The sequence below is a fragment of the Microcebus murinus genome, chromosome 18 (genome assembly GCF_040939455.1).
Source record: "Microcebus murinus isolate Inina chromosome 18, M.murinus_Inina_mat1.0, whole genome shotgun sequence".
Lineage (NCBI taxonomy): Eukaryota > Metazoa > Chordata > Mammalia > Primates > Cheirogaleidae > Microcebus > Microcebus murinus.
The window spans coordinates 30,116,808-30,346,558 of record NC_134121.1 but is presented as its reverse complement, the minus strand read 5'-3'; the positions used below and the strand labels follow the sequence as shown (position 1 = coordinate 30,346,558).

General features: G+C 35.4%; 2 protein-coding genes and 1 pseudogene across 3 annotated transcripts; 2 read left to right on the top strand and 1 right to left on the bottom strand.

Annotated features, from left to right (window-relative positions):
- Nucleotides 1-8,540: 8,540 nt before the first annotated feature.
- On the top strand, nt 8,541-63,286 carry INTS2 (integrator complex subunit 2). The gene is made up of 25 exons (XM_012772757.2): nt 8,541-8,622; nt 10,150-10,456; nt 11,088-11,226; nt 13,743-13,845; nt 14,612-14,725; nt 18,402-18,532; nt 18,779-18,952; nt 22,693-22,919; nt 25,176-25,301; nt 29,922-29,993; nt 30,082-30,196; nt 32,305-32,373; nt 33,999-34,133; nt 35,293-35,469; nt 37,049-37,157; nt 42,828-42,932; nt 45,576-45,740; nt 47,347-47,548; nt 50,763-50,888; nt 55,290-55,488; nt 60,395-60,646; nt 60,992-61,099; nt 61,231-61,336; nt 62,707-62,883; nt 62,989-63,286. Exons 1-25 carry the CDS (start codon nt 8,595-8,597, stop codon nt 63,156-63,158), a joined length of 3,636 nt encoding a protein of 1,211 aa, XP_012628211.2. The 5' UTR covers nt 8,541-8,594; the 3' UTR covers nt 63,159-63,286.
- Nucleotides 63,287-66,905: 3,619 nt separating this feature from the next.
- Nucleotides 66,906-228,074, top strand: BRIP1 (BRCA1 interacting DNA helicase 1). 2 transcript variants are annotated; one of them, XM_012773002.3, is made up of 21 exons: nt 66,906-66,966; nt 67,059-67,117; nt 68,939-69,061; nt 70,675-70,786; nt 73,379-73,552; nt 79,105-79,232; nt 84,045-84,164; nt 114,948-115,238; nt 121,116-121,337; nt 123,819-124,018; nt 127,036-127,168; nt 132,843-132,997; nt 135,836-136,001; nt 136,113-136,253; nt 139,180-139,341; nt 169,863-170,022; nt 171,705-171,826; nt 200,521-200,633; nt 212,909-212,991; nt 222,717-223,046; nt 224,919-228,074. In XM_012773002.3, the coding sequence occupies exons 3-21, from the start codon at nt 68,969-68,971 to the stop codon at nt 225,677-225,679; spliced, it is 3,666 nt and encodes a 1,221-aa protein (XP_012628456.1). In that variant the 5' UTR covers nt 66,906-66,966; nt 67,059-67,117; nt 68,939-68,968; the 3' UTR covers nt 225,680-228,074. The 2 variants fall into 2 exon arrangements, with proteins under 2 accessions (XP_012628456.1, XP_075850525.1); XM_075994410.1 differs by lacking the exon at nt 66,906-66,966 and having other exon boundaries at nt 66,973-67,117.
- Nucleotides 186,360-186,920, bottom strand: LOC105875980 (high mobility group protein B3 pseudogene; annotated as a pseudogene).
- Nucleotides 228,075-229,751: the final 1,677 nt, after the last annotated feature.

The window sequence follows — 229,751 nt, the reverse complement described above, 5'->3', positions numbered from 1 at the left end:
ACTGTAAGAATTATTCAAAAATATGTGGGGCAGATGGTAGTCATTATAGGTATTGGAGAAATCTAGAGGCAGAGAATCCACTTCAGGATAAAATTAGAAATGTAGTTTGAATCATATTCAAACCATTTAGGGGATAAATAACCTTTGAAATATAACTTCTAGGGAAGCATGGACATTTAGTGGGAACCATTATCTCTTAAGTGTGTAACATGAAAATGTCCAGGTTTTGCTTAACAGAGTATTAAGTGAGTTTTACTCTGTTAACTAGTTGAGATAGGTCAAGTTCCTTTTGGATCCCTCTGAGAGTACAGAAATCCAAAGGGCACTGATTTATTTGAGAAGTTCACAGAAACAAAAAGGAAGAGGGAAGAGAATTATGTTTTTGGCTTATGGCAAAAGATAAATTTAACTGTCTTGAATGTATTCCTGATTTGTCTATTCTGTAAATGTCTAGTTTTCAATATTTTCCTGTGTGTACTGGAGGAGAGTTATCAATGCTGGAATGAGGATTAAAGAACCCTTACTCTCAGAGTTCTATTATCTATAACCAAATTTTCTGTTTGAGATCGATAGAAGTTTTTTGAGCTGGTTTTTGTTTTGTTTTTCCTTCCATAATGACTCAACATAACTGGGTCAAGAATGACTTTTGTGGAGTTAAAATGTTTTTTTGTTTTTTGGGGGTTTTTTTGAGACAGAGTCTCACTTTGTTGCCCGGGCTAAAGCGCCATGGTGTCAGCCTAGCTCACAGCAACCTCAAACTCCTGGGCTCAAGTGATTCTCCTGCCTCAGCCTCCCGAGTAGCTGGGACTACAGGCGTGTGCCACCATGCCCAGCTAATTTTTCCTATATGTTTTTAGTTGGCCAATTAATTTCTATTTTTAGTAGAGATGGGGTCTTGCTCTTGCTCAGGCTGGTCTCGAACTCCTTACCTTAAGCAATCTGCCCACCTTGGCCTCCCAGAGTGCCAGGATTACAGGCATGAGCCACCATGGCCAGCCAAAATATTGTTTGTTTTTTTTTTTTTTTTATTTTGGCATATTATGGGGGTACAGATTTTAAGGTTTCAATAAATGCCCTCCCCCCCCCCAAGTCTGAGTTTCCAGCATGACCATCCCCCAGATGGTGCACATCTCATTATGTATGTATATACCCTCCCCCCTGCCCAATACCCTATTACTCTAGTACACCAGCAGTGTAGGAGTGTTCCTCTCTCTCCACATCCACGCCAGCATTTGTTATTTGGAGACTTTTTGATAAAGGCCATTCTCACTGGAGTTAAGTGATATCTCATTGTGGTTTTGATTTGCATTTCCCTGATGATTAGAGATGTTGAGCATTTTTTCATATGTTTGTTGGCCATTCTTCTGTCTTCTTGAGAAAAGTTTCTGTTCAAGTCCTTTGCCCACTTTTTGATAGGGTTATTTGATTTTTTCTTGCTGATTTTCGTGAGTTCTAAGTATTATTCTAGTTATCAGCCCCTTATGGGATGTGTAGGATGCAAAAATTTTCTCCCATTCTATAGGTTGTCTGTTTACTTTCATGACTGTTTCTTTGGCTATGCAGAAGCTTTTTAGTTTGATCATGTCCCATTTATTTATTTTTGTTACTGCTATGATTGCCTTTGGGGGCTTCTTCATAAACTCTTTGCCTAGGCCAATGTCTAGGAGAGTGTTTCCAACATTCTCCTCTAGAATTCTAATAGTTTCATACCTTAGGTTTACAAAATGTTGGTTTTAAAGACTTATTTTGCCACTACTTACTAAAGAGAAAAAAAATACATTACTAAGTGATAAACCTAAACTATGCCACATCCCCAAGCCATGTAGTGTCAAAGATTTACATTTAGATTAAGTCTTCTTTCTGTCATTCTCTTGTTCTGAGCGAATCTTCACTTATTACTAAAACCAACAATTTTCCTCCACAAGAAACACCTGATCCTTAACAGTGTTCCTTGTCACTTTGCCAGGCACTACCATATCCTGTTAAACCATAAACTCCTTGTAACCAGGCATCATAACTATTGGTCTTGTGTATTGACTATCAACTATTTTCATTTCTATCTTTACTGACCTGATTTTAGTCTAAATTAGCATTATCCAGTGCCATATAAGATAGTAGATAAAATTACCATATCTGAGTGGACCATTGCCATATACAAGTACTCTTAACTTGGTATCTCTATTCTCAGTGTGTTCCTTGCTTGGTAGCTGAAAATCCTTTTGCTCTAATGGGCCTCTTTTCTGTATGTTCTCCTCTTAGCTTCTTAGGCATTTGAGTTCCTTGCAAGCCCCATGGTTATTTTGCCTTAAAGCCTCCCCATGATTTCTACATACATCCTTGCCTCAGATCAGGTTCCTTTGTTATACACTTACTGCAGTGCCCTAGGTGGAGCCTTCATAGTGTTTTTCACAGTTTATAATTGTATGATTATTTGTCTTTACCAAACAACTCCATGAGAGCAGAAATTGGGTCTGTTTGGCTCACTATTGAGTCTCCAGAATCCAACACAACACCTAGCACTACTAGAGTAAGGTATATATATACTTTTGAATAAATATTTTTGAATGGACGTTTTGCAATAAATACCTCTAACTACAGAACTTAGCTGAAGTGTGAGTTTTGCAAATAATTTAAATGAAGTTATAAAATTCTAAGCACTTGGGACTCTTATTGTAATATTAGAAGTATTTGATCATCGGATTAGGATTCCTATGATCCTAAATTTGCAACATTCTGCGTTGTGAATTCAGGCAAAACACAATCTCTTGAAATCTCAATTTACTCAGATGGAAGTGAACACAATAATAACCATAGCTTTCTAACCAGCTTTGTGAACCTCAGAGGAAATTGTGTAAAAAAAAAAAAATTATAAAGATGTGAGGGATGACTTTTTAATACCTACATTCTCTATAAGAGTCAAATCCAAAATGAACTAAGGCTTATAAGAGAAAAGACGAAAAGCACTTAAAAGACAACAAAAAGTAAGGAAGGATAGGATACAAAAAATATTTAGTACCTATTCATTTTTACTTCCCTTCTGTCCCAACCCACCCCACTTAAAAAATCAGCAAGAGGGTCTTCGAGCTCTAAATAACATGCTTATGATGGAATTCAAACCTGGTTAAATGATTTCAAGGAGCTACTCAAATCTCCAGGCCCACATGAATTACATCCTGAGTGTTCCTAAAGGAACTTGCAGGTATAAGTACAAAAATGCTGTGGAACACTGAAGAGTCCTGCAAGAGTGAAAATGGGCAACTTTCCCAGTTTTAAAGTTTTAAAAAGGTAGGTCCCAAAAACTACTAACAAAATTACTTGATTTTACCAACAATACCATTAGAAGCATAGTTTCACTAAAACACTGTACAACTTAAATATCTACCATAGTTCTTAAATACAAATGTCTGACTCTTAAGTCTTCAGTCTACCTAGTAATATACTTGATGAACATAATTAGTTGTATAAAGCTGTAAAGCTGTAGTCCCCAACTCCCAGCTGTGGACTGGTACTGGTCCATGGCCTCTTAGGAACTGGGCTGCACAGCAGGAAGTGAGTGGCAGGCCAGTGAGTGAAGCTTCATCTGTATTTACAGCCACTCTCTGTAGCTAGCATCACTGCATAAGCTCCACCTCCTGTCAGATCAGCAAGGGCATATTAGATTCTCATAGGAGCGAGCACTCTAAACAGCATGCGAGGGATCTAGGTTGCATGCTCCTTAAGAGAATCTAATGCCTGATGATGTTAGGTAGAGCTGAGGCAGTGATGCTAGTGCTGGGGAGTGGCTGCATATATAGATTATCATTAGTAGAGAAGTTTGACTGCACAATAATTGTGATGTGCGTGAATCATCCCAAAGCCTCACCCTGCCACCATCTGTAGAAAAATTGTCTTCCACGAAACTGGTCCCTGGTACCAAAAAGGGTGAGAACTGCTGCTCTAAAGTGAGATGAATAACAATGCAGTGCATACATAAGTATCGAGTCAATCTCATTACCTTTTATTTTTACAGCATTGACAAACTGATAGATTATGGGGCTGAACATTCAGCAGATTATTTAATAAAGTTTCATGGCATCTCTAATTGAGGAAGGCAATATTAAGTGCCATGCTGTGCCAGCAGCAAAGAAATAAAATATCATCCCTGCCTTTAAAGTACTCATTTCTGGTGGGAAAAACAAATGAATTCTAACAATTACAATGCAATGTGCTAAGTACTATGATTGGGGAAGCAAAGGGTTTCTTGGGAGCATAGAAGAGGGATACCTAATCTGGTGAAGGGGTAGGTGGTTTTTGAGGGAATGGTCTCTTAGCAAGGGTAAATTGGAGGTGAGAATTACAGGATATGTAGGAATTTACAAATAGAATGAAGGGCATTCTAGACAGGAGGAATTGTGAGAAGAATTTGGGAAACAGGCAGTTCAAACTGACTAAAATGAAGACATCATGTTGGGATATGGCAGGAGTCCAAGCTAGAAAGAAGACATCACAAAAATCTGTCTTTTCAGTTCCACTCTAAGGAAATCAAACTTTATCCCAAAGCAGGGAAGTGTTGAACAATCAAACCAAAGAGGCTTGATTGATGGAACAAGGTTAACTTCAGAGGCATGTCTCTACTGTTAAACTATAGACCTGGGCTGGACCCAATTCTTTTTTTTTTTTTTACTTTTTAAAAATTATATTTTCTCTGCTTTTTTTATATTTCTTTTTCTCTTAGGCGCCAGTTTTACAATGGATAGATGGACTCAATTCTATTCAACATTTTATTCATAACATTAATGAAGATATCTGCTTAGCTAAAGCAGATAGCCAGTTTAAGAGTCAAAGAAATCTTGACAGGCTGAAACATGATAAGACATCTTAAAAGATAAAATAACTCTATTGAGGTTAATTATAAAAAGAGTTTTATGTTGAGAAAAATGGAGCCTAGATGTCTTCTAAGATCCTTGTGCTTCTGGAATTACATGACTATTTCCAAAGAACATTGGTACGCCTTTAAATACCTACATCTTCTAATTTCTTGAAGCTCATTTACTCTGCAATAATCTCTATAAAAGTATCTAGTATACCTGAAACTTAGTAGATATTCTAATATATTTTTCTCTTTTTCTCTTCTTTTTGTTTCTCTGTGTCTTCCTCCAGTGTGATTGAAAAATATAGTCGAAAAGAGTAAAATCAAGCAAGTCAAAAGGAGAATGTTTACTTTATTCAGGAAGGATCTTCTCTTTTGACATAAACAAAATATAAGAACTACACAACATGTTTCATCAAATCTAAGACACCAATAATTGTAAGACATTGTTATGTGTCATTAAGAAAAAAATGCTGTCTAATAAAATTTAATACAATATTCGTTGTAAGATTTTCAAATTCCAGATATGTTAAAATGTGGGGGAAAAGTCGTCATAGAACTGATAAGTTACATCTTTTTGTGACTAGAAATGGTAAAGGGCCTCAACACCATGTTGGCCTTAAAAAGAGATTATTTCCTCAAACATTTTATAAGCACAAAAGGGTACATCATAATTTTATTAGGTAACCCTTTGATAGCGAAATGTTTTGTGGTTTATGGACAACTAAATGTTAGGGCTAATTTGTAGGATTATTTACCATTTGAGAAGAGAATCTGCCTAATTAAACATCTGAGCTGCAAGGTCTTTTTAAAAACTGATCAACACTATGGTGCTCACACAGTGGTAGTAATACTCCAGGGATTGGGGGATTGGGGGTGGGTAAACTCACAAGTAATGGACGTGGTGAGCATTGTAGGGGGGAAAAGCCAAACCTCAAATTGTGGTTTGGGTGTGACAAAGTCATAACATGTAACCAAAATGTTTATACTCCCATAATATACTGAAATAAATAAATAAATAAAACAAAGCAAAATTTTTTTAAAAAGCTAAAAAAATTGATTTTGGTATAGTTAGGGAGTTGGCCTTAGAGGAACCAGAACTAAAACTCAAAAGCTCATGAGTAAACCGTTTTTCATTAGGGTGTCTGGGTTCCATACAATGATTATCAACATGATTTTATTGGTAAACATTGCAATGTTTCAATGATTTGAAAGATTTTTTTTTTTTTTTTTTTTTTTTTGAGACAGAGTCTGGCTTTGTTGTCCAGGCTAGAGTGAGTGCCATGGCGTCAGCCTAGCTCACAGCAACCTCAAACTCCTGGGCTCAAGCGATCCTTCTGCCTCAGCCTCCCGAGTAGCTGGGACTACAGGCATGCGCCACCATGCCCGGCTAATTGTTTATATATATATCAGTTGGCCAATTAATTTCTTTCTATTTATAGTAGAGGCGGGGTCTCGCTCTTTCTCAGGCTGGTTTTGAACTCCTGACCTTGAGCAATCCGCCAGCCTCGGCCTCCCAGAGAGCTAGGATTACAGGCGTGAGCCACCACGCCCGGCCGATTTGAAAGATTTTTGCAGACTAAGTTGATATGAGGGAGAGAGATGGGAGTCTAGGATGACTTTCAGGTTTCTGGCTCATGCACCTCAAGGTGGTGATGATATTCACTGAGTTAAGAATTGCAAGAGGAGGAGAGCGTGACTTGGAGGAAGATAACTGTCAGCACTTACCACCATGACTCTCACTCTCCAGCTATCTCAGGCTGGATGAGATTTGCTGTTCTCTGTACATCAAGATGGATATATATATTTCTTTTTTTTGGCAAGCGTGAAACAAAGTTTATTGAGGAAGGACAAGATAAATTTACAGAGCAAGAGCAAGATGTAGGTTTACAGAGTAAGACCAAGATACATTCGCCACACAGTGATGAACGGGCCTCTTGTTGTAACAAAAAAGCCAAGATGTAGATATTGAATCTGCATGTTGTTTCTCCATTTGTGAACAAAGGATCATAAACAATTAGAATTAGAATGGATGTTTAAAATCATTTAAGTTCATACATACCTCTTCCCCTCATTAATTCCCCAAACCAAAGTTTGAATTCCCTTCATACTCTTCCTGTGAAATGATCAGTCATGCAGATTAAATTGCGTAATCTCTCTGTCTCAATTTCCATAATTGTAAAATATAACCACCTCAGAAGATTAAATCAGATAATAGGTGTAAAACACTTATCACAGTACCAAGCAAGTGTTTAATAAACCCTTAATTTTAGCTTAAAATAACAATGTCATACAGTTTGTACCCATTGTGAAATCAATTTTAGTGTATAGTAACCAGAAATTTAAAAAAGTGAAATACATAACATGTAGTATGTGTATTTCATAAAATGTTTCCACATAAATGTGAGTATATATTATATAATTATATAGTATATAAATTTATACATTTACTGTATATTTATCGTATATAAAATTTATGTATGTGGATATATGCATATGTGTGTCCTGGGCCACAATGTGAAATGTTTTACTGGGAGTTAGGTGTAAATATTTTGAGAAACGGTGTAAGGTTAACATACATTACAGTGATTTCTGATGTTTGATGTTGAAAGCCAGACTTTTTTTTTTTTTTTTTTTTTGAGACAGAGTCTCACTTTGTTGCCCAGGCTAGTGTGAGTGCCATAGTGTCAGCCTAGCTCACAGCAACCTCAAACTCCTGGGCTCAAGCAATCCTCCTGCCTCAGCCTCCCAAGTAGCTGGGACTACAGGCATGTGCCACCATGCCCGGCTAATTTTTTCTATATACGTATTAGTTGGCCAATTAATTTCTTTCTCTTTATAGTAGAGACGGGGGTCTCGCTCTTGCTGAGGCTGGTTTCGAACTCCTGACCTCGAGCAATCCGTCCGCCTCGGCCTCCCAGAGAGCTAGGATTACAGGCGTGAGCCACCGTGCCCAGCCGAAAGCCAGACTTTATTTTTAAAGAGATTATCCCTCTGTTACAGCCTTGGAAACTTGAAGTACTGTATCTCTAAAATATTTTTGTTGTCAGTTCCTAACACAGTATCTGGTAAACAGAAGGAGCCAAATACATGTTGATTGAACCAGGAACAAGAAATAGTATGAAGATACACAGACTAGTGGTGCTTTTCTGGGTGATCAGACTCCTTTTGAAAAGTCGTTGAACGTTTCAGATCCTCTTTCCAGAAGTGCCAAGCACTCAATTTTGAACAGATTTCAGAGAATTCCTAATCCCCATCAATTGGCCCTCTAAGGATTCATGGACCCCTAAATTAAGGACCCTGAAAAAAAGGGTGTTTAACTTCTGACAGTGGGTGTGTGAGGTCGGGAGCAGAAGAACGTTTGGGATTAGATTACTTTTTAAATTCTCCTACAAATCCTGGAATTCTAAAACTTCTGCTTCAATTAGTGTCAAAGAGTAGTGGGGACAACTTTTACAAACGTTATGTCATTTGAATGCCATGATAATCCTGTGATGATGAAATTGACTCTCTGAGGGGTTTAGTGACTTTTCTAAGAGGACACAGCTGGTAGGCTCTGGAAAAGGGACTAGAATCAAATTTCTAAATTTCCGGAGATGAAATTGGACAGGGAAAATAGGGTGGAGGAAGGGGCGGGGCCGCGCACGCGCGCAGTTGTATTGGTGCGGACGACTCTAGGTTTCCTCCGACTCTACCCTTCCTCAGTCCAGTACGGTGGCCGGCGGGAGTCAGACGCTTGGGATGAATGAAGGCGCTGGGTGCAGGTTGCAAAGGTCTCTTCCGCTTTTCCCTCCCTCCAGTCCCGGTTCTTCCTTTGTGCGAGGTCCCCATTCTGCCCACTTCGTGTCGACGACCCGGTTGGTCTCGGCGTCTGACTTCTTGGTGCCCGAATCAACTCAGGGCACAGCTAGGGTTTGGGGATTCGGATTATCGCCTAGGCCCAACTTCGGGCCGCGCTCTCCATTTCTGCCGCGTCCCGCCTCTAGGACGCGGAATCAGGTTGGGGTTCCGTGAGGCTGGAGAGGTAGATCTTAAGGTATTGAAGCGTTTGCTTCTCAGACCTTAGCGCGTCCACGTCGGCAACCGGCCAGACTTTTCACAGCCGGAGGGACTTGTTGGTTCTTGTTACGCCTGGGGCGAGACGTGTGAGCTCACCGGTCTTGGCGCCTCTGCTCTCTCAGCCCGCCCCTCTGTTAAAAGACCAGCTCCTCCTGCTTGAGAGCAAAGCAGAATTTCTGCCCACAACCCGCGCTTCTGCTAGCCAGTCGGTCTTAAGAGGGGATGGCTTTGGCTACCTGCTCACTGCCTATTTATTTGTTTGCTTTTTGTACCTTTGATTACTCCTGAAGACAGAAGTGCCCAAGCGGGACTCTCCTTTCTCTCTCCCACAGCATCTACACATCTGTTTTTTACCCAGTAACATCGGGGACATAGGGTAGTGTTGTAGCCTCTAGAGCTTTATAGCTGGCATTGCTTATGCCCCGTAAGGTGATTTACCAGTGTTTCCATCGACTCATGGAGGGCGGGGAAAAAGAAGCCCAACGCTTTTTTAGATATGTTGGGTAGGCATGTGAAACTAAAGGGGTATGGAAGAGGATCATTCCTAACAAAATTGACTGCCACACTAGGAAAAAAATTTTTTTCCTTGAGGCCAAGGTATTTTATTACGAAAATAGAATAAAAACTTCAAAAACAAAAGGATCCTTTTTAATTTAATGAAAAATTGTTATTTTTTATTGTTTTCTGTGCGTGAGTTATATGCAACTTGAAAAATTGTTCATACGACTTCCAAGGTGAAGAGATGTGTGTTGCTTCAGGAGGCCCTGGGCTCAAAACTAGCTTGAGTTAAACACAAGGCACATGGCATTTAATGTGTTAACTATGACCATTCATTTATTTTATTTACATTTTGTGGAGCTCAAATGACTGGTATAGTGGAGAAAGACTTGGATTGGGATTTAATAGATGAGGATTCAGCCTTGGATTGTGCCACTAATTAGTAATATTACTTTGGGCCCGCTCCTTCATCTCTGGGCTTCATATTCTTTCTTTCTTTGGTAAGAGTGTTAGAGCAGAAGATTCCTAAGGCTGGGAGAGACATTAATATACTTTCTTCCTCAGTTTCCAGATGGCAGTAAAAACATAGGGAGATAGAAGCCTTGTCTTTAATAGTGCCAGGAACATTGCTAACATAGGAGCCTATTAAAAATACACTATATTTTTGAGGGTTTTTTAAAAAAGAGGGATGGTCATATATGTGGAAGTTATACCCCTACTTTCATTTGTGTTTTTACCATCAGGATCAACAGTGATAATGACTGAGTGTACAAGCCTTCAGTTTGTCAGCCCTTTTGCTTTTGAGGCAATGCAGAAAGTGGATGTTGTTCGCCTGGCATCTTTAAGCGATCCAGAATTGAGACTTCTCCTGCCTTGTTTGGTGCGGATGGCACTTTGTGCTCCTGCTGACCAGAGTCAAAGCTGGGCTCAGGATAAAAAACTTATCCTTCGTCTTCTCTCTGGTGTGGAAGCTGTCAACTCCATTGTTGCATTGTTGTCTGTGGACTTTCATGCTTTAGAACAGGATGCCAGCAAAGAACAGCAGCTTAGGTAATGTTATGTTATATACTATATGGATTGGGATTTACCTAGATTTGTCAAAGAAGAGGGAATCTGATGTTTTTCTGAGCTTTCAGAGCTCCTCCAGAAAAGACAGAATGAGAGTATGAACTCTAGAGAGCATTTTACTTTAATCATCTCTATTTATGGTTGAAGTTCTAGGATCTTTTGAATTCTGTTTTATAACATGTGTAGAGAAGTTTGGCCATGTACTATTGTATTCTGGCTAAACTAATTAGGCCAGTTACTCTCAGTGGAAAGTGGATAGGGTAACTTCTCTTAGATTAGAGAGATTTATTGGAATCACTTAGGAGACTTTTTTTTAACTTTTACATTGATTCCCAAAAAGTCTGGGCAGATGTTATATGCTTCCCTGCCCATTGTGAATCCAATAGTAAGCCACTATTGTTAATAGAAGTGGGTGTTAGCTCTCAGTTGTGATGGTATCTTTACAAAGGGTATGAATCCCTGAAAGAGGCAAACTAGTATTTCAGAAGTAATAGAGAACATTTGGAATTTATACATTCTTTTGTAGATTATTCAATAGAAGATAATTTTTATGTAATTATTTCCGTACCAGTCTTCTCATAATTGTTGTTTTTATGTGTTTGTACTTCATTAGGCATAAACTTGGAGGAGGCAGTGGAGAGAGCATCCTGGTATCACAGCTTCAGCATGGACTGACATTAGAGTTTGAACACAGTGATTCACCTCGTCGATTGCGTCTAGTGCTTAGTGAACTGTTGGCAATTATGAACAAGGTACATTTCTTTTCTTTCTTTTTTTTTTTTTTTGAAACAGAGTCTCACTTTGTCGCCCAGGCTAGAGTGAGTGCCATGGTGTCAGCCTAGCTCACAGCAACCTCAAACTCCTGGGCTCAAGCGATCCTACTGCCTCAGCCTCCCAAGTAGCTGGGACTACAGGCATGCGCCACCATGCCCAGCTAATTTTTTCTATATATATCAGTTGGCCAGTTAACTTCTTTCTATTTATGGTAGAGACGGGGTCTCGCTCTTGCTTAGGCTAGTCTTGAACTCCTGAGCTCAAATGATCCACCCGCCTTGGCCTCCCAGAGAGCTAGGATTACAGGCGTGAGCCACCACGCCCGGCCCATTTCTTTTAATCATAACTTAAAGTATGCATGATTTGATGTCTACATATAGAAAAGTAGACAAGAATTTTAAAGGCAGGCAAGTTGAATCCTCTTCTACTTGTATTATTAATTTGATATGTGTTTTCCTTTCAAAGGCTGAAAGGATATTAAAAGCCTGGCTTAAAGGTTTTCTTTCTCTATTACTTCCTCTAATTACTCTCATTTATGCCTATTCTGCCTTCTCTATGATAGGGATTTTTTTCTGTTTGGGGTCCATACAATGGCTTCTTAACATTTAGAAGGGAATTTATCTCAAGACTTGTACAATTTACTAAATTTGATAAGATCTTTATAGGATATAATTTCTCCCATAAAATAATGAAGTATAACTAAAAAATACATGTGATTCATTTAGACACTGGATTAGTATTAACTATCTTTTTTTTTTTTTTTTTTTTTGAGACAAGAGTCTGTTGCCCACGCTAGAGTGCTGTGGTGTCAGCCTCGCTCACAGCAACCTCAAACTCCTGGGCTCAAGCAATCCTACTGCCTCAGCCTCCCAAGTAGCTGGGACTACAGGCATGCACCACCATGCCCGGCTAATTTTTTCTATATATTTTTAGTTGTCCAGCTAATTTCATTCTGTTTTTAGTAGAGATGGGGTCTTGCTCTTACTCAGGCTGGTCTCGAACTCCTGAGCTCAAATGATCCGCCTGCCTTGGCCCCCTATAGTGCTAGGATTTACAGGCTTGAGCCACCTCACCCGGCTGGCATTAACTATCTTATATGTGACAGTGAATAGGGAGTATCAATATCAAATTGGATACAGGATGATTGGCTAGACTCGCTTACTAAGTGACTGAATTGCTTCTGTATACTGATGAAGACTATTCAAGTTCTCAGTAAAATTATAGATTACTTTAGCATGGATCTTTGGGTAATTATGGTTAATTAAAACTCTGAATTTTAAATTTGTGAATGTCAAGGGTCTTATCATACAAAGAACTAAGTTGAGTCTTCCTATTAAAATGACTTATATGAGATTAGGCCCAGAATTTCAGAGGCAATAGTTACTTACTGTTGGAATTTTGGGGTCAATTAATTTATAGTAAATACAGTTTAGGTTGTTTATTTTGAGACAGGGTCTTGCTCTGTTGCCCTAGGCAGGAGTGCAGTGGTATCATCATTGCTCACTGCAGCCTTGAACTCCTCAGCTCAAGGGATCCTCCCATCTCAGCCTCCTGAGTAGCTAGGAGTATAGATACATACCACCATGCCTGGCTAATTGTTTTTTGTAGAGATGAGATATTGCTATATTGCCCAGGCTAGTCTCAAACTCCTGGCCTTACGGAATCCTCTTGCCTCAGCCTCCCAAAGAGTTGAGATTATAGGCATGAGCTGCTGTGCCCAGCCTACTTGTATAAATTGTGGACATAAAAGACTAAATTCTGTTTCCAAAGAAAATACTGGTAGCAGGATTTTAGCCAGTTTTAGGTAAAGTTTTTATCTTATATTACAAATCTTTGTAAAATTTTTTTCTATCACAAATAATAATTTCCTTTTTTCTATTATACTGATACTTTTAATTTTCAACCAAAATTTTTCCTACATCTTTTTCTTAGTACCTCTAATAAAATAAGTGACCTTTCTCTTCTGGGAGGTTTCTAATTTTTCAGTGTTGCATTCTTTATTATGTGGGAAATATGGTGATGAAACTGCTGTAGGAAATTTTCAAAAAAGTTAGTAAGTAGTTTTGTTGATCTAAGTTTTAATTTGTTGTTTTTCTAACAGTTCATTTAGAATTGAACATGAATTTATATTTGTTATACTGGCTTTAAGTTTATAGTTTTTTTGGCTTTTCTTAAGTGACATCTTATGTAGGTAGCATTCCTAGTTCATTTGTTTGGCTTGCCTTATCTTTTTTAATTCTAGATCTCTCCAAATATTTAGATAGAAATCAATTCTTGAAACTAATACTGCCATATCTGAATAATAATTAATGTGACTGCTACTTGTGGTCAAATGGTTGAAATGGATCAAATACTGCATATTCTGCTGTAGTGTATTAGTGACATTAAGAGACACAGTCTGTGAGCTCAACAAATAATGACAAAAATAGTTAAGAAGTTAATTTATTACCTGAAATTAATAGACTTCATGTATTTTTTCTTTCTTTTTTTTAAGGTATCTGAGTCCAATGGAGAATTTTTTTTCAAGTCTTCTGAGCTGTTTGAAAGTCCAGTCTATTTGGAGGAAGCCGCAGATGTACTTTGTATTTTACAAGCAGGTACTGTACTAAGTGCTAAGATACATTTCATATACACTTTCTTATTAAATGATACTATGTACTACTTAGCCTGGAATATTGTGTTATTTTAAGGATCATCTAATAAGCATGTACTTTAAAAGATTAAGTAAAAAATGACCAATAGTAGGGCAATGATTAAGTAAATTATGTAATTTCCATAGTGTGGAATATTATACAGACATTAAAATGATATATTTGATTTAATGATTCTAAAGCTTGTTAATGATTTTGGAAAATGTTTAAAGTATGCTAAATGAAAAGCAAACAGCAAAATGGTAAGTAGAATATAATCCCAGTTTTGTTAAAAGCAAAAAATAATACCTTTGGGGAATTAAAATATTTTACATTATTGACTTTGAGTGATGGAATCAGAGCTGATTTTATTTTACTTCTTTCTACATTTTTGTATTTTCCAAATTCTTTATAATAGGTATGTATGATAGGAATAAAAGAGGACATAAAAGTACAGAAATTTTCATGAAGCTCTTTAGATCAGCACTGTCTGATAAAACTTTCTACAGTGTTCTATGTTATGCTGTCCAGTATAGTAGCCACTACCCACACATAGCTATAGATTACTTGAAATGTGGCTAGTGTGACTGAGGAACTGAGCTATTTTAATATTATTTAATTAAAATACTCTAATTGCTTTAAGATGACATATGTAGAATGCCAAAAGATGTTTAATATATAATACAATGAAATACCACTTTTTAATAGTAACACTGACTTTGTTTTCTCATAGAGCTCCCTTCCTTGCTCCCTATAGTTGACGTAGCTGAAGCCTTGCTACATGTTAGAAATGGTGCCTGGTTCTTGTGTCTGTTGGTGGCCAATGTTCCTGATAGTTTTAATGAAGGTAAATATAATTTTAGAAATGGGATATTGAAGAGGTTTGCTTGGGCATGTACAGAATCTATTTTTTTGAGCTAAGAGGAAACATTTATGGGATTTTATTTGAGATTTTATCTTTTAAAAGTTTATTAGTGAAGACTTATAGAAATATTGAGTTTAGAGTTTTAAAAATTGGTATTGACATTGCAAATTTAATTACAGTATGTAGCAAAGAAAAATTTTTTGCCATTAGTCAACAGTGCTATAATATGACAGTATAAAATGCCAAGAAACTAGAATGTAATCTCTGTGCTCAGGGAGCAAAGGGAAGGAGACATACATCTGTGAAAGAGCCAGAGGGCAATATTAGATATGTGTAATCAGAAATACCAGCAATCAGACCATTGGTAAGCCTTACTGTTAGTTTACGTAAAAGTATAGGGTAGGAATTGAGAAAAATCGACTAAAATTTTTGATGTCTATTGCAAACTTGTAGTGATTGAAGATTGTTGTTTGGGTATGGGTGATATAAAAATAAAAACAGCATTTGTTGAGCAAGGTGATTTGTGAATTTGGAGCTGGGGTCAGGGGTGTGGGGGGAAGCCCTGGATCTGGGGTTATAATTCTTGACTTTGTCACTTACTCACTGTGTGATCTCCATCAAGATACTTAACTTCGGCCGGGCGCTGTGGCTCACGCCTGTAATCCTAGCTCTTGGGAGGCCGAGTCGGGCGGATTGCTCAAGGTCAGGAGTTCAAAACCAGCCTGAGCAAGAGCGAGACCCCGTCTCTACTATAAACAGAAAGAAATTAATTGGCCAACTGATATATATATATAAAAAATTAGCCGGGCATAGTGGCACATGCCTGTAGTCCCAGCTACTCGGGAGGCTGAGGCAGAAGGATCACTGGAGCCCAGGAGTTTGAGGTTGCTGTGAGCTAGGCTGACGCCATGGCACTCACTCTAGCCTGGACAACAAAGTGAGACTCTGTCTCAAAAAAAAAAAAAAAAAAAAAAAAAAAGATACTTAACTTCTCAACTGTTAAATGGAGATATTGATAATAATATTGCTGTTACTTTGCTAAGAGATTTACTGAAGATCACATGATATGTAAAAGCTCTTTGTAAACTGTGTCCCAGCTGATTTTCTGTCAGCCTGTTCTGTCAGAGAGGAGTGTTGATGACTCTAAATGAGATTGCGGATTTGTCTGTTTTTCCTTTTAGTTCTGGGAGTTTTTACTTCATGTAATTTGTTTTTTCGTTTTGTTTTGTGTTTTTTTGAGACAGAGTCTCACCTTGTTGCCCAGGCTAGAGTGAGTGCTGTGGCGTCAGCCTAGCTAACAGCAACCTCAAACTCCTGGGCTCAAGTGATCCTCCTGCCTCAGCCTCCCGAGTAGCTGGGACTACAGGCATGTGCCACCATGCCCAGCTAGTTTTTTCTATATATGTTAGTTGGCCAATTAATTTCTTTCTATTTATAGTAGAGATGGGGTCTCATTCTTGCTCAGGCTGGTTTTGAACTCCTGACCTTGAGCAATCTGCCCACCTCGGCCTCCCAGAGAGGTAGGATTACAGGCGTGAGCCACCGCGCCCCAGCCTACTTCATGTAATTTGAAGTCTTGTTACTGGGGTTGTGTGTATTTTTTTTTTTTTTTTGGAGATAGAGTCTTGCTTTGTTGCCTAGGCTAGAGTGAGTGCTATGGCGTCAGCCTAGCTCACAGCAACCTCAAACTCCTGGGCTCAAGCAATCCTGCTGCCTCAGCCTCCTGAGTAGCTGGGACTACAGGCATGTGCCACCATGCCTGGCTAATTTTTTCTATATGTATTAGTTGGCCAATTAATTTTTTTCTATTTATAGTAGAGCTCAGGCTGGTTTTGAACTCCTGACCTTGAGCGATCCGCCCACCTGGGCCTCCCAGAGTGCTAGGATTACAGGCGTGAGCCACTGCATCCGGCCGGGGTTGTGTGTATTTAGGATTGTTAAATCTTTTTGATGAATAGAGCCTTTTTTCCCCACTATGAAATACACTTCTTTATTCCTACTAATATTCCTTCTTTTGAAGTCTGTCTACTTTATCTGACAAATATAGCCATGTCATCTTTCTTACAATTAGTGTTTACATGGTATATATTTTTCCTCATCTTTTAATTTTTAATCTATCTGTATCTTTATATTTAAGGTGGATTTCTTGTGGACAGGTATAGGTGGGTCTTGTTTGTTTTAATCTAGTGATAGTCTCTGTCATTTAATGGAATTTTAGCCCATATACATAGACGATTTAATATAATTATTGTGATAGTTTTAAGTCTATAACCTTGTTATTTGTTCCCTTTTTCCTCTTATTCTTTGTGCCATTGTCATAAATTTTACTTCTACATGTATTATAAACCTTAGAGTTACTTTGCTAAGAGATTATTATTTGTTTAATAAAGTAACCTTAGAGTTACTTTGTTAAGAGATTATTACATTGTTATTACTTTTGCTTTAAATAGTTAAGTATAAGGCCGGGCGCGGTGGCTCACGCCTGTAATCCTAGCTCTCTGGGAGGCCGAGGCTGGCGGATTGCTCAAGGTCAGGAGTTCAAAACCAGCCTGAGCAAGAGCGAGACCCCGTCTCTACTATAAATAGAAAGAAACTAATTGGCCAACTGATATATATATAAAAAATTAGCCGGACATGGTGGTGCATGCCTGTAGTCCCAGCTACTCGGGAGGCTGAGGCAGAAGGATCGCTCGAGCCCAGGAGTTTGAGGTTGCTGTGAGCTAGGCTGACGCCACGGCACTCACACTAGCCTGGGCAACAAAGCGAGACTCTGTCTCAAAAAAAAAAAAAAAAAAAAATAGTTAAGTATATTAATATTTTAAAGATATTTATATTTTATTTATAATTTATATTAATAATTTATTTCTATCTGATATAATTTCCCCTTAGTTTAACGAACTTCGTTCTTTTTCTTTTTTTGAAATGGGGTTTCACTGTGTTGCCCAGGCTGGTCTCGAACTCCCTGGCTTGATTGAACAGGACTCCTGCCTTAACCTGTTGAATAGCTGAGATTGCAGGTGCATGCTGCTGTGCCCAGCTCACCTTCATTTTTTGTTGGCAACAAATTTTCTCAGCTTTTTTGGTCTGGAAAAACCCTCATTTTTGAAAGATATATTCATTGGACATAAAATTTTAGAATGACATTTTCTTTTATCTGTTTAAAGATATCATTCTGTTGTCTGTTCTGTTGTGACTTTTATCTCTGTTCATCTATAATGTTTCTTTTTTCCTCTGTCTACTTTTGTTTATTTTTTTATTTCCTCTGGCTACTGTTAAGATTTTCTCTTTATCACTACTTTTCAGAAATTTGATTATGATGTATCTTAGTATGATTTTCTTTGTGTTTGTCCTGCTTGGGGTTAATTGAGCATCTGGGTTTATAGTTTTCATTAAATTTGGGAAAATTTCTTCACATTTAATTTTGTCTTTTGCTCCTTTATCTTTCTGGGACTGTAATTGCAAGTGTGTTTGTGGGCTTTTGTCCCACAAGTTACTATTCGTTTTTTAAGTCTCGTCATTCTTTGCTTCATTTTGACCAGTTTGTGTTGTGATGTTTTCAGGTTCCTTGATCTTTTTCTTCTGTAGTGTCTATTCTGCATAAATGCATAAATTCTGCATAAATTCTCAAGGCTGAACAAAATGGTTTCTATTATCTTAGTTTGTAGGGGCCTGATTAAAAATGGAGAAAGACAAGATGAAGAAAGCCTTGGAGGAAGGCGCAGGACAGATGCCTTACGCTTCTTGTGTAAAATGAATCCCTCTCAGGCCCTCAAGGTCCGAGGCATGGTGGTAAGAGATCCTATTGTTTTTTGAGGCAAAGGCCTTTATATTAGGACTTAGAACTATTCTTAAAATGGTTTTGGAATCTTGTTGAGGTTTGGAATTTTAATTGTATACTGGATGTATTACCTTCCTTTGGGTTTTTATGTTTTTTGTGAGATCTCTTCTTCTAAACTTTAGCTACTTTAGATTTTGAAGCATCCTGGCCCATTTCCTTATGATACTGAATTTAGTTTGTTTTCTTTGCTGTGTTAGGTGGAAGAGTGTCACTTGCCAGGCCTTGGTGTGGCTTTGACATTGGATCATACTAAAAATGAAGCTTGTGAAGATGGAGTGAGCGACTTGGTTTGTTTTGTTAGTGGTTTGCTTCTTGGAACAAATGCAAAAGTCCGGACTTGGTTTGGAACTTTTATCCGAAATGGACAGCAGGTGAGGGTTATGTATCTGTATAGGCTAAGGATCAGGATATTTTGGTAATTACTAAAAGAGGAAGAAACACTTTTAAAATGATGTCATTAGATAAGCAATTCTCAAACTTTGTAGTTTCAGGGACCTCTTTACATTTTTAAAAATCACTGAAGATACCATAGAGTTTTCATTTATGTAACTTGTTTCTATTGATATTTACCATGTTAAAAACTAAAACTGAACATTTTGAAATATTTAGTTAATTTAGAAATAACAACAACTGGGCATGGTGGTATGCACCTGTAGTCATGGCTACTTGGGAGGCTGAGGCAGGAGGATCACTTGAGACTAGGAGTGCGAGGCTATAATGTGCCTATAAATAGCCGTTGTACTTCAGCCTGACCAACATAGTGAGACCCTGTTTCTAAAAAATAAAAATAAAAACAACCCTATTAAATGTGCATATAACATGTTTTTAATGAACAGTAACTGTATTTTGCCGAGCAAAAAACATTTAGTGAGAAGAATGACATTGTTTTATAACATTTTTTTTCAAATCTCTTCAATGTCTGGTTTGATAGAAGCCTTTAGAAAACTGCACTATATACTGTGAGTGAATGAGAGAGAAAAAGGCAGATAATGTCTTAGTATCATTAAAGCAATATTAAAGAAATATTTTTGCCTTCTGGAACCCCTGAAAGAGTCCTGGAAATCTCTAGCATTCTGTGTTCATAAGAACTGCTGTTAGGTCATCAAAATAAGTTGTTATTGGCCAGTGCGGTGGCTCACGCCTGTAATCCTAGCACTCTGGGAGGCTGAGGCAAGAGGATTGCTAGAGGTCAGGAGTTCAAAACCAGCCTGAGCAAGAGTGAGACCCCATCTCTACTATAAATAGAAAGAAATTAATTGGCCAACTAATATATATAGAAAAAAAAATTAGCCAGGCATGGTCATACATGCTTGTAGTCCCAGCTACTCAGGAGGCTGAGGCAGTAGGATCGCTTGAGCCCAGGAGTTTGAGGTTGCTGTGAGCCAGGCTGACACCATAGCACTCACTCTAGCCTGGGCAACAAAGCGAGACTCTGTCTCCAAAAAAAAAAAAAAAAGTTGTTGTTATATTCTGTGATTTTAATATATATGTATATATATTTTTATTGTGGTAAAATACACATAACATAAAATTTGCCATTTAATCATTTTTTTGGGAGTTGGATAGGGTCTCACTCTGTTACCTGAGCTAGAGTATGGTGGTATCATCATAGCTCACTGCAGCCTCAGACTCCTGGGCTCAAGTGATTCTCTTGGCTCAGGCCCCCAGTAGCTTGCAGTACTAACACATACCACTACATGTGGCTGGTTTTCCTATTTTTTGTAGAGGCAGGGTCTTGCTGTGTTGCTCAGGCTGGTCTCAAACTCCTGGCCTCAAATGATGCTCTTGCCTCAGCCTTCCAAAGTGTTAGGATTACATGCATGAGCCACCACACCCAGCCCATTTAATCGTTTTAAGTGTACAATTCAATGTCATTAAGTACATTCACAATGTGCAACCAGCATCACTATTGATTTCCAGAACTTTTTCATCATCCAAAGAGAAACTCTGTACCCATTAAACAGTAATTCCCCATTCCTCCTCTCCCTCCACCTCTGATAACCTCTGTTCTACTTTCTGTCTCTGAATTTATTCATTCTAGGTACTTAATATAAGTGGAATTATACAACATTTCTGCTTTTATGTCTGGCTTATTTCAGTTAACATGTTTTCATGGTTCATCCATGATGTGGCATGTTATCAGAATTTCCTTACTTTTTAAAGGCTAAATAATATTCCATTGTGTGTGTATACCACATTTTGTTTATCCATTCATCTGCTGATGGATATATGTTATATTTTGCAATAAGTTTTTTTTTTTTTTTTTTGAGAGTCTCAGTCTATCACCAAGGATAGAGTGTAGTGGCATCATCGTAGCTCACTGCAACCTCAAACTCCTAGGCTTAAGTGATCGTCCTGCCTCAGCCTCCTGAGTAGGTAGGACTACAGATGCGCACCATGATGCCCGGCTAATTTTTCTATCTTTAGTAGAGATGGGGTCTTGCTCTTGCTGAGGATGATCTGAGCTGAAGCAGTCCTCCTGCCTTGGCATCCCAGAGTGTTAAGATTACATGTGTGAACCACCCCGCCCAGCCATTTTGCAATAGTTTTTAACTTGTGAAATATTTTAGTTTTCAAAAAAAAATTTTGTAGTAACTGTGTGAATAGAGTTCTTATGAAGGAACTAATGCAGATTGTGTTTTAACTTGTTCAGGTAACTCACTAGATAGCATGTGTACTGTGTAGGTCCTCCAGTCTGTTTTTTATACTACTGAATTGCCATATTTTTAATATCCAAATTCTACTTTATTTATAGCCCATTTGAAAACCGATTTTAAGCTTTTCTTTTCCTTTTTTTTTTTTTTTTGAGATAGGGTCTTGCTCTGTTGCCCTGCCTAGGATGCAGTGGTATGATTATAGCCAACTGCAGCCTCCAACTCCTGGGCTCAAGTGATCCTTCTGCCTCAGCCTCCCGAGTAGCTGGGACTACTGGAGTGCACTACCATGTCCAGCTAATTTTTTTTTTAGTTTTTGTAGAGACAGAGTCTCTCTGTGTTTCTCAGGCTGGTCTCGAAGTCCTGGCCTTAAGCGATCTTCCTGCCTTGGCCTCCCAAAGAGTTTGGATTACAGGTGTAAGCCATCATGCCTGGTCATGCTTTGCTTTTTAAAAGGAAGTTAACAGTTTTTGTATGCTTTATATATTTTAGGCACTGTGCTAAACACTTGCATTCTCATCTTGTTTCTAATTGTCCTTTGTAGGCAACAAACTTTTTCTTTGAACTTACTGTATTATTAAAACAGGTTTATCATATTTTACTTGGTAACACTCTAAAGATAAGAATTAACTAACATTTGCTTAGCTCTTTATAGTTTAGCACCGCTAAACTATAGATATGTATTATTTATAATACATATAGATACATATAATACACACAATACATATCTATAATACATATAATACATAACAAACATATGTATTATGTTTGTTCATTCATTTGTCTACTTAGACATTTAATGCTTGCTTTTATGTCAGGCACAATGTTAGGCTCTGTTGACTAAGACATTATCCCTGCCTGAAGAACTTTGGGGGTTATAGACTTGTAAACTCTTAATTACAAGAGTTCTGTAAGGCAAATATTATTATCATCCTTTTTGTTGTTTTTGAGACAGGGTCTTGCTGTGTTGCCCAGGCTGATCTTTAACTTCTGGCCTCCAGTGGTCCTCCCATCTTAAATATTAATAAATATTTATTTCCTTGTCATGAAGGAAATTGGGGTTCAGAGAAGTTAACTAATGTACCTAAATGTACATAATCATATAATAGATCTGGAGTATAAATCCAGGATCTTCTGTCTCTAAAATTTGAGCGGTTTCTTCTATACCACATATCATTCTGTTGGATTTTATGTATTTAGAAGTACCATTTAAACAATCTACAGTTCAAGTTTTCATAATTTAGTCTTTTCTCTGCAATCAATACATATTAGGGTCAGTATTCTTCGAACAAACCAATGGATTTTGAGTTTGCTTGATTGGTTAAAATGACATTCTATAGTCATGAAAACCTCTTCAAATAGGTAAATTTCAAATGTTTAAATGGGAGCTGTGTTTGAGCTCCCTTTTAATTTAGTAAATGCTCCATGCTTTCTTTTGTGATCCATATTTCTTACAGAGAAAAAGAGAGACCAGCAGTTCTGTCCTTTGGCAGATGAGAAGGCAGCTTCTTCTGGAATTGATGGGCATTCTTCCCACAGTAAGAAGTACCCGAATTGTGGAAGAAGCTGATGTGGACGTGGAACCCAATGTGTCTGTGTATTCGGGGCTGAAAGAAGAGCATGTTGTGAAAGCCAGTGCACTCTTACGTCTGTACTGTGCTTTGATGGGGATCGCTGGACTCAAGTATTCAATAGTTTGATATTTTACCTTTTGTCATTTTACTTTCTTGTTTCTAATCCCAAGAAAGTGAGCCAAAGGCCTTTTATTCAGAGGATTTAGGCGTTCTATTAGGCTCAGGTAGTGGGCTGGCATATAGCAAGAATGAAGTCCTAAGGCCAAGCATTCGTAGCAGGGATGTATTCATCTAAATTTTTTGATTATAAATAGAATTGTGTAAATATGGGAGACGCCAGAGCAGTTTTTCAATTTCTAATCACAGTGTGAAGAAACCAATGATTTCCTTACAGCTTGACAAAACTATAGTGAATGATCTGTGAGTGATCCTTTACTTGGCCCATTCAACTATTTGATATAAATCTTTCCTATGTTTCCTTTTATAAGCTGAGATCATAAATTGTCTAAAATTGATAATGATGTGATTATTAAGCACAGTGTTTCTTGTGTAGTCACTAAACACCATCCTTTTGAGTAATGTTCTACAGTCCTCACTTTGCAAGTCTCTGATATGCATGAATTTCAGTTACCACAATTTAAATAATACTGATCCCTCAATATGGTCCAAATTTCAGTTGCATGATACATTAACCAAATAACTGTATAAAGTACAAACTTTGCTATGAGGTCTTGAAGCCACATATCACTATGTAAATAACAGATGCACGTTAACGATCAATGACCATGGACATCACTTCTTTTAGAGTCTGCTGATGACTGGTCACTGTACATCTGTTATTCAATTCATGCACATACAGCAAAGTAGGTAGTTGTACCGTTTGAGTATCCCTTATCCAAAATGTTTGGGTCCAGGAGTGTTTTGGATTTTGGAATATTTGCATTATATTTACAGGTTGAGAATCCCTAATCTGGAAATCTGGACTCTATAATATTCCATTGAGCATTTCCTTTGAGTGTTGTGTTGGCTGAGGTGCAGATTTTAGAGCATTTCAGGGTTGGATTTTCACATTGGGAATACTCAACCTGTGTTGCCTCCTTTTCTCTCAGTGACAAACCTATGTAACATTTTATAAAAATGGGTAATTGAAAGAGGAAATTGGCCAATAAAGCTGAAAATGTAGCAAAGAAACAAAAAGTGGTAATGCTGAAAATGACATTTGAACCAAAAATAAATTGAAGAAATAGCTGACTATGAGAATGTTGAAACTGCTGCCATTTGAGAGACCTTAGATATATAGCCAGAGGAACTGTTGAAGGTGAACTTGTTGACATAAAGAAAAAAGTGATTGTGACAAAAGGATGAAGAATGTCTCAGAGGATATGATGCTGTCAAAAATCCTCACACTAATGGAACTTTCCTGACTGAAAGTGCAAACGATAAAATGTTGGAAGCTAATCCAAACTTAGGCAGTTTGATACTTCACCAAGGTATAGAAAAGATGCTCCATATTATACGTCATACAATGAAAGACGACAGCAAAAGGTGTTCAAGCTACTCTGATAAAGTTTTTATAAAGAAGTAAAACACTTTTGGCCAGGCGCGGTGGCTCAAGCCTGTAATCCTAGCACTCTGGGAGGCCGAGGCGGGCGGATTGCTTGAGGTCAGGAGTTCGAAACCAGCCTGAGCAAGAGCGAGACCCCGTCTCTACTATAAATAGAAAGGAATTAATTGGCCAACTAATATATATAGAAAAAATTAGCCGGGCATGGTGGCACATGCCTGTAGTCCCAGCTACTTGGGAGGCTGAGGCAGAAGGATTGCTTGAGCCCAGGAGATTGAGGTTGCTGTGAGCTAGGCTGACGCCACGGCACTCACTCTAGCCTGGGCAACAGAGTGAGACTCTGTCTCAAAAAAAAAAAAAACTTAATGTTTCTGATATTTTTAATTAGAGTACTATAAAATACTAGTTTTATAGTAGTTTTTAAAAAAATTTCCATAACTGACAGAATTTTTAAAGTGTTGACAAAAAATTTTAAAGGTCACAATATAATTATAATTTTCACCATTGATTAACATCATGTTGCTTGGTTTCAGCTTGCAGGGTCATTTCTGTTGTCTCACGTTACGGGACAAAGTGAGAATACAAATACAGGATAAAATACTGCCTGTGTTTGTGTCTGAGGAAAAACACTGTAGTTGTAATCTCTCACTGGTTTTACTTTTAACAAGATGTTAAAGATTTTATAAATAATGAGATATCATTATAAAGTTTAAAATTTGTATCTAAAAGGTTAAAAATTTGCTTTTTCTTACTCCTTTCCCCAACTAAAAAAAGTAAAGCCTAATACTGTATTCTTTTTTAGACCAACTGAAGAAGAAGCTGAACAGTTACTACAGTTGATGACAAGCCGTCCTCCTGCTACACCAGCTGGGGTTCGCTTTGTTTCACTTTCCTTTTGTATGCTACTGGCCTTTTCTACACTTGTCAGGTACCTAGCTATATAAGTTGCTCTATTTTCTTAAGGTCTGCTTTATTTACTTATTTGTTTTTTCATATTTTTTATTTATTATTAATTATTTTGAAAAATATATATATTTTAATTTTATTTATTTATTTTTATTTTTTTTTTCTAACTGCACATTTCTAAGCTGAAGAAAAACATATTTTTCTTTACTTTTTTTTTTTTATTCTACAAATGTCTTTAAATATTTACTTATTAAAATGCATGTGTAGGCTGGGCGTGGTGGCTCACGCCTGTAATCCTAGCACTCTGGGAGGCCGAGGCGGGATTGCTCGAGGTCAGGAGTTCGAAACCAGCTGAGCAAGAACAAAGCGAGACTATGTCTCAAAATAAAATAAAATAAAATAAAATAAAATAAAATAAAATAAAATAAAATGCATGTATAACATTGGATTCAGAGCTTACTGCAAAAATTGGCATACATATGGATAGTCATAGTATATTTTAATAAAAAGATGTCAGTAGCATCTACTGTATGCCATTTATCTTATTTTATCAAATGTTTATCAAAGTTTCATATGTACATTGTTTAAAAGAGTCAAAATAGTTCTTCAACATTTGTTAAGCCTGATAGCAGTCCTTACTTCCCTGCTCCTTATTTCTGCTTCCCTAGTGGCAGTGTCTTTAGTTGTTTTAGCTGATTCTTTTGGCTGTTGCTATTGCATCTTTATTTATTTATTTTTTCGAGACAGAGTCTCGCTTTGTTGCCCAGGCTAGAGTGAGTGCCGTGGTGTTAGCCTAGCTCACAGTAACCTCAAACTCCTGGGCTCAAGCGATCCTGCTGCCTCAGCCTCTCGAGTAACTAAGACTACAGGCATGCGCCACCATGCCCAGCTAATTTTTTTCTATATATATTAGTTGGCCAATTAATTTCTTTCTATTTATAGTAGAGACGGGTCTCGCTCTTGCTCAGGCTGGTTTCGAACTCCTGACCTCTAGCAATCCTCCCGCCTCGGCCTCCCACAGTGCTAGGATTATAGGTGTGAGCCACTGCGCCCGGCCGCTATTGCATCTTTAATAGCATGCTTGTATTTGATACATCTTGAGCTTTTGTTTGTAGGTGTTATTTATTGAGTTCCTACTATGAGAGATTAGAAATTAGTTCTTTCTTCTTTAAGAGACAGGGTCTGGCTGTTCTGCCCAGGCTGCAGTGCAGGGGAGTGATCATAGCTCTCTGTTTTTTCTTTTTTCTTTTTTTTTTTTTTTTTTGCTCAAGAAACTTTTTTTTTTTTTTTTTTTTTGAGACAGAGTCTCGCTTTGTTGCCCAGGCTAGAGTGAGTGCCGTGGCGTCAGCCTAGCTCACAGCAACCTCAAACTCCTGGGCTCGAGTGATCCTTCTGCCTCAGCCTCCCGGGTAGCTGGGACTACAGGCATGTGCCACCATGCCCGGCTAATTTTTTATATATATATCAGTTGGCCAATTAATTTCTTTCTATTTTTATAGTAGAGACGGGGTCTCGCTCTTGCTCAGGCTGGTTTTGAACTCCTGACCTTGAGCAATCCGCCCGCCTCGGCCTCCCAAGAGCTAGGATTACAGGCGTGAGCCACAGCGCCCGGCCAAGAAACTGAAATCTACATAGCTCTCTGCAGCCTTGAACTCCTGGGCTCAGGCAGTCCTCCTGCCTCACCTTCTCAAAGTGCTGGGATTATAAGCGTGAGCCACCAAACCCAGCCTGTTTTTTGTTTTTAATCTGCTTGGTGTTCCATGTATCATTAATGCAGCCTCAAACTCTCTGACAGTCTAAATCTTCTCTCAAGATGGTCTTACTCATTAGGTGACATTTCATCTTTCCAAGGAAATCTCACCTGTAGCATTTTTAACTGCTCCAGTCTGCAGTGGTTACTGGTTATACCTGATGGTACACAACTCTCATCCTGGCTCTTCACCATCATTTTGGGGACATACTTCACCTCTCCTTTGTTGGCCTGTTTCCTGTATCTTGTGTCTCCATCTTTTTTCATTTGCTCTCATTTTGCTTCTTTAGAATGGGTATGTGTGAGGTAAATTCTTTTGAGCATTGAGTATTCCTGAAAATGTCTTTTTTCTACTCTGGCAATTGACTGATGGTTTGATAAAGTGTAGAATTCTAAGTTGTTTGTAATTTCCTTTGAGAACTTTGAAAGTGTTGCTGTATTGTCTTCTAACTTCCAGTGTTGTAGAGAAGTCTGACATTCTGATTCCTTGTTCTTTTTGTGGCCTATTCTTTTTTTTTTTTTTTTTTTTTGAGACAGAGTCTCACTTTGTTGCCCAGGCTAGAGTGAGTGCCGTGGCATTAGCCTGGCTCACAGCAACATCAATCTCTGGGGCTCAAGCAATCCTTCTGCTTCAGCCTCCCGAGTAGCTGGGACTACAGGCATGCGCAACCATGCCCGGCTAATTTTTTGTATATATATTTTTAGTTGGTCAATTAATTTATTTCTATTTTTGGTAGAGACGGGGTCTCACTCAGGCTGGTTTCGAACTCCTGACCTTGAGCAATCCGCCCGCCTCGGCCTCCCAAAGTGCTAGGATTACAGGTGTGAGCCACCATGCCCGGCCTTATTCTTTTTTTTAATATGGAAACTGGTAGGATTAACTTTTTTTTTTTTTTTTTTTTTTTGAGACAGAGTCTCGCTTTGTTGCCCAGGCTAGAGTGAGTGCCATGGCGTCAGCCTAGCTCACAGCAGCCTCAAACTCCTGGGCTCAAGCAATCCTCCTGCCTCAGCCTCCCGAGTAGCTGGGACTACAGGCATGTGCCACCATGCCTGGCTAATTTTTTCTACATATATATTAGTTGGCCAATTAATTTTTCTATTTATAGTAGAGACGGGGTCTCGCTCTTGCTCAGGTTGGTTTCGAACTCCTGAACTCAAACGATCCGCCCGGCTCGGCCTCCCAGAGAGCTGGGATTACAGGCGTGAGCCACCGCGCCCGGCCTAGGATTAACTCTTTGTCTTTAGGGTTTTGAGATTTCTGGATGATATGCCTTCCTCTGAGTGTGTTGTTGTCTATTGTTCCAGGTATTTGGTAAGCCCCTTTAACCTAGGAACTCATATGTCCTTCAATTCTAAGGAATTTTCTTGAATTAATTTGTTGGTAATGTCTTCCCCTTGGTTGCTTTGTGTTTAAAATTTCCTTTTATTTGGAATTGGACTTTTTGAAATGATCATCTTTTCTTACACTTTCTTCTTTTCTTTACCTTTGTTTTGTTCTATTTTTTTTATTTTATTTTTTTTTTCCTTAGGGAACTACAAAACAGTGGAATGTTCTATTTTTTAATAAAAAGCTTTATTGAGTATAATTTATGTACCATAAAATTTACCCAAAGTGTACAATATAATGGTTTTTAGTATATTTACAGAGTTATATAGCTATCAGCATAATCTAATTTTAGAACATTTTCATCACTCCAAAAAGAAATTGCTGATTCCACCTTTTAGGATTTGTCCTTTATCTTCAAATCCTATTCAATGTTTAATTTCTAAGAGATTTTTTTTTTGTTCTCCAAATGTTTTTTTTTTTTTTTTTTTTTTTTTTTTTTTTTGAGACAGAGTCTCACTTTGTTGCCCAGGCTAGAGTGAGTGCCATGGCGTCAGCCTAGCTCACAGCAACCTCAAACTCCTGGGCTCAAGCGATCCTCCTGCCTCAGCCTCCCGAGTAGCTGGGACTACAGGCATGTGCCACCATGCCCGGCTAATTTTTTTTTATATATATATCAGTTGGCCAATTAATTTCTTTCTATTTATAGTAGAGACGGGGTCTCGCTCTTGCTCAGGCTGGTTTTGAACTCCTTACCTTGAGCAATCCGCCCGCCTCGGCCTCCCAAGAGCTAGGATTACAGGCGTGAGCCACAGCGCCCGGCCTCCCAAATGTTTCTTTATAATGTCTGTTGCTTCGTAGAGACATGATTTCTTTGATGTTAATCATAATGATTGAAGGGATTTTATTTGTATTACCTTTCTTTGGCCTTTTTTTTTTTTTGGTCTCTATTTTTAAAGAGGTTTGTCTCTTTAGTATTTCTTGATTGTTCACACTTGAGAATAGGAAACCAAAAAGCATATTAGAACCTCTAAATGCATAGATGGGTTTTTGGGAAATTCTTGGGTTTATCAGAGTTCTAGAGAAAAATATTGTCTTACCTGGAAAGTGAAGATCTGTCTAGAAACCCTTAAACAAAGGTAAAAAGTGTGGGTTAAGGCTGGTAGATCTCAACCTGTAGTACAATCATTGACTTAATTCTCTTACTTTCAGAATGGTGCTCCAAAAAGGTTGGGGGCCACCGATACAGTTCTTTTAACATTTTAATCCCAAAAGGCTTTTGCTTTTCTGAGAAATGTGACGAAGTGTACTCTTCTCCAACCTGTAAATGCAGTAACTAAGACCTTCAGACAGTTTGACTATCAAATTCGTGAAGGAAAGCAAAGTTCTTGATTCTAGAGCCGTACAACTACTTCATGTGTCAATGGCAATTAATGACCCAATTCAGCAAGTCTTTAATTCGAGTTGCAAGATATTTCAAAATAGGGAAGGAAAAATAATTTGAGAATGTTTTCTTATTCATATGCTAGTATATTTAAATCAGTGACATTCTGGTATGTTTTATATAGTACACCTGAACAGGAGCAGCTAATGGTGGTGTGGCTAAGTTGGATGATAAAAGAAGAAGCCTATTTTGAGAGGTAAGATGACTTAATTTGTTTCAGTTAGTTGAGAAAGCTTTTGTTATTCTTTCTTTGGAATTTCATATTTTCTTTTTTGTTTCAACAGTACTTCAGGTGTCTCTGCTTCTTTTGGGGAGATGCTATTATTGGTGGCTATGTACTTTCACAGCAACCAACTTAGTGCTATCATTGACTTGGTCTGTTCCACTTTGGGGATGAAGGTAATTTTCTTTTAACTTCTTTCGGAAAGAAAGTGTTTCTAAGCTGGGCATTTTGTTGTGGTATAAATCAAATAGATTGTTTTTTATTTAAGTAATTTCAGTTTAATAGTTTGAAGTTTTTTCAGTAGCACTTAAATGCATTTTAGAAACATTTGTTTATAAGGGTAATAGCTATTCAGTGCAGAGAGCTTGGAAAGCACAGAAGAGGGAAAAATATCTTATAATTCCATCATTCAGAGATGATCTACTATACTACTGTTAACATTCTGATGTCTGTTCCTTTAGAATGGCATGCATATTTTGTAATTTTAAAAAAAACTTGCTAATATATAGGTAACAGTTTTTCATATCAATAAATGTTCTAATACAATATAATTTTTAATAGCTTCATAGTAGTTCACCATTGGGACTGGTCATGATCTTTTTAACAGGTCCTTTATTATTTCCCATGTAGATTTTCCAATTTCTGTGTAATGCTTAGCTAAATATCCTCATTTATATATATACACACATAGGCACTCATCTGTCTATATCTTCATACACTTGTTGTATTATTTCCTTAGGATATAGTTGTAGAAGGTAATTACTAATTAAAAGAATATGACTATCTTATGTTTTATTAGTATTACCAGATGATCTTTCAGAAAGATTATAGTGGTTTAGCTATTCTCATTAGTGAATGAGAACTATTTTCCTAAACTGTAGAGATCATTGAGTATTACCATTCTTTTTAATCTTTGCAAATTTGATTGATGAATACTGGTCTCATTTATTTTGCATTTTTTTGATTATTAGTAAAGTTATAGTTGTTTTTACTTTTCTTTCTTTCTGAGACAGGGTCTTGCTCTGTTGCCCGGGCTAGAGTGCAGTGGCATCATCATAGCTCACTGCAACCTCAAACTCCTAGGCTCAAGCAATGCTGCCTTCAGCCTTCCGGGTAGCTGGGACTACAGGCGTGCATGCTACCATGCCTGGCTAATTTTTCTGTTTTTCTTGTAGAGATAGGGTCTTGCTGTGTTGCTCAGGCTGGTCTTAAACTCCTGGCATCAGGCAATTCTCCTGTCTTGGCCTCCCAAAGTTCTGGGATTACAGGCATACGTGAATGCACCCAGCCAAAATTTTTGTTTTTAAGATGTGTTGGCCAGGTATGGTGGCTTACTCCTGTAATCCTAGCACTCTGGGAGCCGAGGCGGGAGGATTGCTTGAGGTCAAGAGTTTGAGACCAGCCTCAGTAAGAATGAGAACCAGTCTCTACTGAAAATAAAAAGAAATTAGCTGGGCAACTAAAAATAGAAAAAGTTAGCCGGGCGTGGTGTCATGAGTCTGTAGTCCCAGCTACTTGGGAGGCTGAAGCAGAAGGATCATTTGAGCCTGGGAGTTTGAGGTTGCTGTGAGCTAGGGTGGCGCCACAGCACTCTAGCCAGGGCAACAAAGCAAGACTCTGTCTCAAAAAAAGAAAAAGAAATCCATGTGTTTTGGCTGATTGATTTTTTTCGTGAAAAGTTTATTAGAATTCCAATTTTTCTGTAGGGATTTTTATTTATTTTTCCTATCACTGATTTAAAAGGCATAAAAGATATGCCATTATGCCAGGCACAGTGGCTCACTCCTGTAATCCTAGCACTCTGGGAGGCTGAGGTGGGAGGATCCCTTGAGGTCAGGAGTTTGAGACCAGCCTGAGCAGGAGTGAGAATCCATGTCTACAAAAAATAGAAAAATCACCCATGCATGGTGGCGTCCACCTGTAGTGCCATGTATTCCAGAGGCTGAAGCAGGATAATTGCTTGAGCCCAGGAGTTTGAAGTTGCAGTGAGCTATAATGACGTCATTACACTATACCCTTGATAACAGAGTGAGACCCCATCTCAAAAATAAATAAATAGATAAAAATAGTATTTACTAAGTACTTTTTATATTGGTTCTGTTTCTGAGGAAAAACACACTTTAATGTTGGATTTTGGAAGCCACTTCTGAAACAGTGTATAGGACTTGAACATTTGAACATTAGTATTATGTATCATAGCCATTTTATTAATAGATAAATCACCAGAGTTGTGTTTTATATGTTATATTTTTATATGCTGTTGGAATTCTTTTGGTTATTTTAGATTGTAATTAAGCCAAGCTCCTTGAGCAGGATGAAGACCATCTTCACACAGGAAATTTTTACTGAGCAGGTACTTTTTTTAATTCTTAGGTATCTATTTAACTTTCTTTAAGAACTTATCTTTGGGAGAAAACTTGTGTATCTCACCTTAAGAGAATAATATGGTCTTTCTCTATTCCTTTTCAGTTTCTAATGATGATTTATTTCATCTTTAAAACTTCTATAAAGAATAATCCATTTAAAATGCATTTTTAAAGCTACTAATTATGTAAGAAAGCATGTTTTAAATTTATATATTTGTGGACAGTTTGAGTAGATACTTATGAACATAGTCTCAGATATTGATGGTAGGCTACTCATAAGGGGTAATCATTTGGATTTGTCAGGAGAAAAATAAAGACCTGTTTAAACCTTTAGTTTGTAAGGTTCATTTCTAACTAGATTACAGGCTAGATTCTAAATTCCTTATTGTTATATTTATATATTCTTATTTGGCCTCAGCACCTTTGTCCATGGGTAAGCCTAAGGATATTTTATTTCTCAGTGAAGGAGTGTATTCTAAAATTTAAAATTAATTTCCAGGCTGGGTGTGGTGGCTCACGCCTGTAATCCTAGTACTCTGGGAGGCCGAGGCGGGATGATCACTCAAGGTCAGGAGTCAAAACCAGCCTGACCAAGAGTGAGACCCCGTCTCTACTAAAAATAGAAAGAAATTAATTGGCCAACTAAAAATATATAGAAAAAAAATTAGCCGAGCATGGTGGCACATGCCTGTAGTCCCAACTACTTGGGAGGCTGAGGCAGAAGGATCGCTTGAGCCCAGGAGTTTGAGGTTGCTGTGAGCTAGGCTGATGCTACGGCACTCTAACCAGGGTAACAGAGTGAGACTCTGTCTCAAAAAAATAAAATTAATTTCCAGATTCACTTGTCAATTTAAATCTTAAAACACAAAATATATATATGTCTTTAAAAATGTAGTATTTGAGAAAATACTCATGGGTTCATTATTGTTGCTTCTTTTATGGTAATTAATATCCTTATCCTTATACCATATACTCCCTTCACCCCCCAACACACATACACACGTATATCTCTACATAACAGTCGCATATAGGACATAGGAACATCATAAGCTTTTTTAATTTTTAATTTGAACCAACTAGAACACAATTTTAAGGAGGGAGAGGGACTTTGAAGGACAATTAGAGATCTATGTATGACACAAAGCAAATAAAAATTTCTGTTTATATTTGTGTGGTACTTTATAATTCACATAATATTTTTCCAGAAAAATTTTTTCTTCTTCTTTTACAACAACCCTTTGAAGCAGATAAGGCAGCATTCTCCCATTTTGTAGATGTGAAAATAGATTCAGAAGATAAAGTGACTTCTCCAAAGCCATTGAGCCCAGACTGTGTGATTCCAAATTTTATATTTTTTTACCTTATCATACCACCTTGTACATATATGTTTAAAAACTAACAAAAGTTTAGAGAATTTTATAAATCCCTAATTGTATGTATTCTCATCATTTGAAAATAATTAAAACATGTAATAATTGATATTTATCATTCATTTCTAGGGATGACACTTATATTAAGTAGTTATATAGTCTATCAACTAATCTTCTTTCTTTCAAAATAATTTTGTATTTGATTCTATCATATATATATTAATACTATTTTTTCCTCTTAGGTTGTCACAGCTCATGCAGTTCGAGTCCCTGTCACCAGCAACCTGAGTGCCAACATTACTGGGTTTCTGCCTATTCATTGTATTTACCAGCTTCTCAGGAGCCGTTCCTTTACCAAGCACAAAGTGTCAATTAAAGTATGACCTTACATTTATATTTCAAAGAGCAATAATACTTTTTTTCCTCTCCTGTTTTGGTGTGTAGGTCTTTACTGTGAGTTTTATGTATAAAATATGTGGTGTTAAGCTAAGTTACTAGGTATTTATATAATGATAGTTATTAAAACCTAATTTCAGACTTTTAAAACAATGTAACTGTTACGTTCTCAAAAATAGCATATGCTGTTTCATTAAAACTTAGAAATCGTCATTTTCTAAATTTTGGTTTTGTTCACCAAATTGGGAAATTTGCTGGTCTGCCATGACTAGCATTTGTAGATTTGTTGTAAGGACACCTAATACCTAACTTACACATATTTTGGTATGTTTTTGATTTGTTATAGTTGGCTATATGGAACAGTTAAAAGGTCCTCTAAAGAAAAGGCTGAAACCCAGGAGGTAAAGAAATCTGTTTGAACCTTTTCTATAGAGGCTCCTTTATTTACAAAGAATAATGAGTAATATATGCATGATATATCACTTTTAATTGTCCCTTTTTTTGTTTCCTTTTTCTCTTTGCGGAGGAGAACTGGAAGAATGTCCCTTGTTTTTTATGATTTAGTGAAATTATTTTCCAGCTAGGTTGCATTTCCTTCTTCTTTATATTTTTAGCAAGTAAAATAGCTAAGAATTGTGTCTAAATGCATACCCAACATTTTTACATGTCCTCTATCTAAAGATAGTTAATGATAATCTTCTGTAAGTGCTCATCAAAGACACTTTCTTCATCTTTCTGAGCGTTTGCTGCAAAGGACTATCCCTCTCCCCAAATTCCTCTCTGCTGTGAGGTCTTCCATGACAACACAAATGGTGCTCTAAATACAGATATGGTAGGGACCTAAAATGTTTTTCTCACTACTTAAAAACTAATAGATTAAACCCAATGCCAAACTTCTTATCATTTTAGGTTCATCTTATACTTTATAATATTCTCAACATTCTTGATTAAGATATAAAGGTAGTTCATATTTTTAAACCAAAGACAGTTATGATACAAGATAATATATTTGGAACTGGTGAAAGTTAATAGTGAGTTTCATTGATTCATAAATCATTTAAAACTCTAGTGCTTTTATAATTTTGCTTGACTTTTCTTTTTTGCCATAATTGATTGAGTGCCTATAACCCTCTTTTTTAGGACTGGATTTATAGACAGCTCTGTGAAACCTCCACTCCACTCCATCCTCAACTACTTCCTTTGATTGACGTGTACATAAATTCTATACTCACTCCTGCATCTAAATCTAATCCAGAGGCCACAAATCAGCCAGTCACAGAACAGGAGATACTCAATATTTTCCAAGGAGTCATTGGGGTAAAATAGTGGTTCTTTTGTATTTTAGTTTATCTTCTGATTTATTTACTATTTTTTTCCTATCAGAGGACTTCTAGATGGTTCTGATTTTAAAATGAGATTAAATTTCCTTAGATTACCTGTAAAAATTAAAAGAATAGTCATTAGATTCTGAGTAGTTTGTCAAATAGTTATTTGTAGAGGAATTTTTTTTTTTTTTTTTTGAGACATTCTCACTCTGTGGCCCAGGCTAGAGTACAGTGATGTCATAGCTCACTGCAACCTCAAATTCCTGGGCTCAAGTGAACCGCCTGCCTCAGCCTCCTCAGTAGCTGGGACTGTAGCACATGCTGCCACACCTAGCCAGTTGTTTTATTTTTTTGTAGAGGCGGGGTCTTTCTCTTACTCTGGCTGATCTCGAACTCTTGGCCTGAAGCAATCCTTCTGCCTCAGCCTCCCAAAGTGCTAAGATTATAGGTGTGAACCACCATGCCTGGACAAGAGGAATTTTTTTACAAACTTCATTTTAAAGTCTAAAGGGTGCCCTGGAGATTGTGTTTTTGACCAAGTACTGTGTGAGATTTCAACATATTCAAACAAAGCTAAGCTTTGTTTAGCTTCCCAGGAATCTAAGACAGCGGTCCCTAACCTTCTTGGCACCAGGGACTGGTTTCATGGAAGACAATTTTCCACAGACTGACAGTGGTGGGGTGGGGTGTTGTGGGTTTTGGGGTGGTGGTGTGGAGTTCACGTGGTGATGCGTGACCCATTTCCTAATAGGTCACGGACTGGTACTGGGCTGTGGAACCGCAGCCTAGGTTCATTTATGGAGAATTTGATGAAAATCTTTTCCCCCATTTTTTTTTTTTTTTTTTGAGACAGAGTCTCACTTTGTTGCCCAGGCTAGAGTGAGAGCCGTGGTGTCAGCCTAGCTCACAGCAGCCTCAAACTCCTGGGCTCACGCAATCCTATTGCCTTAGCCTCCCAAGTAGCTGGGACTACAGGCATGCACCACCATGCCCGGCTAATTTTTTCTATATATATTTTTGGCCAATTAATTTCTTTCTATTTATAGTAGAGATGTGGTCTCGCTCTTGTTTAGGCTGTCTTCAAACTCCTGACCTTGAGCAATCTGCCCACGTTGGCCTCCCAGAGTGCTAGGATTACAGGCATGAGCCACCGTACCTGGCCTTTTCCCCCATTTTGTTAGGAGGGAAAAACAGTTACATTTTTCACAAATACAGATAAATATACACTATCATTTTTAGGAGTTACTTTCTTCATGATAATTTCAGATAATACTTGAGACTCTTATAAATCTTTTAGTAGCAGCCTGGTTGGGTTTGCTGCTAAGTAGTAGATGAAGTCTTTTTTTGTCCTATCTCGAATAATACTTAAGCATGTCATGTCCCATACCATCTCAGGTTTTATTTAAACTTCAACTTATCTTGAGTTTAATGTAAACACAGCAACATTTCTCCCTGTTTTATCTGAGCTTGGGACTAGCAATACTGAATGGTCTGTTTTGATCCTTTTACTATAAAAATATTCACTCATGAAATTTAACATTATTCTAAAATGTTTGTAATATTACCTACAGGGTGACAATATCCGCCTTAATCAGCATTTCAGTATCACAGCACAGCTTTTGGTGCTCTACTATATACTGTCCTATGAGGAAGCTCTCCTAGCAAACACGAAGACTTTAGGTAGGTTGTGTATAGGGGAATGGTTCTAGGGATAGTTCTTTTTTATTTGCTTGTATTTTGTTACTTTCCAAGCTGTTATATTGTAAAATAAGGCCAATATTCTAACAAACTTGAGTATTATTTTATAATCTTTGCAATATAGGCATTGTGTATGTCATACATAAATCATGCATGTGTGGACACATAACCCCTTATGTCTCAATCCTCCTTTTTTTTTTGTTTTGAGACAGTGTCTCACTTTTGTTGCCCAGGCTAGAGTGAGTGCTGTGGCATCAGCCTAGCTCACAGCAACCTCAAACTCCTGGGCTCAAGCAATCCTCCTGCCTCAGCCTCCTGAGTGGCTGGGACTACAGGCATGCGCCACCCTGCCCGGCTAATGTTGTCTATATATATTAGTTGGCCAATTAATTTCTATTTATAGTAGAGATGGGGTCTCGCTCTTGCTCAGGCTGGTTTTGAACTCCTGACCTCGAGCAATCCGCCCGCCTTGGCCTCCTACAGTGTTAGGATTACAGGCGTGAGCCATGGCACCCAGCCTCAGTCCTCCTTTTAACAGGCTAAATCAATAGATAACTGAATTACCTGTATTATAATAATTTTATTGACCTTACTCACTAAATATAAATTATGAGATAAACCTGAAGGAGCTGTAGCTGAAATTTTTTTGCTTGATTTCAGGCTGGAGTGCAGTGGTGCAATCATAGCTCACTGTAACTTCAAACTCCTGGCATGATCCTCCCGCCTCAGTCTCCTGAGTAGCTGGAACCACAGGTGCATGCCACTTTGCCCAGCTAAAATGCAGAAACTTTTAAGCAAATGTTGGCAGATCTTATTACTTGATGGTTTGAAGTCTCAGAACTGTAAAACCTAGAGTTAAATCAAGTTTTGACATAAAAGGGGTCCAATAGTTACATGACCATATTGGAGAGTAATAGTTTAATAATTTTAAACTTATTTCATTACCTATGGGATTATTCACGTATCTTTATGTTAGACAGCTGTTTTTTAAAATAAAAACATTTATTAATAGTGTTTACTGGAGAAAATTTAGGAAATAAGAACAATATAAAGAACAAAGCATAAACTACCCATAGTTCTACTGCCCAGAGATAGTCACCACTAGGAGTTTGCTAGAAAACCCTTCAGTCTGTGCATATATGATAGCTTTCACAAAATTGAAATCATGATATATATTTTTAGTCTGCTTTTTCTATTTAATATATTTTAAACATTTTCCTGTTATAGTAATTTTTTTCTAAAACATCTTTAGTAGCTGCATAATGTTTCATCAGAAATCTATACCATTGTTTAAAAAATTCCTTATTATTGGACATTTATATTATTCCCAAACTTTGCCATTATAAATACTGGAGGAATGAATATTCATAGAGCTAACTCTGTACACAATCATAATTATTTCTTTCCTTAAGACAGATTCCTAGATGTAGAACTACTAAGTTAATGATTGTGAAAAATTATAAGATTTAAAAAATAAATTGCCATATTGCTTTCCTGGCCTCAAGTGATTGTCCCACCTCAGCCTCCCAAAGTAATTTATTCTAAAAATTTAAGTATGCCTGTAATTAATTTTGGTATAAAGTATGGGGTACAGATCCAATTTTATTTTTTTAATGATTAGTTATCTGTAAATATTACATACTTGTCATTTTCCTATTGCTTTGGAGGATTGCTTTTGTATATATCAATATTTTATTATAAACCAGGCTGAACACACTGGCTCATGTCTATAATCTCACACTTTGGCAGGCCAGGGTAGGAGGATTGTTTGAGGCCAGGAGTTTGAGGCTAGCCTGGGCAACATAGCAAGACCCTATCTCTACAAAAAGTAAAAAAGGAAATTAGCTGAGTATGGTGGCCTGTGCTTGTAGTCCTAGCTACTCTGGTGGCTGAGGTAGGAGGATTGCTTGAGCCCAGGACTTTGAGTTTACAATGAGCTATGATCGTGACACTACACTCCAGCTTGGGTGACAGAGGGAGACTCTGTCTCTTAAAAAAAACAAAACATTTTATTATAAATCTGTGTCTGTTTCTGGATTTTCTTTTTTATGTTTGACATTTCCTGCACCTTTTACCAATACTGTTCTTATTCAGAATTTCTGGTACTCTTACATATTTAATCTTCCACATGATCTTTATAATAATTTTATCTAGTTCCACAAAAGAAAATTATATTGGAATGTTGACAAAAATTATGTTAAGCTTATAGATTAATTTTTTTTTGAGACAGGGTCTCACTTGTTGCCTGGGGCTAGTGTACAGTGGCATGGTCATAGCTCACTGTAACCTCAAACTCCTTCCTGGGCTCAAGTGGTCCTCCTGTCTCACCCTCCCAAGTTGCTAGGACTACAGGCAAGCACCATTGTGCCTGGCTAATTTTTAAATTTTTTCGTAGTGATGAGGTCTTGCTATTGCTCAGGCTGGTCTTGAACTCCTGGCCTCAAGTGACCTTCCTGCTTTGGCCTCCCAAAGTGCTGGGATTATAGGCTGGGCCGCTGTGATTGGCCTTGTAGATGAATTTGGAGAGAATTTACATCTTTGCAGTATTAAGTCTTCCTATCTAGGAATATGATATAATTTTTGCTTTTCAGTTAAATTGTGAATGTTTTTATTAAAAAGTAGACAACAGATGTTAGTGAGGACACAGAGAAAAGGGAACTCTTATACACTGTTGGTGGGAATTCAAATTGCTACAACCTCTATGGAAAAAAAGTATGGGGATTTCTCTAAGAGATAAAAATAGACCTTCTGGGGGGGAAATGGGCATTTATTGAAACCTTAAAATCTGTACCCCCATAATATGCCAAAATAAAAAAAATATATATATATAAAAAAAAATAGACCTTCCATTGGATCCAGCAATCTTAGTACTTCATATCTACACAAAGAAAAAAAATTATTACATAAAAAAGACACATGGCAGTACTGTTCACAATAGTAAGGTCATGGAATCAACCTAAATGTCCATTAGTGAAGGATTGGATAAAGAAAATGTGTATGTGTATGTATACCATGGAACACTACTGAGCCATAAAAAGAATTAAATATGTCTTTTGTAGCAACATGGATGGAACCAGAGGCCATATCCTGAGTGAAATAACTCAGAAACAGAAAGTCAAATACCACATGTTCTCACTTATAAGTGGGAGCTAAAGAATGGGTTCATGTGGACATACAAAGTGGAATAATAGACATTGGAAACTCCAAGAGGTGGAGGGGTGAGGGGTGAGAAAGTACCTCTTGGGTACAGTGCACGCTATTTGGGTGATGGGTACACTAAAAGCCAAGACTTCACCACTACAATATTTCCATGTAATAGACAATTACTTGTTCCCCCTAAATTTATTAAAAAAATAATTTTAAGCATTTTACATTTTAACTAAAATATAAGCTTCCTAAAGGCTAATTTTTGTCCTTTTTCACTACTATATCTCTGGCATCTAGACTATTAACTTGGTACATTATAAACACTTTTTGAATATTTATTGACTCATGACTGAATTTATTTCAGTTTTTTTATGTCTGTGAATAAAATTTTGTAGTTTATATAAGTTCTGTATAATTTTCTCCTAACAAGTTATTACTGGTTACAGAAAAGGCATTGGTATTTAGTTTGCATTAGCCAAGCTCTGAATTTCCTTTATTGTTAGGGTATCATTGTTTAAACATTTTTTTTTACTCCTCTAGTAAACAATTTTGGCAGTTACTGAGATAATTTATTTGGTCTATTTACATAATTCATTATATAATTAATGTTTTTATATTCCAGGAACAGACTGTACTTTCTCTTGGTATATTATTCTTTTAGTATGGCAGTAGATTTGATTTGCTTGTTTTTTTATTAAGACTTTTTTCATCTGTGTTAAAGCAAGTGAAATTGACCCTTTTTTCCTTTTCTTTTTTTTTTTCCTTTAAGGCTGTAGTATCAGGTTTATACTAATATCATAAATGAATGGGAAATTTTCCATGTTTTTAAGGATTAAAAGATCAACCCCCCCAAAAAACGGGGTGATATAAATAGTATTCAAAACACTTCTACAGTTTTGCTGAGGATGAAGTTAAATGTTAGCTTTCAATCTTTGAAAGCCGTACATTGGAAGAAATTTAGAAAGTGATGGCTTATATTTATAAGACCAATGATCTTCCTATAGGCCTTTTGTAATTATTATTTAGTCTTTTACTGAAGGATTAAGAATATCCTTGATGTTTTATTTCACAGAGATGTTAAAGAGAAACACTTGCATTAGGTGGGGTTTCATGGGCTGCTAATTCTTTGATAGTATCATTAAAATGTATTCAGGATTTGTCTTCAATGTCGTAAGTCCAGAAACTTAAATATTCAGACTTTACCCTTAGGTGATCTTGGGGAATCTAGATCTTAAAAATACTAGTTAACATTTGAGTGCTTGTTATGTGTTAGACACTACTAAAGTACTTTACAGATGTTAACTCATGAAAACCCTCACAAGATTTCTGTGAGATAGATTACTGTTATCTTTAGTTTGCTGGGGAGGACCCCCAGGCACAGGATAGTAGTGAGTGTTAGACCCAGGGACTGTCATTGGAACCTATACCTATTGTTTTAACTGCTTTCTGATGTGTATTTACTCAGTTCATAAAAGATTGATATGGAAAACTAGGATGCTAATTTATTAATTTAAAAGGGGGGTTATATCTAATCAAAAGGTATGTGGCCTACATAGATAGTGATTCTCAGCCTTTATTCTAACACTTGCACTTATATAATTCTTCTTGTCCTTAATCAAAATATTAATATATTTTTGAGCTTTAGTGTTTGTGGTTTGAAAAGAAAAAGTATATTGAATCTGCTTTTTTAACCTATAAACACTCTGAGATTCTCATATACCTCTGTGATATACAAGCAGAATACCTCAGAATGAGATTAGGGTATCAGGCATATATTATAGAATATGGTAGAGACGAGACAGAGAAAGATAGTGCTGATTGACAAGGACCTTTATTCTGTGTGATCTAGGAATAAGAGGACTATGACTTCAGGGTGAAGGATTAATTAAAGAGGTGAGAAATTAGAGACAGGAAAGTGGGCCCTAGAAGATATTTAAACAGAGAATGAGTAGGTACTGATTTAGGACAGCAACAAAAGAACAGAAATTAAGATAGACTTGTTAGGAAAAAAAGATGGACGTGGCTGGCTGAAGGCAGGAGTTATGAGAGAAGGAAGACAAATTCTTACTGCCTAACTTCCTTTAAAAAGAGTCACCACTATTATATATAATATGATTAAATTAATAAGTTACATGGTAGTCATGAAGCTCTAAGCCATGTGTTCATGACTGCATTTGATCTTCCTAACTAGATTTGGGAAAGTTTTAACTCATTTATTGATTGTTTTGGTGTAGGACACTTCTGCACATAGCTTCTCTCATGTATTTTGTGATTTTTCTCCTTATTAGTTTTAATTTCAGGGCATTTTCAAGATCTTGCCCTTAGATATATTCTTGCTCTTCTTGTGTAGCCACTATTTTGGTAGTAATTCTTCATTCTTTATGTGCTATATTCATAGATAAAGTGAATTAAAAATAACTTGATGTTGTTTTTGTTCCCATTTGGGTTGAAGGTTAAGATTTCTGTTGTTTCTGACTTTTTATACTTTTTATCTTTGACTGACAGCTGCCATGCAAAGAAAGCCCAAATCATATTCATCTTCTTTAATGGATCACATTCCTATCAAATTCCTTATTCGACAGGCTCAAGGGCTGCAACAGGAGTTGGGAGGTATTTGTTTTATTCCTTTTTACTGCCAAAAACTTAATTGTTAGAAAATCTTACTGTTTATAATCTTATAAAGTGAATAGGTGCTGAATATTTTTTTTGAGAAGGAAATCTCACTCTGCCATCTCCCAAGTAGCTGGGACTACAGGTACATTCCACCACACCCAGCTAACTTTTATATATATATTTTTTTCTTTTGTGGAAATGAAGTCTCAATATGTTGCCCAGGCTGATCTCGAACTCCTGGCCTCAAGCGATCCTCCTGCCCTGGCCTGCTAAAGTGCTGGAAGTATAGTCATTAACTACCCTGCCCTCAGTGTTAAAAATTCAAATAATTCTATAGTGAAATTCCTCTTTGCCTTCCTCGCTAATGTGTTATTTACTTACTGCAAACCACTCGTCACCCCAAAAACCCCAGCTGTTTTCAGTTTTGTGTTATTTTCATTTTAATTGCAGATATTCAATTAATTTTGACCTACAGAAATAGCAATTTCACATGGTTGAACCTATTAGATATACACACAAGTAAAGAAAACAATTTTTTAAAAAACTATGAATAGTGTTATACCCTGCCTCTTCTGAGACTTGCTATTTTTTCTTGCAGACTTGAACATCTTTTCATATCAGTACATGTTGGTCTACCTTATTGGTTTTTATTTATTTTTTGAGACGGAGTCTCGCCCTGTCCCCCAGGCTGGAGTGTAGTGGCGTGATCACAGCTCACTGCAACCTCAAACTCCCGGGCTCAAGCGATCCTCCTGGCTCAGCTTCCCGAGTAGCTAGGACTACAGGTGTGTGCTACCACGCCCGGCTAATTTTTTCATTTTTTGTTGAGATGGGGTCTTGCTGTGTTGCACAGGTTGGTCTCAAACTCCTGGCCTCAAGTGATCCTCTTGGCCTCCCATAGTGCTGGGATTACAGGTGTGAGCCACTGCATCTAGCCCTTTATTGTTTTTAAATATTGTATAATATGGATATATTGCAATATTTTTACTATAAATACTGTCAAATAGGAATACAGTAGTATTTTTAAAATTTAGATTTTTTTAAATTAAATACTAAAATGTTTGAATGTGGGTGTTTCTCTTTCCTTGAAGTTGGAATTTTTTTTTTCCCTTTCTTTGCTATGGTTGGATTCAAGGGAAAACATGAGCTTTCATTAGTCATCGTTAACCAGATGTCTGTGTTTATTTGCTTGTTTCTTTGCATACTTTACTTTCAAAGAAATAATGTTATATTTAGTAGCATTTTCCAATTAACATGATTTTTTGAAAAGAGTGTGAAATGTAGATTAATTTGTACTTTGTAAACAGTCTTTTTTGTGAGTATCAGGTATAGTTTTAACTGTACATAATGTTCTTGTGTGCATTTAAAGATTTAAGGTTTAAAATAACACCACTTTTGGTTGTTATAATGTGTTTTCAAACATAGTAACATCAGTTTTAAGCTGCTTCTGTAAGAAAGGAAGCAGATATTATCCCCACTGGGACTAAGCATTGGTATGATTTGATCTAAGTTGCATAATAAGGGATTGATTGGATCTAAAAAGTTTTGATTCCTACTACTGATGATGATGATGGTGTAGTAGCAGCAATATTTATTAGGTCAAGTAATTAGCATAGTGGTACTTCATATAACTAAATAGGTATTTTAATGGTGTCATCATTGATTTTTCTCATTATTAATATTACATATAATAGTCATAAGTAGTCAAACTGTGCCATAGGCAAACTGTTAGAAACAAGGCTTTGATTTGGTAAAAGGACATTTTTCCATTTCTTTTTATCTTCCTTTATCCTCTCAAATGAAGACAAATGCATACTATTGTGGGTATCATCAGTACTGCTTCCCTTGGCTGACATACTTAGCTATGTGACTTTGGGATAGTTAATACCCGTCTTTCAGCCTTTTTGGTTCCTTATAGTAGAGTGAGGACATTATTGTTCACTTTGTAGGAATTTTAGGGTGAAATGAGCAAATGTATATAAACAACCTGATACTTTTTAGATACTCAAAGTGAGGAACTTTAATTTTACCCATCTACAGCAATGATTCTCACTGGGGTTGGAGGAAAGGGCATGTTCTCTACAAAAGCCTGTCAGTATCTCTGAGTGGGGTTTTTTCAAACCATAAATAATTTTTCTCAAATGGATATTATTTCCACCTCTTTTTCTTTCATCTCCCCTCAAACTATTGAACCACTGCTTTGTCAAACAATTTTTCCTGATAGGAAACTGTTATGTTGGGTTGGGATAGAAGAAAGCTTGAGAACTTTTGATATAAGTAGTGGTTCCCAGCTCAATGTGTATCAGATTACATGGGGATCTTTATTTAAGTAGACTCCCTGGCTCAAACTACTGTATAGAAATTCTTGCACTGTGGTGTGCATGCACAAGAACTACAAATTCCCAGGGCTCCATTCTAGAGCTTCTGATACAGTCATCTGGGATGGCAACCATTATTCTGCACATGCGACAAGCTTCCCATGTTTCTGATGTCAATGGCACTGTGATCATACTTTGAAAAACACTGATTTCGGGCATAACCTTTCCTTGTGGGCTGTTGGCTTGCTAAAAATGAGATGGGTAGGGAAGCTTCTGGTGTTTGAAAATGGATAATCCAATTCATTTCCTGTAAATTTTCAAGGATTGCATTCAGCTTTACTACGTCTCCTTGCAACTAACTACCCACATTTGTGTATTGTGGATGACTGGATCTGTGAGGAAGAAATCACAGGGACTGATGCCCTGTTAAGGCGAATGCTCCTGACGAATAATGCCAAAAACCACTCTCCTAAACAACTCCAAGAAGGTATAGTATTTTGATACTCCTTTGACCCCTTTTGTAGTATAAGGAGATGCTAGTCTAACTGAAATCTTACAATCATGCAGAATTTTCCTGAGGATATAACAGTGTTTTGGTGAGTATATTTTAAGTAATTCTGTTTGAGTTTAAGGAGCTTTAACCATTTCTTTCTGACATGCTTGTATCTTTTCTCATATAGGTGCTATGTTATATCACTAAAAAAGGTGGTGTGGTTTTAGGAAGGTCCTAAACTGGTTAGAAATAGGGCAGTGGAATAGGGCAATGTACTTGTTGTTAATGGTTAAATGTTCTAGGTTAGCACTGTTAAATAGAAATATATTAATTAATAATGCAAGCCACATGTATATAGTTTCTAGTAGTTACATTAAAAAACTAAAAAGAAGCAGGCAATATTAACTTTAATAATCATTTTATTTAACCAAATGTATTCAATATTATCATGAAATAAATGTAAAAACTATTAATATTTTACTCTCTGTGCCCCCCCCCCCCCAAGTTTTTGCAATTTGTTGTGTAATTTACACTTACAGCACATCTCAATTTGGATTAGTTACATTTCAGATGCTTAATGGCCAGATGTGGTTAGTGCCTACTTTATTGGAAAACACAGTTAGATATTTTTTAGTAACTACAGCAATCTGCTGGGTGCTTACATCCTATAAAGGGGGCACTTGGAGGAAAGTGTAAAGAAATTTGAACTTTTCGAATGAATGTTAGAGACTAAAAGCAATACTTTGATATATTTTCCTCTTGTGTTTTTTTTAAAAAGTCTAAATCACTAAGAAAATGAGATTAGTCTTTGGGTCACTAATGTGATTTTTTTCTTTTTTTTAAAATGATCTCTTCATTTTTAATTTCTTAAAAAGCATGTTCACAGCACAGTCCAAGAATGCCACACAATAATGGTTTGCTGCTCTTTGTCAGAGTATGTCAGAGAACAAAAAACAAAAAAGTGGTTAATGGTTTTAAAAATTAGCTCTCTGAAATTTCCATAAAGCCAATAATCACCATTTAAATCTTTATTTCAGAGTAGTAAACATTTCAAAAATGTAGTATCTACCCAAAATCATACTTCTCTGAAATGTAATTAAAAGCTATATAATAAAACAAAAGTAAATATTTTTCTAGAAATAAATTATTTTGCATTTTGAAATAATGTTAAAAGGGAAGCTTTCCAATGTAAAAGATGTCTAGATTTTTACTTTCTGTTACCACATAGAAGGTTTGGATTTTTAGTGGTTCCAATCTGACTTCAGTAATAGGAGGAGTGATTACATTATGGTTAATGAACTTCAATCTTAACAAAGCCAATATACTTTTCCAGTACAGTACTTTTTTAAAGAAGTGTTATACAACTAATGTGATTTTAAAAATGAGATATTTCTTCTTTGTGAAACAACTGCACTTCCTTGAATTTTTCTTAAGGCCTTTATTTTAAGTTTATTTAAAACTATAGCTAGGATCGAAAGTTTTACTTTTTAGCAACATTGTTTTCTTGATTTGTTTGGCCTATAGTCTTAGAGAGCGGTATTACTTCCTGCCTGGTAAACTTTACAGAACTTAGATTATGACTGCTTAATTTTCTTTTTAGCATTTTCAGCTGTTCCAGTAAGTCACACACAAGTGATGCAGATTATAGAACACTTGACTCTACTGTCAGCCAGTGAGCTGATACCATATGCAGATGTATTAATATCCAATATGAGCCAGCTGTTGAATTCAGGGGTTCCACGGAGAATTCTTCAAACAGTCAATAAACTATGGATGGTTCTTAATACTGTGATGCCTAGAAGGTAAATTCAGTGTATTGTTATACATAATAGATAAATGTATAGCAGTGATAAGATAAAATAACCTAAATTTAATTATTGAAAAAAATTTTCGCAAGACAACTTATGTCAGTATTTGTTGAGTATGTGACAATATAATTCTTTTCTGAAGACTACTGATTAGAGTTTTTATAACTTTAAGGAGAAGAAACTTTGTCTTAAGAAATAGAGAGAAACCATGATGTATTTCTAACTTGAGAAAGTTCTTTAAAAGTGGGTTCTGAGCCAGGTGTGGTGGCTCATGCCTGTAATCCCAGCACTTTGGGAAACCTAGGCAGGAGGATTGCTTGAGGCCAGGAGTTCAAGACCAGCCTGGACAACATAGCAAGACCTCACCTCTACAAAAAAGTTAAAAAATTAGCCTGGCATGATGGCATGCACCTGTAGTCCCAGATACTTGGAAGGCTGAGGCAGGAGATCACTTGAGTCTAGGAATTTGAGGTTGCAGTAAACTATGATCACACCATTGCACTTTAGCTTGGCAACAGAGTGAGACCCTGTCTGGAAAAAAAAAAAGATTCTCATGTATAGTTATTTATGGCTAATTGTGATTTAGATCACTATCATGTTTTGTGTCATTGCAGTGGTTCCAAATTTTGCTGCATATTAAGATTACCTGGAAAGCTATTAAAACTCTTGATCTCCAGGTTGTAACCCATATCAATTAAATCAGATATCTGTGGGTGGGAGTCAGGGATCAATACTTTTTAAAAAATTCCCCAGATGATTCCAAGATACAGCAAAATTTAGAGGACACTGGCTTACTTAGTTTGTCTTTAGTCAATGGGTCTGCACTGTTCATAGATTGCATCAGTAACACCTGGCTAGCTCTAGAAAACAGAATACTGGAGATGTGACTTAGTTGAGATTTTGATTCAGTAGGTCTGGGTTGGGGTCTGGGAATATATATACTTTTGAAATTTAATTTTTACTTATGTAAAATTAATAAATGCACATAACTTAAGAAGCTAACTAGTATATAAGGGTTGCCTCACATCTTTCTATTTTAAACTCTAGTTTCCCAGAGACAACTGTTATCAGCTCTTTTGTCTTTTTATTTTGGCATTTATATCCTCCCAATATATACCAATAATATAATAACTGTGATTTCCTGATTTTCCAATTTAGAAATTAACTATTGACTTGCTACTATACAAGATGAAGGTTTAGCCCTCTACCTGCTTTTTCTACTGTGAGTCTCACTTCCTCCAATACACATTTCCCCTCCCCTTATTTCTCCCTATACAGGTATATCAACATTTTTAGTTAAAGCAGTATTTAGTGTACATATTGTTACGAATACAGCAGTGATATTTATAGTTGAGCTTTGTGATAGCCTTTGGTTATCAATTGCTTTCTTATACAAGTGCCCACCCTCACACTCAACACATTCCCTGAGTTAGTAATACTTGCCTTTTTTCTGTTTGCTGGGGTTTTTTGTTTTGGTATCAGCAACTAATAACTAATATCCCCACACTTCATTATTGAGGGGAAATTTTACTTTACAGTTATTCATAACACATCAGGTAACATATCAGTAACAATTTTTTTTAGAGACATTCTTTTCAGAGCTTTCCATCTTCATGTTCCCATCTGGGGCATACACAGTTGCCATACTAGAATTGCTGTTGTCTCTCTTTGTTGGTTTCTATGTTTTTCATTTTCTTGGTTTATGGCTTCATTTTAGTGAGTGGAGCATTCCCTAAGTTGCTTCCTGAGAAAGGGAATGTGGGAAACTTAATTTTTTTGTGACTTTGCGTGAGTGAAAGGGTTTATTCTTCTCACATGTGATTGATATATTTAGCCTAGGTGTAGAGTTCTAGTTCATTTTTCTCTCAGATATTTGAAGGCATTGTTCTTCTGAATTAGAATTTCCATTATTGCTGTTAATAATCTGATGTTATACCAATTTCCAACTCTTTGTATGTGACCATTGTTTTTTCTCTCTTAAAAGATTTTAGGCTTTTTTTTTTTAACTCTTCTGGAATTTCATGATTTTGTATTTTGAAATCTTTTTCATTCATAGTGCTGGACACTTGGTTGGTCTTTTTTGTCTCTATAGTAATGCTTTCCTTTCTAAGGCATTTTCTTTCCTCAATAATTTCCCTCTGTTTTCTGAAATTTCTTGTAATTTGAATTTTGAAGCTCTTGGACTTATTATTTGATTTTCTCATTTTTTTCTCCTCTTTTTTTCAATGTGTCTTTTTGGATATTTCCTTAATATTATCTTCTGACCTCTCCTTTAAAGTTTTAAATTTGTTATGTTCTTAATTACTAACAGCTTTTTCTTAATATTTTTAAATGCCTTGTTCTTGTTTCATGTATGAAATATTCTTTAAGGATATTAATAGCTTTTTAAAAAAATTTCTTCTGATCTCTACATTTTGTTTCTTTGGAGTTCCTTTATTTCTGTTTGTATATTTTATTCTTTTTCAAAGTGAAAGCTTTCTTCAAATGTCTGATGATGCTTGTTTGTCCACTCTTACTTAAGAGGGGGAAGTTCTGTGTGGGAGGTGGGGCTGGGGACTCCTGAACTTCACTGTAAGAGATCAAGTGCCCTCCCCATTGGAATATCCCTCAGTGATTATGATGTTAAGTCCGATTAGTAACCACTTTGATAATCTATTAATGTCTAATCTCAAAGTGGCATCTCACATCCAGACTCTATGATGGTTAATATAGAATAATGACATATTTATAGGGCCAGATACAGCTTCAGAGTGTTTTGGTAAGTATTATTTTATAGTTATTATTCCTATTTTACAGATAAGGAAACAGAGCCTCAGTGACTCATATAGCAAGTATGGTATACTGAGGTTTTTTATTTGTTTAATTTTTTAATATTTTCTTTCTTTACTTTGTTTTTTCTTTTTTCTTTTTCCTTTTTCAGCGTGACTTTCCAAGTCATAACTGAGGTTTTAATTCAAGTTTTGTTTTACATGCCATGATTATTCCTCTATAACTATGAAAATTTTGAGACTACTGTGTGTTTACTATTTTATCTTTGTTTTAGAGATATGTCTCTAAAGGTTAAATGTCTATAGTTTTTAATTTTTCAAAGTTCATTCACACCTGTTTTCTTTTTCCTAAATATAACTTTCTAAGGTAGAAAGTATTGGATGGCTACAGATTTCAATTATTATATAGCTATTTGAACATGTGATTATTTTGTAATCAGGTTGTGGGTAATGACGGTTAATGCACTTCAACCTTCAATAAAGTTTGTACGACAACAAAAGTATACTCAGAATGACCTGATGATAGATCCTCTCATTGTCTTAAGATGTGATCAAAGGGTTCACAGGTAAGTGTCACTATAGTTTCATTTTTATTGTAGAGTTATACTTTGGAGAGTAAAAAGAAATTGACAAAGTTCAATTTAAAATTATATTTTAGTGCTCTTGCAGATAACTAGGTAGTATGAACTGTGCAGTTTTTTGATCTTTTTTAGTTGTATTTATTCATGAAATACATATCCAATTTAATATGTAATTAATAAAACCTAGCCTTAGAGAAAGGTCATTGTTGGTTTTGGTAACCATCAGTGGTGGCTTTTCTCTCTCACAGTCAAGATCAGTAATGAATTACACTATTTCTGCTTGCATGTTGAAAAAGGCTTTTAAAAAACTGGTTCATTGTGAATCATTACATGTATCAAAACTGTGACCTTTTTGGCATGTTCACTTGTGATATTAGCTTCATTGATTCCGCATTTGGCTTTAATTCCTTGCCAGTTGCTGAACTTAAGCAATTGCTTTGACATGGCTTCCACTCAAAAGGCAGAATTTAATTAATTCATATTATTAACATTTGAATTTCTAGTTGTTACGATGAGTAATATCAAAGGTATATAAGTTGTGGTATAGTGGTTATCAGCTGCCTGGGGAAATGAGACAGATATATGAAAAGTGAAATAATATGGTATGCAGATGAATGATGTATAAATGCATGATGTTAAAAGTTCAGGAAAGATGTTGAAGAGATGAGACCTGAGTACTATTTTAAAGAATGGGGATAGGGCTGGTCTGAGTGCAGTGGTGTTTACAACTAATTGTTCACAACCAGTGACAGATTTCCTTTGTTCCTTCTTCATTCCCTCTACTTCAATTGACTAGCCTTAAAAATACAAAAAGAAGAAGAAAACAGTTTAGGTAAACAAATAGTATTATGGTGGGGGTTAGGAAGTCAAAGAAGGTAATTTGAGATAAAGAATACTGTGAGCACAACTATAGAAGCAAGAGTGAAAATGCTTGGAGAAGAGGGTTAATTTTTGAGTAGAGCACATTTTACAATTGGAAAGTATATTGGGGTCAGACCATGGATGGCCTTGAATGTTAGGCTAACAAGGTTGTTTAGGTTGTAACTTAGGAAAAGAAACTTTGTACTACATGGGTTAGAGGGAAGAGAAACTTTAGTAAGGAAGACTAAATGGTATATACTATGTTTAAACTCATCTGTCATCAGCCATGGGGATGACGTTCTTAAAGTGACAAAGCCTGCAAAATCAGCCCAATACAGTTTGGTGAAATCAAGGTCTCATAGGAAATAGAAATCAGAAGAATAAACAGTATAAATAACAGTGAATATATAATAAAAGGAAAAACCACAGTAAATAACACTTCTAGAAAAGAGCTGTTTCTAAAACAAATGATTTATCAGTGTTAAAAATCCACTTAAATAGGTTACCTTTCACCTGAATCACCTCAGGTGATTCAGTTGTTCAGAAAGATGTTAACTCACACTATCAAAATGTATGTACTGTTTTTGTACTTGGATTTTTCACTTATGAACCTTTTATCATGTTAATAGATATTCTTATATTAATTGGCTACTTAGTATTCCATTTTATAGATATGGTATGCCTGCCCCAATCCTCTACTGTTGGATGTTTTATTTCTAATTTTTGCTGTTATCAGTAGTGCTGTGGTGACTATTCTATGTGCATTTTACCATTCTGAGTATTTCCTTAGGACAGATTGCTAAAAATGGAATGATTGGGGCAAAAGTAACATGCTCATTTTTAAGACCTTTTATTCAGGCCGGGCGTGGTGGCTCACGCCTGTAATCCTAGCACTCTGGGAGGCCGAGGCGGGCGGATTGCTCAAGGTCAGGAGTTCGAAACCACCCTGAGCAAGAGCGAGACCCCGTCTCTACTATAAAATAGAAACAAATTAATTGGCCAACTAATATATATAGAAAAAATTAGCCGGGCATGGTGGCGCATGCCTGTAGTCCTAGCTACTTGGGAGGCTGAGGCAGGAGGATTGCTTGAGCCCAGGAGTTTGAGGTTGCTGTGAGCTAGGCTGACGCCATGGCACTCACTCTAGCCTGGGCAACAAAGCGAGACTCTGTCTCAAAAAAAAAAAAAAAAAAAAAGACCTTTTATTCATATTTTCATTCTGCCATTCAGAAAGGTTGGATCACTTTATATTCCATAGCAGTATTTGTTATTGTATACTTTCCTGTGCTATTTTATATAATATCCAAATTGGTAGATAAAAAGATTCCCATTTTAATTTCTTGTTAGATTGAACATTTTAATATATTTATTAGCTACTGGTATTTCTTCTTTATATTAATATTTTAGCCTATTTTTTTGGTCTTTTTATTAATTGAAAGAGCTCTTTATCTATAAAGCATATTAGCCCTTAGTACACATGCTACAGTTTTTTCCTCATTACTTTATTTAAAAATTTTTTTTTACCTCTCCTACCTACCTCATTGCTTTATCGATTAGCCTTTTAATTTTGTCCATTTTTTAAAATTTAATTTTTTTATAAAGTGATGGTTTAAAAAAACACACAATATAAAGATATACACAGATAAAAATATACACATATAAAAGATATGAAAGTATTTGCTTTGAATTAACCCAGTGGTGGTGGTAGGAAAGTGGATGGGGGTACCGTGTTTTACAAAAAATAAGACAGGGTCTTATATTTATTTTTCCTCAAGAAGACACCCTTGGGCTTATTTTCAGGGGATGTGTTATTTTCCCCTAATGCCTCAGCTTGCAGCACACACAGGATGGCCAGGACCTGATGGGGGAGCCAACCTAGTTGGTGGGGCTGCCAGCACCTTTCTGGTCACCTCTAGGATAGTAGCTGTCACAATGGGGCAGATCAGAAGGGCTGCTCGTCTTCTTTACCGCACTACGACAAAATGCATGGGTTGTGCAGATATGCTGCGTAGCCACGCCCATCACTAGGTCTTTTTTGGGGGTAGAGCATATATTGCCCAAATGCTTAGAAATCTTGCTAGGGCTTATTTTATGGGTAGGTCTTATTTTCAGGGAAACACGGTATATATAAAAAAATACTGGCTATGTGTAGACACCTGTTGAAGCTGGGTGTTGAGTTCTTGGGGGTTCATTATAATATTCCATCTTTTATGCATGTATGAAAATTTTCATAATATACATTAATAAATAAATGTTTCATAACATGCAAAAAGATTAACAAAAAGAAAAGGTGTATAGTGAAAAGTTTGGCTCTCATATATCTATCATTCTGACATTGCTAAAACAAAATTCCTCCTTGGCTTCTTTTGACCAATTCCGGTTCTTTTGCCAGAGGAAACTTTGTTATAATGGTGTGTATGTAGCTTTACTTTTCTATATACTTACAAATTGATTAAATAGAAATATTTACTTTTTTGTATTGTATGGTTTTACAAAAACATAAGTAGTAGTACATTGTCATTATTTTCTTCTTGTTTTAAAAAAACCTTACTGTTCTCAGTATGTTTTTCATATTAGTATGCATATTTCTACCTCATTTGTTTTAACTGCTGCATTGTATTCCATATATAGATTATCAGGCTTGTCTTCCAGAAACTGATTCAAAATGTCTGGGTTAGAGCTTGGGATTTAGATTTTTTAAACAAGCATTCTAGGTGATTTTTCAATTTTGGGAAACATTGCCATAGTTTATTTAACCATTGACATATTGCTGGACATTTAGGTTGTTTCCAATATTTCATTTATAAACACAATTATAATGTCTGTTAATGCACACTGGCTAGTTCTGTCCTGTGATAGAGACTGAGAAGTAGAATTTCTAAGGGTATTGCATTTAAAATTCTAGTGGTTACTAATTTGTCTTTTTTTCTTTTTTACATTTAACTCTTATGTCTATTTTTAATCTTATTTATATTTAATCTGTAACAATCTTTGAGGAATGAATAACTGTATACCTACCTATTTTATAGATGAAGAAACTGAGGTTCAGTAAGTAACTTCCCTAGGTTAAGTGGATGAACCACTCTTGGAATACAGAGTTGTTTTGATGTCTTGTTCCAAAGAAGGAATAGTAGTAAAAAGAATAAATACTCTGTTCTAGTTACCTTCGTCTTATCAATAATAGGATATGCCTTTTTGAGGACAGCTGCTTTATAGGCTCACATCTAAGAGATTTACTGGTAATGCCATTTTCTTCAAAAGATGCTTATCTTTTCTCTAGAGCTTACATTATACATATTTATTTTTAGCTGATAAGATGAAACAGATTATACTATTTATATAATCTTGAAAGATAGAGAAGAAGATATTAAACTTTTATTTTGAAACTATTATAGTGAGAAAAGTTGTTACTCTTATTATTATTCAGGTTTTTCTAATTATTTAAACTCAACTGATCATGTTCTGGCTAATTTATAAATTTTTATTCTTTCTCATATATTTTTCTTTCCTTCTTTCTTTGTTTAGATGCCCCCCGCTGATGGATATTACTCTACACATGTTGAATGGTTATCTTCTTGCATCGAAAGCCTACCTTAGTGCTCATCTAAAGGAAACAGCAGAGCAAGATAGGCCTTCCCAGAATAATACAATAGGTTTAGTTGGACAAACTGATGCTCCAGAAGTTACCAGAGAAGAATTGAAAAATGCATTGCTGGCTGCTCAGGTAAATTTTCCTAAAGTAAAATTTAGTCAAAAAGGGCAAGGGCTTTCCTACTCACATAATCAATTAAATTAGATGGCATATTATTCCCTCTGTGTACATTGGTGACATGTGGTGTATTCCTTCTATTGGAGAATCTATTATAATGATGTTACCTTTGCCCTATATCAGATGGACTATATTACTGAAATCAAGAATAATCTTCATGATATAAATTTAATAGCCATTTAAATAATATTTATATTTTAATAAAATATAAGACTTTACCTGTTTTGAAGTTATTAGGCTCATTCATTCAACAGATGATCTATTGAATGCCTGCTATGTGCCAAGTACTGTTCCAGGGACTGGGGATATAGTGATGAAGAAGACAAAATCCTTGGTTATATGTTTCTTAAGATCATATGATAGGGAAAAAAATCAAAGATGGAGAAAAATAGAAAAATAGAAAAACAAATACATATATAAGAAAATAGTGATAAATACTAATAACACAAGTAGTTCAACTTTATATTTAGTTAAGAAAAGTTTTATAACAAGTGAATCCTAGAATGTAGAATTTTACTGAAGCTTTACATAGTCATTTTTGAATAATGCAGGAGAGGTGAGATGATAAAATGTTCTGCAATTTGAGATCTTTAAAGCAGACATGTTTTCATAGGTTAAAATGTATTTTCTGAAATCTCATTGACCATAAGGGGAATTAGGAGTAATAATATAGGTTCACAATCCCTTATCTGTAATACAGAAATCCAAAAAGCTAGGAAAACTGACACATTTCTTTTGTAATATAATTGGCAGAAAGATGCCCTGATATGAACTCGTTTGGTGACAAAACTTGACCTGAATTGATATTCTTTATCCCATTTAATGTGAATATTAGTATGTTTTGCTACAGAAATATTAATATATTTGATTACAAGGTGCTACCCACTCTCTGCTAGTGGGGGTGGGTGTTACATAATATTACATTAAAAAAATCTGAGTTCTAAAATAAATCTGTCCTTGAGAGTTTCACAGAGATATAGATCATAATAGCTAACATAGATATAATGCTTACTATATTGTGGGTGCTAGTCTAAGTTGTTTAAATATTTTAACTCATTTAATTTTTACAGACAACCTATGAGGTATGGAGTATTATCTCCATGTTTACAGATTAGAAAAATGAGACTCAAAGAGGTTAAATGACTTACTCAAGGTTACATATTTAGTAAATGGCAGAGCTAGGATTCACTTACAGATATTCTGGCTCCAGAGTCTGTAAATAAGAACAAAACAAAACAATAACAACACCCACAAACCCTTCACCCTCAACATGGTAATTATAAAATAGGCTGGGGATGGGGAACCTTTTTGTGTTGGCAGGTTGCATTAATTTAGCTGTAATCAAGTGAGGCTGCATTCAAGAAATATCAATTAGATATACTTAAAACTGTATATTATTTTGTAATCTTCACTACTGTGTACTTAATAATTTCAAAAAATGAAAACTATTTGTTAATTTTAAAGTTAACTAACCTTTTAATGGCTTTGTTGTGTCTGCTTTTTGTTGGAAAGCGTTTGAACATTTGGTTGCAACAAGGAGGTCTGCAGTTTCAGTATCAGTCATTTGTGACCTTAAGAGCATCTTGATTTGGGTTAGGTAGGAGAATGTAGATTTGTAGCAATAAGTGATTGAAAAGCAAGAAAGCATTTTTTGGGCATGTTGCCGAAAGCATAGGTACTCTACTACACTTTTTAGTTTTTCAATTGGATCTTTCTTAGCATCAAACAATGACTTTAAAATGTCATCTACTGAGAGCTCAATCAATTCCATCCGTAGTTCTTTAGGTGTGTTGGTGATATCAACTAGGTGAGGCTGAAATGCTAATTTGGGTATGAGGTCATGATTCTCAAAGTCAGTGAACCTTTCATTATATTCTCTAATTAATAGGTCTATAACAGCTGTGTATTCTCCCAACCATTTGCATATATCTTCCTGCTCATCAGTGACCTCTACTAACTGGGGAAAATGTTCATACAATATTTCCTTTTGAAGAAGTAGTGTTTTGAAAAAAGAAACCTTTTTTTACATGCTTGGATTTTTTGCCACATTTCATATATAGATTTACTGTCCAAAAAAATATTCAAGTTGTTTTGATTTGACATGATATTACAGAGAAATACTGCATTCCTATAGAAATCTTCTTTCAATGATTCACATTGGTGATTCTGTTCTTCATAAAGTTTAACTGTCCTTGCAGAGAGAAAATTTTGGCTAACACATGTGACAATGATATAGCAAATCCACACAAATACCTTATGGTTCAATTTTAGCATGTTACGAAACTGATGATGCTGTGTTGTATTTGCATGAATATAGTTAATGATACTTGTAACTTGTTGCAAAGTGTCACTTAAAATAGTAGCTTTAGAACAGAGATTTTACTGATGTAAGATACAATGAAAAGAAATGAAGAATATCTGGATCTCTTAATGCTTTTAAAAATCTGTGCAGTAAGCCCTTCATGTTTTCCTGTCATGGAAGGTGTACCATCTGTATATACACTTACTAAATTTACCAAATTCAGTACAACTTCATGACATTTATCTTAAAAGTTGTTGAAGATATCCATTCCCTGTGTTCTGTTGGCAAGAGGGCCCAATGCAACTAACTCTTTGTAGCAAAAAAAATCTTCTGTTATGATTTGAATGAGGTGTAAAACTTGTGCTGAGTCAGTAGTATCAATTGATTCATCCAAAGCGATTGAATAATACATATTTTCCTTCTGAAGTATTGCATAAAGTTGTTCTGTTAAGTTTAAGGCTAATTCATGCTGCCGATCAATTTTGTTTCTTCTTGAAAAGGCTGTTGTTTGTACTTTGAAATGTTATTGGGGTCTGACCATCCTACAACTTTGACAATGAGTTCTTTTATAATTTCTACATTACTGAATGGCTTCCCTTTTTCTTCCAAGTATATAAGCTACTTCATAAGTCGTTTCAGTGGCATTATTTCCAGGTCTTCTTGCTGCTTGAAATAATTGTCTTTGCTTTTGTTTTTCATCCTTTAATTTCTGCAATACAATCTTTTGTGCCTCTTCCTCTAATTTAAAATATTTGTGGTCATTACCAGTATTATAATACTGATAAACATTGAGTTTCTTTAATGTTGATATCACAGTATCAGAACACAAGCAAATCGTCTTATCTTTAGCAGAAACAAGATAATACTCCAATTCGCAATCCTTATTAAAAAATATGTTTTCTTCCTTCAGCATCCCCTTGGTCTTCTTTGACATTATGGGCTGTTAAGCAAACAGAATTAAAAAATACTGTCAAGCTGTGCAACCATTCACAAATTCTACTTCACACAGAAACACAGTGCACTGTCGCCACAAGCTGGTAACAGACTGGCATACTGGACCCTCATAAACTCTCGCCAACCAGCGTCATTGCAGTAGTGGTGCCAGTCAGGGTGGGGAAGTTAGAAGTAAATCATGAGCATAGCAGCCTTCAATTTAGCCCTTATGGCTTACTAGTGTTCCAATTGTGTTGAGCACTCTAGGATTATTTCATTGAAACTTATTTTATTCTTTGATATTTAAGATATGTTCATGTTAAAAATAAAACGAACAAAAATGTATCAAAGGATTTTTTCTGTAAAGTTTGGACGTTCAGTCAAAAGGCTACACTTAAGGACCTAGAAGGCCACCCCTGAAGTAGGCCACCCTTACTTCATAATCATTTAGTTCTTAATCTTCCAGGCAATGGCTATCTTTCAGAGATGCATGTCATATATTCAGTTTCTTTTTATTTTTTTTTATTTTTATTTCTTTGTTTTTTGAGACAGAGTCTCACTTTGTTGCCCAGGCTAGAGTGAGTGCCGTGGTGGCAGCCTCGCTCACAGCAACCTCAAACTCCTGGACTGAAGCGATCCTCCTGCCTCAGCCTCCCGAGTAGCTGGGATTACGGGCATGCACCACCATGCCCGGCTAATTTTTTCTATATATATTAGTTGGCCAATTAATTTCTTTCTATTTATAGTAGAGACAGGGGTCTCGCTCTTGCTCAGGCTGGTTTCGAACTCCTGATCTTGAGTGATCTGCCCGCCTCAGCCTCCCAGAGTGCTAGGATTACAGGCATGAGCCACCATACCTGGCCCAGTTTCTTTTTAAACTCCTTCCTTCTAGATGAGAGTGATTATAGCTCTCCTTTAAACATATGGGCCTCAAGTATATCACCCCTCAAGCTACTGTTCTATGAATTGATACTCAAGCTTGTGGGTTGAGGAGCAGTGAGTTGTGTAGGTGGAATGGGTGGTAAGGTGGAATCTTCCCTTGTACAACCAGGACCTTAAACAGTCTGTCTTAAGGTTAAAAGAGCTTAAGGGAAAAGAGCTATGGGAAGTGATTTTTAGGCATTATTAACTGTTACCTTCAGAGAAATTAATTAGGTATCCAGGTGAGAAAAAGAGGGAAATACAGGTTAGGATCCTGGGAAAAGTGAGAGATTAGAGGAAGGAAAGGAGATTTTGGTAGTCATTTCTGCCTAGGGCCTGTTTTGGTTGTCACAGAATCAGAATAGCCTTCTAGTAGATGTTCTTCAACTGAAGTCCATGGATCTGCCTTAGAGAAATGTGACCTGCCTGAAATTATGCAATATGTTTGTTTATATATGTTAATTTTTATGGGGAGAGGGTGTATAGTTTTCTTAGGATTCTTTAGGGGTTCATCACCCTAAAAAGTTGAGAATCATTGCTCTATAGATTGCTCACTTCTGCTCTTAGAAGTACCTCTTTGTGTATGTATGTTTTTTAAGAAACTGGTTGTTTTTTTATTTCTGTTCATGTGAAAACAAAATCAGATTTGGTTTTCAAATCAACTTCTCAGAAACTTTATATTCACTGTGTTTTATTTGCTTACAGGATAGTGCAGCTGTCCAGATTCTCTTAGAGATTTGCTTACCTACTGAAGAGGAGAAAGGAAACGGTATCAATCCAGACAGCTTGCTAAGAAATGTTCAAAGTGTTATTACCACCAGCACTCCAAATAAGGGGATGGAGGAAGGAGAAGACAATTTGCTCTGTAACCTTCGAGAAGTTCAGTGCCTTATCTGTTGTCTGTTGCACCAAATGTACATTGCAGATCCCAACATTGCTAAGCTTGTTCATTTTCAGGTCTGTTTCCAAAAAATGATGTTTTGTGGCTGACCTTTATTTTTCTTGGGGACTTCTAATACTATATTAATAGAGGTCATTTAAAAATTAGAGATAACACAAGTGATCCTGGTCTTTTGCAATATGGAGAAAAATCCAGATATTTGAAGTGTTTTTTTTTTCCAACCTAATAAAATATTCATATAATTCATTCCTATTCTAGTGCATCGGAAAAGTGAAGTGCCAGGATATATGTAGGGCACTGTAGCCTGAGCAACTTTTATAGAAAGGAAGTGAAACTTTTCATTTGTATTTTCTCTGTATTTGATTTTTTTCTAACTTTTACCCCCTTTCTTGTTGATTTAGGGTTATCCATGTGAACTTTTGCCTCTGACAGTTGCAGGTATTCCATCTATGCACATCTGTCTGGATTTCATACCTGAGCTTATTGCACAGCCAGAACTTGAAAAGCAGGTAATGAACATTTTGGAGCTTTAAGACAATTGATTTCTCTCTAGTCTTGCAAGTTATATAAAACATTTTATAATTTTTAATACTTAAAAATATTCTTGAGAAATGTGTAATATTTGGATTTTATATTACAGATATTTGCTATCCAGTTGCTTTCTCATTTATGTATCCAGTATGCATTACCAAAGTCACTTAGCGTGGCTCGTTTAGCTGTCAATGTCATGGGAACTTTGCTAACAGGTATGTAGCCAATCAATATCAACAAAAACTTCTAACATAAATTAGTACATATGGTTTCTGAATTTAGTGACATAGTATGTTTTTGTGTCACTGTGAGGCAATATGATATGTGTTACTATTAGTTTAATTCTATCTTTTGAATTATTCTACTTCTGAAAAGTTTTTTATTTACAAATGTGATTTATAGTGTAGCAGGTATGAATAGGTAGGAAAATTGTATCTTTCATTTCGTGAAAGAATATATAGACTTATAGTAAATATAATATGCCTTCCACATTTTATAAGTGGAAACCAAATCTTTCTGAATGTAATTATGTCAGTAGAAAACAAGTTAGGGTTTATTACAAATGCTCAGAGTCTGGAAAATTATAATCATATATATAAATAAGAGATAAATATAGTAGTTGGTTCCTTAAGTTCTAAACCATATCCTAAGATTTTAACTACCTTCTGGTTTATAGAGTAAAAGGTATAAAAATAAACTACTTTAAAATATATGAACTAGGCCAGGCATGGTATCTCACTCCTGTAATCTTAGCAGTCTGGGAGGCCAAGGCAGGAGGATCACTTGAGGTCAGGAGTGTGAGACCAGCCTGAGCAAGAGTGAGACACCATCTCTACTAAAAATAGAAAGAAATTAATTGGACAACTAAAAATATATAGAAAAAATTAGCCAGGCATGGTGATGCATGCCTGTAGTCCCAGCTAATCGGGAGGCTGAGGCACGAGGATAGCTTGAGCCCAGGAGTTGGAGGTTGCTGTGAGCTAGGCTGACGCCATGGCACTCACTCTAGCCTGGGCAACAAAGTGAGACTATGTCTCAAAAAACAAAAATATATATATATGAAATATAATTCAATCCTTTAAAGTTATGGTTTAGTTAATTTAGTATTCTTTCTCAGTGTTCCCATAATACGCTGTTTATTTTTCTTTACATTGTATTCACCTCATGTTACAATTATTTGTAGTGACTAAGAAATTTACACTGTCTGAATTCAATCCCAACTTTACCACTAACTGGCTGTGTGACCTTTAACAAGTTTCTTAACCTCTCTAAGGCTTATTTAAGAGTTATTTTCAACTGTCATGATAGTACTTTCTTCATTTATAAGATTGTGAGAATTAAATGAAATAATGCATGTAATGCACTTATCACAGTGCTTGGGCTTAATACGAATTTATATCTTCGATAATGACTGAGACTGCTAGATTGTGAGCTCTCTGAAGGTAGGGGCTGGCCATGTCTTAGAAAACTTAGTCTCTCTAGCACAGCTTAGTATGTTATATTGGCTGTGTATGTTGAATTTGAATTTATATCTAAAAAAAGTAAAAAGTAAAGTAAAAAATTCTGTTTTATTTCTTTCCAACAGTTTTAACACAGGCTAAGCGGTATGCTTTTTTCATGCCAACTCTGCCATGTTTGGTCTCTTTTTGTCGAGCATTTCCTCCTCTATATGAGGATATTATGTCTTTGCTGATCCAAATAGGACAAGTTTGTGCGTCTGATGTTGCCACTCAGACAAGAGACATTGATCCAATTATTACACGTAAGTGGTAACTCATTTTCAAGAGTTATCTTAATATTTTAAACAAAAAGGCCAAATTCCTTTCTAGATTTTTTGGTTTTAATTTTTCTTTCCTTATGTTTTTAGGTCTTCAACAAATAAAGGAGAAACCAAGTGGATGGTCTCAAATCTGTAAAGATCTGTCTTATAAAAATGGATCCAGCGACACTGGAAGTATGGATCCTGATGTACAGCTCTGTCATTGTATTGAAAGCACAGTAGTTGAAATAATAAACATGAGTGTTAGTGGAATTTAAAAAAATTTAAAACAAAAAAATGAGGCTGTTTGCTGCATATACTCAACATGCATCTGCATCTTGTAACAACTCTAAACTGAAATGGGAACAGTAATATCTTGGAATCATTAAAACAATTCAGTTCAATATGAATACAGTGTAGAACTCTGAGGATTATGCTTGCTTGTATTTGGCACACCTTTGGATCTACTTTGCTGGTATGTTTATATTGTAGCTGTCGAGATTGTTTTCCATTGAGAACACATTTAAGAGACTCATTACTGGAAAGGGAATTTGGCCTTGTATTTAGCTTTTGGAGTGAAGAAAGACTGCCATGCCTTTCATTTCTTATACAGATGAGTCTATGGGTAGCCTTAGTAGTGTTTATTTTAATTGTGAGCTTGTAACAGAGTTCAAAAAAGATGCAATTATAGGAGGGAGAAAAAGGTATCAAGAGAAAGGAGAACTGAGGAAAAATTAGGAGTTAAATATCTAAATAGAAATCTCAGACTCGCAGTATAAGTCATAATAATGCAAGGTGGAATTCTAGTTCTCAAGAAACAATATTGAGAAGGCTTTAAAAAAGGCAGGTAGCTTTTATAATTGTTTTCCATGGAATACAGATAAGGATTTAAAGATTTCACATATTTGCTTCAATTTTTACTAATATATGAAGCCATATGTTTAAAGAGATACTTGAATAATTTGGAATTTTAAGATAATGGTTTAAAAGTGTTTACAGAAACATCTTTCTGCAAAGAAGAACCTGAAAGGAGGTCTCATTTAGTTTTTTGTTTTAAATTTATTTTTATAATGCTTTATTAACTTATCTGATGCTCAGAGGGGGGAAATAGGTATCAAATTAAATGATGTTTAGAGCAATAAAATCCACTGGATTAAAGAGCTCTTAGTTTGTCATCAGGATCATAATTCATATCTTAACTTTGAGAAGTTCTTTGAGTAAGAAAATATATACAGTGTTTGAACCTCAGGAAAAATTAAAATATGGAAAATACTGTCTTGCTGAAGGATTTCAGTCCTCTGTTAGTAACTTCCATTGATTAGGCAGATGCATTCAGGTAACCCATAATCCTTTTTTTAAAATTAAGTATCCATGTAGAAGGTACTTCTCTTTATCCTCTGAGATATACCTCAATCACACACTTTTTCCCCCTACTCAAAATAGACCTCTTCACTTGTAAAAGAAGTTAGATAGGCTAAAAAGTGTGGTTTTTAAGAAATTTAACTTCAGCCTTTTCACTAGCAAATAGTCACATCTCATTTTCCTTCTCTGTAAAATGGGGTTACTACTGGCCCTACCTCATAAAGGTATTCTGTAAGAACTAGTTTGTAGCTGTTTCAAATCATGAAGTGCATAGTATCATATGTGATAGAATATTTATAACTTTTTATTAGATGCTTAATGTTCAATTAAGTAATTTTGATGTGAAAAATAAAAGCATATGCTTAAAAAATAACATAAGAATTTCATATTTTTAAACAAGGCAGTTTTGTAAGTCTCTTAAGATTAAATACAAATCCAGTTTTGTTCTGTTTCTTTTAACTGAGGCCTTGGAATATTTTGTGTGAATAGGGATCCTCTAAGGGTTCAGGAAAAGTTGAAGAATGTTTTCTAGCTAAATGCAGTGCACATTCCTGGATTGATTTTCAAAGACTGGTCAGAACCTGATGTGTTAAAATATAACATATGCTGTTTTTCATCAGATTTGTTGATAATGTAAATAAAATGTGTAAATATATTAGTAAATGTTAATATTCATGTATTTTAAGTTAAGGTTATAAAATTTGTCACAATGTGATTTTTTTTATTCAAGTGAAAACAGATGTGTGCAGCTATTTTGAATATTTGTTTATAAACATTCATATTCTTTATCAAATGAACTTGTAGTTTTTTGTGTTTCATTCCACTACTATTAACCTGAAAGGGACAGTTCAAGGGATTGGATGCCAGAACTATCTGGCTCCATGGCCTATGTGTATCCTTTTTCTCTTCTGCCACATACATTGAATGTCAATACAAAGTTAGAGCCAATTAACAGTAAATTACTCCCTCATATTTTCTTATCCATATATATTTTCATATTACTGAATTTCTTTTTTTCTTGAGACAGAGTCTCACTCTGCTGCCCAGGCTAGAGTGCCTTGGAATCTGCCTAGCTCACGGCAACCTCAAACTCCTGGGCTTGAGCAATCCTACTGTCTCAGCCTCCTGAGTATCTGGGACTACAGGCATGCACCACATGCCTGGCTAATTTTTTCTATATATTTTTAGTTGTCCAGCTAATTTCCTTCTATTTTTTAAGTAGAGACGGCGTCTCACTCCTGCTCAGGCTGACCTCGAACTCCTGAGCTCAAAGGATCCTCCCACCTGGTCTCCCAGAGTGGTAGGATTACAGGCGTGAGCTACAGTGCCCTGCCTGAATTTCTTTCTTCTTTTTTTTTCTAAGACAAGGTCTTGCTCTATTGTCCAGGCTGGAGTGCAGTGTGTGTGCAATTATAGCTCATTGCAGCCTTGATCTCCTGGACTCAAGGGATCCTCCCACCTCAGGCTCCTGAGTAGTTAGTGCTACAAGCCTGTGTGACTATACCTGGCTAATTTTTAATTTTTTTGTGGAGATGGGTCTTCCTATTTGGCCCAGGTTGGTCTTGAACTCTTGGGTTCAGCAATCCTCCCACGTTGACTTCCCAAAGTGCTGAGATTACAGGCATAAGCAACTATGTGCAGCCTGAATTGATATAACCACTTCTACATTGTTAGATTGGGAAATGCATGATTTTTTTAGTATTACAAATAGGTACTGTATCATTTTTTCTTTGAGGTATCACTTTTTCTTTTAGATTATGCCTTTAGGATAAACTTCTGGGACTGGGACTATAAGGTCAAAGGGTAGAGTTTATTTTTATGACTAACATTTTGTCACTTGGAAGATGTAGTAAAACAGCTGAGAGTGAATCAAGTAGCCTGCTCTCTCCTCCCACCCAGCAAACCTTCCCCAAACAAGTTATCTGAATTTGGGAAATAGTCTCAGGTTTTGCCTTTCTGGAACACTCCTATTTGAGCCAAGTTTAGGCTATACAGAACTTTTTCAAAATAACATAATTTGGCAAGATCGTAACTACTTATCTTTGAGGAAATTGAAGTGTATTTCTTGGCAAACAAGACTCAGGCGGGATGGAAGGCAGAGAAGCCTTAACGAAGGGAGAGGTGATGCCGTGCTGGAGACCTTGAGAGCATATCTCTGGCTTATTTTAGTTTCTTGGGAAAGCCTTGAAATTATGAAATATTGTAGATATTTGTCGCGGAACCTTTTCGTCTATTTTGGCTCAATAGCCTGGCAATTCCCGCCTGAGTCTTTGCTGTAAAGTTGGGAAATTCCAATTGAGTGGCACTGATGAATGCTCAAAGAACTTGTTTCTTCTCCGCTGGTATAGAGACCTTAAGAATGAGGCTTCGAGTTTCCAAGGTATTTGTTGCGTGGGTTAAATGATGGTTTCAAAAGTCAAACGGAGAAGACACTTTTCCTTTAACAAATCCCCGTGATTTGCTGAAGTAGTTTACACTTCTGGTGATTGCCTTCCGGTGGCGCCAAGTACCTTGCGTCTGTTCTTATTTCGGAGGTTCCCATTGGGTGCCAGAGTGCTCGCCCTCTAACCTCGCGCCAGGATTGGTTGATTTCTAGTCTTGGCGGGTGATTGGTTGTCTGACCTCGCTCGGCGATTGGGTGCTGGGAGCCAGAGGGGTGGGAGGCGGGAATTTGTCCCGGGCTGTGTTACAGAAACCGCTGATGAGAACTAGCGCGGAGGAAAGGTACAGTGGCTGCGAGCCCCCAATGCAGGCCGGGGGAGTAGCAGCTCAGTGAGGAAGGCACAGAGGATTAAGGCTTGTGTCCTTTCTTCCAGGGCTCCGCTTTATTTGCTCTCAGAAATCGGTTTCCTTTTCTCCGGTGTATCGGAGCCCGGTAAGCGTTGCTTCGGTTTCCCTCAGGATAGGCAAGTCTGAGGGAAGTGGAGGGGAAGGGCTTGAAGCCTACCAGCGAGGTACTTCTGCCTTCGCCCCAGTCGTCTCCCAGGCCCATGGGTGTTCATTGGGTCACCTGGGCCTCGGGAATCTCAACTGGCTGTGGGAGGAGGGAAATTGCGGAGGAAAACCTGGGGAGGAGGGAGCCTCCTTTGAGCAGAGGGCTGTTAGTACCAGTCGTTACCTCTTGGCGGGAGGCGGGTTGGTTTGTTTGTCCTTTATGCAATGTTTAGGGGGGAAACTACCTCATTTTGAGACGGTTGTTGCCGAAGCTGGGATAGGGGACGGATTGATTTCTAGGTTGTATCTGATTAACTAGGCCAGCGTTGAGTTGATTTAGATTGGATTCCGCTGAACCTCATTCTCAGCCCTTTGCCAGGTAGAACCGCAAAATCTTAGAACTGGAAAATCCCTTAGATTTTAACTTCCCTTAGGTTCTTAACTTCTTGTGGAACACGCAAGCTGTGGGTAATGTTATTATTGGGTCCATAATCTATTGAATTGCTATTTTAACTATCTCATCATCCCCAAGTTGGATATACCATTTTTTTAGACTATTGCAAATAATTACCCATTTGATAATGTATATCAGGATATTTTTATAGGAAGAGAAATCTTCAGACTTTCTCTTCAGAAAAGTGCAATGAGGTACAGAAACTTCTCAGGCAATTTCAAGAAGTTACTGTCTCTGAATCGCATCTATGGATCCCAAATCCTAGGTTAAGAAAAGTGGTTTAGAAGAGGGGGATTAAAATGGATCACCTCCTCTGTGTCAAATACTGGGTTAGGCACATTCTGCTCTGGCTAATTTTCATAAAAACTATCAGGTAAGTAGTATTATCTCAATTCCATAGATAAAGTATCAAGTTCTGAGAAGTTAGGTGATTCACACAGTGGCATTCAAACTTAGTTTGCCTTATTCCAAACCAATCCTCTTTCCATTATACTCTATTGACCTTGAAATAAAATTATTGAACACCTAATATTTGCCAAGGCATTTTCTTTCTTACAACAGTCTTGAAATTAGGGATTGTTACAGATGGGAATCTTAGACTAGAGAAGTAAAAAGACACATCAACGGTAACATATCTAAGTTCCTGTGAAAACCAGGTCTAGATCCTATGCTTTCTGACTCCTGGTCAGAAAGCATAGGATCCTTCTAACTGGAAGACTGCAGAAAGGAGAAACAGAAAGGTGCAAAATAGGTGGAGAAAAAGAGTTGCACTGTGAAGTTGTAGGGAGTTGCCTTAGGAACCTATTTGTTTCTATGAGTGGACTACATCTGATCTAATTGTTACAAGAGCTTATGTTTAATCGGCATTATTTGCACATTATTTGCACATTATTTCATTTAATCTTTACAACAATCCTATGGGGTAGATGTTATTAGTATCCTTATTTTATGGATGAGGACACTGAGATCTAGAGAAGTTAAGTAATTTGCCCAAAGTCACCAACTAATATATGGCAGAGCAGGGATGCAAATCCACATTTATTAGACTCTAAGACATGCTTTGACTGCTGATTTATAAGACTAAGAAATTACTTCTGTTTGGTTTATGCATTTGTTAATTCCAATTTTATTTTATTTTTTTCCAGCATATTGTGGGGGTACAAATGTTAAGGTTATGTATATTGCCCTTGCCCTCCCTCCCCCCTCGAGTGAGATAATTCCAATTTTTATTTCCAGACTTATGTCCTAGTTTTGGGTCTGTGGTTTTCTTTGAATGGCGTTGTTTCAATATTTTCATTTCTGTTGCAGTTAGGAATCAGAAATAAGTAAGAAAGCACAATGTCTTCAATGTGGTCTGAATATACAATTGGTGGTGTGAAGATTAATTTTCCTTATAAAGCTTACCCATCACAGCTTGCTATGATGAATTCTGTAAGTATTTTTCCCCAGTTAAGTCTGTATTAACAATACAGATACTTATGATCCATAACAAACATTGGGTCGGTGACTACATTCATATTCTCAAATAGCGAATGGATTGAGAATATTTGCTGGGTTCATTTGGAAGAACATGTAACCTTTGGGAAAATAATACTGATCTCTACCAGACCATGTATGTCCATGGTTAGGAGACAAGGAATAACATTCTGAAAAATGTTCTTAGCTCTTTTGGAACTTCTATTGACTTTAATGAATTACTGTTTTCTATGAAGTATTTATGATTTTCTTTCACAAAATACTGCATTTTTCACCTTTAATTTCTTTGTAGTATTTGAGTTATGTAGAAATTAGTATACAAATTTGAGCAAACCCATTTTCCAGCTTTGTTAAATCTTAATATTTTACCATATTTACTTCATATCTTTTTTACTGGTAACAAAATTATTAGTATCTGTAATCTGTTCCTTTCTTTTCCTGGCCATTTTTTTTTTTTAACTTTTATTATATACATACGTATCCATAAACTGTGGTGTATTATTTTACGTATTTTTAAATTTTGTGCATTGATGTGATAATATACCTATTTTTCTGCAGAACTTTATTGTTTTGCTTGACATTTTTAATGTAGCCCTGTTGATTGTTAATCCATTTTAATTGCTGTAAAAAAATACTAAAAAAAATACTAAAAAAAAAAATACAATCTTCAATTGTATGAATATGCCAGAATTTATCTGTCCATTCTTCTATTGGGAGACAGATTGTTTGCATTCTTTTGCAATTACAAATAATACTGCTATGAAATTTCTTGTACATGTTTTCTTGTGTTCATGTGAGAAAGGTTTGGTTTTATATATATATATATATATATAGAACTGGAGTTGCTGGAGTTGGGCATCTTCAACTTTATTAGGGGTAGTTAATTTCTGTACAAAGTGAGTATAACAATTTGTATTCCCACTAGCAATATCCCCTATTAAGTTTTCATCAAAAACTAGGTATTAGTGTATTCTCATTTTACAGAAATGATTGGTGCTTGTATAAGGCACAAATTGCTTTCTTTATTTCTTCTTTTGTGCTTGATAAGCTTGAAAATCCATCATAATCTTAGGGAGAGGTATAAAGGAATAAAGTCTAGATTTAATGAAATACAAACTTCCATTCTGGGAGGCTGAGGAGGGAGAATCACTGGAAGTCAGGAGGGAGAATCACTGGAAGTCAAGAGTTCCAGACCCGCTTGAGTAAGAGCTGAGACCTCCTGTCTACTAAAAGTAGAAAAAATTAGCCAGGCATGGTAGCAAGTGCCTGTAGTCCCAGCTACTCTGGAGGCTGAGGCAGGAGGATTGCTTGAGCCCAGGGGTTTGAAGTTGCTATAAACTAGGCTAGGCTGATGCCATGACACTGTAGCCCAAGCAACAGAGCGAGACACTGTCTCAAAAAAAAAACCAAAAAAACAAAAAAAAACTAAAACTTCCCTCTGCTATTGCTGTGTTCCTTGGAGTGCAACCTCACTTCTCCCTGCTATTCTATGTATACTTCTGGTGAAGAGAGGCCCTGATAAAGTAAAATGTTTATTGATTTTTTTTAATTCATTTCTGCGTCTATAGATTGTCAGAGGATTAAACAGTAAGCAACACTGTTTGTTGGAGAGTCCCACAGGAAGTGGAAAAAGCTTAGCCTTACTTTGTTCTGCTTTAGCATGGCAACAATCTCTTAGTGGTAAGTAGTTGCTTGATATCTTCAGGTTGCTTGTTGGGACCTGAATAAAGCATAAAGTTCCTTTTATCCAGAACTGGTTCAACAATGTTCTAGCTAATTTAAATATTCTCTTTTAAGGTGTTTCTTTATAACAAGTTATATATTTTCCGAAAGAGTTTAGTATAGCAAAATATGTTTAAATAATCCTGGAACAATATTGAATATAATTTAGTCTTTTATTTGATGATTCAGAAAGCATGCTTAAAGTTATCATTATGAGAATAATTAGATGATAATTTATATGTAAAAAGATGGGGCTGTCATGATGTTATATACCAATTGCTTTTTTTAAGTAAATTCCTTCATATATTAATATTTGTATACTTGTTCCTTCCTCATAACAGTAGAACATAGAATATATAAAAAGAAGACATTCTAGTTGATCTTTACATTTGTTTGGATGCCAGATAAACAAAAATTTATTATAATATTTGTATGAATTCATTTTATCTCCCATTGCTTTTATTTGCTAACAAATAGATATTAGTATTTACTTTTGTGAAAGACTATATAATCTATAAATTGAATCTGAAATATATTAATAATCAATACATTTTAGTTACATGATTAAATGGCTTTAACCTAAAGTATTAGAGAATTTGAAATGAACCATGCTGTGTATGTTTGTGCATGTGTATGTACATATATACACACACACACACACATTATAAGCTTTTGATTATCCATTTTGATTTTACTGATGTTAATCTTTGGGGGAAAAGGAGATCACCAGTTAATAAAATTCTAATGGCAGATGTCTGGAAAATAGAATTAGTATTTATGTAGTACAAATGGGAAAACAGTGTCAGTACTGTTTATTTTAAAAAGTAAATTATTCCATTTTTTGGTCTATGCATTGTATATTTGTACACAGTGTAGCCACACAATGTAGACCTATTACAATTATGTATTATATTTGGGTATCAAAATTGTTTTATTGAATTTAAATATACTAAATATTTATTGAATTATTATTAAATATTTATTGAATTAAATACCTTCAATGTATTTCAGTACATGTATCAGAATTTTTTTATGTCTGGTTTTATTTTTTTATTTTTATTTAAGCATAGTCTTTTTCATTTCAAAATATTAGGGGAATACAAATGCTTTTGCTACATGGATAGCTTTTATAATGCTTAAGTCAAGGCTGTTAGTGTGCCCATCACCTGAATAGTCTCATTGTACCTGTTAGGAGGGTTTTTAACCTTCTCTACCTCCCCACCTTCTTGATTTCCAGTGATTTCTCATGTATCAGAATTGATAAATGATGGAGAACCTGTGGGCTTGGGGCCACATGTGGTTTTCTGGATCCTTGAGTATGGCCTTCTGATCGAATCTAAAGTTTTAAAAAAAAAAATCCTTTTAATAAAGGAATTTGTTCTGTGAAGTTTGGATTCAGTTGAGGGGCTGCACTTGGGAATCTGGAGGGCCACAAGTGGCCTTGAGGCCACAGGTTCCCCACCCTAGGAGAGCAGTAATTAATTAGAATATACTTTTAAGTCTTTGTTTCAATCCTTCCTGCTTGATTTTTAAATAAGTCTTTTTTTTTTTTTTTGAGACGGAGTCTCGCTTTGTTGCCTAGGCTAGAGTGAGTGCCATGGCGTCAGCCTAGCTCACAGCAACCTCAAACTCCTGGGCTCAAGCAATCCTTCTGCCTCAGCCTCCTGATTAGCTGGGGTTACAGGCATGTGCCACCATGCCTGGCTAATTTTTTCTATATATATTAGTTGGCCAATTAATTTCTTTCTATTTATAGTAGAGACGGGAGTCTCGCTCTTGCTCAGGCTGGTTTTGAACTCCTGACCTCGAGCAATCCGCCCGCCTCAGCCTCCCAGAGAGCTGGGATTACAGGCGTGAGCCACCATGCCCGGCAATAAGTCTTAATATAAATGAATACTTGAGTGGTTGTACTTTTTTGTATTTTTTTTTTTTTTTGAGACACAGTCGCTTTGTTGCCCAGGCTAGAGTGAATGCCATGGCGTCAGCCTAGCTCACAGCAACCTCAAACTGCTGGGCTCAAGCAATCCTACTGCCTCAGCCTCCTGAGTAGTTGGGACTACAGGCATGTGCCACCATGCCCGGCTAATTTTTTCTATATATATTAGTTGGCCAATTAATTTCTTTCTATTTATAGTAGAGACAGGTCTCGCTCTTGTTCAGGCTGGTTTCCAACTCCTGACCTCGAGCAATTTGCCCGCCTCGGCCTCCCAGCGTGCTAGGATTACAGGCGTGAGCCACGCGACCGGCCTGTATTATTAATCTTTCATTATTAGATTTTTGTAGAGAGTATAAATTGATGATTACTTCTCTATATATGTTTCTGGCACAAATATTTCCCTTGTGTCCTTATTTGATGCTGCAGATAGGGTGACCAGCTTATCCAGGTTCGCAGGTACTTTCCTAGTTTTAGGTGTAAAAATCCTGCATCCTGGGAAACTTCCCAATTCTGGGTGAACTGCGATCATTATTCACCCTAGCTACAGAGAATGATTACTGTTTATTTAAATTAGATATATTATAAATTATAAGCAGAAGTTCTTTCATTTTTAGGGAAGCCAGTGGATGAGGGCTTGAGTAAAATGGCTGAAGTACCATTGTCATGTTGTTGTCCATGCCATTCAAAGAATTTCACAAATGATGATGTGAACCAAGGAACTTCACATCATTTCAACAGTTCAAGCACACCACCTTCTGAAAGAAATGGCACTTCATCAACTTATAAAGGTAATTTATATTTGGTTGGGTCTGTTGATATTTATAATAGGAGTCTTAATTATTACCGTCAGACCTAATTTATACAAATCTGATTAGCATAATTGATTTTGTATCTCCACTTAATTTCTCTGAATTATTTTATTTTATTTTTAAGAAACAGGGTCTCACTCTGTCACCCAGGTTGGAGGGCAATGGTGTGATCTTAGCTCTTTGCAGCCTCAAGCTCCTAGGCTTGAGTGATCCTCCCATCTCAGCCTCCACAGTAGCTGGTCTACAGGTGCATGCCATCGTGCCTGGCTAATTTTTTATTTTTATTTTTTATAGGGATGGGGTCTCACTGTGTTGCCCAGGCTGGTCTCAAACTCCTGTTCTCAAGCGATCCTCTTGCTTTGGCCTCCCAAAGTGCTGGGATTACAGGTGTGAGCAACAGTGCCTGGCAGCAAATGATGTTATTTGTAGACAGTATTGTTATTTTATGTTACAATTTTATAAAACATAGTATTAATAATTGTATCCTAGAAACAATCTAATTAGTCTCATTTATTCATTCTTGATCTGAGGCCAGTATCTTACATGAAAATCAGTTATATTTATGAGAATATAATTTTAATTTAAGATAAATATATTAAAACTAACATAGGATTATTAATAACATATATATATTTTTTTCTGTCTTTCTTTTTTTTTTTTTTGAGACAGAATCTCGCTTTGTTGCCCAGGCTAGAGTGAGTGCCATGGCATCAGCCTAGCTCACAGCAACCTCAAACTCCTGGGCTCAAGCAATCCTGCTGCCTCAGCCTCCCGAGTAGCTGGGACTACAGGCATGTGCCACCATGCCCGGCTAATTTTTTCTATATATATTAGTTGGCCAATTAATTTCTTTCTATTTATAGTAGAGATGGGGTCTCGCTCTTGCTCAGGCTGGTTTTGAACTCCTGACCTTGAGTGATCCGCCCCGCGTTGGCCTCCCAGGGTGCTAGGATTACAGGTGTGAGCCACCACGCCCGGCCACACGCCTTGCTTTTTAACATTATTGTGAGGCAAGGTTATTTAAAATAGTTTAAACAGGGTAAATCTGGGTTGTATTCTGATACCCTCTTTATATTTGCAAGTAAGTTATTTAATAAGATATAAACTAAATACAGAAAAATGCAAATTCTAATAGCTTGATGAATTTTTTTTTTTTTTTGAGACAGAGTCTCGCTTTGTTGCCCAGGCTAGAGTGAGTGCCATCGCGTCAGCCTAGCTCACAGCAACCTCAAACTCCTACAATCCTACTGCCTCAGCCTCCCGAGTAGCTGGGACTACAGGCATGCGCCACCATGCCCGGCTAATTTTTTCTATATATATTAGTTGGCCAATTAATTTCTTTCTATTTATAGTAGAGATGGGGTCTCACTGTTGCTCAGGCTGGTTTCAAACTCCTGACCTGGAGCAATCCGCCCGCCTCAGCCTCCCAGAGTGCTAGGATTACAGGTGTGAGCCACCGTGCCCGGCCAGCTTGATGAATTTTTGCAAAGTGAACAAACTCTTGTGATTACCACCCAGATACAAAAAGACATTACCAACAGCCTGGAGGCCCTTCACATGTTATTTTCCATTCACTGTCCATTCTTTCTATAGGTAACTGTTGTCCTCCCTTCTGTTACCATTGATGAATTTTGCTTCTTTATAGAAATGGAATTATATATGTTCTCTTTTGTCTATCTTCTTTTGCTTGACATTGTATTTGTGAAGTTCATATATGCTGTTGCATATGGTAGTATTTCTTGTTTCTGTCTCTTGTTTCCTTGTATAAATATAACACAATTTATTAATCTATTCTACATTTGTTAGGCATTTAGGTTGTTTACATTTTTGTTTAATAATTCTATTATTGACATTCTTGTTCATATGTGTGCAAATAGGTATTTTCTATTAGGTATGTAGGAATGGAATTGCTGGTCATAGTGTATACATATGTTCAGTTATAGTAGATATTGCCAACATTTTCCAAAGTGGTTGAACCAATCTATATGTCCCTGCCCATTAAATCTCCAACCTTCATGCAGTAGTATATGAAAACTGTTGAACATTTTTGTTAGCACTTGGTATTTCTAGTTTGTAAAAAAAATGTTAGCTGTTCTGGTGCATGTGTGGTGTTCTCATTGAGTTTTTTGTTTTTTTTTTTTTGAGACAGGGTCTCACTCTGTTGCCTGGGCTAGAGTGCCATAGTGTCAGCCTAGCTCACAGCAACCTCAAACTCTTAGGCTCAAGCGATCCTTCTGCCTCAGCCTCCCGAGTAGCTGGGACTACAGGCACATTCCACCATGCCCGGCTAATTTTTTCTATATATTTTTTTAGTTGGCCAATTTCTTTCTATTTTTTTAGTAGAGATGGGATCTCGCTCTTGCTCAAGCTGGTTTCGAACTCCTGACCTCGAGTGATCCACTCACCTCGACCTCCCAGAGAGCTAGGATTACAGGCGTGAGCCACTGCCCCTGGCCCTCATTGAGTTTTTTTTTTTTTTTTTTTTTGAGACAGAGTCTCACTTTGTTGTCCAGGCTAGAGTGAGTGCCGTGGCGTCAGCCTAGCTCACAGCAACCTCAATCTCCTGGGCTTGAGTGATCCTTCTGCCTCAGCCTCCCGAGTAGCTGGGACTACAGGCATGCACCACCATGCCCGGCTAATTTTTTTATATATATATCAGTTGGCCAATTAATTTCTTTCTATTTATAGTAGAGACGGGGTCTTGCTCTTGCTCAGGCTGGTTTTGAACTCCTGACCTCGAGCAATCCGCCCGCCTCGGCCTCCCAAGAGCTAGGATTACAGGCGTGAGCCACAGCGCCCGGCCTCCTCATTGAGTTTTAATTGATATTTCTCTGGTGACTAGTGAGTTGAACATCCTTTTATATGTTTATGGATCATTTGAATATCTTTAGTGAATTGCCTAATTAAGTTTGACCATTTTTCTGTTGGTTGTTTCTTACTGATTTCTAGGAGTTTTTAAAAAGCATATTTGGGAGCCATCTTGTTTCATTTTAAGTTTGTATTTTAAAGACTTAACCCTTTTCATGAGCTCCCTGCAAACCATCATGCTATATGAAGAACAGGAAGATAAAAGATAAGCCTTTTTATATGTATGATAATATGAATTTTGTTTTTATGAATTAGGATTACCCTTATTTGGCACATGGCTTTATTTTTAAAAATAAATCATTGTTTTTGATAGACATTTTCTACCCTTTTAATGGGCCCATGTAAATTTACCCTTTGGGAAAGGGTTTCTTAACAGTGGAACTATTAACATTTTGAGTGGGATAGTTCTTTGTTGTAGGAGCTATACATTATGAGACGTTTAGCAGCATCCCGGCCTCTATCTACTAGATGCCAGTAGTATACCCACCTCCTGCCCCTCCTTTTATAACAATGAAAAATGTCTCTAGACATTGCCCAATGTCCCCAGGATGAAAAGTGGTGGTATCAAAATTGCTCCGGTTGAAAATTACTGATCTAGGTTTGTTTTGTGCTTGTTTTACTGATTTGCCTAGAAATTCACAGCTCAAAATTACATGACTTATATAAAATATTAATATATATGGAAATATAAAAAATTAAGAATAGCCAAGACAGTTTGAAGAAGCAGGTCGAGGTAAGAGACTTGATCGACAAGGTACCTTGATTTATTTTATATAACGCTGTAGTAATTAAGACAATCTGATATTGGCAGAATGACAGACCAAAGTAAAAGTATAGAGAACCCAAATTCAGTCCCGCATGTATCCAGAAACTTGGTCTCTTTCAAGAAGTTCTCCTACAGAGCATAGGGGAAAGGAGGAACTTAAGTGATGCTGGGCTATTAAATACCCATGTGGAAAAAATTGAAATTAGAGCCCTATTTTACACCATACATAAAAATACATTCTAGGTAGATTTAAGACCTGGGTATAAAAGGCAAAAGTATTAAGATTTTAGAATATAACGTTTTTTAAACTGTGTTCCTAAGAAACTTAAGAAGAAACATGGCTTGTGAGGGGAAGGAGATAGTGTATCAGGGAAGTTCTAGAGCTATAATCCCTATTTTGGAAATTTTGAGCAATGTTTCTTCAAAAAATAGTCCTCCTCAGAAAAAACTTGAAAACCAATGCTATGTGGCATAGGTTTACTTCTGTGTTTATGTAGACTCAAACTTATTTCTTGAAAACAGTATTGGATCTGCTCATATAAGTCTTCCCCATAAATAGTCTGTAAATCCTTTAAGGCCAGGGCTTGTACTCTTTTTCATGGTTTTTCCATGGTATCAGGCCATTGTATGGACTAATGTAATAAATGGTTGTTAAATGAATTCAACCATGCGAGTGGAAAGAATGTGTAGAGAGGAGGAAAAAAGAAGAAAAGTACCTTTAAGAACATTCACATTTAGGAAACAGGAGAAACCAATGTATAGGAATAGTTAAGAACAGTGTTAGACATTAAGGAAAAAGGAGATGTGTTTGCTGTATTTCAAGAAGACAGGGTGTTATGTTTGGCTGCATGCCCAGAGGTTATATTTATGGACTTTGGCATCAGACAGCAGAATTCAGTCACATCCAACCTCTGTAACTTGCTAGCTATATGATAATGGGCAAGTTATGTTTTTAAAACCTAGAGTTCACGTTTGTAAAATGGGGATAATTAATGTTATTTGGTGATTATGAGGTCATTGATGATGTTGAGAATGAGCTTTCAGGATTGTGGAATTAAAAGACATTACATGAGCTTGATTCTATAGCCAGTAATTTTAGTCTAAAGAACGTGGAGAAGCCTGGGTACCATGGCTCACGCCTGTAATCCTAGCACTCTGGGAGGCTGAGGCAGGCAGAGCGTTTGAGCGTAGGAGTTTGAGACCAGCCTGAGCAAGAGCGAGACCCTGTCTCTACTAAAAAATAGAAAGAAATTATCTGGACAACTAAAAATATATAGAAAAAATTAGCCTAGCATGGTGGCACATGCCTGTAGTCCCAGCTACTTGGGATGCTGAGACAGGAGGATTTCTTGAGCCCAGGAGTTTGAGGTTGCTGTGAGCTCGGCTGATGCCATGGCACTCTAGCCTGAGCAACAGAATGAGAGAGAGACTGTCTCAAAACAAAAAACAAAAAAAAATGTGGAGAAGTTTTGTAGGAAAGGAACATTGAGATACCGTAAAGAGAGATTTTTATAGAAATGAAAATATCTTGAGAGAATCTTACAGTTATATTTTTTAAGGCATGTTATTGGGAGTAGTCTACAAACACATAAAGCTATTAAAAAATCAAAGTTGGACTTTTCCTATTGAAAGCAGGTTTCTCAATATGTTTGTTATGTCTTTGATAAAGTAAACTGAGTGGTAAAGAAGTGCTGCTTTTTTCTTTCTTTTTTTTTTTTTTTTCCTCTCCAATGCACATGTTGAAAAGAAGTGCTTTTTAAACATGTTTACCATTTTACATTTTAAACTGTGGGGATGAAATTTTTAGAAATGTCTTACATCTTGGTTCCAATTTTCTTCTAGAAAAATTGCCAAAGTGTAAGTTATTTATGTTAATTTTTATTACTTCTTATATAAGACTCCCCTGAAAAAACCACTCTGGCTGCAAAGTTATCTGCCAAGAAACAGGCATCCATATACAAAGATGAAAATGATGATTTTCAAGTAGAGAAGAAAAGAATTCGACCCTTAGAAACTACACAGCAGGTAAACAGTTTATTGGCAATAAAATAATCCAGTTAGTATAGCTGAACATGGTAATCAAGTATCAATCAAATTTTCAATGCACTTTTGGAGATTAGTTGGGTCATAACACAGCTGTAAACTAAATGGTAATTTGTGTTATAATTTTGTTTTGTACAGATATTTGTTATAGATGAGTTATTATAGTGGATTAGTCACAGTGAAGCTGCATAGTGCTTTCTTATATATGAGAAATTTGACAGTAAAATATTTTCTTGGCATATCTTGGTGATATAGCTACTTTGTACTTTATAATTCCTTCATTGTTTTTAATCTAATAATGGCATTCTCTTCTGGCCAAAACTTTTGATACAAAAATTCATGTTATGGATATTTTTGGTTTTAGTATAACAATAAGGTTTATTCTTTTCCCTTTTTTTTGAGATAAGGTCTTACTGTGTCGCCTGGGATAGAGTGCAGTAGGGTCATCAAAACTCGCTGTAACCTCAAATCCTTAGGTTCAAGTGTTCCTTCTACCTCATCCTCCTGAGTACCTGGGACTACAGGCACATGCCACCAAAGCCTGGCTTATTTTTCTATTTTTTGTGAAGACGGGGTCCAACTCTTGCCCAGGCTGGTCTCGAACTCAGGGCCTGAAGCTAACCTCCAGCCTTGGCATCCCAAAGTGCTAGCTGCGCCTGACCTGGTTTATTCTTTTTTTTGAGACAGAGTCTCGCTTTGTTGCCCAGGCTAGAGTGAGTGCCGTGGCGTCAGCCTAGCTCACAGCAACCTCAAACTCCTGGGCTCAAGCAATCCTCCTGCCTCAGCCTCCCGAGTAGCTGGGACTACAGGCATGCACCACCATGCCCGGCTTGGTTTATTCTTATTTATTGAGTTTTTTTTTTTTTTTTTTTTGAGACAGAGTCTCGCTTTGTTGTCCAGGCTAGAGTGAGTGCCGTGGCGTCAGCCTAGCTCACAGCAACCTCAAACTCCTGGGCTTGAGTGATCCTTCTGCCTCAGCCTCCCGAGTAGCTGGGACTACAGGCATGCTCCACCATGCCCGGCTAATTTTTTATATATATATCAGTTGGCCAATTAATTTCTTTCTATTTATAGTAGAGACGGGGTCTCGCTCTTGCTCAGGCTGGTTTTGAACTCCTGACCTTGAGCAATCCGCCCGCCTCGGCCTCCCAAGAGCTAGGATTACAGGCGTGAGCCACAGCGCCCGGCCTATTTATTGAGTTTTTAAGATCAATACATGTTACTAGTTTATTAAATATGAAATGTCCAATTTCAAATCAAAAGTGTGGCCTATTATATCAAACAAGAAACAGTACAATTAATGAAAGTATGCGCCTAAACTGTTGACACAGTTTTGCCATCTTAAACAGTAGCTTTTTTACATCAGCAGCGAAGAAGCGTGGAGAGAGAGTGGTGATGAAATTGCGAAAGGCGTTTTCCACAGCTTGTTGAGAATTGAGTATTTTTCCTTCCAAGTACAGGTCCAAAGCCTGGAAGAAGTACTAGTGAGTTGGTGCAAGGTCTGGACAATATGGTGGATGACAGAGTGTTTCCAAGTCCAGCTTCTGTAGTTTGAGCAGCGTTGTTTGTGCAACATGTGGTCGAACGTTGTCTTGCAAGAGGATTGCCCTGTCTCTGTTGACCAGTCTTGGCTGCTTAATTGCAAACATCCTCATCATTTCATCCAGTTGGTTGCAGTGGACATCTGTTGTAATTGATTGAGCAGGTTTTATGAAGCAGTAGTGGATAATACCAGCGCTGGATCACCAAGCAGACGCTATTAGCTTTTTTTTTGATGAATATTCAGTTTTGGACTGTGTTTCAGCACTTCATCTTCATCCAATCATTGTACTGAATGCTTGCAATTGTCAAAAAGAATCCATTTTCATCACGCATAACAATGCAGTGTAGAAATTTTGTGACAGCAAAGAAAGAAAAGCTTCGTGTAATTCTAGCACTCTGGGAGGCCGAGGCGGACGGATTGCTCGAGGTCAGGAGTTCAAAACCAGCCTGAGCAAGAGTGAGACTCCGTCTCTACTAAAAATAGAAAGAAATTAATTGACCAACTAAAAATATATATAGAAAAAATTAGCTGGGCATGGTGGCACATGCCTGTTGTCCCAGCTACTCAGGAGGCTGAGGCAGTAGGATTGCTTGAGCCCAGGAGTTTGAGATTGCTGTGAGCTAGGCTGATGCCAAGGCACTCATTCTTGCTTGGGCAACAAAGTGACACTGTCTCAAAAAAAAAAAAAAGGCAAGCTTCAAGATGATTTCTCTGTTGACACTCGTTTAATTCATGTGGAACCCATCTATGCAGCTTCTTTACTTTGCCAATTTGTTTCAAATGGTCCAGTGTTGTTAGAATAAGAATGTCAAACCTTGCTGCTAGTTCACACGTAGGTTGAGACAGATTCCCTTTCACTACAGCTTTCAGCTCATCATTATCCACCTTGGTCTCAGATCACCCATGTGGCCTATTTTCAGGTTTAAAATCCCCAGAATGGAACTTCTCAAACCATCGACATGCTATGAGTTGATTAGCCACATCCTTCCCCAAAACTTTGTTGATACTTTGAGCTGTCTGTGCTGCATTGGTTCCATGAGGGATCTCATATTTGAAAATAGCACAAAATTTTGACTTACCCATGTTCTTACAAAAAGTGCTCTAAAAAAATTTTGAAAGATAATTATAAGCCAAACCATGTGTTTGAAAGAAAGACTGAGGATGTACCTTCACAATAAAAATAAAACAAGAGGTGTCAAAGTGAAATGTCAGAGATACTAACTGTCAAACTGAGTGATTAATGAAATTGGACATTTCATAGTTAATGACCTAATATATATTTCTCAAAATTACTAAAAATTTCTAAAAATTACTAAAAAACTTGAATTACCATAAATTTTAAATGAGATGTACTTTTCATGGATAAACAATGTTTTCTCAGAATTCATGGCAGCGAGGTAGGGAGGCTGGGATTTTAATAGATTTGGTTAGAGATAACAAAGATGATTATTAATTAGCATGTTATTTGTAAGTAATTGAGTCATTTTAACAGAGTCTCACTCTGTTGCCCAGGCTAGAGTGCCATGGCATCAGCCTAGCTTGCAGCAACCTCAAACTCCTGGGCTCAAGCGATCCTCCTGCCTCAGCCTCCCAAGTAGCTGGGACTATAGGCATGCGCCACCATGCCCGGCTAATTTTTTCTATATATTTTTAGTTGTCCAGTTAATTTCTTTCTATTTTTTTTTAGTAGAGATGGGGTCTCGCTCTTGCTCAGGCTGATTTCAAACTCCTGACCTTGAGTGATCCTCCCGCCTCAGCCTCCCAGAGTGCTAGGATTATAGGCATGAACCACTGTGCCTGGCCATTGGGTACTTTTAATTGCATATACTCAAGTTGTTTGCATCCTTATGTAGTTTAACTGTTCGACTTATAATCTTTATTAATTTCTATAATTAATCTTTGGTTTTAGATAGAATAAACTAATTTATTTCAAATGAAGAGTGAAATCTACAGAGATTCTACCCCTTGCCCCCACCCCTACAGTGTGTACATAGAGTTACATGTCATGAGGTAGGCTCAACATAAAACATTTATCCCTGACTTCATGGTTCTCATTTCAGTTTTGGTAGCAATGAAATTATCAATAGAAACGCTTTTTCTCCCCTTATGACTTTAGTAAATAGGTCTTTGGCAAGTGGGAAAAAGCATGGATATAGTTTGGAAAGAAAACTTAGTGGCATTTATAAAATAAATTTAATCAAAGGTAACTTAATTTATTAACTAATAAGTAATAGTAAATAATTTATCCTATCTTGTAGGCAATCATGACTATTTACCTTTTAAAATTTTATTGTGTTCTTTTCAATGTAGAATTATTGTTAAATTTTGATTTGTTTTCCAATTAATGACCAGACTTTGCTATAGTACTATACGTGATGTCCATACGGTAGGACTACTTTATGGGAAGGTTGTTTTACAATACTATAATTTTGATATGTCATTAATTAAAGTTATTTTGGTTAGGATTCATGAATTGTTACTATATTCTATTTCATTTAAGTGTTGTAATGATAGTGAGGTGCCTATTTGTGTTTTTTCTTTGTTTGTTTTTTTGGAGACAAGAGTCTCACTCTGTCACCCAGGCTTATTGTAACTTTGAACTTCTGGGCTTAAGTGATCCTCCCACCTCAGTCTCCTGAGTAGCTGGGACTACAGGTGTGCCATCATGCCTGACTAAATTTTTTTTGTTAACTTTTTTGTAGAGACAGGGTCTTGCTGTGTTTTCCAGGCTTGTCTTGAACTCTTGGCCTTAAAGGATCCTCTTGTCTCAGCCTCCCAAAGTGTTGGGATTATAGGCATGAGCCACCACACCTGGCCCTGTTTATGTTTTTTAAAAATGATTTGATAATTGCCATTTAGAAATAGTCTTGGCCGAGGGTGGTGGTTCACGCCTGTAATCCTAGCACTTTGGGAGGATGAGGTGGGCGGATTGCTCTAGGTCAGGAGTTCGGAACCAGCCTCAGCAAGAGTGAGACCCCCGTCTCTACTATAAATAGAAAGAAATTAATTGGCCAACTAATATATATAGAAATAATTAGCCGGGCATGGTGGCACAAGCTTGTAGTCCCGTGGCACTCACTCTAGCCTGGGCAACAAAGCGAGACTCTGTCTCAAAAAAATAAAAATAAAAGAAAAAGAAATAGTCTTTTTTTTTTGGATGCAAAAAAATGTAGAGCTATTTTGATGTTGGAGAACAACTAGCCTGTCAAACTTTTAGTTTCCATTAAACTTCATTTGTTCTGTGTTTACAGATTAGAAAACGTCATTGTTTTGAAAAGGAAGGACATCATTTGGATGCAAATGTTTCTTCTGGAAAGACTTTGAAACTTAGTTCTCCATCAGGAAAGATAAACTCCTTTTCTCCACAAAACGTATGTATTTATGCTATTGTTTAGTTTAAAGAAGGAAAAAATGGAATTTTCTAAATCCATTTTTGAAAAAAGAGGATAATATTTAATATAATACAAAGACTCAGAAGTCTTAAATGCTATCACATCTCTGCTAACTAATGTGTGAGATGATAAACCCTATCCCATCTGTGCCTCAATTCCTCATTTATAAAATGAGAGAACTGGACTACAGAGAGATCTGAAAGTTCTTTTTTCTGTTCTACATTCTAGAGTTTGTGAACTCTAGTTCCCAGAATTTTTTCAGTATCCTTAGCGTAGCCATTCTCAAGGATTAGTTCAGGGAGCTCTATAGATTTTTTAAATTAATTAATTAGCTTTGTGGGTCGATATTTTTTGTTTAGAGGGTTGTTTTTTATTTATTTTTATTTTTGATTTTAGAGATGTGGTCTCACTGTGTTGCCCAGGCTGGTGTTGAACTCCTGGGCTCAAGCAATCCTCCCACCTTGGCCACCCAAAGTGTTGGGATTACAGGCAGGAGCCACTGTTTCCAGCCACCAGTAAAGATTTGTTTGCAGAATCTTATTGAATTCTTACAATGACTATGAGGCAAGCGCCATTGTTATTCCCATTTTACAGATAAGGAAACTCTCAGAAGTAACTAACTTGCCTGAGATCACAAAGCTAGTAAATAGGCCGGGCCCAGTTTCTCACGCCTGTAATCCTAGCACTCTGGGAGGCTGAGGCAGGCGGATTGCTCGAGGTCAGGAGTTCGAAACCAGCCTGAGCAAGAGAGACCCCGTCTCTACTATAAATAGAAAGAAACTAATTGGCCAACTAATATATAAAATTAGCCGAAAAAATTAGCCGGACATGGTGGCACATGACTGTAGTCCCAGCTACTTGGGAGGCTGAGACAGCAGGATTGCTTGAGCCCAGGAGATTGAGGTTGCTGTGAGCTAGGCTGACGCCAGGGCACTCACTCTAGCATGGGCAACAAACCGAGACTCTGTCTAAAAAAAAAAAAAGAAGGCTAGTAAATAGTAGAGCTAAATTCTACTGAGGCAGTCTGATGTTCTGACAAGTGCTATAGTCACTTTATTATACCTTCTCTCTAAAATGCCTGCCTGAAATCTTAGAGCCATATAAACAGGGTTCCAACATGAAGATAAGGAAAGAAATATTAATATAAAGGAGCTCAAGGATAAAGAAATCAAGTATAGAATAAGCTGTGATTATTTAAGATAGGATGTTTTTGTTTTTAGGATTTTTTTGTTTTTATTGGTTAAAAGAATGGACTTTTTGTGGTGGCTCATGCCTGTAATTCTAGCACTCTGTAAGGCCGAGGCAGGAGGATTGCTCAAAGTCAGGAGTTTGAAACCAGCCTGAGCAATTAGCTGGGCATTGTGGCGCATGCCTGTAGTTCCAGCTACTCAGGAGGCTGAGGCAGGAGGATCTCTTGAGCCCACGAGTCTGAGGTTACTGTGAGCTAGGCTGATGCCATGGCACTCTAGCCCAGGCAACAGAGTAAGACTCTGTCTCAATTAAAAAAAAAAAAAAAAAAAAATGGACTTTGGACCCACACCGCTTGTTTTTTTTTTAATAAAAAGTATGTATATTTTAAGTTTTACTATAGTCAAGCTAATTAACATATGCATCTCCTCACATACCTACCATTTTGTGTGTGTGTGTGTGTGTGTGTGTGATAACACCTGAAATCTACCCTCTTGGCAATTTTCCAGTGTACAATACAGTATTATTGACTACAGTTATCATGTTCATTAGATTTCCTGACTTGATTCATCCTACATAACTGCAACTTTTTACCCTTTGACCAACATCGCCTCATAGTCCCTACCTCCTTGGCTCTGGTAACCACTATTCTATTTTCTGCTTTCATGTATCTGACTTTTTTAGAGTCCGCATATAAGTGTTATCTTGCAGTATTTTTTTTCTGCATCTGGTTTATTTCACTTAGCCTGATGTCCTCAAGTTTCATCCTTTCATCCATTATGTGGCAAATGGCAAAATCTCCTTTTTTAAGGCTGTTATTCCTTTTTGTGTATGTACCACTTTTATGTAGATACCACTCTTCCTTCTTCCATCCAAGGAGGGACATTTAGATTGTTTACATATCTTTAAACTGCCTGGATTTTAATCACAGCTCTGCTGTTTATTACCTGTGTAGACTTGATTAAGTTTTTTTTTTTTTTTTTTTTTGAGACAGAGTCTCGCTTTGTTGCCCAGGCTAGAGTGAGTGCCATGGCGTCAGCCTAGCTCACAGCAACCTCAAACTCCTGGGCTCGAGCGATCCTTCTGTCTCAGCCTCCCGAGTAGCTGGGACTACAGGCATGCGCCACCATGCCCGGCTAATTTTTTCTATATATATCAGTTGGCCAATTAGTTTCGTTCTATTTATAGTAGAGACGGGGTCTCGCTCAGGCTGGTTTTGAACTCCCGACCTTGAGCAATCCGCCCGCCTCGGCCTCCCAGAGTGCTAGGATTACAGGCGTGAGCCACCGCGCCCGGCCTTGATTAAGTTTTTAAACTCTCGGTATTTAAGTTTCCCTATTTGTTAACTGGGGTTAGTAACAGTACCTATCTCATAGGGCTGTTGTGAGGATTGAGCAAGTTAATACCTATAAATTACTTACAGTATACCTGCGATATCTTAGAGCTTACGTGGTAAGTGGTACTGTAAGTAACAGCAGCAGCAGTGAATAGATACATATTTGTAGTTCTTTAACTGTTGCTGATAAAAAATAATACATAATATAATTAATGTTACATGTTTGTAGTTCTTTATTTTTTTATTTCTTATTTTTTGAGACAGAGTCTCACTCTGTTGCCTGGGCTAGAGTGCCGTGGCGTCAGCCTAGCTCACAGCAACCTCAGACTCTTGGGCTCAAGCAGTCCTTCTGCCTCAGCCTCCCGAGTAGCTGGGACTACAGGCATGCACCACCACGCCCAGCTAATTTTTTATATATATACTTTTAGTTGTCCAGCTAATTCCTTTCTATTTTTTTAATAGAGTCAGGGTCTCACTCTTGCTCAGGCTGGTTTCGAACTCCTGAGTTCAAACGATCTGCCTGCCTCGGCCTCCCAGAGTGCTAGGATTATAGGTGTGATCTACCACGCCTGGCCTGTAGTTCTTTATTTTTTTTCTTTTATTTGTAGGTGACACATAATAATTGTACATATTTATGGGATGCTGAGTGATTTCGATGTATGTATACAGTGTGTAATGATCAAATCAGAAAAGACATTTGTTTTCACATTGTGAACACTTAAAATTCTCTCCTAGCGGCCGGGAGCGGTGGCTCACCCCTGTAATCCTAGCACTCTGGGAGGCGGAGGCGGAGGCGGGTGGATTGCTCGAAGTCAGGAGTTTGAAACCAGCCTGAGCAAGAGCAAGACCTCGTCTCTACTATAAATAAAAAAAAGAAATTAATTGGCCAAGTAATATACTAATATATATATATAGAAAAAATTAGCCAGGCATGGTGGCGCATGCCTGTAGTCCCAGCTACTCGGGAGGCTGAGGCAGCAGGATCGCTTGAGCCCAGGAGTTTGAGGTTGCTGTGAGCTAGGCTGACGCTATGGCACTCACTCTAGCCTGGGCAACAAAGTGAGACTCTGTCTCAAAAAAAAAAAAAAAATTCTCTCCTAGCTTTAAATATGTAATAAATTATTGTTAGCCATATTTACCCTATAGTGCTACAGAACACTAGAACTTAATCCTCCTATACAGCTGTAATTTTGTATTTTTTTCACCTACCTCTCCCTATCCTCCCCCGCTTTCTCCTTTTCCCAACCTCTAATAACCACAATTCTACTCTACCTCTATGGGCTAATTTTATTTTAGCTTCCATATATGAGTGGGAACATGTGGTAATAATCTGCCTGTGCCTGACTTATTTCTCTTAACATAATGTCATCCAGGTCCATGCATGTTGTCTCAAATGACAGGATTTCATTCTTTTCTTTGGCTGAATGGTATTCCGGTATATACCTCATTTTCTTTTTTTTTTTTTTTTTTTTTTTTTTGAGACAGAGTCTCGCTTTGTTGCCCAGGCTAGAGTGAGTGCCATGGCGTCAGCCTAGCTCACAGCAACCTCAAACTCCTGGCTCAAGCAATCCTCCTGCCTCAGCCTCCCAAGTAGCTGGGACTACAGGCATGCACCACCATGGCCGGCTAATTTTTTCTATATATATTAGTTGGCCAATTAGTTTCTTTCTATTTATAGTAGAGATGGGGTCTCGCTCTTGCTCAGGCTGGTTTTGAACTCCTGACCTCGAGCAATCCGCCCGCCTCGGCCTCCCAGAGAGCTAGGATTACAGGTGTGAGCCACCGCGCCCGGCCACCTCATTTTCTTTATCTATTTCTCTACTGGTGGACATTCAGATTGATTTCATATCTTGGCTATTGTGAATAGTGCTGCAATAAACATGGGGTACAGGTATTTCTTCTATATACCGATTTCTTTTCCTTTGGATAAATACCAAGTAGTGGGATTGCTGGATTGTGTGGTATTTCTATTTTGAGAATCCTCCATACTGTTTCCATAATTTCTGTGCTAATTTTCATTTCTACCAACAGTGTATAAACGTTCCCTTTTCTCTTTATCCTTGCCAACATTTGTTATTTTTTGCCCTTTTGATAATAAGCCATTCTAACAGGGGAGATGATACCTCATGGTGGTTTTGATTTACATTTCCCTCATGGGTTAGTGATTTTTGAGCATTTTTATATATACTTGTTGGCAATTTGTATTTTTGTTCCCTTTTTTTTTTTGAGACAGTCTTGATTTTTTGCCCAGGCTAGAGTGAGTTCTGTGGCATCAGCCTGGCTCACAGCAACCTCAATCTCCTGGGCTCAGTGATCCTACTGCCTCAGTCTTCCAAGTAGCTGGGACTACAGGCATGCACCGCCATGCCCGGCTAATTTTTTGTATATATATTTTTTTAGTTGGTCAATTAATTTCTTTCTGTTTTTGGTAGAGACGGGGTCTCACTCAGGCTGGTTTCGAACTCCTGACCTCGAGCAATCCGCCCGCCTCGGCCTCCCAGAGTGCTAGGATTACAGGCGTGAGCCACCGTGCCCGGCCTTGTATTTTTGTTCTTGTTGCCTATACTTTTGAAGTTTTACTCATACAATCTTTGCATAGACCAGTGTCCTGAATTGTTTCCCCTGTGTTTTCTTATAGTAGTTGTGTAGTTTCTTATGTTTAAAGTCTTTATTCCATTTTGAGTTGATTTTTGTATATGGTGAAAGATAGGGGTCTAGTTTCATTCTTCTGTGTATAGATATCTAGTTTTCCCAGAACAATTTATTGAAGAGGATATCCTTTCCCAAATGTGTGTTCTTAGCATCTTTGTCAAAAATCAGTTGACTGTAAATATGTAGATTTATTTCTGGGTTCTCTATTCTGTACCACTGGTCTGTGTGTCTGTTTTTATACCAATAACCATGCTCTTTGGGTTACTATATCTTTGTAGTATAGTTTGAAGTCAGGAAGTGTGATGCCTTCAGCTTTATTCTTTTTGCTTAGTATTGCTTTGACTATTCAGGGTCTTTTGCAGTTCCATATGAATTTTAAGATTGTTTTTTCTATTTCTGTAAAGAGTATCATTGGTATTTTGATAGGGATTTGGTACAGATTGTGTTCAATCTGTAGATTGTTCTGGGTAGTCTGTAGTTCTTTAAATGCTGCCAAAAGGCATTATGTATTATTGATAATGCTGATAAATATTATAAATTTTGAAGAGCTCAGTTTAGAGTTAAGTAAAAAAATTTTTTGGTATCTGTTAAAAATGTTTATGGCGGAAACCTGCTAGATCTAGAACAGTGGTCCACAACCTTTTTGGCTCCAGGGACTGGTTTCATGGAAGACAATTTTTCCTTGGTTGGGGGTAGGGGGCCTGGAGGTGGGTGGGTGGCAGAGCTCAGGTGGTGATGTGAACTGTAAATGCAGATGAAGCTTTGCTTACCCCTCTTTTTATGGAAGACAATTTTTCCATGGATCGTGGGGGGTTGAGGAATGGGGTACTGGAAGGGTGGTGGAGTACTTGACCATAAGCAAAGCTACTGTGCTTTTGGCTCAGTTCCATAATTTTAAGCCAAGTACATTGATTGATTTCTCCTGTTGGTTTTGTAATATATTGACATATGTTGATCATTTATTATGGTCTTCTCATAGGCAAAGTAACCGCATCTATAGCTGTTGAATATCTATGTCTTTATATCAGTTATATTTTTAAACTGTAAATTACATGTTTTCGTCTTTGGCTTTAGGTGATATAACTCTACTTTTTTTAGAAATAGAATAATTTTTCATAAGTGTGTGATTTATTACTCATAATACTAACAGTATGGGTTTCTGACAATTTCTCGTAAGTTTGAAAATTTATTGAACAAGCTAAATCTCCCAATTAAGTCTATAAACTCAAATGATAACATTTCAACTAGTGTGACACAGAACTTTTGTTTTGTAAGAAGACATAAGTGATATATGCCATACTAATTAAACATGCATAAAGTAAATTGACAAGACATCAAAGCAGTTTTGCAATGCAAAGACCATATAGTCATGCTCTAATATTCTCTATTTGGTAGTCTATAATGAAAAGCATGAATATATAAAGTAATTTTATATATTTTATTGAAATTATATATTTTATTGAACTTTGAGTGATTGGGGGGGAAAACCCACAGATACTTAGGTAGAAGGATCTATATTTTCAATTTTATTTTTTTCTTCCTAATAGAAAAATAGAATAAGTAGTTATAGTAGAACTATAATCATTACAAAATGTATATAGTCTTAGTGAATATGAATATTTTTCCTTTTTGTATTTTGTAAGTTGTTAGTAAATTTCTCATGATTTTTATCATTCAATAATACATCCAGTTTGTCAGGGAATGAGGGCTAATCGTCTCTATGTACATGATATAAGAAAGAATAATGGGGATATTAATAAAGGTAATTTATGTAAAGAATGGAATCTTTGTTAGAAAAGTATATTTTTCCTTTTAGGAACTTACTTTGGTTTCTGGTATAACATTTCTTAGTCTGCAAAGTGACTTACTATAAATCACAAAAGTATTTTCTGTAGATTTTATAATAGATGATTTCATAAAGAAATAGGAGAAAATATATAGTTTCATATATATTTCATAAGTTTTAATGTATGTCATACAGCAGTTTTGAAATTAGTTTATCACCAAAACTTTTAGATAAAGAAATTGAGGCTTGGCATGGTGACTCATACCTATAATCCCAGCACTCTGGGAGGCTCAGGTGGGAGGATCGCTTAAGGCCAGGAGTTTTGAGACCAGCTTGAGCAACACAGTGAGACCCTGTCTCTACAAAATATTAAAAAATTATTTGGGTGTGGTAGCCTGTAGTCCTAGCTACTTGGGTGGCTAAGAGAGGAGGATTGCTTGAGCCCAGGAGTTCGAGGCTGCAGAGAGCTATGATTGTGCCACTGCACTCTAGCCTGGGTGACAGAATAAGACCTTGTCTCAAAAAGAGAAAAAAAAAGTTAGTTGGATTCATAAGTTAGTGGTTTGTTTAGTTCTTTTATCCCTACAAAGGTATAAATGTCTTGTACTTTTCAAACCTGCAGTTGTGCTATTTTTGACAAACTTTCACCATAAATTAAATGATAAATTCATTTAATGATTTCTCTTTTCCCCTGAACTTGACATTATAGTTTTAAGGTTTTTCTTTTAAATTTTCTTAGTTTTTATTAAAATAATTTATTTAGTTTCCAACCTGTGGATTGGAGAATTAGTTGTCTCTTTATCTTCCTATCATCTCTAGTCTTTTCTTTCTCTTTTCAAGTCAGAAAATAGTGTCATTACCTTTTCATATGGTACTAACCTTTCATTATCAACTGCTTGTTCCCTTTCCTAACATTTTAGATTCATTTTCTTATAGTAATAATTCATATGTCAAAGATCTTATGAGGCATCAGTCTGTGCATGGTGAAAGCATAGTTAAGAAAAACAGCCGGGCACAGTGGCTCACGCCTGTACTCCTGGTACTCTGGGAGGCTGAGGCGGGCGGATTGTTTGAGGTCAGGAGCTTGAAATCAGACTGAGCAAGAGTGAGACCCCGTCTCTACTATAAATAGAAAGAAATTAATTGGCCAACTAACACATATAGAAAAAACTAGCTGGGCATGGTGGCGTATGCCTGTAGTCCCCGCCACTCAGGAGGCTGAGGCAGCAGGATTGCTTGAGCCCAGGAGTTTGAGATTGCTGTGCCACAACACTCTAGCCTGAGCAACAGAATGAGACTCTGTTTCAAAACAACTAAAAAATAAAAATAGTTGTATTTGATTTAATGTAACAGCATATCTTCATTCCTTCATTGTGCCCAGTGTGTAGAAGACACTTGGGTCCAGCAGAGTGCGCTGTTGACTTTCTTATAAAATGTTCATACTGGGGAGCCCTTAGGCTGCCTGCTTTTTTTTTTTCCTTTCTCCCATACCCTATCTTTCCTCCTCCTCTCCTTTCTTCCTTCCTTCCTTTCCTTTTTCTTTCTTTTTCTCTTCTCTCTCTCTGTTTCTTTCATGTTCTCGAGGATCTCAGGAGAAAATGACAAATTTTCTCTGAAAAGTATTTTACAAGTCATTTTCTCATAGTTTTAATTTACTTTCGTTTTAAATAACTATTTAACATAACTGCGTATGTATGGTGATAGGATGCTTACTGTGTGCCATGCACTCTTCTAAACACTTGAGAGATATCAGTTCACCTGGCAAATACAGGTTCATGTGTGTTAATGCTTTATCGTCAAGTTCTTTTAACTTTTCTTGGGGTTTGACAATTTTCAAAATAAAAGAATTTTAACTCATTCTTTATAACAACTCAATAGGGAAGGTATTAATAATTTCCTCAATTATAAATGAGGAAATTGAGGCACATAGTATTTATGTAAGTTGTTCATGTCATAAAGCTGATGAGTAGAAGCTGGTTTAAATCCTAGCAGTCAATTATCTTCAGATGCCCAGAAAAAAAAAAAAAAAACAAAAAAAAACCTAGCAGTCTGGCTTTGGAGTTGGTCCTCTCAACCACCTCACTATTCTGTCTCTGAGAAAACTCTTCCAGAAGACTTTTGGATGCTAGTTCATTTTTATACTGTCACAGGTCATATTATATGCAATACCATGTAGGTAGTAATTCATTCACTGTTGGCTCCTCTTTTAGTATGTCAGTGGCCTGCCCTTTGCCCTTTTTCTTTACCAAAGTTTATGATTATATATTTATTTATAGGTTTTACTGTTTTGTTTGCCTCCTTGCCAGGCTGTCCATAAAGACAAGAATAATGTCTGTTTTTTTTTTTTTTTTCCACTTTTTTACAACCAGCATCTGGCATAGAGACTGCACGTAGTAGATACTCATATGTTTACTGGCTAAATGAATTCTTACAAGGCCAAAGTTATGGAAATTCATGATTCATCACTGCTTCTTGTAGTTTACAACTTTTATTCAGATCCATATATATAAGAGGGTATGATAATATTGTTAAATACAGACTTAATACAAGTTTAGAAATTGTTTTCCTAAGACTTAAACAATGATTTCAGAGACCAAGAGGTAAATTGTCACTTAATGTAAACAGTGTAACTTTTGGTTTCTGTAGCTACTATAGGAACAAGTTGTTAAATATTAATAATACTACAACTAGTTGAAGCATATGGTTTATTCAGGGCAGCAAAATATTTGAAACTTATCATATATCAGATACTTTGAAGTAATAACCTGTATTTCTTCAAGAGTTAATGATAATGATACAATGATAGCTTTCTGGAATATATATTCATGCCAAATAATTTTTATGTTCTCTCATTTGATCTTTATATCAGCACTGTGAAGAAATGAGAGCAGATATTAGTCTCATCTTATAGATAAGAAAATTGAAGCTCAAAGTATTAGATTATTTGACCTTGGTCATACTGCAGGTAAATGGTGAAACCATGAGTTGAGCCTAGTTCTAAAATTGAGTGAATAGAGATTCCTGCATTATAAACAGGGAAAAGGAGAGAAATTTTTTTTTTTTCTTGTCAGCTGGTGAGGAAAAACAAAATTAATGTGTGACACAAAATAAGTTTTATTATTCAATATGTCTGGCATTAAAAATCATCTTTTTGACCAGGTGCAGTGGCTTATACCTGTAATCCTAGCATCCTGGGAGGCCAAGGCTGGAGGATTGCTTGAGTTCAGCAGTTCTAGACCAGCCTGAGCAAGAGCAAGACCCCATCTCTACTAAAAATAGAAAAAAATTAGCTGAGTGTTGTGGTGGTGCCTATAGTCCCAGCTCTTAGGGAGGCTGAAGCAGGAGGATAGCTTGAGCCCAGGAGTTTGAGGTTGCTGTGAGCTACGATGACGGTTGCTAGAGCCACCACTGCACTCTAGCCAGGGCGACTGAGCAAGACTCTGAGTCCAAAAAAATAAATCTTTTAAGCAGTCTTTCTACAGTTGCGGCAAGATTAAGTTGCCTTAAACATTTTGTGTATTTTATCTACTAGAAAACCAAAGGAAATTTTAAACTGAATTTTAAAAAATACTAGAAGTGATTTGAGTGAGAGTGGGAAGGGGGTGAGGGATAAAAATCTATCTATTGGATACAGCATACACTATTCTGATAATGAGTAAGTACACCGAAAGCTCTGACTTCAGTGTGATATGATTCATCCATGTAAGAAACACTTGTACCCCCTAAATTTTTTTGAAATTAAGTAAAAGAAAAAACAAGTAATTCACGTTCTTTGAAAAATGTTTAACAGTATAAGCCAGTACAGATTAAAAATTAAATGTTGTTTTTTATATTAATATTTCTCTGCTTCCCAAAAGTAAATAACATGAACACTTTTGAGAATCTTTCTAGATGATTTTCTATAATTTACAAAGATAGTTTTCATAATTCTTTTATAGTTTTGCTTTTATATTTAAATAATGGGATTTATTTTAATTTATGTATGACATCAGGCTCTAATTATGTTTCCAAAATAGATGATCCGTGTCCCAATGTCACTTAAAGAATAATTTTTAATGTTTTGAATTTTTGCTGTTATACTAAGTTCTGTGTACTTGGATTGATTCATGGACTTTTTTCTCCTCTTTAAATTTTTATTTTTTTCAAAGCATATATAGTAAGAGTCAAAGAGTACCACTTGGCTTCAAACAAAAAAGCAGTAGATCCCTGCCCTACTTCCATTCTTCACCAGTTCTCACTATTTGAAGTCAATAACTTTTAATCATTTTATCTATTTATTTTTATATTTATCTATTTTTAAAAAAACATGTTTATTCTACTTTTCTCTTGAATTTTTGGGTTTAGTTACTTTCTATTGCCTTCCTACTATCCTTTCCACCTATCTCATTACTTCTCCCCCTTGGCCTCCCAGCATTTGGTGTTTATGTCATAATTCGATAAATATCATTCAAAACTGATGTACAGTTCTTTCCCCAAACTAGGGTTTATTTTTTCTGGTGCTAATAGTTGTCTTGTCATTTGCTTAGCTTTCTATATACATGCAATTTTCATCCCCAAACTCTCTGTTAGACCTTAAAATCTGTCAATGCATTCAAATGTATCAGGTCAAGAAAGGTCATATTTTTAGATTTTCAATATTTAGTGGAATAATAAAAAAACTTTTTATTTTTTAAGAGACAAAGTCTCATTCTTTTGCACAGGCTGTAGTGCAGTAGCACAATCATAGCTCACTGTAACCCTGAACTCATGGGCTCACATGATCTTCCTACCTCAGCCTCTGGAATAGCTGGGACTATAGGCATTCACCACCACACCCAGCTAATTTTTAAATTTTTTTGTAGGGACAGGGTCTCACTATGATGCCCTAGCTGGTCTCTAACTCTTGGACTCAAGTGATCCTTCTTCCCTGGTTTCTCAAAGTGCTGGGATTATAGGTGTGAGCCACAGTGCCTGGCCGAAAAATACTTTTTTATGTTGAACTGAATTTTATATTTTTAAATAACATTTATTTTTTTTCTGAATACAAAAGCATTATGTTTATTAGAGAAAATTTGGAAACCACCAAAATGTATACTTAAATTATTAATATTAATCCTTAATTCAAGTAGTCCCTTCAATATCAACTGCTGGTATTTGCCTGATGTCTATTCTTATATATAGACACATACATAATTAGTTATCCATTGCTGTGTAATAAGCCATTTATTTAGCTTACTATTCTGGAAGTCAGCAATTTAGGTTGAGCTTAGGTGAGCATTTATTTTGCTGATCTTAGCTGGCCCATTCTTGTTCTTTGATCAGCTACAGGTCAGCTGCAAGTCACCAAGGCAGCTCTGCTTCAGGGAGTTGACTGGCAGTTAGTTGGTACTATGAGGTGGGTATATCTCATCATCTAGCAGGCTAATATTGGTTTCTGTATATAGTGGCCCCAAGGTTCCAAGAGTAGCAGGAGAATAAGCTCTAATATGCAAATGCCTTTTGAGTCTCTGTTCATGTAGCTTGCTGGTGTTCCAGTAACCAAAAGCAAGTCACATGACCAAACCCAGATTCAATGGGTAGAGTTCACATCTTGGTGTGGGAATAGCTGCAAAGTAACCTTGTAAAGGGGCTTATATACAAAGATCGGTAGAATTTGTGGCCATTTTTGTTACTTAATATATATTATGCATGCACTCTTTTTCCCCCAAATTAGGATTATAGTGTATATCTTTTATTTGTCACCTGATATATTATGGTCTATTTTGACATATACTTTTTTTCATATAATCTTTTTTTCTATGGCATTGGTTGGCAAACTATGACCCATGGGCCCAGTATAGCCTACTGCCTGTTTTTATAAATAAAGTTTTTTGGGAGCACATTTTATATTTGTTTACATACTGTCCATGGCACCTGCAACAGTGGAGTTGAGTAGTATGACAGAGACTTTATGGCTCATACAACCTGAAGTATTTACTCTCGGGCCCTTTAGAGAAAAAGTTTGCCAACCCTTTTACTATACTATTCTATTTTTTTGTTTTTAAATTTTTATTTTACTTTTTAATTGACCAATAATAATTGTACATATTCAGGAGTTACATAGATCAGGGTTATTATAATAGTATATACATCATCTCAAGCATTTATCATTTCTTTGTGTTGGGAACATTCATTATCCTCCTAGCTATTTAAAACTATATATTATTGTTAACAATAGTCATCCTACAATGATATAGAACATTAGTATTCTATGCTATTTTAATCTTGGTAAGTGAGGCCAGAAGTTAGTGGGGTTCTCTTGCCTTATCTGCAAATTTACCTATGGGCAGAATGAGGGAATGGATTAGTAATTGCTTGAGTGAGTTTTCTTCAGCTGCAGTAATTGTGATTTTTTTGAGAGCCTGTAGAAAACATAGTATTCTCTATAGTAGAAATACAATAATTTTCAACTTCTAATCTCCTTTATCACATTGGGTGAACTGATGAACATTTCAAACAAAGTTGACAAAATTCAGCTATTTCTTCAAGTTTTCTTTATGTGTACATACACTTAATGAAATATGTATAGCTCAGCTGGATACAATGACTCAAACCTATAATTCCAGCACTTTGGGAGGCTAAGGTGGGCAGATTGCTTGAGGCCAGGAGTTTGAGACCAGCCTGGGCAATACAGCGAGACCCTGTCTCTACAGAAAAGGAAAAAAAGAAATATGTATATCAATCCAACTGACATAATTATACATATTTAGTGATAGTAGAATCTATAATTATCATATAGAAGCTTCTCATTCATGGATATTGGCTATGAAAAGATTACTTTATCTTAGAAAACTATTTTATTGATTGACCAGTTGTCTGCCCAGTAGATTTATTTTTTGTTGATTTTAGCTTTTAAAACTTTTGACACTCACAAAATTATAGAAAAATTGGAAGTATAATGCAGATATCTTTTTTTTTTCCGTGAACCATTTTAGAATAATTTGTTTAACCACTCTGATATACTGTACAAGCAAGACAGCCTTCTGTATAATCACAATATAAACATAAAGAATCAGGCAATTAAAATTGATTCATTACTGCCATCTAATACTCAGAACCAGTTCTAATTTTGTCAGTTGCCTAAATAAAGCTTTTATAGCAAGGATCCTCAAACTTTTTAAACGGGGCCAGTTCACTGTCCCTCAGACTGTTGGAGGGCCATTGGAGAGTACGTGGCACATTCTACACATGAGCACTGTGGGTTCGGGACAAGTTGGTTGCTAAGCAGGACGGGCAGCTGCGGGCCGGATAAATGTCCTTGGTGGGCTGCATGTGGCCTGCGGGCCGTAGTTTGAGGAAGCCTGTTTTATAGCAAAAGAATCCAGTTCATTCTTTTGCATTGCACTTAGTTGCCATTTTACTAACTTCTTCATTCTGGAACATTTCCTTGATTTTCGTGATCTTGACACTTCAGAATATTATAGCCTTCTAGAGTGTCTCTTAATTTGGCTTTCCTCATAGTTAGATTGAAGTTATTTATCTTTGGCAGGAATATCACAGAAGTGATGCTTTTATTCTACTCACTGCATCCCATGAGGATCCTGAGATAACAATTTTTTTTTTTTTTTTTTTTTTTTTGAGACAGAGTCTCACTTTGTTGGCCAGGCTAGAGTGAGTGCCATGGCATCAGCTTAGCTCACAGCAACCTCAAACTCCTGGGCTCAAGTAATCCTTCTGCCTCAGCCTCCCGAGTAGCTGGGACTACAAACATGTGCCACCATGCCCGGCTAATTTTTTCTATATATATTAGTTGGCCAATTAATTTTTTTCTATTTTTAGTAGAGATGAGGTCTCACTCTTGCTCAGGCTGGTTTCGAACTCCTGACCTCGAGCAATCCGCCCGCCTCGGCCTCCCAGAGTGCTAGGGTTACAGGCATGAACCACCGCGACCATCCTCATTATGCTTTTAGTTTACTTGTTATGAGTGAGATTGAGAATATCTTTTCAAATATTTGATCATTTCTTTTGCCAGTTAGGTTGTTGGTCTTTTTCTTAATGATTTACAGGGGTTCTTTAATAATCAATTAGCTCTTTGTTATTTGTGTTATGAATTCAAAAGTTCTTTTTTTTTTGGACTAGTTTGTTTTTGGTCTTTGACTTTATTGTGATTTTTACAATCCAGGAATTTTTATTTTTATGTAATTGAATTTATCAGTCTTTTATGGTTTCTGGGTTTTGGTCATACTTTAAAAAGGCCCTCTTTGCTCAGAGATGATCTGAACATTTTTCAATGGTTTGTTATACTTAAATCTGGAGTTTATTTTGGCAAATAGTATGAGATAAGAACATCATTTTTTTTTTTTTTTGCCTAGATTACTACTCAGTTTTTCCAGCATCTTTTATTAATTAGTTCTTCCTTCCCCTACTAATTTGAGGTGCTACCTCTGTGCTTTTATGATATTCTGAATTCCTTAATGAATCTTGATGTATTTCTGGACTTTTAAATTCTCTTTTTCATTAATTTATCTAGTTATATGCCAGTATAATCACACTGTTTTGATTATTTTTTCTTATTGATATTTTGTGTGTCTGGTTGCTCTTTATTATTCTTTTATTTTAGAAGCATTCTGTGTTTTTTTTGTTTATTTTTATACATGTACATTGGAATTCGCCTGTTTAGTTTAAAAAAATATTCTTGATATGTTTTGATAGATTATTTGAAGGAGAATTGACTTCATTATGATGTTAAGTCTTCCTATTCAAGACCATGCTATGTATTTCTATTTGCTTATTCTTTTTTTATTTCCTTTAGTAGTATTTAAGGAATTCTTAATAACTTCTTAAATTTATTTTTTGGTTCCTAAGTAATTTATCTTTTATTTCTATGTAATTGGGATTTTTTCCCTCTATTATAGTTTATGATTTGTTGTGGTTTTATATATGAAGATTATTAATTATATATATCCATTTTTTACCAAGCCACATTACTGAATTCTTTTATTTGTAATAATTTTAATAAACTTTCTCAGGTTTCTCAAATATAGAATTGTATCTTCTGCAAATAGTGATCATTTTACTTCCTTTGCAAATCTCCAGAAAAAAGTGTTAAGTAATAATGGAAACAGAATTATCATATAATTTATTGTCCAAACCAGGACACTTTTGTGAGTGAAAATGGGGGGAGCATTATTAGTAATTAAGATGAAACAACAGATATAACAGATATGTGCCTGAGATTGTCCTTGGCATGCCAGGAGATATGATCATCTTTGCCTTGTTCGAGACCTTAATGGGAATGCTTTTAGTGTTTCCCTATTAAGCATAAAACTAGCTTTTGAAAAAAATATATAAAATATATAATTTTTTGTCATGATAGGAAAGAATCATTTTATTCCTACTTTTCACTCAGTGTTTTCATCAAGATGAATATTAAACTGTGGAGGTGAATATGATTTTTTATTATGTTAAATTATATTAATAGATGTACTAATACTGAATCATTCTTTTGTTCTTGGCTTTTTAGTTGTGTGTGGGTATATGTGTGTGTGCAAGAGTCCTGTTTGCTATTATATTTATTTTTTTTTCCATTTTTTGTTTTTATTTCAGCATATCATGGGGGTACAAATGTTAAGGTTATGTATATTGCCCATACCCCCCCCTTGCTATTACATTTAGAATTTATTGTTTCAGTATTCATTGGTGAGACTCACTCTCTTGCTATTTTTGGTGAGCGAAAATTTTTCTAGGTTTGGGTTAGGATCACTATTCTTGCTTTATAAAAAGGAATTTGTAGGCTTCCCTTATTTTTAGAAACTTCGATTTAAGGCAATTTCATACGCAGAGGCAGAGGGAGGACAGTATAATGAACCCCTTTGTGCCCATCACTCAGCTTCAGTAATTACCAGTATTTTTCCATTTTACTTCCTCTACTTGTCATTTTCTCTTGATGTTTTTTTTCTTTTTTGGGTGGGGCATGGGTGGAGGAAAGGGGAAAGGGTAAGGGACTGCAAGATCTTAAAGCAGATATCAGACATCATATTTATTCACTCATAAATATAAACAATTTAGTACATATTTTCTTTTTTTTTGAGTCAGAGTCTTGCTCTGTTCCCCAGGCTAGGGTACAGTGACATAATCATAGGTCTCTGCAACCTCAAACTCCTGGGCTAAAGCCATCCTCCTGCCTCAGCCTCCCGAGTAGCTGGGACTACAAGCACACACCACAATGTCAGGCTCATTTTTCTGGTTTTTTGTAGAGATGGTGTCTCACTCTTACTCAGATTGGTCTTGAACTCCTAAGCTCAAGCAATCCTCCCACCTCAGCCTCCCAAGCTTCTAGATTACAAGCATAAGCCAACGTGCATGTCCACAATTGAGTATATCTTTCTAATAGATAGAACTGTTAAAAACATACCAGTGACATTTTAAGCACAGCACCATCATAGCTAAAGAAATTAACAGTAATTTGGTCTAATACCCAAACTATGTACAGTTGTCTTTGTTTCAAAAATGTCAATTTAGGCCTGGCACGGTGGCTCACACCTGTAATCCTAGCACTCTGGGAGGCCGACGTGGGCGGATTGCTCAAGATCAGGAGTTCTAAACCAGCCTGAGCAAGAGCGAGACCCGTCTCTACTATATATAAATAGAAAGAAATTAATTGGCCAACTAATATATGTAGAAAAAATTAGCTGGGCATAGTGGCGCATGCTTGTAGTCCCAGCTACTCAGGAGGCTGAGGCAGGGTGCTTGAGCCCAGGAGTTTGAGGTTGCTGTGAGCTAGGCTGATGCCATGGCACTCACTCTAGTCTGGGCAACAAAGTGAGACTCTGTCTCAAAAAAAATAAATAAATAAAAAGTCATTTTAGAGTTGGCTTTTAAAAAATCAGAATCTTAACAAAGTACATGCATGATTTTTTTCTTAAGAGAGATGCCATTTATTTGTTGAAAATCTGCAGAATTTTCCATATTCCAAGATTTGGTTTATTGTATCTTCATGGTGTCCTTTAAGAAAGTCCTCTATTACCATGTCTGTAGTAAAGGTAGTTAGATGTAGACTGGGTGCGGTGGCTCACGCCTGTAATCCTAGCATTCTGGGAGGCTGAGGTGGGAGGATTGCTTGAGCTCAGGAGTTTGAGACCAGCTGAGCAAGAGCGAGACCCCATCTCTACTATAAATAGAAAGAGATTAGCCAAACAACTAAAAATAGAAAAATTAGCTGGGCACTGTGGCATGTGCCTCTAGTCCCAGCTAACTGGAAGGCTGAGACAGGAGGATCACTTGAGCCTAGGAGTTTGAGGTTGCTGTGAGTTAGGCTGACACCAGGGCACTCTAGCCCAGGGCAAGAGAGTGAGACTTTGTCTCAAAAAAAAAAAGGTAGTTAGATCTAGAAGTTGAATTAGATTAAGGTTTGATTTTGTTGTTTCCAGGAATAACACAGGTATTCTTACTTTCCCATCACTCAGAAGAAAAGATCCAGCTGTCTCTCTTTATAATAATAGATCAATAGTATATTTTCATGTCATTTAATAGTCTTCTACATCATTTTTAATGACTGCATAGCATTCTGTCAAATGGCTGTTCTATAATTTATGTTTATAATCCCCTATGACTGGATATTTAAGTGAGAGTCTCCATTCACTGTATTAGTTACTTAGTGGTTTTATTGAAAACTCAAGAGACTTCTTCAACTTAAAGAAATTCTATTTTGATATTTTTAAAATAATTCCAGCCCCTCTATTGTTTTCAGCAATTAGATTTTTAGCCTTAAAGAGCTCTCTCATACAATAATTGTTATTTTTTCAAAGGATGTAGTATTTTCCAGAATATAGCAATGAGAGCTTATTTTTTAAAATGACTCCTAAGTTATATGGGTTTCCTCCAGAGTGATTTATTTATTTATTTGTAGTTGCCTAGCTAATTTCTTTCTTTTTTTTTTTTTTTTTTTTTTTATTTATTTTTTTTAGATCTGTCCAAGTTGATCTAAAATTTCTTTCTATTTTTTAGTAGAGGCAGGGTCGGTCTCGTGCTCAGGCTGGTCTTGAACTCCTGACCTCAAGTGGTCCTCCTGCCTCGGCCTCTCAGAGTGCTAGGATTACAGGCATGAGCCACCACGCCCGGCCCAGAGTGTATTTTCATTTGTTTTATTTCAGTTGTTCTGTTTTTCACTGTTGGTTTTTCCATATGCTAATCCTTAATTGTCAGTTCGCATTTAAGGCTAGAAGGATTGAGTAGCTGGTGTAGGCTTTTTCAGCTTTTGTGTAAACTGAATGTTACACAGTGTTGAGTGTTCTGTAGCTAGGTATGGGGCATGGTGAGGGCAAAAGCCTTAATTTGATTGGGCAGAGAACTGGCTATGAGATGGTAGCCTTTCAGAAATTTGAATGAGAACTTTGCTCGGGGAACATTTAAGCTTGAATCTACCGTAGAAGGTTTAGCTTCCTGAAATGTTTAATTTCCGGCCCCTAGCCCCTGTGTCAGTCTGGTGTCTACTAACTAACTGCCTGCTTTCTGTACCAGGTTATGGAATAGCATAGATGCTGATCAGGTCAGTTGATCTGTTTTTTATGTCATTATCCAACTGATTTTTGTCCTACTTATCACTTTCTTCCTCTGTTGGACCTGTTAACTTAGTAAGATTCCATTGGGCAGGGTAGCCCATAACTCCCCTTTGGGATACTTGTCATGAATTCTATGCATCATTTTTTCCACCTTCTTTATCAGTTATCTGCTCCCAAATTTCCATAAATTTTGTTGCACTCTGAAATTTATTGATGAACCCCTCCTCCCTAATCTTTGTTGTTAAGGCATTATTCCATTTTTCACTTCTATACTGGGCTTGGCAACTTAAATGAGCACCAGATAGGTAGCATGAGTAAATGAAGGAGTCTAGTTATAACTGTGATTACATTCTTTAAGTGATAGAGACTGTGACACCTTTTTTTTTTGGTACAAACTTATGGGGTATAAGTGAAATTTTGGTACATGGGTTTAATGCATAGGGACTGTGACATCTTAATAGTATATATGTCGCATACAAAGGTGGCAGTCTACTCAGTGTTAATTGATGGTTGCCCTATAAGAATATAGGTCCGCTGTGGCCAATCCAATTTTTCCAGAAGAAGCCGAAACTATGGATTTTAATCTCATAATTTTTAAGTGTTTCAAATTTATAAAATTCCATATAAGCCATTCAAAAGATGATTGTGAACCAGTTGTGGTTTGTTACAGCTACAAACTAAATTTATTTTTATAGTGTTTTCGGTGGGAGGGAGGGGAAATTTGTGTACCCACCCAATCTGCCATATTGGACTGGAAATCTCATGGTTTCAGTTTGTATATATCAATGTTTAATGTATCTGTAAACTACTTTGGTGTAAGGTGGGGGTTGGGGGATAGGATCTAACTAATTTTTTTCACCAAATAGTTATTTGCCTAAATATTAATTGAATAATTTTCCCCATAGATTGGAAATTTCACTTGATTTAATCAAGAGTAGTTTCCTTTTTAAGAAATAGAAACTCACCCAAAGAAAGATCATGCAGGAGATATAGCTACCCTTATTGGAACTCAAAAGTTTTTAGGCAGCTTCTCTTTTCTTTTTGGGGCCTGTAGTGTGACATCTCTCTGTCCCTTTGCAGAGTTCTCATTATTTTTTGTAGACTGGTTTTTCTAGATACTTATCCTCATATGATCTTACCATGCCATCTCAAAATGGAAGCCTTAAAGTCTGCAAAATGTTCTGGTCTGTTTCCTATAATTAATTAACTCAGTCTAAATGCTCCAAATGCAAATTCCTAGGAAAGTGAATCTAATTGGTCTGGCTATGCTTGAGAATATCTGTGGGTGTGGTTGTGTGTTATTAATGTGGATACTAGGTACAGCCTTTCAGCAGCAGATGTAGATGATGATCTGTGACAGATGTGTAAAGAGGTGCTTAGTACAGCATCTTTATTATATATTCTAAATTCTTACATCTAAAGGAATATATACCCTTCTTGCCCATCTTCTTTTTTTAAAAAAAAGTTTCAATTCTCGCTAGTTTATTTTCCAGATTAAATTTAGAAACATTTTTTTAGATTACCAAAAAAAAAAAAAAAAAAATGATGGTATTTTGATTGGAATTCAGACAAAGATTAGGAAAAAAAATTACTAATCAACAGAAGTTGTAGACCCAGTTTTCACCAGCTGCAACCCTGAAGAGCCTGTTTTATATATGGGGACCTAATTCTTACAGTGTACTTTTACTTTTCCTCTCTAACTTGAATTTACAAAGAGAAATTCCTATACACACATACATACACACATGCGTGCACAGTGTGTGTAACCATTGCAAACGCTATAGGATCTAGAATCTCTGGTAATACTTTAAATCTATGCTATCTAATAGAGTAGCTACTAGCCACATGTGGCTATTTCAGTTAATTAAAATTAAAATTCAGTTAGTTGCACTAATCAACTTTCAAGTGCTCAATAGCTCCATATGTCTAATGGCAAGAATAGTGCAGATATCAAACATTCGTCATCACAAAATTTTATTGGGTAGTACTGTTTTAGAGGCTTATATGTTGATAATAACTTACTTAATTTTCTATGCCCAGGAAGGAAGCAAAAATCTCTATTTCATATAAGTTTTGTTTATAGCATTTTGGTTAATATGTGGAAGATGTCATGATAGGATAGCTTTTCCCTTTTTAAAAGGTTCTCTGAAGAAAATTTAACAAGATATACCATAAAGAAATTAAAAATTACCTGTAATCCCAGGGATAGGATTTTTAAAATGCCTTTTTGAAATATAACATGCAAGTGCACATATCCTAAGTGTACATTGGATTAATTTTCACCAACTAAATAATACACATGTCTTTTTACCAGTTTCTCTTTTCCTAGATTCTTTTTGATTCATGTCTTGATTTTTTTGGACTTAATAATCAGGTAGTTTTATTCAAGATGGGCATATCACATCAGGAAGCACATGATGTCAATTTGTCACCCTACTGTTGATGGTAAATTTGACTACTTGGTTAAAGTGGTAACCACTAGGTCTCTTCAATGTAAAGGCACATTTTCCTTTTGTAATTAACGAGTAATCTGTGGGGGGATACTTTGAGATTATGTAAATATCCTGCTCTGTAACAACTTCTCACCCAACAATGTTGGCATCCATTTATGCAGCTTGCCTTAATCAGTTATTATGAGCTCTGCAAAATGATTTTTATAATTCTGTCATTTCCATTTACAAATTTTTATTCTTTTGTAAGGAAGAGATTTCTTTCTCCGCCCCCTCGCCAGTTTTATCCCTTGAGTCTTTTTTCCCTTTTCCTTTTCTTTTTTAAATTATAAACACCCAGGGTATTTCTCATTAAGTTGGTCTGTGTGATTCATCACTACTTTGAGACTCATTGTTATAATCACTTCTATGTAAAGTGGTATTATATCAGGAGAATTTTTGCTTATAGCAGGTTGGTCATCTTTATGATATGTTTGTTCTTAAAATGAGAATTGTTATTAATTCTACTGAAACAAAGACTTTTCAGAAACTGGGGCAACTGTGTTAAGGAATTCCCATTTACAGTAGGCAAGAAAGTAAACAGTAAGTGGAGAGTAGGGTAACAAACACTTATGGTATCAAAAAACAACCGTGAAAAGGATCTGTCTTAATGTGCTAGCCCATTGCAGTTTAACATATTGCTTACAACCTTCACAATAGAATTTGAGTGACTTCAGTTACACATTCCAGGAGACTGGCAGTCTGTTACAATCAGAGTCTGAACTTTAGAGCAGGCTAATTTACAGCGATGGGATGAAGAAAGTTGTGGATTTGTATTACACACTCTCACCTGACACTGTATCTGATCCCTTACCTGCTGATTGACATCTTGAATGAGCTCTTTGAAGCAAGTTCCAGCTTAATTAAAACGTTTGCTTGGTTAGCAGTGATCTGTGAAAGCCTGTGATAAATATTGAATCAGGTTCACCTGCTGGTTGCTGTGAGTGGATAAACAGCTGCTTTGTGCAGTTTAATCATGAAACTGGCAGTAGGGTACTACTACTGTTTGAATTTTTAAAAAAAGAATAGTTGAAAAGGTATAGTTTGTCACTTTTGCTATCTTACTCGAGTGTGTGCTTACGTGAGATTTTGCACAACAGGCATTCAGTACCTGTTTAGATGGCATGAACAACAAATAGATGATAAAGATTAACAATAAGTCCTCTTCTTAAAAATTATAGTATAATTCTATGTTCATTGTCCTTTTACCACTAGCATTTTATGTACATGGCTTTTTTAAATAAAAAGGGGGCAATATGTTGCTCTTTTGCTTAGTTAAATGGTAAATGAAAATGATCCTGTTAAAGCTTGATTTTAAGATTATGAATTTTGACTTCTCCACAAATTTATCGTGTATTTTTAGCAACTTGCAGAACTCTTTTAGATTTACTTTATCTGTAAAATGGAGTTAGAAAAGATATGTTAGTGAACTATCTAAGTATTTTAGCCTTATGTTAATTTTAGGTGATTAACAAACATTTAAAATAGAGATGAGTTTTCAAGCACTGAAAAAGGCTTCATAAAATTATCTCCTTTTGACTATCAACTTGTTTATTCCTTTACAGAATAAATATGTCTGACCAAGTTGGTTATAAATAAAATGCTGTTTCCATTTGATTTCCATTACAAAATCAGACATAAATTACGGAATAAAGTCCTTACTCAAATCAGGCACAATCCCCTTTGAGTACCCGATAAAGTTATAGATTCACTTTCCAGAAATGCACACAAAATAGTGTCTGTAGTTTCTGAGTGATCTCAAACTCTCTGTAGTAGTCCATGGACCCTAATTTAATAATCCATTTCCTAATAAATTAGGTTGAAAACTTGGTGAAGAGGGGTTATGATGAAAGCTATTCTGCTAGGCATTAAATATAACTGAGGAGAAACCAGAATAGAGTATATTTGCTATGTTCTGTTTCTTTTGCAGCACTTCTAGAATTTTTTAGGTATATTGTTCACCACAATTCTTAGCTCTAAGGATTTTCTAACATAGTGCCACTTCCTCATTCTCAATCTAAACTTTTTATATTTTTATTTCTATCATCAATTTATTTGGAATTGTATGGAGAGAATAAAATTTTATTTGAGTCATACTCAGCTTGCTCAACCTTTTTTTTCATATTTATGTTGATACATGCTACTCTGGTTCATATTTTTCATGATATATATATATTATTCCATTAATTGGAAAAAGCCCCACAATTTATCCATTCTGTTGATGCACATAATTTGTTTTCCTCACAAAACAGTGCTGCAATTAATATTCCTCTTGTATCTCTCTCTTTATATATATATATATATTTTTTTTTTTTTTTTTGAAACAGAGTCTCACTTTGTTGTCCAGGCTAGAGTGAGTGCCGTGGCGTCAGCCTAGCTCACAGCAACCTCAAACTCCTCCTGGGCTCGAGCGATCCTTCTGCCTCAGCCTCCCGAGTAGCTGGGACTACAGGCCTGCGCCACCATGCCCGGCTAATTTTTTTTTATATATATATATATCAGTTGGCCAATTAATTTCTTTCTATTTTAGTAGAGAGGGTGTCTCTCTCTTGCTCAGGCTGGTTTTGAACTCCTGACCTTGAGTGATCCGCCCGCCTAGGCCTCCCAGAGTGCTAGGATTACAGGCGTGAGCCACTGCGTGTATCTCTCTTAATGTGCAAGAGTTTCTCTAGCATGTACACCCAACAGTGTCATGGTGGGCCAAAGGGTGTATGTATCTTTGATTTCACTAGATCACCAATTTGCTGTCCAAAGTGGATGTGCTTATTTATACTTGAATCAGCAGTGTATGAGAGTTGTGTCATATCCTCTCTAATACCCAATATGGTGTATATAAAATGTAATCAAATTATGGTTTTAATTTGCATTTCCTGATTATTGATACAGTTGAACATTAGGTTGCACATCTTTTCAGATGTTTATTAGGTTTTAAGCTTTTTTGTGATTTGCCTGTTCTGCCTGTTCTTAGCTTTTTATAGGGGTTGTCTTTTAAAAATAGATTCATTGGAATTCTTTATATGTTATAGATACTTATCTTCAGTTGGTTTGTGTGTGTGTGTGTGTGTGTGTGTTTGAGACAAAGTCTTAGTTTGTTATCCAGGCTAGAGTGCAGTACTCTCAGCCTAGTTCACTGGCACCTCAAACTTCGGGCTCAAGTGATCCTCCTGCCTCAGCCTCCCAGCTAACTGGAAGTACAGGCCTGCGCCACAATGCCTGGCTGATTTTTTTCTATTTTTAGTAGAGATGGGGTCTTGTTCTTGCTCAGGTTGATCTTGAACTCCTGAGCTCAAGTGATCCTCCTGCCTTGGCTTCCTGGGATTGTAGGCATGAGCCATCACACCCCGGCCCTCAGTTGGTTTTATGCATTGTAGATACCATCTCATAGTTTCTGCTGCCTTTTTACCTTTTTTTGTTTTTTTAAAGAATGTGTTTTTAAATAGAAGTTTTACATGTTAATGAAATGTGTTAACATGTTAATGTCTTACATGTTAATGTAAAAGTTTTACATGTTAATGAAGCTGTGTTTTTCAGTCATTTATGCTTTCAGTTTATTGTCTCGAGAAATCCTTCCCTATATTTGGATCATAAAAGATATTTTTCTATTTAGTAACAGAGACGATGTAGCCTGTAAAGCCTAAAATATTTACTCTTTAGTCCTTTACAAAAAAAGTTTGCTGACTCCTGCTCTAGGATTCTCCTAGTTGAAAATTTTTGTTTTTTTCCCTTGTGGGATATAACATGGATCTTATAGAAAATATATCATTTAAATGTCATCTAATAAGTAAAAATAATTTTTATGAAGTAAAGTTTTATAGTCTGTCCTTAGGAATATTTTGTAATTGCATGTGGCAAATAATGGACTTAAAACTAACTTTAAGCAATTCCTTAATTTATGAGTGAAGCGGGTATTTACAAACTTCAGGAACTATGCTTTGTAGAACAATTGAAAAGTAAAGCACTCTGTCAGTAAGATGAGGTAACCCTTGTCATTGTCTTCTACTTGGCTTGATGTATTAAGGATTCTAATGTTTCTTGGGAGAATGAATGAATGAAATGAGATAGTACATGAAAGGTGCTTAGCATAGGTATAGCCTTAATAAATGGTAGTTATTAATAATAATGAACATATCAGGATATGTGCTTGTTACTCACAACTAAAGTGACTCAAAAACTAGCTTAAGATGATTTTTCTTTTTGGCTTTGAAAAATAACAAATTGTCCTGTACTTTTTCTTTGAAAAGCTTGTCTTTCGATTTTTAAGTAACTTTTTGGTATGTGCAGCACTTCAAATTAGGACATCATTTAAACATACCAGATTAAAAAATGTGATGCATGGGTCCAGTAGTTGGTTCAGCAACATTTAGTCAAACCCATCAATTTAAAAAAAATTTTTTTTTTTTTTTTGGAGACAGAGTCTTACTTTGTTGCCCAGGCTAGAGTGCCATGACATCAGCCTAGCTCACAGCACCTCAAACTCCTGGGCTCAAGCAATCCTTCTACCTCAGCCTCCCAAGTAGCTGGGACTACAAGCCGAGCATGGTGGCACATGCCTGTAGTCTCAGACCTTGAGCAATCCTCCTGCCTCAGCCTCCCAGAGAGCTAGGATTACAGGTGTGGCCACTGCGCCAGCCTAAAAAATTTTAAGTTACAGTTATGTGGAAAACATCATTCTCAATGAATCAGTTATATAAAGAAATGTAAGTTTCTGTCTTAAAGGAATTTGAAGTGTGGTTGGAAAGACAATACATGCACATGTGGAAAGTTATGGAAAAATACATATTACTGTTTCATTGACCTACTTTTTCCTTTATTTCATTTAAATTGCTTCTATTCAGTCTCTTCTTCTCTACTTCTTTATATACAATTATTTTTCATATTAAATATACTCTTTCATGCCTGCTTTCAGAATTCAATTTATAGAACCTCCTTTTAGAAGCTCCCCTGATTTATGGCTAGCAAAATAACTTTCTTCTCTGGCAATTAAGTTAATTTCTAACTATTTCTTTATCATTTTTCATTTCTTAAAATATTTAATTACCATGCTCATTTTATTTTTCGAGTATTCAGGCATAGGGTTTTTCTTTGTGGGGAAAGTTTGGAAATAGTTATGAAACTTTAGAAGTTGACATTGTAGTATATTACTATTTGAACTTCTAATTATAGCTTTGTGAAAGAAATAGTGGCAGGGACTCAGCAGTTAGCTTTTCTTTCAAGATCAAATCTTCTAATCTTTCATCCTTCCAAAGGATTTAAATATATCTCTATATAATAGGACAAGAGAGGGAATAGATAGAATTTATTAAACACAGAAAAATTTTCTAAAACTCTTTGGTTGCTGATCTTCTAAGAACAGTTTTGGTTATTGTAGATTTGAAATGAATTTTTAAACATATGGAAATATTACAGCTGTCACATCCACATACATTTCTTGTGTTTCTCTTTAAATTATGATATATTTTTGCTGTTACTTAGGTTGGGTTTTCTTGCCTTTTGTTGAAGTAAAAGGACTCCGGACAGTTTCTAGCTGTAGAGAAGAAACCATATCTTAAAGTGTTTGATTTTACCACTGAACATAGCAACTCACAGGTCTTAGAGTTTTACAGGTTTTTTGGAAGCCCATTTTTTAAAAATAATTTTTATTTCAAAAAATAATTTTTATTTCTTGTTATGTAACAAGAACATATTTGTTCTTGTTACATAAATTGTATAATGCTGAAGTCAAGGCTTTTAGTGTGCCCGTCATCAGAACGCTGTACATTGTACCCAATATGGCAAGTTTTTAACCTTCACCCTCCTCCCACCCTATATGTGCTATTTATTGACCTTCAGATATATTGGATGTCTATGAATACTTGTAAATTTATTCTCCAGTTTCCTTATGCAGTCTCTGTAAATTTAAAGAGCAAAAGGTAAGGGAAGGCATCCTTATGAAAGATAAACATAATCATTTGTTAACAGGAGAAATACTTAATAAAAGATATAAAATATTTAATTTTACTCATCTAATTGTTTCAAAACCCCTGGGTCAAAAGATTTCAGAAAGAGGCCATAAAGTGTTAACCTATTAATTGCATTAGAGGATACTCTAACTTCCTGTCTTTGCTATAATCATAATCCTTTCTCTAGTTTTCTTATAGCATTTTTCTTTCTTTCTTTCTTTTTTCCCCAGTTGTTTCAGGCAGGATCTTACATCATTGAAAGCTGTTGATTTTAGTATAAGTAATTTTGTTATTAAATAAATATCTTTTTAAAACTTCTGTTATACTTCCACAATCAGTTTTTCTGTCTTCAAATATGATTGTACCAAATCCTTTAAATGGAAACATAATAGATCACTTCTGAAGAAATAATTCCTCTTTAATAATGCAAAGGGAAAAGAATCAACTTTCTGTATTTCCATCTTATTATCTTTATTCCATCTGCTTGCCTAACCACCCATTGATAACCATCTTGAGAAGTCTACCTCAAATTTATAGATGGTATAATTAGTTTAGATCACTTTAAAACTTGGAAAACAAACAAGAACATGTTTAATATAAAATTAGCTGTTATTTTTAATCTGAATTATGGAGTAAAAATAAATTTAAGGTCTCTAAATAAAGCTGCTCTAGTGAGAAAAGTTTCCTGAAACTAGTTCGTGATCTTTTGCTTTTGTTAGTACAACTACTCGCATGAGGTTTTTAAGATAAGCAGAACATTCATTTAAATTATTACTGCCAAATGCATCCTTTTAAAAATTACAAAGTTTGGATACAAAATGTCTAGTTATAAAACTGTATAATACCATCTCTTAAAGGTGAAGTTATTGGATGGGACAGTTGATTTATTTTGTATATTTCTGTATGGTTTGAATTATTTGGTCAGAAGAAAAGGTGGAGTCAAAAGAAGTAGGTAGTAAACTTTTAAGTAGAATTGATGTTGAAAAGTGTTACATCAAAAAGTAAGTTTTCCAAGCCTTGAGAAAAGACCACTTTATTGGATTACTTGTGTGCTTGGATATAATGTATGTATAACAGTGCATTGGGCCATAGTATTCTAATATTCAAGAGAATTTAACTATCATAAGGAAGAAAAACAGTATAATTGAGTGAAAACACTGAAAGTACGAAACAGTAAACTAATTCTGTTACCTAGAGTTATCTTGATTCTTTTACTATGTTAATTAATTAATACATCATTGCAAAGGCCAAAAAAGAATTAAGTCGCAAATATGATATAATTTGCATTCCATTTTCTATGTGACCATAAATTGTTGGATATTGCAACATTATGTAACATAAACCACATGTCAGCTGTTTCCTGCCTCACTGTTGACAAGAGCCCCATTCATAATTCTTCTTTTTATCCTTTTAGTGAATAAGTAATTATTCAATATAGAAGGCAGGATATTTGGAACTGGCTATTTAATGTGGCAGCACTCTGTAATGAAATCTGCTGTTACTGGCAACCTGATAGGAGAATGTAACAATTCCAGCATCGCTGTAACTTTATCTGCTTTGACTGACTGTTTATTTGGCACATCAGTGAACCTTTTATCCCAGTGAGTGACAGCCCCAGAAGGGTCACATTTACATCCATTCTATCATGTATTGTAATATTTAATGGCGGACAAGGTTGAGCGAGACTGGGAGTAATTTGAACTTGCTTTTCCACTGAGTTGAGGCTAAAAGACAGCTTGATCCCCAGTATTGTGGTGTAACATGCTATGACTTAGCATTTGTTTATGAAGGCTAATCTTACTGATTAGAATTTAAAAAAAACTCCAGTCAAGTAGAGTATTTGTTCTACTAAACTAAAACTCTCCAGTATACAATCTTTTAAGTTACTGTGCTATTTACCTTTTTTCCCATCAGTGACTACTTCTATCAATTAACCATTTTATAGTATTTCCCTAAAATGAGGATTCTTTCTCATTTGATGTAGTAATTGAGGCTTTGAAAGGAGTAGTTAAGAACCTGTGAGTTCTAATATATGGTATTAAACTTTTTTAATATTCTAGAATTTGGAAATGAGAAAAAAATCAGCTAAATATTAGAATATATTCCTGATATTCTATATGGTTTGTTTGAGGAGACATTTATATAACTATTTCAGTTATGACACTGAATGAGTGAAATTGTCCAGGAAAAGCTATCCTGGATAGTTTTACTGATGGGTTTGCATTCCATGACAGGTAATTGAATTTCAGATATACTTGTTCCATACAAGCAGCCTTTCACTATTAAATATTAATATTTTTATGTATTTTCATATATTTGCTAGCGAAGAACTATCTCTTTTTTTAAGTGATACTTCAGATTCAACTAGATAATTCTATTCTTTTTGTAAACAATATTTAAATTCTTTATAAAAACATTGATATATTATGGAATATTTGAATGACCTATGCTGTTAAATGAAACTATCAACTCTAAACTATAATATCACAAGTTCACTTGAAGCCTAAGCAAAAAATTAAAATTGTCCTCTACTTTGTCTTATCATTTTTTATAATTTATGAGAGAAGAGAGTTAAAATGTTCTTAAAACATTTGGAATTGGAAAGTTAGAGTGTTATGTTAGAAAGAATGTAAATATGGAAACATCATTTATAACTTTTAAAATAGAGAAAGAAGACCAATTTGAAAGGGAATGTGTAGTTTAATGGCAAGTTTTAGATACTATAGTATCTTGAGATTTCTCTCTATTTGACCACTGTAATTCATTACTTATAGATTCTAATTCCTTGAGAGGTTTGATGTCATTTTTTTATGGAGGGGTAGATACTATTTATCTTTTCTTTTGTTTGTTACAGCCCCCTCCTGGCCACTGTTCTAGGTGCTGTTCTACTAAACAAGGAAACAGTCAAGAGTCTTCAAATACCATTAAGAAGAATCATGAGGGGAAATCCAAGATACCTAAAATATATTTTGGGACACGCACACACAAGCAGATTGCTCAGATTACTAGAGAGCTCCGGAGGACAGCGTACTCAGGGGTCCCAATGACTATTCTTTCCAGCAGAGATCATACTTGTGTCCATCCTGAAGTCATCGGTAACTTCAACAGAAATGAAAAGTGCATGGAATTGCTGGATGGAAAAAATGTGAGTAGATTACTTGTTTTAGAGAAAAAATAAGGGTGACGATATTAAAGTTACTCAATATATTTTATATGTACTTTTCTAGTGATAATCAAATAACTTAAGGAAATCAAATTAATTGCTAGTATTGATATTTTTTGTAAATAATTTTACCATAAGAAAATCTTTAGTCAAGTTTAAAATTATGAGTTTTGGTCCTAAAGCTTGGGGATTCTTAATTCTTTGAATTTCCATTGTAGGTCAGATGTCTTCTTACTTTCTTCTTTTAATTCTTGCTACCACAAATAGTCAAATATGGATGATGTCATATGAGGAGATAAAAGTGTTTAAATGATTTAGTCTAATAGTCTAAATAGATCTAATTAATATACTTTAAATATTTAAAAACTACAAAAGAAAATAGTTTATTTAGGCTCTCTCTTAGAGCAAATTTTGAAATGTTTTTAAGTTGAATTAGAAATATAGGGGTGGGGAAAAAAAAAAGAAATATAATTATCCTGTCTCATAATTCTAATTAGTATAAACTATTAAAACTTACATTAAATTATTAACTTAAAAATATCATTGATGGTTTTGAAATTTTTAGAGAGTTTAGAATAATATGAATTTTGGTTAGGTGGAAATAGAAAAGAAGTCTTTCTTACTAAAGACTTAAATAATTTTTAAATAATGTTTTGGGCAGTATTTGGGAGTCTGTGTTCTGGTATGATTACTAATTTACTCTAAAATTAGAGTTGTAAGTATGAAATTATACCTAGAACTCAGTGAATCATAAATTGATAGTATATGAAATGACCAGTGCTATTTTGATATATTTTAAAATTACTTTGTCTTTTACCAGTATTTTATCAGTGTCACACATACACACAAAAACTACCACACAGCCCCTAGAGTTTGATTCACAATGTATCATCTCCTACCATATAATGTGAATACATTATTTTGTATCATACTTTTCTTCCTCAGTGCTTTTTTTAATTAGATGAGAATTAATTTAAGCTTTATTTAGGGATATTTAATAGATACTAAAATATGAGATTATAAAATATAAGTAGTAAGGGGTTCCAGTGGAAAAACTCAAGTGACTTATTCAGAGCAAGGAAGAAAATGCAGAATTATTGAATTAAAACCACTGCTGAATCTACAGTCATATTTATTTCTACATAAGTTCTTTCTTACTAACTGAGGAATTTGTGAAATCCCTTCACTCTATAGATTAAAAAGCTTCTCTTGAAGGAGAGAGAAAAATATTAAAATGTCAGATGCTCAAAAAATAATAAAATTAAAAGCTTGTAATTGTAAAACTTCATAAATTTCATGCTTAAGTAGACCTTTTTACATAGTGGCTAACTGATCTGGTGAATGACTCAAATGCTTGAAATTTATTTTTTGGCTACATAACCTATGCAGGAAGACTTGTTGGCATGGTCATTATCATTATATTTTTCTCTTTTTCGTATTAGGAAAATTATTATGTATTTGTAAAAAATATATACATTGGTAAAAGCAGTTATAAAGTTTAAGATTGTGGTTTGAAGACAAATAGTCTAATTTTATGTGAGCTTCTGGAATTCTACAGTACTGGTTATATATTATAATTGATCTTTACTCTCATAAGTTTGAGTCATGTAAAAATAAAAAGTCCAGGTGCCATGGCTCACCAGTAATCCCAGTACTTTGGGAAGCTGAGGTGTGAGGATTGCTTGAGGCCAGGAGTTTGAGACCATTCTGGGTAACATACTGAGACCTAGTCTCAAACAACAACAACAACAAAAAAATTAGCTGAAAGTGTGGCATGCGCCTGTAGTCTTAACTACTGAGGAGGCTGAGGCAGGAAGTTCGCTAGAGCCCAGGAGTTCCAGGCTACAATGAGCTATGGTTGTGGCACTGCACTCTACCCTGGGCAGTAGAGTGAGACTTGATCTTGAAAAATAAAGTAATTCAGTAGACTTCAATATTCAGAATTTTTAATTGGCTTTTAGTTTGTCTTAAAGTGAACACATTTTTCTTTTTTTTTTTAATTTTAGTGGTATAAATAATTGACGATACCTGCTTGTGGTTTGCCGTGACCTAATTCTGCCTCAGAATGCTTACCTCATGGGCATACATGAACATTCTTTTTCTTGTTCCCAAGCCCTCTTGGTAATTAGGTATTGTAATGAGGGACAATTACAAAGTCACCATAGGTGTCTATGTTTAACTATGCCTGAATTACCAAAGCGAAATGATAAATAGATAAACTGACAGTTTGTGTGAAAGAGTTTAAAGTGTGATAACACTTCTATTGACAGACTCCTCTTGGGATTGTGTTACGCTGCTAAAATGGATGAGCTTTTCTGGTTTTGCTATCAGCATGCACAGGGGTGTCATTCTAAGTGCCCTTAAAGTGTAAACTTTCTGATTTTTTGGCTTGATCCAAAGGCACATGTGTTTTTTGTTCACTATTTTCTTTTACTGAAGTGGCCTTATTCTGGAAAAGTATGCATTTAGCTGTTAAAAGTTAATTTTTGTTTCAATTAAGACATAATTTTAATTAGAACCAGAAATGATAATTGTAAAAATTATTTTAGATATAGAACATCTATATTTTGTTAAAATGAGAACAGTTCACAATCATAGATTCTGAAGGCACTGTAATGATCATTTTGTACAAAGATAAGCTTTCAGAATTGTACAGAAGATGCTTGGAATGAAGAGATAGTGGCTGTTGTATTATTAAAATTAGTCAGTATCAAATTCAGTATGAAAGGTAATTAGCACGTCTCCACCTAACTCTGAATCCTGAAATCACAGAATTCTAGAGCTGGAAGGAACTTTAGAGATGGTATAGTTAGTGAGTTGGAAGGAATCTTAAAAGGCTTGGGGTTCAACTATTCTTTTGATACCTAGTCACATGAAAAAAATGGACCCTGAAGTTTGCCCATTCAGACAAGTAATTAGCAAGAAGGAAGGAACTGGAACCCAAGTTTTCTAACTCCCTGATCTATTGCTACTTTGATTACATTAGAAACAAAATAAAAGGTGGCATTGAGGTATGGGGAAGAGGACACAGTATGAAGGGTATAAAGAATTGTAGAGGTTATGCAAAGTAAGTGAAAATAATAAAGAAAATCAACTAAATAAATATAGTTAGGTGAACCCTTCCCTCCTGATTTTCAGTTTTAATACTCTGGATGACCAACAGGTAGCTTTCCTTGACATGGCTGAAAACACAGCTTTAAAGGAGAACTGGTCCTGAGCTGTTCATGTCTTGTCCTTTGATTTGCTGACATTCTTTTATAGGTTATGAATTTTTTTATCATTTACTCTGTTTCTAGCAATTTCTAGGTACGTTTGTATATGTACTGATGGATATGTTTTGAAATTGTAGATTCTTTTGGATAGTTCACAGATAGAAATATAGACATTTATATATTTTATATATAGTTGTTTTTTACATAATAATGATAAAGCTGGGAAAGAATTATTTTTATTTAAAAATATTAATGAAATAAAAATAGCCCATTGTTTTACCATGTAGTCCCAAATGACAATTGAAAAAGAAAAGTAATACTTGTAATGTGATTACAAGATTCAAAGTTATAGAAATGCATGAAATAAAAGGAGAAGCTCTTTCTAGCTCCTACCATCTCCTTAATTCTTCAAGGAAACTATTGTAAACTTTTATGTATATTCTATCCAAACATTTAAAAAATGTATTTCCTATAATATATGTGTATATGGTCTTTAAAAATATAATTTACATGAAATCAATCATTCTGTGTACACTGTTCAACATCTGTTTTTCTCACAGCATAACTTTAGAGCCTACTAACATATTAGCACATAGATAAATCTAACTCATTTTTAAGGGCTATAGCTTCTGTATTAATTTACCATAACCTATTTAACATGTCCCTTGTGGGTAGACATTTGATTTATTTTCAATTTTTCAGCTATTAAGCAGTACAGTGTACATATATTCACATTAATGGTAAAATTTTAAATTTTGATAGTTTTTTGATAAATTGCCTATGTACTTTTGCTAGAATTTTATACTTCTACTAAAAGTGTGCATTTTATACTTCCACTAATTTTGTATATTTTTAATAGTATATGAGACACTCTTGCTAGGACTGGGTTTTATCAAAAATTTTTTTTTTGGAGACAATGTCTCACTCTGTCACCCAGGCAGGAGTGCAGTGGCATCATTATAGTTCACTGCAACTTCAAACTCCCAAGCTCAAGCAAATCTCCTGCCTCAGCTTCCCAAGTAGCTGGGACTACAGGAATGTGTCACTACACCTGGCTGATTTTTCTTTTTTTTGTAGAGACGGAGGTCTCGCTCTTGCTCAGGCTGGTCTCGAACCCCTGTCTGCAAGAATTCCTCCCGTATTGGCCTTCCAAAATTCTAGAATTATAGGTGTGAGTCACTATGCCTGGCCTAACATCTTATTTTTTTATTAATGCATGTAATGAAATTTTTTATTTTTAATAATAGAATGGAAAAGGACATTAGTAGATAACAAAAGGTGAAATACAAATTTTTGTTAAACCTTGTTAGAATTTTTACAATATTATTTTAAACCTTGCTAGAAACTCTAAAATATACAAATCAAAACAAGATTCTATTTTTCACCTTTTAAAAAGACAAAGACAATGAAAAATAATGTTAGTGTTGATAATGATATCGGAAAAGGGTAATGCAAAATGGTATATATTTTCTGGAGAATAATTTGGTGGTATGTTTTCAAGAAGCTTGAAAGTACTTCATAGTTTTGGACCCCATAATGCTATTTCTAAAACTGTACACTAAGAAGATGTTTAGAAATGGGCATAAGAATGTTCACTGCAGTATTATTTATAAAGCAGAAATTGGTAATAGTCTAAATACCAGTAATAAGGAAACCACTCATCAACTATGGCACATTAATTCAGTGTACATATCTGAGCAGCAATAAAAAATAGTGATATGAGCAGATTTTCCTGATATGATTTTTTAATAAAATAGGCGAAGTAAACAAAAGTGAATCTAGTTTTATAAATATGTTTATCCTTGTTAGTATAGTGGTAAGAAAAAGAAAATAGCTTTCTTGTGGCTAGATTGTTAGTAATCCTCAATGCCTGGGAAAAATTTGCTCTGTTCTCATTATTTTAATATTGGGTCACATTGTAGAAATATCCTTATGTATATATGTGTAGAAGAAATATGAAATGAAATACATCAAAATGTTAATAGTACATTGTTTGATGGAATTATAGACAATTTAGGGTTTTGGGGGGGTTTTTTGGTACTCTTGTAATTTCTGAATTTTTTAGTGAACACTCTTTATTTTTTTTCTCCCAGGGTATTACAACCTTCTCACCTACCTTTATTCCTTTTTATTTAATTTGAATAAGCAATACTGTCACATGGCCCAAAATTGAAAAAGTGTAAAAGGGTCTATAGAGAAAAATCTCTCCCACTCCTATGACCAAGCCACTTACTTGTGTAAAAGGGTCTATAGAGAAAAATCTCTCCCACTCCTATGACCAAGCCACTTACTTCTCATCCTTGAAAACAACCAATGATACCATTGTTCTGTGTATTCTTCCAGAAACATTTTATGTCTAATTTCACTATAATGGGAACAAACCCACAACAAACATATTTTTAAAATATTTTACTCAATTTAAGATATCTGGAGCTCTATTGGTCTGGAGTTCTAGCCGAGTCTGAGTCAACCAACATAGTTTCTTTAAAATGATTGTGATTGTATATATGGTATTATCTGTTTCCTTAGTAAAATCTTAGTTTTGTGGCTTTAATGTTTCTAAAATTCTGACATAGACTTGTTTTATTCCTTCTATTCCAATATTGGTTCACATTTCAGTTATTCATTTTTTTTTTTTTTTTTTTAGGGAAAATCCTGCTATTTTTATCATGGTGTTCATAAAATTCGTGATCAACACATATTACAGACTTTCCCAGGGATGTGTAAAGCCTGGGATATAGAGGAACTTGTCAGCCTGGGGAAGAAACTAAAGGCCTGTCCATATTACACAGCTCGAGAACTAATAGAAGATGCTGACATAATATTTTGTCCCTACAACTATCTTCTAGATGCACAAATAAGGGAAAGTGTGAGTATATATGTAAAAATTAGAAGAACTTTTTTCCTACTTATTGGGATAGAAATGTTGAATGTAAAAGCTTGTAGATGTTTTAATGTATTTATTTTTTGCTTTATGTTTAATTCGTGTAAATGTATTCTAAAGTGCATTATTAATAAAAACTGAATTTTAGACCTAGTCATTTTCATTTCCAAAGTAACAAGCAATTTTAAAAAACTAGTACTGGAAGTGGGATTATAGCAGGGTTTCTCAGCCAGGGCAGTAATGACATTTTGGGTTGGATAATTCTTTATTATGGTGGAGTGTCTTCTGCATTGTAGCGTGTTTAGTAGCCTCCCTGATTTTATCTACTAGATGCTAGTAGCACCCTCACAGTTATTACCATCAAGAATGTTTCCAGACATTGCCTGATGTCCCCTGGGGAGCAAAATTATCCTCATTTGGCACCCATTTATAGTCGTCATTGTTTCCATTTATAAATAGTCAAAAATAACTATTTAAAAACATTTCTCTACAGCCAGGTAGTGGCGCACACCTGTTGTCCCTGCTACTTAGGAGGCTGAGGCGGGAGGATTGCTTGAGTCCCAGAGTTGGGACCAGTCCAGTCAACATAGTGAGAGACTATTTCTTAAATAAATAAATATATTTATTAAAAAGCTGGTTGTAGTGGTTCTCACATGTAGTCATAGCTGCTTGGGAGGTTGAGGCAAAAGGATTGCCTAAGCCCACAAGTTTGAAGTTACAGTGAACTATGATGTGTGACTTCACTCCAGCCTGGGTGACAAAGTGAAACCTCATCTCTAAATAAATAAACAAACAAAAACATTTCTCTTAAAAAGCTATGTTTTAAAAAACTTATGTTGAGGGAATATGCATACTATGCAAATTATGCTTTGAGAGCTTTTGAGAAGTAAACTTCAGATACAGCATTTGTGTTTATTTCCCTGGTTGTTCTTAAAGACATGCAGTTGTTATAGAGTAAGATGAAAAGTGAATAATGTGGTATGGTCAATTGTTATTCCTCTCTTCAGGTCTGACTGCACAGTTCATCTTAGCTTCATATTTCTTTTTTGTTTTGTTTTCTTTTTAATAAATTTATTAATCTTTAAACTCTACTTTTTCTTTTTTTTCTTTTTCTTCAAAAAGCAAAAGAAATTAATGTTTCTTTAAGTTCAAAATTAACAAGCATTATGTTTACTGCCCCCTACTTTCTTACCTCTTAACTAGGTCTCTTCTCTCCAAGGTATTGTACATATCAATGCCCAGTCTTCCTGATACTGCTTTTATCACATCCTTTCTCTGCACAAAAATGTCCTATTGCTCCCTTTACTCATGAGATAAAGTCCATACTTCTTAAACTTACACTCAAGACGCTAGTAGTCTGACCTAGGTCTCTCTAACTTGAACCCTTCAAAAATTACCTCATAGTCTCCTGAGGGGACACCTTGTTCTTTCTTACAGCTCTGCTTTTGATAACACTTCTGCTGAAATGCTTTGTCCAAATCCGAATCCTACTCATCTTTTAAACCCCCAGTATATTTTCTACTCTTCCATGGTCTTTCTCAGTCATTTAAGCCCTCTGTGTATTCTTATTTCCTCGGTATAACTTAGTGACAATTGCTTTATGATATTTCCTTGTTGTATTAGGACTCTTTCAGTTGCCAGTGAAACAAACCCTCAAAAAGAGTTGAAGGAAAAGTACTTGGCCTTCTCTTCAGAGTGATGGCTTTATTCTCAGGCAAGCTGTCTCCTTTTGGGAACAAAGATAAGCACAAGCAGCTAACTAACCTGGAGAAAATATGGTCTCATATTAGTCCCGCTAAATTACTCTGATTGGCTTACCTTGGATCATATATCTATTCCTGAATCTGACAGTCGCTGTGACCACAGAGAGATAGAGTGCTCTATTTGACTGACAAGCCTGGGTTATGAGTCTTAACCCCTGTTGTGAAAGTGGCGATGTCCTTTAGTTCACAGATTAATAGTCCTGCTTAGTATCACACAGGAGTTGGGGAAGAGAACTTCTTGAAATGAAAGATTGCAGAAGAGATTAAAATGAAACAGATGTATACTATATTGTGTTAGTATTTTTTGAGATTCATTTGAATCTTGTGCTGTTGTTTTACTTGTAAAGGTTTTATACTCTGTTTTAAAAATAGTTTTGGAAACTTCTTTATAGGGGAGGGGGATTTTATAGCCTTCTGTGTAGACAGCGGTACCTTGATCCAGGCTCACTTAACACATATCTTTTTGTTTTTGGTAGGTTTACAAAGTATTTTGAGAGTGAAAAATAGCAAACTCAGTAATGTAGAGCTGATACTGGTTGGCCTTAGTGTTTCAGAGGTTTTATTTAAGACCCAGAATGAGTTGCTTATGTAATTGTACTTGCAATATTGGCCCATAGTATGAATTTTTAAATGAAATATTTTGCCTGCTACTGTTAAATTTATTTTGCCAAACGTTTTACAGGAAAATTCTTTTATCTTATAGATGGATTTAAATCTGAAAGAACAAGTTGTCATTTTAGATGAAGCTCACAACATTGAGGACTGTGCTCGGGAATCTGCAAGTTACAGTATAACAGAAGTTCAGCTTCGGTTTGCTCGAGATGAACTAGATAGTTTGGTCAACAGTAATATACGGAAGAAAGACCATGAACCTCTACGAGCTGTGTGCTATAGCCTCATTAAGTAAGAATATTTGTCTATCAGTATATTTGTTCTGCCTTTATATTAAAAACATGTTTGATTATGTCAGAGTATTTTAAAGTTAGTAAACTTTGATTAACCAGGCTACTTGGGAAATGGGTTGTTCCTTCCTCTTGAAAAAAACTAGTCCAACCTTTTCTCTTGTTCAAAAGAATGTAATGGACATAATTGATTTTAAAAATGAATAATTGTGAATCTTATTCCTAATTTAGCAGGATAACTTAACGGTCCCAAAGGATGTGTATAGGACATTGAACAGAAATGAAACAGTTTTCGTTAATGTATTAATATTTTTAAATTCTGGATCATGGCTTTACTTTATTGCTTTATCTTCCAATTTGGGTAGGATTCTAGTTTGATGGGTTTCAATTAACCAGGATTTGCATATTGTAAAATAATACAGTTAGTGCTAATTTTATTAAAATTTGCATTATTTTATAAAATAAAAATTTTTATTAAAATATGCATTTGCATAATTTCCCATCTATTAGACATTAAGTTGTTGATCTAGAATCTTGTTATCTTAGGAAAAAACCTCCTCTGACTCTACATACCATTTCATTTATTGTAGCATTTTTGTTTCCTTCACAGTATACTTTTTGAAAACTTGAATGCTATACAGTCACATGGTTTGAACATAAAACATATACAAATTTATGTAGTATAAACCTCCACTCTACCCTGTCTCCAATCTGCTAAGTTTCTGTTCTCCTAAACAAGTTTATTTCTTGTTTTTTTTTTTTTTTATTTCAATAGACTTAGGGGGTACAAATGTTTTTTGTTTTTTTTTGTTTTTTTGTTTTTTTTTTTAATTATTTTTTTTTATTTTGGTATATTATGGTGTTTTTTGTTATATGGATGAATTATATAGTGGTGAAATCAGGGCTTTCAGTGTACCCATCATCCAAATAGTTATATTAGGGAATTCACACTTTGCCTACAATAAGAGTTGCAAATACTTTCCACCCCTTTATGCTATCTGTGTGAGGCTGTCTTTGTGGTATTTTTGCCATGTTGAATTTTGTCATTTTTATTTCACAGCATAATTTGTTGAAAGTGTTGTCTCTAGTTGCTAATTCTATTTTCTCACTTTACATTCTTCCCTCATTCACCCTAGTGGTGGTGTCTGCACATTTCTACTGAAACTGTCTTTATCACAGCCACCAATGGTCTTTATAGTGCCAAATACAAAGATTGTTTTTCTGTTAGCTTACTCAGCCTCTCAGCAGTGTTGGATATTGCTAATGACCATCTTTTTGTTTTATTTTGTTTTGTTTTTTGTTTCTTTTTGAGACAGAGTCTTGCTTTGTTGCCCAAGCTAGAGTGAGTGCCGTGGTGTCAGCGTAGCTTACAGCAACCTTTAACTTCTGGGCTCAAGCAATCCTACTGCCTCAGCCTCCCAAGTAGCTGGGACTACAGGCATGCGCCATCATGCTTGGCTAATTTTTTTCTATATATTAGTTGGCCAATTAATTTCTTTCTATTTATAGTAGAGACACGCCTCGCACTTGCTCAGGCTGGTTTCGAACTCCTGACCTCTAGCAATCCGCCTGCTTTGGCCTCCCAGAGTGCTAGGATTACAGGTGTGAGCCACCATGCCTGGCCTAATGACTACCTTTGAAAAGCATTTTTTGTCTTCATTTCTGTGGCATCTCTAATTTTTCTCCTCACAGTCCATTCTTTCTTAATTTCTTTGGTAATTCTTACACTGTTTGAGGTCTAAATGTTGGAATACCTCAGCAGCTGGTTCTGGGGCTTAATTTCTTTCCTATCCCTGCATTTTTCCCTAAATTGTGTAATCTAGTACTGTAGCTTAGAATATAATCTGCAGTACTGGTGAGGCTTGATTCTGTGTCTCTAGCCTCAACTTCTCCCTGGAATGCCATTGTTATATATCTAATAACCTACTTTCTAACTGTATGGTTATCAAATAGACATTTCAACTTTACACCCAAAACAAAACTCCTTCCCTTTCCCTATGTATGGTTTCCCCCCAGTCTTACTTTTCCTCATCTAAGCAAACAGTACCTACCAGTTCCTCAAATTTAAAAAATCTAAATATTATCCTTGATTACTGACTGCATCATCTCTTCAAGTTCATCAGTATGTCTGATAGATGCTACCTGCACAGTATATCCCAAATTCATAAGTTTCTTTCACTGGCCACATCTGTCATCCCAGAATCATCTCTCGACTAGAATATTGTAACAGCCTCCTAACAAATCTCTGTTTTCATTCTTTCTCTTACAATCCATTCTGGTTTGGAAGCTGTAATCATCTTTTAAAACACTTGAAATAGATTGTCTCTCTTGTATTTAAAAATCTCTATTTAAAACCTTCTCATTGCTCTTTGAATAGAATCCAAATTTCTTAACCCAATTCATAATGATTTGATTTCTGCTTATTACTCTAACATTATTTTATTTATTTTTTTTTTTTGAGACAGAGTCTCGCTTTGTTGCCTAGGCCAGAATGAGTGCCATGGCGTCAGCCTAGCTCACAGCAACCTCAAACTCCTGGGCTCAAGCAATCCTTCTGCCTCAGCCTCCCAAGTGGCTGGGACTACAGGCATGCGCCACCATGCCCGGCTAATTTTTTCTATATATATTATTTGGCCAATCAATTTCTTTCTATTTATAGTAGAGACGGGGTCTCGCTCTTGCTCAGGCTGGTTTCGAACTCCTGACCTCGAGCAATCCGCCCGCCTCAGCCTCCCAGAGAGCTAGGATTACAGGCGTAAGCCACCGCGCCCGGCCTCTAACATTATTTTTAATAGCATAATAAGCTAACACTAAAGTTTACTTTTTAGTTATATAAATGTTTATTTTGTAATATAAGACATACATTATTTTTAAAAGGTGTCTTAATGAATCCACGTCTATGTCCTAAGAGCTTCAGGGAATACATATCAATCCATGACAACAGTGATAATTCTCTTCTGTTGAAATAATGCACATAAGGATGATACTGGTTGACAAAATTGTTTTATTTTATTCCAGTTGGTTAGAAGCAAATTCTGAACATCTTGTGGAAAGGGATTATGAATCCTCTTGCAAAATATGGAGTGGAAATGAAATGCTTTTAAATTTACACAAAATGGGCATTACCACTGCTACTTTCCCCATTTTGCAGGTAAGATTTTTTTTTCCATCTGAAATTTATTTAGTGAATTAGAAGTGTTATATTAGTGAATAAATTCAGAGTAAATCTGGTGAATAATCCAGAATTTTCAAATAAAGTAATTTAATTATTTTTAAATTTTACCTAAATTTGATAATCTTTAAGTGATGAAATCGGTAAATTATGGTTGGAAATATAGCATTATTTGGTTTGAAGGAAATAAGCCTTTAAAGGGATTAATTGCTTTGTTCAAACTAGGAGGAGTCAGTATTTTGAGGTTGTCAACTTATTTTGTCAATTATAAAAGTTAAAATCTTAGAAAATAAAAAGAGAAGAAATTCATATTTTGTTTTCTGTAAATTAGATATTATAAAGCTAGCTTCATTGATGGAGATCATGAGTGGGCTTTGGGAGACTATGAAAGTTATGAAGTTGTATACAAAATTTTATGAGTATATGCTTTTGTACATTTTTCTAGATAGAGGCTGTATAACTTTCATTATATGTTTGAGTAGTTTTTTGTAGATAGGAGTATATTTTCTTTTTTGTTCCTATTAAATAAATAGACTATATTTAGACTATATTTAGACTAAATAGACTAAATTAATAGACTATATTTTTTAGTGTGTTTTTTCTAGTTTTAGAGAAAAGTTGAGCAGAAAGTGCAGAATTCTCATACTTTCACCACTAGCCACACACATACACCCCCACAGTTTCCCCTATTATTGATATCTTGCAAAAGTATAGTATATTTATTATAATTGATGAACTAATATTGATACATTATTGTTAAAGTCCATAATTTACCTTATAGTCCACTGTTTGTATTGTACAGTTCTACTAGATTTTGCCTAGTAATCCACCATTACAGTATGGTACAGAATACATTCACTGTCCTAAAAATTTTCTCCACTGTACCTATTCATCTCTCTACCACACCATATCCCATCCCTGCCAAACCCTTGGCAACCACTAACCTTTTTACTGACTATAATTTTGCCCTTTCAAGAATTCCTTATAGTTAGAATCATACAGTATGTAGTCTTTTCAGACTGGTGCCTTTCATTTAGCAATATGCATTTAAGTTCTTTAATGTCTTTTGGGGGCTTGATAGCTCATTTCTTTTTATCATTGAATGATATTCCATTGTCTGATGTACCACAGTTTATCCATTTACCTACTGAAAGACATATTGGTAGTTTATAATTTTTGATAATTATGAAATAAAGCTGCTATAATCATTTGTATTTGTGTTTTTTTGTGGACATGCTTTCTACTCATTTGGATAAATACTTAGGAACACAATTGTTGGTTTATATCATAAGACTATGTTTAGGTTTACAAGAAATTGCTAGACTGACTTCAGAAGTAGCTGTACCAGCCAGGTGTGGTAGTGTGGGACTGTACTCCTAGCTACTTGGGAGGCTGAGGCAGGAGGATCACTTGAGCCCATTGGTTTGAGGCTGTAGTGCACTATGATTGGATGCCTGTGAATAGCCACCACACTCCAGCCTGGGCAACATAGCGAGACTCCATCTCTTAAGAAAAAATTTAAAAAGTGGCTGTACCATTTTGCATTCCCATCAGTAATAAGAGTTCCTGTTGTTCCACATCTTTGCCAATATTTGGTGTTGTCAGTGTTTTGAATTTTAGCCATTCATATAGGGGATATCTTATTTTAATTTATAATTCCCCAAAGACATGATGTTGAGCATCTTTTCATATGCTTATTTGCCAACTATGTATCTTTCCAGTGAGATGCGTGTTCAGATCTTTTGCCTACTTTTCAGTTGGACTATTTGTTTTTTTATTGTTCAGTTTTAAAAGTTCTTTGTATATTTTGAATACAAGTCCTTCATCAGAAAGGTGTTTGCAGATATATCCTCTCAGTCTGTGACTTGTCTTTTTATTCAGTTAACAGTGTCTTTTCCAGAGCAGAAGTTTTTATATTTTCTCCAATCTTCTGGAAGTTTTATAGTTTTGTGTTTTACATTTAGATTTATGATTCATTTTGACTTAATTTTTGTGGAAAGTGTAAGATCTATGTCTAGAGTAATATTTTTGCATGGTGCCATTATTCTATTTCTATTTGTTGAAAAGACTATCATTTCTCTATTGTTTTTTTCCTTTGTCAGAGATCAGTTGATATTTGTGTGGGTATATTTCTGGGCTCTCTATTTTGTTCAACTCATCTGTTTTTTGTCCTTTCACCAATACTACATGGTCTTGATTAACTGTAGCTTTATAGTATATCTTAAAGTTGGATAGTGTCAGTCCTCTCATTAATCTTCTTCAGTATCGTGTTGGCTATTCTGGGGTTTTTGCTTATTCATATAAACTTTAGAATCAGCTTATCGATATACACAAAGTAACTTGTTGGGATTTTGATTGAGATTGCATCGAATCTATAAATCACCATTGGGAAAAACTGACATCTTACTGAGTCTTCCTATCCATGAACATCAAATATCTCTCCGTTTATTTAGGTATTTGATTTCTTTTATCAGCATTTTGTAGTTTGCCTCATATAGATTTAAAGAGTTTTTTTTGCCCCGGCACTATAGAGGTATGATCACCAAATAAAAACTTTTTTAGATTACACATGTAAGTGGTAGCATGCAATATTTTTCTTTCAGCCAAACTTATTTCACTTAGCATAATGTCTTCCAGTTTCATCCATGTGGTCACAAAAGGCAGGATTTTCTTCTTTTTTAAGGCTGAATAATATTCCATTTAATATGTGTGTGTGCGCACACCACATTTTCTTTTTCTTTTCTTTTTTTTCTTTCTTTTCTTTTTTTTTTTTTTTTTTTTTTTTTTTTGAGACAGTCTCACTCTGTTGCTTGGGCTAGAGTACTGTGGCCTCAGCCTCCCGAGTAGCTGGGACTACAGGTTTGCACCACCATGCCCGGGTAATTTTTCTATATATTTTTAGTTGGCCAATTAATTTCTTTCTCTTTTAGTAGACACGGGGTCTTATTCTTTCTCAGGCTGGTTTTGAACTCCTGACCTTGAGCGATCCTCCTGCCTCGGCCTCCCGGAGTGCTACACGCTTTCCTTATTTCATTCATCACTCACTATGCTCTCACTTTCCCCCTTTGAGAGGAATTGTGAGCTGAGGGAATCTCTCTTGGCATTGAGCTGTACTTCTTAGAGTAGGGGTGATTTGGCTAATATAAAACTATTCTTTTTACCCTCTTCAATGCATCTATTCTCAGATTTTTTGTTCCAATCTCTACTGTAATCCCAGACTCTCACAAAGGTACTCTCATCCATAAGTGGTTATGAAAATTGATGCAATGTGGGGAGATGACAGTAGAAGACTCGTTCTATTACTATGCTGATGTCATTTCTCAAAGAGGATTTTGAAGTAAAAAAGATAAAACTATTACCAGCATGATTATCACCACTACCATTCTGGGCATGTGACTATTAAAAAATATATTTTAATCAAGCTATACATAAAATTTTTGTATTGCATTTGTAAAATGCAATGTGGTATGTATCATAAGAATTTTTCCACATTATGACATCTTTTCATAATATTTTTTCAAAAATATTTGTACTTTGAAAGTTATTCATATTTATAGTAAAATAGATAAATTGTAGCATCCGTAAGTAGAATACTACACAGCAATTTAAAAAATGAACTTCCACCACAACTATATAGAGAAGAAAACCAGATTAAAAAAACTATAATCTGTATGATTTCTTTTCTTTTTGAGACAGAGTCTCACTCTGTTGCTCAGGCTAGAGTGCCATGGCATCAGCCTAGCTCACAGCAACCTCAAACTCCTGGGCTCAAGCAATCCTACCGCCTCAGCCTCCTGAGTAGCTGGGACTACAGGCATGCACCACCATGCCTGGCTAATTTATATATATATATATATATATATTTTTTTTTTTTTTTTTTAAGTTGTCTGGCTAATTTCTTTCCATTTTTTTTTTTAAGTAGAGATAGGGTCTCACTCCTGGTCAGGCTGGTCTTAAACTCCTGAGCTTAAACAATCCTCGCGCCTCAGCCTCCCAGAGTGCTAGGATTACAAGCATGAGCTACCACGCCCAGCCTTGTATGATTTCTTTTTATGAAGTTTAACAACAGACAAACCTAATTATAGTGATGGAAGTTGAAATACTGGTTATGACTATGGGGGAATAGGGGTAATTTGTGCTGAGAAGGGGCATAAGGGAACATGTGGAATTTTAGGAATGTTTTGTATCCTTATTGGGTGTTAGTTATGTTGGTGTGTGTTTAGTGAGCTACTCCCTTAAGATTAGTAAATTCTACTTTATATATTATATGTCAATAAAATATGTATAAGTAAAATGTATGTCAAAGGAAAAAACTTGGAAAATACAGAAAGGCTCAAAGAAAATTGATTCATAAACTCAAAGATGATCATTATGAACATTTTGATTTATGTCTACCTATGCTGCCTTCTTTGCTTGTATTTGCTTATAAATATTTCTAATATTATGCATGTTTCTTTGTAGCCTATTTTCATTAACAACCTATTATGAATACTTTTGTGTTTAAATATTCTTCCACATGATTTTTAGTTGCGGTGTAGCATTTTGTGAGTGTATATATTCTAAATTATTTGATTAATCTGATAAATTGAGATGTAGGTTGTTACCACTTTCCCCAACATAACAAACAGTTCTGATAGGAACTTCTTTGCAAATATTTCTTTGTATTTATCTCAGATTATTTCCTTTGTGTATTCTAAATACTAAATGCTAATCCTTTGTTGGTTATTGTATTCCATATACTTTCTTGCATCCATGTTTTTGTTTGTTTGTTTTGTTTTTCAGACAGGGTCTTCCTCTGTTCCCCAGGCTAGAATGCAGTGGCATGATCATAGCTCACTGCAACCTTGAACTCCTGGGTTCTTCTGCCTCAGCCTTCTAAGTAGCTGAGCTATAGGCATGTGCCACCATGCCTGGCTAATTTTTAAATTTTTGTTTTTGTAGAGACATGGTCTCACTGTGTTTCCCAGGTTGGTCTTAAACTCTTGACCTGAAGAGATTCTCCCTCTTTAGCCTCCCAAAGTGCTGGGATTACAGGCATGAGCCACTGCACCCAGCCTTGTGTCTGTGGTTTGACTATTTATTTATGGTGTACTTTTTCAAAAATTTTTTATTTTATGTGCATTCAGATTTATCAGTGTTTTTCCTTTTATGAATTGTGGTTTTCGAAAAAGAGGTTTATTTGGCCCATGGTTCTGCAGGCTGTATGAGAAGCATGGTGCCAGCATCTGCTTCTGGTAAGGGCCTCAGGCTACTTCCACTCATGGCAGAAGGTGAAGGAGGGGAGCCTCCTGTGCAGAGATCGCATGGCGAGAGATGAAGCAAGAGAAGTGAAGGAGTTGCCAGGCTTTTTTAAACAACCAGCTCTGTGGGAACTAACAGAGTGAAAACTCACTCACCCTACCTCCCTATAGGGAGGGTATTACCTATTCATGAGGGATCTGCTCCCATGACGCAAACACCTCCCACTGGGCTCCCACCTCCAATACTGGGGATCAGATTTCAACATGAGATTTGTAGGGGTTAAACCAAACTAACAATAACGTTCAGCTAAAATGTCAATGAATATTTCATTTGGGTTTAATTATACTTTTGAGAAGTTTCTTCTCCCCATCCTCTCTCATGCCCTCATACTTAATATGATAATTTCTTATAGGGACACTTTTCTGCTGTTCTTCAAAAAGAAGAAAAAATCTTACCAATTCATGGTAAAGAAGAGACAAGAGAAGTACCTATTATTAGTGCTTCAACTCAAATAATGCTCAAAGGACTTTTTATGGTACTTGACTATCTTTTTAGGGAAAATGGCAGGTAAGTGAAGATATCTGGTCTGGTCTTGTCAAAAGTATTAGACTTAATAGGGTGCTAGCACATACTTAGTTTATACCTATTTGGGTTGAGTAAATAGGAACATTGTAAGCAAGTATTGTAGATATTATGTATTTGCTCTTATTGGCACAGAGTTAGAGTAATTGAAATTAGTTTTTGTTACTAATGAAAGTGAATATTAAAATCAGTAAATAAATATATTTAATTCATGACTAAATTAATGCTTAAATAGTTAAGTTTTTTTTTAAAGTATTGTTTAGATATGTTTCTGTCAGTGTCAGAAAGTCTCTTTCCTATGTTATATGAATTGTAGAAAATAAAAAGCAACAAACCCCTCCCATTCTATACTCTGTTAAGTTACATAGTACTACCTAGTTCCAGTATTTGTGTGTGTGTATGTGTTTGTGTGTGTGTGTGCGTGTGTGTTTTGGTTTGGAGACAGAGTCTCACTCTGTTCCCTGGGCTAGAGTGCCATGGATTCAGCCTAGCTCACAGCAACCTCAAACTCCTGGGCTCAAGCAATCCTCCTGCCTCAGCCTCCCGAGTAGCTGGGACTACAGGCATGCACCACCACGCTCGGCTAATTTTTTCTGTATATAATTAGTTGGCCAATTAATTTCTTTCTATTTTTAGTAGAGATGTGGTCTCGCTTTTTTTCAGGCTGGTTCCCAACTCCTGACCTTGAGTGATCTGCCCGCCTCGGCCTCCCAGAGTGCTAGGATTACAGGCGTGAGCCACTGCGCCTGGCTTTGTGTGTGTTTGTTTTTTTTTATTGTGGTAAAATATATATAACATATACCATTTTTACCATTTTTAAGTAAACAATTCAGTACCATTAAGAACAGCATAAAATTCACAATGTCATGCATTGTATCCATTTCCAGAAATTTCTAGAAATTTTTCATCATTCTAGGCAGGAATTCTGCACCCATGAAATAAAAACTTCCTAGACTCCCTCCCCTACTCCCTTGGTAACCTCTATTCTGCTTTCATCTTACAAAACTGCCCTTTGGGTATCTCATATAAGACCAGTCGTAGTATTTATCCTTTTGTGTCTGGTGTGTTTCAATTCACGTAAATGCAACATTTTCAGAGTTCATTCATGTAGTAACATACATCAAAATTTCATTCCTTTTTATGGCTGAATAATATTCCACTGTAATGTATATACTACATTTGTTAATCCATTCTTATGTTGATGGACATTTGGGTCATGTCCACTTTTTGGCTATTATGAATAGTGCTACTTATGAACATTGGTGTTCAAATACCAGTTTGAGTCCTGCTTTCCATTCTTCTCAGTGTATATATATACCTAACAGTAGAAATTGCAGGGTCACATGGTAATCCTACATTTAACTTTCTGAGGAACTTCCATTCTGTTTTCTGCAGCAACTGTGCCATTTACATTCCCTTTAGCAGTGCATGAGGGTTCTAATTTCTCCACATCCTTGCTAACACTTGTTATTTTTTGGTTTTTGTGTAATAGCCATCCTAATGGGTATCAAGTGATAACTCCTTGTGGTTTTGATTTGTATTTCTCTGATAACCAGAGATATTGAGAACCTTTTCATGTGTTTATTGGCCAATTGTATATCTTTTCCAAAGAAATAACTCTTTAAAGTCTCTTACCCACTTTTGAATTGCATTGTTTGTTTTTCTGTTGTTGAGTTATAGTAGTTTTTAAAAAAAGTTACTATGAGTACATAATAGTTGTATATTTTTAGGGTACACATGATTTGATACAGGTATACACAGAATTAATCAATCTGGGTATTTCGGCTATCCATTACCTCAGGCATTTAACATTTCTTTGTGTGGGAACAGAATTGTATTAATAGTAGTCTTCATATATTTTGAATATTATTGTATCAGATATGTTTTACAAGTATTTTCTCCCATTCTATGAATTGTCTTTTCTCTTCTTCATAGTGTCCTTTGATGCAGAAAAGAGTTTAAAATTTTTTCTTTTGTTGCCTATATTTTTAGAGTCATATTCAAGAAATCATGGCCAATTCTGATGTCATGAAGCTTTCTCCTTTGTTTTCTTTTAAGAGCTTTATAGTTTTTGGCTTCAGTATTTTTATAAAATTCTCTCCATCGTTGGGTTCCTGATTTTAACTTTGACATGTAATCTCTCTAGGGGTGAAATTAACAGTGAAATAGTATAGTGAATATATGGTAGAAAATACCACATTTTAATTTTTTTAAGCCTAGGCATTTTATAGACTCTGATTGAAAGAAGTTACAAACTAAATGGGATCACGGATACCGTCATTTCAGTAGTTTCATTAAAAGTGGATGTAGATTGAGACTCAGATTTTAAAGGAACTTAAAGATTTTATAATTAGTTGCTAAAACTTTTAAAACGTTCAGTAAAAGTTATCTATTTTCTCGTGTAATAAAGTATAACTCACCTTCTAGTTTCTTCAAACATATACTATTTTCTATTTTGTAACTAATTATATAGTACAGAATGCAAAAATCTCTGGACTGGGAGTTAGGAGCCCTAGATTTTAATTCTGGTTCTGCCAAGATTTATATGATGTTTGAAAATGGGGTTGGAAAGTGGCTAGTGAGGGATAGATGGTTAGATGATTTCTAATTCCTGTAACAATCAGTTGATTCTATGATTTAATGGCTTTGATTTATATCGGAATTACCGAATTTAATTAGTGGTGGGGAAGATGTTATCTTTGAGTGGGACGGTACCACCACTGTCAACTGAGTTTTAATATAATCAGTTTCTATATTGTATGCAGGTAGGTTATTATGTTTCATACAATTTTGCCACTTAATTAGCATTTTCTTTGCATCTAGATTTGCAGATGATTATAAAGTTGCTATTCAACAAACTTACTCCTGGATAACTCAAACTGATATTTCAGATAAAAATGGGTTCTTTGCTCTACCAAAAAATAAGAAACGTTCACGACAGAAAACTGCAGTTCATGTGCTAAACTTTTGGTGCTTAAATCCAGCTGTGGTAAGCTCATTATGTTATAAAGGAAAATTTTGTCTTTCTGTTCAGTACCAACATTTAAATGAGTATGATTGATTCTTTTAAAGATTTTATGTATGTAATGTTTCCTTTTAGGCCTTTTCAGATATTAATGGCAAAGTTCGGACTATTGTTTTGACATCTGGCACATTATCACCAATGAAATCCTTTTCATCAGAACTCGGTGTTACATTTACTATCCAGCTGGAGGCTAATCATGTCATTAAAAACTCACAGGTTAGTTTTTGTTTTTTTTTTTTAATGTAATCCTATGTAAACAAATTTAGAAGGTACCTGAAATGCAAGCAAACAAATTTATAGGAAATTGAACATTTCAGTTTTAGAATAAAAGAAAATGTCAGCTACTTAATAGTGTCGACAAAAGGGAATACTAATAAATAGTATCCTTCAATCCACTCATTTTGGATAAAAAGACTATTTTGTAATTTCTTCATTTAAATAATTTTTAGTTTTTTAATGAAAATTAACAAAAGAAAATTTTTACTTCTTTAGTTTCTATTGTATAATTATTTATGTATTTCTCTTTTTCATTAGACTATTGTAGATCCTATTCATTTTACATCCCCATTCTTCCTCTGTACCTAGATTAATACCTGGCATTTAGCAAGTGTTCACATCTTTGAATATCTGAAATGAATTAAAAGTACTTATGACTCCTATGATTTAAGATTTTAGTTTTTTATAACAATGCCTTATTGTTATTTTAATTTTCCTAGATGTTTAGATTGTTGTTTTTGATTCTGCCTTCTGTTGGCTTCTTTTTTGGTTCTCACAATTACCTGGGAGCAACTACTGCCATTTAGTAGTTGGGAGCCCAGAATGCCAACCTCGTATATAAATAAGCATTTTATTTTCCAAAATGACAGAATATTCCTGTTGAGAAACATGACTGTGAGCAGCAGTGAGGGAAGAATATATGTTCCATATTTTCAAGTTGCTTTCTTTAGGGGCACAAATAAACATAAGAAGTTGGTAAATTCAGCATGTATTTGTCAAAAGAATATTGTTATAGGCTTTAATTATGTTCTTAACTTGTGCACAAAAGTCCATTTAACCCATAATGTCATTGAATTATAATAATTCTAGTTTTGCAGCTGTATGTTGTTACACTATATTTTCCCCAAAATTTAAAAAAATTATTTTTAATTTTAATTGTGTTAAAATACACATAACATAAAATTTACCATCTTAACTATTTTTAAGTGTATAGGTCAGTCTTGTTAGGTACATACATATTGTTGTGTAACCAGTCTCAAAAACTTTTTCCCCTTGTGAAATTACAACTGTGTTCCAATTAAACAACTCTTCATTCTCCCCTTTCCCTAACCCCTTGTAATTATCATTCTGTTTTCTGTTTCTGTGAATTTGACTATTCTAGATACTTCATATACATGGAATCATAAGGTATTTGTCTTTTTTGTGACTGACTTATTTTACTTAGCATCATATTCTCAAAGTTTGTCCATGTTGTAGATAATGTCCTTACCTTTCATCCATGTGGTAGTATGTATCAGAATTTCCTTTTTAAGGCTGAATAATATTCCTTGTGTCTATATGCCCCAGATATTATAAAATATTTATTTGGTAGTCTAGCCCTTTTCTTGGCATACAACTTGTAAAATCTTTAGAATCTCTAAATTGATCTTTTTGTATGCTAATGAGATGACTGATGGCAGGGAGCCCTTAGGTAGTTTCAAGATGGGGGCTGGTCACCAAGAAAGACCAAGACTTAATTAGAGGGTTGGGACTTTCCGCTGAAGATTATATTGATCTCAGTAGCCAGTGTTTTAATCAATCATGCCTCCACAATGAAGCTTCCATAAAAACATAAAAGGACAGGGTTCAGAGAACTTCTGGATAGCTGAATACTTGGAGGTTCCTCTCTTCCCATATTCCTTGCCCTATGCATCTCTTCATCTGTATCCCTTGTCATATTCTTTATATTAATAATAAACTAGTAAGTGTTTTCCTGAGTTCTGTGAGCCCCTCTAGCAAATTAAACCCAAGGAAGGGTTTGTGGGATCCCTGATTTTATAACTGGTCAGTTAGAAGCACAGGTAAAACAACTTGGGGCTTGAGATTGTCATGAGAAGAGGGGACAGTCTTGGGGACTGAGCCTTCAACCTGTGGGATCTGAAGCTATCCCCAGGTATATAATGTCAGAATTGAACTGAATTATTTTTGAAGGATAGCTTCACTGAAAGAAAAAAAAGAGAATTGAATTAGAGGACACCCATTTGGTGTCTGCTACAGAATTGCTTACTTGCTTGGTATATAGGGAAAAACCTCCACACACTTTATCACAGAAATCTTCTGTGTTGATTGTTGTGGTGTGAGAGCAGAGGAAAAATAATTTTTTTCCATGCAGTGCCACCTTCGATTATCCATTCACTTATTGATTCCCTCCACCCTATTTTGAAAAATTATAAATTTCAGAAAAATTGAAAAAAATTTTTTATTGTTGTTAAGACAGGGTCTCTGTCACCAGGGCTAAAGTACAGTTGCGTGACTGTAGCTCACTGTAACCTCAAATTCCTAGGCTCAAGTGATCTTTCTGCCTCAGCCTTCTGTGTAGCTGGGGTTACAGGTGCGTGCCACCATGCCCAGCTTATTTTTCTTTAACTTTTTGTAGAGGTAGGGTTTCGCTATGTTGCCCAGACTCATCTCAAACTTTTGGCTGCAAGCAATCCTCCCACCTCAGCCTCTCTAGAGTGCTGGTATTACAGGTGTGAGACACCCCACCGAGTGATAAAACAATATTAATGTAGGAATGTCTATATCCTTCACCTAGAATCATCAGTTGTTAATATTTTGCAATATTTGCTTCTTTGTCCCTCCCTCCCCATTTCAAAACATTGTTACATGCTTAATTTTGCAAAGCTATTGAGGACAGAGATAAGTACAACCCTTTTTGCTTTTAAAGAACTTTCATTCTAAGAGAATTCAGTTATCTGCCTAAAGCAAAACTTTTATAATTTAAATCTATATATAATTAATTAAAAGTAATAGGAAAAAGCCAATTTCAAAGTAAATGTTAAACTTGTTGCTTGATTTTTTTACAAATATATAAATACTTCCAACTAAATATTAATTTTTTTCCTTGTTTAAGCATAACTTTAATACTGACACATTTATACTCTAGGTTTGGGTTGGTACCATTGGGTCAGGCCCCAAGGGTCGGAATCTCTGTGCTACCTTCCAGCATACTGAAACATTTGAGTTCCAAGATGAGGTGGGAGCACTTTTATTATCTGTGTGCCAGACTGTGAGCCAAGGAATTTTGTGTTTCTTGCCATCTTACAAGGTAAGGGAGTATTTATTGTTTCTTTTTGTCTTTAAAACATCATTTAAATTAAAAAAATTACCACGATAATTTAAAAAATTACCAGGGTAAGCTTCCTAGGGTCAGGAGCAATGGAGTAATAATTATAGTTTTCTAAATATCATATATTTTACTTATTAAGATACTTGATGCTTAATAAAGCATATTAAGATGCTTGATTGTTCTGCTTTTCTTAAAAGTCTAGAAGAATTAAAGTCATCAAACAATGTTAGTTATATAAGAGAACTGGTTAATGTGTACATGATTGTTATTCTTAGGGGCAAATTGATATTTTCATAGTTGAAGGATAAAGGAGCATTCTTTTTCACTTTCGGAATTATTCTTCTGAATATTTCAGTAAAGCGAATCTAAGCTAAACTTTTTTTGTTGCCCATTATTTTGCTTCTTGTATTTTTCTTGGTTTTTTTATTAGTTAATCTGATTTTTATTAATATTTTTTTAGTTAAATTGAAATTATATAGTATATTTTGGTCCTTCTAGTATTCAAAGCATTGAAAGCATATATAATTCCTGAGAGTAACATCACATTTTATCAAAATCTAAACTAAATCCAGTGTAGAGAAGTGGCATTCTCTTCTCTTTACATGGGAAGTTATACCTCTAAGAACAGAAGCATAATTAAATAATATGTTTCAACAGCAATTTTGATACTTTTGACTTTCCTACTGTCTTTCCATATATACATACAAGCCAGAGTTACAATAAAACAGTCTTCCTGTAGATAAAGGATTTGTTTTCAGAAGAAAATTAATAAGCTAATTTTTATAAGAGTATTTAAAAATAAAATGCTCATAAACATTTAAAATTTTAATAGAAAACAAGATCTATTCCAGAGCATGAACATCTACACAAAACAGTTATATTTGGGAAAGCTAATAATTAAATCTGATACTAAGCCATACAATAAAATATGTGGAGAGTTGGTCTTATCTAATAATATTTGTAGAACATTTAATTCTTAAATATGGAAACACATCACTTCTGGAAAACTGAGAAGAAAAGTTATTTATGGGATCATGGAAACTATGCTTCCAGAGTTATATAAGAAATAAAAATAAAATCTTGTCACATTGGTAAAACCTTTTTATATTTTCCGATCACAATCACAAAAAGGGAGATAGAAATGTCTGTGTGACATTTTTTGCTAGGTTCCAAAGACATGGCAAGAAAGATTCCTTGTGTGCTAGGAAGTGGCTTGGTAAATTTTTTCTTAGTGTATATAGAGGAGATCCAATACTACTGTAATGTTATTTAAGTGGACAATAAATTTAGATGAAAAAGTCTACTTAAATGAAAAAAATTACAGTGGGATACAAAACAATTTGTTTAAGTGTTCATAGCATACTTCAACTGATACTCTCAAATGATATTCTTTTTATTAGTTTTACTTGTTAAAAAATACATCTTAATTATTAAAATATTGAGATCAAATATAGCATTTGATAGAAGGAAAGTAGTACTGTATAAATACAAATGTAATGCCACCTCCTAACTTAATTTCTTGGAATAAGTGTAACAATATTAATCTTAGTTACATTTACAGTCGGGTTATAAGAGATTATATCATTGAAATATGCTTTTTAGTAAATTTATATATTAGCAAAGCAGATGGATTATTTTTCTGCTTCATTGCCTGCCTAATTTGTGATTCCCTGAAAACTAATTGGGCCTCTGTAGACAGCAGGGCTGCAGCCAGAGCTGAATGATAACATGCTGGTTGTCACATGCATTGACACTGCACAGTGGAGTCATTGCTTTTCCTGGACTTTGTAGAAATCGTCTCAAATGTATATTATCTGCTTTAAGTGTCTTGGTCCTACTGTATTTATCTGTCAAGTATTACATAAGTTATGCAGGGTTTACATCTTATATAGAATCACAGTTGTGGAGAAAAAGTTAACAGTAATAATTTCTCAATAAATTTTAAAATACAGGTATAATTTCTGTCCCAGTGGCTAATCTGAAAGAAGAGTACTAGAAATTATTTATAGAAAAAGCAGCAAAACGTTGAAAACATTGTATGAAAAACATATTTCCTCCTATGATCCCCCTACCCCTTTTAGGAAGGATACTATTACTCCTTTTCAGTAGTAATCATCATTTTCCTTTTGCCCTTGGGTTATTTTCTTATTTTCCTATACAAACTATTCTCTTTTGTTTTGGTTTTCTTTAGCATTATGAAGCTTTGATATTGTACAAAGTCAGAAACAAGATGCCTTCAGTTTTGGGGTGTGCTTAATATTCTGGGAGGTTGTTTTAATGCCAGAAATGGTCAAGTAATTACACTCAGTATTCATGGCTCCATTAATAAGCACATAGTTTATCATATTAGTAGCCTCTGAGATTAAACTTGTTAGGTTTTTTTTTAAAAAAGAATGTCTGGACATTTGAATAACTCATTTCTAAAAGGGTCTTTACAAGGTCTAACAAACTAAAAAATGCATTATTTTCTATAGAAGTATAAGTAGCAAGCACAGTACTGTGTATTCAGAGAACGTGTGATAAATTGTGATTTCAAAGTAGTTTGTTCTTATGTTTGACCTAAGAATGACTGTTACATGAAGTGTTTGTTCCCACAGTTTAACAGATAAGCATGATAGGCTTCCTTAAGATCTTGCCACCAAGGGGGGCCACAAGCCAGCCTGCTGACTCAGGAAGCTATAGGAAGAATGATTGTGTCTGTCCATTTCCTTTCCTTGGTTTGCTGACTTGTTGAGGATTGTTTCCTTACAATGGTACTGAAATAAACCTTTTAATATTAAAAAAAAAAAAGCACAGACACAGAAAATAGTCCTTTGAACATTTTTTATTCCCATTTACTGTCTTTGATTAATAGTAAGATTGTTCTTCATGTTTTTGTTTTTTCTTTTAAAATTTTTGTTTATTTACCATTTTAATCATTTTTCAATGTAAATTTAATGGTGTTAAGTACATTCACAGTGTTAGCCATCACCACTATCTATTTCCAGAACTTTTCATCATCCCAAATAAGAACTCTGAACCCATTAAATAATAACTCCCCAGACTCCCTTTCCCCAGTTGCCCTTACCCTCAATTCTTCTATCTCTATGAATTTGTCTACTGTAGCTACTTCATATAAATGAGATCATACAATATTTGTCTTTTGTTCTGATTTATTTCACTTATAATGTTTTCAAAGTTCATCCATCTTGTAGCATGTATCAGAATTTATTCCTTTTAGAGCCTGCATGCGCCCATTCTGCACCCGGAGTTTCAGTGCTGTTCGGAGGATAAAGCCTTTGGAGCTGTAATGTAGGCTTTTGTTCTCTGAACTACGACTCTAGTATGCCACGCTCCTCATCTTGGTGTGCTACTTGTGGTTTCCCAGGATAGAGTAAAAAGAAACTTAAGGGATGATGATGTGCCAAGGAAGAAAAAAATTGAATATGTTGTTAAAGCATGTCGTTCACAGAAGCCCCGGTCACCTAATGCATAAGGCATTGGGCTCCCAAGCCAGGGATTGTGGGTTCGTGTCCCATCTGGGACGGATGAGTTTTTTGTGTTTATAATACTTTTTTCCTTTCTTAAACAATTATAGCAAAATCTGCCAACTTAATTTTACTTTAAAAAAAAGAATTTATTCCTTTTTATGGCAGAATGATATTCCATTGTATATGTAAAATACACATACATATATATACACACATATTTGTATACATATATATAGGTACATGTATATATGTGTGACATTTTGTTTATTCATCTGTTGATGGATATTTGGATTGTTTCCACTTTTTGTCTGTTGTAAGTAATGCTACTGTGAGCATTGATGTACAAATATCTGTTTGAGTCCTTGCTTTTAGTTCTTTTGGCTACATTCGTAGAAACAGAATTTCTGAAATCGTGGTAATTTAACTTTTTGAAGAACCATTAAAGAGTTTTCCACAGCCATTGCACAATTTAGATTTCCACTAGCAGTGCAAAAGGATTCCAACTTCTCCACATCCTGCTAACACTTGTTACTTTGTGTTTTTTTTTTTTTTTTTTTTTTTTTTTTTTTGAGACAGAGTCTCACTTTATTGCCCAGGCTAGAGTGAGTGCCGTGGTGTCAGCCTGGCTCACAGCAACCTCAATCTCCTGGGCTCAGCGATCCTACTGCCTCAGCCTCCCGAGTAGCTGGGACTACAGGCATGCGCCACCATGCCCGGCTAATTTTTTGTATATATATTTTTAGTTGGTCAATTAATTTCTTTCTATTTTTTTTGGTAGAGACGGGGTCTCGCTCAGGCTGGTTTTGAACTCCTGACCTTGAGCGATCCGCCCGCCTCGGCCTCCCAAAGTGCTAGGATTACAGGCGTGAGCCACCGCGCCCGGCCACTTTGTGTTTCTTAAATAATAACCTTCCTAATGTATATGAAGTGATATCTCTTATGGTTTTGATTTGCAGTTACCTAATAGCTAGTGATGTCAAATATCTTTTCATGTGTTTATTGACAATTTGGGTATCTTCTTTGGACAAATACTTAAATTCTTTGTGCATTTTTAAATTTAATTTTTAGTATATTCACAAAGTTGTGCAACCATCACCACTATCTAATTCCAGAACATTTTTCTGACCTCCAAAAGAAGTCTCTTATCCATTAGTAGCCACTCCCTACTCTAACCTATTCCCTGTCAAACACTAATCTGCTTTTTGTTTCTATGGATTTGTCCTTTCTAGACATTTTATATAATTGAATCATATAATATGTGGCCTTTTATGTCTGGCTTTTTTTTTTTTAATTTTTAATTTTTTAATTTTTCTTTTTTTATTAAAAAATCTTTCTCAGCAGTCTGTGGTTTAATATGTCTGGCTTTTTCACATAGCATAATGTTTTCAAGGTTCATCTGTCTTGTAGGGTGATTTAATGCTTTATTCCTTTTTATGGCTGAATAATTTACCTTTTACTTCCAACCTGTTTGTCTTTGAAATTAACATGTGTTGTTTGTAGACAGCATATACTTGGATCGTTTTTTTTAAAAATCCAATCTGCTAATCTCTGCTTTTATCTGAGTGCTTACTAACCATTTATGTTTAATGTAATTACTGATAAAGTAGTCTTTATAAATGCCACTTTGCTATTAATATTTGTTTTCTGTATGTCTGGTGTCTTTCTCCCTTCTATTCCCCCCTTACTGTCTTCTGAATCTCATAGATAGATATTTTCTAGTATGCCATTTAAATGTTTCTAATGTATCATATTAATTCCCTTGGTGTTTCTTTTACTATGTATTTTTGAGTTATTTTCTTAGTGGTAGTCCTTGGAATTACAGTTAGCATCTTAATTTATTATAACAATGTAGTTTGGATTAATACTAATTAAGTTTTCAAAATCACTCCATTTGGCCCCCCAGGGGGGGAAAATAGTATGCAAAAACTCTGATCCTATATAGTGATATTCTGTCCCACTTCTCTTGTGTCATTATTGTCATAAAAACTACATCTTTACATATTGTATGCCTGTAATAATTTATAATTATTGCCTATGCAGTTGATTCTCAAATTAGATAGGAAAAAAGTTACAAACAAAAAATACATTTTATACTGTCTTTTCTATCTACTATAAAATACATATTTTACTTCTATGTCTTACCTTATAGTTATCTTTACCAGTGTTCTTTAATTCTTATATGGACTTGAGTTGCTTTCTAAATGTCCCCAAAACTCATTCTTAAATAGAGTTTAAGCCTTACAGCTCTCTGAGTTGTAATCCACTGCTATTATCCTAGATCCCTACTGATGTGGTGGTAAGGTATGAGGGGAGAGGAAGCATCTTGTAATCCTGTACATCTGTCTTTCAGTGGAATTATGTCCCTTGCCTGTGACCTTCACAAATGTTTCTTAGCTCTTCATTCATCGCATTAGAAGAGACAGGAGGAAGCTGGAGTTTAGGGAATTTTCCCTTCCCTCAAGTTGGATAAGACTCTGGTAAAGTCGTCTTCCCTTGTTGGTAGACTAGACTGACTTTTGTTATGGAGAATGTTTTGAGTGTATTTCAAAACGGTTAATTACCCCACCCTCCACCTCACCCCCAGCAGAAACAAGAGTATTTTTCTTGGCTGTTTACAGTGAGAACCTGGTGAGATTTCTGAAAGTAATATCTTTAAAAATGTGGGGTCCCCTAAGACTACAGTTCCTAGGACTTTCTTTTAAGCTAGGTACATTTCCTCCCCCAGCAATTTGTCAAAATTATCTTTTGTTTCTACCAATTTATGGTTTTAGTGGCTACTGCTCCAAGTAAGCATATGTTGACAGTGATTCTGTGTATTCACTTGTCTCCAGATTTCAGGGTTCCAGTTTGCACTGTGACTTCATTTCTCTGCTAAATCCCAGAAAAGTCAGTTTGTTTGGCATGTTTCTTATAAAACAGATATGATGACTTCCAAGTTCTTTATTATTAGAGCTGAAACTGGACATCCTAATTCTGTTGTCTTTAAAAATGTATTTTAAGTGAATTTCAGAATGTAGATATTATAATAATCTTATCATTCTAGACTAAGGGGACAGTATTAGCAAAGGCACAGAAAATATTTTTATAATCACAGAGTTTATCATTGCTTGTGTGAAAATTAAGGAAAAGACTAGACAGAAGATTGCAGGTTTTCATAAAAGAAACATAGGATTGAAGTTTAAACCTTTGCAAACCACACATTTCTACGGTAAGTATTTTTCCCCCTCTATAACTAGATAATTAGAATGAGTATTTACTTAAAACTTTCAGTGAGAAAACAAATTTCCTTTTGTTGTAAACTGCAGCATTTGTGTAAAGATAAAGGTGAGATCATGTCATTCTAGATTTTTCCCCCATATTTCTTTCAGAGCCTTCTAAAGTTACTAGTAATTACAATAGTTTCATAAAGAACACCGTTTCTTTACTAAGTTTGATTTTTGACTCTATTGTCATTTAACTAGCAGCATCACTGCTTTAGAACTCTCTGAGAGATCATTTTTATTGGTAGAAGTGTTTCTAAACTTTTATAGAAAAGTTTCTATTAAATCATTTTGAAAAGAGACTTTCTGGTGCCAGAGTAGCAACTTGGATCTTTTTATTTGTACATTACAGACTTTGATTTTGTTTTATATCTTCATGAGTAAGATACATAAGCCATTTTCCCAGAGGGAACATTTTGCATTCATCACTGAATGTCAGATAAGGGATAAAATGCAAATGTTTCTGTTCAGTCTATGGTTACAGTTTTTATAAGTATTGTTCAGCATTAAGTTTGTGTGTTAAGAGATTTGCAGTGTTGCCAGTTTGATGTATTTCTTGTTTTAAGTTTTTTTTGTACTTAATCTAAAGGAGGAACTAAAGTGCTACATATAAAAATGTTTGTCTTAGAAGGTTGAAATTTCTTTAAGTTATAAATTTGCCTTATTTTAAGTGATCAACTGAGTCTCTTCAAGGAATATTTTTTCCTATAATATTAAGAAGAAAGAATCCTCATGGCATTGAGGCTTTTGGAATGTTATAGGGAGGATGTTCATCTCTCAGAGGTTAAGTGTAGTTCTTGAGGACTTCTACTCTTTGTTGTTGACTGAAATTAAGGCTGTTGAGGCAGAAATAATTTGATAAAGGTTTATTGGGAACAAAATATGAAGATTGACCTGGGAAGACATACCAACAAAGCTGTTACAAGTTGAAATGCTTTTATAAGAGTTTAGGAAGAGGAAGAGAGACTCCTCATTTCAGAGTTGTCCTTTTTCATTGGAGAATACAATACAGAAGTTACATTCATTGGCTACAGTTTACAGCATGCAGGCTAAAATGTTCTATAACTAAGACAATCAGTAATTTCACGATTCAAAAACAAATCAATGTCCTTTTCAGTGTCAGTAGGTTCATTAGGTCAATAGGGTGCAATGATCAATATGTCAATAGTTTGAGGAAGTCACAGTAAGATTCTTTACTCAGGGACAGGGTATAAGCTATGAATCATAAGACCTCTCCCAGGTGGGTTAATTTGGAAGCTTGTCAAATGTGACATGTAGATTATCATTATTAAACAATATGCATTCATCTATTTGTTTATTCCTTTGACAAATATTTATTGGGCATATACTACATTTCGCGTAGATAATTCATGTAAGTTGGCCGAGGTCATATACATTTAGTGAAAGAACTTGCCTTAAAACATGATTTTCTAGTTTGATGCTATCTTCATAATAGTTTTCTAGAGTTTAATACATGAAATATGGTTGATCTGATAAATATTAATTGGCTCTATTTTTATTTAGAACAATATGCACGTATATACAAATACCTTTATATTGGTATATCTATACTTATATTAATATTTGCTTGCACATTTTTTTTTGCTTATAAGCTAAACTGTTGTCATTAGGAAGATATATAGAAGAGCTATTCTGAAGGGGTATATTGAAAAGCTGTTTTAAAAAGTAGAATGATTGAATATTCTGAAAAATAGTACAGTTGGAAAGTTTTTAAAGTCAAGGGTATGTTTTTATTGGTTTTTTTTTTTTTTGCTTTGTTTTGTCTGTCTGTGTATATATATATATATATATAGTCATTTATACCCCTTGTCTATAAGTAACATGCATACGCTTGTATCACATCTGGTTCCAAAAGTATATTTTTACAAAAATATATTGAATATAATTTTTAGGTGAAAATTTTAGGGAGAATAAAAGCAGGAAAGTTAAGATGAAAGTAGAGTCAAGGATAGCTAGGTAGCTTAGTTTGAAGAGTCAATATCTTAGTCCATTTGTGATGCTATAACAGAATACCACAGACTGGATAATGTATAAAGAAAAGAAATTTCTTTCTCACAGTTCTAGATGCTGAGAAGTCCAATATCGAGGTTCCGACACTTGGTGAGTGCCTTCATCCCATGGTGAAAGGTGAAAGAACAGTCAAGACAGAGAGAACCTATTCCCAAAAGCCCTCCTTTTTTAAAGGCATTTAAACCTACTTACGATGGCAGAGGCCTCATGGCCTAACCATCTTTTAAAAGCCTCACCTGTTAATACTGTTACAATGGCAATTAAATTTCAACGTGAGTTTTGGAGGGGACATTCAAACCACAGCAGGCAGAGATTCAGTAGTAAATCCAGAAGCTGAATTAATTCTAACTCCTGTGTTCCTATAACCCCTTGTTTCTAAACTATATTTTTCATGGATAGATATAGAAAGCACTTTTTGGGAAATGACAAATTGGTTAAATATAACTTATGCTTTATTTACTGTATATTTCCCATATTCCCATTTTGAACTTGATGTGAGTTAGAAAAACTTGGAGATTCCAGGTGTTCCATCTTGGTTATAGTCTTTATAATAGCAATGAATTGTTGTTTTGTTTTGGCTGACAGTTTCATATTGACACCTTTTGTATTTGGATGAATCAGGTATTATCAGGAAGGAAGTTACCTAGCCTCCCAATATACTTATCAGGCAGGATTCCCCAGAGGTCCTAGGACAAAAAAGCTGACACCAAATTAAGATACTTGAATCATACAGTTTAGTAAATAAATTTAAAACACACACTAAGAGGCAAGGGGATGGAGTTGGGGATACATTACGATTAAGAGCAAGTGTAAGTGGATAGAAGGACCATATCACCTAAATCCTGGGTTATGCAATGTTCATGTCTTATCTTTCTTTCTTTGTCACAGCAGCTTTCCTTGCTGATGGTATGGTTACAAAAACTGGAAATGAAGTTTGAGCAAGGGGGCCCAACAGATGCATAGTTGATACACATTTTATTAGAGAAAGTCAGAGCAAATGTACCTGGCCATAACTTTAGTCCATCAATTCACTTGCTGAGCCACTATGGCTTATATTTGCCTTTCTTGGGTAGAGGATACATGGAGCCAGAAGTGATAGCACCAGTTGGTAGCAGAATAAGATTTCATGAATGTTGAGTAGTGTTTCATATGCCTCACATATATTTAGTGTATCTTGAATATTTGGTACCTCAGGTAAATATAATGTATCTTGAATGTTTAGTGTCCTTCCATCCTTTTTCATTTATGTTCATATGCAAATGCTATACTTACTTTATCTCTTTAATATAGCTTATAGGTTTCTAAATTCTGTCTGTGATTTTTTTTTTTTTTTTTTTTTTGAGACAGAGTCTCAGTCTGTTGCTCGGGCTAGAGTGCTGTTGCTGTGGCGTCAGCCTAGCTCACAGCAACCTCAAACTCCTGGGCTCTGCAATCTTCCTGCCTCAGCCTTCCGAGTAGCTGGGACTACAGATATGTGCCACCATGCCCGGCTAATTTTTTCTATATATTTTTAGTTGTCCAGCTAATTTCTTTCTTTTTTTTTTTTTTTTTTTTAGTAGAGATGGGGTCTCACTCTTGCTCAGGCTGGTCTCAAATTCCTGAGCTCAAACAATCTGCCCACCTCGGCCTCCCAGAGTGCTAGGATTACAGGTGTGAGCCACCACACCTGGCCTCTATGTGTGATTTTAACATCTTAAGAATTTCACCCATCTACTTGGGTTTCTGTATTTTATACTATAATTGAATATTTCCAAATACTATAGCAAATGGAACTGTCTCAATTTACAGAAATGAACTCTCTCAATCTCTTGCCTTTAATTTTAAGGAGCCAGGTTAACTCAAGGGTTAATGTATTTTTAAAAACTCTTTCAAAAAATATATGAAAACTCTTTCAAAAGATATATATAGGACATGGTGAATAAATGGTTAGAGTTCATACCAGTACTTTGGTATTTGCCTTTGTACAAAGTACTATTTTTGAGGAGTTTTTAGAAATAAGATTTGTTGGGTTTAGATAATGTTAGCTTGAAGATGATATACTAGGAAGTCATGCTAACATGAAAGATCATAAAGGAAGAAAAATCCTTAAGGAAAAGATTCTGCATGTAGCAGCTCAATGTAGAGAAGACTATAGGTCAAGTAGTCTTTTTAAAAACAGATTTTATTTTTTAGACCACTTTTAGGTTCACAACAAAATTGAATGGACAGTAGAGACAGCTGTCATATACCCCCTGCCTCCACACATACACAACCTCCCCGACTATCAACATCCCACACCAGCTGAGCCATGCCTAGACTTCTGACCTACAGAAACTGTGAGAGAGTAAATGGATGTTGTTTTCATGCTACAACATGGATGAATCTAGAGGACATCATACTGAGTGAAATAATCCAATCTCAAAAAGGCAAATAACTGTATGATTCCACTTGTATGAATACCTAGTCAAATTCATAGAGACAGAAAGTAGAAGGGTAGTTACCCCAGCTTCTGGTAACCACCATTGTACACTCTTCTTTTATGAGTTTGATTGTTTTAGATTCCACATACAAGTGAGAATATGTGATATTTGTCTTTCTGTGCCTGGATTGTTTCATTTAGCACAATGTTCTCCAATTCTATCCATGTGAATAATGCTGCAGTGAACAACAGAGTGCAGACTTCTTTTTGAGAAACTGAGTTTAAATCTTTTGGGTAAATACCCGGAAGTAGGATTGCAGGATTCTGTTGTAATTCTGTTGTACTGTTTTGAAGAATCTCCGTTCAGTTTTCTATAAAGGATATACTAATTTAAGTTCCTACCAATAATGTACAATGGTTCCCTTTATTTCTCCACCAACACTTACCTTTTGTCTCTTTGGTGATAGCCATTCTAATAGGTGTGAGGTGATATCTCATTATGGTTTTGATTTACCTTTCCCTGATAATTAGTGATGTTGAGCATCTTTTCATATACCTGTTATTTGCCATTTGTATGTCTTTGAAGAAATGTGTATTTATGTCCTTTACCTATTTTTCAATTGGGTTTATTTATTTTTTTGCAATTAAGTTTTAGGGGGCTTTTATATATTTTGGATATTACCTCTTATTGATGGGGGTTTGCAAATATTTTCTCTCAATCTGTTGGTTTTCTCTTCAGTATGTTAATTGTCTTCTTTGCTGTGCAGAAGTTTTTTAGTTTAATGTAATTCCATTGGTCTATTTTTGTTGCCTGTGCTTTTGGGATCAAATCCAAAAAAATTATTGCCCAAACCAATGTTGTCTAGTTTTCCCTGTGTGTTTTATTCTAGTAGTTTTACCATTTCAGGCCTTAGGTTTAAGTCTTCAAACCATTTTGATACTGAACGCGATGGCTCATTTCTGTAATCCCAAATCCTAGCTTCTTGGGAGCCTGAGTTGAGAGGATCACTTAAGCCCAGGAGTTTGAAGTTATAGTGAGGTATGGGCACGCCCACTGCATTCCAGCCTGGGTGACAGAATAAGACCCCGTTTCTTTAAAAAAAAAGAAAAAGAAAAAGAAAAATCCATTTTGAGTTGAGTTTTATATATGGTGTTAGGTAACGATCTAATTTCATTCTTCTGCATGTGGATATCCAGTTTTCTCAGCATCATTTATCAATGAGGCTTTTTTTCCCATTGTGTATAGTTAGCACCTTTGTTAAAAATCAATTGACTGTACATGTATGGGTTATTTCTGAGCTCTCTTTTCTGTTCCATTGGCTGGTATGTCTGTTTTTATGCCATTACCATGCTGCTGTTTTTTTGTTTTTGTTTTTTTGAGACAGAGTCTCACTTTGTTGCCTAGGCTAGAGTGAGTGCCATAGCGTCAGCCTAGCTCACAGCAGCCTCAAACTCCTGGGTTCAAGCAATCCTCTGCCTCAGCCTCCTGATTAGCTGGGACTACAGGGATGTGCCACCATGCCCGGCTAATTTTTTCTATATATATTAGTTGGCCAATTAATTTCTTTCTATTTATAGTAGAGACGGGGTCTCACTCTTTCTCAGGCTGGTTTTAAATTCCTAACCTTAAGCAATCCTCCTGCCTCGGCCTCCCAGAGTGCTAGGATTACAGGCATGAGCCACCGCGCCTGCCCCATGCTATTTTAATTACTATAGCTTTATAGTGTACTTTGAAATTAGGTAGCATGATGCCTCCAGCTTTGGTCTTTTTTTTTTTTTTTTTTTTGAGACGGAGTCCCACACCATCACCCTGAGTAGAGTGCCGTGGTGTCAGCCTAGCTCACAGCAACCTCATACTCCTGGGCTCAAGCGATCCTACTGTCTCAGCCTCCTGAGTAGCTGGGACTACAGGAATGTACCACCATGCCCAGCTCATATATATATATATATTAGTTGTGCAGCTAATTTCTATTTATTTTTTTTTAGTAGAGATGGGGTCTTGCTCTTTCTCGGGTTGGTTTCAAACTCCTGAGCTCAAACAATGCACCCGCCTCGGCCTCCCAGCATCCTAGGATTATAGGCGCCAAAGCTGAGCCACCATGACTGGCCCAGCTTTGTCCTTTTTGCTCATGAATTGCCATGGCTATTCAGGGTTTATTATGGTTCCATAGGAGTTTCAGGATTTTTTTTTCTATTTCTATGAAAAATGACATTGGAATTTTGATAGGGATTGTACTGAACTGGTAGATCACTTTGGATAATGTAGACATTTTAACAGTGTTCTTCCAATCCATGAACACAGGATATCTTCCCATTTATTTGTGTCATTTTCAATTTCTTTCATCAACATTTTGTAGTTTTCAGTGTGTAGGTCTTTTCACCTCTTTGGTTAAATTTATTCTTATTTGTTTGTAGCTACTGTAGAAGGGATTATTTTCTTAATTTCTTCTTTGGATAGTTTGTTGTTAGTGTATAGAAATACTGCTGATTTTTTGTATATTGATTTTGTATCCTGCAACTTTACTATTATTAACATATTCATTTATTCTAAGAGTTTTTTGGTGTTGTCTTTAGGATGATATATAAGAGCATGTTGTCAGCAAATAGCAACAGTTTCACTTTTTCCTTTCTTATTTGGGTGCATTTTATTTTCTTTCTTTCTCTGCTAAATTGCTCTGGTAAGGACTTCCAGTGCTATGTTAAATACAAGTAGTGAAAGTGGACATTCTTTTCTTGTTCCAGATCTTAGAGGTAAGGCTTTTCAATTTTTCACCATTGAGTATCATGTTAGCTGTGGGCTTATTATATTTGGCCTTTATTGTATTGAGATATGTTCCTTCTATACTTAATTTGGTGAGAATTTTTCTCCTGAAAGGATGTTGAATTTTGTCACATACCTTTTCTGCATCTAATGAGATGGTAATATGGTTTTTGTCCTTCATTTTGTTAATGTGACTTATCACATTTATTGATTTATGTATATTGAACCGTCCTTGCATTCCAGGAGCAAATCCCATTTGATCATGGTTTATGATCTTTTTGATATGTTGTTGAATCCAATTTGCTAGTATGTTGTTGAGGATTTTGGTGTGTATCTTCATCAATGATACTGGCTTGTAGTTTTCTTTTGTTGTAATGTTCTTATCTGGCTTTGGTATCAGGGTAATGCTAGCCATATAAAGAGTTTGGAAGTATTCCCTCCTCTATGATCTTTTGGCAGAGTTTGGGAAGGATTGGGAAAGTGTTCTTTAAATGTTAGGTGGAATTCAGCAATGAAGCCATCAGGTCCTCCGGTTTTCTTTGATTGGAAAGAACTCATTAGTGGTCTGTTCAGTTTTTCTATTTCCTTATGATTCAGTCTTGGTAGATTCTGTGTGTCCAGAAATTTATCCATTTATTCTAGGTTATCCAGTTTGTTGATATATAATTATTTGTAGTAGCCTCTTATTTCTGTGGTATCAGTTGTAATGTCTCCTCTTCCATTTCTTATTTTATTTATTTGAATCTTTTCTCTCATTTTCCTTGTTAATCTAGCTAACGGTTTGTTGATTTTGTTTATCTTTTCAAAAACTAATTCCTAGTTTTGTTGATTTTTGTTTTATTTTTCTGGTCCCTATTTTATTTATTTCTGCTTTGATCTTTATTATTTCCTTCCTTCTCTTAACCTTGGGTTTAGTTTTCTGTTCTTTTTTAAGTTCCTTGAGGGGTAATGTTAATTAAATTGTTTGAGATTTTCTTCTTTTGTGATGTAGGTATTTATTGCTATAAACTTTTCTCATAGAATTGCTTTTACTGCATCCCATAAGTTTTGGTATGTTGTTTCTATTTTCATTTGTCTCAAGATATTTTTTAAATTTTCATTTTAATTTTTTCATTGACCCATTGAATGTTCAGGAGCATGTTGTTTAATTTCCCTGTATTTCTGAATTTTCCAAAATTGTTCCTTTTTTTTTTTTTTAAATGGGAATCTCGCTATTTTGCCCAGGCTGAACTTGAACTCCTGGCCTCAAGCAATTCCCCCTCAGCCTCCTGAGTAGCTTGGACTACAGGCACAAGCCACTGCACCCAGCACCTCCTGTTACTGATTTCTGATTTTATACTATTGTGGCCAGAAAAGATACTTGATATGATTTCAGTCTTCTTAAATGTGCTAAGACTTGTTTTGTGACCTAACAAATGCTTTATTCTCTAGAATGTTCCATGTACTTGAGAATAATGTGTATTCTGTTGCTGCTGGATGGAATGTTCTGTACAGGCTTACCTCATTTTATTTTGCTTTCTTTTATTGTACTTCAGATATTGCATTTTTTATAAAATGCAGTTTTGAACGTTTTTGGCAATCCTGCATGAAGCAAGTCTGTTAGCACTCTTTTTTCAACAGTATGTACTCTGTTCTCTTGTGTCAGCCTTTTTTAGCAGAGTATTTGTAAATCAAGGTAAGACATTGTTTTTTGGGTTTTTTTTTGGTTTTTTTTTTTTTTTTTTTGAGACAGAGTCTCACTTTGTTGCCCAGGCTAGAGTGAGTGCCATGGCGTCAGCCTCGCTCACAGCAACCTCAATCTCCTGGGCTCAAGCGATCCTCCTGCCTCAGCCTCCCCAGTAGCTGAGACTACAGGCATGCACCACCATGCCCGGCTAATTTTTTGTATATATATATATTTTTTTAGTTGGTCATTTAATTTCTTTCTATTTTTGGTAGAGACGGGGTCTCGCTCAGGCTGGTTTCGAACTCCTGACCTTGAGCAATCCGCCCGCCTCGGTCTCCCAAAGTGCTAGGATTACAGGCGTGAGCCACGGCACCCAGCCAAGACATTGTTTTTTAATACATAATCCTATTGTACACTTAATAGAGTACAGTATAGCATAAACATTACTTTTATATGCACTGGGAAACCAAAAATGTGTGTGACTCACTGTATTGTGATATTAGCTTTATTACAGTGGTCAGGAACCAAACCTACCATATCTCAGAGGTATGCTTGTGCATGTCTGTTAGGTTCATTTGGTCTAAAGTATTACTCTAGTCCAATGTTTCCTTATAAATTTTCTGTCTGTATGATTTGTCCATTCTTGAAAGTGGGGCATTGATGTCCCTACTATTACTGTATTGCAATCTCTCTTTTGAGTTCCTTTAATATTTACTTTATATACTTAGATATTTTGATGTTGGATACATATACATTTACAATTGTTATGTCTTCTTGATGAATTGACCCATTTATTAGTATATAAAGTCCTTCCTTGCCTCTCTTTACTGTTTTTGACTTAGTTTGTTTCCTCTGATATAGGTTTAGCTAACCCTCCTCTCTTTTGGTTTCCATTTGTGTGGAATATCATTTCCTATCACTTCTCTTTCAATCTGTATGTGTCCTTAAAAGTGAAGTGAGTTTTTTGTAGGTAGTGTATAGTTGGGTCTTGCTTTCCTATTCATTTAGTCACTCTTTGTCTTTTTATTGGAGAGTTTAATCCATTTACATTCAAGATAATTAATGTTAGGTAAGGATTTACTGCTGCCATTTTGTTAATTGTTTTCTAGCTGTTTTGTAGATACTTCGTGTCTTTATTCTGCTTGTTGTCTTCCTTTTTGATTTGATGGTTTTCTGTAGTGATATATCTTGAATCCTTTCTATTTTGTTTTGTACCACATTGTACTTTTTTTCCTTTGAGATCTTTTTCACTAGATTGTGAAATGGTGTTTTTTCCCAAGCATTTCATTTTCAAGTTTTACAGTAACAGGTCTATAGCCAATTGAGGTTGGCAATACTTGAAAGTAGTAACTTTTAGGTAACATTATTCTGGTTGCTGCTTATTCATTTGCTTCTCTCAACCTAGAGTCTGGTGGGTTTTTTTGTTTTGTTTTGAGACAGAGTCTCACTCTGTTGCCCGGGCAAGTGCCTTGGCATCAGCCTACTTCACAGCAACCTCAAACTCCTGGGCTCAAGCGATCTTCCTGCCTCAGCCTCCAGAGTAGCTGGGACTACAGGCATACACCACCACACCTGGCTAATTTTTCTATATTTGGTAAAAACGGAGTCTCACCCTTGCTCAGGCTGGTCTTGAATTCCTGCTATCTTGAACTCAAGCTATCCTCTTGCCTTGGCCTCCCAGAGTGCTAGGATTACAGGCATGAGCCACCAACCTAGATTCTAATTGTGTAAGTGCACTGACCTCCTTAGTTTACTTTAATTACTAGCCTTTGTACAGAAGTATACATAATGAGTTACCTTTTTTGGCTTATGGTTAATCTACTCAGGTAAGGAATGAAGCATAGTTGAATTTGTGTGAATAAATTCCTTAAGATTTCAGCCAATATTTACTAAGCCAATACTTCTTCATTCTAAAATAGCAAAACCAGTCAAATTATGTACATTTTAATTAAATGGTTACTTCAGACATTGATGAAACTGAATCAATAGTAATTCAGAATTTATGTTTCAAAGAGTTAAGAATTTGTTCCATACATAAATAGTGATTGGGTTCTTACTGTTTTCTTTTGAAGAGGTTTAGCAAAGTAAATTGCCATGAAAAAATGTATTAGTTATTTTGGAAATGCCATTTAATTGACATCTTTTGCCCTGTAAGTATCAGTGTGTATTTTTATTGCCATGTATCAATAAGTGACTCTAAATAAATGTGTCAGTATCAGTTGCACAGCTCTAACATTTTCAGAATCCTCAGTCTTTTAAGTAATTTATGAGAGGGAATGTTCCTTTTCAGAAAGGACTGTAGGATCTTTCATTTCCACTTAGATTGCCAAGAACTATAAGGGGTCTTACTTTCACTTAAGGGCAATATTTCTCTTTGTTATTCCTGTAAGTGCTCTACTGACTATATTTGTATTCATTGAAAGTTTGATCCTGAAATATAACCCAGCCTCTTGAGGTGAGGGTGCTGAGTCAGATATTGCCAAATATGAAGTTGTTTCAATAGAAAGTCATATATTTAGTCGTCTTATATTTTCTGTTTGTATATAGCAAGAATTAAGGATATATTAATATTTCTACTACAACTAAAGTTATTTTAAAAACTCCTACTCCTTTATTTTCCATTTTTATTAGTATTTAAAAGGAACCATTTATTCGTAACATATGCCACCTATTGTTACATATCAACTGAATAAAAGAAAGTAAACATTTCTTAAATATTAGTACCTCAGGAAATGAATAGTGAAGAATCATCTTTAGATGGAGAAAAAAGGCAGGTTTTACCTATGAAATAAATTATGTGATTAAGATTACAAAAGATGGTAGTCTGTTTAGGCAGGCCTATTAAAAGCATTAAGATTTGAGTACTGGCTATTAAAGTGAGTAAATGGCAATATTATAAAGTTAAACACATGCCAAAAAACATTTTCCAGAGAACTAGGATTGTAACAATACCATTAATGAGGGCAAAGAGGTCTTAATGCAATTTGCACTTTCTAAAGTTTCAAAAAGAGGCTTTGAGTTAGTGTATTATTAATGTACTGAACATCTGGAACTATGTAGAAACTATGGACATTGAGTAAATGCAGAATTTCCCCGCTAGGTTGCATTCTAACTTATTGCCTCCCTAGTGAGATACTGGTTTTAAGAAGTTTGAAAAAAATAAAATGACAATATCCAGATAAGGGTTGGACATTCCAGAGTGTCTTTTAGTTTGTAAGATCTGGCTTAAAAAAATTGCCTCTGAGGTTAACAAATCCAAGTAATGTGAAAACTAATTAGTAAATTAAATCATCTCTATCACTTTGTGTCCACTGATCCCTCTGTGAATAGTATATACATTTTATGAACTATTAAGTAAAATAATTTATAACAGAGATACCTCATATTTTTCACAAATGTAAGCCTTAAAACCTGAGAGATGGTACTGTCAGTGTACTTTCTTTTAAGTGATTTGATTTTTAGGTTAGGATACTTAAGGGAGTTTAACAATTGAGTTATTTGTATGTTTAGTTATTTGTGTGATTTCTCTGGCAAGAGGAAAAATAATTAAGCTGTGTAAATGTGCAATTTGAGTGTTACCTGCAATGAGAATGTAAAAGCTGTAGACTTCAATATTTTGAAACTGAAAATTTGTTATAGGCCATTTTTACTAAATAATCAGTGTGTTTTTGCTATAGAACTACATGCCAAATTTGCATGTAGACAATGTGTAATCCTTAATGGAAAGCTTTTAAAGTACTTTTTAAAAACCTCCAGTGAAGAGATTAAGATAAACACATCATGCTCTGTGGAAATGTTGTCTCATTGTCACCAAATTTCCCCTTTTTCAAAGTGTTCCTCATACTTCCCCAGAGGGTATACCGCTTCTTCATCAACTCTTTTAGGTTGTGACTATCTTTTCCTCTCAAAACTTGTAGTACCTCAGATTCAGTATCCTGTTTACTCTCCATTGTTCATTCTAAACCTTCACCTATCTTCAGAAAGGAGGGAAAGAGGGAAGAAGGAATCAACAAACAAATTGGGAACTCCACAACAAAAAACTCTCTAAAAGACTCATGTCTTGGCTGGGCGCTGTGGCTCACGCCTGTAATCCTAACACTCTGGGAGGCCGAGGTGGGCGGATTGCTCGAAGTCAGGAGTTCGAAACCAGCCTGAGCAAGAGCAAGACCCCATCTCTACTATAAATAGAAAGAAATTAATTGGCCAACTAATATATATAGAAAAAATTAGCCGGGCATGGTGGCACATGCCTGTAGTCCCAGCTACTTGGGAGGCTGAGGCAGGAGGATTGCTTGAGCCCAGGAGTTTGAGGTTGCTGTGAGCTAGGCTGATGCCACAGCACTCACTTAGCCTGGGCAACAAAGCGAGCCTCTGTCTCAAAAAAAAAGACTCATGTCTTTTAATCATATCACTCTTTCCGCTTCATCTTTACTGTCATCTTACAAAGCATCTGAACGCTCTTTTATTAAGGACTTTAGCACCTGATTTTACAGGTTTTTTTCCCCCACTTGCTTATTCTCTTTCCTGACCTCATTATTTTGGGCTTGACTTTTTCATTCATTTATGAAATTCATTCAGTAAATATTTATTGATCACTTCAGTAAATATATATTGATCATATACTGTTCTGTGTACTGGACAATCAGCAGTAAGAAAACAGACAAAAATCATTGTCCTCTTATATTTCAGGGTAAGAGAGAGAAAATAAGCCAGGTATATATAAAGCTATAGTATGTTAGATGATGTTGACTGAATGTGTGTGTCCCACCAAACTTCTTATGTTGAAGCCCTAACCCCTCAGTGTGGCTATATTTGGAGATGGGGCCTTTAAGAAAGTAATCAAGGTTAAATGAAGTTGTAAGGGTGGGGCCCTGATTTGATAGAATTCGTGTTCTCGTTCTTATAAGAAAAGACACTGAAGAGGTCCCTTGTTCTTTTTTTCCCCTCTCTGCTTGTGCACAGAAGAAAGGCTATGTGAGGAAACAAGGGGAAGATAGTTGTCTGCAAGCTGGAAACAGAGTCCTTACCAGAAACTGAGTCAGCCAGTGCCTTGATTTTCGACTTGTTATTCTCTAGAACTGTGAGGAAAAAATTTCTGTTTAAGCTGCTCTGTCTGATATTTTGTTGTAGCAGCATGAAGAGACTAATGTAGATGATGATAAGTGCTATGTAGAAAACTAAAGCAAGGCAAGAGGGAAAGAGGATTCTGAGAGTGTGAGGGGAAGTAGTTTAGAATTTTAATTGGATGGTTCGGGAAGGCCTGACTGAGAAGGTAACATTGAGTAAAGGTTTAAAGGAGGGGAGGAAGCAAACTGTTCTGATTTCTGAGGAAGAATGTTCAGACAGAGGGAACCTTGAGATAGAAAACTGCCTGGTTTGTTTGAACAATAAAGACACTTGTATAGCTGTAGCAGAAGGGGGTGAAGTGTGGGGAGTAATAGTAGATGAGATCAGAGAAGTAGCAAGGGTAAAATCACACCACAGTAAAGATTTAGATTTTGTTCTAAATGCAATAGGAGGCCATTGGAGGCTTTAAACTTAGTTACAAAAGGCTGTGAGGAAAATGGACTCTAGAGAGCATAGTAAGAAGCAAGATGACTGCTTGGGAGTCTGCTCCTAAATCCAGGTGAGAGATGGTGGTAGCTTGAACCACTGAGGTAGCAGTAAAGATAGTGAGAAATGTTTGGAGTCTAGATGTAATTTGAAAGTAGTGCTGGCAGGACTTGATGTTGGATTAGATGTGCAGTGTGATAGAAGAGGTAAGGTTTTCTTGTTGGGTCTTTTTCTTTATCTGTACTCTCTCCTCCTAGTCAATCTAATCTATATGCAGTTCTTTTAGTTGCATTTTTTATCTTGATTTCTCAATTTATAATTCAATTCTCACCTCTAAGTATAACACCCTTATATTCAATTGTCAGGTCAACATTTCAGGTTGAGTACCTCAAAGGCAACAAACTTGTAATCTTTCTTTCCAGTCTTGGTCCTTTTCTAGTGTTGGCTATGAGTGAATGACACTCTTAGTCCATTTTCTGTTGCTTATAAGAGGATACCTGAAGCTGGGTAATTTATTTTAAAAAGCAATTCATTTCTTACAGTCATGGAGGCTGAGAAGTCCAAGGCTGAAGGACTGAGGGGACTCTCTGCCGAGTCCTGTGGTAGTATAGGGCATTACATGGCAAGGAGGGTGAGCATACTAGCTCAGGTCTCTCCTCCTCTTCTTGAAAAGCCACCAATCTCATTCCTATGAGATTGGTTAACCCATAAACCATTAACCCATTAAATCATTAAGAGACTAACTCAAAAAACCCTGATGACCCAGTCACCTCTTAAAGCCCTACCTCTCAATCCTGCCACATTGGGGGTTAAATTTCAACAATCATTTTGGAGGGGACAGATATTCAAATAATACCATATTTGGACTAATAAAGTACTTACAGGGCATCTGTGAACCTTTTTCTCCTTTTACTGTCATATGCAATCCAACACCACAATTTATTCTTTTAAAATTTTAAATATTTTAATAATCTGTTCACTTTTCTTTCTCTACAGTTAATTTTCAAAAAGATAAAATCATGGCTCACATAAAAAAAATTGAACACCTATCAAAGATTTTATTAAACTCATTGATTAATGAGGAAATGAGTATGATGATCAGGCCAATTCAGAGACCATTTTAGGAGCTATGCACTTACAGACAATTTAATAAAGGAATAGAATATAAGATTGATTGCTTATCTCAATACAAAACTGGTTAATATACTACAGGCCAGTAAACTGTAATCTTTGAGGTTATATATTCTCCTGGAACAGAAATGATTTGTATGTTTACTGGATAAAAATATTTAAGTTAAAATGTAATTTCACTAAGTCTGAAATCTTAATAGTAAATAGTGAGTTCAACAAAGAGCATTTCTCCAGATAATCCTTTAGTGGGCCTTTGCCTCCATTTGAAATGGAAAGTTTGTACCATTTATCTTATTACCTTACCCCAAGGTTTGCATATTTTTTTTTCTTTTTTATTTCAGAGTATTACAGGTCTACCAACATTTTGGTAACATAAATTGCTTTTGTGTCATTTGAGTCAAAGTTATAAGTGTGCCCATCACCAAGATAGCATGCATTGTAGCTGTCGGGTATGAATTTACCCATCCCCTCCTCTCCCTACCACCTGTTTTCAATTCAGTCTGCCTCCATCTTTGGATTACTACATTATTAATATAGTAATTACTATATTTAATTGTATATAATTAGTAGCCTAAATGTACCTACTTCTAACCCCTCCTATAACTCATGTATAGTAATACCTGAGTAATGTTTAATTTTTATGCTTTTGTGAAACATACATATGAATGTATACAACCAATATGCTCATTTTAAATAATAATAAAATGGACATCTGAGTATCTACTACCCAGCTTAGTAAGTAGGACATTATTCCTATATTAGAAGCCCCCATTTACCCCTTCCCAATCGCATCCCCTCCAACCTAAAGACATTTATTTTGCTTGTTTTCTAAAAGTTATATTTTTCTTAAAATATTTTTTGAAATTTATATAAATAAAATCGTATGTAAGTTATCTATATTTGCTTCTTTTTGCTTGATATTTATAAGTTTGTGATTAATTCTTGTTGATAGATGTGAAACTAGTTTATTCATTTACATTGCTATGGAACATTTATTTGTGTGTGTGTTTATATTTAAAAAATTTTTAAGATTGTGGTAAAATATAACATAAAATTTACTTTTTAAGCATTTTAAGTTTAGTGCCATTAAGTACGTTCATGATATTTTATAACTGTCACCACTATTCTTTTTCCAAAATTTCTTAATCACCTCAGTCAGAAACACAATACCCATTAAACAATAAGTCCTCATTCTCCTCTTCCCCTAGGCCCTGGTATCTCCTATTCTACTTTCTAGCTCTATGAATTTGTTTATTGTATGTACCTCATTTAAGTGGAATCATATGACATTTCTACTTTTGTTTCTGGCTTTTTTCATCTGCCATGATGTTTTCAAGGTTCTTCCATATTGTAGTGTTTATCAAAATTTCATTCCTTTTATAGTTGAATTAATATTTAATTGTATGTAGGTCATTCGTTTTGTTTATCTGCTAATTTGTTGATGGACAATTGAGTTGTTTCTACCTTCTGGCTATTGTGAATGACGCTGCTATAAACGGTACCACTATCTATTTGGGTCCTAGTTTTTTCAGTTCTTTGGGGGTTTATACCTAGGAGTGGAATTGCTGGATCATGTGATAATTCTGTGTTTATATTAATAAATTTTTGAGAAACTGCCAAACTGTTTCACATGGCAGTTTCACATGGCAGTTGTATTATTTACATAACCACCATCATATGAGGGTTACAGTTTCTTCTTATCATTGCAATGTTTAATATTTTTTTCTTTTGGACAGTAGTCATCCTAGTGAGTGAAGTTGGATCTCATTGTGGTTTTGATTTGTAGTTTCCTAATGACTAAGGATGTTTAGCATATTTTCATGTCCTTATTGGCCACTTTTTTTTTTTTTTTTTTTTTTTTTGAGACACAGTCTCACTTTGTTGCCTGGGCTAGAGTGAGTGCCGTGGCGTCAGCCTAGCTCACAGCAACCTCAAACTCCTGGGCTCAAGCAATCCTCCTGCCTCCCAAGTAGCTGGGACTACAGGCATGTGCCACCATGCCCAGCTAATTTTTTCTATATATATATTAGTTGGCCAATTAATTTCTTTCTATTTATAGTAGAGACAGGGTCTCGCTCTTGCTCAGGCTGGTTTCGAACTCTTGACCTCGAGCAATCCGCCCGCCTCGGCCTCCCAGAGTGCTAGGATTACAGGCGTGAGCCACTGCGCCTGGCCCGTATTGGCCACTTTTTATCTTCATTGGAGAAAAGTCTTCTGCCTATTTGAATTGGTTTGCCTTGTCGAGTTATAGGAGTTCTTTATATTCTAATCTTTTATCAGATATATGGTTTGCAAATATTTTTTCCCATTCTGTGGATTATCTTTTTTACTTTCTTGACAGTATCCCCAAAAGTTTCTTAATTTTGATGAAGTCCAATTTTATCTATATTTTCCTTTTGTTACCTGGTTTTGTATGTCTTCTTTGAAGAAATGTCTATTCATGTCCTTTGCCTAATTATCAATTGGGTTTATTTTTTTGCTATTGTTGTAAGTGTCCTTATATATTTTAGATACTAACCGCTTATTAGATACATGGTTTACAGATATTTTTTCTCATTCTATAGGTTGCTTTTTTCCATTCTGTTTTTTTCTTTTACTATGTAGAAGCTTTTTCCCCCAGTTTTTTATTAATAGTTTGATGTGGTCCCAGTTGTATATTTTTACTTTTGTTGCCTGTGCTTTTATGTCATATCTATAAAATCATTGCCAGGGCCAATGTTAGAAAAAAATTCCCCTGTGTTTTCTTCTAAGAGTTTTGCATCTTCAGGTCTTATGTTTAAATCTTTAACCCATTTTGAGTTGATTTTTGTGTATAGTGTAAGATAAGGGTCCAGTTTTATTCTTTTGCATGTTATTGTTTTCCCAGCATCATCTGCTGAAGAGACTATCTTTTCCCCATTATACACTCTTGTTGAAGATCAGTTGATTATATATGTCGGAGGTTTTTTCCAGTCTCTCTATTTTGTTCCAATGGTGTAGATATCTGTCCTTATGCCAGTGCCATACTGTTTTGATTATGTTGGCTTTATAAGATGTAAATGTCATGAAGTATGATGCCTCTAGCTTTGTTCTTCTTTCTCAAGATTGTTTTGACAACTTGGGATCCTTTGTTTTCATTCTGTTGTGGTTGAAAAAGATACACGATATTGACTTAAATCTTCTTAAATTTGTTATGACTAGCTTTGTGACCCAACATGTGGTTTATTCTGGAGAATGTTTCATGTGCAGTTGGGAATGTGACATTGTGTATTCTGCTGCTTTTGGGTGAAATGTTTTATATATGTCTGTTGGGTCTGTCTGGTGTCTAGTATTATTCAAGTTCTCTGTTTCCTTATTGATCATCTGTCTGGATGTTTCATTCATTGCTGAAAGTAGGGTATTTGAATCTCCTACTGTTATTGTGTTGCTATTTATTTCTCCCTTCAGTACTGTTAATATTTGTTTCATATATTTGGGTACTCTGATATTGAGTGCATATATAATTAAGTGTTTTTGGTGAATTGACCCATTTATCATTATACAATGTCTTTTTTTGGTCTCTTTTGACAGTTTTTTACTTAAAGCCTAATTAGTCTGATATAAGTATTGCCACACTATTGTCTTTTTGTTACTATTTATAAGAAATATATTTTTCATCCTTTCACTTTCAGCCTATGTGCATCCTTAAATCTAAAGTGAGTCACTTGGAGACAGCATATAGTTGAATGACGCTTTTATTTATCCAGCCACTTTATGTCTTTTGATTGGAGAGAATTTAATCCATTTACATTTAAAATAATGACCAATAGGGAAGGACATACTATAGCCATTTTGATCATTGTTTTCTGTCTATTGGTAGTTTTTTATGCCTCTTTTTCTCTTGCTGTCTTTTTCTAGAAAATAAATGTAGTTCTGTAACTTCTTAGTTGTGTTTAGAGAATTGAAATAGTTCTTCCTGTTTAATTAAAGCAAATTTGAATTATTCCTATGTAAGGAAAAAAATTAGTCCAAGTTATAAAATTTGCATTAATAATAAAATTTTAAAGCTCTAATACGAACAAAAATGTAGCCTGCTTTTAGGGTGTGTTAGTGTTCCCCTTTTTGTTCTCTCCTATTCCCTGGTGAATTATAATCTTATGTATAATTATCATATGCTGACATTATTTTTAAAAGATGGAACAGAATCAACTAACTTTTGAGTCAAAAGTTAGTTCAGGCCGGGCGCGGTGGCTCACGCCTGTAATCCTAGCACTCTGGGAGGCCGAGGCGGGCGGATTGCTCGAGGTCAGGAGTTCGAAACCAGCCTGACCAAGAGTGAGACCCCGTCTCTACTATAAATAGAAAGAAATTAATTGGCCAACTAATACATATATAGAAAAAATTAGCCGGGCATGGTGGCACATGCCTGTAGTCCCAGCTACTTGGGAGGCTGAGGCAGGAGGATTGCTTGAGCCCAGGAGTTTGAGGTTGCTGTGAGCTAGGCTGACGCCATGGCACTCACTCTAGCCTGGGCAACAAAGTGAGACTCTGTCTCAAAAAAAAAAAAAAAAAAAAATTAAGATATGTCAATGAGCTGAACGATATTATTTTGTAAACAAGTTTTTTTAAAGACCCATTAATGTTATATGACAGTTTATTTTGTATTTGTTATAAAAGTTTTCTTATGGGATTAATATATATTCTGTCTTTTTATTGTAGTATTCAAGATTTATGTATGAATCTATGGCTACTTCATTGTGTGTAAATTTCTGAAGTTATAAGAAACCAAAAAATCATTAGTAGATTTAGATTTAGATTAGTAATTTAGATTAGTAGATTAGTAGTAATTTAGATTAGTAACTTAGATTAGTAAATTTAGATTAGTAATTTATTAATTAGTATATTAATAAATTTTTGAGGAACTGCCAAACTGTTTCACATGGCAGTTTCCAATAACAAATTGGAAATAATTGCATGTATCATACCTGCTCTCAAAAATTTTAAATCATATTTAACTCTGATATTATGAATTCTTTTCTAAATAATTGGAGAAAAATCCCTGCTGAATTTCTTTAGGGGAAATTTTGTACATTTTACAAATTCTTTGTTCCTCATACTTTTCATTTTAAATAGATTTCTTCTAACCTAATTGTGGAATATATTTTGGAGTCATCAACATATAATGGTCTAACTCAAGTAGTGTGGGAGGTTTTTCTCCAGATCTTGAACATTCGTAACCTTCAGTATTAGAAATTGCTATCTCAGGATCAAAAAATCACAGGAAAAACAGTGTGTCATTGTATTAAAATCCATTAAGTATCAACAGTGATGCAAATTCATGACATATATCATCTGGTTTTATATCCTCTTGAGATATATTTATCCTTTTCTAAACTGGTTATTCAATAAAGGAGTTTAAGAAATGTAATAAATTATTCTGAACATTACTGACTCTACGCAAGCTTTTTCTTTCAGTTGAAGACCATTGTGATTCCCCATAAACGCTGTTGCTCTGAATATTGTCAGCAGGTGGTTTTGTTTTTGTTTTTTTGTTTTTTCTATGTTCTGGTGAGAGATTTTGATTCAGAAATAGTGCATGTTCAAAAAGCAAATTCTGATAGCCAAACACACTCAAAACAGAAAAGGCACTTAAAACAGAAAAGACTTTCAGATCAATGATAGCCCTGCATTTTTACATAATAACATGGTCTTCTGGGAGATTTTCATTTTTATTGATTAGAAGTCACTATATAATAGCAATTTTATATAATTTTACTAATTAGTGCTGTAAATTTTGTTTTATGAACATATTAAGAAATTTATTTCTAAAAATAGATACAGGTAAAACTGTGAGGAAATAAACTGTCTTGTAAAAATTTATTAGTTTCTGTTCTCTAGAGAATTTTGAGTGGTTTCTTATAACTGGTTCATATTGCATAGAATTCATGACACAGAACAAGTGGATAAGCAGTTCAACTTAAATCATCTCAACTTCTGGCTTTTGCCTTTTTCATTTAGTCAGCTGTTTATTATTAACTTCTACTTTCTTTGCATTTGCTATGTTTCACTTTCTAGCTTCTTATAAAGAATACTTAATTCTTTTATTTTCACATTTTAAAATAAATATATTTTAAGCTGTAAGTGTATTTCTAAGTATTGTCATTGTCTCATGCTACATGTTTTGAATTGTGAGTGCCTTTCTTATTCATCTAAAAATTTCTTAAAAATTCTGTGTTTTCCTGTTTAACTCATGTTTTTTAATAATATAAGTTTTGTTGTTAGGCTTACTTATTTTTTTCAGACTTGCATTATTGACTTTTAATCTAACATTGTATAATTATTAGATATGTGATCAATATGATAAAGGTTTGAAGTTTCTTAAAGTTCTTTTGTAATCTAGCCCATGGTTATTTCTGTAAATGTTCCATTTGTACCTAGATATTTTCTACTTGTTGGTGAGTCTCTGTTTATATGTGTATTTGATCTAGGTTATTAATGATGATCAAATTTTCAAACAATGGGTCTATGTGCCTATGTACTTAGTCAAATGATCTTAAATCTTTATTTAAGGACTCATTAGTTAAGTATATTAAATGACTTCACCTTAGGTTTAAAGAGAAAACTTAAAATGTATTAACTTTGACCAAAGGCATTTTTATTTATTTATTTATTTATTTTTGCTTTTTAAATTGCCAAGATAATAGTAGTAGTAGTAGTAGGTTTTAAGTATGAAATGTCCAATTTCCTTTAGGCTAAGTTTGACGGTTGATATCTCTCACATTTCACTTTGACACTTCTCGTTTTATGCTTACTGTCAAGGTCCATCCTCAGTCTTTCAAATCCATGATTTGGCTTGTGATTATCTTTCAGGTTTTTTTTAGAGCAATTTTTGTGAAACCATGGATAAGTCAAAATTTTGTGTTATTTTTGAATATGTGTTCCATCATGGAACCAATGCAGCACAGACAGCTCAATTTCAACAAAGTGTTCATGAAGGATGTGGCTAATGAATACACAGTACATAAGTGGTTTGAGAAGTTCTGTTCTGATCTGATTATTTTAATTTTGAAAATAAGCCACGTGGGTGACCTGAGACCAAGGTGGATAATGATGAGATGAAATCTGTAGTGGAAGCAAATCCATCTCAGCCTACGTGTAAATTAGCAATAAGGTTTGACATTACTATTCCAATAATATGTGACCATTTGAAACAAATCGGCAAGGTAGAGAAGCTGGATAGGTGGGTTCCACATGAGGATCAGAAGAGAAATTATCTCAAACTTCCATTTCTTTGCTGTCATGACAGAAAGGTGAACCATTTCTATACTGTATTGTTATGTGTGATGAAAAATGGATTCTTTTTGACAATCACAAACATTTGGCACAATGGTTGGATAAAGTTGAAGTGCAAAAACACAACCCAAAACCAGATATTCATCAAAAAAAGCTAATAGTGTCTGTTTGGTGATCCAGCACTGGTATCTTCCACTATAGTTTCATGAAACCTGGTCAGTTGGTTACACCGGATGTCTGCAACCAATTGTAAGAAATGATGAGGATGATTGTGATTAAGCAGCCAAGATTGCTGAATAGAGATAGGCCAATCTTCTTGCGAGGCAATGCCTAACCACATGTTACACAAACAAGGCTGCTCAAACTACAGAAGCCTGACTTGGAAACTCTCTGTCATCCACTGAATTCACCAGTGCTTGCACCAACTGACTACCACTTCTTCCAGGCTTTGGCCCACTTTTTGCAAGGAAAAATATTCAATTCTCAACAAATTGTGGAAAATACCTTTTACAATTTCATCACCACTCTCTTTCCAGGGTTCTTCACTGCTGGCATAAACAAGATGCCATTAAAATTACAAAACTGTGTTGATAATTTAGGCACATGCTTTGATTAATTGTACTGCTTCTTGATATAATAGACTTTTGATTCGAAATTGGACATTTCATATTTAATGATCTAACAGCAGTGGCAGGATCAGCAGCAACAGAAGTGTTTGTTAGGGATAATAGTAATGGTAGCAGCAGCAATAGCTAATATTTATTGAGCTCTTACTATGTGTAGCACCATTCAAACCTCTCCAAATCTCTTACTAAATCTAACAACTCTATTATGAGATAGTGTTTTCCTCATTTTATAGATGAGGAAAGACACAGAAGGGGTTAATATGCTTGCCTTTGTTACATTGTTGGCTTTAAACCAAAAATGGTAAGTTCATTTAGCTGGACACAAAATTAATTTTTTTCTTTCCTCATTTTAGCTATTAGAAAAATTAAAAGAACGTTGGCTCTCCACTGGTTTATGGCATAATCTGGAGTTGGTGAAGACAGTCATTGTAGAACCACAGGGAGGAGAGAAAACTGATTTTGATGAATTACTGCAGGTATACTATGATGCAATCCAGCATAAAGGAGAGAAAGGTAATTGGAATTATTTCATGGTCAGTGAAAAATATTTTTTATTATAAAGTAAGAAGTTGGTTCTGTTAGAATTTCATTTGTTACTATCCTTTTTTTTTTTTTTTTTTTTTTTTTGAGACAGAGTCTCACTTTGTTGTCCAGGCTAGAGTGAGTGCCGTGGCGTCAGCCTAGCTCACAGCAACCTCAAACTCCTGGGCTCAAGCAATCCTGCTGTCTCAGCCTCCCGAGTAGCTGGGACTACAGGCATGCGCCACTATGCCCGGCTAATTTTTTTTTATATCTATATCAGTTGGCCAATTAATTTCTTTCTGTTTATAGTAGAGACGGGGTCTCGCTCTTGCTCAGGCTGGTTTTGAACTCCTGACCTTGAGCAATCCGCCCGCCTCGGCCTCCCAAGAGCTAGGATTACAGGCGTGAGCCACAGCGCCCGGCCTTCATTTGTTACTATCTTTTTAAATGAACTGTACTTAAAAGAAAAATTACATTTCATAATCCTGGGTGAAAATGTAAATTACATAAAGAAATTCTGTTATTTGGAGTTGTCGTTGTATGAATATTTTCACTTGAATGTGCTGATTCAGCTGTAAGGAACAGCATGCCTTTATATAATATCCTAGTCTTTCTTGTACTATCTGAAATATTTTGTGCAAGAAGGCACCTAGGATATATATAAATATCTTCTAGCCAAATGAGACCTACATTTTGATGCAAATAATATACTGTGTGCTTATATTCTGTTATATAAGGTAAACTGGAGTTTTCAAAACATAACTAAAGACTCAATTTCTAGGTTAGAGAATGTCTATAAAGAATTTGTAGGCCTGGCATGGTGGCTCACGCCTGTAATCCTAGCACTCTGGGAGGCCGAGGTGGGTGGATCGCTCAAGGTCAGGAGTTTGAAACCAGCCTGAGCAAGAGTGAGACCTCATCTCTACTAAGAAAAATAGAAAGAAATTAATTGGCTAACTAAAAATATACAGAAAAAATTAGCCGGGCATGGTAGCGCATGCCTGTAGTCCCAGCTACTCGGGAGGCTGAGGCAGAAGGATTGCTTGAGCCCAGGAGTTTGAAGTTGCTGTGAGGTAGGCTGATGGCACGGCACTCTAGCCCAGGCAACAGAGCAAGACTCTGTCTCAAAAAATTAAAAAAAAAAGAATTGTAAAGGACTAATAATAACAATAATTTATGAACAATGCAACAGTAAAGATAATATAACTGATAAGAATATATTTACTATTCTATATGTATTTTAAGTACTTTCCAATATATTGATTCAATATGATATACTTTACAAATTAGAGTTATTTAAATTGTTCTCAGAATTTTACTTTCTGGTGCTAAAGATAATGATTGAAATTTCAAATTTTATAAAGTAACACTATTCATAATTGCTCATTCCATATGCAACCAAGTTGCTGTTCTAATGTGGTTTTACTATATAAGTTATCTGTGAGATGAACAGTTTATAAATTGGTTTGTTACCCTATTGCATATAAATATAATTTTGTTCCCCTTGTTTACTTAAAGACTTTTAAAACTTTATCTCATAATTGTGTTTTATCTTGATTATTTTAAAAATTGATACTATACTTAATAATCAGGTCTTTTCAAAATGACAAGAAGAAGCAATTTCTGAGGATTTTGAATATGCTTTTTAAAATGTCTACTTTATGTTGCTTAAGATGGAGCCCTCCTGGTAGCAGTTTGTCGTGGTAAAGTGAGTGAGGGTCTGGATTTCTCAGATGATAATGCCCGTGCTGTCATAACAATAGGAATTCCATTTCCAAATGTGAAAGACCTACAGGTAGGCCATCAAAGCCTTAAGGAGTTTTATCATCATATGAGTCATTGGTTTAGTGTAAAGTTAATTATAAGCATACCTGATGTTACTACACTTTGCATTATTTTGTGTGTTTACAGATTGAAGGTTTGTAGCAACCTTGCATCAAGCATGTCTATTGATACCAGTTTTCCAATAGGATGTGCTCACTTTGCTAATTCTTACCATATTTCATACTTTCTCATTATTATATCTGTTTGATCTGTGATTAGTGCTCTTTGATGTTACTATTTTAACTGTTTTTAGATGCATTGAACTGTGCCCATGTATGAAGGCAAACTTAATTGATAACTGTTGTATGTGTGTTCTGACTGCTCCACCAACCAACCGTTTCACTGTCTCTCTTTCTCTTCTTGGGCTTCCCTATTCCCTGGGTCACAACAATATTGAAATTAGACAAATTAATAACCCTACAATCATCTCTAAGTGTTTCAGTGAAAGGAACACTTACACATCTTTCACTTTGAATCAAAAGCTAGAAATGATTAAACTTAGGGAGCAAAATATATTGAAAGCCAAGATAGGCCCAAAGCTAGACCTCTTGCACCAAACAGCCATGTTATGAATACAAAGAAAAAGTTCTTGAAGGAAATTAAAAGTGCTACTGCAGTGAACTCATGAGTGATAAGAAAGCCAAACAGCTTTGCTAATTTGGAGAAAGTTGTAGTAGTCTGGATAGCTCGAAATAGCCATAACATTCCCTTAAATGAAAGACTAATCCAGAGCAAAGCCCTCTCTCTCCCTTCAGTTCTGTGAAGGCTGGAGAGATGAGGAAGTTGCAAAAAAAGTTGGAAGCTAGCAGAGGTTGGTTCATGAGGCTTCTTTCAAGCCATCTTCGTAACATAGAAGTGTAAGGTGAAGCAGCAAGTGCTGATGGAGAGAAGCTGCAGCAAGTTGTCCAAAAGATCTAGCTATGATAATTGATGAAGGTGGTGACACTAAAGAATAGATTTTCAGTGTAGATGAAACCTCCTTCTATTGGAAGAAGGTGCCATCTAGAACTTTCATAGCTAGAGAGGAGAAGTAATACCTCGCTTCAAAGCTTCGAAGGACAGGGTGACTCTCTTGTTAGAAACTAATGCAGCTAGTGACTTTAAGTTGAAACCAGTGCTCATTTACCGTTCTGAAAATCCTCGGGCCCTTAAGAATTATGCTAAATCTGTTGGGCCTGTGTTCTATAGATGGAAAAACTAAGCCTGAATGACAGCACATCTACTTATAGCATGGTTTATTCAATATTTTAAGCCTATTGAAACCTGCTCAGAAAAAGAGATTCCCTTCAAAATATTACTGGTCATTGACAATGCACCTAGTCACCCAAGAGCTCTCACGGAGATATACAAGGAGATTAATGTTGTTTTCATGCCTGCTAACACAATATCCATTCTGCAGTCCAAGGATCAGGAAGTAATTTTGGCTTTCAAGTCATATTATTTAAGAAATACATTTTGTAAGGTTGCCATTGATAGTGATTTCTCTGATGGATCTGGACAAAGTAAACTGAAAACCTGGAAAGGATTCACTATTCTGGGTGCTATTTAGAACATTCATGATTCTTGGGAAGAGGTCAAAATATCAATATTAATAGGAGTTTGGAAGAAGTTGATTCCAGCTCTCATGGATGACTGAGGTTTTCAAGACTTAAGTGGAGGAAGTAACTGCAGATACTATGGAAATAGGAAGAGACCTAGAGGTTGAGACTGAAGATATGACTGAATTGCTGCATTCTCATGGCAAAACTTGAACAGATGAGGAGCTCCTCCTTCAGGATGTGCACAGAAAGTGGTTTCTTGGGATGGAAACTACTCTTGGTGAAGATGCTATGAACATTGTTGAAATGACAACAAAGGAGTTAGAATATTCCATAAACTGAGTTGATAAAGCAGCAGCAGGGTTTGAGAGGCTTGATGCCAATTTTGAAAAAAGTTCTACTGTAGGTAAAATGCTATGAAAGAGCATCGCATGCTACAGACTAATCTTTCATAAAAGGAAGAGCCAATTGATGTGGCAAACTTCACTGTTGTCTTATTTTAAGACATTGCCACAGCCACCCCAACCTTTAGCAACCACCATCCTGATCAGTGAGAAGCCATCAACATCAAGGTACACGTTTTTCTTATATCCTCAGACATTGTATTTTAAATCTTTGGTGATCTTGAATGAGTGAGAAAGGTTTGGTAGATATAGGTTTATTTTATTTTCAACTTACATAGTCTTTCAGTCAACAAGATTGATTTTTCAAAATGTAGTCCTGGGTAAGGGGCATTGGTATCACCTGGGAACTTGACAGAGAAATACACACTTTCAGGTTCAACCAGCTCTACTGAATCAGAAACTCTGGAGGTGGAGCCCAATTTGTGTTTTATCGAGCTCTTAACCAGGGAAGTTTAGGGCCCTCCATCTCTCTAGCTCCCTTCTTTCTAGTGCCCTGGTTTGTAGATTTTGTGATTTTAGCTGCTCCAAATTCTGATCCCTTCCACCTCAGCTCAGCAGGACCATTGTACTCTGCTTGTATTTTAATGCTCTATACTATAGTCAGGAAATTATGCTGGCAGAGAGCCAGGAATAATGAAGTTCACCTAATGAATTCTCCTTATCTCCAGAATTGTAGTCTTGTGCTGTCAGGGTCTATTCCTTGAAAACAGTTGCTCTGTTTTGCCCAGTTACACAGTTACTTACAGTGGAAGAAATATTTCCAAACTTATTACTCAATCTTAGCCAGAAACAGTTTTGTCTAATTATCACTGATTATTTTCTAAACAATATATTTGCAAAACCATAGTAATAATTTGAAGCCTGAGGTGTAATTCTTTCTTCTGGGAGGATTTTTTACACCTTCCTTAAAGGTGTTAGCAATCAAAATGAAAACTTAAGGTTTTCTGGCCACTGAGGCTTACTCATTGAGTATGATCCACATCCCTCCACCCAGGGTACATAAGGTGTCATACCAAAGCAGGAGTTCTTTAGTAGAGTAGTTATCCTTTTTATTGTTAATACTTTACTAAGCACTCAATTATATAATTTTAGTTTTATTTCTCTAGGCCATAGCAGTCTTTGAGGAACATTAATAGTAATAAACAGTATTTCTCTTGTTAGCCCCTACTCTTCCCATAACTTCTCAACTTCCTCACAATTTGTGAAAGTCTGCAGGGGGTGTCTCACCTGATGATTCATAATCTTATCCTTTCAACCTCCACTGACTTTGGTGGCTTCCACAACCTTTCTCCAGTTACCAGTGCTCCCATTGAGGGCACTGATGGCCATGCCGAAGGCTGTGTCTCCTATCCTAAAATGGCTGATGTTGCCTCGACTACTGCTGATGAAACAGTTGACAGCTACTCAAGAAAACTATTGTATTCACCATCAGCAGCCTTAGTTTTGCATTCCACTGAAGCTGAGTGCTACTGATGGCACTGCTGTTGGCACTGGTATTGTCTCTTTTGTCTTATAATTTTATCCTGGCTTTACAAGATTGCACTAATGCTGCTTTCTTAAAATAGAAAGAATCCCTTTCCCTTCTTTATATCACATGTTCTTCCAAACTTTTTTTTTTTTTTGGAGATAGGGTCTTGCTCTGTCACCCAGGATAGAGTACAGTGGCATCATCATAGCTCACTGCAACCTCAAACTCCTGGGCTCAAGCAGTCCTCCTGCATCAGCCTCCCAAGTAGCTGGGACTACAGGCGTGTGTCACCACACCTGGCTAATTTTTCTATTTTTTGTAGAGACAGGGGTCTCACTCTTGCTTAGGCTGGTCTTGAACTCCTAGCCTCATGCAGTCCCCCCACCTTGGCCTACTAAAGTGCTAGGATTATAGGTGTGAGTCACCATGCCTGGCCCCAACATCTTAAATATAAATTTTTTCCCCTAAAACTTGTTTCAATTTTTTCCTATATCTTCTCTTTCTTTGGCCTATATGACTTCCTGAGATCTGGAAAAGAAGAAAAACTATGGATAATACTAGATTGTATTGAATAGTACATTTACAAAGTAGCAAAGCCTGAAGGGATTCATATCAAACTCATAATACTGATTATATCTGAGGACAAGAGAAAGGAATGATACTGGGAGTAGTTATCAAAAGGGACTTTAACTTTTTCCATAATTTTAAATAAAAAATATAAGAATATAAGGATTTTTATGTTGTCCTTTGTTATTTTTCCAAAAATTCTTAAAATTAAAAAAATAATTTTGTTAAGAAAAATTATTTACCTTCTATTTTTTCCAACATCACCTCAACAACTATGATTCTGGGCATGGTTATTATACCAATCTTGGGTTCTTAATGCTTTTTTCCTCAGGATAAATTCTTCCTAGGCAACATCTCAGTATTTCATACAAAAAAGACACCTGGTGGTCTGCTCTGATATTTCTTAGTCATGATCCTATTTGTCACAGTTCTGCTTATCTGAATCCTAGTGGTTCAATGGCATACAACAACAGAATAATAGAAGCATCATTGAGTTTTCAGTAGAGGGGAGAAAGGTGGTTCTAAAGGGCTTTCCGCAGTGGTTCCTGAAATGGTCAAGAAGGATCGATCCACGAGTAGTCCAAACTGCAGGGAATAGGGGTAGAAAAATGGAAATTCTTCACTAGCAGTACCAGATGTAAGGGAAATGTGTTTCTCGTTACCGTATGTCTGGATCAGTTCTTCCTATGTAACAACTCCAAAACTCAGTGGCTTAAAACAGCAATCATTTATTCAGGTCACACATCTATGGAGTGGCTTGGTGGCAGGTGATCTAGGCCTGGACTTGGTTGGGCAGCTCTGTTGTTTTCAGCTGGGTTCAGTCACCCTGCAATGATTGGCTGATCTATGTTTGGCTCAGCTGGGTCAGCTTTGCTCTACCTGTATCTCATCCTTCATGGACCAACAGACTAGTCAAGACATGTTATCATTGCAGTGGCAGAAGTGCAAGAAGGCAAGTTTGATTGTGTAAGCACTTTTCAAATACCTATTTGCATCACATCTGCTAATCTCCTCTTGCCCCAAAGCATCTCACATGCATAATTCCAAAGTGAAAGGTTGGAGTGAAAGGGGATATTTCCCACCACACATGGCAAAGGGCTTAGAATTGTGACTTCAGAAAGGAGTCCCCAGCCCTGGCATTTTATTCATAGCTAAAGCATATTTGTTAGCTATCCATTCATAAGACTAATGTTTATAAGTTTTACGAGTGTAGGCATGCAGTTTTCATAATGATTAAGAAGGCCATTTATCATTTGGAAATGCCCTCAATATAGCAGTCAATACCTGAAATAAATCATAGCATCATAATGGATGGTTTCTTAAAATATTTTTAAATTTATTTATGTATTTATGTTTGCTAGTCAAGTGAAGCAGTGGGAATGGAGGAGGAACAAATGACTCTGGTTATGATCAATTATTAATAGTTGTAAACACCACTACACTCGGACCAGCTCTTAAAATGTTTTTAAATGGTTAAACAAGTTGTTGAAAATATTTATTTTACACCTCTATGGGATATTAAAAAAATATAAAAGTTTCAAATTTTAAGAAAGTCCAATTTACTTTTTGTATGTTGCCTCTGCTTTTGGCATTTTTTAGGAAACCATTGGCAAATCTAAGGTCAGACAAATTTGCCATTAATGTTTTCTTTAAAGAGTTTTATAAGTTTTAACTCTTTAAGATAGGTATTTGATCCATTTTGAGTAAATTTTTCCATATGGTATAAAGTAGGGATCTAACTTCCTTATATCTAAAGTGAGTCTTTTATTAACAGCATATAGCTGAATCAAGTGATTTGAAATCCATTCTGCCAATCTCTGCCTTTCAATTGGAGAGTTTAAGCCCTTTACATTTAAAGTAATTACTTTAAGTAATAACTTGAAGGACATATTTACCTCTGCCATTTAATTTAGCTGTTTGTTTTCTGTGAGTCATATACTTTTTGTTCCTCAATTCTTTCATTATTGCCTTTTTGTATTTAGTTGCTTTGTAGTATATTATTTTGATTCTCCTCTTTTTTCCTTTTGTGTATATTTTTAAATTATTTTGTTAGTGTTTACATTGGGGATTATAACTATCATCTTAATCTGTTTCTCCCCTTTTGTTATTGTCACAGATTGCATCTTTATTCATTATGTGCCATTAACATAATTTATTATAATTATTGCTTTATACATTTGCCTTTTAAGTCATAGGAATAAAAGCCGAGTTACAGTTCAAAAGTATGATGATAATCACGTACATAGGTACCTTTCCAGTGTCCTTTATTATTTCCTAAAGGACATATTTAGTGTTTTTAGTTTTATAATGTTAGATGGTATACCTTGAGGATAGGGATAATTTCTTAAGCATCCTTGCACCTCTGTAATTAAAATATTGAACATAGTGTTCAATAAGTATTTTAATTAATGGTTGAATGGAGATTTAATAGAAGGTATTAAAACTGTATTTGGTTATGGTGTTTGTTTTAAAAAACCACCACCACCCTCCATTCCTAGAGATTTCAAGGCACAGAAATGGTAGTAATTATTAGATAATAATGAAGAGGATGGTAGTAAACATTAATATGACTCATAAGGAGGCAGTACAATATGTTATAGTTGTGAATCATTAAAGGATTTATACAAGGAAATGCTCAATCAGTATAATCTTATACTTTAATACATAGTAGAACATAATAAATGGAGGGGAGTATCTTACAATTGGTTATACTGGCTATTCCTCTTTGTATTAGGCTTCTATTGCTGTGTAACCGATAGAGGCTTAAAACAATATAACATTTATTATCTCAATTTCCATGTGTCAGGAGTCTGGACGTGGCTTAACTGGGTCCTTTTCTAACAGTTCCACAAGACTGCAGTCAAGGTGCTGGTCAGGCTATATTCTCAAATGGAGCTTGGAGTCCTCTTCCAAGTTCATTCAGGTTGTTGGCAGAATTTAGTTCTTTGTGGCTGTTAGGACTGTTCTTCCTAATCCATCAGGAATTGAGTACAAACTACCCACAATTTCTTGCCATGTAGCCTTCTCATAGGCCCTCTCACAGCATCGTAGTTTACTTTTACAAGGCCTACATGACTCTCTAGCTCCAATCAGCTTAGACAAAAGCTTATATAACTTAATAAAGTCATGGAAAGAAAATAAAAATTAAATTTGAAAAATAAAATTGTAGGAGTAACTTCTCACCACCTTTGCCATATATTAATAATATAACCTGATCAAGGGAGTGACTGTCCCATAACCCTTGCCATATGGTATTGGCTAAAAGCAAGTCACAGTTTCTACCCTCAAAGGGAGAAGATTCTAAAGGTATGACTCTCTGTGTGTCATCTTAGGGTGTGTCTGCTATCCTCTTGATCTCTGTAAAGGGAGATGGTGAACTAAATAATTTTCATATATGATTCTTCCAAAACTAAAACTATGCTTCAAATTACAGGACCATAAGTTAGAACTTTATGGTTTTCTTTTATATTCATAATCAGTCTATCCTGCTGGAATAAGTAGAATTTATTTATAAATGAAAATTTTAAATATTCTCTTATAGAAATGAAACAACCAATTTCTGTATTATCTTTATTTCATTTGAATTCACATTTAAAAAGTTACTATTGTTGTCTGAGTTAGAAAAGTGATTTGAATAGGAATAAGAAAGCAATGACATTAAATTTTATGATACTAGATTTTTTTCTAAAATTTGAGAAAGATTAGGGAACTAAAAATTAAAATACAGTTTAAAATACTAACATAAGACTTTGCAGTCTCAATAGCAAAGTTTGGCTTTTTGAAAAGCAGGAAAATGTGTATTAGAGCCAAAAATATGACTTTTTTGGCTGTGACCAGGATTTCCTCTTCCCACCTTAGGGACTAGAAAGTAGAGGTAGGAAAATTTCATTTTGGAGCCAAGTGTGACTTGTTTAGTTCAAGTCATAATTTATTGCACATACCTCAGGGACCTGAAAATAAAGAAACCCACTATGAAATGTTGATAATGGGCCACTCTGAAGGGCAAACATTAAGCTAACTTTCCCAGTGAGGTTTTTTTTTCACTTCCACCTTTCCCAGATGCTTCTGATCATTCATAAGGACATACTTAATCGTATAATAGTTAAAAAGAAAACTTTCTGTGCACTAAACCAAAGTATTTGCAGGGCATGAGAGTGAACCAAGGCTTTTATATGACTAGATGACAGTGAAAAAGTATAACTAAAATAAAAGTTGTTTTCTTTTAATGCAATTAAGTCACAGTATAACAAGGCTGTCTTTTAACCGCATATCTAAAGCAAATCCTTTGGCCAATTACTGTGATCTAACAACTACAAAAATATTCAACTTTATAATTAAGGCATTCATTTCTCAAATTGGTGGCATGCACATAGTTTGTAAGACATGATAAGGTACAACATTTAGATTTTAAAATTGCATTTTATTTGTATTCCTTAGCATAATTTAGTAGTATATAGAAATACTGTCCCTCATGGGTATTATTCCTTTACTTCTTTGAGGAAACTTTATAAAACCATGGCATGTGGCTCAAAATTTTTATAGTCTAAGAATGTTGAAGTGGTGTTAGATTTTTATAATTAGTTTAATAAAATGTGATAGTACTATTCATTATTAAAAGTCTCTTACAATGATTAGAATAATTTATTAAGATAATAAATTTTAAATTCATGTATTTTTTTAGTAATACAGTGTGTTGAGTTACCAAAATAGATTTTATTTGGACTGTTTAAGATAGTGATCTGAATATCTGTCTCAGTATTGGCATATATAATCAATTCTTTTGTTTTGACTGCTTCTTTGTTTGTTTAGGGAACTTCTCTTAGCTCTGAATAAATGTACCAAACTATTTGAGTATTTATTATTTTAATCAATTTTTTAAAATAACATTTATGATTGAAAAAACATAGGCATCTATTTTAGTTACATTAGTTACTGACTTTATAACAACACATGCTTATATAAATTGATAGGCTTCCTTGCATTGTTGGGATTTTATAAACCACAGAAAAAGACAGGGTGCTTTCCCCAAAGGATAACAGCATTAATAAAATAGAGTGCACATTAAACTGTATTAAACCACTGCTTTTAAGTGTCAGAATAAAATCGGATGATGGCAGTATTAGAATTGTTAAATCCAACAGATTTCTTTTTAAGAATGATGTTGTTCCTTTATTATTCTTGTGGCTTTCACAGCAGTTTGAATATTCATGATAGATGAATGAGGGTAGGAATGCAGTGGATGGTAGTATACAAGATTAGGTTGGTTTCAGAAACAAAAACCTTTTAAGTAGATTTGTCTATTCCTTCTGAGTAGATCCATATGTATCCCTTTTGAATACTTTTCTATCATAATTATCTTGAATATTTCAGCATTTATTCATTTAACAAACTTACTGAGAGCCTAGTTTGTACAAAATCCAGTAGGTACAAAAATGAACAAGATGCAGTCTCTACTATAGTAATGTCTATAATTTAGGAAAGGACAGGAACATGTTAGGAAGATGTTTTGGTGGAATAGAAACTAGGAGGTTGGATGCTTAGGAACAGTGAAACTGAGCAACACCTTTCACCTCCCATCCAGATATTAATTTACTTTGACTTACCTAAAAGGCATGGAGGAGCCAGAGAGATGAGATTTGAATTCTGTCTACATTGAGATTCAGATTATAAGACTATCCTATATAATGAAACAACTTTTTTTTGGATACCTGGGTAAAATACCAAGTACCGTAATAGGACTCTGGGCACACAGTGGTATACTACACAGATTATATAGCCCCTTGACTCATGTAGCTTATAGTCTAGTAAGAAATAGTGACATTAAAGGAATGAAGAAACAATCACAGTTGTGATGAAGGCTATAAGAAAAAGTCACAGGAACCCTGAGAACGTTTTAGCAGGTCTTTGGGGAGCAAGAAAGGCTTCCTGAGGAAGTGATATTTAACCTGACATGGGAAAGAAAGCTAGGAGTTACATAGGTGAACAGAATGGATACGAGTATTCTCAACAGAGAGAAGAGCATATGCTAAGGTTCTAAGGTGTGAAAGAGGATAGCAGTTTCCAGGAATTGAAAGAAGCTGAGGTGGTGATTTGGGAGATGGCATGTGAATAGAGGCTTGTGAAAGGTATTTAGGAGCCAAATCACTTAAGACTCCGTATGCCATTTTCAGGATTTGAGACTTTATTCTAAGCTATGGGAAACCAGATCCAGGAACAGAGCCTGAGGTCAGAGTAGAGTGGAGTTCTGGTTATAGTGTAGCATCTGATACAGAAACCCACCTGGATCTAGCCCCGATAATAACATGTGGTTACCCCAGGGAAATAGCTGTGTGTATAAACTTAAAGTGCCGTAATACTAAACTCTTTAACATTTAAGAGTCCAGCAACTTGATGTTGGAATTTTTGGAAATACTTAGGCTGAATCACAGATATGGAAGAAAAGTCCTGTCACATTTAAAAGTGAAGAATGAGTATAACCTCAATTACGTAAATCTTTTTTTCCTTCTCAGAACGCTTTTTTTCTAGCTTAAAGAAAAAAGATGGTTTGGCCAAAAGTATTATTATTATTTTTTTTATTTATTTTTTTTGTGACAGTTTCACTTTGTCGCCCAGGCTACAGTGAGTGCCATGGCGTGAGCCTAGCTCACAGCAACCTTAAACTCCTGGGCTCAAGCGATCCTGCTGCCTCAACCTCTCAAGTAGCTGGGACTACAGGCATGTGCCACCATGCCCTGCTAATTTTTTTTCTATATATATTAGTTGCCCAATTAATTTCTTTCTATTTATAGTAGAGACGGGGTATCGCTCTTGTACAGGCTGGTTTCGAACTCCTGACCTGGAGCAATCCACCCGCCTCGGCCTCCCAGAGTGCTAGGATTACAGGCGTGAGCCACCGCGCCCGGCCCAAAAGTATTATTAAAAGCAGTTTCTAAGTATATCTTGAAATTCCAAAATTAAAACTTCATCTAAATCTGAGCTGTCTAGGTTGACAACTTATATATTTGCCTCGGGCAGTGAAAAATAAGATAACAAAACCCTTTGTTTCCATCCTTTCTGAAAAACAAAACAAAGCAAATGGATGAATTGCTGAAGTTAATTTTTTAAATTCTCTATACCTTGTAAAGGGATGTTTTGGGATCAAGGGTGGATACTTTTCAAATCATAAAATTTTAAGCAAGTCTGGTTGATAGCCTGTGTCTCTCAATACTCATGTCATTGTATTTCCTTAGGAAAAAAAGCCAGGCCTGAAAATACTGCTACAAGCTTTTTTAGATAATTAATAAAAGAAATAAAAACTTTGTTTTTGATTTTTGAACAATTCTGAAGTTATTTTCTTGTGTTCATCTTGTTTTTGGTGAGAATAGAAACTTTTTGACCTTCATGTGTTAGTTTTGCTCTCAAACTAGGTTGAAGGCTTTAAAATGAAATTATCGCCCTGAGGACTTGTAATGTTGATAGACACTTATCTACTTCTGTTGGCACTGAGCGTAATCAGCAACTCAAGGGAACCAGTGGAATTGTTTTTTAACTTTTCTGAAAATAACTTTTAAGTTTTCCTTCAGAGGAAAATTTTGATTGTGGATTTTAATGAGTTTACTTAGATCCCCTTAAAGTCTACAGACTGCAGACAAGTTGATGGGATTCAGGTGAGTATGTCACTTGATTTTTTTTTTTTTGCAGCTATGATACTGTAAGGTCTCATGTAACATAACTGTAGTAGACATCACTGTTCAGTGTTTACATCACTCTTTCTCATTTTTTATTGAGATTAAAGGTTTGAAACCTTGGGAATGAGTTCATTTTATACTTTCTAACTATATAGGACACATGACCCCAGTGTACCAAGGAGTATAATAAGCTATCCAGTAACTCATGTGTATTTTCCTGCCACATCAAGTATACCAGATTTGTGCCTTAAAATTATTTTATAGCTGTGTTTCTTGAATTTGGTGCTGTTGACATTTTTGACATAGTATAATTCTTTGTTCTGAGGGGGTCCTGTAGGGTGTTTAGCCTATTCTCTAGCCTTTACCCACCAAATGCCAGTAGCAAGACACCCCACCACCACCCTGCCACCAGTTGCGACAACCAAAAATATCTCCAGACATTGCCAATATCTTCTAGTAGGCAAAATTGCTCTCAGTTAATCACCACTGTTTTATAGAGTAAGACATACAAATGTATGTTGTGAATTAAAATGAACAATCTGCATTTAGTTTTAAATTATGTTTTGTCATGTTGAAAAAAGTCCAATAAAGCTTTTACTAAGAGTCTAATATATACTAAATACAGTAGATGGCTTCTTGTAATAACAGTCTTTTGGCTTCCAGCACACTCCCAGCCCCTGCTTCTGAGTGGCAATGACTTTCACTTCTTTTAGTTATTTGATCTGGTATTTACCTCCATATTTTATCTTTATTTAATCAGTTTAAGACATTAACTTGCTGTTTGAGATAGGATTTTTTAGCTCACGTGTGCTACTTTTTCCTTCTTATATCCTCCCAATACAGTTATATCACAATTTTTTTATTCAGTCTGTGATCATTTATGTTATCATGACTATGAAAATACCATTGACTGTAATCAAATAATTTCCTTCCTGTCTTGAACTTTAGAGTTAAATAATACCTTCCTCTCCTGCATCTCTTTTCTTTAAAAAAAAATCTTTAAACAAATTTGTCAACTTCCAATAGATGTATACAATGTCTCTCAATACAGTTTTTCAGACCTATCAGATAATATGTAAGTTCCTTTTTTTCCCATGGAGACATCACTTCAGGAGCCTCGTGATCTCCTGCTTCAGTCAGGACTAAGTCACTCTTTATGCCCACCTAACTGCTGATATGCTGAGATTTGCCTTTGCTATCACATGATTTGCCTTTCTTATGATGTATTGCCGGTTTCCTGGGTCTCAGATCTTCCTCTTGTTTCTTGTTTTACTGTTTCATTTTTGTGGCACACATCCTCCAACAGTTTCCTTATAACTCAATTTCCTGAGACTTTCTGGGCTTCTGCAAGCCACACTGGCTTATTTCCCAGTAGTAGCTCTGTGGGTACATTGGTTTGAACTTTTTCTTTTCTGCTTAGTCATTTGCTATTTGTCCATCTGCTTTTCATGTTCATATTGGGGTTTGGGGTCAGATACGTGTTAATTAAAGTTGGTAACTATGTTTCTCTTTCTTATTTGTCTTTTAATTTGAGGGTAGTTTTTTGAGAGGCAAGTGAAGGGAAAATGTCTTTTTTTTTACTTCTTAAAATCATAAGTCTTCAATTGCTTGAGTTTTCAAAGTACTATGATTTCATATACCTTATTCCCATATTTATTAATACTTGTTCACATTTGAGAAGCTATGCATCAAATATTCCTGGTAATATTTTAAAGGTAGAAAGTAATGATTAAATTTTAAAACAAACACTTATGTTCGAAAGGTAATTTTGATGCAATAATAATTTAGATAGCAAAAGTGTTATACTTCATTTGTTGGACTATAAGGTAGAACAGAGTTTTAAGGTATTAAGTACATTTTCAGAATTTTCCAATACTCATTTAATCTTTTGCTTATATGTATACTTTCTCTTACTTATGTTCATTTGTAGATGTTAGTGTTTAATCATGTAAAATCTGGGCCTAAGTCTCCTTTCACAGGGATTAACTTTTACTTTCTATGCCTACCATTGCCACTGAACCTTTTTTAATGTAATGCTGTTTATTTAACTTCAAATCATTTCAGCATTCTAAATACAAAAGATAACAGAACGTTTCAAATGTGTTTAAGTACAGAAGGTTCTTGAACTTTCATTGATGCAGTGTCTCTTCCACTTTGCTGACAATGAAGAGTTCTATAATTTGCTTTAAAACAAACAGTTTAAAAACTACCATACTTAACAACAACAAAAGAATCCAAACACTTCTCATGCCAGCTGACCCCGCTTTGTCCATAGCTAAGAATGGCAGCAGGATGCTATGTCACTATGTACAAAAACAAGACAACCTGAAGCTAAATGGATGCCTGCACTGTCAACAGGTCCAGCTCACAGTGTGCGCCCTGAACTATGGTCCCTCCAAAGGGCATCTTTCCCCACAGCCTCAATGTCAAGCAAGAAGCAACAAGAGTTGGTCTCAGTTGTTTTGTTCTTCTTACAAACTATAGATATGTACAGTTGATAACTCAGGATTTCTAGCCAATAACCATATAGTTAACACCTTACAAATTTAAAAAAAAATGCCAGAAACATCTTTAAATGCCTTGTCACACCAACAACAAAGTTCATAGAATGAGGAGACTATGACAGTGCCTTTTCATTTTAAAAATGTTTGGAGATATGTACAACTTTGATACAGTTTCAGGGTACTCCAGACACCAAACCACTGACGATTTCTAGAGCACTTTTAGACTATAGTATGATTATGATCAAATTTTGTAATTAAACCTAATGAGGGTAATAGACATTTCTCAAATAAGAGATGTGTCAATTACGGTGCTCCCCTACTCTAAGGTATTCACAAGGAGACAGATAAACAGTTTTTTATTCCTCCTCCTCTTCTTCATCTTCCTCTTCCACCTTTTTCCGGGCAACTTTAGCAGGACCCTTTGCGCCATCAAACTTTCCTTTAGACTTACAGTCAGCAACATCCTTCTCATACTTCTCCTTCAGCTTTGCAGCCTTAGTGATGTAAGGCTGCTTTTCACTGTCACTTAAGTTATTCCACATCTTACCAAGCTTTTTTGCCACATCTTCAATAGAGATGCCAGGGTTTGTAGATTTGATCTTGGGGCGGAATTCTGAATAGAACAGAAAGGATCCAGATGGTGGCCTTTTGAGGCATTAGAGTCCTTCTTCTTTCCTCTCTTAGCTGGTCCATAATCCTTCATTTCCCGATTATAGCGGACTTTATCCGCCTTTGCCATTTCATCAAATTTAGACTTCTCTTTCCTAGACATTGTCTTCCACCTCTCAGAGGACTTCTTGGAAAATTCTGCAAAATTGTCAGGGACCTCTGGGTTTTTCTTCTTATGTTCTTTTCTGCACAAAGAAGGCATAAGCAGACATCTTGCCCTTTGGTTTCTTGGGGTCACCTTTAGCCATCTTGACTGTATTGTTCACTAGTCTCGCCACTGAACCTTTATATAACTCTCCCAGGGCCATAGTACTTAGTATTATATCTTCTGGCATCTACAGGCTTCTTCCATGAGAGATCTTGCCTTTTTTCTAGGGTTATATAGGAGTAGGTATAGGTCTTTGTCACTTGGTGAATGCAGCACTACTCATTACCCTTAGCAAAGCTTCTTAATATTTGCTCATTCCTTAAAAGCCTCTGTTTTTATAAAAGTTCTGTTTATAGCCTCACACTGCTTTCTTACATAAGATAATATTTCATCTTTTTACTTGTTATTGCTAGAAAGGGTTTATTCATAGTTACTGGGCTCTCATATGTGACTTTAACAAAGAGCTCTAGGTTGTAAGATATTTGAAATAAACAATATTTAGACTAATATGGGACAAATCGTGCACTCATTCTCATAGATTATGCCACTAGCATAGTTTATATACTTCTGCTTTCAAAAACAGCTCTTAGGTCGCAAAGTGATCAAAAAGTGTTAAGAAGGATATTAAAGAAAGAGTACTAATGTTAGCTATAATTTCTCAGAAATTTAAAGATCAATTGTAGAAGTAAGATTTGTTTCAAAACTGTTTGAACACTATTCTGTGTCCCGCCAATGTACATATTTTCATTGATATTTGATGAAAAAGTAGCCACTCCATAAACCAAAGAAACTTACTTTATAAGTCACCCAAAATAATGTGTCAATGTTGAATAGTATAGTCAAAGCTCGTTTGGCGAGAGTTTGTCCAGGTGTTAAAATGATTTGGGGTGAACAGACTAGAAGGTAATAGTTATAAGGCTTTACATAGTCCTATGGCTTTTTTCACATTTATGCAACAATATATTATGAGACAATGTAAAGTTCACCAAAACCTACATTGAGTTTCAGAAAGATGGGGTAAGTTATGATCTTCCAGCCCACTTACATCTAATGTATGATGCTTTACTATTTCATGCCCATTGTCATTTATTTCTTCAACTAACTCTGTAGGGTAAGTTTGGCAGGAATTATTTCAATTTTTTTACAGAAGAGAAAGTTCAGAAAGGAAGCTTTATGGGGGTACTGTGACTTGGCCACGATCAAACAACTAAGTGTCAAAGCCTTGACTCCAAGCCATAAGCTTTTTCCATTATACCTTCTTCCCTCAAAATAAACTATAGTATGAATGGTGGCATTTTCTAGAGATGATCATTTAAGCAGTTGCACGTTTACCTGAGCAATATTCTAACGGGTAGCCTAACTAAATTGTCAGAAAGCTTATCACTCTTTAAAAAAATTTTAACTTGCCTTTTTACAGAATAAGCATTTTAAGATTTCTTGCATTTTCTTAGAGTATTAGCTTTTTAATAGGAAAATATAATTTCTACTTTTGTCCTGTGCTATTATCTTGACAAATTTAAAAAAATAACCCTGAGACTGACAGAGATGTTTTTCATTGTTATTGTCAAAGCATTTATTCAGAAGTGTTTAAATGTTACTGAATATGAGAGGAATATATTTTGTTCAATTTCTAAAATTTGAAATTTTCAGACTATTTTTTTCAACACTGAAAATTTATGATACAAAGTTTAGATTTCTCTACAAAAAGTCTCTTATCCAAAGCAGTCTTGAAGCATATGTGAAATAAGTTATATTGCTTTTATTATGTCTTGATTCTTATTTCTTGATATATTATTGTAGTCAGGTTTTAATGTAATAGAGAAAGTAAGTAACAATGGAAGACCATTTCTAATGTGTGTGTGTGTTGGGGTTTTTTTTAATTTACAAGGGAGCCTGGCTTCTTAAGTCTTGGCAGAAACTCATTTTTCCCCATTTAAAAAAAGGCATATACTATATTTGGTTAACTTAGTGTTTCGGAAATCTTGAAAATATGCCAGATAAAATAAAACCAGCTGTATTCCTTTTATCTAGCTAAATTATTTCATATACATGATTTTATGCTGAGTTTAGAACTCTAGCCATTGGAATTTATATTGTGATACCCTGATAGAAATGTTTACACTATGATGATATGGAGCAGTAAATATCTCTAATGCACAGTCTCTGTCTTCCAGATTTGGTTTGCTATAAATGTTTAGGTTTTAGGCCCTGTACCTTGGCTAAAGATAAAACTGTTCTTCTTGAGTGTTTGCTAGACAAATGTGTTTATTTTTCTGAAGCAAAGTTTTCTTAATATTTTTAATTAGTAAGTTTAGCTGATTATTTGTTCTTAGTCTTATTTGGAGATTTAAATTTTTTTCTAAAAGCTAACATACAAGAAAAAAATTATATTCTGCTTGTGTTGATTGCTTTCAGGAAGGCATTTGTTACTGAAATCATAATACATAGTTGCATGAATTGGGATAAAATCCACCATCTTTCATATGAGGTAGTAGTAAAGTAGAGGAATGCATTTATAGTTCCACCTCATATTTATCACACCATTTATTTTTTTCAGAAGCTACTTAATAAAACTTATAAAAGGCTGCTGTTATACAAAGCTATTTAAGGTCAACCCTATTGAGTTTGAATAAAAGTTAAAAAAAAAATAGTGTTGAAGTTGTGACCTAAATTTCGTATTGACATACACAGTATAATCCTTTTGATTATATTATCTTACTGCTATAAGTAGTATGCTACTATTTCCAATAAAACTAAGACATGGAGAACTTAAGGAACTTACTGTTTGATCTCCAGTATATTATAATGTAATGGTAAAAATGAGAATCCAAGACATACATATCTGTCTACTGAGTATTTTTACACAATTGTATAAGTACCATCCCAGTCTTAGGTACCAATGTCTTTGCTATTCAGGATCTTCTACTTATGTCAGGTTAAATTTTTATGGAGATACATTTTTATTTTGTCTAAAAACTATCATGTTTAGGATGCTGTTCTGTTTCTGTTAACTCTAAGCTCCAATTATAAAAAGATACATTTTTGTGAATCATTTCAGCATCTGAACCACTGGGTTGCAAACTCAAACAGCTACATGAGTTAAACTGTTTGTTTACTTATTTATGACAGGGTCTCTCTCTGTCACCCAGGCTGGAGTGCTGTGGCTCAGTCATGGCTCACTGCAGCCTCAAACTCATGGGCTCAAGCAATCCTCCTGCTTTAGCCTCCCAAGTAGCTGGGACTACAGGCATATGCCACAATGCCAGACTAATTTTTAAATTCTTTTGTAAATATGAGGTCTTGCTATGTTGCCCAGGGTGGTCTCAAACTCTTGGACTTAAGCAGTCCTCCTGCCTTGGCCTCCCAAAGTGCTAGGATTACAGGCATAAGCCACTGTGCCCAGCCTAAACAGATCATTTAAATGAGTGAGTTGAGGACAGTGGTAAAATAGCCAAAGTTCTAGATGTTGGCAAATAAATTCAAATTACTTCAAGCTACAGTAAGGGCCATACAGAACACAAATATGGACCTTCAGTTTGCATTGATAAAACAGTTTGCTTTCTCCCTGCTGTTCACACACCCCTCCAAAATTACACATATACTAATTTACTAGGGATAAGGAGCAAGTGGTTTAAACTCTTTCCAGAAAGTACAATTAAGTATAGCTTTCTATTTGGGGAAAGGCCTGTAAAATGTATTTGAAAAGTAATGTTAAAGATCATCTTTCCATACCACACTTGAGCTCAGTTTATAGTGTTTACTTTCTGTCAAAACTTAGAAAAAATATTCCCAGTTAACTTCCATAATATAAAATGTCTGTCTCATTAAGCATTAAAGAAGCATTGGTCAACAGGTATAATGTTGTTAGACTATATAGCTAATGTGAATGTGGGCATGACCTCCCAAATAGATCAAAGACTAATCTCTTTGACAGTTACAAGATGGCAGAGCTTGCCTTGGGGCTTTTGCTGCTGCACTGGAACTATTTGTTTGAAAAGCATGCCTGAGGGATGAGAATGTGTTTATAAGGATGAGCAGGTAAAAGTAAAAGGTTGTCTTTTGACATTTCTACTAATCCCTTCCAGCCTTTGGTTTACTTAACATTTAGGCTATTTGCTGGCAGGAGAAACTGGCTTTTTCACATATGCTATATGTCATTTTAAATTGGGCATTGATTTTCATGCCTGATAATCCCTAAGTGTACAATGAAATAGATTCTGATGTCATTAAAATGAAGTGTATTCACTTCCCACTTTTTCTAAACCTAGTTTTGGTTTTCCCAATTAAATGTGAAATCTGTTTCTTTATGTGATAAAAATTATTTTAAAGTTAGCCTTTATATACAGTTCATTTCATGTTGTTTTTGAGAGTTTTTTGCTTTATACCTAAAATAATGCCTTTTGGTAAAATATTGGCTATATCTTAAAGACCAATTGGATTGTAAAAACTCTTTGAAAATTTGTAAGGAACCAAAGTAATGTAGTCATGTAGTCATACAGAAAAGTTAATTTCTTTTAATGAAAAATAAAATACCAAGGAGACATAATTTTGTTATTTAAACTAATAATTGCTATGTTATCTCTAAATATTTCGTTTATAAAATTTCTTTGAGGAAAATACTGTTAAATAAAGAAAACCTGCTTCAGTTACATTTTGATAGACAGGAAATACATATTTTATTTTATATTCTAGTTATAATTTAGAAATTTGACTTTTGAGATGACAAAATAAAATTTTAAATTTTTTTCGTTTTTTCCTTCTGTAACTCAGTATTAAAAAGCTCGTATTGTAAAAATTTTTGGCTACCAGTTTGAAAGCTACTTGTCAAAAGTATACTGTTCTGTTTTATTTTCTAAAGTATGTCCTTTTTTTAAAAAAGGTTAATATTATAGACTGCACTGAAAAAACTATTTTTTCTTGTGCAGTTTTACAACTTCTTAAAACTACTGTAGTCCCCCACCATCTGTGGGGAATATGTTCCAAAACCCCCAGGAGAGTACCTGAAATCATGGATAGTACCAAACCCTATGTATACTATGTTTTTCCTATACATGCATACTTATGATAAAGTTTCATTTATAAATTAGACCCAATAAGAGATTAACAACAATAGGTTATGATTAATGAAGTACTATTAGGTTATGAAGTATGAAATGTCCGATTTCCTTAAGTACTAAGTTTGACAATTGATCTGACATTTCACTTTGACACTATTTTATGTTTATTGTGAAGGTACCTCCTGAGTCTTTCAGACACACGTTTTAGCTTGTGATTATCTTTCAAATTTTTTTAGAGCAATTTTTGTGAAACCACAGGTAAGTAAAAAATATGTTCAATGTTCTAATGTGAGTTCCATCATGGAAGCAATGCAGTGCAGACAGCTTGAAATATCAATTAAGTGCTTGGGAACGATGTGGCTAACAAACGTACTGTACATCAATGGTTTGAGAAGTTCCATTCTGGTCATTTTAATCTTGAAAATGGGCTATGTGGGTGACCTGGAACCAAGGTGGATAATGATGAGCTGAAATCTGTAGTGGAAGCAAATCCATCTCAACTACACATGAATTAGCAGCAAAGTTTGACATTACTATTCCAACAATATTTGACCATTTGAAACAAATCGGCAAGGTAAAGAAGCTGGATAGATGGGTTCCACATGAATTAAACAAGTCTCAGAAATTATTTCAAAGCTTACCCACTTGTATCGCTTTAAGGTATCTCCATATTGCTTTCCACAGAGGTTGAACTAGTTTGCAGTCCCACCAGCAATGTAGGAGTGTTCCTCTCTCCATATCCACACCAACATTTATTGTTTTGGGACTCAATAAAGGCCATTCTCACTAGAGATAAGTGATATCTCATTGTGGTTTTGATTTGATTTCCCTCATGATTAGAGATGTTGAGCATTTTTCATGTGTTTGTTGGCCATTGTTCTGTCTTCTTTTGAAAAGTCTGTTCATGTCATTTGCCCACTTTTTGATAGGGTTGTTTGATTTTTTTCTTGCTGATTTTCCTGAGTTCTAATTAGATTCTAGTTATCAGCACTTTATCAGATGTGTAGCTTGTAAAAATTTTCTCCCATTCTGTAGATTGTCTGTTTGCTCTCATAAGTTTCTTTGGCTGTGTAGAAGCTTTTTAATTTGATCAGGTTCCATTTATTTATTTTTGTTGGTGCTGTGATTGCCTTTGGGGTCTTCTTCATAAATTCTTTGCCTAGTCCAATGTCTAGAAGAGTATTTCCAACGTTTTCCTCTAGAATTCTAATAGTTTCACACCTTAGGTTTAAGCCTGTTACCCAGTGTGAGTTGATTTTTGTGAGAGGTAAAAGGTGTGCATCCTGTTTTAGTCTTCTACATGTGGCTATCCAGTTCTTTTCCCCAGTGTATGTTTTTGTCTGCTTTGTCAAAGATTAGATGGCTAGATGGTTTTATATCTGGGTTCTCTGTTCTATTCCACTGGTTAACATCCCTGTTTTTGTGCTAATACCAAGCTGTTTTAATTACTATAGCCTTGTAGCATAGTTGGAAGTCTGGTGAATTGATACTTTCCATTTTGTTTTTATTGCCTAGGATTACTTTTGCTACATGGGGTCTTCTCTGGTTCTATACGAAGAGTAAAATTATTTTTTCTATATCTGAAAAATGATGATGGTATTTTAATAGGGATTGCATTGACTCTGTAGATCACTCTGGGTAGTGTAGACCTTTTAACAATGTTGATTCTGCCAACCCATGGGCATGGTATGGTCTTCCTTTCACCTGTTTACATCCTCTGCTATTTCTTTCCTCCAATAAGGTATTTTGAGAGAGAAAAAACAAAACCACATTTACATAACTTTTATTACAGTATATCTTAGTATTCTATTTTATTGTTAATCTCTTATTGTGTCTAATTTATAAATGAAGCTTTATCCTAGGTATGTGTGTATATATAGGAACAAATATAGGGTTCAGTACTATCCATGGTTTCAGACATCTACTGGGGGTCTTGAAACATGTCCACTGTGGATAAAGGAGGACTATGATAATATCTACCTTTTATGATTGTGAAGATTGAGATAATACCTGGTAATCACTACATTGTGCATAGAACAGTATAGAAGCTCAATAATCATCTTTGGCCCCCCACTTTTTCAATGTTGACTCTGTTTAGTTCTTATTGTCTGTTTCTGCTCTAGGTTTGTAAATCATTTCTTTAACATAACCCAAATTTATCTTCTTCAAACATAATTCTCTTGTCTTCTCTCAATGGATTATTGGATTCTTTCTCTCAGTAGCTGGAAACCTAGAGTGATTTTTGGCTTTTAATAGGAATGCAGGCTGGACATGGTGGCTCATGCCTGTAATCCTAGCACTCTGGGAGGCCGAGGCGGGAGGATCACTTGACGTCAGGAGTTCAAAACCAGCCTGAGCAAGAGTGAGACCCCATCTCTACTATAAATAGAAATAAATTAATTGGGCAACTAATACATATATAGAAAAAATTAGCCAGGCATGGTGGCGCATGCCTGTAGTCCCAGCTACTTGGGAGGCTAAGGCAGCAGGATTGCTTGAGCCCAGGAGTTTGAGGTTGCTGTCAGCTAGGCTCACGCCACAGCACTCACTCTAGCCTGGGCAACAAAGTGAGACTCTGTCTCAAAAAGAAAAGAAAGAAAATGTAGGTTTAATCATTAAGTAATTATTGATACACTTTAGTAATGGAGACTTTGAGGCACTGCATATTAAATTGAATGTATTAGTACTGTTTCAAGCCTGAATTTTAAATTTTAAATTACTGAATGCTTTTATATGCTTTCTTTTACCTTAATGTCTTTGCTTTGCATGAAGTTATTGTGCCCTTACTGATTTGTTGCTTCTAGAGCTCTCTCTCAAGATTTGATTCTTCTGCCTTTTTCAATCTGCCATTAAACCCTCAGTGAATTATTTCAGTTACTGTATTTTTCAGTTACTATTGTGGCATTTCCATATGAATCTTTTTCTATAGTTTTCACTTCTGATTCCCTGAAGTTTATTCATTAAACTGTATGTTTTTATGTTATTTAAATATGACAGGTACTTTAAAGTCTTTGTCTGCTATTCTGATAGCTGAGTCTCCTCTATATTGTTTTCCACTGAATGCCTTTTTTCCCTTTATTATGGTTCACATTTGGTAATTTTTATTATATACTAGACATTATGGATGGTACATTATAGAGATTCTGGATTCTATTATGCTTCTTGAAAGAATATTGATTTTTTGTTTTTGTTGGCAGCTCAGTGTCTTATCATCTTGAACTTGTATGGGCATGAATTGATGATTTGGTGGAGGGGGGAGATCCAGAAAAGTCTTCAAGTCCTCAATCTTTTCTATGGATTTTGTCAGGGTTTGGATAAGTCTTTGTTGGGGCTGGTTTAGTATAGGCATTACTCTGAATTGTAGTCCTTATTATTGATGTGACACCTGACATTTCTGATGGCTCAGATGGTTGCTTAGGGTGTTAACATATCTCCAGTCTGGCTGGGCCAGAATTCCAACATCTGTAAGCATTCCTGATATTTATCTCTTCTCCTCTCATTCTGTATTATGTGTTCTCAGGTAAGCCTTGGGTGATGTCACCCTCCGCACACACAGCCAAACCTTCAAGCAGGAACTTGCTAAAGACTTGTACACAGACTGCAGTGCTGTCCCCCATACTGTTCCCTCCTCTCTGCCCGGCCTCACTGATTCCAAAAACTTCGGATACCCCAAATTTTCATACACTTCCTGAATAAGCTCAGCAGAACTATTTCAGCTCATTGCACTAGAGCTGAAATATTGTACCTGTAGGGAGCTTAGAATTACTGTTTGCCCTTTGCCGCTGGAGACAGTTACCTCATGTGCTTTGTCCAGTTATGTGGTTGTGTGTGGTAGGAAACTTAGTAGTAGTAACTCCACCTTAGCTGGCATAGAAATGTTGTCATCCTTCTTTTAAATATTTGCCACTCTTATACATGAAAAGTAGCATTTTATTTATTATTCCTAGTTACTATTAAGATATCTTTTTGTGTGTAGATAATCTATTTGTATTTCCACTATTAGTAATAATTTCATATACCTTTTCATTTTTTCTTTTAGGCTTTTGGTCTTTTTTATATGTAGAAACTATATATAAAGATATTAATACTATAATATATATGTTAGAAATATATTCACATGTTTTTTATATTTATAGGTTTTTTTTTTTTTTAACCTTAGGAATGTTTAGGTTTCATGTAGAAAGACCTGTTAAAACTTTTCGTCTGTAACCTTTGTATTGTAGTCTTGCAGAGGATGGTCTTCCCCACTTTAGGATTGTAAAGTAGTTTCTCATATTTTCTTTTAGAACGTTTATAGATTTTCAATATAGCTTGAATCTATTTTTGTAAATAAGATAGGGATTCAACTTTTTTCAAGTGGTTACTTACTTTTTCAAAAGTTTTTCCTGATACCATTTGTTTAATAATTCATCTTTTCCTCACTGATTTGAAATTTCACCTTTATTATATGCCAAACAGGCAAGCGTCTGCTTTCATACTTTATTCTGCATTCCAGTTTTCGGTTTATCAGGTCCTGTATCAGTATCACACTCTTTTATGATATATTTTAGTATCTAACTGGAAAATTATTCTTTATTGTACAGTTTCCCAAAAAATTAGCTTTGGAATTGTTTCATTTAGTGCAGTAAAACTTAAATAGCAGTTCAGTTTGCAGAAAAGAGTTTCTCGTTGAGGATGTTGTAAAGCAGTGATTCTTAATAATTAGTGATTCTCGGTATCTTTCTGAGTATATGGTTAAAGCTATGAACTCTATCCTTAGAAATATGTGTCTGGGCACCACAGAGCCCGTTTTTCAGCCCTGTGGTATGTGAACTTTAGCTTGGACCCCATTCTAGAAGGGATTCTTCAAGCATTTAATAAGATTCCTTCTAAACCAGAGTGTCTCTAATTTATAGCTGAGAAAGATAAGAATGGCACAAAATTATAAGTCACCCTACACAGATTGCTTTAAAATAACCCAATGCTCCCTTCTTCCTAACACACACATGCACAGGAGAAAACATGGGCAAAGATACATAGTAAACAAGACTGACAAAATAGTGACAATATTAATAAAAAATTTTTTTTGTTATTGAAAAATTTGCCTAAATAAAATTCACTAGCAAGGAAATAATACCAGATTTATCCTCCTGCCTAAAAGTAGTAGAAAATTGGATGTTATCATGAAAAACTGTGTTTCATAGACATGAGATAGTAGGCAAAATAGGACTTAGATTCCTAAGAGGAAGGAAATTTCACAATTCCATGAGATTATTGCATGGAGGCAGGCACCAGGCTGCAGTGCAGGGAGAATAAAACAGAGGTTGGTGGTCTCACTGAGTTGAGGATACAGACTTTACGGAGGCTGTGGCAGGTAGAATTTGCAAGGCAGAGTATCAGAGAGGAAAGCTCTAGATACCTGTATAAGAGTCCATTTGATTCTTTGGTTGAGTACTGATTGGTATATACATGTGAGGAACCTACATAAGGCCAGGAAAAGGAATAGGTAGAACAATCTCTTGAGCTCACAAAGGTCTGGGAATAGTTGAGTTCCCACCAGCCAGAGTAGAAAAGACCTCATACTACATGGGGCATTGGATATAGTGGTCAGAAGAGTTTTATCTTTTACTGGGAATAAATTAGTCCTAGACTAAAGGCTGCTCTGGACCTGCCCTAACAAAGCTTATTGGTAAGTCTCAAAACAGTGAACTAAGTTGGGCATGGTGGCTCACACCTGTGATCCCAGCATTTTAGGAGGCTGAAACAAAAAGATCACTTGAGGCCAGGAGTTCAAGACCAGCCTGGACAACATAGACCCAGTTTCAACTATAACAACAAAAAAGAATGAACTGGTTCCAAGTAACCTAATTGCACTCAAGAATGAAATAAAACACTATTTAAATTAATACAACAAAATCCAGTAACAATTTATGTAACATTTACAATGTCTAGTGTCCAATCAAAAATTAGCAGCCATGCAAAGAAGAGAATATAACCTCTAATACAGAGGAAAATCAATCAACAAAAGCAAAACCAGAAATGACAGAGATGCTAGAACTTACCAGGCAAGAATATTAAAAATATAAAAAAACAATAAGACATTTTATGTTCAAACATTATAGAAGAAAACATGAGCATGCTAAGAGAAGCAGGTGTTTTTTAAAAATTAAGATGAAATTTTTCAAAGAGTGACGAAGGTTTTAAAAAAAAAAAAGATGAAATTTCTAGATATGAAAAATATATGAAATAAAAATCTACTAGATGGATTAGATAGAAGGAAAGACCAGTGAACTTGAAGACATTGAAATAAAAATACCCCAAATGAAGTGTAGAGTGAAAAAAATTGGAAAAAATAAATGGAGCGTCGGTAACATGTTGAATAATGCAATTTGGCTTAATAAAGTTAAATTGAAGTCTAAGAAGGAGAAGAGAGTGTGTGGAGGCAGAAAAATATATATTCAAAGAAACAATGACTGTAAATTTTCTAAATTTGATGGAAACTATAGGCCCATAGGCCCAAGCTTAATTGAATACAAACAGCACTTCATAAGCCAAAGTTGCCAAAGAAAAATGAGACATTACTAACACAAATGAGACAGTAGTAGACTTTTCTTCAGATCTATGCAAATGAGACATCTTTAAAGACTGAAAGGAAAAAAGTCAACTTAGAAGTCTTAAGCCAGTGAGAAAATATCTCAAATATGAAGATAAAGTAAAGGCTTTTCAAAAAAACAAGAGCTGAAGGAATTCCTTGCCAGCAAATCTATACTACTAACTAATGTTAAAGGAAGTTCTTTAGGTAGAAGGAAAATGATACCAAAATGGAAATTTAAATCTATACAATGAAATGAAGAGTGCCAGAAATGGTAAATCTGTGGGTAAATACTGTATCTTTTAAAGCATAATTATCTCTTTGGAAAAAGTGGAAACCGGAATAAAGTACATAGGTTAGTTATTAATGTGTTAATGTTAATTTCTTAGTTTGACATATGTACTATAGTAGTGTAAGATGTTAACATTAGGGGAAATTGGATAAAGGACGTAAAGAATCTCTGTACTATGTTTGCAACTTTTCTAAATATCTAAACTTATTCTAAAAAGTTTATTTAAAAAAAAGATTTACTACTTAAAGCATAAAAAAAATCAATGTTTTATGGATTTAGAGCATAAGTAAAACTAAAATGTATGAGAATAATATAGCACAGAGGACAAAGGGAAACGGAAGTATATTGTTGTATAGTTTTTATACCATATGTGAAGTGGTATATTACTTTAAGGTAGACTGTTGTAAGTTAGAGATGTATATTGTAAACCCAAGTGTTTCGTGAAAATCCCAGGACTTTACAGAAAAACCATCCCCAAACAGAGGGAACTGAGCAATCAAAGAATGACTCCACACAAGAACAGCTTGACAAGTTAGATGAGGTTACTTACTAGGACACTTGCTCCTAGGTGGTACAGGAATTTCTTCCACAGGAGCTTTCTTGCATGAAAAATCTGCATCTGCCCACCCTGTGTTGCCTTAAATCTCTTCCCAATGAATAATGCAAAATTTTTACATTGTATCTTTGTTTGTTCATAAACATATCATGCAGGTGTAGTACCACCATCATATGTTGTCATACAACCCATGCTATGGTAATGGTATTACAATTTCCCACTAGGCAGGGATTTTAGTATTACAGTTAACTAAAGGGCATTACAGGACACCCAAAGCAGCTCTAAAGCAGTCAGGGCCAGTTTGGAGCCAGCCATTTCAGGGTAAGAAAGTTCTGAGGCATCCAAGAAAAGTGCGGGGCACTTTTCCTAGGCCCAATAGTTATCTTGGTACCGGTTTAATCTACTTTGTAACAATTTTGCCAAGCACTCTGAGCTAGCACGTGTTATGTGTTGGGGAACCTGCATTTTTCCCTCACCTAGAATAATTACACAGAAAAAGACATATAGATAATAATCCAACAGTGGAAATAAAATGGAAGCAGTAGTGGGGAAAAAAACAATTGATCCAGAAGATAAAAGGAAGATGGAACTAATGGGAAAATAGATATCAAGATGGTAAACTAAGTGATAACAATAACTGCATTAAATGTAAATGGTCTAAACATCCCAATTAAAAAGTAGAGCTTACCAGATCTGAAAAATATTAAAGAATGAACTCATAAGCATTTCAATTCAACATGGATGAATTCCAAAAGCATGCTTAATGAAAAAAGACAGATATAAATGATTACATACTCTATGATAACATTTACATGAAATCCTGTAACCAGTAAAACAAAACAGATCAATGGTTACTAGAGCCAGCAGTGGAGGAAGGAAATTGACTGAAAGGGAATAGGAGGGAATTTTTGGGGGTGATAAAAATGTTCTATATTATGATAGTGCTTCTCTGACTATACATTTCTCAAAACTCATCTACTTGTACAATGAAAAGTGTGTGGAACTTACTATATATGAATTATATCTCCACAAAACTGTTTGACATCACACAGTTAATTATACACATGAGAGAATTTAAGGAATGTAAAGATGAATAAAACTTTTAAATGAAATTGAGAAAAATCAGTGCTGTAAAACAAAATATATTCAGACTGTTAGAAGTTAATATATATAAAATGAGCTTTAATTATCAACTATGTTTTTAATATATTTTTAAATTATCAGGTTGAACTAAAGCGACAATATAATGACCACCATTCAAAATTGAGAGGTCTTTTACCTGGCCGTCAGTGGTATGAAATTCAAGCATATAGGGCCTTAAACCAGGCCCTAGGTAGGTAAGTAGAATGAAATTTAATATAATGTTACCGTAATATTTTCTGTGACCAGGGATATATAGGGAGCTAGTCTTGCTACTTTACTCTTTATAATAAATTTGGTAAAATTTTATTTAACTGGAGCCCTAGGAACTCATATATTTTCATTATGTCACATGCAGTTTGAAAAGAATAAACAAACTTAGACCCAAAACAAAACTCACAATCTGCCAAACTTTAAAGAAATTTTATGATTGGTCAAATAACAAATGGCACACAAAGGTGCTCGGTTAATATTTAGCAGAGGAAGCTCACCACCAAATCAAAAAAAAGTTTCGTGAACATCAAAGCTCAGATGATGATTTTATTGAAAAACAACACTTTTCCTTCCTCCCCCAGTATGTCGGGGAATAAAATTAATATACTAGTTGTGAAGAGGTATTCCATATACAAAGTACACTTTTAATAATTGAAAATGTGTAGAATCCATGTATCTTTTACTATTTTCAAATACAAAATCTCTTGTACTGCCATGTGAGATCTCGTAATTGGATAATTGTTTATTCAGCTTCTATGTAAAGAGGGCATCTAGCAGGAAAAAAATATTTCCATTTTAAGGTCATTTCTAAGGTTTAGATAACAGTATGTTGCAATCTATACTTTCCTGTGTCTTCTACATATGGTGATAATGTTGATGGATAACATTGAAACTGAAGAATATTGATTAAGTAAAGAAAGAAAAGATAGGCCGGGCGCAGTGGCTCACGCCTGTAATCCTAGCACTCTGGCAGGCCGAGGCCGAGGCGGGTGGATTGCTCGAGGTCAGGAGTTCAAAACCAGCCTGAGCAAGAGTGAGACCCCGTCTCTACTATAAATAGAAACAAATTAATTGGCCAACTAATATATATAGAAAAAATTAGCCGGGCATGGTGGCACATGCCTATAGTCCCAGCTACTTGGGAGGCTGAGGCAGCAGGATTGCTTAAGCCCAGGAGTTTGAGGTTGCTGTGAGCTAGGCTGACGCCATGGCACTCACTGGGCCTGGGCAACAAAGCGAGACTCTGTCTCAAAAAAAAGAAAGAAAGAAAAGATAAAGTAGTTACTTTTTTGAGAAGTAGAAATGGGCAATAAAGCATTTAGCAAATCATTCAAGAAGTTTTAAAGCAAGCCATGGTCATGTTACTAAAGAATTACCACCAACTAAATAACATTGAATCATAATACTCCATTTTTGAAGAATTCTTACCCATTAAGATTTGTGTTTTTACTAGTTTTTAAATCATCATTTTATACAGTCATGTGGATATGTTCTGAGAAATGAGTTGTTAGATAATTTTGTTGTTGTGGAAACATAATAGAGTGTACTTAAACCTAGCTGACATGGCTTACTGTATACCTAGGCTGTATAGGTTAGCCTATTGCTCCTAGGCTGTAGACTTGTTCAGCATGTTACTGTACTGAATATTACAGGCAATTATAATACAGTGATAAGTATTTGTGTCTCTAAACATATCCAAACATAGAAAGGGAACAGCAAAAAAGTATAAATACGTGGTATATAAAAAATAGTTCACCTGTATGTGGCATTTACCATAAATGAAGCTTACAGGACAGGAAGTTGCTCTGGGTAAGTGAGTGAGTAGTGAGTCAATGTGAAGGCTTAGGACATTACTGTACACTACTGTAGACTTTATAAACACTGTACACTTAGACTACCCTATGATAACTTTGGTACTATAAAAGAATCAAGAAGTTATAAAAAAGTGTATAAAGTAACACTTAGCTTAAAACACAAGCACATTGTACAGATTTACAAAAAATATTTTCTTTCTTTATATCCATATTCTATAACCTTTTTCCTGTTTAATTTTTTTTTTCTTTTTAAAGTTTTTTGTTAAAATGTAAGACACAAGCACACACATTGCCTACACGGGGTCAGGATCATCAATATCACTGTCTTCCACCTCCACATCTTTTTCCATTGGAAAGTCTTCAAGGGGAATACATAATATGTACAGAGTTGTCTTCTCCTATGGTAACAATGCCTTCTGGAATACCTCCTGAAGGACCTGCCTGAGGCTGTTTTATACTTTTTTTTTTTCTTTACAAGTAGAAGTACACTCTAAAATAGTGATAAGAATTACTGTAGCCGGGTGCTCACGCCTGTAATCCTAGCACTCTGGAAGGCCTAGGCGGGCAGATCGCTCAAGGTCAGGAGTTCGAAACCAGCCTGAGCAAGAGCGAGACCCCTGTCTCTACTAAGAAAAAAAATAGAAAGAAATTAATTGGCCAACTAAAAATATATAGAAAAAATTAGCCCGGCATGGTGGTGTGTGCCTGTAGTCCCAGCTACTTGGGAGGCTGAGGCAGAAGGATTGCTTGAGCCTAGGAGTTTGAGGTTGCTGTGAGCTAAACTGACGCCACGGCACTCTAGCCTGGGCAACAGAGTGAGACTCTGTCTCACAAAAAAAATAAAAAAGAATTACTGTATAAGAAATACATAAACCAGTAACATAGTCATTTATTATTGTTATATAAAAGTATAGCACATATAATTATGTACAATACTTGATAACTGTGGAGACAGCACAGGTTTGTTTACACCAGCATCATCAGAAACACATGAGTAATGTGTTGTGCTACAACATTAGGAAGGCTAAGACATCACTAGGCAGTAGGAATTTTTTAGCTCTGTTTTCTGTTATGGAATCACTGTCTTATATGTGGTCCATCATTGACTGAAATATATAGCATATGACTGTATGATTTCATACTATAGGTCATCAACATTCAATTTATAAACACGAATTAGTTTTTGTACAACTTAAGATACTATATTCTCTATTTGTGAAACTAATTAGCTTAACCATGTAATAATTATTTACCTAGTGAGGCTGTAAGGCATTTGGATAATTCATATAAAAGAAACAGGTTAAGGCCAGGTGTGGTGCCTCATGGCTGTAATCCCAGCATTCTGGGAGGCTGATGCAGGAGGATCACTTGAGGCCAGGAGTATGAGGTTCCAGTGAGCTACGGTGATGCTAGTTCACTGTAGCCCAGGCAATGGAGCGAGACCCTGTCTCGAAAAAGAAAAGGAAAGAAAACAAGAGTAAAATCACAAAAACATGACCATTTGACATACTTGCAGTTCAACTAGAAGTCCTACAGCTAATCATAATCTGATCTAGCCAAATCCAGAATTTAAATTTTTCTCAAGTTACATTACCTTATTTGCACATTAGCAGATCAGATTTACATATATATAACTGATACTATAGGACTACAACTAGATTTAAGTCCCAGAACACATCACTCCCTGCAGGTGTTTTTCTTCAATCTGAGTGATTCAGTTCTGTGGCTAAGCTACTGACATCCTGCTGCCCTTTTCTGCCTAGAAATCCCATTTTACTTGAAAATGAGTTGCACTGCAAGTTGTTACTGAAGGATTTCATCTGCTTACTTTGTTTCTCCCTGCTGATTAACCTGTTTTGTTTGAATTTTAATATTCAGTTAATAGTTTCTTGGGGAGCTTGAATATATATTTGAAATTCTTAACTTTTAGTTATTATACTCAATTTCAGAAATATAAATATTCTTATCTCAGTTTTTTCCCCCATTAATACAAGCAATACCTTGAATTTCAAGAAACCATATGAAATAAGTTATATTCATATCCTACTTTGTCATTTATAAACTTTTTCCACATACATTATCTCATTAGATTCTTCAATTGATCATTTTTAATAGTCCATGTTGGTAGTGCATGTTTCATTTGATTGTTTTATTTTTAGACTGATGGTGAGAGATTAAATTACTTTTCTGAGGTTACTTAGCTACTAACTAGCCTTTTACATTTCGGTCCCACCTACTTCTAAAACTGCAAGACCTGCTTTTTCATTATGCCCTACCTCCATCCGCTAAATTTTTCACTATTAAACATAAACATCTCACTATTAAACATACCATTTTCTTTCATTACTCTCTGCCTTAGCAATAAGTTACCATACCAGTCATTTGGCAAATTTAGCAATCAAAACATAGTTGAAGGTCATGCCCTTCATGAGAACTTTTTAAATTTCTCCAACTAGAGTTATTTAAACCTTAGTAAACATAGCATTTTGTATGTTATCTGCATTATAGCATATATCTCATTGTATTGTAATAGCTTGTTTATATCTTTTTCCTTCCCCGAACATGTGTTCATCAACTGTGTGTCAGTTGGGACATAGATTTTTAACAAATGCTTGTTGAATGAGTGAGGTTCAGTGCTTTTTCCCACTATAACCACATTGCCCAGAGAGCTTTTAGAGCTTCACAACATGCTTTTGTAGAATATCACAAAAATTATGCGTTTGTAGTAATGATATATAATACTGTACATCTAGTATTTTATTAGTTTTTTTTTAAATGGAGAGCCTAGCTATCATTTTACTGATTTTCAATGAAACAATATCAAGTAGCAATTTGTTACAAAGGAACTTATTATCCTTTTGAAAACAAATCAATAAAATGTTTTAAAATTTAAAAAAAAAATCTAGTGAATGTTTTATGTCATTTCATAAAACTCATTGTGTTGATTGACAGAAAATGCGCTTATACTCTGAGGCACTCTTCTTATAAGGGATACATCTAGAAGATCTAAAGTAAGCAGAAACTGGCTGAATTTTATGTTATTTTTTTTAAGCCCACATGGGACTGTTAGAGTATCTGAAGTAATATAAGTCCATGAAATATAATAATAGCCTTTGGAAACATACCAGATGGTTTTGCAACCAGGTTACAACTGTACTTAGTTTCCTAACTAGTCTACTTTACTTAAAATCTTTGGTATAATTCATTTGAGCAAGACAGTATGAAAACAATGGAAAAAGGAAACTTAAATACCTTTCTACCATAGGACACTTTATACACAAATCAGACTGGAACCAAAATAGAGAGGCACCCTGACTTTCCATTGATTTTCAACATTCTTCTATAGTAACAGTACTCATCATCTTCCCATCCTGCCCAATGTTATGGTCTGTTGCCTTGGAACCTATGGATTATTTTAGTATCAAAAAAGATTGCCCAATAAAGTTTAGATTTTTAAAGTCTTTATGGAAAAATTGAACATTTATGTTACTTTTCACTTCCTCAAAATCCTATGATAGTAAAGGAATAAAAATGTCAAACCTACAAAGTTATAAAGAGTAAGAGAGTAGACAATGGCAGACAAGAGTTGTCAACAAATTTTCAATGCTGGAAAAGAACTGAATTACTAAATGACTGAGTAGGTAAGGAAAGATCAAATTTAAATCTACAGCGATGGCCAGGAACAATAGCACATGCCTGTAATGTCAGCACTTTGGGAGGCCAGGCTAGGATGATCACTTGAGGCCACGAGTTTGACGCCAGACTCCTATCTCCACAAAAGATTTTTAAAGAAAAATTAACTGGGTGTGGTGCTACATGCCTGCAGTCCTAGCTACTTGAGAGGCTGAGCCAGGAGGATCTCTTGAGCCCAGGAGTCAGAGGTTGCAGTTAACCATGATCTCCCCATTACATTCCAGCCTGGGCAACAAAGTGAGACCCTGTCTCAAAAAAATTTTAATTTTTAATAAATAGATATTGACTTTCATCACTGTAAATTTAAGAACCTCCAGATTCATGTGTGGAAAAGCCTAGGACATGGGGTACTAAAGTAAGGTTAAAAACAGGAGGATTGGTTGCAAGTTAGTGTAACAAGCAATTAGCACCTTCCCCTACTCAGGTTTACTTATGGAAAGGTTGAACTAACTAGAGAATCTCTGTATTCAACACCAGGCACAGCTTAAGGTTGTGTTAAAGATGGGGGTTAGGCCGGGCATTGTGGCTCACACCTGTAATCCTAGAACTCTGGGAGGCCGAGGCAGGAGGATCACTCAAGGTCAGGAGTTCGAAACCAGCCTCAGCAAGAGCGAGACCCCATCTCTACTAAAAAATAGAAATTAATTAAATAGAAATTAATTCTACTAAAAAATAGAAATTTATTACACTACTCAGTATATAGAAAATATTAGCCAGGCATGGTGGCGCATGCCTGTAGTCTCAGCTACTCAGGAGGCTGAGGCAGAAGGATCGCTTGAGCCCAGGAGTTTGAGGTTGTTGTGAGCTAGGCTGATGCCATGGCACTCTAGCCAGGGCAACAGAGTGAGACTCTGTCTCAAAAAAAAAGATGGGGGTTAATACATACATATTATGTATATGAATTCTATGTACTGAATGTGAGAACTCCATCCCCTCTTTTTCTTCTCAGCTCTAAGTAGGCTAACAGTCAGTCTTACATATTAATTCCTCTAGGGAAACTGACCACTCCAAAAAAAAAAAAAAAGTCTACAAATTGGCCCTATTCCTACCAAATTACTCCCAGCCTGTAAGTCCCACCCATACTTACAGAGCTGCCAATCAGTGTTGTAGTACCTTACTCTAAAGTACAGTCTTCACCAGAATTGCAAACCAATTCCAACAATACAACAAGGCAGAAGAACAAAGAGAAAACAGAAACAGTACAATAAAATAGAGTCAGGATTGGCCAACTTTTTCTATAAAGAACCAGAAAGTTCAGTAGTCCCCACTTATCTGTAGGGTATGTTCCAAGAACCCTAGTGAATGCCTGAACCATGGAATAGTACTGAACCCTATATATATATATATATATACACTATGTTTTTTTGATCTGATAACTGGGATGGCTACTAAGTGACTAATGGGCAGAAAATATGTACAATATGCATATGCTGGACAAAGGCACGATTAACGTCCTGAGTGGGACGGCATGAGATTTTATTACACTACTCAGAACAGCATGCAATTTAAAACTTTTGAATTGTTTATTTCTGGAATTTTCTATTTAATATTTTCAGACTAAGGTCGACCATGGTAACTGAAACCACAGCAAGTGAAATCATAGATAAGGGGGGACTATTGTATATATTTTAGGCTTTGCAAGCCACATATAGTCTCTGGTACATATTCTTTGTTTTTTTTTTTCCTTAACCCCGTTAAGAATATAAATGCCATTCCTACCTTGCAGGCTGTATAAAAATAAGACATGGGCTACATTTGCTCTGTGTGCTGTAGTTTGCCAACTCCTATATAGTAGAAATCTTTTTTTTTAAAGTATCAGTAATATGCATAAAGAGGTAGAATATTGCCTCCATGAAACAAGAAAAAAAAAAGTTCTTAGACATTAACATGATACCAACAATTTTTAAATGCCAAATAGAGCTTGGAAAATAAAACTGAAATTTCCCAGATCAAAATGCATCTCACCGTGTAATTTCCAAGTACCTGGGATAAAGAAAAGGTGTTAAAATCTTCCAGAGATGAAAATGACAAGAGTCATACAGAAGATAGGGAATCACAATTGCAGCAGACTTCTGAAAAGCAATATCGAGGCTAAAAGAGAAAATTATCTTCAAAGTTTATAGGGAAATTTTTGACTTGTAATTCAAAATCCCAATGAACTAGCTAGAGTAACTATATTAATTTCAGATCAAGTAGAATTCAGAGCAAATAAAATTAATAGGGATAAAAGGGACATTACATAATGATAAAAGGGCCAATTCACCAAGTAGACGTAGCAATCCTAAATGTGTATGCACCTAAATACAGGGTTTCAAGAAACATGAAGCAAAAACTGACAAATCTGAAGAGAGAAATAGACATCCATAATTATAGTTGAAGACTTCAAAATTCCTCTCTTAGTAATTCCTCTTCTCTACTGAGAACTGGTAGACAAACTATTAAAGATATAGAAGACTTGAACAACATTATTAACCAACAGCATTGAGCTAACATTACAGAGTGCTCCACTTAACAATAGGAAAGTAAACATTATTTCAAGTGCAGATAGAATAGTTCCAATGTAGAACATTGTCATACTTGATTGACCATTAAAAAGTCATACTGGTTGGTCCAAGTGCAGTGGTGTTTACAACTAATTGATCACAACCAGTTACAGATTCCTTTGTTCCTTCTCCACTCCCACTGCTCCACTTGACCAGCCTTAAAAAAAAAAAAAGTCACACTAAGTGTGATCTCTGATCATAATAAAATTAAACTAGAAATCAATAACAAAAATACTCAAATGCTTGGAAATTAGTTAGGATACTTCTAATTAATACATAGATAGGAACTGTCAAGTAAAGTTAGAAAATATTTTGAAGTGATCCAAAATGAAAATATATCAAAACTTTCGGGCTGCAGCAAAAGCAATGCTCAGAAGGAAATTGATACCATCAAATGCTTATTTTAGAAAAAAAGATCTCAATGATCTGAGTTTCTACCTTAAGCAGCTAGAAAAAAAGAGCAAAATAAATGTAAAGCAAACAAGGAAATGATAAAAAAAAAGTATAAATCAATGAAATTGAAAACAAAACAATAGAAAATCAACTAAACTAAAATCAGGCTCTTTGAAAAGATCAAAAAGTCAATAAACCTCTAGCAAAATTGACAAAAAAAAAGAGAAGCCACAATTATTAGTATCAGGAAGAAGTGATGTTACTGCAGATTCCACAGACCTTAAAAGGATAGTATGAAAATACTGTGAATAAAACTATACATATACATTTGATAACTCAGATGACATAGATAATTCCTCAAAACCTGCTAAATACCAAAACTCACCCAAAGATGAAATAGGTGAGTAGTCCTCTATGAAAGAAATCAAATTATAGTTAAAAGCCTTCTGAAAAAGTTCTCCACACAGATGGGTTCATTAGCAAATATTAACAAACATTTAAAGAAGAAATATTAATAACACCAATTCTACACGATCACTTCCAGAATACAGAAGATGGAACCCTTCCCAATTTATTTTATGTGGCCAGCTGTTAAAACCAGGTGAAGACTATGCAAAAACAAAAGAAAATGAGAAGAAAACTACAGGTCAATATCCCTCTTGAACATTGCTGAAGATGTTCTTCAAGTATTAGCAAATTGGATGAGATCTTCAACACTGACAAAGACTTCTGAAAATTCTAAAAGCAATGAGAAAATATTCAAAAGCAGTTACATCAACTTTATCAAAACTCTAAATATTAACCAAAGGTTACAGCATTTCCAGAAAGCATTTATTTATGAAAAATGACTGAATCTCATTACAAACAGTGAGCTTTGTGGAATTTGAACTTGCCCTATTCCCATCCTCCTCTCTCCAAGTTCACAGTAGCCTTATAAACCAACGGCCTGACATGGTCAAAGCCAGCAACCTGACAGCCATGAAGGGGAAAAATGGGGCTGGAGTGTATTCCCAGAGAATTGCCATTATATTACCTGTCCCCTGGAAGACCCCCGCTGACAAGGCTATCTTTATTTGACCTGACTCAGAACTCACCCAGGCAATTGTTTAACTTTTTATAGCTGCCTGAGACAACGAATGACATTATGGGCAATTAAGAGGCTAGCTAAGAAAAAATAATTAAATAGAAAAGCTGAGAAATTAGATGTCCATAGGGGGCTTTCAAAGTTCTCACATATTCCTGGGATTTTAGAGGGACATGCATATGTGTAAAAGACTATGCTCACGACCAGGGATGTGCACATGCTAAGGAAAGACCTAAAGCGGCCCTAAGCTATCACCTTGATGCTCTGCTGAAACAAAGTGAAGACTGAAGCAGAGTTGTTACCCACCTTGCTGAGGGTTGAAAGTGTGTCCCAACACACATGCAGAGCCTCCTGGCAAAGAATGGGAGATATATTGGTCCTAGACATTTAAAGAAATCTCTGTCTTATTACTAGCTGGCTACTAAGCTAACCAAGTAGTCTTCAATGGCTACACATGACAGAATACAGACTTTACAGAATTATTTCAGAAAAGTCACCACAACAAAAAACTGAGGACAGAATAACCTGATTTATAGACTTGCCACATGATATTATTTAAAGTGTACTGTTGTGGGCCAGGCTTGCTGGTTCACACCTATAAATCCCAGCACTGTGGGAGGCCAAGGCAGGAGGATTGCTTGAGGCCAGGAGTTCAGGACTAGCCTGCGCAACATAGCAAGACCCTGTCTTCATAAATAACTTTAAAAGAAATTGGGTGGGTGTGATGGTACATACCTGTAGTCTCATCTACTCAGGAGACTGAGGCAGGAGGATCAGTAGATACTGTGCCTGAGGGAAGCCCAGACATTTTACTTAGCAGATAAAGCTAGTTTAAATATGTTCAAGAGCTAAGGAAACTAAGTCAAAAGAACTACAGGAAATTATGGGAATGGTGTCTCAGTTCGCCAGTTAGAGAATATCAATGAAGATATATTCTTTATATGAAATCAACAGAAAGTAGAACTCTTGAACAAAACAAAACCAACAACTCCAAACAAACCTAGCATACATCTATAGCACACTTCATTAACAACAAAATATACATTCTTCTCCAGTTAACATGGCACATTCTTCAGGATAGACCATATGTTAGGCCGTAAAATAAGTTTTCATAAATTTTATAAGGTTGAAATCATTAAAAGTATCTTTTTAACCACAAAGAATGAAACTGGAAATCAGTAACAGAAGAAAAAAGGAAAACTCACAAATACGTGGAAATTCAATCACACACTCTTTAAACAACCAGTGGGTTAAAGAAGAAATCACAAGGGAAATTGGAAAATACCCTGGCAGCATTATTTATAATAACCAAAAAGTAGAAACAATGCAATTGTCTATTAACTTATGAAGTACTAATACATGATATGAGTGAATCTTGAAAACATCCCACTAAGTAAAATAAGCCAGATACAAAATGCTACATATTGTATTAATATAATTCTAGTTAAATAAAATGTCCAGAATAGGCAAATCTTTAGGTACAGGGAATATTAGTTGTTGCCAGAAGTAATGGGAAATAATTAGGATAATTTGGAGTGACTGCTAATACGCATGGGGTTTCTTTTTGGGGTGAAGAAAGTATTCTGGAATGGATAATGCTATAGGTTGTACAACCTTAAAAATGTACTGAAAACTATTGAATTGTATACTTTAAAGTTTTTAAATAATTATTTTAAAATATTTTTTAAATACTAGTCAATTGAATCCAACAATCTAGAAAGAATGAACCATGACCACATATGGTTAACCTAGGAATACACGACTGGTTCAGTATTTGAAAATGAACCAGTGTGATTTCCTATATTAGCAGTTGAAAGGAGAAAAACTACATAATTATATCAATTGATTTTAAAACAATTTTGACAAAATTATGTGTTCATTCATGATAAAAACTCAAACTAGTAAAAAGGATGTTTACATAAAACATAATTGTTAATAATACTTAAGGTAAAAAATGGTGTTTGTAGCTAAGTAAGAAGGTCTTGGAAAATATTTTCTATAATTTTCTTGATTTCAAAATAAAATGCATATAACATTTTTGGATACAAGTTAGTTGGGAGAAGTAGGGGATTTCTTTATGCACCTCTTTTGGTACATTGTACTGGGTAGCTTCTATAACTTTTCATAATAATGAATTGATTAAAGAAATATATAGTCTGGGCTGGGTGCAGTGGCTCATGCATGTAATCCTAGCACTCTGGGAGGCCAAGGCGGGCGGATGGTTTGAGCTCAGGAGTTCGAGACCAGCCTGAGCAAGACTGAGACCCCATCTCTACTAAAAAAAAAATAGAAATTAGCTGGACAACTAAAAATATATAGAAAAAGTTAGCCAGGCATGGTGGCGCATGCCTGTAGTCTCAGCTACTCAGGAGGTTGAGGCAGAAGGATTGCTTGAGCCCAGGAGTGTGAGGTTGCTGCTAGGCTGATGCCACAGCACTCTAGCCGGGCCAACAGAGTGAGACTCTATCTCAAAAAAATATATATAGATAGATAGTCAGTCAGTCAGTCAGTCAGTCAGGGCATGGTGACTCACACCTATAATCCTAGCATTCTGGTAGGCCAAAGCTGGAGGATTCCTTGAGCTCAAGAGTTTGGAGACTAGCCTGAGCAAAAGGGAGAGACCCTGTCTCTACTAAAAATAGAAAAATTAGCCGTGTGTCATGGCAGGCTTCTGTAGTCCCAGCTGCACGGGAGCCTGAGGCAAGAGGATTTCTTAAGCCCGAGAGTTTGAGGTTGCAGTGAGCTATGATGATACCGCTGTACTCTACACCTGGGGCGACAGTGAGATTCTGTGTCGAAAGAAAAGAAAGAAGAGGAAAAAGAGAGAGAAGGGAGGGAGAGAGGAAAGGAAGAAATAAATCTCATACACACATTGAGTTTTTCAAATTTCTGTCCCACTAGAAACCTGGATTTTCAACATTATAGTTTGATTTTCCCCCTATTTTTTGTAGGTGCATTCGACACAGAAATGATTGGGGAGCGCTTATTCTGGTGGATGATCGCTTCAGGAATAACCCAAGTCGCTATATATCTGGTAAGATTCTTAGCTGAGTATACAGTGAAATCTATAGTAACTACCAGTAACAAGCTGTGGTTTTTGTTGTGCTAAAAACATATAATATGCTATCTTATTAACAGCTTTTTAAGTGTACAGTACAATATTGTTAACTATAAGGACAATATTATACAGATCTCTAGAACTTTTTAATTTTGCATAACTGAAATTTTAAACCAGTTGAACACCAATTCCCATTTCCCCTCCCCTTATCCACTGGCAACCACCTTGTTTCTGAGTTTGACTATTTTACATACCTTGTATATAAATTGAATGATGCTGTATTTGTCCTGTGACTGGCTTATTTCACTTGGCCTAATGGCCTCAAGATTCATCCATATTGTGGTATCTGACAAGATTTTCTTCTTTCCTATACCTGAATAACTATTTTATGAATACATTTTGTTATATGTATACATTATACCATATTCATTATACCATATTCATCTGTCAACATAGATTTATGTTGTTCTACCTCTTGAATATTGGGAACAATGCTACAGTGAACATGGGAGAGCAGCTATTTCTTGAAGATCCTGATTACAGTTTTTTAAAAATAAATACCAAGAATGGAATTAGTGGATTGTATGGTAGTTGAAGTTTTAATTTTTTGAGGAACCTCTATACCATTCTCCACAGCAACTGCACTGTTTGTCATTCCAATTTCTCCACGTCCTCCCTAATGCTTATTTTCTTTTTTTTTTTTTTATTTCTGATACTGACAGTAGGTATGAGATGATAATTGCATCTCATTGTGGATTTGGTTTGCATTTCTCTGATTAGCGATGTTGAGTATCTTTTCATATACCTATTGGCCATCTGTATGTCTTCTTTGGAGAAATGTCTGTTCAAGTACTTTGCCCATTTTTTAATTGGGTTATTTGGACTTATCTGTTTGTTGGTTTTTTGCTGTTGAGGTGTAGGAATTCCTTATATATTTTGGAGATTAACCCCTTATCAGTTATGTGGTTTGGAAATATCTTTCTCTCATTCCATAGGTTACCTTTTCACTGTACTGATTGTTTACCTTCCTATCCAGAAACTTTTTAGTGTAATGTGACCCCTCTTGTCTGTTTTTGCTTTTATTGCATGTGCTTTTGGTATCATATCCAAGAAATTATTGCCAAGACCAATATTATGAATTTTCCCCCCTTTTTTCTTCTAGGAGCTTTACTGTTTTAGGTCTTACAGTATTAAGTCTTGAATCCATTTTGAGTGGATTTTCCCATGGTATACTATAAGAGTCCAATTTCATTTCTCTGCATGTGAATATCCTGTTTCCCAGTACCGTTTGTTGATAAAACTATCCTTTCCCCATTGTGTATCTCTGTTGACACCCTTGTTGAAGATGAACCATATATGTAAGGGTTTTTTTCTAGGCTCTCTATTCTGTTCCATTGGTATACATCTTTCTTTTTAGCCAGTACCATACTTTTTTGATTAATATAGTTTTGTAATGTATTTTAAAATCAGGAAGTATTATGGCAGCAGCCTTTATCTTTGTTCTCAAAATTGTTTTGCCTGTTTATCGTTCTCTGTGGCTCCATATGAATTCTAGGATTTTTCTGTTTCTGTAAAAAATGCCATTGGGATTTTGATAGGCATTGTACTGAATCTGTAGATCACTTTCAGTAGTGTATTTTAACAATATTTAGTCTTGCGGATCCATGAAGATGTGATTTCTTTGTGTCATCTTTAATGTTTTCCAGTAATGTTTTGTAATTTTCAGTGTGCAAGTCTTTTGCCTTCTCAGTTACATTTTTATTCCTAAATATTTTATTCTTTTTAATGCTATTATAAGTGGAATTTTCCCCTAAATTTTTTTTGGTTGTTAGTGTGTAGACATGCAACTGATTTTTATGTGATTTTTTAATCCTGTGACTGTACTGGATTTGTTCTAACAGAATTTGTTTGGGGGTGAATCTTTATAGGGTTTTCTACATATGAGATCATGTCATCTGTGAAGGGAAATAATTTCACTTCTTCCTTTCCAATTTGGATTTCTTTTATTTCTTTTTCTTGCCTAATATTTCCGGCTAGGACTTCCAGTACTGTGTTAAAAAGAAGTAGCAACAATGGACATCCCTTGCCTTGTTGTCTTAAAGGAAAAGCTTTCAGTTCTTAACCCTTGCATATGATGTGGGCTTTTCATATGGCGTTTATTATGTTGAGATAATTTCCTTCTACTAGTTTGTTGAGAGTTTTTATCATAAAAGGCTATTGAATTTTGTCAAATACTTTTTGTGTATCTATTAATATGATCATATAATTTTTATCTTTTATTTTGCTACTGTAGTGTATCACATTGATTTTCCTATTTTGAACTATCCTTATATTTCAGGATATATAGTATATGATCATTTTAATGTACTGATGAATTCTGTTTGTTGGTATTTTGTTGAAGGTTTTCATCTCTATTCATTTAGGGATATTGGTCTATAGTTTTTGTATTTGTTAGTTTGTTCATTATTTGTTTTGGGGTTTTTTTGAGACAGAGTCTTACTCTGTCACCCTGGCTAGAGAGCAGTGGCATCATCATAGCTCACTGTAACCTCAAATTCCTAGGCTCAAGCTATCCCTCCTGCCTCACCCTCCCCAGTAGCTGGGACTACAGGAATGCATCACCACACCTGGCTAATTTTTCTATTTTTAGTAGAGGTGGGGGTCTCTTACTCAGACTTGTGACCTTAAGCAATCCTCCCGCCACAGCCTCCCAGAGTGCTATGATTATAGTCATGAGCCACCCTGCCTGGCCCTGTAGTTTTCTTATAGTGTCATTTTCTGGCTTTGCTGTCAGGGAAACACTGGCCTCATTAAAAGAGTTTTGGAAGTATTCGCTGTTCAGTTGTTTAGAAGAGTTTAAGAAGAATTGGCATTGATTCTTTTAATGTTTGGTAGAACTCACCAATGAAGTCATCTAGTACTGGGCTTTTCTTTGTTGGAAGGTTTTTTATTACTGATTAAGTGTCCTTACTAGTTATAGGTCTGTTCAGATTTTCTATTTCTTCATGATTTCATTGATTGTATGTTTCTAGGAATTTATCCATTTCTTCAAGATTATTCAATTTACTAGCATATGTTCAGAGTACTGTCTTTCTTTTTTTTTTTTTTTTTTCCAGACAGAGTCTCACTTTGTTGCTCAGGCTAGAATGAGTACCATGGCATCAGCCTACCTCACAGCAACCTCAAACTCCTGGGCTCAAGCAATCCTGCTGCCTCAGCCTCCCGAGTAGCTGGGACTACAGGCATGCACCACCATGCCTGGCTAATTTTTTCTATATATATTAGTTGGCCAATTAATTTCTAATTTCTATTTATAGTAGAGACAGGGTCTTGCGCTTGCTCAGGTTGGTTTCGAACTCCAACGATCCTCCTGCCTCGGCCTCCCGGAGAGCTAGGATTACAGGTGTGAGCCACCGTGCCCGGCCCAGAGTACTGTCTTATAATCCTTTTTATTTCTGTAGCATCAATTGTAACATCTCCTCTTTCATTTCTGATTTTGTCTGAGTCATCTTTTTTCTTGATTAGTCTAGTTTATCAAACTTTGTTGTTTTCAAAAACACCAACTCTTATTTTTGTTGATTTAATTGGTTATTTTTCCATTCTCTATTTCTCCTCTATTCTTTATCATTTCCTTCCTTCTGCTAACATTGGATTTAGTTCTTTAGTTTCTTGACCTGTAGAGTTATTTGAGCTCTTTCTCCTTTTTTAATGTAGGTATTTACCACTATAAACTCTCCTCTTAGTACTAATTTGGCTGCATCCTTTACTTGCCATACGATGTTTTTGTTTTCATTGGTGTCAAGATATTTTCTATATCCTTTTTGATTTCTTATTTGTCCGACTTATTGGTTGTTCAAGAGAGTGTTGTTTAATTTCTACATGTTTGTGAATTCTCCAGTTCTTTTTCTGCTACTTAATTCTGATTCCATTCTGTTGTGGTTAGAAAGATACTTGGTATTACTTTAGTCATCTCAAATTTGTTAAGACTTGTTTTGTGACCAAATATGTGATCTGTCCTGGGAAATGTTCTTTACACACTTGAGAAGAATGTGTATTCTGCTGCTTTTGGGGGGGAATGTTCTGTATATAACAGTTAAGTCCATTTGATCTATAAGTTTTGTTTTTTGTTTTTCATGACCGAAGATAAAGAAGAGATACAGCGTTTTTCAGTCCTCTTTCTTTATTGATCACCTGTCTGAATGATTGAATATGGGATATTGAAATCTATTATTGTGTTGTCAGTTTCTCCCTACAGTTTAATATTTATATATTTAGGTACTTTGATGTTAGATGCATATTTATTCATAATTGTTATATCTTCCTGGTGAATTGACCTATTTATCATTATATAAAATATTCTTATCTCTTTTGACAGTTTTTGACTTAAAGTCTATTTTGTCTGGTAGAAGTATGGCCACCCCTGCTCTTCTGGCTATCTTTTGCAAGGAATATCTTTTCCATCCTTTCACTTTCAACTTATGTGTATCCTTAAACCTAAAAAGAATCTCTTGTATATAGCATATAGTTGGAACAGATTTTCATCCATTCAACTACTCTTTGTCTTTTGATTTAAAAAGTACTGTGATGTGAATGTTATGTCCCCCCAAATTCATATGGTGAAATTCTCAACCACAACATGGTGGCATTAGGACATGGGTCCTTTGGGAGGTGAGTAGGTCATGGGGCCAGAGCCTTCTGAATGGTATTAGTGTCCTTATATAAAAGGCCTGAGAGAGCTTTCCTGTCCCTTCCTCTATGAACCCTTCCTGGTTCAGAAAACAGCAGTCTGAACCAGGAAGCAGGCCTTTTCTATTATAGAAATTGAATCTGCCATTGCCTTTATCTTGGACTTCCCAGCCTCCAGAACTATGAGAAATAAATTTTTATTATTTAAGCTACCCAGTCTATGATATTTTGTTATAGCAGCATGAACAGAGTAAAATATCAAGTTTCCATTTATATTTAAGGTAATTATTGATAGAGAAGAATTTACTGTTGCTGTATGTGCATTGTTTGGTCTGTCTTGTAGCTCTTTTGGTTCTCTTTTCCTCACTTGCTGTCTTCCTTTGTGTTTTGTTGACTTTTTGAAGTAACATGCTTTGATTCCTTTCTCATTTTTTTGTGTGTCTTCTATTTCCTTTGTGGTTACATGGATCTTAGAGTTATAACAATTTTTTTAACAGATAACATGTTAATTTCAACTACAAACAAAAACTCTATACTTTTGGATGGATGTGGTGGCTTATGGCTCATGCCTGTAATCCCAACACTTTAGAGGCCAAGGTAAGAGGACTGCTTGAAGCCAAGAGTTTGAGATAAACCTGAGCAATATAGTGAGACCCTGTCTCAAAAAACAAAACAGAACAACAACAACAACAAACTTAGTCCTTGCTGCTCAGGAGAATGAGGCAGAAGAATCCCTTGAGTCCACAGTTCAAGGTTGTAGTGAGCTATGATCATGCCACTGCATTCCAGCCTGGGGTGACAGAGTGAGACCCTGTCTACAAAAACAAAACAAAAAACCTCTATGCTTTACTTTTCTCCCATCACTTATGTTATTGAAGTCACAAATCACATTTTTTATATTGTGTGTTCATTAACATTTCTTTTTTATACTTTTATCTTTTCTGTACAAAATTAAGTGATTTATGCACCATTGTTATTATTTTAAAGTATTCTGTATTGTATGTTTACCTTTACTAGCAAACTTTATACTCTCATATTGCTATATAGCAAACCCTCTTTAGCATATCTTATAAAGCAGGTCTAGTGATGATAAAGTCCCTCAGTTTTTGTTTACCTGAAAAAGCCTTTATCTCTTATCCATTTCTGATGGTTAGTATTCTTAGTTGGCAGGTGCTTTTTTTGTTGTTGTGTTTGGTTTTTCTGTTTCAGCTCTTTGAATATATCATCCCATTCCGATCTGGTTTGTAAGGTTTCTCCTGAGAAATCTGTAAGTGTCTTATGGGAGTTCACTTGTACGTAACAAGTTGCTTTTCTCTTGATGTTTTTAGAATTCTATTTTTTGACTTCTAATAATTTGATTATAATGTATCTTGGTATGGACTTATGGGTTCATCCTATTAAATAGTTGGGTTTGTTTGGCTTCTTGAATCTGGGTGTCACTTTTTTTCCCCTCAGGTTTGGCAAGTTTTGGGTCATTATTTCTGTAAATAAGCTTTCCGTTCCTTGCTCTCTTTCTCTTTCTAGAACTACCAGAATGCATACATTGGTTGGCATGATGGTGTTCCATAAATCTTTTATGTTTTCTTCACTCCTCCCCCCCCCCTTTTTTTTCTTTTTTGCTTGTCTGGATAATTTCAAATGACCTATCTTCAAGTTTGTTGACTCTTTCTTCTGCTTAAGTCTGTTATTGAACCCTTCTAGTGAATTTTTTCAGTTCAATTATTGTTTTAGCTCCTAATTTTCTGTTTAGATTTTTTTTGATTCTGTTGAAATTCGCCTTTTCCTGTATCATTTTCTTGAGCTCATGAGCATCTTTTTTGATAGTTATTTTAAATTCTTTGTCAAATAATTCATAAACCTTTATTTCTTTAGGGTTGCTTTCTGGAGATTTTGTTCCTTTGACAGGGTTATTTTTTCCTGTTTGTGTTCCTTGGAACTTTGTATGATACCCATACATTTGGAAAAAACAGCCACCTCTCACAGTGTTTACAGACTGGTTTCATACAGGGACTGACCTTCTCCTGTCCAGCCAGGTAGGCATTCTGGGAGGTTCTCAAACCTTTTCTGTGGATCTGTCTTCTCTAAACTTGTGTGTATGGATTTCTAATTAGAGGTATTTGCCAGTTTGTTTTCTTACTGGGTGCCATACTCTCTTGTACCCTTCTATTTGTCTCTTGTGTCATAGGGCCTCTAAAGCAGCAGCATGCTGTCCAGCTCTTTTGTTCTCACTGGTCCCAGGCATATAGAGTTTTCTGGGTCATGTCAGTCCTTTAAGAGAGGCAAGATAGAAGCAAGTGTCTTGGGTAGGCACCCCAAAAAGTCAGAACTTTGGACGTACAGTCCAGTCTTCTCCAGGTAGAAGCTAGGAACTTGGGATTTATTCTCCATCATATGGCACTATTCTGAGGTTGGAATTATGGCAAGAGTGTATCACAAATTTTCTCACCCACTTTGATGCAGGTAGTAGATCATTTTTTTCCTACTCAAAGCAGCAAATATTGTGTATGTATGGTTTCATCTAGCAGTAACACAGTCCTTTCAGAGTGAGTACCAGAAGTCCACTTATTATCAAAAAGCTGTAGGTTACACTGGCATCTTTATTATTGCCTTTATGTTAAAAAATTCATTCTAAAATTAAGAGATGGGCCGGGCGCTGTGGCTCACGCCTGTAATCCTAGCTCTTGGGAGGCCGAGGCGGGCGGATTGCTCAAGGTCAGGAGTTCAAAACCAGCCTGAGCAAGAGCGAGACCCCGTCTCTACTATAAATAGAAAGAATTTAATTGGCCAACTGATATATATATAAAAAATTAGCCGGGCATGGTGGCGCATGCCTGTAGTCCCAGCTACTCGGGAGGCTGAGGCAGAAGGATCACTCAAGCCCAGGAGTTTGAGGTTGCTGTGAGCTAGGCTGACGCCACGGCACTCACTCTAGCCTGGACAACAAAGTGAGACTCTGTCTCAAAAAAAAAAAAAAAATAAAAAAAAAATAAAATAAAATTAAGAGATGCCAAATTTTGTTTCAGATTACCTGTCTGTGGGTGTAGACTCTACCTTTTCTATTTCAGAGCTTAATTACTTTGTTTGGTTTGATATTAAAATATAACCATCTGGAGTAAAGCAAAAAATACCGCTTTATTGATTTTATCTTCCCTTTTCATATACAAAGCATATAATAACTATGTCAAACAGTAACTAAAGGCGAAAATGCTAAGTGCTGGTATTTAGTCAGCAGGTGGAGCTCATATTCTTTCAGGTTTTCAAAAGCAAACAATGACATTTTACACTGAAAAGGCTTTCTTTCATTATAAAAAGGTTGAAATGTAAAATTAACTAATACTAAAATTTTTTAATTTTAGAGAATTGATTTTATTTGGCATAATCATTTTCCCCAACAAAATAACTTTAAGAGAAATGCTTATTAATTTTTTTATTTTAAAATATAGAACGTACATTTCTAATTCATAGTTCAGATTTATTGAGAGATTTTTTTGAATTAAAATTTACCATTATTTCTGGGAAGTTTTTATTTTATTTTTTCTGAGATTCATAAAGTGTGAAATGTTTACTAGTTGTTTAAATTTAATTTGCACAAATACAGAATTGATAGAAAATTTCCTTGTAAAAAAAGCTAAAGAGCCAGGTGCAGTGGCTCACACCTGTAATCCTAGCACTCTGGGAGGCCAAGGCTGGAGAATCCCTTGAGTCAGGAGTTTAAGACTAGCCTGAGTAAGAGTGAGACTCCATCTCTACAAAAAATAGAAAAATTAGCCAGGTGTGGTGGTGTGCACCTTTAAATCCTAGCTACTTGAGAGGCTGAGGCAGGAAGATTGATTGAGCCCAGGAGTTTGAGATTGCAGTGAGCTGTGATGATACAACTGCACTCCAGCCTGGACAACAGAGCAAGACTCTGTCTAGGAAAAAAACTAAAGGACTGTATTTGAAATTATAATAGTCAAGTTGCATGAATCCCTGTTTTATCGAAACTTAATAATACCATAGTGACTTTTTTTTTTTTTTTTTTAAAGAGACTGGGTGTCACTCAGGCTGGAAGTACAGTAGCATGATATTACCTCACTGCAGCCTTGAACTCCTGAGCTCAGGCCATCCCACCTCAGCCTCCTGAGTAGCTTGGACTACCATCACTAGTCACCACGCCCAGCTAATTTTTAAATTTTTTTGTAGAGACAAGGTCTCACTATGTTGCCCAGGCTGGTCTTGAACTCGTGGCCTCAAGCAGTCCTCATACCTTGGGCTTCTAAAGTGCTGAGATTATGGGTATGAGCCACCATAGTGACTTTTAAAACTAACTGTTCCAGGGAATATTTATTTTGTGAAAGTCCAAATAATCTGATTTTTCATTTTATTTTGAGGTGAGTCATAATACTAAACTCCTAATATGATTCATTTTTATGCAGCTTTTACATGTCACAGGTCAAATCATATCCTTTACAACTTGATTACTTATACTATTAAACATAATTATATAAAAATCCAGAGTGGATGTGATTTGCCCAAAAGACAGTATCATTTCCTTCACTTCCAGAATAGTTTAAGATGTATCTAGAATTGGTAGAGGAGAACAAAAAAACCTTTGAGAATATAATCTTGATTTTATTTTTTTAAAAGGAGTAAAATTTAGAATATTGCAGAAGATTGTATTGTTTACAACTTCCAGTTTCCCTATATGAAAAAGGTCAGTAATTTTGGGGAAATTATGGTGAAATTTATTTTGCCATATTCACCAGTTATTCTTAACAAGAGAATAGTATATTTCCCTCTCTTCACCCTACTGCCACTGACTCTTCCATCTCTTTGACAATCACTGCATATAAAGAGAAATATTACTGATATATGAATATATTATACATATGAAGTAAAATTGCAGGAAAAATATTGAGAACCATTCTGTATATTCAAAATGAAAATTAGATTACTTCTGTACAAAAAGCTCTATCTTAATAAATAATATCTTAATAACTAAGTAACCAGATTTTCCCCTGGGTTTTTTTCCTTAGGACTTTCTAAATGGGTACGACAGCAGATTCAGCACCATTCAACCTTTGAAAGTGCACTGGAGTCCTTGGCTGAATTTTCCAAAAAGCACCAAAAGGTCACTGATATATCCAAAAAGGACAGAAAGTATATGCAGAATGATGAGTCTACACTTGAAGTGACCTGTTTGAAGGACAATACTGTGAATTATTTATTGGAAGAAGCAAGTCATCTGTCACCAGAAAATACTAGGGAAGATGAAGCAAAAATGTGTGTCCAGGAACCACAGTGTCTTAAAATGATTACTAAAAATCCGTCTCTACCAAGTGGCATCATCCCCAGAAAGGAGAAAAGTATGAAAAGTTCTGCCCATTTACATTTGATAGAGAAGTCTTATATTTAGTGAAATGATATTTGGATATAGATTAATTTCCTTAAATATGTTAGTTGTAATATAAGATGTTATTATAAAATAATGAAATAGTATGGTATTTTGGAATGGGAACAAACTTTTGTCAAGAGACCAGAGCATATTTTCTGGTTTTCCACTAACAAGCTTTGCCAATTACTAGCTGTGTGATCGTAAGTCACTTAACCTATTTGAGTCATAATAGAAAAAAAGAATACCTGCCTAGCTGTCCCTCCAGATTGGATTGTGTGTTTTTCCTTTAAAAGCTCTCTATTTCTGTTTAGTGCTTTTTTTTTTCCTTCTGAGACAGAGCTCAGAAAGAGAGACTCTAGCTCTGTCACCCAGGCTAGAGTGCCATGGCATCAGACAAGCTCACAGCAACCTCAAACTCCTGGGATTAAGGGATCCTCCTGCCTCAGCCTCCCTGAGTAGCTGGGACTATAAGCATGTGCCACCATGCCCAGCTAATTTTTTTTATTTTTAGTAGAGATGGGGTCTCAACTCTTGCTCAGGCTGGTCAGGATCACTCCTGACCTCAAGTGATCCTTCCTGCCTCGGCTTCCCAGAGTGCTAGGATTACAGGCATGAGCTGCCGTGCCTCGCTTCCAGGTTGGGTTGTAAATGTCAAATAAGATGATAAATATTACACAATTGTAAGGTACTGTACAAATGGTAGATATTTTTCCAAAGGCTATATAAAAAATTGGTCTAATTTATAGATTCTTCTCATAGGAACTTCTTCATTTTCAGGAGGTGAAAGACATTCTAAATGATAAAAAATAATATTTTGAAATATATTAGAAATAATGGTTTATATCAGGGATTGGTAAACTGGCACATGGACAAAATTTGGCCTGCTATCTGTGTTTGTAAATGAAGTTTAATGGAACACAGTCATGCCCATTCATTTACATACTGCGAACAGCATAATTGAGTAGCTGCAACAGAGACAATATGGCCTGCAAATCTTAAAATATTTACAGTCTGGCTTGTAACAGAAAAAAGTTTGCCAAACTTTAGTCTATATCATTGGCTATGATTTTAATTGTTTTAATTAATATAGTATTTCTTAACAAAGCAATTATTAAATACTTATTTTGTAGTGTATATGTTTTTCTTTTTTTTTTTTTTTTTTTTTTAACAGACAGGGTCTCAGTCTTTCACCTAGGCTGGAGTACAGTGGCATGATCACAGCTCACTGCAGCCTCCAATTCCTGGGCTCAAGCAATCCTTTTGCCTCAGCCTCCTGAACAGCTGGGACTATAGGCGTGCAGCAGCTGAATAAATTTTTTTATTTTTTGTGCAGATGAGGTCTCACTATGTTGCCCAGACTGATCTTGACCTCCTGACCACAAGCTATTCTCCTGCCTTGGTCTCCCAGAGTGCTGAGATTATAACCATGAGTCACCACACCAGGCTAGTAGTATATACTTCTAAATAAATATCACAGTAAATTCAAGGCTATTATCCTGGTAACCAGGAAACTAGGTTCTAGTCCTGATCTTTCTAACATGGTTTTATAACTTTGAGCAAATAATTTAGCCTTGCAATTATGAGTTTCCTTATTTATTAAATAAGAATTAGTCTAGGTCAGTTTTTCAAGGCAAATTTTTATAGCCCATTCCCTCCTTTACTCAGCCCTCCTCTCCTTTTTTCCCCTCCAATAAGCCCCTTTTAAAACATGAACCTCTTCTTTAAGTTCTAAGGTAAAAGTTCAAAACTACTGGTTGTAGGATCTAAGTTATGTATCCTATATAGATATTTTAATTATGTTAATAATCAGAAAGTTAAAGCTCTTAACTTTTTATATTCTTAGATGATCCAGCATTCTTAGAAGAGTCTGTCCAAGCAATGAAAACAGAAGAAATAGTGATTTCCAGATCCACAAGCCCAACTTTCAACAAACAAACAGACAGAGTCAGCTGGTCTAGCTTTAATTCTTTGGGACAGTATTTTACCAATAAAATACGTACTGCAACACCTGAGCTCAGGTCATCAAAGAATTGTGTCTCTAGTCCTTCTAGTTTCAAAGCAGAAAAGATGGAAAGTAAAACTGTTTTGCCACTCACTGATAAATGTGAATCCTCAAATCTGACAGTAAACACATCATTTGGGTCATGCTCTCAATCAGAAGCCATCATTTCATCAATAAAAATTGATGCTACTCTTACAAAAATAAATCATTCCAAACATTCACTCTGCTGTGAAGAAATCCTGGCTCCAGACATTGAATTGTCTCTAGAAGGTGAAGAACCTAAATCTTCCACTCCAAATAGAGCTTTTGAAACAGAAGAAGATGAATCTATCTATTTTACACCTGAACTTTATGATCCGGAAGATTCAGATGAAAACAGTGACCTAGTTGAAACTGACAGAAGTGACAGATTGGCTAAAAATTCAAATTGCATTTTAGCTGAAAACATTTCTGAAACTAGAACTATGAAAGAAGTGAATTCAGTCAGTGAAATGAAAGCTGAGACGACGTGCACAGATACAAAGTTGAATGGAATCATGCCTATTGAAGAAAATAAAATTAGTAACATTGATGATGATGTAAAAACAACTTGGATAAATTAAACAGTCTCCTTCCCAAAATAAAGGTGTGCTCCCTAGTATTCGGTAATAATACTTAACTCTCAAGCTGTAAAAATATGTCGTCATGCTTATGTTAAACTCTATTGTAAGTAATAATTTGTACATTGGATAAGTGGGGTACTTTCAAAAAACTTTGGATGTATTTTTTCACTTTGTCATCAGATTTTTAAAAGTCTATTTTATGTTCAGAAATGTAAGTTTTACTATTTGAATTTTGATAGATTCGTACAAAATATTTTCCTCAAATAACTCTTCCATAGCTAAGTGCAATTTAAAATTAATCTGATATTTAGAGTTTTCTGTAGCACTTCCAATTTCATATAAATAGTATTTTGTAGTCCTCTTCATTTGTTTTCATGCTGGTACATAAATATTACTAATAGTCTAATCTAGTCACACCACAGCCATGTTTCATTATAGATTTTACCTTAAATCTGTCTGAAGTTTTTTTAGAAATTACCTGTCTTGAAAAGTTTATTCCCTTATTAAACTGCATACTTTATAATTAAGAGTAATTAAGAGAACAGCATGCATTTTTAATTGAAAGTGTTTTTCATTGCTTATATGATAAACCTAAAAATCAAACATGTTATAAACAAATTTATATAAAATTATAAAATGCCAAATGAAGTACTCCAAATTTTCAGTTTCATCATCATTGTGGGGAAAAAAGTGATAAGTTCTGGCATAAATCCTTATACAATTATCAAATTTATATATCAAATTTATCTTAATAAGCAAACACAGATAACTGCAACTGAAATATGTTTCTTTAGAGCACAGTAATTTTTTCTGTGAATTTTGACTGTTTTATGTTTTTATGAATGAAACTATACATTTGATCAAAAATGGTTATAAAAGATGCTCATCTCTGATGTCATTCCAAAAATACATTCACTGATTTTTCTAAGAAACATCTGTTATTCATTGGGCACTTTGACTTCTTGTAAATGATTTGAATTGAATTTCATTAGCTGTTCATGTAGTGTGTATGGTATATTATTTTCAAGTCAAAATTCCCAGGAATCAGGATTATTTTTATATTCATTTTTGATAAACGAATTATTATATATTCATATGTTTGCTTGTATTTTGATGGCATTTAGATTTAATACAACTTGTTTCTATAGCACTGGGTTTTACAACTCTAAGCATAGTTCAAAGAAATTTAAATTCACAATTTAGCAATTAAAGGATTTATCTGTAGCTTCAGATATTTTAGATCCTACATATATTTTTCTTATTGGATCAGAGAGTAACAAGTACCAAACACTATGTTAGAAGGTAATTTCTACATTGTTTTGAAAGAGGGCAACTATTTCCCCCCTGGTATTGTTCTTAAACCACAGATAATGATAGTAGTGTAGTGAAAAAAAAAATAAAAAACCAGGTGGAAGATGACACTTGGGCTTTATTCCTGGCTCTGCCACTAATTTGCTAAGTTGCCACTAATTTGCTAAGTCTTGTTGGCAATCAACATACCTTTCAGGGAATTAGTTTCATCTGTAAAATGCAGACATTAGTACTATAAAGTCATACAAATCCCTTTCAGCTTTAAAAATCTATAAAGGAATATCTGTTGATATTTTACTGAGTCAATTTTCTATGCTTATATTCCAGAATGCTTAAAATAAAGCATAAACCATTTCATAAAAGAGGTGAAGTGACTCTGAGTCATCTACATTTAGGGAACAATTATATGAATAAATGCATAACTTGGAAAACTAGATATTTAACAATACTGCAATTAACACATTTTAGGGACTTTTGAAATTATCTTTAGAAATCGGTAAACGGCATAAGAAAATCAAGGATATTACTTTATAGTCATATCTTAGTGTTATCACTCAACTTGATCTCAAATGCCATCCCCTTCCCTAGCTAGATAAGACTTTTGATCCTTTACAAAGTCTCATTCTCTCTGAAGCTAAAGATTGCCATCACTAAGAATGTGCATAAAGATGTACCTGAAGCTTTTAGGAATTCTAAAAGGTATTTCAATCATATCTTTGTTGAAATAGGTGTAAGATCACAACTTTGACCAAGATGATGGTCCAAGAAGTAAACTACTGGCCTTTATAGAGTAAGACATAGACCATGTTCATTACTGATAACATGGTTTTTAAAGAAATATTTATAAAGTTAAATAAGTTAAAACATATACAACCTATAAAAGCATTTAAAAGGGCACATGGCAAGTCATCAATTTTTATTACATCAACCAGATATGTAGAGTACATTCTTGCATTATATGAAACCTTCCCTAACTATAGAGACTGACAGTAAATTGTTAGTGGAAATAATTATTTGGCTGGTTAATTTTTTAATGTTTTTGAGATATATAAGGAAGAAAGGCACAATGTAAAGAGTAGATGTTTCATGACTTGAATTTTGAATTTTAGATGGATTAAAGCTTTCTAGAATTGTATTGGAAATTAATGAGAAACTACTGTACTACTACTGTACATTTAATTATTACACCGTTTTTAATTTGGCACAGTTTCTAAGTTCACATTTTTGTTATGATATACCTATTCAAAACATTAAAATGTTTTCAAAATTTTCCCCCCATTATTTTTCTGCAGGACTTTATAATATTACTTTCCTATAATAAACCCATTCAAAATATTTAATTCTTTAGAACTGCTTAAAAATTTTTGTAAAGTCAAAGTGCCTAATTGTAGTAATCTCTAAGTGGTGACATTCTTTTTGTATTTCATTTCTACACCATTCCCACTTATGCTCTTTTAAACCTCAAATTTCTCAATGAGCTACACAAGAATTTACTTTAACCTGTATGAATTCTTGGTAGTTTGTTTGTTTCCATAGGTAAATTCAGTCAATGTTTTGTAAATAAATTTTTGGTTTTGATTATAAAAATTTTCATCAATACTATTTAAGACCACATCAGACAATCAATATGTAAGGAAGCTAAAATCTTAATGTGAAATATCTGTGGGGCTATCAAACAAAGATCATCACCTGAGGAAATGGAAATTTTGAAAATGACCAAGGCTTATGATCCACTAGCCCCAAATCATTTTCATGTCTCTGGGGAAAACATAATAGAATTTTGTTTCTTAGGGTTTCATCTGATAGAACCATTAGCCACCCAGCTTCCTATACTCCACAGTAGAGCCTTGTTATAATGTCCATGGGATCTGAGCCAGTGGATCACATTATTGGTAAGACCACCTTATAATGAGGTGCTTTCAGTAACTAAACCCTCTTGGACTAGGTCCAAAACAACCCATCTTACACCAAATTCCACTCTGTAATAAACATGCTTCAATGTATCAGAAAGAAAACAAATGCTATATGAAACTTATAGTTACCAGAAACTAACCTTTGAAAACCTTACAGTAACTACTGATTAAAAGGAATATTTAATAAGGCATAATTAGGTGGATATTTTAGTACTTATAATTAATTTGTATTTTCTTGGCTCAGTCTTTTCAAATTTATATGATTGATTATCTTATGCTTTTCCCCAAAATTTCATCATATTAAAGCATTTTACATCAATATTTATAGAACTCAATATTAAAGTGTTTAATTTGGCTCCTTGCTATTATAAAAAGTACTAAATTGTACAAGTGGCATATTTATGTAAACTAATTAGGTGCCATCTTGTATATATGATTCATATACAGTTGAAAATTTTAAATGTATTAAGTATGATTTGTTATTATTTTGGATGGAGTATTATCTGGGTATATTTTCCCTGTTTTGCAAACTAATGTTATTCATATTTAAATATTAAAAAAATTAACATTTGAAAGGATAGTTATCAGTTATAAAAGGACCCAAGTGACCTGGCTTTGCCAGTCAGGACTCTTGCTTGTGGAGATGAATTATTACCTAAAGCAGGAGATAGGAGCTATAAAACTTAACTTTGTGCCATCTTCAGTATCATTGTTGCAGACTAGGCATAACCTGAAGTTAAGGAATTATTTAGAGTATAGGCTCACCTAAATATAAACTGCAATAAAGTAGAACTGGTTGCAGTGATGTGTGCCACTGGGAGCCTGAGGTGGGAGGATCATGTGAGCCC

Coding starts and splice junctions, on each gene's coding strand:
- INTS2 (XM_012772757.2), top strand. CDS start 8,595: ATGAAGGCGCTGGGTGCAGGTTGCAAAG. Junction 8,623..10,149: donor GCTGGGTGCAGGTTGCAAAG/GTCTCTTCCGCT, acceptor TTTTACCATCAG/GATCAACAGTGATAATGACT. Junction 22,920..25,175: donor ATGGGGATCGCTGGACTCAA/GTATTCAATAGT, acceptor ATTCTTTTTTAG/ACCAACTGAAGAAGAAGCTG.
- BRIP1 (XM_012773002.3), top strand. CDS start 68,969: ATGTCTTCAATGTGGTCTGAATATACAATTGGTGGTGTGAAGATTAAT. Junction 70,787..73,378: donor ATGGCAACAATCTCTTAGTG/GTAAGTAGTTGC, acceptor TTTCATTTTTAG/GGAAGCCAGTGGATGAGGGC. Junction 212,992..222,716: donor CCCAAGTCGCTATATATCTG/GTAAGATTCTTA, acceptor TTTTTTCCTTAG/GACTTTCTAAATGGGTACGA.